At 40.7% G+C, this 264,801-nt stretch overlaps 3 protein-coding genes, 1 long non-coding RNA gene and 1 pseudogene across 8 annotated transcripts; 2 read left to right on the forward strand and 3 right to left on the reverse strand.

The window, feature by feature from the left end:
- Positions 1-2,043: 2,043 nt before the first annotated feature.
- LOC307188875 (NUT family member 2G-like) lies at positions 2,044-8,647 on the reverse strand (the record flags this gene model as incomplete). The annotated part of the gene is given in 9 exon segments (XM_079926548.1): positions 2,044-2,835; positions 3,355-3,471; positions 3,884-4,179; positions 4,455-4,578; positions 4,582-4,627; positions 5,672-5,800; positions 6,758-7,023; positions 7,027-7,472; positions 8,632-8,647. Coding segments are annotated over 9 exon segments (2,232 nt in total).
- A 1,620-nt stretch (positions 8,648-10,267) lies between these two features.
- On the forward strand, positions 10,268-30,522 carry LOC307188539. The gene is made up of 3 exons (XR_013828970.1): positions 10,268-10,485; positions 14,525-14,629; positions 30,203-30,522. It is a non-coding gene; the product is annotated as an uncharacterized lncRNA (long non-coding RNA).
- A 70,597-nt stretch (positions 30,523-101,119) lies between these two features.
- LOC307188876 (NUT family member 2G-like) lies at positions 101,120-106,963 on the reverse strand (the record flags this gene model as incomplete). The annotated part of the gene is made up of 6 exons (XM_079926549.1): positions 106,010-106,963; positions 104,928-105,056; positions 103,617-103,881; positions 102,961-103,497; positions 102,432-102,548; positions 101,120-101,911 (listed from the first exon to the last, which is right to left on the reverse strand). The coding sequence occupies exons 1-6, from the start codon at positions 106,693-106,695 to the stop codon at positions 101,120-101,122; spliced, it is 2,526 nt and encodes an 841-aa protein (XP_079782675.1). The 5' UTR covers positions 106,696-106,963.
- Positions 106,964-107,184: 221 nt separating this feature from the next.
- FAM240B (family with sequence similarity 240 member B) lies at positions 107,185-202,580 on the forward strand. 4 transcript variants are annotated; one of them, XM_079925800.1, is made up of 5 exons: positions 107,185-107,329; positions 110,267-110,505; positions 114,542-114,646; positions 184,606-184,751; positions 201,991-202,580. In XM_079925800.1, exons 4-5 carry the CDS (start codon positions 184,609-184,611, stop codon positions 202,082-202,084), a joined length of 237 nt encoding a protein of 78 aa, XP_079781926.1. In that variant the 5' UTR covers positions 107,185-107,329; positions 110,267-110,505; positions 114,542-114,646; positions 184,606-184,608; the 3' UTR covers positions 202,085-202,580. The 4 variants fall into 4 exon arrangements, with proteins under 4 accessions (XP_079781926.1, XP_079781924.1, XP_079781925.1 ...); XM_079925798.1 differs by lacking the exons at positions 107,185-107,329; positions 110,267-110,505; positions 114,542-114,646 and adding exons at positions 157,817-157,835; positions 158,495-158,579; XM_079925799.1 differs by lacking the exons at positions 107,185-107,329; positions 110,267-110,505; positions 114,542-114,646 and adding an exon at positions 173,897-173,945.
- A 30,222-nt stretch (positions 202,581-232,802) lies between these two features.
- LOC307188877 (dnaJ homolog subfamily C member 15-like) lies at positions 232,803-233,357 on the reverse strand (annotated as a pseudogene). Its single transcript has one exon. The product of its transcript is annotated as a dnaJ homolog subfamily C member 15-like (transcript).
- Positions 233,358-264,801: the final 31,444 nt, after the last annotated feature.

The raw sequence follows: 264,801 nt of genomic DNA on the forward strand, positions 1-264,801 counted from the left end.
GCCCTCGCACAGAAACGAAGACCCAACACAGCCAAAAATAAATAACAAATTTTTAAAAAATTAAAAATATAACTACCATGTGATCCAGCAGTCCCACTTCTGGGTTTGTATCCAAAAGAATTCAAAGCAGGATCTCAAACAGATATTTGCACACCCACATTCATCGTAACATTCTCCAAAATACCCAAGATGTGAAGAAACCCAAATGTCCATCAACAGATGAATGGATAATGGGGTCTATAAATAGAATGAAATATTTCCTTCCTTGAAATAAAAGGAAACCATGTCTCATGCTACAACATGGATAAACCTCTAAGACATTATGCTAAGTGAACTAATCCACTCATAAAAGGACATGTCATAGCCACTCACATGAAGTATCTACAGTAGTTAAAATCACAGAAACATACAAAGGTGATTGTCAAGATCTCAGGGAGGAGGAGGGCGAATTAGGGAGTCTCTGCTATCCCAACCCCCGCCTGGGTCCTGGGGAACGAATCAGAACACAGAAGCAGGAAAACAGGCTTTGGCCAGCAGGGAAGGGGGGTGAGGCCCAGGGCGGGTTCACAAAGGATCAGAGTATCTGAGTGCGTTAGGAGGAAGGGGCTTCAGAGGTGGGCCAGCACAGGCCATGATGGGGGCTAAGCAGGCTGCAAGGGGGGGCAGTTCGGGGAGACAGCAGGGGTCGGTGCCCTGCCCCTCATTGTTTGCTCGTCTCACCCTTAAGAGCGGGTCATTTCCCCTGCTCTGATGATTCGAAGTCTCTGCCGGCACCCACAGGACGGTGACTGAGGTCTCCACACTCCTCTGCATGGATCCCAGCTCCCACCCAGATCTGGGGCCACAGACACCTCTCCCCAACCCCTGCTGCTCCTGTGAGCAAGCTGTTCTTGTGAAACGTGGTCATAGTTTGTTAGGAGGAACCGTTTTATATGGGAATACAAATCAGTGTTGATGCCAATACACACACATGTCCAGCCATGGGTGGAAAGGGACGGGACAGTAGTTCTGGGGTGTCTCTGCACACCCATAGGCCCCTGAGGCCAGTCTCCACAGCCACAGCCAGATGGGTCCTCCTCCTTCAGTTGAACGAGATGCTGCTGCAGAGAAATCCCACAAGTTCCACAAAGGGGCCCAACTGTCATTACCCTTATACACACCTTTCACGGGTGCCCCATGAATTTCCCCGCACCCATTCCCCTTGTTGCATCCTCATTGGGATTAAGAGGTAGCTGTGTCCACCACTCTCCACATTGCAATAATCCCAGTGGGACTAGAGGATGCTCGCGCTACGAGGCAGACAGTCCTGTCCCCATAGCCAAGACTTTTCCTCTCTGGTCACTCCACCCACACAGGAAACCCTGGATGAGTGGAGGGTCATCCCAGCGCCGTCGCCTGGCCACTTCAGGGAAGCAGAGAGAAGCTCCATAATGACAAGGGCTGTCTCCAGGCCCCATCCTAGAACCTGGTGAGTGTCCAGAGGGCTGAAAGGCACAAAAGCAGCTCTGCCTCCCCAGAAGGTTCAGGGATGCAGAAGATGGTACAGATGCCCCAGAAGGCCCCTAGCCAAGCAGGCTTTAGAGAAGGGGATGATGAGGGGGTCCCTGGGGAAAGTGAGAGCTGTGCGTTCCCAGGGGCAGCCTGAGGAGTCCTTGTCTATGTGGAGGAAAGGTTTGGCCACCTGTAGATCCAGAGCTCCTGTGACCGCCCTCATCCTTCCTTCCTCTCTGGATCGCTCTCTGTGGAGCAGCGCAACACGAACAAGATGACAGTGGCCTGAGAGCATTTCCCACCAAGACGATCTTTATTCACAATTGATATACGTCACTCCAAAGGTCCTGCTCACACACACACCTGGCCACACCCACCTCCCCCACCTCCCTAACCCCCCACAATCCCGCTCCCCCTCCCCGGCCTGGTGGTCCTGCCCTCCCTCCCTTCCCCCCACATCATCCAGGGTCAGCACTGGGATGAGGAGGAGCCCCTAGGCTCCCCTGGGGGCCACCCTGGGGCCTCGCCCTGGAGGGCCGGCCCAGCTGTTCCCTACTGGCTGCAGTGCTTCTTCCACTTCCTACTCTTCTCTGTGACACACGGGTCACACTTTCTTTTTCTCGGCTGTGAGGGGCGAGCCGGTCCCAGAGCCAAGCCTGGCCTCCCAGACACCCCGAGGCCAGCCCCAGGGATGGGCAGCTTCTCAGCACTGGCTGGGTGTCCACACAGAGCCCGCCTCCTCGACTTGGGAGCGGCTGGTGGAGCTGGGCTGAGGCCTCTTCTCTGACGGGAGGGGGCGTGGGGAGCACTCTGGGCCCCCCAACCTCCAGGGGAGGCCAGGCCTGAGGCATGGGCAGGACTCTGGGACACCCAGCCAGGCAGCAGGCTCTGCAGAGAGCCGAACAGGAAGGCCAGGCTGGGGAGCTCCTCGTCGTCGTCACTGGACCCGTCCCTGGGCCCTCGGGCCTCCCGAACAGGAGAGGCCTCTCTGAGAACAGACGCGTCCCTGGGTCCCCGTAGAGGGCCAGCGCGCCTTTGACCCTGGGGAGGGGAGGGCGCTCCGACCCGGAATGAAGAGACCTCCTGACGTCCTCGAGAGGGAACAAAGCCTTTGGGCCTGCACGGGCCAGTGTCTGTTTGGATGAGCCTATGAAGAGCCTCAGAATCGATCTCTGGTGAGCAGGCTTCATCACTGACCCCTGGATGGGGGTCTTGGTCGTGCCTCTGGGCACTTTGGCCAGCGTCGGGCTCAGAAGGACTTGAGCGCATTCCGGGTGCACCGTGACTCGGGGCTGCCCGCACACCCTCGTCCTCTTTCAAGGCCAGGAGTCGTTTCTGCACCAGCTGGTAGGCGGGAGGAGGATAGTGTTGGCTCCACACACACATGTGAGAGGAGGAGCCCTGGGCCGTGGGACAATGGCCCTGGGGGGAGTAGGGGACGGGGGACCCCAGGACTTGAATCCAAATACAGACACTGTGGCATTCCTGCCATCCTCCTGCACCTTATTCCCAGCTTTGTGCCCTTCCCTCCCCTCCCGGCTCCCCATCCTCTCCTTCCTTTCACCCTGCACTGCACCCACCCCAGAACGGGCCCTTCCCCATGCCAGGCCTCCCAGGCAGGGGAGGGATGGACAGCGCCAGGTGGCCCTCCAGTTCTGGGGCCCTACCTCTCCCCTGTTCACTGGGGTCCCTCCGTGCCCTGGTCTTTCTGGGTGTCCCTTGTCTCCCGTGTTCTACGGGGGATCCCTCCCTCCTCTGGCTCCCCTGGGTCATCTGGGTTCCCCTGTCCCCTGGATCACCTGGGGTCCCCCTCCCGTGGGGTCCCCTGGCTCCCTGAGTGTCCCTCTCCCTCCCCTGGCTCACTTCTTCTGGCGTGAGCCCTTCCTTCTGCTCCAGCTCCTCCGCTAGGGCCAAGAGATCCAGCTGTGCATCTGGGGAAAGCATTTCTGCCAGGAATCGAGGGTGAATGACTGCCTCCACCTCGGACAGAAAGAAGAGGCTGTGAGCATCCTTGGCCAGGAGTGGCCTGTGAGACAAGAAGACCCGAAGGGAAAGTGAAAAGTAGAGACCCACCCCACTGCCCTCCACAAGGCGGGGATGCTCAGCACACACACAAACACACACACATGCACATACACACACAAACATGCACATACAGAGTCACACACAAAAGAGCACATATACAGAGGCACATACACAGACACACAAAGGCATACACACTGACAGACACAAACACGTACACACATACATCTGCGTAAACCTCCCCTAACACCAGGCTCAGGAACAAGGAGCAGAGCTTAAGTCCCAGCGGCCTGAGCAGAACCCAGATCTTGGGTGCTGAGTGTTCCATGCCCTGGCATCTTGTAGACCCCAGGCTCCAGGCCTAGCCTACCTTGGTGACAAAGTCCTCCTGGGAACACAGCTTGTCAATGTAGCTCAAGAGGCCCGGGTCCGAGTAGATGCCGTCCTCTTCCTGCTTCAGCTCATTTCCGTCCTGTCCACCTTCTGCATCTGACTCGCCTGTGGCTGAGTGGACGGGCCCCACCAGCGCATCCATGATGTCCATATACTCCCTCACAGCCTCGGGGGGAATCTCCTTGGGTGCCTTGGGCTCCGGGGGCTGCTGGGACCTGTGTGGCTTTGGGCGGGAGGGCTGGGCCCTGGGGTCGGACATCCTGGGAGCACAGGCTGAGGCAGAGCGGGAGGAAGGGAAGGAATGTGAGGGACTCCCAGTCCACCTCCGGACCACTGAGCACACGTTGGTGAGGGCATTGTTTGGGGGACATTGATGTGAGAGGAGTTACAAAACTGACCAAGTCAATACCCAGCAGTGACAGAGGGCAGCTGAGACCCCACGCCCCCACCCCCTGCCTCAGTGGCTGTTTTGGTTGAAAGACCAATGCCCCTGTCTTGAAGGAAAAGGATCCATATGGGGACAGTGGCCAACCCTTGGCCCCTCTTACCTGTGCCTTCAACTCCAGTGGGAACCTGGGTGCCTGGCTGAAGGCCCACTTTCGGGGCTGGGGGCCCCCGAGGATCCAGCTTCAGTGGGGCTGGAGGAGGCAGGTCCTGCGCACACTGCATCCACTACAACTTCTGAATCTGCATCTCCTCCTTGGCCTCAAATTCCATGAACCTGGGGGGTGACGGAGGCACAGGCCACCCTGAGGAAAAGGCCTGGGTACTGGAGCCCAACAAAGGCAGCCAAGAATGAGGGATTGGGAGAGGATGTGCCTTGGGGCTGTCAAGGCCCTGTGAGGTGCTGTGCACAGCAGAGAGCTGCTCCTGGAACTGAGACAAGATCTGGGACCCTTCCTGCCTCACCAGCACTGGAGGCCATTCAACAGCATAGACCCAGGTCGCTGAATTGAACCAGGTCAATGGGACACGTGGCTGACCCAGGGGGCACCCTCCTCATCCCCCTGTCCCCATCTAGAACCACATGAAGGGCTGACAGCCAGAGGCTGGAACAGGCATGTGTTCCCCACAGGGGTCCTTGCCCGAATCCAGGACCCTGGGCTGGGACTGAGAGTCCTGGAACATAGACCTGGAGACAGGGCCCAGGAGAGGCTGGACGATGTGGTGCTGACCTCAGAGGACAGGCCTTCCTTTCCTCTGAGAGGCACTCGTTTATTTACTTTTCTTTCTTAAACCAAGGGGATTACCATGGAGCAAACAACAGAAGGACCAGAGACCCGCGGGCTGATGACAGGTGGCTTCCCCAGCCTCTTCAGGGATGCCAGGGTACCCACTCGGGCCACTTTTCATGAGGAGAGGGGGTCCCAAATCTATGTCAGTGGCCGCCAGCCACCCACCACTAAGGAAGCAGCAGGCTGGCGGGTGGAGCTCTTTCCCCGGCTCAGCCCATATGGCTGGAGTTGGACCCCACTTGGACTCACAGCGTCACCCTGCCCCATCCTGAGACCTTCATGTCAAGGCAAGGGTAGGTCAAAATCAGGGGAGGGCGGAGCTCCTGGTGGAGGAAGGACAGAAGACCCAAACTGTCAAGGTGAGGGAGGGGTTTCTGGAGGACAGTAGGGCCTCTGGGCTGCGGGGCCCCTGTTCTGAGTGACAGCCCTTCTCCTTTGTCCTCTCTGATGAGCATCCCCACGGCCAGACACTGCCCGCACCCACTCGCCTCACCCTCCATGCAGCCCCTGGGCCCAGGACACTGACTCACTTTTCTGCTATCTCATAGTAGATCATCCGATCAAAGTTGCTAACGCGCTGCCATTCCTGCACGGCCCTGCACAGTCCCCACTCCAGCGTCATGGTGGGCTTCAGGCGGGCCAGGGATCGAAGCACTGGGCTGTAAGACCTTGGCGTCAGTCTCCGTGCCCAGCCCAGCCCCCACCTGCCTGACCCCACCCGCCAATGTGGACCACACATCACTCAACGCAGCATGACTGAGCAACAGGAGGGTGAGAGGCAGGTGTCTGGGAGGGCAAAGACAAGCCTTCCCGGCTACTGCTGTCACAGCCTCACACTCACTCGAGGATGACCATCCACTCCCAGGCTACAGCTGGGACACTGTGCCTTGGGGAGCTCTTTTCCTCTTCAAGGCTGCCTTTTCATAAGAAAAATCACTATCATCAATGAGACGTGGCATGTGCCAGGCCATCTGCTAACACTTCATAGATTAGCCCAAGGAGTCTTCTGCCCGGTCCTCAGAGTGAAGTGTGACTGTCCCCTTTTTTCGAGGGACCGGAGGTTTAGGATGGAAATGCCTGCCAGGCTCACAGCTCTAGTGGGAGAGAGCCCATGCCCTTAGGAGAGCTCTACCATCACCCTGTTCCTAGTGGAATTCTCCACAACAACGAAGTCGAGGCGTGCATTAAGCGCTCGCCTGGGCCCCGCACTCCTCCCCCTCCTCCGAAGTGACCTCCCCCGGCCATGTACACTCAAGTCCTGTATGAAAGGAGACGGCACCACAGGAGAGTGCGGCATCCACTCCTTGGCTCCTCACCTTACAGCACGACCCTCTCTGACTGCAAGTCTGCAGTCCATATTACCATGAGAATCATGGAAGAGCAAGTTGGCTAGACTCTCAGGGTGGTGGGGTCAGTTGAGATGAGGCACATTTCAGTCATGATGTCATGGCCTGGCAGGCTCACGCATATGACCGACAATGTGCCTTCTCATAGCATGGACATCGCCCTCAGACATTGCTTCCAGTATCCCTAGAAACCTAACCTGCGAGTCCATCCCCAGGTCCTCTTTATCTAAAAGCTCCGATAAGCTCACGACCCCCTGAGCGTTCACTCACATGAGAAAGCAGGACAGAGCTTCTGCATCAGGACTCTGGGGAAGGTGTCTCCGCGCCAGTGGCTTGAGGCGCTGCCAACGTCGGAAGTTACTGTACACGCTCTGGGGGTTAGAGCAGTCACCCTGCGAGGCGTAGGGCTGGTTGGCGGCCAGGCTACCCTCCCTGGAACTGCCATGTGGCCAAAGCCCAGAGTTCACTGGGCGAATGATGGGGACCAGCTGGGCAGCTGGTGGTGGAGCTTGAGGACGAAAGCCTGGGGTCCAGCCTCACATGCCAGCCTGAGTAACTCCAACAGCTGGAGCAGTCACAATGGTCTCCATCGCAGGGTTTGTTACGAATACGGGTGCAGGACATGCAGCACTCCCGCTGAGGGCCCGTGGAGCGCTCCAGGTGAGGGGGCCCTGAGTTATGATAAAGGTCTGAGTCTGGGGCGCCTCCACTGGCCTCCCTTGTGACCTGACTTGCACAGTGAGGTTGCAAGCCCCAGGGGCACTGGGTCCATGGCCACCATTAGCCACCAAAGGCATCGTGGGGAAAGCTGGCAGCAGCTGGCTGCTGCCAGGAGGGAATGCTGGGGTGATGGGAGGTGGCAGGTGCTGCCCCCAGGGTGGCTGGTGCTGGGTGCCAGGAATGGGTGGAGGATAGAGCACTACCATGAAATCAGACAAAGAGGCACCAAGGTTCATGACGACATCCGTTCCCAGCACTGGAGATGCTGTTGAGGCAAAGGAAAGGAGTGAATGGAGGAGGAGAATGGGAAAGTGGGACAGAGGCTTTCTGCGGCATCAGAGTGTAAATCTCCACAGGTGAGAGACACTTGGACAAGGGAAACTGCAGCGTGCAAATGTCTTCAAGTGCTTTTCATGCCCTGACCTACAGTTGAGAATTATTGCACCAGTGACCCCGCGCCCATCCACCAAGGCCCCTGACCCCTGCCTGCCGAGAAGAAATTGCCTCAGCAAGCACTCACTCGGAGAGACTCCCTAAGGCGCCCCCTGGCAGCTAAGCCTCACAGGCTGTCTCCCAAGACCTGCAACTGTGTGGACATCCGCTCTGTGAGAAATGCCCGTCAGCTGACGTACTAGCAGGTAGGGACCTTCTGCACGGTAAGTTCTAGGCACACAAAGGCACTGTGTAAAATATTAGGGCCCCACCTCCTCCTCAGTCCTCCTTTTCCTCACGCTCAGTATAAATCCCCTCTTTCTTTCCCAGCTTCGCAAAACAAAACACAATGCTGGAAAATATCCCTCTAATGGAATCCTGATACAAACCCATAACACTGGCCCAGAATGCACCTGCATCTCAGAACAACCCACAGCAGGTACGTAACCTCCTGCCTCGCTCTCAGAGAGGACACTTCACTGCAGGTGTGGCCACACACAGCCCCATTGAATACTTTTCTCACCAAGACCATCTCTCCCCAGGGCCCCCTGAGATACAGTAGGCTCCTGTTAAAATCCCTTTGAAAGATATGGTGAGGCAAGCTTCAGGTACCTCAGGAACATAGTACAAGTCTAGGCTTTCCTCATGACCCTCCCTGTGTCACCACCAGGACATCACACACATCCTTACACACACGTTTCAGAGTGGCTTGTCTCCGCTCTAGAAAGGATCAACCTGTCTGCTGCCATCCTTTCTCCATAGCCAGGGCAATTCCTCTTGATCCACCTCCAATGACCCCTCCTCCCCAGTGCAGTCTCAGGTTTCTTCAGGCTCCCCAGTCTCCCCAGATGAAATGTCCTTGTGTGTCCAGTGCTCTCTTCTCCCTCTACTTCAGTCCAACTATGTGCCCACAGTGAAGTGTCACATGTGAACCCGAAGGATGTGAGAGATGGCAGGGTCTCTGAAAACACACCCCCAACCTATAGGCTTACCTCCTTCTGAAGCCATCCTGCAGGCTTGGGCACGGACTACTGCTGCGTGGTGGCCTCAATGAGAAAAGTCAAGACCAGGACCCAGAGAGCGACCCGCTTCAGCAGTTGCTCAGGATCCAAGTAAAGGAGAGCCACGTTTAAATTTAAACAGTAGAATGTGGGCTGAAACGTTCTGCAGTGGGGGAGGGGCAGAGCACACGTGGGTCGGGGTGGGGTGCGGTGGGGGGACATTCCACGAGGGCTCTGGGAGGTAGGCAAGAACCGGAAGTTCCTTCCATCTCCCACAGTGGCAACACAATTGGCGTGTGCCTCTTTAGGCGGTTGATAAACTTTTTTTGATTCATGGCACTGATGTTGGACATGACAGTCCCTTCCTTTCACGTCTTTATCCATCAACCTAGTTTTGTGTCCCTCAACACACTCTGCTTCCTACCAGGCTCTTGACTTACTTCAACAGAGACTAGACTTTCTGAACAAAATACCCAAGTGTTAGTCTGATAAACACTTGGGTATTTATGGCCACGAGGAACTGAGTATTTGAAATTAGGATTGTCTCAGCAGATGCAGTGTCTTTGACTGCTGTATGTACATCACTCCTAAGGAAGTGGTCCTTGTGCTCCAACCAACATCCAGCAGGACCAGCCTTACTAATGACCCTTTGTGCTGGAAAGCCCCCGTCCATCAAAAAACTGTCATGCAGTCCCCATGTCCAAGACCAGAATTCACTAAATGTCTTTCTCATAGTATTCCATGGTTGTTAAAGATTTAGTTTTTTACCTTTTAAATTATTTTAGTATAATATTTTAAGCAAGTAACACCTTCTCATGGTTCAAAATTAAATTGTGCAAAACGGAATATGCAGTGGCGAGTCCTCCTCCCACCTCTTTCCCCTGTCAACCCAATCCTCTTTCCCGGAGGAAACCAATGTTACCTCTTTCATTAAAATCTTCCCAGAGATACATCATGCAACTAAAAACGAAGGCAATCTATTTTTATAGAAGAGCGGAATTCTGCAAGATATTATAAAAAAGGAAGGAGGGAAAGTAAAATTGTTCCCATACTACCTGCTGTGTTGAAATTGGCCCAGATGGTCAACTCTTTCTCAAAATTATTAATAAAAAACCCAAACCGTACAAAGGACACACCTGTTTATCAACATTTATTGAACAACCTCCATGTATTAAATACACTGAGAGAAAATATTCTAGAAGAGTAAATGCGTTGGAAAAACTCTAGGAACGGAGTCAGGAGACAGTACCTTAAGAGTGTTTCCCAGGTCTGAAATTCTTTCCTAGAATTGTTCTTGAACAGAAACTTCAGGCTTGCTAGGAAAAAGGACCTATTGTTTTTTGAAAGGCATAAACAAGAACCAAGGAACTGCAGTCCAAAGGGCATGAAAGCACTTGCCCCAATTTGAGGCTACTGTGCTTACAGCGGAGCTCTCCAGAACTCTTTGTAGCTAAGTGCATGGGTTTCACGTGTGCAATATAGAAATCACGAGTGCACATCTCACAAGAGCTGGTTTGAAGAAGAGACCGTCACGAAAGTTCCCGGCGAGGAGCGTCGCCAGTCAAGTTCCGCAGCGTTGCCCGACCCTCCATTTCTCTCCTCGCAGAGACCGCCTGGAGCAGATGCCCACGCGCCCCGCGCCTGTACGCATGCGCACGCCCACTGGGCACAGGGCTCTCGGGCACGCGGACCGCCGTCCTCCAACGGCTCCCAGCGTCTGTTGGGGCAGTTTGCTCCGTAAGACAGGAGCGCATGCGCGAGCGCGGACGGTGGGGCCCCAACGGCCGTCCGGCGCGGGAGCGGGCTGTCATGGCGGCCTCTCGAGTCAATTATAGGAATCCTGAGGTAAGCGGTACGGGGACTTTTCACCCCTCAGGTGTCACCGCTCTGCGCTGTTGTTCACCCTGTGGGTTATTTGTGCCCTTGTCCGTGTAAGGAGACTCGCCACAATGTGGATTCACGCCCCCATAGCGCTCGATTCCCTTGAGGTGTTTACCCCAGGGTTATTGGCACCACTGGGGAGCCGGCTGCATGAAGGGTTCAGTGACTGCGGGGCCTACAGTGGGGGGTAAATCGTGTGTGCGAGCTATTAAACGGCTGCCGTTCTAGTCTGCGCGTTGTGAAGAGTACAAAAGCTAGAGGGAAGTTCTTGCGAGTTGAAAACCCTCATCTGCTTCCAGAGGTGTAGCTCAGGTGATTGGAAAATGAGTGAAGATCGAAGGAACACACTCATAGTTTCACTAGTGTCTTCCTTCTTATCATAAAAACATCAATCAACACTTATGTTCAAACTGCATTCTTTTGTCAGGGATGGGAGCAGCTTTGCTGAATGTGGTCACAAACATGTATTTGTAGTCTGATGTCAAATCATGATTGATTTGCAAGCATAGATGGGGTCTGTACGTATTTAATTGGTTGGTGGGAATCTGATATGTAGTCAAATGTGCGGGTTGGTTTTGTCTGTGCATATTTGTGTTTGAAGGGAGGTCATGCCTGTGTTTTTGTGAGAGTGTGTAAGAGTGAGTGCTGTATTTGGAGGGTGTTGAGATGTGACGCAGGCATACTCAAGGAGTTGGTGGTTAGGTGTTTGTAATTTGGTGTTTGGGGAATATGTTTACATGTGTTCTTTTCTCCCATGAATTTGGGGATTTGTGTGTGTCTAATGGTGCGTTTGGAAGGATTATCTGCCTATGCATAAGGGCAATGTCAGGAAAAGTCGTGGTGTATATTACTTTGGGTGTCCAGTCTGTTTATTTTGTATATTTGGGGAATGTAGGCTGATCATTTGTGTATTCAGGGCATGTTGTATGGTTATGGGGTGTTTGTGTGTGTGCATTTTCAGGAGCTGTCTATGTATATTTGGATGTGTAGAGGGCAAGTCTGTGACTATTTTATGGGACTGGTGGATGTTGTATATGTAGGTATGTTGTGTTTGTATGATTCTGTATTCTGCAAGATGGCAGAGTTAATTGTGTGTGAGAGGTTGGGAATGTGGGGTTATGTATATGCCAGTAGTGTGGTACTGTATGTGTATTTGGAAGAAAGGGCGTATAGGGTGATATTATCGCATATTTGTAGTGTACTGGGTAATTGTGGTGCTATTTGGGACTTGTGGAGAGTTGTGTGTTAAATGAGTTTGTGTGTGTATTCAAGGGGCATGGCCACTTGGAGGAATATTTGCTGAGGCTGTGCACTTGTAATTTTCAGTAGGAGCCTCTTAGGCTTATGTATTTTGGGAAGTGAGTGTATGTGTATCTGATAGAGAGGTGGGGTTCTATGTTTCTACAGGGAAGATGGACAATTGCATTTATATGTATTAGAAATATGTGGTACCGGTATTTGTTAGTACTTGTATATGTGTGAGCTGGCTCCTGATAGCTAGGGATAAGTTGATATATGGAAGTTGTTTCCTAAATGGTTTGCTGGAGATATTTCCACGTATCTTACTTGTGTATTCTAATCTGTGTGTGTGTCCATCATCAGGTGCATGCATTATCAAAGTTTGTTCATAAGGTATGGAGTTGTTAGGAGTATTCAAAGTGTATTTCTTTGGAGAATGCTAGGGTGTTTATACATGTGTTTGGTAGGCGTAAGAGGTGGTCTGTCTATATATTCAGGGTGAGGGTAGAAATATATATACACACACATACACACACATATACGGTTTATATGTTGGGGTAGTGGTGGGGAGCTTGTATTCTGGAGAGGTAGCATAATGTATAGTGTTTGGGAGGGGTCCATATGTTCAGGGGTTAGGAATATTTGCATGTGTGTGTCCATAGGTGTGTGAGAATTGTGTATGTATATTAGTAAGACTTCAGAGGTTGTCGGTGTTTTTCTGTTTTGAGTGTGTCTGAGCATTTGGGGTGTATACTCATGAGGAGTTTGTGGGTGTGTGTATTTGTGATTTGTGAGTATATCAGGAGGCTTAGAGTCCTCTATGTGTCTATTTCGAAATGTAATGCCTGAAGAATTTAGTGGTGTTGCTTGTATGTGTGTTGTCAGTATTAGTGAGCTGGACTTATATGTACAGTTGACCCTTGAACAACACGGGTTTGAACCCTACGGGTCTACTTATAGTGGATTTCTTTTTCAGTAAATACTACAGGACTACTACAGGATCCATGGACGCAGAGCCACTGCATGGAGGGTTGGCCCTAACCCCCAAATTGTTCAAGGGTCAGCTGTATTTGATAAGTATAGGTTATTTGTGTCTGTGTGTGTTTTTGAGTTCCTGGGGCTTGTGGGGTATGTATTCTGCGGGATGTGAGAGTTTAGTTTGTGTGTTTGGAAACCAGTAGACTGTGTAGGTTACGTGTGTGTGCAGGAATCCTGGAGTATATGTATTCCAGGGCTGTGGGATTGCATATGGGTCTTTTTTGGGATTGCACATGAGACAGTTGTGTACTTGGTGAGCCTGTGTGTTTAGGTACTCAGTGTGTACATCTGGATGGCATATCGGTTGCAAATGTTTGTTTTCAGGCCCATGTTGTGTGTATATATATAGTTGTGAGAGTGGAATGTGAATATTCAGGGTGAGTAAGGTTTCGCCTGTAAAAATTTAGGTAGCAAGAGGTGGTATGTTTGTGTATTTATTCAGGGTGAGGGTAGAAATGTACGTGTGTGTTCAGGATATATATATATGTGTGTGTGTGTGTGTGTGTGTGTGTGTGTGTGTGTGTGTGTGTACAAACACATATGTATGTCTGTGTTGGGAGCTGAGGTTTCTACTTGGAGTGTAAGTGGACTGTGTGCACATATTCATAGGAAAAGGTATGGGATGTGCTGGAACTGGTTCATACTATCTTGGGATAGTCAATGGTGCCTATCTCTTCCCAGCTCTGTGTTTAGTGATGTCAGGTGGGTAGCTTTAAATTGGTCATGCTGGGAATATTTATACCATGTAGATACCATAAGTGAAGTCTTTCCCACCTTTCTTGGAGAGCTTTTTATCAAGCACTTACCAGCGTACCACTGATGTGCGTGTTTGGATGTATGTATGTATGAAGCAAGAATATTTGGGCATCGGTGGTTTTGTATGGGACACTCATGTGAATTGTGAGTGGGGCATCTGGGGCTATGGGCCCTTGTATATGTGCATTGACCCTGGTAGTTGTGAATCATTGCATTGCTCCTATCCTGTTCTTTAGGGCCAGAGAATCCCCATAAATGTTGTTGATTCCCAGTAGAAATCATGCAGATGGCTACAGAGGTGTCTGTACCTTCGGCAGGTGGACACTACTTCAGCATTTGTGTGGTCCTAGCATCTGGGTCCCTAGAAGGGTGGGCGTGGTGGACAGATGGCCATGCAGAGCAGAACCTTCACAGGTGTGTTGTTGGCGTGACAGGCAGCAGTCAGAAAGTCATGGGGCTTCCTGGATAGGAGGTCAGATGACCAAGGGCTCTCCCAGGAAAACCCCCTGAGAATCTGTTGGACAGCTACAGGCATTACTTGCTCTTCTGTGGCACAGCTGACGTGCAAGGACACCCTCCACATGGGGTCCAGAGCCATGTGTCCCTGAGCCCAACTGCCCCAGGGTGGTGGGAACTTTTGCATATCAGTCTGGTCAACTGTATCACTAGGTCTCAACCAACCTGTCTCCATGGAAACCTAAGTCCTCAGGGATAGGCAGGACCTCTAGGGATCACTGAGCTGACAAGGACAGAGGTGGGGAGGCTTTGTCACTGAGGGAAAGTCGGGGACTGAGACCTGGAGAGCCTTGGGAGTCCCACTCTGAGGAGATATGGCTCTGATGTTCCCAAACCCTTTAGACATGTTCTCTATTCTTTTCTGAAGGCACAAGATGCTTCTAGCAGTGGGAAGCTTATCTCAGTTTCATGTTTCTCTGATAGGATGAACTGACCCTTTTATTCACTATTCCAGGTCGAGCTGCAAACCCATCAGAGGGAACCATGTGATCATTGTAGCCACCAGCTGACCCTACAGCCTCCCTTGGACCCACCCAAGAATTTCTGAGCCTTCTTTCTGGTGAGTCTTGTGGCCTTTTCTCCCTCATTGTGAATCCTCCTGCCAATAAAACATGCTGTGAATGTTAACAAAAGGAAACCTCAACTAGAATTGGAGTCTGGAAGCCCCCCCCCCGTAGAGGGAGCTCTCATGCCTTGTAACTCATCATCAATTACCCCAACAGGAAGAGGTCATTTACTGACCCCAAAGAGGAAGTGCAACCGCCTTACTACCCGAGCTGGAGGAGGAAAGACTTCCTTCCTGGCCAGCAACAAGAAATAGAAAATACAAATAGCTAATAGAAAATTCCGCAGTTTAGCCAATGAGACGCCATTGTCACCTGAAGTTTTCCTTTCCTCCAGTGAACTTTCATTTTTTCCCTTGATGATGACTTTCTTTCCTTGTCCCACCCTCCTTACTATAAAAGCCTTCTGGGACTTCCCTGGTGGTCCAGCAGCTAAGACTCTGCGCTTCCAATGCACGGGGCATGGGTTCGATCCCTGGTCGGGGAACTAAGATTTCCACATGCCATGTGGCATGGCCAAAAAAAAAAAAGCCTTCCGTGTTGTGTAACCCGTTGGAGTATCTCCCTTTCTATCAGATGAGATGCTGCCTGATTCATGAATTGTTTAATAAAGCCAATTTATTCAAAATTCAAAGTAAATCTTCAAATTTACTCAGTTAAATTTTGTCTTTTAATACATTGGTGGCATGCAGAGGTGGCCACTAACAGTTTAATATGTATCCCTCCAGAAATGTTCTGTATAAAAATATGTATGTGCACTTTTCTAAAATCCAGTCTTATGATTGCTACTGCTAACAGGATGATTTTATGATTAAATGCTTATCTTTTTAAAAAGAAAAAGGTAAATATATTGGTGGCAGTGATGGGATCTGAAGCAAATTTCTGATAACATTTGGGACAAGGAGGAACAGGTGTGGTGCCCACAAGTCCTTTGAGTTCCCTGTCTTTCTTGCCATTGCTGAAGGTTGTTGGTAAGCTCCTCTTGGTTTGAGCTCCATTCTCTTTGCCTTTGTGCTCCCAATCTAATTGGCTTTCCTTTACAGGGCAGGGCAGTTTGGGCTGGTAGAGGATTCTCCCTGAGACCAAAGCCCGAGCCTTTCATATGGATATTCCCAGGACACAGTAACATCTCTTGGTTATTGCCAGTATATTTTTGAGCGGTAAACCCTAGCCCCTAATTTTGTTCCTTGGATTCCACATTGGGCACTGCTGACAGTGTAGTCTGCACTTGCCCATCTGTTTGGAATCAGCCCCCAGTTTCCATGCTTGGAACTGTTCGTGGCGGCTATAGTTCTCCAATTTGTTTGGAATCAGTTTGCAGTCCCCATTCCTTGGGATTTGCTGGTTGGATCTTTTTCCTCAGTCCAAGGATCCCTGGTAATTGGTGGTGGTGCATACCAGACCTTCTTTTGTCCAGGACATAGTAACATCTCTTTGTTACTGCTGATATATTAAGGTGCAGTTTTTTTGTGTTCTTTTTTCTTTCAACATCTTTATTGGGGTATAATTGCTTTACAATGGTGTGTTAGTTTCTGCTTTATAACAAAGTGAATCAGTTATACATATACATATGTTCCCATATTTCTTCCCTCTTGCGTCTCCCTCCCTTCCACCCTCCCTATCCCACCCCTCCAGGTGGTCACAAAGCACTGACCTGATATCCCTGTGCTATGGGGCTGCTTCCCACTAGCTATCTACCTTACGTTTGGTAGTGTATATATGTCCATGCCTCTCTCTCCCTTTGTCACAGCTCACCCTTCCCCCTCCCCATATCCTCAAGTCTGTTCTCCAGTAGGTCTGTGTCTTTATTCCTGTCTTACCCCTAGGTTCTTCATGACATTTTTTCCCCTTAAATTCCATATATATGTGTTAGCATACGGTATTTGTCTTTCTCTTTCTGACTTACTTCACTCTGTATGACACACTCTAGGTCTATCCACCTCATTACAAATAGCTCAATTTCGTTTCTTTTTATGGCTGAGTAATATTCCATTGTATATATATGCCACATCTTCTTTATCCATTCATCCGATGATGGGCACGTAGGTTGTTTCCATCTCTGGGCTATTGTAAATAGAGCTGCAATGAACATTTTGGTACATGACTCTTTTTGAATTATGGTTTTCTCAGGGTATATGCCCAGTAGTGGGATTGCTGGGTCATATGGTAGTTCTAGTTGTAGTATTTTAAGGAACCTCCATACTGTTCTCCATAGTGACTGAACCAATTCCCATTCCCACCAGCAGTGCAAGAGTGTTCCCTTTTCTCCACAGTCTCTCCAGCATTTATTGTTTCTAGATCTTTTGATGATGGCCATTCTGACTGGTGTGAGATGATATCTCATTGTAGTTTTGATTTGCATTTCTCTAATGATTAATGATGTTGAGCATTCTTTCACATGTTTGTTGGCCGTCTGTATATCTTCTTTGGAGAAATGTCTATTTAGGTCTTCTGCCCAGTTTTGGATTGGGTTGTTTGTTTTATTGTTATTGAGCTGTATGAGCTGCTTGTCAATTTTGGAAATTAATCCTTTGTCAGTTGCTTCATTTGCAAATATTTTTTCCCATTCTGAGGGTTGTCTTTTGGTCTTGTTTATGGTTTCCTTTGCTGTGCAAAAGCTTTGAAGTTTCATGAAGTCCCATTTGTTTATTTTTGTATTCATTTCCATTTCTCTAGGAGGTGGGTCAAAAAGGATCTTGCTGTGATTTATGTCATAGAGTGTTCTGCCTATGATTTCCTCTAAGAGTTTGATAGTTTCTGGTCTTACGTTTACGTCTTTAATCCATTTTGAGTTTATTTTTTGGTATGGTGTTAGGGAGTGATCTAATCTCATACTTTTACATGTACCTGTCCAGTTCTCCCAGCACCACTTACTGAAGAGGCTGTCCTTTCTCCACTGTACATTCCTGCCACCTTTATCAAAGATAAGGTGACCATATGTGCGTGGGTTTATCTCTGGGCTTTGTATCCTGTTCCATTGATCTATCTTTCTGTTTTTGTGCCAGTACCATAGTGTCTTGATTACTGTAGCTTTGTAGTATAGTCTGAAGTCAGGGAGCCTGATTCCTTCAGCTCTGTTTTTCGTTCTCAAAACTGCTTTGGCTATTCAGGGTCTTTTGTGTTTCCATACAAATTGTGAGGTTTTTTGTTCTAGTTCTGTGAAAAATGCCAGTGGTAGTTTGATAGGGATTGCATTGAATCTGTAGATTGCTTTGGGTAGTAGAGTCACTTTCACAATGTTGATTCTTCCAGTCAAAGAACATGGTATATCTCTCTATCTATTTGTATCATCTTTAATTTCTTTCATCAGTGTCTTCTAATTTTCTTCATACATGTCTTTTGTCTCCTTAGGTAGGTTTATTCCTAAATATTTTATTCTTTTGGTTGCAGTGGTAAATGGGAGTGTTTTCTTGATTTCACTTTCAGATTTTTCATCATTAGTGTATAGGAATGCCAGAGATTTCTGTGCATTAATTTTGTATCCTGCAGCTTTACCAAATTCATTGATTAGCTCTAGTAGTTTTCTGGTAGCATCTTTAGGATTCTCTATGTATAGTATCATGTCATCTGCAAACAGTGAGAACTTTACTTCTTCTTTTCCGATTTGGATTCCTTTTATTTCCTTTTCTTCTCTGATTGCTGTGGGTAAAACTTCCAAAACTATGTTGAATAAGAGTGGTGAGAGTGGGCAACCTTGTCTTGTTCCTGATCTTAGTGGAAATGCTTTCAGTTTTTCACCATTGAGGATGATGTTGGCTGTGGGTTTCTCATATATGACCTTTATTATGTTGAGGAAAGTTCCCTCTATGCCTACTTTCTGCAGGGTTTTTATCCTAAATGGGTGTTGAATTTTGTCAAAAGCTTTCTCTGCATCTGTTTAGATGATCATATGGTTTTTCTCCTTCAATTTGTTAATATGGTGTATCACATTGATTGATTTGTGTATATTGAAGAATCCTTGCATTCCTGGAATAAACCCCACTTGATCATGGTGTATGATCCTTTTAATGTGCTGTTGGCTTCTGTTTCTAATATTTTGTTGAGGATTTTTGCATCTATGTTCATCAGTGATATTCGCCTGTACTTTTCTTTCTTTGTGACATCCTTGTCTGGTTTTGGTATCAAGGTGATGGTGGCCTCGTAGAATGAATTTGGGAGTGTTCCTCCCTCTGCTATATTTTGGAAGAGTTTGAGAAAGATAGGTGTTAGCTCTTCTCTAAATGTTTGATAGAATTCGCCTGTGAAGCCATCTGGTCCTGGGCTTTTGTTTTTTGGAAGATTTTTAATCACAGTTTCAATTTCAGTGCTTGTGATTGGTCTGTTCATATTTTCTATTTCTTCCTGATTCAGTCTTGGCAGGTTGTGCATTTCTAAGAATTTGTCCATTTCTTCCAGGTTGTCCATTTTATTGGCATAGAGTTGCTTGTAGTAATCTCTCATGATCTTTTGTATTTCTGCAGTGTCAGTTGTTACTTCTCCTTTTTCATTTCTAATTCTGTTGATTTGATTCTTCTCCCTTTTTTTCTTGACGAGTCTGGCTAATGGTTTATCTATTTTGTTTATCTTCTCAAAGAACCAGCTTTTAGTTTTATTGATCTTTGCTATCCTTTCCTTCATTTTTTTCCCATTTATTTCTGATCTGATTTTTATGATACCTTTCCTTCTGCTAACACTGGGGTTTTTTTGTTCTTCTTTCTTTAATTGCTTGAGGTGCAAGGTTAGGTTGTTTATTTGAGATGTTTCCTGTTTCTTAAGGTGGGCTTGTATTGCTATAAACTTCCCTCTTAGAACTGCTTTAGCTGCAACCCACAGGTTTTGGGTCATCGTGTCCCCACTGTCATTTGTTTCTAGGTATTTTTTTATTTCCTCTTTGATTTCTTCAGTGATCACTTTGTTATTAAGTAGTGTATTGTTTAGCCTCCATTTGTTTGTATTTTTTACAGATCTTTTCCTGTAATTGATATCTAGTCTCATGGCGTTTGGTCGGAGAAGATACTTGATACAATTTTAATTTTCTTAAATTTACCAAGGCTTGATTTGTGACCCAAAATATGATCTATCCTGGAGAATGTTCCTTGAGCCCTTGAGAAAAATGTATATTCTGTTGTTTTCGGATTGAGTGTCCTATAAATACCAATTAAGTCCATCTTGTTTAATGTGTCATTTAAAGCTTGTGTTTCCTTATTTATTTTCATTTTGGATGATCTGTCCATTGGTGAAAGTGGGGTGTTAAAGTCCACTACTATGAATGTGTTACTGTCGATTTCCCCTTTTATGGCTGTTAGTATTTGCCTTATGTATTGAGGTGCTCCTATGTTGGGTGCATAAATATTTACAATTGTTATATCTTCTTCTTGGATCGATCCCTTGTTCATTATGTAGTGTCCTCCTTTGTCTCTTCTAATAGTTTTTATTTTAAAGTCTATTTTGTGTGCTATGAGAATTGCTACTCCAGCTTTCTTTTGGTTTCCATTTGCATGGAATATCTTTTTCCATCCCTTTACTTTCAGTCTGTATGTGTCTCTAGGTCTGAAGTGGGTCTCCTGTAGACAGCATATATATGGGTCTTGTTTTTGTATCCATTCTTCCAGTCTGTGACTTTTGGTGGGAGCATTTAGTCCATTTACATTTAAGGTAATTATTGATATGTATGTTCCTATTCCCATTTTCTAAATTGTTTTGCGTTCATTATTGTAGGTCTTTTCCTTCTCTTGTGTTTCTTGCCTAGAGAAGTTCCTTTAGCATTTGTTGTAAAGCTGGTTTTGTGGTGCTGAACTCTCTCAGCTTTTGCTTGTCTGTAAAGGTTTTAATTTCTCCATCAAATCTGAATGAGATCCTTGCTGGGTAGAGTAATCTTGGTTTCAGATTTTTCTCCTTCATCGCTTTCAGTATGTCCTGCCAGTCTCTTCTGGCTTGCAGAGTTTCTGCTGAAAGATCAGCTGTTAACTTTATGGGGATTCCCTTGTGTGTTATTTGTTGTTTTTCCCTTGCTGCTTTTAATCTGTTTTCTTTGTTTTTAATTTTTGACAGTTTGATTAATATGTGTCTTGGTGTATTTCTCCTTGGATTTATCCTGTATGGGACTCTCTGTGCTTCCTGCACTTAATTAACTATTTTCTTTCCCATATTAGGGACGTTTTCAACTATAATCTCTTCAAATATTTTCTCAGTCCCTTTCTTTTTCTCTCCTTCTTCTGGAACCCCTATAATTCGAATGTTGGTGCGTTTAATGTTGTCCCAGAGGTCTCTGAGACTGTCCTCAGTTCTTTTCATTCTTTTTTCTTTATTCGGCTCTGCAGTAGTTATTTCTACTGTTTTATCTTCCAGGTCACTTATCCGTTCTTCTGCCTCAGTTATTCTGCTATTGATCCCATCTAGAGTATTTTTCATTTCATTTATTGTGTTGTTCATCATTGTTTGTTTCATCTTTAGTTCTTCTAGGTCCTTGTCAAATGTTTCTTGCATTTTGTCTATTGTATTTCCAAGATTTTGGATCATGTTTACTATCATTATTCTGAATTCTTTTTCAGGTAGACTGCCTATTTCCTCTTCATTTTTTAGGTCTAGTGCGTTTTTATCTTGCTCCTTCATCTGCTGTGTGTTTTTCTGTCTTCTCATTTGCTTATCTTACTGTGTTTGGGGTCTCCTTTGTGCAGGCTGCAGGTTCATAGTTCCCGTTGTTTTTGATGTCTGTTCCCAGTGGCTAAGGTTGGTTCAGTGGGTTGTGTAGGCTTCCTGGGGGAGGGGACTAGTGCCTGTGTTCTGGTGGATGAGGCTGGATCTTGTCTTTCTGGTGGGCAAGTCCGCATCTGGTGGTGTGTTTTGGGGTGTCTGTGGACTTATTATGATTTTAGGCAGCCTCTCTGCTAATGGGTGGGGTTGTGTTCCTGTTTTGCTAGTTGTTTGGCATAGGGTGTCCAGCACTGTAGCTTGCTGGTTGTTGAGTGAAGCTGGGTGCTGGTGTTGAGATGGAGATCTTTGGGAGATTTTTGCCATTTGATATTATGTGGAGCTGGGAGGTCTCTTGTTGACCAGTGTCCTGAAGTTGGCTCTCCCACCTCAGAGGCACAGCACTGACTCCTGGCTGCAGCACCAAGAGCCTTTCATCCATACGGCTCAGAATAAAAAGGAGAAAAAGTAGAGAGAAAGATTTTGTAGAAGTAGAAAGAAAGAAAGAAAGGAAGGAAGAAAGGAAGAAGAAAAGAAGGAAAGAAAGAAAGGAGGGAGGGAGGGAGGGATGGTGCGAGGAAGGAAGGAAGGAGGGAAGGAAGAATGAAGGAAGGAAGGAAGAAAGAAAGAAGAAAAGAAGGAAAGAAGGAAAGAAAGAAAGGAGGGAGGGAGGGAAGGTGCGAGGAAGGAAGGAAGGAAGGAGGGAAGGAAGGAAAAAAGAAAGAAAGAAGATAAAGTAAAATAAGATAAAGTAAAATATAATAAAGTTATTAAATTAAAAAATAATTATTAAGAAAAACAATTTTAAAAAAAATGGATGGATAGAACCTTAGGACAAATGGTGGAAGCAAAGCTATATAGACAAAATCTCACACAGAAGCATACACATACACATTCACAAAAAGAGGAAAAGGGGAAAATATCATAAATCTTGCTGTCAAAGTCCACCTCCTGAATTTTGGGATGATTCGTTGTCTAAAGGAGGGAAGGAAGGAAGGAAGGAAGGAAAGAAAGAAAGAAAGAAAGAAAGAAGGAAAGAAAGAAGATAAAGTAAAATAAAATAAAGTTATTGAAATTAATTATTAAGAAAAAAACTTAAAAATACAACAAAAACAAAAAGACACACCAAAAAAACGGACAGATAGAATCCTAGGACAAATGGTGGAAGCAAAGCTATACAGACAAAATCTCACACAGAAGCATACACATACACACTCACAAAAAGAGGAAAAGGGGAAAAAATCATAAATCTTGCTCTCAAAGTCCACCTCCTCAATTTGGGATGATTCGTTGTCTATTCATGCATTCCACAGATGCAGGGTACATCAAGTTGATTGTGGAGCTTTAATCCGCTGCTTCTGAGGCTGCTGGGAGAAATTTCCCTTTCTCTTCTTTGTTCTCACAGCTCCCAGGGGTTCTGCTTTGGATTGGGCCCCGCCTCTGCGTGTAGGTCACCGGAGGGCGTCTGTTTTTTGCTCAGACAGGGCGGGGTTAAAGGAGCCGCTGATTCGGGGGATCTGGCTCACTCAGGTCGGGGGGAGGGAGGGGCGCGGAGTGCGGGGCGAGCCTGCGGGGGCAGAGGCCGGCATGACGTTGCACCAGCCTGAAGCCCGCCGTGCGTTCTCCTGGGGAAGTTGTCCCTGGATCCCGGGAACCTGGCAGTGGCGGGCTGCACAGGCTCCCCGGAATAGGGGTGTGGATAGTGACCTGTGCTCGCACACAGGCCCCTTGGTGGCGGCAACAGCAGCCTTAGAGTCTCCCGCCCGTCTCTGGGGTCCACGCTTTTAGCCACGGCTCGCGCCCGTCTCTGGAGTTCTTTTAAGCAGCGCTCTTAATCCCCTCTCCTCATGCACCAGGAAACAAAGAGGGAAGAAAAAGTCTCTTGCCTCTTCGGCAGCTCCAGACCTTTTCCCGGAGTCCCTCCTGGCTAGCCGTGGTGAACTAACCCCTTCAGGCTGTGTGCACGCAGCCAACCTGCGCTCTGACCAAAGCCCTAGCCTCAGCTCGCAGCCCCACCCGCCCCGGCGGGTGAGTAGACAAGCCTCTCGGGCTGGTGAGTGCCGGTCAGCACCGATCCTCTGTGCGGGAATCTCGCCACCTTGCCCTCCGCACCCCTGTTGCTGTGCTCTCCTCCGTGGCTCCGAAGCTCCCCCCTCCGCCCCCCGCAGTCTCCGCCCGCGACGGGGCTTCCTAGTGTGTGGAAACCTTTCCTCCTTCACAGCTCCCTCCCACTGGTGCAGGTCCCGTTCTTATTCTTTTGTCTCTGTTTTTTCTTTTGCCCTACCCAGGTACGTGGGGAGTTTCTTGTCTTTTGGGAGGTCTGAGGTCTTCTGCCAGCATTCAGTAGGTGTTCTGTAGGAGTTGTTGCACGTGTAGATGTATTTCTGGTGTATCTGTGCGGAGGAAGGTGATCTCCCCGTCTTACTATTCCACCATCTTCCCCTCCGGCCCCTTTTTGTGTGTTCTTTTGGGTTGACAAATGCTAGCTAAGGAAATGATATACTTTATCACCAAAGAGTTGAGAATGCCAGCTTCTGGCACACCTGCTTATTTTATATTTAAGAACTATGGTCCTGGAGGTTGTAGATATTTAGAAAGATGGCAAAATTATACTAATATTGATCTAGAATTACAGTGGTCATTGTCGGGCATGTTCCAGTTAGACAGGATTGTTCATTTAAGGAAAACACTAGAGAGCAAGGGTTCACAAATTGGACAGGGAGAATGAGATGTCTGCTTTAACTGGTATGTAAAAGTTTACAGAAGGTTTCAAGATTCCAAAATAGCTTCGTTTAGAGACTTAGAACAAAAAGCTAATGAAAAATTAAAGAGACAAAAGGTACCTGAAACAGAAGACCATAGGACAGATGTGACTGCAGATTTAACTCCTACTGTCCCCCTTCCTTTTTCACCTGAATACTCTTGTTTTACTCATTTTCTGTCTGCAATACTTTTCTATTCCAAAGAGAATATCGAACAATTGCCATTTAAAGTAAAACTACCTGAGGTTGCAGGTGAGCCCCCTCAGGTGTCTTTTACCCCTTGGTCAAAGACTGAGCTGAGAGCTATAGTCAAAGAATTCTCTAAACCTAGGGAGGACCCCCCAACAGTTATTGAAGAATTTAGAGTGACTGTCAGGGTGTATGTCCCCAAACTGCTAGATCTTTATCCGCTTGTACCCGTGTTGGTAGGACTGGGGGAAGCCCCAGAATGGATGCGGGAAGCAAAATGACATAATCCCTAGGATGATCTTCAAGATCCTCAACCTGAAAAGGCTTGCAGAATAACAACTGACCTTTTATAAGCTATTCCTAAAATCTTCCCTGCTCACACTTGGTCTATTATTAATTGGCCTAATAATGATTGGTGTATTATTCACTCATACAAACAAAAGAGGGGTGAATCTGTGGAAGACTTTAGAGCCAGTTTGGAAGCTCTCTTTTTAGAGCAGTTGGTGTTCCAAGGAACAAAAAGGCCACTCAGCCTGCTTTAACTGCCCTTTTTGTAAATGGATTATCTTCTGAGATTAGTGGATTGATAAAAGGGCAGAAAAGAGGGTGGGAGGGTGTAGGCCTGACTGAACTCATGACTATAGCTGAGCATTTTGAAAGGACCCTGGAGCCAGATCAGAAACAGAATCCACCAAGCTCATAGCCTTACAGTTACAACAGCTCTAAGGCAAGAGACACAAAATAACACCTGGGCCTCCCCCATTACAACCTCCTAGGGGTCCGTGATCAATTCGATGACCCAAAGTTGATGTTTCATTTGTAATCAGTGAGGACACTGGAAGAAAAGCTGTCCTCAAAGGTCCTATGCAAACTCTTCACAAATGGTCTCATATCTGTCTCAAAGGGAGGGCCCCCCATGACCCTCTCCCATAGTTGGCAGAACTCCAGAGGTTCTCTGGTAAACTATTACCAGCAATTAGCTTAAACAGCCCAGAGGAAAATATAATGAAAAACTGCCAAATTTTAGTTGATACTGGAGCTATGCTTTCTACTTTAAACCCCACTCTCATACTTCACTTTGAAATCTACGTTAAACCCTAACCCTAACTGTAAACAGAATTACCTAACCCTGTAACACCCTACCCCTAGCCCTAACCAGAGCTGTGCTTTCTACTCTAAATCCCACCCTCAAAGAACAACAGGTCCCTCTGAGTAAAGAGGATGTTTCCATAGTGGGAGTACCTAATACAGTTCAGAGAGAATTTTTATCTCCACCAAGATTCCTTTTTGCTATGCAATATAGCCCCAGTTAATCTATTCGGTAGAGATCTCTTTTCTAACTTAAAAGGGCCAGTACATTTTGCCTCCAGTGGAGATCTCACCTTAAAATTTCCTGATCAACCTGAACCTGATCATTTATGTTCCTTAAAATCGGTCCTGGATATAGAAGAGGAAGTTCAACAAAAGTTCCCTAATTGGATGGAGATGCCTGCAAATTTGGGGGCTACTTCTGACAGTGTTAACATCAGAAGAATAAAAAAATGCAAACCTATAAAGATTCAGATAGATGTAGCTAAACCTCTCCCTAGGTTACCTCAGCAACTATTAAAGGCTGCGGTCATACAAGGTCTCATACCTATTGTAGAAGACTTAATTGCCCGGGAGGTAATCATTCCTGTACTCGTCCCTGCAGCATGCCAATCTTGCCTGGTTGGAAACCTGGCAGGATGGCGATTTGTCCAGGGCTTGGGAGCTGTTAATCAAAATAGTTTTTCCCTGTTTTCAGTTGTTCCAAACCTAGCTACCCTTCTGTCACAAGCTTCAACTGACTTGAAATGGTTTAGTGTTGGAGACCTTTGTTCACCTTTCTTCAGCATCCCGGAGACTCAACAGCCAATATCTATATGACTTTACTTGGAACAGTCAACAATATACCTGCACTTTTATACCTCAAGGGTTCACTGGGACCCCTTCTTTTTTCTCCCAAGTACTTCACCAAGATTTAAGTACCCTCTAGTTCCCTGAGAAATCAACCATTTTACCATATGGAGATAACCTCCTGCTGTACTCAGCTACTGTAAAGATTCCATAAGGCATTCATAAAATATTCCATTTATTTGCTGCAACAGTTAGCTGAGAACGAACACAAAGGAAAAATTACAATTATCTCTAGACGCTGTTCATTACCTAGGACGTAATCTAAGCACTGAAGGAATTCAGCTATGTCCAGAGAGAATTAGGCTGATACAGGAACTTCCTAGACTCACAACTAAGTGCTAGCATTGTGGATTTCTAGGTTTAGCTGGTTATTGCAAGCTCTGGGTTCCAAATTTTTCTGTTACCTCTTCCACTCTATGAACTTATTAAAGATGTAGTTCCTGAATCCTTTGTTTTGGAAGATAATCAGAAGCAGGCTTTTATAAGGCTAAAACAAGCACTGCAAGAGCTGCCTGCCTTAGGGTTGCCCAAATGATCAGGTTCAGGTTGATCCGGAAACTTTAAGGTGAGCTCTCCACTGGAGGCAAAATATATTAGCCCTTTTAAATTAGAAAAGAGATCTCTACTTAATAGATTAACTTTAGGTTATTCAAAACCTTTTACTTTATCTGTGCATGAAAGGCATAATCAGGCCGCGCAGAACTGTGTGAGCATGGTAATAAACATAGGCCTGTTGCCTGTTATAGCATGCAACTTGATTCAGTTGCTTTTGCCTATCTCAGTTGTCTTCAGGTTATAGCCACAACTGCAAATTTAGTGGAAGCCTTGGCAGATTTGACTCTAGAAAATGAAGTTTATTTGCAAACTCCACACATTGTCCACAGTCTTCTTAAGGCTGAATTGACAACATTTCACTGCAAGTATCACTAGATTAACTTCCTGTGAAATCCTGCTTTCACCACCTAATCTTTATCTTAAACTTTACAACGTACTCAATCCTGCTACACTACTACCTGTGTCTCACAAAGGTGAGGGCCATGGCTGCAAGGTAACAGTGTCCCATGGGAATTCCCTGGTAGTACATTGGTTAGGACTCCGAGCTTCCACTGCAGGGAGCGCGGGTTCGATCTCTGGTCGAGGAACTAAGATCCCACAAGCCACATGGCGCGGCGCAAAACAAACAGAAAACAATGTCCCATTTTGTGACACCGTGTCCTGAGTAAAGATGTTCCCAAGTCCAAGCTTGCTCGGCTTGCCGCACGATAGGCCGTAAATCGGAGATGAGGTGTTGAGACAAGGAATATGACTTTATTCGGAAAGCCAGCAGACCGAGAAGATGGTAGAGTAAAATCTCAAAATAACCATCTTATTGGGGCTTGGATGCCAGTTTCTCTTATAGCACAGAGATGGGGAGGAGATGAGGAGGTAAAATAAGAAGGCCATAAGTTTTGGGAATAGCCTCTGGAATGGCCGCCTCGGGGAGGACATGTGTTAATTTCTTCCTTTTTGCAGCCGTCCACAGGTGGACAGAGTCCATATGTTTCCCTGAACAAAGGCACTTTGGTTTAACATTCAGACAGAGGGACAGGGTTCTCCGAGGCAGGCCATTATGTACAGACAGTATCCTTTTAGTGAACAAAAGCAGCTGAAGGCAAAGGTTAAAGTAAAAGAAACAGATCCAACGTGTAGTCAGATTTGGCTCTTCCCTGTTACAATTCCCTACTGTCAATGTCCATTCCACAGTCTTGTGGAAAAAGGGGTGACGGCCCTTCTAATTGCTTCGTCAGATGGATCTTTCCGGAAGTGTCCACCATGGGTGCCAGTTTTCCAAACGTTGTTTTTTTTTTTTCTTTTTTTCTTCCTCTCTGGAAAGTGTCTCCTTTACACCTGTAGCCTTAAAAAAATATTCTCAGCCTAAAAGTTGAGAGTTATTACCTATTTGATGGGAATTTTGAGCACTTCAAGCCTGGGAGGCAGCATCTCAAGTTAAGGAATTTAGCACTTTTCTATGTATGGGAAGATGCAAGAGTCTGGGCTCAGTGAAATCATTCATTTGATATGTACCTCAGCTATCCGGGGCCTGTATCCTATATTCTCATATCCTGAGTTTCGTCAGGGCTCACCGGCTCACGTTGGAGGGCTGCAGTCGCTAATGACTGATGTGTCAGGAAATATTCTATTTCTCAGATCCTCTCCTCTTGGTCAGGATTTTGACCAATATTTGGGAGACATTTCAGGATCAAATTTTGTCCCACAGCGCTGGGAGGCTCATCCCAGGTCAGGGGAGAATTCTTGATATGCCACTCCAGGTGCTAGTTTTTGGATTAGGCCCTATTGACAATTAAAGAGCCTCTGGATCCTCTATCTAATTATGATCCAGGAGACATTTTCCGTTGTTGCTTCCTCCCATACCTAGAATCACACTATTACAGTTACTTCATGTTATAAATGTGGTCTATTTCCTCAAGATGTTTAGCCATAGAAGTACTGTTGGAGGCCTGGTTACATACTGGGTACTGTAAGAGACACCAATCTTATAAAATAGACAGGATATAAGTAATGCAGCTAGTAACGGTAACAAAGACACAGTGCAGCAGGGGGAGACAAAGAGCAAACAATCTGGAAACAAAGAACAATGATCAGTATAACTACTTGTAATCCAATTGCAATAGCAAGTGACCAGAGGTACCATAACTGATTTAGTGAGCCATCTGCTGTTTCAGTGTACCAGCAGTGCGTACTTAGACATGCAGGGCTTAATCTTTGAGACAATCATATGCTACTGGCAGGATCAACCAGGTAGAGAGAAAAAGATAAATGTTTCAATTCTGCTTACAAGGGTATAATTTAAGAAATTACTGTAAGTCATAATTAGTTTAAGGGGAGGGTTTTGCTTACACCTGGAAAACACAGATTTAAAACAGTCATTTTTCAGATAGAAACCATAAAAATTATAACCATAGTCACCAGTTTACCCAGTCATGTGCAACTAATTGTTTTTGTTAACAGCTTTATGAAGCCATCAGGTTTCCCATTAGAATTCTTCAAGTTCTTACCCAGTTCACCTTTATGGTTTGAAAACCAGAAACTTGTATTTATGCAAAGGTCCCTTGTATAAATCTTCTTGAAGAGGAAGCATTTTTGCAAAGGCATCAGAGTGAAACCATAACTGTGTACAATGGCGAAAGACTTAAGAAGGCACGTTTAAATTTGATTACAGTGCAATTGACAAAGTAACGTGGTTACTGCGGTGACATGCGACACTTTCAGATAATAAAGAGAATTCTGACTGGTAACATTTTACCAGGCCATACCAAATTTTAGGAACTCCATCTAATCTGTAGAATACCTGTATCATTTGGCATACAATATAACCTAAGAAGATTTATTGCTTATTTGACAACACTTCCCGTGTAATTCAACATACCAAGTCAACCTAATTAGTTAATATCTCTCTTTGGGGTGTTTCAGGGGCCCTTTGAAGCACCCCAAAGTTAGCTAGAGGTCAAAGGAACTTCATTATAATTTGATTTGGGAAGTTTTGTCAAAAAAGTAAGAAAAGGGTTTAAAACAGATAGGATCACATGTCCCTGTGAAACAATAGTTATTCACTTAACCAAAGTAACAATAAAAGATTTCAAAGGCAAGTACAGAACAGATCTCTTAAAAGGTAGAAAAACTTAAAATCTGGTATCGAAGGCAGTCCAAAATCTTAAGAAACCTTGTCTTCTTAACAGAGAGAAAAGCGAAATTCAAGTTGTGCACCAGCTTACTTTTAAAATTTATTTACTCAATTAAACTTATTTTAAACTTAGTCCTGACCACGTACAGAGCTCCTTTTTTCAGGGTCCACTTTCTATAAACCTTCTGTCACTTCTTTTAGCACAATTCTGACTTTCAAGTAGTCAGATATCTGGAGAGATTAATTTTAGATAGACCTTCCTAAAAGATAAGTATTTTAAAAAGTTTACCTAAAGCTCTTATCTCATTTGCATTTTCTTTCCTTAAAAGTTTCTTCACGGGCTTCCTTGGTGACGCAGTGGTTGAGAGTCCCCCTGCCGATGCAGGGGACACGGGTTCGTGCCCCGGTCCGGGAAGATCCCACATGCCGCGGAGCAGCTGGGCCCGTGAGCCATGGCCGCTGAGCCTGCGCGTCCAGAGCCTGTGCTTCGCAACGGGAGAGGCCACAACAGTGAGAGGCCCGCGTACTGCAAAAAAAAAAAGTTTCTTCACATCAAGTTATTTTCTTGCTGAGAAATTTGCAACACATATAACAAGATTTTATTTAGGTTATATTAAACCTAGGCACAATAAAAGTATTACACTTAATGTTGATGACTCTAACAGCATGTCTATATTAATTAGATCAACAAGCGAACGTTAATACCAGGTCTCAATTAATACTGAATATTTCCCAGTTCACATGAACCTGAAGCTCATTTAGCTCAGTTTCTCTTGTATTTAGAATAGTTTGGTTTGTAAGTGCTTACTTTTCTTTAAGCCAATTAAATAGACCTCAGCAATGTTATCCAAAGACAAAGACACATACAAGGACACAAACATACAGAGACGTCATGGTTGTCATTTCAGAATTTCAGCACTGAGTCAGGTACAGCCATGTGAAGCCCATCAGTTTATAAAAAGAGGTTGGATTCAAATTAGGTTTCTGGCAGATGGAACAAATCAAACTCACTTGTCTAGATGGCTGAATTTTTACAGAAAAGACACTTAGGTTTTTTATTTATCCTTGATAAGTCAATTTCTGAATTACTTTACCCTCTTTCAAAAAGATGCATTTTAAAAAGATGGCAGAGATGAGGGTTCCTGAGAAGACCAGAAAGGACATTTGCATCTCAAAGATACAGGCAAGTTTTTCCTAGGATGACTTTGTTTCCCCTTTGTTTAATATTTACAAGCCTCTTGAGATAAACAGGGAGGGTTTGGGGAGTGGTATCTATTGGAGAGTCAGTCAACTTGTTCCCCACTGTCAGAGTTCCCTGGGGCTCCTGTGGGGAGATGAGATTCGGACGCCTCAAGTCAAGGGAGTCCCCTGGCCTCTTATAGGATGTCAGCACAAGGGAAATTGCCCTGCTGCGGAAGTGGCTCCCGGTCCAAATTGGGTGGCCTGTGGAGTCTTAGATGGTGATACTAAATCGGGCTCCTGTGCTCTGGGGGTTAACACAGAAACTTCTATTTGACCCCCATGGGTAGGGGAAACAGGAGGTGGTGAATATGATGGCGGCATGGGGGGAGGGTGGGCAGTTGGAACAACTGCCAGTGCAGCTTGCTGTTTTGCAAAATACTTCTAACTGCAAGATCCTGTAAAAACTGAGTGAGCCATTCAGGGGCTACCGCCCTTCTGATCCTATATTTTGGGTCCACACCCTATTACAATAGTATACCATGTCTTTCTTAGTCATAGGCTCAGGGCTATGTTACACCCATTTATCTAATATAGCCCCCAAAGGGCTCTCCTTCAGGGTAGATGGAGTATTTCCCATTTTGTACACCAAAACGCAAAAGTCGCAAACAAATTCTGGCATCAGTGTACACAAAAGCAAGACCAAAACCAACGAACCAGTTCCCAAATCGGTTCTGAGGGTGTGTAGTGGTGTAGAGAGCAGCCGTCTGGTGCAGAAGCCCACGGGCAGCTAGGAGGAGCTGTGTTCGTCCAAAGGCTCCTGGACACATAGTCCATTCTCAGCCCAGAAGGAGCAGCCAGGGGGAACCAGTGGGAGGGCTTGGCTAATTGACCTTTGTGCCTGCTATAAAGCTTATTGTTTAGCTCTTCGCCAGTAAACTATGGAGGGTTTGTACGTGGCTGCATAAATGGGTCTAAGAATGATGGACAAGCGTGGTATCTGTTGCCTCCAAAGTGTGAAGAGACCTAAGTAAGACGTGTTGGGCTTGCTACAGTGTGTTGGAGGCTGAATAGTTAACGGCTGAGGTTTAGCTGCAAGAGGAATTTCCTGGCTTTTAGAGGATCAGTTAATGCCCAGAAATTTAATAGTTGTGGACAGCCCTTCAATTTTATGTGGGGCAATAAGTAGCCCACCTGTATGTTATAGGTGGGTCACCAACCATGTTAGGGCCTCGTGCACCAATCTCCTGAGGGGCTCTGGATTAGAACATCAGTATAGTGCCAGACAGTGCAAGGGGACACCAGGGCTTGCCAGCAAAGACTGTGGGCAATAGCTGGGCTGTTAAGATAGCCAGTAGGCAGACAGGTTAAAACATACTGGGTGCCTTCTGAAGTAAAAGTAGACTGCAGCTGGGACTCCTTAATAACTGGTACTGAATAGAACGTCATAGCTAGATTGTCACAGCAAAGTAATTCCGTGGAGCCCTTTGGATATCCTTAATGAACTGGACAGTGTTGGAAATGGGAGCCTTAATAGTGGGGATCAGCATTTATATTTCAGTAGTTGATTATAAGGGGCCACTCATTACTAGCAGGCTTTAATAGCAGCCAAATGGGGAAATTGAAAAGGAGAAATGGTGTGTTTAATGACTTCTTCTTTTCATAAATTCTGAATTATGGGCTGCAATCCCACAGCCCCCTGTCATACATGTTAGTGGGGGATATTTACTGTCTTAGGTGGCAGGCTTATGGGCTCCCAATATTCAGCTTCCACCAGGAAGGCCAGGAATTTGGGTTTGTTCCAAATGGCGTTGCAGTACATCAAGGCATCCACAGCTGTAACGGGAAAGGGTAGGGCCAAAGGGGTTCCCACCACTAAAAGGTTTTTAATAAAGATTGTTTCAATAGTGACATTCAGTGGAAGTTGAATGCTTTCTACTCCCCTGACTACTATGCCTTGTAATCTAAAGTGTGGCCCTTGCTTATAATTGGAGGGGTTCCCAGGAAGCACTGTAATTTGAGCTCCAGTTGTCAATGGGAGCCATAAGAAAAGTTGTTTATGTGTGTCCCAAGGATAATTAGAGAAGTATATGGGCAATTGTCCCAGAGGAGAGCCACGCTCCAGGGATCTGCCAGGTCCCTAAGGCAGAGGCCTTGGCAGAGGTCAGGGTACAGGATTCGGAGAGGTGACAGCTACCCATCACTCCAGTCTCCTGAAGAGTCTGTAGCGCCTGAGCAAAAATTTCTAACTTGAGCTTGGGCTTTCCCAAGGTTACGTCATCAGGGACCCCCGATCTCCAGAGCTGCCAATACAGGGAGGTCTGTTAGTCATCTCATGAAGGATGGAGCTGTGTGAAGGCACCACCCCTTGGTGGAGACCAGTAAGGGTCCCAGAAGTCCCTATACCCCTTAAGAGTCCTCTCTTGGGTTTCTGGCCAATGGGGCAGCGGGGCCCATGTGCCTTTACTGACAAGCGAGATTTGGAGCTTCAGAAAAATTATCTTTTTCATATCTAGCTACAACATGGATGCAGTCCCATGCCTATTGTACTGTATCTGATGTTTCTTTGAACTGTAACAGCATGGCTTTATAATTAGGGGGAACACCCTTCTCCCCATTCCCTTGGACAAATTTTTTCTAGCAAAATTTGCATTTCGATCATGGTATAGTTACATGTCTCTGTTTCTTGTTCATGCTGGTCATCCGATGTTTTGGTGCAATGGATGGTGACAGGGAACACCTGGAATGGAGTTTTCCTCTTCCCTGACTCATATGCTTCCTGTTTAGGGTGTCCCAGTCAGCCTCGGTGGGGTCAAGGGATGATTTGCAACAGCAGCAAGAAATGCAGCAACTCAGGAGGCACTTACCTCAGCGGCATTTGCCCGTTCGGGGTGCCATGATGCCCCTGGTAGAGCTGCCTCTATCATGGGTTAGGGCTGTGTGGGGAACTCTTGGATGTATGTTTAGGGTATAGGATGGTTTGGGGTAATAATAAAGCTGTGTAGAGACTGTGTATGTGTGATCTGGGGAGAGACGAGGGGCATGAGTGCCTTTGTGGGTGTACGGTTGGTGTAGCATGGTGTGGCTGGGTGGTGGGCTGCTTCTGGGTGTTTTGAGGCTATGTGTGCAGGCGTTTGAGAAGAGGTAGGGGTATGCATTTTAATGCTTGGTGTGTTGGATCTGTGTGTATTCAGAGTGCAGGGGTTATACACATGCTCATCCTGTAGGGTAAGAGTTCAGGGAGTGTATTTTTGGTGTGGAGGAATTTGCAGAGATTGGAGTTGTCAGTGTAAAGTGGGGTTGCTAGCTGTGTGTGTATAATCAGGGGATGTGACAGAGGCTGTTTATAGTATCTCAAGAGGGAGATGGGTGTATGTTTGTATTGGGGGTGTGAGGTCATCATGTGTTCTACGGGGAGTATTTAGGAAAAGGTTGGAAACATTGTGTCTCTCTGATGGTATTTTGTGTTTGTCTGAGCTTCTGAGGCATTGCACATACATGGATGTTGACAGCTGTGGGGGGACTTTATGTGTTATATTTGGATTTGGGGGTTGTGTCTTATATGAAGAAGTATGTGAGGTTGGTTTGAATGTATTTGGCTATTGTTGAAGGGTTTGCGTGTTTGCATTGAGGGTTTATATGGGGTTGGGTGGATTTTTGTGGGATATGAGGATTTAGGTGTTTGATTATCAGGGGCCGTTGGGGGTGTGTTTTTGTATTCAAGACTGTGGCTGTGATTTTATTGGGGTTTGTAGTGCATGTATATTGGAGCAGGAGGGTTCTGGGCACACAGTCAGGCATCTGCTTATAGGCAGGGAGTTTGTGTGTTTGAGGATGTTTGGAGCTCTGTGGGGCTGTGTGATGGTGGCACAGGTGACTGTGGGCAGGTGGAATGTGTGTTGGGCTGGAAGGGAAACTCGAGGGCATGTTGGGGACTGTGAGGCGCCCATGTGAACTCCCACGTGGACTGACCTTTGTTCCTTCTGATCTTCTATGGCTCGTACGCATCCTGATCTTCTGTGGCAGCTACTCCCCTGGAATGGTCAGCGATACTCTGCTCTTTCTTAGCCAGATGAGTCAGGAAATGTCACTTTCTCTGGCAGCTGGATGTGCCTCTTGCAAGTGAGTGGTCCTGGGTCCAGGGTGCAGGACTGGTGGATAGATGCAGAGTGAGGCTGATTCCCCTATGAGCCCTCTCCTCAGTGAGGTGGCCCGGAGGTCAGGACTGTATCTCCAGAAGGTCAGACATGGCCAGTCGTCTCTAGAACGTGCTGGAGGGGCCAACTCATTGAACGGACCATGCCAGGAGATAAACAGACCCCGAGGACAATTCCTAAGGGAGAAGTGTATACCTACCCATCTTCCACTTTCTCCTTTGGATGGCCTCTACCACAAGGTAAAAGCTAAGCCCCCTCACATGGCCTTTCTTGGCCTGCTCTTACTGAGCGGCCGGTCTCTCCCCACATCCTGGCTCACTATGGGCCCTCTGGTGATACCAGCACGAGGACCACTGCATGTCAGTTCTCACCTTCCCTTGGCCCATGCTGCCCTTGCTGTTTGTCCTGCTCTTCCTCCCCGAAGGCTGTGAGTCACCCTGTCCAGGTGGGAAGGATCCACTGAAAATGCAAATTTGAGTAATTACTGCATCACCTGAGTCTCTAGCACGTGCCAGGCACTATGACGCTTGCCAAATCCATAAGAACCCCGCAAAGCGCATATGCTGCTAGTTGCACTTTGCAGGTGATGAAGCTGAGGTTCAGAGGTGAGCAACCATGACCAAGCACCCTGTATGTACCAGAATATCAATCAGACTGGTCAACGTATCCAATAAAGCCAAACATTAGTCTATCAGTACACCTAGATGCCAGGCTGTAAAGGCGCAAAACACGTCCCAGCACAAGAAGGAGCAGTGCCAAATACCCCAGTAAGGAAGCGGTGTTCATATCCTGCTTTCTTAATCGAAATAACTGCACATCAACCCACAATTTCCTACTCTGTCAATAGGAGAAAAATACCAATGTGCATTGTCCTGTAAAACTACCTTAAAATAATATGTATGATCCCAAGTGCTTTAGTAATGACCCCAAATCATCATCATTAAGTTGGGATACTTCCTAAAACACTGCAAGTCTTACACACTGGCATATAGAATCTGTAAAGTCAGTTCTTTGGGTAATGATGGTAGATAGAAGTGGCCCAGAAGGACAGAAGACAGAAAATAGAGCAGAAACTATTTGTCCAGAGGTGACAATGGGTCATAGCCAAGGTTCAAGCATTACGAGGGAGGTGGTGAAAATACTAATGGGCATAGAGTGTCATAAGTCAAGGATATCTAATGTAGTTTCCAATGAAGGTTTGTGAAAGACATATAGCTAAAAAGATAGTAGGCTGGGAGGTGAAATAATACAAAACATTTGATATATTTTTTACAAGGATAAAAGAAGATAGAAATGAACATTAAAGAAGTAGGTCAAATAGAAAAGGCGTAAGATGGTAATAACCTCACAATATGATGAGGCAACATAGATGTATTTTGTTTAAATAAATTGGTAGACTATATTTAGAGTAGTTTTAAGTTTAAAGAGAATTTGAGCAGAGTATAGAGTTCCCATACACCCCCTCACATCTATTCCCCAAACCAAAGTTTCCCCTATTATTAACGTCTTGCATTAGTGTGGGGCATTTTGTACAATTGATGAGCCAATGTTCATACATTATTGTTAACTAATATCCATAGTTTACATTACAGTTTACTCTGTTTTATATCCTATGGGTTTTGAGGAATGTATGACAAGCATTTACCATTACAGTATCATACAGAATAGTTTAAGTGCCCTACCTTTTCCAGGATGTCATATAGCTGAAATCATACAGTATGTATCCATTTCAGTTTGGCATCTTTCATTTAGCAGTATGTGTTTAGGGTTCCTCCATGTCTCTTCCATTTAGTCCTCTTATAGCTCAAGCTGCCATAACATAATACTATAGGCTTGGAGACTTTAACAAGTCACAGTTCTAGAGGCTTGGAAGTCTAAGATCACGGTGCTGGCCAATTCAGTGCCTGGTGAGGGCTCTCTTCCTGGCTTGCAGACAACTGTCTTTTCACTGTGTTCTCACATGGTGGAGAGAGACAGAAAAACTTCTCTGGTTTCTTCTTATAGGGGCACTAATAGAGCCTAATCCTCATGACATCATTTAATCTAATTACCTGCGAAAGGCCCCATCTCCAAATACCATCACTTTGTTAGAGCTTGAATATATGAATTTTGGGGGGACAGAATTCAGTTGATGGCCTCATTCTTCTAACAGTATAAAATATGACTAATAAAGAAAGCTCATCATTAAATTATCTCTTTTCTAGCAATACATAGATATTTACTTGCTTTTTTAAACCATTTGCATATTTTAAGATAAATGAATTAAAGATTTTAAAAAGTCAGGTAGAACAAGATAAGAAATTGTAGGTACAAACATGTTGAAGCAAACACAGATAAACCCCCCAGTTGCATTGTCTCAAAAATTCAGTTAGAGTTCTAAGGTCTGATTTGGGTTTCCACCTCTGGTTCATGCCATTTGCTGTACCACAACAATAGGATGGGGTGGTATGCTAAAGTTAGGACGTTAGAAAAACCATTAGAAAACAGATACCTTGCTAACCTGAATGTTTATTTGGTGTGAATTGAGGCTGTTTTTTCTTAACAATATGATTCACATTAAAACTTGTCAGGACACAGTAAATTAACTAAAAGTAACTGGGGGAGAAGTTTTATTATTTTATTTTATTTACATCTTTATTGGAGTATAATTGCTTTACAATGGTGTGTTAGTTTCTGCTTTATAACAAAGTGAATCAATTATACATAGAAGTTTTATTTTTTACTGAGATAAAATTAACCGTTTTAACTTGCACAATTCAATGGCATTTAGTACATTCACAATGTTGTGCAACCCTTACTTCTATGTGGTTCAAAAATAGTTTTATCGCTTTAAAGGGAAGCCCTACCCATGCTTTCTTCCACCGAACCCCTGGGCAATCACCAATGTGCTTTCTGTCTCTATAGATATATCTATTTTGGTATTTCATATAAGTGTAAATTATACAATATATGACCATTCATGTCTGGCTTCTTTCACATAGCATAATTTTCAAGGTTCACCCATATTGTAGTATGTATCATTACCTCATTTCTTTCTTCTTCCCATCTTTAATGAGGTATAATAGAGAAATAAAAATGTATATTTAGGTCTTCCCTGGTGGCGCAGTGGTTGAGAGTCTGCCTGCCGATGCAGGGGACACGGGTTCGTGTCCCGGTCCGGGAAGATCCCACATGCCACGGAGCAGCTGGGCCCGTGAGCTATGGCCGCTGAGCCTGCGCTTCCGGAGCCTGTGCTCCGAAACGGGAGGGGCCACAACAGTGAGAGGCCTATGTACTGCAAAAAAAAAAAAAAAAAAAAAAAAAATATATATATATATATATATATTTAGAATATACAACTTGATGTTTTGATGTACATATATATTTTTGAAATAATTGCCACAATCAAGCCAATTAACATATCCATCACCTCATATAATTACCATTTTCTTTTTTCTTTCTTTATGGTGAGAGCACTTCAGATCTACCCTCTTAGCAAATTACAAGTACACAATACAGCATTGTTAACTATATGCACATTGTTGTACACTAGATTTCCAAAAATTATTCACGTTGCATAACTGAAACTTTGTACCTCGTGATCAATACCTGCCAATTTTCCCATCCCCTCATCTCCTGTCAACCACTGACTGCACCCCACATCTATGACTGTTTTGGATTCCACATAAAAGTAGTATCATGAAGTGTTTGTAGCTGTCTTTCTGTATCTGGCTTATTTCACTTAGCATAATCTCTTTCAGGTTCATCCATGTTGTCACAAATAGCAGCATTTCCTTCATTTTAAAGGCTGAATAATATTCCATTGTATACAGGCATGCCTTGGAGATATTGCAGGTTTGGTTCCAGACCACCAAAATAAAGCAAATATTGCAACAAAACAAGCCACATGAAATTTTTGGTTTACCAGTGCATATAAAAGTTATGTGTATACTATATTATAGTGTGTTAATGTGCGATAGCATTATGTCTAAAGTACCCATGTACCGACCTTAATTTTAAAGTAATGCTACTTGGGAAAATGGCACCGATAGACTTACTCAATGCAGGATTGCCACAAACCTTCAATCTGTAGACAACGTAGTATCTGCAAAGCACAATAAAACGAGATATGCCTGTTTATATACCACACTCTATTTATCCATTCATGAATCTACAGACACTTAGGTTGATCCAATATCTTGGTTACTGTGAAAAGTAAACATGGAAGTGCATATGTCTCTTCATGATACCGACTTCATTTCCTTTTGCTGCATACCCAGAAGTGGGATTGCTGAGTCATAAGATAGTTGTAGTTTTAATTTTTTGAGGAACTTCAATACTGTTTTCCTTAGTGGCTGTATCAAGTTACATACCCAACAAAAATGCACGAGGGTTCCCTTTTCTCCACATCCTCATCAACACTTGTTATCTTTTGTCTTTTTGATAATCACCATTGTAACAGGTGTGAGGTGATTTCTCATTGTGGTTTGACTTGCATTTCTCTGACAGTTAGTGATGTTGAGCACCTTTTCATCCATCTGTTGGGCATTTATATGCCTCCTTTGTAGAAATGTCTATTGAAGTCCTTTGCCCATTTTTAAAAATAAATTTATTTTGTTTATTTATTTATTTATTTTTGGCTGCATTGGGTCTTTGTTGCTGAGCGTGGGCTTTCTCTAGTTGAGGTGAGTGGGGGCTACTCTGTTGTGGTGCACGGGCTTCTCATTGCAGTGGCTTGATCATTGCAGGGCACAGTGTCTAGGTGCGTGGGATTCAGGAGTTGTAGCTCGAAGGCTCTACAGTGCAGGCTCAGTAGTTGTGACATGTGGGCTTAGTTGCTTCATGGCATGTGGGATATTCCCGGACCAGGGCTCAAACCCGTGTCCCCTGCATTGGCAGGTGGATTCTTAACCACTGCACCACCAGGGAAGTCCCCCCTGGGATTTTAATAGGGATTGCATTGAATCTTTGGATCACTTTGGGTAGTATGGATATTTTAATGATAGTAAATCCTCCAGTTCATGAACATGGGATGTCTTTCCATATTATCAGTGTCATCTTTAATTATCCTCATCAATTTTTTATACTTTTCAATGTATAGATCTTTCACCTCTTTGGCTAAATTTATTCCTAAGTATTTTGTTCTTTGTCATGAAATTCAGAATGGGGTTGTTTTCTTAATTTCCTTTTTTGGGTAGGTCATTCCTCTTGTATAATGACTTCTATATGCTGATTTTACATCCTGCAACTTTACTAAACTCATTTATGAGTTCTAACAGTTTTTACTGCTGTTCTTGTCGAATCTTTAGGATTTTCTACATGTATGATCATGTCATCTGCAAACAGACGTAATTTTACTTCTTCCTTTCTGGTTTGGATGCATTGTATTTCTTTTTCGTGCCTAATTCCTCCATCTTCCAGTGCTGTGTTGAATAGAAGTGGTAAGTGTGGACATTCTTGCATTCTTCCTGATATTCGAGGGACAGCTTTTAGTTTTTCCCTGTTAAGTAAGATGTTTGCTGTGGTCTTTTCTTTTTCATATGCCTTTATTGTGTTGAGGTACATTCCTTTTACACCTAATTTGTTTAGAGTTTTTATCATGAAAGGATGCTGAATTTTGTCAAATCCTTTTCTGCCTCTATTGAGATGATCATATGATTTTTCCTTCATTTTGTTAATGTGGTGTATCACACTGGTTGATTTGTGTATGTTGAACCATCCTTGCATCCCAGGAATAAATCTGACTTGAGCACGGGGTATGATAATTTTAATTTATTGTTGAAATTGGTTTGCTAATATTTTGTCGAGGACTTTTGCATCTAGGTCTATCAAAGATATTGGCTGTAATTTTCTTTTCTTGTAGTTTCCATGTCTGGGTTTGGTATCAGGGTAATGCTAGCCTTGTAAAATTAGTTTGGAAGTGTTCCCTCCTATCCAATTTTTTGGATGAGTTTGAAGAGGATTGGTACTAATTCCTCTTCAAATATTTGCTGAAATTCACCAGAGAAGCCATCTGGTCCTGGATTTTCTATTTTTTTAAAAATTATTGATTCAATCTCCTTATTTGTTATTGGACTGTTCAGACTTTCTATGTCATCTTGATTCAGTGTTGGTAGGTTGTATGTTTGCAGGAATTTATCCATTTCTTCTAGATTATCCCATTTGTTGGCATAATTGATAATGGACCCTTATGATTCCTTTATTTCTGAGGCATCACTTGTATTGTCTCCTCTTTCATTTCTGATTTTATTGAGTTGTCTTTTGTATTTTTTTCTTAATTCGTGTAGCCAGGAGTCTTTCAAATATATCTTTTCAAAAAACACCACTTAGTTTTGTTTCTATTTTCTATTGTTTTTCTATTCTCTATTTGATTTATTTCTGCTCTAATCTTTACTATTTCTTTCCTTCTGCTAAATTTGAGATTACTTTTTTCTTCTTTTTCTAGTTCCTTGAGGCATAAAGTGAGATTGTTTACTTGTGGTTTTACTTCTCCTTTAATGTATGCATTTATCACTCTAAACTTCTCCTGTAGTACTGCTTTTGCTGCATCCCATAAATCTTGGTGTGTTGTCTTTCATTTTAGTTTGTGTCAAGATTCTTTTTAAATTCCCCTTTGATTTTCTCTTTGACCCAATGGTTGCTCAAGACTGTATTATTCAACATGATAAATATAATTAACATTGGTGTGTGTTATATATGAAGGTTAAGAGAGTAAATCCTAAGAGTTCTCATCACAAGGAAAACATTTTTTTCTTTTGCTTTTATTTTGTGGCCATATGAGTTGATGTTCACTAAACTTACTGTGGTAATCATTTCTTGATGTACATAAGTCAAATCTTCATGCTGTACACCTAAAACTTATGCAGGGCTCTGTGGCAGTTATATCTCAATAAAAGTGGAATGGGGGAAAAGAGTATATTGTTTACTTTCCACATATTGGTAGATTTTCTTGTTTTCTTTTCTTTATTAAAAATATTTTTTTATTTAATTTTTTTGCTGCGTTGGGTCTTCGTTGCTGCATGTGGGCTTTCTCTAGTTGCAGTGAGCGGGGTCTACTCTTTGTTGTGGTGCACAGGCTTCTGATTGCAGTGGCTTTTCTTGTTGCAGAGCACAGGCTTTAGGTGTGCAGGCTTCATTAGTTGCAGCACTCGGGTTCAGTAGTTGCAGCACGTGGGCCCTAGAGCGCAGGCTCAGTAGTTGTGGTGCACGGGCTTAGTTGCTCTGCATCATGTTAGATCTTTGCTTACCAGGGATTGAACCCATTTCCCCTGCATTGGCAGGTGGATTCTTAAGCACTGTGCCACCAGGGATATCCTAATATTCCTGTTTTGTTACTATTATGGGATTTCTAATTCCATACCATTGTGATCAGATAAGATACTTGAAATTATTTCAGACTTTTTAAATTTGTTAAGACTTGATTGTGGCCTGACATATTATCTATTCTGGAGAATGTTGTATGTGTTCTTGAAATGAACGTGTATGTGCTGCTGTTGGATGAACTGTTTTGTATATATCTGTAAGGACCATATGGTCCATAGTGTTGTTCAAGTCATGTTTGTTGATTCATTTTCTGTCTGGGTGTTATTGTAACTGGGTTATTGAAGTCCCTTACTATTTGTGTCCTGCAATCAATTTCTCCATTTAATTTCAATATTTCCTTTAGAGTTTTATGTGCTCTGATTCTGGATGCATATATAAATTGTTATATCCTCCTGTTGAGTTCACTCTTATTATCATATAGAAACCTTCTTTGTCTATACAGACAATTTTTGACTTAATGTCTATTTTGTCTGTCATGCATATAAGAACTCTCACTTTGTTTTGGTTGCCATTTGCATGGAGTGTCTTTTTCCATCCCTTCACTTTGAGCCTATATGTGTCTTTTCATCTAAAATTAGTCTCTTATAGACAGCATAGGGTTGGATATTGTTTTTTTATGCATTCAGCCACTCTATACCTTTTGATTGGGAAGATTAATCCATTTATATTAAACTAATTATCGATCAGTAAGGACTTACTATTGCTATTTCGTTAATTGTCTTATGTCTGTTTTGCAGCTGTTTGTCCTCTTTCTCTGTAGCTTTATTTCATTGTTGTTTGATTATTTTTTTTGTAGTGATTTACTTTGATCCTTTTCTCTTTGTCTTTTGTTTGTTTATACTAGGCCTTTTCTTTGAGGTTAGCTGAAGGCTACATAGAAATCTTGTAGTTCTAAACATCTGTTCTTTTACTCCCACCCAAACTTTGTGTCCTTATACTCAGTTTCCTTCTTTTTCTATTGTTAACAAATTTTAACTTTTATATCAGGGTTAAAGTACTTTATACGGCACCATTACAGTGTTATTATGCTATATTTGTGTGTGTGTGTGTGTATGAGTTTAACATTGAAATTTATGCTTCTGTTTGCTTTTGCATTTCTGTTAACATGTTTTCATTTCAAAGTGCTCTCCCTTAAGCGTTTCTTTTAAGGCAGGTCTAGCAGTGATGAACTCACTTAGATTTTGTTGACTTTATCTCTCCTTTATGTTTAAAGCATAATTTTGTAGGTATGGTCATTTTTGCTCACAGGTTGTTTTTTTTTTCAGTACTTTGAGTATATCATCCAACTCTCTCCTGGCCTGTAAGGTTTCTGCTGAGATATTCACAAATTGTTTTCTGGGAGTTCCCTCATAGGTGCCAAGTCACTTTTCTCTTGTTCCTTTCAATATTCTCTCCTTGTACTTCACATTTAAGAAGTTGATTATAACGTGATTGGGTGTAGTCTTCTTTGTATTGATCCTATATTGAGCCCTTTGAACTTACTTCTACTCTATTTATTTTCTAGATATCTTATATCCTTTTCGTTCTTCACTTTCTTCATTCTTACATTCTTTTGTGATTGATGTTTTTCCTGGTTTACCATTTTGATTCTCTTCTTATTTCTTTTCTGTATATTTTTGAGGTATTTTTCTTAGTGCTTATACTAGGCGTTAAAGGAAGCATCTTAAATTTTTGAAAAAACAAATTTAAATTAATAACCTTTTCATTTAATAATAACAAAAATTCTGCTTATTTACATGGGGCATCCTCGTTTACACTGCACTTGTCACAAATTACATCTTTATGTATTGTGTGCCCTTTAATAGCCTTATAATAACTATTTTATATATTTGTCTTTTAAATCACATTTTGAAAAGAGGCGTTACAAACCCTAAATGCAAATGTGTTGGCCTTTTAAACTTAGTGTGGTTACCTTTACCATTGTTCTTTAATGCTTCATATGGTTTCAAGTTACGTTTCATTTCAGCCTGAAGGATTCCTTTAACAGTTCTTATTGAGCAGACCTACTAGTAATGAACTTCTTCAGTGTTTCTTTATATGAATGTCTTAATTTTCCTTTATTTAAAAAAATTCTCGTAAAATATACATAACACAAAATTTATCATCTTAACAATTTAAGAGTGCAGGCCAGAGGCATGAAATATATTTACACTGCTGTGCTATCATTACCATCATCCATCCACAGAGCTTTTCATGTTGCAAAATGATAATAGTCTGTACTCATGAAACAACTCTCCGTTTCCCTTGCCCCCTCACCCCCGGAAACCACCATTGTACTTTCTGTCTCTGTGAATTTGATGTACTCTATGTACTTCATATAAGTGTGATCATACAGTATTTGTCCTCTTGTGACTGGCTTATTTTACTTAGCGTAATGCCTGAAGGTTGATCCATGTTGTAGCATGTGTCAGAATTCCCTTCCTTTTTAAGACTGAACATTGATTTATTGTTTGTATAGACCACATTTTGTATATCCCTTCATCCCTCAATGGACCCTTGAGTTTTTTCAGCCTTTGCCTGTAGTGAATAATTCTGCTATGAACATGGGTGAACACATAACTCTTCGAGTTCATAATTTCAATTCTTTTAGAGTATTTAATAGGAACTTGAATTATGGGATCATATGGTAATTCTATTTTTAATGTTTTGAGGAACCACCATACTGTTTTCCTTTCTGTGTGCACCATTTTACATACCCACCAACAGTGTACAAGTGTATACATACTGGATATTAACCTTATCAGCTATAGGATTTGCAAATATTTTCTCCCATTCAGCAGGTTCGTTTCATTGTTTGATGAAAGAAGTAGTTTTAAATTTTGAATACCTAGTTTATCTATTTATTTTAGTACCTCCACTTTTGGTGTCATATTCAAGAAATCTTTGCCAAATTTCATGTCATGGTTTTCTTCCCAACACTTTCTTCTAAGAGTTTGATAGTTTGAGGTCTCACATTTAGGTCTTTGATTCACTGAGTTAATTTCTGTATGTGGTGTAAGTTAAGGATCTACCGTCATTCTTTTGAATATGGATATTTTTTTGCCAGTACCATTTGTTGACATCGCTATCGTTTCCCCATTGGGTGGTCTTGGCACTCCTGTTGAAAATCATTTGGTGATGTATATACAGGTTAACTTCTGGGTTTCTCTTTTATTCCACTGGCCTATTCTCCTTCCTATATGTGTGTTTATGCTGGTACTATTTTGATTACTGTGGTTTTGTAGTAGGTTTTGAAATCAAGAAATTTGAAACTTCAAATTTTGTTCCTTTTACACATTATTTTAACTATTCAGACCCTTTAAATTCCGTGTGAACTTCAGGATGAATTTTTCTACTTCTGAAAAATCCTCACTGTGATGTTTAAAGAGATTGCATTTAATCTGTACATCCCTTTAAGTCATGTTGACATATTAACAACATTAAGTCTTCCAATCTGTGAACACAAGATGCCTTTACATTTATTGGTGTCTTCATTAATTTCCTTCAGCAGCGTTTTCTAGTTCTCAATGTACCTGTCTTTTGTCCCCCTGGTTAAGTTATTCCTTGTGTTTTACTGTATTTCATGATATTTTAAATGCTATTTTGTTTCTGCTTTCCTTTTTCCACTTTTCATTGTTAGTGTATAGAGACACAACTGAATTTTGAGTATTGATTTTGTATCTGGCAACTTTTCTGAATTCATTTATTAATTCTAACAGGTTTTTTTGGTGCATGTGTGTTGTCTCTGAACAAATATAATTTTATTTCTTCCTTTCTGATTCAGATGCCTTTTATTTTTTATCTTGCCTTATTTATTTGGCTAGGAATTCCAGTACTTTGCTGAATAGAAGTGGTGACAACAGGCATCCTTCCTTTGTTCATGATCTTAGAGAGGAAGATTTCACCACTGAAGATAATAGCTGTTGTTTTTCTATCTGTGACCTTTATTATGTTGAAGTCATCACTTGTATTTCTGGTTTGTTGAGTTTTTTAATCATAAAATGGCATTGAATTTTGTCAAATGTTTTTTCTGCATCAATGAAGATGATCACGTGGAGTTTAGTCCCTTCAATCGCTTTATGTGCTATACTACATTGACTGATTTTCATATGTTGAACCAACCTTGCCTTGCAAGAATAAATCCCATTTGGTCATGATGTATAATCCTTATAATAGGCTGTTCTGTCTCTTATTATTTTTTAAAGGATTTTTGCATCAGTATTCATAAGGGATATTGGTCTGTAGTGTACTTTTCTTGTAGTGTCTTTAGGTTTGTAATTGCTATAATGTTAACCTCATAGAATGAGTGCAAATACATTCTCTCCTCTTAAATTGTTTGGAAGAGCTCGAGAAGGATTGGTGTTAATTCTGCTTTAAATAGTTGGTAGAATTCACCATGAAGATACCTGGTGCTGGGCGTTCAGTTGTTGGAAGATGTTTGATAAGTGATTCCATATCTTAACTTGTAGATCTGTTCAGATTTTGTATTTCTTGGTAGGATGTGTGTTTCTAGGAATGTGTTCATTTCATCTAAGTTATCAAATTAGTTGGTATACAACTGTTAATAGTACTCTATTGTAAGCCTTTTTGTCTCTACAAAATTGGTAGTAATGTCCCTTTCTTCATTTCTGATTTTACATATTTTGTTCTTATCACTTTTTTTAAGTCAGTCTAACTAGTTTTGTCAATTTTGTTGATCGTTTTCCTCTTTTTACAGCTATTTTGAGGCATAACTGACAAAACTGTAATATATCTAAAACGTGTAACATGATTATTTGATATACGTATATATTGTAAAAGGATTCTCACAATCAAGTTAATTAACATACCCATCACCTGTCATATATTTACTTTTTGTGTGTGAGAACGCAAATTCTACTCGCTCAGAAATTTTCAGTTACGGAATACAGCATCATCAGTTACTCACCACGTTATACATTAGCTCCTCAGACCTTATTCCTTCATTTTATCCCTCATGTTATAATTGAAAATTTGTATCCATTTACCAGCGTGTTCCCATTTCCCCCCATGCCCAACTGCAGGCAACAATTTCTGCTCTGTGTTTCTATGATTCCAACTTTTTTTTTAGATTCCACACATAAGTGATACCATGCGGCATTTGTCTTTTCTCCATCAGGCTTATTTCATTTAGCATAATGTTTTCCAGTCTCATTCATGTTTTTGCAAGTGTCAGGATTTACTTTAAGGTTGAATAATATCCCATTGTGTATGTTATGTATGCATATTTGTGTGTGTGTGTATCAGAATTTGTTTATCCATTCATCTATGAGAGACAGGCAGGTTCTTTCCATACAATTACTGTGAATAATATTTCAAAGCTTTTTTTGTTTTTGTTTTTTTCCCATACCACGTGGCTTGTGGGATCTTAGTTCCCCAACCATGGGTTGAACCCGGGCCCTCCCCTCATCAGTGAGAGCACGAAGTCCTAACCACTGGACAGCCAGGGAATTCCTAAAAAATATTGTTTCTCTTGCTATATGACCAGAAGTGAAATTGCTGGATCACATGGTATTCTAATTTTATTTTCTTGAGGAATCTCCATTGTGTTTTCAATACTGGTTGAACCAGTTTACATTGCCAGCAACAGTGCACACTGATTCCCTTTTCTCCACATCCTCACCGACATTTATCTTTTTCATAATATACATACTAACAGGTGTGAGGTGATATCTCATTGTGGTTTTGATTTGCATTTCCCTGATGATTGGTGATGTGAATCACCTTTTCATATACCTGTTCCCCAAATGTTTGTCATCTTTGGGAACATGTCTTTTTAGGTCCTTTGCCAATTTTTAAATTGTGTTATATGGTGTTTTTGCTACTGAGTTGTATGAGCTCCTTGTATACTTTGGATATTAACTTCTTTTTAGATAAGTGATTTGCAGATATTTTCTCACACTCCATATGTTGCTTTTTCATTTTGTTCATGGTTACCTTTGCTGTTCAGAACCTTTTTCGTTTGATGTAGTCCCACTTGTACATTTTTGCTTTTGTTGCCTTTGCTTTTGGTGTCAAATCCAAAAGGACATTGATGAGATTAGTGGCAAGGAGCTTACCCCTTATATTTTCTACTAAGAATTTTAAGGATCAGGTCCTATGTTCATGTCTTTAATTAATTTTGAGTTTATTTTTATATCGGATGTAATGTAACTTTTCCATGTGGCGATGCAGTTTCCCCAAAAACCGTTTAGTGGAGAGACTCTCCTTTTCCCATTGTTTATTCTTGACTTCCTTGCTGAAAACTAATTGACTGTATATGCATGGGTTTATTTTTGAGCTGTCGATTCATTTTTGTTGATCTGTGTTTCTGTTTTATGCCAATATAGTACTTATTTGATTACTATAGCTTTGTATTGTAGTTTGAAATCAGAAAGTGTGATGTCTCTAGTTTTGTTCGTCTTTCTCAAGATTGCTTTGGCTCTTTGGAGTCTTTTGTGGTTTCATATGAGTTTTAGGATTTCTTTTTCTATTTCTTTAAAAAATGCTTTGGAATTTTGATAGAGATTGCATTGAATTTGTAGGTCACTTTGGATGGTATGGGCATTGTCACAATATTAACCCTTCCAATCCATGAATACAGAATATCTATCCATTTGTTTGTGTCTTCTTCAATTTCTTACATCAGTGTTTTATGGTTTTTAGTGTGTAGATCTTTCACCCCGTTAGATAAATTGTTTCTAAGTATTTAACTTTTTTCATACTATTGTAAATGAGATTATTTTCTTAATTTTTCTTCTGATAATTCATTGTTAGTTGACATTCGTTGATATACAAATGCAGCTGAGTTTTGTATATTGATCCTGAAACTTTACAGAATTCAGTTATTCTAACAGGTTTTTATTTTTTTTGCAGTGTGTTTAGGGTTTTCCACATATATCATGACATCTGCAAACAGACTTATTTTACTTATAACTTTACAATTTGGATGTCTTTTATTCGTTTCTTGCTTAATGGCTCTGGCTAGGACTTACGGTCATACGGTGAATGAGGGTGCTGAGAGTTGCATCCTTGTCTTGTTCCTGATCTTAGAGGATGCTGTTCCTTGTTTCAGCTTCTCACTATTGTGTGTAATGTTAGCTGTAGTCTTATCATATATGGCCGTTATTATGATAACATACATTAGATGTATACATAGTTTACTGAGTTGTTTTTACACACACACACACACACACACACACACACTGTATTTTATTTTTACAAGAGATAAACTGACACCGAGCATTGTAAATGTATGACCACAACAAAATAAACAATGATTGCAATTACCAAACATGAAACACACTGATACTATGTCATAATATTGACATTCAGTCCAGTAAACCTCCACTGTAGCAGGTCCTTTACTTTGCAGTGAAAATTGAATTGTATATTTCTTGCCTCTGAGTCCTTGTGGGATTTTTTTTTATTCAAACAGAAAGTCACAAAAATTATAATCATCCTCATCAGTTCACTCAGTCCCATGTAATTAATTTTTTTCATCTTTTATGAATTCATGAGATTTACATTAGAGTTCTGAAAATGCTTATTCATTCAGTTCAGCAGTATAGTCAGTTACCAGAAACCTGTACTTGTCAGAGTCATTTCCAGGAATGCTTGAATATGAAACCCATTTATAGGAACATTTTTGCGAAAGCATCAGAGTACACCCAGAACTCTCTGTAAATGACAAAAGACTTAAAAATGACCACGGTTTAAAGATTTGATGAAAGTTCATAATAATGCAATTGACAAGGAAATTTAGTTATTGCTGAGATATACATTTTAAAGTAATAACTAGAATTATGACTTGTAACATTATACCAGAACATATAAGATTTTTTAGAAATTTCATGTAATGTCTGAAACATTTATATTAACATATTTCCATACAAATAACCCAAAGAAAGTTTAGTATTAGTTGTTTTTTTTTTGTTTGTTTATACTGCAAGTTCTTATTAGTCATCAATTTTATACACATCAGTGTATACATGTCAATCCCAATCGCCCAATGCATCACCCTACCATCGCCAGCCCACTGCGGTATTCCCCCCTTGGTGTCCATACGTTTCTTCTCTACATCTGTGTCTCTATTTCTGCCCTGCAAACTGGTTCATCTGTACCATTTGTCTAGGTTCCACATATATGCGTTAGTATATGATATTTTTCTCTTTTTGACTTACTTACCCTGTATGACAGTCTCTAGATCCATCCATGTCTCAACAAATGACCCAATATCGTTCCTCTTTATGGCTGAGTACTATTCCATTGTATATATGTACCACATGTTCTTTATCCATTCATCTGTAGATGGGTATTTAGGTTGTTTCCATGACCTGTCTAATGTAAACAGTGCTGCAATGAACATTGGGCTGCATGTGTCTTTTTGTCTTACGGTTTTCTCTGGGTATATGCCCAGTAGTGGGATTGCTGGGTCATATGGTAATTCTATTTTTAGTTTTTTAAGGAACCTCAGTACTGTTCTCCATAGTGGCTGTATCCATTTACATTCCCACCAACTGTGCAAGAGGGTTCCCTTTTCTCCACACCCTCTCCAGTATTTGTTGTTTGTAGATTTGCTTATGATGCCCATTCTAACTGGTGTGAGGTGATACCTCATTGTAGTTTTGATTTGTATTTCTCTAATAATTAGTGAGGTTGTGCAGCTTTTCATGTGCTTCTTGCCCATCTGTATGTCTTGTTTGGAGAAATGTCTATTTAGGTCATCTGCCCATTTTTGGATTGGGTTGTTTGTTTTTTTAATATTGGGCTGCATGAGCTGTTTATATATTTTGGAGATTAATTCTTTGTCCATTGATTCGTTTGCAAATATTTTCTCCCATTCTGAGGGTTGTCTTTTTGTCTTGTTTATGGTTTCCTTTGCTGTGCAAAAGCTTTGAAGTTTCATTAGGTCCCATTTGTTTATTTTTGTTTTTATTTCCATTACTCTAGGAGGTGGATCAAAAAAGATCTTGCTGTGATTTATGTCAAAGAGTGTTCTTCCTGTCTTTTCTTCTAACAGTTTTATAGTGTCTGGTCTTACCTTTAAGTCTCGAAACCATTTTGAGGTTTTTTTTGTGTATGGTGTTAGGGAGTGTTCTAATTTCATTCTTTTACATGTAGCTCTCCAGTGTTCCCAGCACAACTTATTGAAGAGACTGTGTTTTCTCCATTGTATATCTTTGCCTCCTTTGTCATACATTACTTGACCATAGGTGCGTGGGTTTATCTATTGGCTTTCTATCTTGTTCCATTGATCTGTGTTTCTCTTTTTGTGCCAGTACCATATTGTCTTGATTACTGTAGCTTTGTAGTATAGTCTGAAGTCAGGGAGTCTCATTCCTCCAGTTTCTTTTTTTTCCCTCAAGAGTGCTTTGGCTATTTGGGGTTTTTTGTGACTCCATACAAATTTTAAGATGATTTGTTTTAGTTCCATAAAAAATGCCATTGGTAATTTAATAGGGATTGCATTGAATCTGTAGATTGCTTTGGGTAGCATAATCATTTTCACAATATTGATTCTTCCAATCCAAGAACATGGTATATCTCTCCATCTTTTGGTATCATCTTTAATTTCTTTCTTCAGTGTCTAATAGTTTTCTGCATACAGGTCTTTTGTTTCCATAGGTAGGTTTATTCCTAGGTATTTTATTCTTTTTCTTGCAATGGTACATGGGAGTGTTTCCATAATTTCTGTTTTAGATATTTCATCATTAGTGTATGGGAATGAAAGAGATTTCTGTGCATTAATTTTGTATCATGCAACTTTACCAAATTCATTGATTAGATCTAGTAGTTTTCTGGTGGCATTTTTAGGATTCTCTATGTATAGAGATCTGCAAACAGTGACAGTTTTACTTCTTCTTTTCCAATTTGTATTCCTTTTATTTCTTTTCTTCTCTGATTGCTGTGGTTAGGTCTTCCAGAACTATGTTGAATAATAGTGGTGAGCATGGACATCCTTGTCTCATTCCTGATCTTAGAGAAATGCTTTCAGTGTTTCACGTTTGAGAAGGATGTTTGCTGTGGGTTTGTCTTATATGGCCTTTATTATGTTGAGGTAGGTTCCTTCTATACCCACTTTCTGGAGAGTTTTTATCATAAATGGGTATTGAATTTTGTCAAAAGCTTTTTCTGCATCTATTGAGATGATCATATGGATTTACTCTTCAGTTTGTTAATATGGTGTATCACATTGATTGATTTGCATATATTGAAGAATTCTTGCATCCCTGGGATAAATCCCACTTGATCATGATGTATGATCCTTTAGTATATTGTTCGATTCTCTTTGCTAGTATTTTGTTGAGGATTTTTGCATCTATATTCATCAGTGATATTGGTCTGTAATTTTCTTTTTTTCTGGTATATTTGTCTGGTTTTCGTATCAGGGTGATGGTGGCCTCATAGAATGAGTTTGGGAGTTTTCCTTCCTCTGCAGTTTATTGGAAGAATTTGCGAAGGATGACTGTTAGCTCTTGTCTAAATGTTTCATAGAATTCACCTGTGAAGCCATCTGGTCCTGGACTTTTGTTTGTTGCAAAATTTTTAATCACTCTTTCTATTTCATTACTTGTGATTGGTCTCTTCATATTTTCTATTTCTTCCTGGTTCACTCTTGGAAGGTTATACCTTTCTAACAATTTGTCCATTTCATCCAGGTTGTCTATTTTATTGGCATATAGTTGTTTATAGTAGTCTCTTATAATCCTCTGTATTTCTGCGGTATCTGTTGTAACTTCTCTTTTCATTTCTAATTATATTGATTTGAGTCCTCTCCCTCTTTTTCTTGATGAGTCTGGCTGATGGTTCATTAATTTTGTTTATCTTCATAAAGAGCCTGCTTTCAGTTTTATTGATCTTTGTTATTGTTTTCTTTGTTTCTATTTCATTTATTTCTGCTCTGGTCTTTATGATTTCTTTCCTCCTGCTAACTTTGGGTTTTGTTTTCTCTTCTTTCTCTAGTTTCTTTAGGTTTAACGTTGGATTCTTTATTTCAGATTTTTCTTTCTCTTGAGGTAGGCTTGTATAGCTATAAACTTCCCTCTTAGAACTGCTTTTGCTGCATCCCATAGGTTTTGGATTGTCGTGTTTTCATTGTCATTTGTCTCTAAGTATTTTTTGATTTCCTCTTTGATTTCTTCAGTTATCTCTTGGTTATTTGGTAACGTATTGTTTAGCCTCCATGTGTTTGTGCTTTTTACGGTTTTTTCCCTGTCTTGTAGCGTTGTGTTCAGGAAAGATGCTTGATATGATTTCAATTTTCTTGAATTTACTGAGGCTTGATTTGAGACCCAAGATGTGATCTATCCTGGGGAATGTTCCATGCATGCTTGAAAAGAAAGTTGAATCTGCGGTTTTTGATGGCAGGCCATATAAATATCAATTAAGTCCATCTGGTCTATAGTGTCATTTAAAGCTTGTGTTTCCCTAAATTTCTGTTTGGGTTATCTGTCCATCGGTGTAAGTGAGGTGTTAAAGTCCCCCACTATTATTGTGTTACGGTCGATTTCCTCTTTTAGAGCTGTTAGCAGCTGCCTTATGTATTGAGGTGCTCCTATGTTGAGTGCATATATATTACAATTGTTATATTTTCTTCTTGGATTGATCCCTTGATCATTATGTAGTGTCCTTCCTTTTCCTTGTAACGTTCTGTATTTTAAAGTCTATTTTATCTGATATGAGTATAGCTACTCCAGCTTTGTTTTGATTTCCATTTGCATAGAATATCTTTTTCCATCCCCTCACTTTCAGTCTGTATGTGTCCCTAGGTCTGAAGTGGGTCTCTTGTAGACAGCATATATATGGGTCTTGATTTTGTACCCATTCAGTTTGCTGAGTTTTTATCATGAAATAATGTTCACTTTTGTCAAAAGCTTTTGCTGCATCCATTGAGATGACCATATGATTTTATCCTTCATTTTACTAATGTGCTATATCACATTTATTGATTTACATGTGATGAACCATCTTTGCATCCCAGGAATAAACCTGCTTGGTCATGGTGTATGATTCTTGTAATGTGCTGTTGAAGTTTGTTTGGTAATATTTTGTTGAGGATTTTGGCATCCGTGCTCATCAATCATGTTGAGCATTAATTTTATTTTCTTGTAGTTTGCTTGCCTGGCTTTGGTAACAGGGTAATATTGGCCTTGTAAAATGAGTTTGGAAGTTTTCCCTCCTCTTCAGTTCTTTGGAAGAGTTTGAGATAGAATGGTTAATTTCTTTAAAGTGTTGGTAGAATTTACCAGTGAAGCCACCTGGTCTTGGAACTATTTTTGGCTGAGAGGTTTATTATTTACTGATTCAATCTCCTTACTTGTAATTTGTTCATATTTTCTATTTCCTTATGATTCATTCTTGGTAGGTTGTACGTTTCTAGGAATTTACCCATTTCTTCTAGGTTATCTAATTTGTTGGCATAAAATTGCTCATAGTAATTTCTTCTGATCCTTTACCTTTGTTGTTACGTGTGGTAATATACCCCCTTTCACTTCTGACAATATTGATGGAGTCTTTTCTTTTTTGCCTAGTTAGTCTAGCTAAAGGCTTGCACATCTTTTTTTTTCTAACCTTTAAAAAACCAGCTCTTAGTTTCAGTGGTCGTCTCTTGTATTTCTAGTCCCTGTTTCATTTATATCTGCCCTAATTTTTATTTACTTCTGATAACATTAGGCTTAGTATGTTGTTTAGTCCTTGAGTTTTTTTAGTTGTTTATTTTAGACCTTTCTTTTTTCTTAATGTAGACTTTTATCATTATATACTTCCCTCTTAGAACTGTTTTTGCTGCAGCTCATAAGTTTTAGTACATTGTGTTTCATTTTCATTTGTCTCAGAATATCTTGTCAATTGCCCTTTGATTTCTTCTTCAACCCTTTCGTTCAGGAGCCTGTTGTTTAACCTCCAGATATTTGTGATATTTCTGGTTTTTCTCCTATAATGTATTTTAGTGTCATACCATTGTAGTCAGAAACGATACAGTGATTTCAGTTATATTATGACCTAACAGATGATCTGTCATGGAGAGTATTCCATGTATGCTTGGGAAGAATGTGTATTCTTCTGTTCTGCATATGTCTGTTAGGTCCATCTGATATTATGTGTAGTTTAAGTCCAATGTCTCCTTATTGATTTTCTTTTTGGATGATGACCTATCCATTGATGAAAATGGGGTATTGAAGTCCCAAAATACTGATTTGCTGCCTATTTCCTCCTTCAGGTTAGTTACTATTTGCTTTATATATTTAGGGTGCTCTGATAGTGCAGGGATAAAAATGTGTAATTGTATGTCCTCTTATAAGTAAATTTACTCCTTCTCTTTATATAATGACCTTCTTTTTCTCTTGTTACAGTATTTGACTTCAAGTTCATGTAAGTATAGCTACCACTGCTCTCTTTTGGTTTCCATTTGAATAGAATATCTTTTTCCATCCCTTTACTTTCAGTGTAAGTGTGTCATTAAAGCTGAAATGAGACTCTTGTTATCAGCAGACAGTTGTGTCTTCTTTTTAAATTCATAAAACCACTCTGTGTCTTTTAATGGGAGAATTTAATTCATTTGCATATAGAGGAATCATTGACAGGGAAGGACTTACTAATTCCATCATATTAATTGTTTCCTGGATTTTTGTCATTCTTTTACTCCTTTCTTCTTTTCTTGCTGTCTTTCTTTGTGAATTGATAATTTTGTTGTGGTATGCTTTGATCCTTGTCTCTGTTTATTGGGTATCTACTAAAGGTTTTGATTCTTTGTTATCGTGAGCCTTTCATCCAACCTCTTAGAGTTATGACAGACTATTTTAAGGTGATAACAACTTAATTCTGAATACATACAAAAGCCCTACAATTTTACACTCTCCTTATTTTATGCTTTGATGTCACAATTCACATCATTTTATATTGTGAATCAATTAAAAAATTACTGCAGTTACAGTTGTTCTTGTCTTTTACTTTTATACTAAAGTTATAAGAGATTTACCCATCACCTTCACAATATTAGAGTATTCTGAACTATCTTTTGGCCTATGAGTTTTATACTTTCATGTGATTTCATGTTCCTAATTAATTAACATGCTTTCATTTCAGATTGAACAACTCCTTTGAACAACTTTTGTATAAACTCCTTCAGCTTTTCTTTGTTTATGAAAACTCTGTCTCTCCAATTCTAAAGGACAAGTTTGCTGGATAGAGCATTCTTGGCATTTTTTTTTCTTTGCACACTTTGAATATATCATTGCTATCCTTTATGGGCTGCAATAGTTTTGCTGAAATATCTGTTAATCTTATGGGGATTCCCATGTATAAACAAGTGGCTATTTTTGCTTTTACGATTCTGTCTTTAATTTCTGATAATTTCATTACAGTGTGTCTATTTGTAGATCTCTTTGGATTAATCTTCTGTGGAAAGTTTTGGGCTTCCTTGATCTGGATATCTCTTTCTTTCCCCATGTTAGGGAAGTGTTTAGGCATTATTTCTTTGAATATGCTCTCTGCCCTTTCTTTCCTTCTCTTTCTTGAAGACCTGTAACACATATATTGATCCACTTACTGGTGTCCCTTATGTGATCTTCACTTTTTTCTATTCTTCTTTCTTTTTGCTCTTTTGATTAGATGACTTCCACTGCCTTGTCTGATTCTTTCTTCCATTTGGTCGAGTCTGCTTGTGAAGCCCTGTATTGAATTTTTCAGTTCATTTATTCTTGAAATCTATGATTTCTGTTTGGTACTTCTTAATATTTTCCATCTCTTTGTTGAAACTCACACTTTGCTCATGCTTTATTCTCCTGAGGTCAGTAAGCATGTTTATTACCATTATTTTGAACTCTGTTGGGTAATTGCTTATATCCACTTCATTAAGGTCAGCTCCTAGAGATCTGTTTGTTTGAAACATCCCCGTTTCTTTACTTTCCTTGACTCTCTGTGTTGGTTTCTGTATAAAACAGCCCCTTTTCCCAGTTTTGACAGATTGGCCTTAATCAGCCTGGCCTGGTTGTTGAAATCATTGTCTTTGTTCTTAGTGACTTGTAGCAGTTGAGGGTGTTCCAAGACCCATCAGCGTCCTCAACCATGTGGTTAATGCTCATATGCCTGTTTAGGCTTCTGGACAACTGCCAATTGCCTGCCGCTTTAACTCCCTGATGCAGGTTAATTGGAAGCCCAATTATCAGGCAGGAGCTGGAAAAGTCAGAATATGACATATGTAGTCTAGCCCCTATGAAGAAGAATCCAGAGCTGGAAGAGTTTCTTCTTCCTCACTCTGCTCTGAGCCAAGGGAAATAATTGCTCTGAATGCTTCTGTGTCCGAGTAAAACAGCCTTTGTTTTTAGTGGTCCCAGGCACTCATGAAGGCTGAGCCCTTTCAGCTCCCAGAGCTAGGTGAATTGGGGGCTAGTCCCTTAGGTGGCAGTTGAAAACTGGTGTGCTAGATGTGTGGACAAGCTCCTTCCAGGAGAGAAGATAAAAATTTGGTCTTACTTGGAGCTGGGGGAGGTAGCAGGGGACATGCTCACCAGCTTTACCAGGCTCCCAGACGGATCCCCGTGAGCTTCCACATGCAGACTAACTGGAAGCCAGAACCACAGGCAGCAGCTAGGAAAATATACAACTTCCTTCCAGGGAGAAACATTGTTGCTGGGAGATGGGCATGTTTTTGTCATCTCCCTCCATGCTGGGTCTGGGTGTATAGCTACGGGGAATCCTTATGCATCCATTTAAAATTTGCTTCTTTGTTTGCTATAGTACTGTGGTGCTCAGGAATGCAAGCCCAATTGACTTTCAGAGGTAGGTTATTTTGGGGTCCATCCCTCAGGTGGCAGTTTTAAAAGTCAGGGTTCTAAATGTGTAGACAAGCTCCCTCCAGGTTCATGCAGGAGATTTGGCTTTATTGTTGAAGGAAGCTGGGGGAGAGGGCAGAGTAAGTACCCACTGGCTCTTTTGGGCTCTGCGCAGTATTCCAGTCAGCTGAAATGCTGATTAGAAGCTGGACCCTCAGACAGTAGCTGGGAAAGTATGTAGTCCAACACCCTCCAGGAAGAAATTGGGAGATAAGCGTTTGTGTGTGTTCCCTCTGCTCTGAGCTTGGGAGATAGCCAGAGGGAGTGCTCAAGCACCTTGTAAAAACTGCTTATTTTTTTGCTATAATACTATGGGACTTGTGAAGGGAAGCCCTTTTGGCTCTCAGAGCTAGATGATTTGGGGGTCCATCCCTCAGGCGGCAGCCTTAAAATCTGGGGCATTAGAAATGTGGTGCAAACACCGCGCTAATTGGGAAGAGGCTGGGAGTTGTTGGTTTCAGAAAGATTATAAGGCGCTGTTCTTGGGTGGGGTTTATAGTAAGAGTATGTCTCATCCTTTCCTATACATTTCTGAGTGGGTATTTTCTCAGTTTCCCAATGTGTAGGAGTCACTAAAGTTAGTTTCTTGATATCTTTCAGAGGGAATTGATCTGTGTGTAGCTGTATATTCAGTGCATCCATGGAAGGAGGGAAATTCAGGAGTTTCTTCTGTGTCCATCTTGAGATATGTGTTGATCTTTTCTAATAACCGACTCCTGGTTTCATTGACTTTCTATATTGTATTTCTGTTTTGTTTATGTATGGTGTAATATTTATTATTTTTCCCATCTGCAGGCCTTGTGTTAAGCTTTCTCTACTTCTTTAAGGAAAATGTTAGATTGTGGATATGAGATCTTTATTCTGTTTTAATGTAAGCCTTTACAGCTATAAATTTCCCTCTCATCACTGCTTGTGCTCCATCCCGTAAGGTTTGCTATTATGTATATTTTTCTTTGGTCTCAAGGTATTTTGTAGTTTCTCTTGTAATTTCTTCCTTGACCCATCGGTTGTTTAGCGTGCTGTTTAATTTCCACATATTTGTGAATTTTCGTTTCCCTTCTGTTACTGATTTCCACTTTTATCCCATTGTGATGGAAAAAGATTCATTGTATGATTTCAGTAGTTTTAATTTTTATTAAGAATTGTTTTGTGGCCTCACATATGGCCTATTCAGGAAGTTTCACGTACACTTGAGAAAAATCTGTAATTTACTATCTTTGGGTAGAGATCTGTGTATATATGTGTCTGTTGGGTCCATTGGTTTATACTGTTGTTTAAGTCTTCTGTTTCCTTACTGATCTTCTGTGTGGTTGTTCTCTCCCATTTCTGAATGAAGGCTATCAAAGTTTCCAACTCTTACTGTTTCTCCCTTCCGCCAAGGTTTGCTTCATCTGTTAAGAAGCTCTGGTACAAATGTTTATAATTTTTATTTTTTCTTAGAGAATTGATCCTTTTCTCATTATATAAATTCCTTCTTTGTTCCTTGTAAAAGGTTTGACTTAAAGTCTAGTTTGCCTGATATTAGTATAGGCACCTTGTTCCCTTTTGCTCACTATTTGCATGGGATAATTTTCCATTCTTCACTTTCAACCTGTGTATGTCCATAAATTTAAACTGAATCCCTTGTAGACAGCATAGACAGCTTATAGTTGGATTCTGTTTTTTATCCATTCTGCCAGCTTATGCATCTTAATTGGTGAGTTTAATCCATTATACTTAAAGTAATTACTGATAGAGAAGGACTTTTTTTTGCCATTTGTTTTCTGTATGCTTCATTAAATTTTTGTCCCTTCCTTATTGCCTTCTTTTGTGTTTATTGTTTTGGAGTGACACATTTTGATTCCCTTCTCACTTCCTTTTCTGTATACTTTGTAAATATTTTCTTTTTGGTTATCACAGGGATTACATACAGTATCCTAAAGTCATAACAATCTGTTTTAAACTGTCAACAGCTTAACTTCAATAACATACAAAAATTCTACCTCTTCACAGCACCACTCCTCCAGTCTGTTATTGATGTTAAAAAATACATCCTTATATATTGTGTATCCATTAACACAGAAATTATGTTAATTTTTATTTTTTTTACTTTTAATCCTATAATAGATAAAAAGTGTGATTACCAACCCACGTTGCAATACTCATGTTTTTTATATTCCCCCACTTATTTACCTTAACCAGAGAGCTATATATTTTCTTCTAGCTTTGAGCTACTTGTCTAGGATTTTATCATTTCAACTTGAAGGATTAGTATTTCTGGTAGGGAAGGTCTAATGATAGTAATTCCCTCCAAGTTTTGTTTATCTTGGAATGCCTTAATTTCTCGTTATTTTGAAGTACAGTTTTACCGATATAGGATTTTCAGTTTATAAGGCTTTTTTTTTCCCTTCAGTACTTAGAATGCATCACCCCAGTGCCTTCTGGACTGCAAGGTTTCTGCTGAAAAATGTGCTAAAAGTTTTATTTGGCATCATTAATTCATGATGATTCAGTGTCTATTGATTCTTTCAAGATTCTTTGTTTTTTACTTTTGTCAGGTTGATTATAATGTGTTTCAGTGTGGGTCTATTTGATTTTACCCTACAGTTCGTTTAACTTGTATTTTTCTATCCAAGTATTTCACAGTTTGGGAAGTTTTTGTCCATTATTCCTTCAGACAAGGTTTCTGCTGTTTTCGCACTCATTTTTCTTCCTGGATTCCCATAATGTCTTCTTTTTTGGATTCCCATAATTCCATTAGGGTCGGTTCACATTTCTTCATTGATTTTCCTTTGGCTCTGAGAGCTAATAATTTCAAATGATTTGTCTTCAAGTTTTCTGATGCCTTCCTCTGCCTGTTTCAGTCTGCTCTTGAACCCCTCTTGTGAAATTTTCAATTTAGTTACACTTTTAACTCCACATTTGCTTTTTTAAAATAAATTCTGTCTCTTTGTTGATATTCTCACTTTGTTGATATGTCATCTTCCTGATTTCCTAGGCAGTTGCTTTTAAGAGTTCATCTAGCAACTCTGAAGCCTGTGTTTCTTTAGTGTCACTTTCTAGAGATTTATTATGTTCTTGTAAATGGGCCACATTTCCCTGTTTTTTTCTGTGTTTTGTGAGCTTTTGTCAAAAATCGCATATTGAAAAAAACAGCCACCTCTCCCAGCCTTGTAGACTGGATACTTGCAGAGGAAGGCCTTCACTAATCAGCCTGGTGTAATGACTTAAGGTCTTCTCAGATCTTTTCTGAGGATGTGCCTTCCCTGGACCTGTGTCTGCAGCCCAGCCACAGCCCCCTAATTCTGCCACACACAGATGTTTCATTTCCCCAAGAGCCGCACCCCTGTCTTCTTGGCCCTTAAATGTTCTGTTGTATTCCTCTGTCAGTAATCTCTGTCCTCCAAGTGTGTGCAGGTCTACAGTTGCCATGAAGTTTTCATGGGCCATTGAATCCATCATTGCTTTCACAGCCACCAATCTGATATACAAAATATTCCACTATTCCTATCTCAGCTGTGAGTCATGAGAGACAGAAATCAGACTCTCAGACATTGCCTGGCATGCCACACATTGCAATCAAGTTGCACTCTTTTACTTTTCTCCCAATGGAGGACCAGTAATTGGGCAGCTTTCGCTCTACTGCACCATATTGAGTCAGGAATGGGTTAGGATAAGAGTGAGCAAAAATGTTACGAAATTTGCTATCATTTTGAGAGTGACTCTTTCTTGACTGGGTATTCACTTTGTTGCTTCAGATTACTGACTGGTTTCTAGAGCTCCCACAAATCTATTTGTATTCTATTGTTTAGTTCAGTGTTTTCATGGGGTTACAGACCTGGAGTTTCCTATTCTGCCATCTTACCTATATCACTGCTGTCCTTCATTTTTGGAAGATGGTTTTACCAGATATAGAATTCTTGGTAACAGTGTTTTTCTTTCAACACGTGAATATGAAATCCACCAGCCTTCTCCCTTGACGCTTTCAAAATTCTCTTTGAGGTTAGTTTTTGCAATTTTAAAATAGTGTTTTTGTGTAGATCTCCTGTTGGAGTTCACTGAGTTTCTTGGATATGTACTTTCATGTATTTTATCATATTTGAGGAGTTTGGAACAATTATCTCTTCAAATATTTTCCCTGACTTTCTATCCCTTTCTCTCCATGCAGGATTCCTATTATGGATATGTTGTCATACTTGATGATGTCTTGTAGATCTTTTACGTTCTGCTCATTATTCTTCACTCTTTCCTCTTTCCACCCCTCAGAGTGGATAGTCTCAATCAGTTCTTCAAATGTGCCAATTCTTTATTCTGCCTGCTTAAATCTGCTAATGAATCCCCCTAATGACTTTCTTATTTCAGTTGTGGCACTTTTCAACTCTAGAATATATATTTGATTCCTTTTTGTAATTTCTTTCTCTTTGTTAGTATTCGTCACTTGGTGAGACACCATTTTCGTGATTTCCTTTAGTTCTTTGTCCAAAATTTCATTTAGTTCTATGGGAATATTTAAGAGAGTGATTTAAAGTCTTTTTAATGCCTGGACAATGTGTATATGTGTATGTCCACATTGTTTGGACAATGTACATATATATATATACACACACACACAAGTGCATATATATATATATATACATATATATATATATATATATATACACACATTTTTTTCCTCATTCATGGGTCTTACTTTGTTGTTTGTTTTCATACCTCATAACTCTTTGTTGAAAATTTGTATGTTAAATAATATAAAGTAGAAATTCTGGAAATCAGATACTCCCTTCCCATCAGGATTTTCTGTTACAGCTGTTTGTTAGTGTTGTTGTTGGTGGTGGCGGTATTGCTCATGTTTGTTGAAATCTAGCTTGCATTTGGGAAGATGCAATGGTTGTTACAGGTTGGAAGGAAGCTTTGTGATATGAGAAGCCAATACCATTATTTTTTTGACTTTATTTTAAATTAATATAAAATGGTGTTGGTTTATTGGATATAATTTTATGTTCCATGCTACTAACGTTTAAGATTCAAACATTTGACAAAAGTTTATTTAGGACTTTTCATACGTATTTGATTGAGAGTATTCAGTGGTGATATTTTGTTTATTGTATATACATGGGTCTCTTTCTGGGCTCTCTAGTTTGTTCCATTGGTCGATATGTTTGTATTTAACCCAGTACTATTCTGTTTTAATTACTGTAGCTTGGTAATATGTTTTTCTGTTTATTTTTTTTTGCTGTACGCGGGCCTCTCACTGTTGTGGCCTCTCCCGTTGCAGAGCACAGGCTCCAGACACACAGGCTCAGCAGCCATGGCTCACGGGCCCAGCCGCTCCGCAGCATGTGGGATCGTCCCGGACCGGGGCATGAAACCGTGTCCCCTGCATTGGCAGGCGGACTCTCAACCACTGTGCCACCAGGGAAGCCCAGTAATATGTTTTGAAAGCAGGAAGTGTGATCCCTTGAGATTTATTCTTCAAAAGATTGTTTTGGCTATTTGGGGTCTTTTGTGGTGCCCTATGAATTTTTGGATTGCTTTCTCTATTTCTGTATTGAACACCATTGGGATTTTAATAGGGATGTCATTGTATCTGTGGACCACTATGGTAGTATGTACATTCTGAAAATAGTAATCACGAACATGAGATGTCTTTCTATATTATCAGTGTCTTCTTTAATTTTCCTCATCATTTTTTTATACTTTTGAGTGTACAGGTGTTTCACCTCTGGTTATGTTTATTTCTAAGTATTTTATTATTTGCATTGAAGTTGATAAGGGTATTGTTTTCTTAATTTACTTTTCAGATTTTTCATTGTTAGTGAGTGGAAATGTAATTGACTTCTGTATGTTGATTTTTATGTATTTCCACTGTAGTGAATTCATTTTCTGTGGAGTTGGTAAGACTTGCTACCAAAAAAATTGTGTCATCTACAAAGATAATTTTACTTCTTCCTTTCTGATATGAATGTCTTTTATTTCTTCTCCTTACTTAATTTATCTGTCTAGGATTTCCAGAACTATGCTGAATAAAAGTGGCAAGATTGGACATCCTTGCCTTCATGTTCATAAAGGAAAAGCTGTCACTTTTTCACTATTGAGTTTGATATTAGCTGTGTCCTTTTCATATTTGGCCTTCTTTATGTTCATTTCCTTCTATTCCCAGTTTATGGAGGATTTTTATCTGAAAGAATGTTGAGATTTTTCCAAATCCTTTTTCTGCATCTGTTGAGATGATCATGGTGGGGGTTGTTTTTTGTTTTTTTCATTCTGGTAATGTCATGTATCATGACATTGATTGATTTATGAATGTTGAACCAACCTTGAATCCCAGCGTCATATATATAATCCACTTGGTCATATGTATAATCCATTTAATGTGCTGTTTAATTTGGTTTGTTAGTGTTTTGATGAGGTTTTTAACATCTGTGTGCATCAGGGACATTTTATCTTTTCTTGTAGTGTCTTTGTCTGGTTTTGATATCAGGGTAATGCTGACCTTTTAAAATTAGTTTGGAAGAGGTCACAGTTTTTCAGTATTTAGCAAGAGTTTGCTATGGTTTGAATATGTCCTTCCAAATTTCATATGTTACAAACCTAATGCCTGATGTGATAGTAAGAGTAGGTGGGGCCTTTGGGAGTTGCTTAGGTCATGAGGGCAGAGCACTCATAAATGGGATTAGTGCCCTTATTTTTTTTTTTAATAAAAGGCTCCAAAGATACCTCTAGCTCCTTCCATGATGTGAGAACACAGAGAGAAGGTACCAACTATGAGTCAGAAAGAATAGTCTCATCCAAGTGTGATGATGCCATAATGTCAGACTTCCGGCCTCCAGAATGGTGAGCTATTATTTATAAGCTACTCAGTCAGTGGTATTTTGTTAGAGTATCCCAAATGGAGTAAGCAAGAGTTTCAGAAAGATTGGCATTAATCTTCAAATGGTGACAGAATTCATCTGTGAAGACATCTGATCTTGGGCTTTTCTCTGCTGAGATATTTTTGATTACTGATTCAATCTCCTTACTAGTTTTAGCTCTCTTTAGGTTTTCTATTTCTTTTGTACTTAATCTTGTCAGGTTGTGTGTTTCTAGGAATTATCCATTTCTTCTAGGTTATCCAATTACATGGCATACAATTAATCATAACAGTCCCTTATAATCCTTTCTATCTCTGTGAAATCCATTTTATGTTTCCTTTCATACCTGTTTGATTTTATTGGGATCCTCTCTCTCTCTGTCTCTCTTTGTTAGACTAGCTAAGGATTTGTCAATTTTTGTTTTTCTTTTTAAAAAACTTGGCTCTTAGTTTCATTAATCTTTTCTATTGTTTCTCTAGTCTGTATTTCATTTATTTCTGCTCTGCTCTTTATTTCCTTCCCTCTGCTCAATTTGGGCTTACTTTGTTCTTCTTTTTTCTAATTTCTTGAGGTATGATGTTAAGTTGTTTTTTTGAGATTTTTCTTTTATCTTAATCTAGGGGTTTATGACTATAAACTTCCCTTGTAGAACTGCTTTTGATGTATCCCGTATGTTTCGGTATACTGTTTTCATTTTAAATTTTTTCAAGATATTTCCTAATTTCTCTTTTGTTTTCATTTTTGAAAACAAAATAATCTTTCTCAAGATTATATTATTTAATTTCCACACATTGTGAATTTTCCAGCTTTTTTTATGTTGCTTTTTATTTACATTCCATGGTGGACAGAAAAAATACTTAGTGTAATTCAGTCTTGCTAATTTTATTAAGACTTGTTTTGTGACCTAATATGTGATCCAGGAGAAAGTTCCATTTAGAGTTGAGAATAATATCTAACTGTTGGGTGGAATTTTCTCTATATGGCTCTTAGGTCCATTTGGTTTATAATGTTGTTGAAAGTTAGCTTTTCCTTTATTGATTTTAGGTCTGTGTGTTCTATCCATTATTGGAAATGTTCTGTGACACTTCAAAAATTTGTATCAGGGATTTCTCATTGACTCCATGCTGGCCCACAGTAAAGCTAAAAATAGTATTTCCTGCAGGCATTCTTTTTCTTTAAGCTACAATGCAAAGAGACAGAATGACAGTCCCCCCTTTTGTTTCTGTTCTATTTTTTTTTATATTTATTTATTTGGCTGCTCCAGGTCTCAGTTGTGGCATGCGGGATCTTCGTTGCCGCATGTGGGATCTAGTTCCCTGATCAGGGTTCAAACCCAGTCCCCCTGCATTGGGAATGTGGAGTCTTTTTTTTTTTTAATCGGAGTATATTTGCTTTACAGTGTTGTGTTAGTTTCTGTTGTACAGCAAAGTGAATCAGCTATACATATACATATATCCCCCCTTTATTGGGTTTCCTTCCCATTTAGGTCACCACAGAGCCCTGAGTAGAGTTCCCTGTGCTATACAGTTGGATCTCATTAGTTATCTATTTTATATATAGTATCAAGAGTGTATATATGTCAATCCCAGTCTCCCAATTCATCCCACACCCCCTTTCCCCTTTGGTGTCCATGCGTTTTTTCTCTACATCTGTGCCTCTATGTCTGCTTTGTAAATAAGATCGTCTATACCAATTTTTTCAGATTCCAAATATATGCGTTAATATACAATATTTGTTTTTCTCTTTCTGACTTACTTCACTATGTGTGACAGTCTCTAGGTCCATCCACATCTCTACAAATGACCCAATTTTGTTGCTTTTTATGGGTAATACTCCACTGTATATATGCACCATATCTTCTTTATCCATTCCTCTGCTGATGGACTTTTAGGTTGTTTCTATATCCTGGCTATTGTGAATAGGGCTGCTCTGAACGTTGGGGTGCACTTGTCTCTTCTTTCTCTTTAAGCTACAATGCAAAGAAACAGAAGAACAGGTGTTTCCCTTTAATTACTTAGAGTGTGACACCGCCCCCCCCCTTTGTTTCTGTTCTGAACACTGGCCACAAAATACTTGCAGTTTGACACAATACTTGCCAATGAAATACCACCTGAGAGATTCTGAGAACTTACTTGTTTTCCTGATCCAGCATGGCTCCTTCCAACCTCTGTTGTCCTTTATAGGTCAATCATGCACACTTGAAAGCAAAAGAACACTTTCCAAAGATGATGCGGCAGGGTGATAAAACTTACCTGGGTCCTTCATCACATCATTGAGCTATCTCTCCAGCCCTGGATTTCTTATTAGGTGAGAAGGATAAACTGCAATATATTTAAGCCACTGCCATATAATTTCCTGTATTCTTGGTAAAGAATGACCCACCTGGAAATGGCATTTCGAGGTGCAGACCTCAATATTTAAAGTTGGCTGAATGGGGGTAGAAGAGAATATTCAGTTATTCCAGGCAAGAAAATTAGACATCTTTATTACATGGTGATGAAAATGTGTGATCGAACAGGTACGTATTTATCCTGGGACACAAAATATAGGGTAAGGAGAATTGATGAAAGAAAAAAAATCGAGAATTTTAACTTGGGTGTGTTATATTTTGCTACTTTCTATGCAGTCCTCAAAGGCAGAGATGATTTCAGACTTCAGACAACCATTCTGCTCAAAACATGGAAGAATGAAATATAGCTTTGCTAAGGGAACATTCTCTAACTGCAGGCTGTAATGTATATTGAGTCAAAGAGTCATGATTTGGATTTCTGTGAGTTGAAATAATAACAGCTAACATTTATATGATACTGCCTACATGCTAAACACTGTTGTAAGCACTTTACATTTATTAACATATTTAATCCTCACAACAGCCCTGTGATGGGTGCCATTATCTGCAACATCCTTCCCGTATTGACAGATTTCTAAATGGAGGCCCAGAGAGGTTAACTACCTTGCCCCTAAGGTCACACATATAAACTATGACTTGAACTCTGGTTATTTTGCTGCAAATTCCATGATCTCCAAACCTACCCTATAGCACTTCTCTTCCGCAAACTGAAAATATAACAGAGTGGCTACTACCCGTATTTACAGGGTATAAGAAGAGAATGCCCAGCCATTCTTAAGCGAACACCTGGGACTGTTCATAATTACCTCAAGGCAATTCAGTTAAGGGAAGAGGGGATAAATCATAGAGGCCAGCTGATAAATGCAAAATCTTAACAGGCTTAAAAATGTTACGAAAAAAACAGTTGATGACTGTTCCATGTGGGATGCACCAGAAATACAACTGGGATCTGCAACATGAGTTTAACTCAGGTCACATCTGGCTTGACGTGAGGATGCTGAGAGCCTTGTGAGGGAGAAAAGTTTACCCCATGCCCCTACAGAGACCACACACTCTGAATTCTCCTGTAAGGGAGATTGGGGTTCATCATCTCCTCTACAGCAGCAGTGGCGCTAAGCTACAGCTGCCTAATGCCATAGTTCTTGGTTACTGTTTTTTCAGGACTTGTGCAATGCTAGAGGTTGCACTGTCCAGTGCCTCCACTTCCTCATCAGCAGTCACTGTTGAAGCATACCAGGGATTAGGAATACTCCATCTAACACTACACGTGGGGTCATCCTTGCCTCTAGCTAAAAGGTGATGATTCATCTCTACAGTCTCATCTGCTTCTTAGGACTACTGCCAGTACCAACTGCATTAGGTCAGGCTCACCAGAAGCAAAACTTCAATGGGGACACATGGGACAATGATTGACAGAATGCTCTCATCAACAGGGTAGTGGGGAAGACAGGATAGGGCAGGGGGGAAAAGCAAAGCAAAGATGTGATCTGGAAAGTAACATCAGCTTGGTCCCCAAGGGACCTTTGGAACATGAATGGGAAACAGAGTTGTTCCCCCTGGAGACAAGAGGGCTGTATTTGACACCCCCACCCGCACCACCAGTCACTAGTTTCTGGCTGATACCACAGATGTGTGAGTTACTGAGTGAGGCAGTATGTGCCTAGTTAGGGGCAATTCCCTGAGAAGGTGGCAGCTGTGAACCATTAGTACCAACACTCACAGCCACCAGGGAAGAGGTGCCCCACCCCAGTGAAGGCACCTACGGGCCTCCAAGATCCTCCACTACAGAGATTTAAAAGGAAGGACAACACCCAGTGGAGCTCAAAGAACTTCAGGCGTAGGGCCAAGGGGCAAGCACTATCTCAAAGTTAGCCTAAGCTCCCCGTTCTCATTCCCCTCTGTGGACCTGGACCTCTCATGAGCAGGGAAGGTCCAGGCCCTGCAGCTATTGGAGTAAGAGATTTATGGTCTTAAAGCATAAATGAGTACCCAATTCTTTTTGCAAAGACTCATATAACACCCTATGTGGGAAACCCTATATCCTGGAGCCACATGTCCCTTTGTGCCCCTTCTTCTCCTCCTGGACCATTTCTTCTGAGAGGCCTTTGCACACTTCAGTCTGGTTCCTTCTGGGAGGAACAGGGATACAGGGAAGGGTGAGTGCTGATTCCAAACCCCCACCCTCCTGGGAGACCCAGGGAGGAATAAACAGTGACTTGGTGAGGAAACCCAGAAGCTTCCTAAGTAGGCTGAAAAGACAGACCCTTTATCCTATGCTTGGCTGGGCCCAACCATAGGCCAGGCCTTAGAGTGCCTCTGAGAGATTGTGCGGAATTAGTAGAAAACAATTTTTTCCTTTCTTTCTACCATTTGAAAAAAGTAGTTGGCTGGGTTTTTGTTCGTTTGTTTCCACACAGAAGAGAATCAGCACCATCGTTACTTAGAATAAGGAGGTGCCATTTTCTCTGTTTGGACCCCAGAACACAGCACACTCCCCACACACTAGTACACACATGCACGTGTGCACATACACAACATCCCTGTGGCTTTTGCTCTGGCTCTGGGAGATGCAGCTAAGGCCAAGACGCTTTATTGGAAACATGGTGCTTATAAGGCCCTGGTCCCCATCTCCAGGTAGTCCCAAGCTATCCCCACCAAAGCTGACCCAGGGTCATCTCAAGGTCTAGACACTGCCAGTCGAGTTGTTGGAGCCAGTGACCTGACTATTCTTCTTCCATCTATCCAGTCAAGATTTTCTAATTTCGTAAAACTGAAAACTCTTTTGTTTTTTCCATGGAAATCCCCCTGAGCCAACAAAGCCCTCAGGCCTAGGGAGATTGACCCTGCATGATCACTCAGTGCCTGAGGCAAAGGGATATGGCCAGTCCTGGGCAGAGCATTGTCAAGATTTGGGACATTGGGGCACTGGGGATTAGAGTGAGGGAGCAGGGCTAAAGAGACAGTGCCCTGGATGGATATAAATCTGGGTACTCCAGATCTTCAGTCCATGACTAGAGGACTGGGGAGGGTGTGGCTGAAGGCCCTGAATCCTGGGGCTGGATCACTGGCACATAAGCCTAGCGAACAGGATGGGGCCAAGGGTTGCAGGGCTTGGGGGTGTGGGTGGATACCCTTCACTGGCATTGTGGGAAGCTGAGTGTGTGGCTCGGGGCTCTCATTCAGCTGTTGGAGGACTTAGGAAGGCTTGAGAATGAGGGCCATTATAATATTGCTCTCCCTTCCCACAGAACCAGAGTCCAGAACAAACACACACTGACTCCTCCCATGTCTCCCAAGAGGCTGAATACCATGGGGTTCTCAACATTTGAGTGAATGAGGTATAGCTGTCGAAAGAAGTGGAGAGAGATCCATGTGGGAAATGAACTGGAAGGTGTTTCCCCCATCCTAGACAAGTATTTCCTAGAGAATTATGCACTGGGTTCTCTATCACGATGTGTGGACTTGGCAGTAAAACACAAAGACATAGTCTAGGCCTGCAACCCCTTAAAGGATTTTGGCACCCGGTGACCCCAATCCATCCAAGACCTGCTTTTCACGGTGTTTTTTTTTTTAACTGTTATAAATGGAAATATTTCCACCTAAAATAGCTCTAGCAGACGTCAAATTTGTATGCCTTATTCCATTTCCTTCTGTCCACCTGAAGCTGATGAAAAATACCATGAACCTTAAATAAACTCAGTATACCAGGCCTTTGCAGACCTGCCTGACTCTTTCTTCATCAATCAAAAGTGAGATGTATTTTATGAACCGTCTATAACACTGGGCAGCAAACTACAACCAACCAGGTGTTTTGTAAATAAAGGTCTATTGGACCACAGCCACACTCCAACTTCATGTTGTGTCTATGGCATCTTTCACATACAACAACAAAAGCGAGCCATTGCAACAAAGAACATAAAGGCTACAAAGACTGAAATATTTACTACGTGACCCGTTTACAGAAAATTACTCATTCCATCTGGTCTAAGAGGCTAGCTTTCAATACTAACGAGAAGAGGTACCATGAAACCCCTTCCTAACACTTAAAAGCCCCTCCACTAACTATTCAGTAAATTTGGTTTGTTCTGTGAGTGTGTGTGTGTCTGTGTGTGTGTGCACTAGACCTAGAGGCTCCTGTGAAATGGCCTTGATAATCACAAGTGCTGACCCTGCTGGACTTTCACTGTGAAAGTGAACATCCTTTCAGTCAGAGGTCCCACAGGCCCTCAGAGGTCCAACCATGGTTGGTCTCTAGTTCAGCTCATTGAACTATCAGTCAGTTTATTTTGTTAAGCTAGGCTGTCCACATTTTCAAAACTTGGGGCAGGTATGTACATTTCTGGCCTGCAGTTTCCAAGAAATATTTTGTTGTAATTCTAAAGTTCTGACAGCTGAGCTTTCAGTATTGCACTACTGTCTACTTGTCTGTTATTCGTCTGTGATGGGAAGAGAAAAGCAGCCCCTTCCTTCTCCTTGGACTGTTTATACTCCCACCTAGCCATAAATTCTAAGGCCACTGGTAAACGGCACTTCATTACACGTGTGCCGTTCAGTGTCTGCTGTATAAAATATGGTGACTGATTTAAATACAGGTAATGCTGCCCTTATGGGAACCATAGCCTCTAATAAGACTGTTCACTCTTCATCATTTTTGTGGCTATCCAGTAATGTGGCAAATTTTAACTGAAAATGATTAAGGTCACTTCCCTGGTGACGCGGTGGTTGAGAATCACCTGCCAATGCAGGGGACACGGGTTCAATTCGTGGTCCAGGAAGATCCCACATGCTGAGGAGCAACTAAGACCATGTGCCACAACTACTGAGCCCGTGTGCTACAACTGCTGAAGCCTGCACTCCTAGAGCCCATGCTCCTCAGCAAGAGAAGCCACTGCGATGAGACGCCCGTGCACCACAACGAAGTGTAGCCCCTGCTCACCGCAAGCAGAGAAATCCCGTGCACAGCAAGAAAGACCCAACACAGCCAAAAATAAATAAATAAATAAATAAAATAAACTATGCTGTTGCTATAAAATAAAAAAATAAATAAATAACTAAAAGTGATTAAGAATTACAAAGTCCACTTTGGGAAACCCTAAACCTTAACAAGTTTTAAACATCCAGAATTCCTCAATAATAGGAAAAATAAAAAATAACATGTTACCACGTTAATGCTTTTCAGTTAATCATAAAAATTTTCAGGACATAGAGAAGAATTAATCAGTTTATAAATTCTTTTATAATCTACAGCTGCTCTAGTGCCAATTGATTTTTCAGACCAATAAGTACTTCAATAATTGTACATGACCTCAAATATTCCAAAGGAAAAAGAAAAAAATCCATGTCTAATGGCTCCTTAAAAAATTTTTCCTTCTGCATCTGCAGTTGTGAGGAATAAAATGTATAGCAGTGAGTTAAATGAATATGACCATAGACACTGGATTACAACAGAAGAAAGAATGCTATGCATTCACTGCATTAAAGCAATTTAAAGAATTTGAAGACTTGGTCCATAAATGTAAAAGGGAAGACATCTTTAATATTAGACAACTTTCATGTATATTGTCTCCATGATTTCATCACAATATACAAGTAATGTTAGCATAATATACTTTATATTCAATCTGGCGTAGTGTCTCACAAAAAGCCTAATTAATCGAAATATCTTCAATTTCCTTTGTATGTTGTTTTGGTCAAGTAAAACGAAAAAACAAGTTTAAGATAAAAATATAAACATGCATTCAAACTAGTCAGAAAACCAGTGATTTAGTGATTTGTACACAGTGTAACAAATCATCTGAAGTTATAGAGCTACTTTGCAAAATGTCTATGTAAATTTTAAAAATGTGTTCCTTGAAGATTTTAACCTCAAGATTGACACATTGGTCTTTAAAATTTTTTTGAATTTAACATCCAAGATCTTTGACTGAAACCTTGAAAATCACTAATGAATATGTTTTGGCTAAAGTTTCCTATGGAAATCAGAATTTTAACATTGAGTAAACAAACATACTTCTTTGCCATGCAATAATTTTACTTCTATTCTTTCCTACAAATATCAGGGGTCAGCAAACTTGTTCTGCAGAAGACCACACAGTAAATATTTTAGCCTTTAAAGACTACCATTTCTGCTGCAAATAATCAACTCTAGTGTTGTAGTATGAAAACAGCCATAGACAACAAACAAACAAACAGGTGAGACCTTGTAAAAACAAAATTGTATTTACAAAAACACGTAGTGGGCCACACTGGACCCACAGGCAGGCACATGCCAACTCCTATATGCATAGTCTTTGATATATAAATCCTTAAATTCTAAAATTTACAGTATCAAGGTAGAATTTACATTATCTTAATATAAGTGTAATTTTATTCATGATTGAAAGTTAAAGCTTGAACTATCTTACATTTTATATGCATGATTATAGAATGTCTATATACACTGGAATGATGATGCTAAGAAGAAAAAAGGGTTAAATATAGAAAAAGGGAGGACATGAAAACTATGACTTTATGTACACTAGCTGTTCATCCTATGAAGAAATAAATGAATACTGTTGGCTTTTGTATACTCAGGAAAAACAAGCTTAATTTTGCCTCACTTACAAGAATACTTTCAACTTCCAAGAGTCCTTTTGTGCTTTGATTCTTCCTATAACCATACTCCTCAGGCTTTTTTTTTTAAGGTTTTATTATATTCTACTTTGTAATGGCTGTGTTCCCAAACTATGAAGTACAATTGCAGCGATATACTGCTACCGGCTTAGTTTTGCAGGTTGAAGAACAGGAGACATAATGTCGAAATGATGGAAAACATCAAATTAACTGAAGTTTATTGGAGGGTCCTCTCATCATATCCATGTTCAAGAAAGGCAACTGATGTATGTTGTCGTGTAATGATAAGTAAGCCACCACCTGTTGGGGCAGGGGGCAATGGTCAGAACATTCTGGCACGCCACTGTTTCGTTACAAAGGGTCTCCGTGTGTCTTCACAACCTCTCAGGGTGATGACCTCTGCTTCTTGCTAGCTGAAGTCTATATGCTCCTATCCTAGCTTCAAACCCTCCTTAGATTTGCACAAGCATAACAGCTATAAGATTACAATCTGTAGCCCATGCGTGGTGGAGACAGCTCACTCGTGGAGAGAGAATTTCATTTGCTATCTTCTATCTACATCCTTGAAATTTCCCTTAAGGATAATTCAAAAACGTAAAAAAATCTCACCACCACCACCGATTTCTGTTCCTGCTCTTTCCCACAAATAAAAGAACATGGAACTGAAGAAGGTAAGGGAAGAGGGGAGAGAGAGAGAGAGAGACAGAGAGAGAGAGAGAGAGGGAGGGAGGGAGAGACAAAGAGACAGAGAGAGAGAGAGGCAGCAAACTCAAGGCGTTAGAATATTACCTTGAAGCCAAAGCCAGCCATAGTGCATCCATATGCAGAGGGACATAAAGTAATGAGGGCTTCCAGAAGAGAAAGGAGGGGAAAAAGAGGGACAGGGTAGAAATATAAGGTGTAGTGGTCAGTGTTCTCCAGAGAAATGTAACAACAGGATGTGTATATGGAGAAGCATTGATTCATTTTAAGGAACTTCACTCAATTTTGGAGGCACGGTGAATTCAAAATCTGACAGGAGAGGCAAGCAAGACTGGAAGCTCAGGAAAGAGTTGTGGTTTGAGTCCAAAGGCAGTCTGCTGGCAAAATTCCTTGTTGCTTGGGGGAAGATCAGTCTTTGTTCTATTATGCCTTCAACTGACTTGATGAAGCCCACCCATATCCTAGAGGATAATCTGCTTTACTCAAAGTCCAACAATGTAAATGTTAATCTCCTACAAAACATACCTTCACAGAAACATGCAAAATGTTTAATCACATATGTGGGCACTGTGCCCCAGCAAAGGTGACACATAAAATTTACCATTAACGGTGAGGAGAAAGACCTGTGCATCGGGAGATAGGAAGAATCTTTTCTTTTTTTCTGATTACTGTATTCCATCGTGCATTTTTTCTTTTTTTTTCTTCAGATAATTATTGATATGTCTGTTCCTGTTACCATTTTCTTAATTATTTTGATTTTCTATTTTGTTTTCTTTTGTAATTTTTTAACACCTTTATTGGTGTATAATTGCTTTACAATGGTGTGTTAGTTTCTGCTTTATAACAAAGTGAATCAGTTATACATATACATATGTTCCCATATGTCTTCCCTCTTGCATCTCCCTCCCTCCCACCCTCCCTATCCCACCCCTCCAGGCTGTCACAAAGCACCGAGCCAATATCCCTGTGCCATGCGGCTGCTTCCCACTAACTATCTACCTTACGCTTGTTAGTGTGTATATGTCCATGTCTCTCTCTCGCCCTGTCATAGCTCACCCTTCCCCCTCCCCATATCCTCAAGTCCGTTCTCCAGTAGGTCTGCATCTTTATTCCTGTCTTACCCCTAGGTTCTTTATGACATTTTTTTTTTGTCTTGAATTCCATATATATGTGTTAGCATACGGTATTTGTCTTTTTATTTCTGACTTACTTCACTCTGTATGACAGACTCTGGGTCTATCCACCTCATTACAAATAGCTCAATTTCGTTTCTTTTTATGGCTGAGTAATATTCCATTGTATATATGCGCCACATCTTCTTTATCCATTCATCCGATGATGGGCACTTAGGTTGTTTCCATCTCCGGGCTATTGTAAATAGACCTGCAATGAACATTTTGGTACATGACTCTTTTTGAATTTTGGTTTTCTCAGGGTATATGCCCAGTAGTGGGATTGCTGGGTCATATGGTAGTTCTATTTGTAGTTTTTTGAGGAACCTCCATACTGTTCTCCATAGTGGCTGAACCAATTCACATTCCCACCAGCAGTGCAAGAGTGTTCCCTTTTCTCCACACCCTCTCCAGCATTTATTGTTTCTAGATTTTTTGATGATGGCCATTCTGACTGGTGTGAGATGATATCTCATTGTAGTTTTGATTTGCATTTCTCTAATGATTAATGATGTTGAGCATTCTTTCACATGTTTGTTGGCAGTCTGTATATCTTCTTTGGAGAAATGTCTATTTAGGTCTTCTGCCCAGTTTTGGATTGGGTTGTTTATTTTTTTGTTATTGAGCTGCGTGAGCTTCTTGTAAATTTGGGAGATTGATCCTTTGTCAGTTGCTTCATTTGCAAATATTTTTTCCCATTCTGAGGGTTGTCTTTTGGTCTTGTTTATGGTTTCCTTTGCTGTGCAAAAGCTTTGAAGTTTCATTAGGTCCCATTTGTTTATTTTTGTTTTTATTTCCATTTCTCTAGCAGGTGGGTCAAAAAGGATCTTGCTGTGATTTATGTCATAGAGTGTTCTGCCTATGTTTTCCTCTAGGAGTTTGATAGTTTCTGGCCTTACGTTTACGTCTTTAATCCATTTTGAGCTTATTTTTGTGTATGGTGTTAGGGAGTGATCTAATCTCATACTTTTACATGTATCTGTCCAGTTTTCCCAGCACCACTTATTGAAGAGGCTGTCCTTTCTCCACTGTACATTCCTGCCACCTTTATCAAAGATAAGGTGTCCATATGTGCGTGGGTTTATCTCTGGGCTTTGTATCCTGTTCCATTGATCTATTTTTCTGTTTTTGTGTCAGTACCATGCTGTCTTGATTGCTGTAGCTTTGTAGTATAGTCTGAAGTCAGGGAGCCTGATTCCTCCAGCTCCGTTTTTCGTTCTCAAGATTGCTTTGGCTATTCGGGGTCTTTTGTGTTTCCATACAAATTGCAAAATTTTTTGTTCTAGTTCTGTGAAAAATGCCAGTGTTAGTTTGATAGGGATTGCATTGAATGTATAGATTGCTTTGGGTAGTAGAGTCATTTTCACAATGTTGATTCTTCCAACCCAAGAACATGGTATATCTCTCCATCTATTTGTATCATCTTTAATTTCTTTCATCAGTGTCTTATAATTTTCTTCATACATGTCTTTTGTCTCCTTAGTTAGGTTTATTCCTAAATATTTTATTCTTTTGGTTGCAGTGGTAAATGGGAGTGTTTTCTTGATTTCACTTTCACATTTTTCATCATTAGTATATAGGAATGCAAGAGATTTCTGTGCATTAATTTTGTATCCTGCTACTTTACCAAATTCATTGGTTAGCTCTAGTAGTTTTCTGGTAGCATCTTTAGGATTCTCTATGTATAGTATCATGTCATCTGCAAACAGTGAGAGCTTTACTTCTTCTTTTCCGATTTGGATTCCTTTTATTTCCTTTTCTTCTCTGATTGCTGTGGGTAAAACTTCCAAAACTATGTTGAATAAGAGTGGTGAGAGTGGGCAACCTTGTCTTGTTCCTGATCTTAGTGGAAATGCTTTCAGTTTTTCGCCATTGAGGATGATGTTAGCTGTGGGCCTGTCATATATGGCCTTTATTATGTTGAGGAAAGTTCCCTCTATGCCTACTTTCTGCAGGGTTCTTATCATAAATGGGTGTTGAATTTTGTCAAAAGCTTTCTCTGCATCTGTTTAGATGATCATATGGTTTTTCTCCTTCAATTTGTTAATATGGTGTATCACATTGATAGATTTGCATATATTGAAGAATCCTTGCATTCCTGGAATAAACCCCGCTTGTAATTTGTTTTTTTTATACAGCAGGTTCTTATTAGTCATTCATTTTATACACATCAGTGTATACATGTCAATCCCAATCTCCCAATTCATCACACACCCCCTGCCACTGCTTTCCCCTCTTGGTTTCCACACGTTTGTTCTCTACATCTGTGTCTCTATTCTTGCCTTGCAAACCGGTTCAACTGTACCGTTTTTCTAGGTTCCACATATAGGCGTTAATATATATTTCATTTTCTGTTTCTGACTTACTTCACTCTGTATGACAGTCTCTAGATTCATACACGTCTCTACAAATGACCCAATTTCATTCCTTTCTATGGCTGAGTAATATTTCATTGCATATATGTACCACATCTTGTTTATCCATTCATCTGTCGATGGGCATTTAGGTTGCATCCATAACCTGTCTATTGTAAATAGCGCAGCAATGAACATTAGGGTGCGTGTGTCTTTTTGAATTATGGTTTTCTTTGGGTATATGCCCAGTAGTGGGAGTGCTGGGTCATATGGTAATTCTATTTTTAGTTTTGTAAGGAACCTCCATACTGTTCTCCATAGTTGCTGTATCAATTTACATTCCCACCAACAGTGCAAGAGTTTTTCCTTTTGTTCACAGCGTCTCCAGCATTTGTTGTTTGTAGATTTTCTGATGATGCCCATTCTTACTGGTGTAAGGTGATACCTCACTGAAGTTTTGATTTGCATTTCTCTAATAATTAGTGAGGTTGATTGAGCAGCTTTTCATGTGCTTCTTGGCCATCTGTATGTCCTCTTTGGAGAAATGTCTATTGAAGTCTTCTGCCCATTTTTTGATTGGGTTGTTTATTTTTTTAATATTGAGCTGCATGAGCTGTTTATATATGTTGGAGATTAATCCTTTGTCTGTTGATTCGTTTGCAAGTATTTTTTCCCATTCTGAAGGCTGTTTTTTCGTCTTGTTTGTAGTTTCCTTTGCTTTGCAAAAGCTTTTAAGTTTCATTAGGTCCCATTTGCTTATTTTTGTTTTTATTTCCATTACTCTAAGAGGTGGGTCAAAAAAGGTCTTGCTGTGATTTATGTCAGAGTGTTTTTCCTATGTTTTCCACTAAGAGTTTTATAGGGTCCCATCTTACGCTTAGGTCTCCAATCCATTTTGAGTTTGTTTTTGTGTATGGTGTTAGGGAGTATTCTAATTAGATTCTTTTACATGTAGCTGTCCAGTTTTCCCAGCACCGCTTACAGAAGAGGCTGTCTTTTCTCCATTGTATATCCTTGCCTCCTTTGTCATAGATTAGTTGACCACAGGTGCGTAGGTTTATCTCTGGGCTTTCTATCCTGGTGTATTGATCTATATATCTGTTTTTGTGCCAGTACCATATTGTCTTGATTTCTGTACCTTTGTAGTATAGTGTGAAATCAGGGAGTCTGATTCCTCCAGCTCTGTTTTTTTCCCTCAAGACTACTTTGCCTATTCGGGGTCTTTTGTGTCTCCATACAAATTTTAAGATTTTTTGTTTTAGTTCTGTAAAAAAGTGCCATTGGCAATTTGATAGGGATTGCATTGAATATGTAGATTGATTTGTGTAATATAATCATTTTCACAATATCGCTTCTTCCAATCCAAGAACATGGAATATCTCTCCATCTGTTGGTATCGTCTTTAATTTCTTTCATCAGTGTCTTATAGTTTTCTGCATACAGGCCTTTTGTCTCCCCAGGTAGCTTTATTCCTAGGTATTTTATTCTTTTTGTGGAAATGGTAAATGGCAGTGTTTCCTTAATTTCTCTTTCAGATTTTTCATCATTAGTGTATAGGAATGCAAGAGGTTTCTGTGCATCAATTTTGTATCCTGCCACTTTACCAAATTCATTGATTCGCTCTAATAGTTTTCTCGTGGCATCTTCAGGATTTTCTATGTATAGTATCATGTCATCTGCAAAGAGTGACAGTTTTACTTCTTCTTTTACAATTTGTATTCCTTTTATTTCTTTCTGTTCCCTGATTGCCGTGGCTAGGACTTCCAAAACTATGTTGAATAATAGCATTGAGAATGGACATCCTTGTCTTGTTACTGATCTTAGAGGAAATGCTTCCAGTTTTTCACCATTGAGAATGATGTTTGCTGTGGTTTTGTCATATATGGCCTTTATTATGTTGAGGTAGTTTCCCTCTATGCCCACTTTCTGAAGAGTTTTTTTATCATAAATGGGTGTTGAATTTTTTGTTCAAAATCGTTTTCTGCATCTATTGAGATGATCATATGGTTTTTCTTCTTCAATTTGTTAATATGGTGTATCACATTGATTTGGGTATATTGAAGAATCCTTGCATTTCTGGTATAAATCCCACTTGACCATGGTGTATGATCCTTTTAACGTATTGTTGGATTCTGTTTGCTGGTGTCCTGTTGAGCATTTTTGCATCAATATTCATCAGTGATATTGGTCTATAATTTTTTTTTGTAGTATCTTTGTCTGGTTTTGGTATCATGGTTATGGTGGCCTCATAAAATGAGTGAGGGAGTTTTCCTTCCTCTTCAATTTTTTGGAAGAGTTTGAGAAGGATGGGTGTTAGTTCTTCTCTAAATGTTTGATAGAATTCACCTGTGAAGCCATCTGGTCCTGGACTTTTGTTTGTTGCAGGATTTTTAATCACAGTTTCAATTTCATTACTTGTGATTTATCTGTTCATATTTTCTATTTCTTCCTGGTTCAGTCTTGGAAGGTTATACCTTTTTAAGAATTTGTCCATTTCTTCCAGGTTGTTCATTTAATTGGCATATAGTTGTTTGTGGTAATCTCTTATGATCCTCTGTATTACTGCAATGTCAGTTGTGATTTCCTCTTTTTCATTTCTAATTTTATTGATTTGAGTCCTCTCCCTCTTTTTTGTGATGAGTCTGGCTAATGGTTTATCAATTTTGCTTATCTTCTCAAAGACTGCTTTTAGTTTTATTGATCTTTGCTACTGTTTTCTTTGTTTCTATTTCATTTATTTCTGCTCTGCTCTTTATGATTTCGTTCCTCCTGCTAACTTTGGGTTGTGTTTGTTCTTCTTTCTCTAGTTCCTTTAGGTGTAACATTGGATTGTGTATTTCAGATTTTTCTTGTTTCTTGAGGTAGGCTTGTATAGCTATAAACTTCCCTCTTAGAACTGCCTTTGCTGCATCCCATAGGTTCTGGATCATCGTGTTTTCATTGTCATTTGTCTCTAGGTATATTTTTATTTCCTCTTTGATTTCTTCAGCGATCTCTTGGTTATTTGGTTATGTATTGTTTGGCCTCCATGTATTGGTGTTTTTTTCCCTGTACTTGATTTCTAATCTTATAGCATTGTGGTCAGAAAAGATGCTTGATATGATTTCAGTTTCCTTAAATTTACTGAGGGTTGATTTGAGATCCAAGACGTGGTCTATCCTGGGGAATGTTCCATGCGTACTTGAGGAGAAAGTGTAATCTGTGGTTTTTGGATGGAATGTCATATAAATATCAATTAACTCTCTCCGGTCTATTGTGTCATTTTAAATCTTGTGTCACCGTATTAATTTTCTGTTTGGATGATCTGGGCATTGATGTAAGTGAGGTGATAAAGTCCCCCACTATTACTGTGTTACTCTTGATTTCCTCTTTTAGAGCTGTTGGCAGTTGCCTTATGTATTGAGGTGTTCCTATGTTGGGTGCATATATATTTATAAGTCTTATATCTCCTTCTTGGATTGATCCCTTGATCATTACGTAGTGTCCTTCCTTGTCTCTTGTAACATTCTTTATTTTAAAGTCTATTTTATCTGATATGGGTATTGCTACTCCAGCTTTCTTTTGATTTCCATTTGCATGGAATATCTTTATCCATCCCCTCACTTTCAGTCTGAATGTGTCCCTCAGTCTAAAGTGGGTCTCTTATAGACAGCAAATACATGGGTCTTGTTTTTGTATCCATTCAGCGAGCCTGTGTCTTCTTGTTGGAGCATTTGATCCATTCACGTTTAAGGTAACTATCGATATGTGTGTTCCTATTACCATTTTCTTGATTGTTTTGGGTTTGTTTTGTAGGTCCTTTTCTTCTCTTGTGTTTCCCACTTAGCGAAGTTCTTTTAGCATTTGTTGTAGAGCTGGTTTTTTCGTGCTGAATTCTCTTAGCTTTTGCTTGTCTGTAAAGCTTTTGATTTCTCCATCGAACGTGAATGAGATCCTTGCCGGGTAGAGTAGTCTTGGTTGTAGGTTCTTCCCTTTCATCACTTTAAGTATATCATGCCACTGTCTTCTGGCTTGTAGAGTTTCTGCTGAGAAATCAGCTGTTAACCTTAGGGGAGTTCCCTTGTAAGTTATTTGTCATTTTTCCCTTGCTGCTTTCAAAATTTTTTCTTTGTCTTTAATTCTTGTTAATTTGATTTCTATGTGTCTTGACCTATTTCTCCTTGGGTTTATCCTGTATGGGACTCTGCACTTCCTGGACTTGGGTGGCTCTTTCCTTTCCCAAGTTAGGGAAGTTTTCTTCTATAGTCTCTTCAGATATTTTCTCGGGTCCTTTCTCTCGCTCTTCTCCTTCTGGCACTCCTATAATGCAAATATTGTTGCGTTTAATGTTGTCCCAGAGGTCTCTAAGGCTGTCTTCATTTCTTCTCATTCCTCTTTCTTTATTCTGTTCTGCAGCAGTGAATTCCACCATTCTGTCTTCCATGTCATTTTCCGTTCTTCTGCCTCCGTTATTCTGCAATTGATTCCTTCTAGTGTATTTTTCATTTCAGTTATTGTATTGTTCATCTCTGTTTGTTTGTTCTTTAATTCTTCTAGGTTTTTGTCAAATATTTCTTGCATCTTCTTGATCTTTGCCTCCATTCTTTTTCTGAGGTCCTGACTCATCTTCACACTCATTATTCTGAATTCTTTTTCTGGATGGTTGCCTATCTCCACTTCATTTAGTTGTTTTTCTGGAGTTTTATCTTGTTCCTTCATCTGGTACATAGCCCTGTGCCCTTTCATCTTGTCTGTCCTTCTGTGAATGTGTTTTTTGTTCCACAGGCTGCAGGATTGTAGTTCTTCTTGCTTCTGCTGTCTTCCCTCTGTTGGATGAGACTACCTCATCGTGCATTTCTTAAACGTAGCGGGAATACGTGAATTCCAACTAACCCAAATAATGTAAAATTCATTTAAGAAAAAGGCCTAAAATGTGTCCTAAAATTTTTTCTCTAACCCAAATGGGATCGAGTACCTCCAAGATTATGGCAGGAGTCTCTACAGAGTTTTTATGGCTTAAAATTTACCTTGGTTCTTTTTTAAAAATAAACTTTTAATTTTGAGATAATTGTACATTCACATACAATTGAAAGAAATAAACTAGAGATCCTGTGTACCCTTCCTGATTTTCTCCAGTGGCAACATGTTGCAAAACTATAGTACGGAAATTTAACAAAAATATTCACGTTGATACAATCCAATCATATTCCGGTTTCCATGTTTCACATATATGAATTTGTATGTGCGCATGTGTATATTTACCTCATGTAGTTTTCCCACATGCATATGTCCATATATTCAGCACTAAATACACAAGAGAGTTTCATTACCACAAAGATCCCTCATGTTGCCTTTTTAGTCACACCCACCTCTCTCTTGTCCCCCTAACCTCACCTTTAACCCATGTTAACCATTACTATTTTCTTGATAGTTTTCTCACTTTAAGAAATATTATAGAAATGGAATCATATAGTATGTAACCTACTGGGATTGGCTTTTTTCACTCAACGTAATTTTCTGGAAATTCGTCCAGGTTCTTGCTTTTATCAATAGTTTGCTCTTTTTCATTGCTGAGTTCCTAATATTGAACCAGCCTTGCATATGTGGAATTAAATCTACTGGGTCATAAGGTATCATGCTATTTATACAGGGTTTGATTTAATTTGCTAATGTTGTCGAGAATTCTTGTACGTATCTTCATGAGAGATACTGGTATGTACATTTACAGTTTTGTACTTTGTCTGCTTTTGGCATCAAGTTACAATGGCCTCATAAGATAAATTAGGAAATGTTCCCTCTTCTGTTTTCTGGAAGAGACTGTATAAAATTATTCCTTCTTCAAATGTTTGGTAGAATACTCCAATGAAATCATCTGGGCCTGGGTATTTCTCTTTCAGGAATTTTTAAATAATAAATTCAGTTTCTGTACTGGTTATGTCTCTATTCAGATCATCTATTTTATCTAGAGTTTTGGAATGTGGTTTTTGAGGAATTGTTGCATTTTCTCTAGACACAGAATTCGTGAGTGTAGTAAAACTGTTCATAGTAATTCCTTATTACCCTTTAATGGCTACAGGGTCTATGTTGATATTCCATTTCATTCCTGATACTGATGATTTGTATCTTCTCTCTTATTTTTGTCATAATTATAAGAGGTTCATCAATTTTATTTTACTCTTTGAAGAACCAACTTTTTGTTTCCTTCCCTCTTGTTTTTCTGTATGAATGATATTGATTTCTGTTTTTGTCTCTATTATTTCCATCCATCTGCTTCCTTTAGCTTTATTTTGCTCCACTTTTTCAAGTTTCTTGAGGTGTGAATTTAACTACTGATTTGAAACATTTCTTTATGTATAACATGGCCATTTAGTGTAAAATATTTCCCACTCATCCTGGCTGTAGCAGCATTCTACAAGTTTGATATGTTGTATTTTCATTCAGTGCTATGTCTTTTTAAATGATTTCCTTTGAAATGACTTCCTGTTTGACCCATGGTTTATTACTGTGTTGTTCAATTTCAAGGTCTTTGGAGGTTCTCCTGTTGTCTGTTATTTATATCTAGTTTGATTCCATTGTGGTTAAAGAATATACCCTTTCTTTTAAATTTGGTGAAGTGTGTTTTATGGCCCAGTATATGGACTGTCTTGGTGAGTGTTTCATGGGTGCTGGAAAAAGAAACATATATTCTGCTGTCCTTGGGTGGAATGATATACGTATGTGTGTGTGTGTGTGTGTGTGTGTGTTTGTGTGTGTATAAATTAGATCCTGGCATTTGATCATGGAGTTCAGGACTGCTACATCCTTGATGATTTTTGTTCCAGTAGTTCTGTCAGTTGATAGAACAATACCAACAATTGTCAATAGTAATAAATTTTCTCAATTTCTCTATCTGCTCTCTCAGGTTTTCCTTCATGCATTCTGTCATCTGGTTCATATACATATAGGAATGTTACATCTTCCTGGTGGATTGATTCATGATTATTAAGTAATGTCCCTTGTTGTCTATAATAAATTTCTTTGCCCTGAAATCTACTTTAGTATACTCCTGATTTTTAAAATTGATTGCATGATATGTCTTTTTCCACCCTTTTGCTTTCAATCTTCCTATGTCATTGACTTTGATAAACAGCATATACTTACGATTTTTAATCCACCCTCACAATCTCTCTTTTGAAGGGTGTAATTAGAACTGTTACTTACTGATATGTGAGGGCTTAAGTTAGCCATTTTATTCTTTATTTTACATGTGTTTCCTCTGGTTCTCATTTTTCTGTTACTTCTTTCTTGTTTTGCTGTGGGTTATTGGTTTATTATTTAAGATTCTATTTGGATTCATTCTTAATGTTTTTAGTGCATCTCATTGTAGTTTTCTTAGTGGTTGCTCTGAGTATTACAATATACATATGTGCCTTATCATGGTATATTACCACTTGTAGTTAAGTGTGAAAACATTACTTTCATTTAGGTCCCTTTATCTTTCCCATTTTAAAATATCATTTTCTAGAGTATCAGTATTATCAGTTTTGCTTCAGTTATCACATGTGATTCTAAGATCTTGTGGGTAGAAGAATAATCTATTGTATGTACTCATATTTGTGTTCGTTTCATTTTTTCTTCCTTCCTAATGCTCCAGTATTTCTTCTTTTATCATATACTTCCATTTGAAGAACTTCCTTTAGACATTGTTTAAGGGTAGGTCTGCTAGCAACAAATTCTTTCAGTTTTCCTGCATCTAAAAACATGTTCATTGCACTTCATTACTAAAGAATAGTCTTGCCAGATGCACATTCATCAGTTGACAGTCTTTTCTTTCAGCACTTGAAGAAAAAGATTGTGCCATCTCCTTGTGAGCTCCAACGTTTCATATGGTATGTGCTGTCATCTGAATTGGTGTGTTCCCTCTCCCCTATGGGTAATGAATCATTTCTTTCTGGATGCTTTCAATATTTTTTTGTTTTTAGTTTTCATAATTTTAAATATGATGTCTTAGTGTGGATATATTAGGACTTATTTAATAGTCACTTGGTTTCTTGAATCTGCACACTTAAGTCTTTTGCCAAATAGGGCAAGTTTTCAGCCATTATTTATCTAAATAGTTTATCAGTCCCATTCTCTCTTTCTGGGACTCTGATAACATAAATGTTAGCTTTTTTATTCTTGTCCCAGAGATTCCTTTTTTATCCCAGTCTATTTACTCTCTGTTGTTTAGATTTGTTAAGTTATATTGACCTGTCCTCAAATTCTCTGATTCCATTTTCTGTCATATAAATTCTACCATTGACCCACTCCAATGAGTTTTAAATTTTCTAATTTTTAGTTGTTTCATTTCCACCGTACTTTTTGTATACCTTCTTTTGGTTGAAATTTTGTACCTTTTCCTTTGTTTCTAGAGAACTTACAATTGCTTGAAGCATTTTTATGATAGCTGCTTTACTGTCCCTTCTCAGTATTGGTGTCAGGTGATTATCTTTTCTAATTTGTGATTCCTGGTTCTTGGCATGATCGGTAATTTTCTATTGTATCCTGAACATTTAGCTGTGATGTTAAGGGACTCTGCATCTTGTTTAAATCTTTCATTTTAGCAGGAAGTCATTCTGTCTTTAGGTTTGGCCCCCAGATCCTGGCCTAGCGCTGTGGGCTGTGTTTGTTCCAAAGACAGTTTTCAAAACTCTTGTTTTACTGTGAATCTGTTTAGTTTCTTTGGTAACACTTTGGCCCCCACTTTTCCCTGCTGTTGTTTTTGGAGAGTGTGGATGGAGCTTCCCAAAACAGGCTTCTTTGTGTCTCTAGGTGGGGGATGCTGTGGCCCCAAATAGGAAAAGTTTCACTGGCTGAGCCACTGATGTATCAGAGTCCCCCTTCCCACTGTCTCCTGGCCACCTGGTATCTTTCAGTAGGGGAGGGGAATCTCTTCCTCTGCTGGGCAATTTAAGGTGGGGGAGAGGGGACATGTCCTTGCTGGTGCTGCCTAGCTGCCAGGTGTCTTGCATGTAGATGGGGAGTCTCAGGTATGTGGGGATAAAGAACACTTTGTGGGAATGTATTTCTTTGGCAGAATTGCCCTGGCTGCTACCAGCCAACTACCTAGTGTCTCTAGGTGAGGGGAGGGGAGTGTCAGTCCTGTGAGAAAAGAGAGCGCTTCCCTTCACCACTTACTGTTATCAGGGGTCCTAATTGATACCACCTGCTGGTGCTGCTGGGCTCACCTGGTGTTGTCAGCAGGACTTCCGTTCCATCCAGGGAGGAATGAGCCTATTTGGGCTGTCTTTTGCTAGTTTGGGGTCCAGGAACTACTGGGCCACTCTCTTCTGTAGGGTGGGGGAGTGTAAGAAGCACAGTCACTGTGTTGTTATTCTAATCACAAGGTCCATTCTCCAGGAAGTAGAGCTTAATTGCCCTCCCTAGGAGTATGAGCTATACTTACTAATTAACGAACAGGGTATGCAAAGAGAAAAATGGTTGATTTTGTAGTGGAGAAACCTGTCCAAAGCTACCTTTATCAAGTGATCAAGGTGAACATCACCACGAATAAATCATGTTGGCACATGTACCCCTTGATATGGTACACTTCGTTTCTGTGGTATTCTTGCAAATGTCCATGATGCAAGTCTAATGAGAAAACTTCAGACAATCCCAAATTGAGGGGCATTCAATACAATAGCTGACTAGCTCTTTTCAAGTATCAAGGTCATGAAAGATGGAAACAGTGAAACTGTCACAGATTTGAGGACACTGAAGAGACATGATGACTAAATGCATTGTCACATCCTAGACTGGATCCTAGATCATAAAAAGGACAATAGTGGAAAATATGAATACCGTGTGAAGTTCCTAATAGTGATGTCCCAAGGTTACTTTCTTAGCTTTAATAAATGTACTATGATTGTGTAAGCTGTTGATATGAGGAGGAAAAAGTGAAGTTACCAGTTGCCATTGACATTCTACTGTAAGCAATAGACTTCATTGACTTATATATTTATTGTTATAGACTTGTAAGTTTCTCTTTTTCTTCCCAATGGTTTATAAGTGTACTCAAGTAGTTTGGTGCTCAAATCATCCCAGATTTGGCCAGTGGGTGGGAATCCCTTCAAACTGGCTCCCCGGTCCTAGTATCATCCTCCAACATGTTTTTTAGCATGTTTTTACTTTCTGGATCCAGAATCATCTTGTACTTACCCTATCCTAACCCTGGAAGCAGCCAGTAAGCCAAGAAGCCAGGGTTTCCACTAATGGAAAATGGTGTTAGAGACTAAGATCTGGGTGCTAGATGTGCTCACTGCTACTGGAGCATTCTTCTTGGACTTTCCAGTGGACAGACATAGAAAATACATGGGTGTATACACACATATACAAATATATATGCATACAAATATGCATGGGCACATGAGCATGTACAGACACACGTATACAGATCTTACCAAATGTTAAGTTCACACCAGTACTTCCAATTCCCGCTCATCCTCATGGGATTCTTCCCTGCTTTGTCCCATTCCATATTTGTATGACTTCTCTTCCACAGTGAGAACCCAGGCTCCCAACAACATAGACATATGTACTCATTTGCTGAATCCTATAATGCATCCAAAACAGTTTCAAAACTGCTTCACCATACTGCTATAAGAACCAAACCTACTAAAGAGTTAAAGATTTCTTTGTAATTCTAACACACATATAAAGATAAACTGCCCAAGACTGAGGATATATAATCAAATAATATGTTCATTATTTTTCCTTCTTTCTGACACAAGAGGTAACAAACTATATATGCTTTTTTCCCTTTGCTCTTTTCACTTAATAACATTTCCTCCATAATATTTCATTAATATCTTCTTTCTCAGACTTTTTCTCACATGCGTTTTACTCCATTGTGTATATGCTGCAGTTGATAGAGCCTCCTATACTTAAACATTCAAGCCATTTTCAATATTTTGCAACTGTAAATAATGCTGTGAAAAAGAACCGTGTGCCTGTGTATATTCATAAAATTGCAAGTGACTCTTTAGATGCTTAGAAGTGTGCTTGCTGTGTCAATAGGTAGGTATGTATATACAGTTTAAATATTGGCCAGCTCCCCTCTAAAAGGCTTCTACCATTCTGCATTCCCACCAACAATATATGAAAATGTCTATTTCCTAACAGTGTCACTAACACAGAGTACTGTCAAGCTTTTGAATTTTTGTCAAGCTGATGAGTGAGTGAGTAATGGTATCTCAGTGTAGTTATAATTTGCATTTCTCTTATCATGAGTGAAGTTGAACATCTTTTCATTTCTTTATACCTCTTTTGGTAAACTGTCTGATCATGTCTTGTGTCCATTTTTCTGTAGGACATGTGGTATTTTCTTCTTGATTTTTAAAAGTTCTTATAAAGTGGGGATATTATCCCTTCAACTGTGAAAGATATTGATTTATATGGTGATATACTTTTCTTCCAATCATTTGTCTTTTGATGTTACTTATGGTATTTTTTGGCCATGTGAAAGGTTTTTTTTTTTTTTTTTTCTGGGCAGCCCCACGCGATTTGTGGGATTTTAGTTCCCTGACCTGGGATCGAACGCAGGCCCTCAGCAGTGACAGCTCAGAGTCCTAACCCCTGGACCGCCAGGGAATTCCCAGGACCATGAAGGCTTGAATATCGGGAACTTCAGTCCATTTCCCTGTCGTGCAACAGTAGAGATCCAATTGCAAGACGATATTACAGAGCCCCATTTTCAGGCCGTTTTTCTCCATTCCCCAATTTATACAATGGCCAGGCAATGTTACAATAGAGTTTAAGTTTTTCCCTTTTCAGGCCGTCTGTTTTGAAAATTTCCAATTTCTAAGGTTACGCTCCAGAGGTGTTTTTTCTGGCTTAGACAAGGATCATCCCATGTTGAATAACATGAAACCGTGAAAAAGCGCTCCTAGAAATGAAGTCCAGTGTCCCAGAGACGTCTACCAGGAGGCTTTTGTCCTATAATATTTTCCTATGCTGGGGGTATTCCTCGAGTCTGAGCATCTCTAAAGCCTAGGATGTGGGCTGCTTGGAAGTGGCTGTCCAATAGGTAGTCTGTAACAAACGGTATGGGCTGCCAAGGCCTTGAGCGAAAGGGGTCCTAGAGGTGCAAAAAAGGAACTCCTGGAGGAATTGGGGCTGGGTGCAATGGGAAATGCCACGGGGGTCAGGACCTATGGGCCTACATGGGGAGTATTCCCACAGGGGATTTTTTTTTTTCTGGACATAGAATAAGGTGAGGGACTAGACAGCAGAACAACCCCAAACCCTTTTCCCCTATCTGTTTGGCAGCTATGAGAAAACTGGGGAGAGCCTGATGATTCCATCTGACACAGGCAACAGTGAGTTTGGACAATGTTTCCCATGTAATTTAACATACCAAGTGAACACAATTAGTTTCGAATCTCTGGAGGCTCCAGGGGCCCCATGAAGCATCCCAAAATTAACTGAAGTCAAAAGAATTTCAATTAGAATTTGATATTTGGGAAATCTGTCAAACATTTCCAGAACTTTTAAAACACCCAGTCAAATAGAATCATAGGCTGCTGTGATACAATTATTCCTTGAGCAAAGGTGGAAAAAAAAAAGATTTCAAAAGTAAATACAGCTCACTTAAAGGCGCAGAAACTCACACAATCTGTTAGCAAAAGGAGCATTCCCAGAAAATGTTGTTTTCTTATGAGAGAAAGAAACCAAATCCAGTCTTATATCAGCCTACTCTTGATAAGATCCAGTTACCTAATTAAAGTTAATCCAACCTTAGAAAATCCCGACCACATACAAAATTCTTTTCTCAACGTTCCGTTTTCACAAATCTTCTGCAACTTACTGTAGCCGTATTTCATGCCTTCTTTTTTCCGTTCAGAAATAACCAGCTGTAGGACAAAATCACATTTTTCCTTCTAACAAAATACATTTCCATTCCTCATACCTTCTTTTCTGAAAGCACACATCCTACTTTCCTTAAGCCACCATGAACTGTCTTTTACATTAGCATTCCCTAATTGGAATATCCCATAACCTGTTGGGAAGATCCCATGGGAAGATCCCATGTATCTTCCCAAAGCACAATTTCTTTCCTTAATGTGATGCAAGATATGTGTCTAATAAATCCAAACATCCTTAGTTTCCCTCTCACAAGGAAACTTGTGAGTAGGTAAATTTAGGCCTGTTTAGCAAATACGGTTCCAATATTTCATCTTCTTTGAAAGGGCCTGGATACTCGATGGATTCCTATCATTTAACTTAATTTAGTTTCAAGTTACCAAAATCTGGCGGGACCATTCTAAATGGACATTTTGAAAACACGATTATTCCCATAGAGTTTACTAGAAAGCTCTTATCCAGTTATATTTACTTAAAAGTTTAATCCTATCAGGTTATTTTCCTTGATAGTAGAGTTTATCACAGAAACAATATGCACTTATTGACTTCCAGTAAGCCTAGGTACAATAGAAGTATTATACTTAATGTTGATAATACACAGAGGTCTGTATTAATTAAAGCCACAAGCTTAAGCCAGACACGTTAATTTTTACAAAATCAGAGATCTCAGTTTTCCTGCTTGAATTTAAAAAGGCCTCTTTTTTTCCCTCAGTCTGGGGGACTACAGATGGATCAGGGAGTCCCTGAGAGTCCAGGCAGAATAGTTACATTGCAAAGGCAGAGGAGAGAGGTGCAAGCCCCTCTCTTCTTTTTTTTGTTCTTTAAAATCCCACTAAGTAACCCAAGGCTGGAGTCGAGTCTCAGACAATGTGGGATGCGTTTGTATTTCAAGGCTTAAGTGCTCTGCCATGCCCACAATGTTGGCAGAGACTTGTAGGAGCGGTTGGACAGACAAAACTCATAAAACCAAGATACCAATGACAAAAACTTAGACACAAACAAGAAGTCTTCAGGATAAAGGGGATGGGAGTGCAGGTATAAGGATCAAGGGAGAGGTAAAGGGAGGAGGGACAGAAAAGACTGAAAAAGAGAAAGAGAGAGATTGCTCTTTCAACCTGCCCCCTGCAGTTGTCTCTTCAGGCACCAACCTGCAAGCTTTCAGAAAGGGCCTCTGAAGGAGGTTGCACCCTGTAAACTGCCCACCGGGGTGATCAAGCCTGCAAACCAGACAGTTGTATGTCATCTGTAGAAATCTAACCCACAGGTGGGGCTGTCGCCCATGCATACACCAGTATACAGAAATATGCTGTAGCACTGCAGCAAAGGGTCCCAGGTCCCAGCCTGTCTCAAAAGTGTGGGGAAAGATAAGAGACATATAGAAAACAAATAGCAAAGTGGAAAATGTAGTTCCAGCCATATCAATAATCACATTAAATGTGAATAGATGAAACAACGTTAAAGACAAAGATTGATAGACCATATTTAAAAAGCAAGGTCCTTATAAATGTAGTCTCTAAGAAGTGGAGGAAAGAAAGGAAAGAAGCAAGGAAGGAAGGGAAGAAGGAAGAAAGGAAGGGAGGAAGGAAGGAAGGAAAAGGAAGGAAGGGAAAAAGAAAGAAGGTAGGAGAGAAGAAATTAAAGGCATCCAACTTTAAATGGTAGAATTAGAACTTTTATTGCAGAGGACATGACCCTATGTGTTGGAAAACCCCAATGAAACCACCAAAACAAAATAAGACAGACTAGAATGAACAAAGAAGTTTAGGTAGGTCGTAGGAAGCAACATTTCTTATATAAATAAATTGCATTTCTAGGTATAAAAATATGAAACGGAAATTAACAAAATTTCACTCACAGTAGCATGGAAAAGAATAAAATGCTTAGAAATAAATTTAATAAAGTGGTGCAAGATCTGTCCACTGAAAACCGCACAGTATTGCTGAGAGAAATTAAGGATGTATAAAAACAGAAAGAAGCTACAGACTTGGAGAAAGTCTTGCAAATCACATATCTGATAAAGAAGGAAATCTTGCCCTTTGCGACAACATGGATGGACCTAGAGGGTATTTATTATGTTAAGTGAAGTAAGTCAGACAAAGGCAAGTACTGTATGATTACACTTGTATGTGCAATCTAAAAAAGAAAACAAATGGACAAACATAACAAAACAGAGACAGAGTTATAGATACAGTGAACAAACAGGTGCTTGCCAGAAGGGAGAGTGTTGGGGGGAAGAAAGCAATAGGTGAGGTAGATTAAGAGGTACAAAGTTTCAGCTGCAAAATAAATGAGTATGAAATGTACAGTGTGGAGAATATAGTCAATAATTATGTAATATCTTTGTATGGTGACATATCATAACTCTATTTATCGTTTTGAAATGTATAGAAATAACCATATCACCATGCTATGTAACAGCAACTAACATAGCATTGTAGGTCAATTATATTTCAAATAGAAACAAACAAATTCATGGGAAAAGAGATCAGATTTGTGGTTACCAGAGGCGGGAGATTGGGGGAGGGGGAATTGGTTAGCTGCAGTCAAAGGTGCAAACTCCCAGTTATAACATAAATAGTTACTACGGGTGTAATGGACAACATGATAAATATAATTAACACTGCTGTATGTTATACATGACAGTCGATAGGGTAAAGCCCAAGAGTTCTCCTCAGAGGAAAACATTTTTTTCCTATTTCTTTAATTTTGTATCTATGTGGGATGATGGATGTTCACTAAATTTATTCTGATGATCCTTTCACGATGCATGGAAGTCAAATCATTATGCTCTACACCTTAAGCTTAAAAAAATTTAAAACAAGAAAGAATGGACTTCACTTAACATTAATGTCTCAATATTGGCTCACTAGTTGTGCTAAATATGCCATAGTAATGTAAGATCCTAACATTAGGGGAAAGCGGGTGAAGGGGATATTGGGACTCTGTGCTGTCTTTGCAACTTTTTCATAAATCTAAACAAGTTTATTTAAATATAAAAAAGTAAATAAATTTTTAATAATGTACAGAAAATCATTGAATTGTCCCTTGTATAATAATAAGTGAACTTCATGGTATATAAATTATATCTTAGTAGAGTTGTTTAAAAGGTTATTAAGAAGGTCAGGGTGGGATCAGGGCTGGGCTGAGGCGGGGTCAGGGCAAGGTCAGGCAGGGCCAGGGTAGGGTCAGGCCGGAGTCAGCAACCCTGGCAATGGGTGCAGAGGCGTAGATCGCCCAAGGCCGAAGCCAGCCTGTGGCCTTTCTTTGGCTGCTGCTGCTGCCCGTGGCCACCCTGGAGCTGTGAGAATCCCCGGCCACGGCCACTGCCGACCCCGGCTGGGCTCCAGGCGCGGGGGTGTGCTGGAGGGCAGCGCTCCGACTCCAGAAGCGCAACGGTTGGCCCCGGGAGCCACAGGTGCGTTGGGGCCTCTGTTGAAGGCTGAGACGGCCTAAACTGCAGGGCCTGAGGGGCCGGCTATGACCAGGACCTGGGTGCCCTGAGTCACTGACTTTCATCTTTTCTCTGCCCTGGCCAACAACCAGGCAGCCCAGAGACCCCCTCAACACAGGTGGGTCACCGACTCCCCACTGTGCAACCTCTGGGTGGGAAGTGCCCCAGGACTTCTGTGGGACTGTGGAAGTGGGGACATAGCAGGGTCTGATCCTGAGGCTGGGTGGCTGGGTGGAGGAAAGCACCAGGACTGATGAATGAGTGGCCCTGAGTCCAAGGCCGCAGGTCTCATTCCCCTCTGTGAGACCCTAGGAGCACAGGCCCTAGACCAAGATACCTGCTCTCACGGGGCCTGGGCACAGCCCCTGCCCTCCGAGGTGTGAGTCCTAGAGCCAGGGCTGTCTTCATTAGCCCACTCCCTCTTCTTTTAGAAATGTAGAACCCTGAGTCAGAGGTGGGGAGTGACTTTCCCCAGCTCACAGAGCAGCACAGACTACTGCCTGCAAATCTCCCTCCCTAAGGCACTGGGGTGACATGAAGGAGGCACAGGCCCTTAGAAGTCATGATTTTGAGCAAGTGATGTTGGCAAATTCTGAGACCTTTAGTTCTTTGATCTATAAGAGTAGGCACTGAGGTGTGCTAGTTGAGGGAAATAAGGTCTGTGACGTGCCCAGCCCTTGGCAGCCTCACTCGGGGATGTTCTTCTTCCTGGAGATGCTGCTGTGAGCTGCTGTGGCTACCTTTGGTCCTCCCTTGCCCCATCCCACCAGACCTCTGGGTCCTCATCCCCACAGGGCTTGCTCTGTCCAATTCTCAGGGGCAGCCAGTGAAGGCAGAGTCCTGGTAGCCCTGTCATTTTGGGTAAAAATGATTTATGTTAGTAAATCTTGACCATTGAAATTGAATATTTCATAGTGTATGATGAAATTCAACATACAAACATCACACATCTGTATATCAAAGTGAATGGGAAAAAGATCAGATATTGATAAAGAGGAAGTGAATGACATGGATGACAGATGTGAAAAATTAGCTAAAATGTAGCACAGAAACGAAATGGTCAGAAATTATGAATGAGAAGTTTATGGACCTAGAGTCTGCTGGTGGCTTGATTTTGGACTTTGCAGCCTCCAGAAGTGTGAGAAATAAACATCTGTTGTTTAAGCCACCCAGTCTGTGGTAGTTTGTTCTAGTCCCTTGAGCTAAGACATATTTTGGTACCAAGAAGTAGCAAATACCTAAATATGTGGAAGTGGCCTTGGAATTGGATAGTAGGTAAAGGCTGAAAGAGATTTGAAGTGCATGCTAAAAAAGAGCTGAGATCACCATAAAGGCCTTTCAGCCCTTACCTATGAAAAGTGATTCTGGCGGTGGCTCAGAAAGAAAAGAGGCACACTGGAGAGGAAATCTCCATCTTTGTAGAGAATACAGAAATAATCATGAACAGATAGAAATATGGACGTTAAAGCCTATTCTGGTGAGGTCTCAAACAGAAATGAGGAATGTGTTATTAGAAATTGGAGGAGAGGTAAGTCTTCCTATAAAGTGGCAAAGAACTCGACTGAACTGTGTTCTAGTGTTATTTGAAAGGTAGACCTTGTGAGTGATGAAACTGAATATTCATCTGAGGAGATCTCTGAACAAAGTTTGGAAGAAGTAGCTTGGTTCCTCATCACCGCTCACAGTAAAACTCATCAGGAGAGAGAGAAATTGAAGACCAAACTGTTAGGCAAAAAGAAATCAGAGGGCTTCCCTGGTGGCGCAGTGGTTGAGAGTCCGCCCGCCGATGCAGGGGACACAGGATCGTGCCCCGGTTTGGGAAGATCCCACATGCCGCGGAGTGGCTAGGCCCGTGAGCCACGGCCGCTGAGCCTGCGCGTCCAGAGCCTGTGCTCTACAACGGGAGAGGCCACAACAGTGAGAGGCCCGCATACCGCAAAAAAAAAAAGAAATCAGAACTTAGAGATTTGGAAACTTCTCAGCCTATCCATATTTGAAAGTGAGAAAGCTTGTTCTGAAGAAAACTTGAAGGGTGTAGCAGGTGTGCTATTAATTTAATTTGTCCTCTCAGCAGAGGCCAGGAATAGAGAAGGATTAAACCAGCAGGGACACTGCCAGTTTGAACTAAAGGGGACAGAGACAGCCAGGCAGAATGAGGGAAGGCTGTCAGAATTCTTGGATTCTACAGAATGGGAGACTAGAGCAATTCGGCTGTGAATGTGTACTCCTCATTTCTTTTTTTTTTGGCGGTACATGGGCCTCTCACTGTTGTGGCCTCTCCCGTTGCGGAGCACAGGCTCCAGACGCGCATGCGCAGTGGCCATGGCTCACGGGCCCAGCCGCTCCACGGCATGTGGGATCTTCCCGGACCGGGGCACGAACCCGTGTCCCGTGCATCGGCAGGCAGGCTCTCAACCACTGCGCCACCAGGGAAGCCCTGTGTACTCCTCTTGAAGAAAAGGGAAGAAGGACCCCAAAGGTGATTCCGAGGTCATCGTGTCTGTCAATCCCACCACAGGCCCGGGGGACCTCTGTTTCAAAGTGTGAGATTGTCGCCCTCACAGAGAATCATGGTGTAGGTGGAGGCCCTACAGAGAGCTGCAGTGTGGGTGGCACCCCACCAAGCTGAAGGAGTGGGGCTGCCCCACCGAGCTGTGGGGATGATGTTGCCACCCCAGTGGGCCTGGAAGGCAAAGCCTCAAACTGAAGAGGATTATTCTCCTACCTTAAGCTCTAATGGGATTGGCCTTGCTAGGCTTTGGACTTGCTTGGAAACTGTCATCACTTCCCTCTTTCCTATTTCTTCCTTTCAGAGTAGGGATGTCTATTATATGCCAGTCCCATCATCGTATTTGGAAACACTTAACTTGTTTGGGTCACAGATTTACAACTACAGAGAAATTTTGCCTCAGGATGAATAGTACCTCCAGTCTCCCCCATATGTGATTTAGATGGTGTTTAGATCAGACTTTGGACTTTAAATTTTACAGTTGATGTTGGGATGAGTTAAGGCTTTTGAGGCTGTTGGGATAGAATGAATGTATTTTGCATACAATAAACACACAAATTTTGGGTACCAGGGGCAGAATGCTATGCACGTGTATCCCCCCACCACCTATTCTTATGTTGAAGCCCTAACCTTCAATGTATTTGGGGATAGGGCCTTTGGGAGGTAATTAGGTCATGGGAATGGAGCTTTCATACTGGGTTTAATGCCCTTAGAAGAAAAGACACAAGAGAGATCCGTCTTTCTCTCTGCCACGTGAGGACACAGTAAGACAACCATCTGAAAAGTAGGAAGAGAACTCTCACCAGGAGCTGAATATGGCACCTTGATCTTGGCCTTTCAACCTTCAGAACTGTTAAGAAATTACCATCTGTTTTTCAAGCCACCAGGTCTATGGCATTTTGTTATAGCCGTCCAAGCTGATGAAGACATAGAGAATATATAAGATGGTCTAATATACATATATCCAGGGTTCTAGAAGTAGAGGCAGGAGAGAATGAGTAGAAGTAACATTTGAAAAAGATAATATTATGTTCTAGATGAGATGAAGAATGTGATATCACTTAATGAAGCAAAATAGATCACATGGAGGATAAATTTTTTTAACCTGAAACTAATCACACGTCAAGAAACTGGAGAACACAAAAGACAAAAGACAATCTTAAAATAAGAAATTAGCAAGGAAACTGATCACCCACCATGAAAGGGTGTACTGATGGCATAATTTGCAAAAACAGTAACAAAAGCCATATTCGATGGAATAAATATTCAAAGTTCTGAAAGGAAAAACTTTTCCTCTGGAACTGATTACCCTGTCACATTATAATTTATAAAAGTTCACCAACAAGGGAACTGATAAATTATTTTTAATGTATGCATAAATGCAAACTTATAAATAATTAAAAAATTAAAGAACATCTAATATATCCATTTTTCTAAAAGTAAGAATGTTGAAAGAAGAAGCCAAAGGCAATATGATTTACATGACACCATATATAACCCAAAATATAATTATTATACATAATTGTGATTATCTACAGCTGTGCTAAAAGCATGAACATTTTTATAAGATGGATATTTGCCAAGCTCTTGATGGTGACAATCTTTCTCATTGTTGGTGAGAGCATAAAATGGGACAACCCTTACAGCAAACAATATGAGGTTTCCTCAAAAAATTAAAAATAGGGGCTTCCCTGGTGGTGCAGTGGTTGAGAATCTGCCTGCCAATGCAGGGGACACGGGTTCGAGCCATGGTCTGGGAAGATCCCACGTGCTGCGGAGCAACTAGGCCCGTGAGCCACAACTACTGAGCCTGCGCGCCTGGAGCCTGTGCTCAGCAACGAGAGGCCGCGACAGTGACAGGGCCCATGCACCGCGATGAAGAGAGTGGCCCCCACTCACCGCAACTAGAGAAAGCCCTCACACAGAAACGAAGACCCAACACAGCCAAAAATAAATAAATAATAAATTTTAAAAAAAATTAAAAATATAACTACCATGTGATCCAGCAGTCCCACTTCTGGGTTTGTATCCAAAAGAATTCAAAGCAGGATCTCAAACAGATATTTGCACACCCACATTCATCGTAACATTCTCCAAAATACCCAAGATGTGAAGAAACCCAAATGTCCATCAACAGATGAATGGATAATGGGGTCTATAAATACAATGAAATATTTCCTTCTTTGAAATAAAAGGAAACCATGTCTCATGCTACAACATGGATAAACCTCTAAGACATTATGCTAAGTGAACTAATCCACTCATAAAAGGACATGTCACAGCCACTCACATGAAGTATCTACAGTAGTTAAAATCACAGAAACATACAAAGGTGATTGTCAAGATCTCAGGGAGGAGGAGGGAGAATTAGGGAGTCTCTGCTATCCCAACCCCCGCCTGGGTCCTGGGGAACGAATCAGAACACAGAAGCAGGAAAACAGGCTTTGGCCAGCAGGGAAGGGGGGTGAGGCCCAGGGCGGGTTCACAAAGGATCAGAGTATCTGAGTGCGTTAGGAGGAAGGGGCTTCAGAGGTGGGCCAGCACAGGCCATGATGGGGGCTAAGCAGGCTGCAAGGGGGGGCAGTTCGGGGAGACAGCAGGGGTCGGTGCCCTGCCCCTCATTGTTTGCTCGTCTCACCCTTAAGAGCGGGTCATTTCCCCTGCTCTGATGATTCGAAGTCTCTGCCGGCACCCACAGGACGGTGACTGAGGTCTCCACACTCCTCTGCATGGATCCCAGCTCCCACCCAGATCTGGGGCCACAGACACCTCTCCCCAACCCCTGCTGCTCCTGTGAGCAAGCTGTTCTTGTGAAACGTGGTCATAGTTTGTTAGGAGGAACCGTTTTATATGGGAATACAAATCAGTGTTGATGCCAATACACACACATGTCCAGCCATGGGTGGAAAGGGACGGGACAGTAGTTCTGGGGTGTCTCTGCACACCCATAGGCCCCTGAGGCCAGTCTCCACAGCCACAGCCAGATAGGTCCTCCTCCTTCAGTTGAACGAGATGCTGCTGCAGAGAAATCCCACAAGTTCCACAAAGGGGCCCAACTGTCATTACCCTTATACACACCTTTCACGGGTGCCCCATGAATTTCCCCGCACCCATTCCCCTTGTTGCATCCTCATTGGGATTAAGAGGTAGCTGTGTCCACCACTCTCCACATTGCAATAATCCCAGTGGGACTAGAGGATGCTCGCGCTACGAGGCAGACAGTCCTGTCCCCATAGCCAAGACTTTTCCTCTCTGGTCACTCCACCCACACAGGAAACCCTGGATGAGTGGAGGGTCATCCCAGCGCCGTCGCCTGGCCACTTCAGGGAAGCAGAGAGAAGCTCCATAATGACAAGGGCTGTCTCCAGGCCCCATCCTAGAAACTGGTGAGTGTCCAGAGGGCTGAAAGGCACAAAAGCAGCTCTGCCTCCCCAGAAGGTTCAGGGATGCAGAAGATGGTACAGAGGCCCCAGAAGGCCCCTAGCCAAGCAGGCTTTAGAGAAGGGGATGATGAGGGGGTCCCTGGGGAAAGTGAGAGCTGTGCGTTCCCAGGGGCAGCCTGAGGAGTCCTTGTCTATGTGGAGGAAAGGTTTGGCCACCTGTAGATCCAGAGCTCCTGTGACCTCCCTCATCCTTCCTTCCTCTCTGGATCGCTCTCTGTGGAGCAGCGCAACACGAACAAGATGACAGTGGCCTGAGAGCATTTCCCACCAAGACGATCTTTATTCACAATTGATATACGTCACTCCAAAGGTACTGCTCACACACACACCTGGCCACACCCACCTCCCCCACCTCCCTAACCCCCCACAATCCCGCACCCCCTCCCCGGCCTGGTGGTCCTGCCCTCCCTCCCTTCCCCCCACATCATCCAGGGTCAGCACTGGGATGAGGAGGAGCCCCTAGGCTCCCCTGGGGGCCGCCCTGGGGCCTCGCCCTGGAGGGCCGGCCCAGCTGTTCCCTACTGGCTGCAGTGCTTCTTCCACTTCCTACTCTTCTCTGTGACACACGGGTCACACTTTCTTTTTCTCGGCTGTGAGGGGCGAGCCGGCCCCAGAGCCAAGCCTGGCCTCCCAGACACCCCGAGGCCAGCCCCAGGGATGGGCAGCTTCTCAGCACTGGCTGGGTGTCCACACAGAGCCTGCCTCCTCGACTTGGGAGCGGCTGGTGGAGCTGGGCTGAGGCCTCTTCTCTGACGGGAGGGGGCGTGGGGAGCACTCTGGGCCCCCCAACCTCCAGGGGAGGCCAGGCCTGAGGCATGGGCAGGACTCTGGGACACCCAGCCAGGCAGCAGGCTCTGCAGAGAGCCGAACAGGAAGGCCAGGCTGGGGAGCTCCTCGTCGTCGTCACTGGACCCGTCCCTGGGCCCTCGGGCCTCCCGAACAGGAGAGGCCTCTCTGAGAACAGACGCGTCCCTGGGTCCCCGTAGAGGGCCAGCGCGCCTTTGACCCTGGGGAGGGGAGGGCGCTCCGACCCGGAATGAAGAGACCTCCTGACGTCCTCGAGAGGGAACAAAGCCTTTGGGCCTGCACGGGCCAGTGTCTGTTTGGATGAGCCTATGAGGAGCCTCAGAATCGATCTCTGGTGGGCAGGCTTCATCACTGACCCCTGGATGGGGGTCTTGGTCGTGCCTCTGGGCACCTTGGCCGGCGTCGGGCTCAGAAGGACTTGAGCGCATTCCGGGTGCACCGTGACTCGGGGCTGCTCGCACACCCTCGTCCTCTTTCAAGGCCAGGAGTCGTTTCTGCACCAGCTGGTAGGAGGGAGGAGGACAGTGTTGGCTCCACACACACGTGTGAGAGGAGGAGCCCTGGGCAGTGGGACAATGGCCCTTGGGGGAAGGAGGAGACGGGGGACCCCAGGACTCGAATCCAAATACAGACACTGTGGCATTCCTGCCATCCTCCTGCACCTTATTCCCAGCTTTGTGCCCTTCCCTCCCCTCCTGGCTCCCCATCCTCTCCTTCCTTTCACCCTGCACTGCACCCACCCCAGAACGGGCCCTTCCCCATGCCAGGCCTCCCAGGCAGGGGAGGGATGGACAGCGCCAGGTGGCCCTCCAGTTCTGGGGCCCTACCTCTCCCCTGTTCACTGGGGTCCCTCCGTGCCCTGGTCTTTCTGGGTGTCCCTTGTCTCCCGTGTTCTACGGGAGATCCCTCCCTCCTCTGGCTCCCCTGGGTCATCTGGGTTCCCCTGTCCCCTGGATCACCTGGGGTCCCCCTCCCGTGGGATCCCCTGGCTCCCTGAGTGTCCCTCTCCCTCCCCTGGCTCACTTCTTCTGGCGTGAGCCCTTCCTCCTGCTCCAGCTCCTCCGCTAGGGCCAAGAGATCCAGCTGTGCATCTGGGGAAAGCAGTTCTGCCAGGAATCGAGGGTGAATGACTGCCTCCACCTCAGACAGAAAGAAGAGGCTGTGAGCATCCTTGGCCAGGAGTGGCCTGTGAGACAAGAAGACCCGGAGGGAAAGTGAAAAGCAGAGACCCACCCCACTGCCCTCCACAAGGCGGGGATGCTCAGCACACACACAAACACACACACACGCACATACACACACAAACATGCACATACACAGTCACACACAAAAGAGCACATATACAGAGGCACATACACAGACACACAAAGGCATACACACTGACAGACACAAACACGTACACACATACATCTGCGTAAACCTCCCCTAACACCAGGCTCAGGAACAAGGAGCAGAGCTTAAGTCCCAGCGGCCTGAGCAGAACCCAGATCTTGGGTGCTGAGTGTTCCATGCCCTGGCATCTTGTAGACCCCAGGCTCCAGGCCTAGCCTACCTTGGTGACAAAGTCCTCCTGGGAACACAGCTTGTCAATGTAGCTCAAGAGGCCCAGGTCCGAGTAGATGCCGTCCTCTTCCTGCTTCAGCTCATTTCCGTCCTGTCCACCTTCTGCATCTGACTCGCCTGTGGCTGAGTGGACGGGCCCCACCAGCGCATCCATGATGTCCATATACTCCCTCACAGCCTCGGGGGGAATCTCCTTGGGTGCCTTGGGCTCCGGGGGCTGCTGGGACCTGTGTGGCTTTGTGCGGGAGGGCTGGGCCCTGGGGCCGGACATCCTGGGAGCACAGGCTGAGGCAGAGCGGGAGGAAGGGAAGGAAGGTGAGGGACTCCCAGTCCACCTCCTGACCACTGAGCACACGTTGGTGAGGGCATTGTTTGGGGGACATTGATGTGGGTGTGGGGACATCAGGACCACCTGAAGCCTCATGCACTGTTGGAGAGGGGAGGTAAGGGGGGCATCTAAGAGAGTCACAAGTAAGGAAGTGGGGAACCTCCAATTTTCTAGGGGTCTCGCCATCAAGCCCACTTCCTAGGCAGACCTTGTGTGGGGTCCTTTGACAGGGAGGTGTGAGAGGAGTTACAAAACTGACCAAGTCAATACCCAGCAGTGACAGAGGGCAGCTGAGACCCCACGCCCCCACCCCCTGCCTCAGTGGCTGTTTTGGTTGAAAGACCAATGCCCCTGTCTTGAAGGAAAAGGATCCACGTGGGGACAGTGGCCAACCCTAGGCCCCTGTTACCTGTGCCTTCAACACCAGTGGGAACCTGGGTGCCTGGCTGAAGGCCCACTTTCAGGGCTGGGGGCCCCCGAGGATCCAGCTTCGGTGGGGCTGGAGGAGGCAGGTCCTGCGCACACTGCATCCACTGCCACTTCTGAATCTGCATCTCCTCCTCGGCCTCAAATTCCATGAACCTGGGGGGTGACGGAGGCACAGGCCACCCTGAGGAAAAGGCCTGGGTTCTGGAGCCCAACAATGGCAGCCAAGAATGAGGGATTGGGAGAGGATGTGCCTTGGGGCTGTCAAGGCCCTGTGAGGTGCTGTGCACAGCAGAGAGCTGCTCCTGGAACTGATACAAGATCTGGGACCCTTCCTGCCTCACCAGCACTGGAGGTCATTCAACAGCATAGACCCAGGTCGCTGAATTGAACCAGGTCAACGGGACATGTGGCTGACCCAGGGGGCATCCTCCTCATGCCCCCCGTCCCCATCCAGAACCACATGAAGGGCTGACAGCCAGAGGCTGGAACAGGCATGTGTTCCCCACAGGGGTCCTTGCCCGAATCCAGGACCCTGGGCTGGGACTGAGAGTCCTGGAACATAGGCCTGGAGACAGGGCCCAGGAGAGGCTGGACGATGTGGGTGCTGAGCTTAGAGGAGAGGCCTTCCTTTCCTCTGAGAGGCGCTCGTTGGTTTGCTTTTCTTTCTTAAACCAAGGGGATTACCACGGAGCAAACAACGGAAGGGCCAGAGACCCTCGGGCTGATGACAGCTAGCTACCCCAGCCTCTTCAGGGATGCCAGTGTACCCACTCAGGCCACTTTTCATGAGGAGAGGGGGTCCCAAATCTATGTCAGTGGCCGCCAGCCACCCACCACTAAGGAAGCAGCAGGCTGGCGGGTGGAGCTCTTTCCCTGGCTCAGCCCATATGGCTGGACTTGGACCCCACCTGGACTCACAGCGTCACCCTGCCCCATCCTGAGACCTTCATGTCAAGGCAAGGGTAGGTCAAAATCAGGGGAGGGCGGAGCTCCTGGTGGAGGAAGGACAGAAGACCCAAACTGTCAAGGTGAGGGAGGGGTTTCTGGAGGACAGTAGGGCCTCTGGGCTGCGGGGCCCCTGTTCTGAGTGACAGCCCTTCTCCTTTGTCCTCTCTGATGAGCACCCCCACGGCCAGACCCTGCCCTCACCCACTCGCCTCAGCCTCCACGCAGCCCCTGGGCCCAGGGCGCTGACTCACTTTTCCGCTATCTTGTAGTAGATCATCCGGTCAACGTTGCTTATGCGCTGCCATTCCTGCACGGCCCTGCACAGTCCCCACTCCAGCGTCATGGTGGGCTTCAGGCGGGCCAGGGATCGAAGCACTGGGCTGTAAGACCTTGGCGTCAGTCTCCGTGCCCAGCCCAGCCCCCACCTGCCTGACCCCACCCGCCAATGTGGACCACACATCACTCAACGCAGCATGACTGAGCAACAGGAGGGTGAGAGGCAGGTGTCTGGGAGGGCAAAGACAAGCCTTCCCGGCTACTGCTGTCACCGCCTCACACTCAGGGATGACCATCCACTCCCAGGCTACAGCTGGGACACTGTGCCTTGGGGAGCTCTTTTCCTCTTCAAGGCTGCCTTTTCATAAGGAAAATCACTATCATCAATGAGGCGTGGCATGTGGCAGGCCATCTGCTAACACTTCATAGATTAGCCCAAGGAGTCTTCTGCCCGGTCCTCTGAGTGAAGTGTGATTGTCCCCTTTTTACGAGGGACCGGAGGTTTAGGATGGAAATGCCTGCCAGGCTCACAACTCTAGTGGGAGAGAGCCCACGCCCTTAGGAGAGCTCTACCATCACCCTGTTCCTAGTGGAATTCTCCACAACAACGAAGTCGAGGTGTGCATTAAGCGCTCGCCTGGGCCCTGCACTCCTCCCTCTCCTCCGAAGTGACCTCCCCCGGCCATGTACACTCAAGTCCTGTATGAAAGGAGACGGCACCACAGGAGAGTGCGGCATCCACTCCTTGGCTCCTCACCTTACAGCACGACCCTCTCTGACTGCAAGTCTGCAGTCCATATTTCCATGAGAATCATGGAAGAGCAAGTTGGCTAGACTCTCAGGGTGGTGGGGTCAGTTGAGATGAGGCACATTTCAGTCATGATGTCATGGCCTGGCAGGCTCACGCATATGACCGACAATGTGCCTTCTCATAGCATGGACATCGCCCTCAGACCTTGCTTCCAGTATCCCTAGAAACCTAACCTGCGAGTCCATCCCCAGGTCCTCTTTATCTAAAAGCTCTGATAAGCTCACGACCCCCTGAGCGTTCACTCACATGAGAAAGCAGGACAGAGCTTCTGCATCAGGACTCTGGGGAAGGTGTCTCCGCGCCAGTGGCTTGAGGCGCTGCCAACGTCGGAAGTTACTGTACACGCTTTGGGGGTTAGAGCAGTCACCCTGCGAGGCGTAGGGCTGGTTGGTGGCCAGGCTACCCTCCCTGGAACTGCCAAGTGGCCAAGGCCCATGGTTCACTGGGCGAATGATAGGGGCCAGCTGGGCAGCTGGTGGTGGAGCTTGAGGAGGAAAGCCTGGGGTCCAGCCTCCCTTGCCAGCCTGAGTAACTCCAACAGCTGGAGCAGTCACAATGGTCTCCATCGCAGGGTTTGTTATGAATACGGGTGCAGGACATGCAGCACTCCCGCTGAGGGCCCCTGGAGTGCTCCAGGTGAGGGGGCCCTGAGTTATGATAAAGGTCTGAGTCTGGGGCGCCTCCACTGGCCTCCCTTGTGACCTGACTTGCACAGTGAGGTTGCAAGCCCCAGGGGCACTGGGTCCATGGCCACCATTAGCCACCAAAGGCATCGTGGGGAAAGCTGGCAGCAGCTGGCTGCTGCCAGGAGGGAATGCTGGGGTGATGGGAGGTGGCAGGTGCTGCCCCCAGGATGGCCGGTGCTGGGTGCCAGGAATGGGTGGAGGATAGAGCACTGCCATGAAATCAGACAAGGAGGCACCAAGGTGCATGACGACATCCGTTCCCAGCACTGGAGATGCTGTTGAGGCAAAGGAAAGGAGTGAATGGAGGAGGAGAATGGGCAAGTGGGACAGAGGCTCTCTGCAGCATCAGAGTGTAAATCTCCACAGGTGAGAGACACTTGGACAAGGGAAGCTGCAGCGTGCAAATGTCTTCAAGTGCTTTTCATGCCCTGACCTCCAGTTGAGAATTATTCCACCGGTGACCCCGCGCCCATCCACCAAGGCCCCTGATGCCTGCCTACCAAGAAGAAATTGCCTCAGCAAGCACTCACTTGGAGAGCCTCCCTAAGGCGCCCCCTGGCAGCTAAGCCTCACAGGCTGTCTCCCAAGACCTGCAACTGTGTGGACATCCGCTCTGTGAGAAATGCCCCTCAGCCAGCGTACTAGCAGGTAAGGACCTTCTGCAAGGTAAGTTCTAGGCACCCAAAGGCACTGTGTAAAATATTAGGGCCCCACCTCCTCCTCAGTCCTCCTTTTCCCACGCTCAGTATAAATCCCCTCTTTCTTTCCCAGCCTCGCAAAACAAAACACAATGCTGGAAAATATCCCTCTAATGGAATCCTGATACAAACCCATAACACTGGCCCAGAATGCACCTGCATCTCAGAACAACCCACAGCAGGTACGTAACATGGGCCAGGTCCTGCCACCCCCTTCCCAGTGCCCAGAGTCACTGTCATCACTCAGGAGTTCTGTTCCTAGGAGGTGGGGGGGGGAGGTCTGAGAAGTAGGCACGTGTCCCTTAGATTCTGTCATTTCACAGCCAGTGATGGCTGCAGAGGATTAAAGAAGGGCCAGGGAATTGTTATGTTACATTGGTCGTGGGAGTATAGACCGCCTGTGGTCCTTCCCCTTCCAGCTCCCAATAATGGAGAGACAATCTGAGAAGCAAGCATAAGCCAGGTGCCATGGCGACCAAGTTGTCTGAAACACATCCCTGTTCAGGAGAACAAGGTACACACCACGGTGCACCTAATTAACCAGAATAGGTGTCATAGGACGTTTAATAGTAACACAGAAGATCGTCTTCCTGACCCTGGGGTACACTCCTTTCCCCTTTAAAAGAGGAAGCAGCCTTCATAGACATTCCACCCGAAACAATCCCACTCCACATCTGTTCCCTGTCCATGAAGGAGTGACATGAAATATGAACAAACTCTTCCTCTCAGGGCAGCCTGAGGGTCCACCATGAGATACTGGACAAGATGAAGTAGGTCTGAAGTACTGCGATTCCACAAAAGGAAGAACAATTCAGAGCAACACAGGAACCTGAGCCCTCTCTTGGCTGAACTTACACGGTTGCCCATCCCCTGTTGAATCCAAGGCAACAGTTACCTGAACTGAGAAGTGAGCTCCGGGCTGGGAGGAGTGGACGAGGTGTGGGCTGCGGCAGTTAGAGTAACCTCCTGCCTCGCTCTCAGAGAGGACACTTCACTGCAGGTGTGGCCACACACAGCCCCATTGAATACTTTTCTCACCAAGACCATCTCTCCCCAGGGCCCCCTGAGATACAGTAGGCTCCTGTTCAAACCCCTTTGGAAGATATGGTGAGGCAAGCTTCAGGTACCTCAGGAACATAGTACAGGTCTAGGCTTTCCTCATGACCCTCCCTGTGTCACCACCAGGACATCACACACATCCTTACACACACGTTTCAGAGTGGCTTGTCTCCGCTCTAGAAAGAATCAACCTGTCTGCTGCCATCCTTTCTCCATAGCCAGGGCAATTCCTCTTGATCTACCTCCAAAGACCCCTCCTCCCCAGTGCAGTCTCAGGTTTCTTCGGGCTCCCCAGTCTCCCCAGGTGAAATGTCCTTGTGTGTCCAGTGCTCTCTTCTCCCTCTACTTCAGTCCAACTATGTGCCCACAGTGAAGTGTCACATGTGAACCCGAAGGATGTGAGAGATGGCAGGGTCTCTGAAAACACACCCCCAACCTATAGGCTTACCTCCTTCTGAAGCCATCCTGCAGGCTTGGGCACGGACTACTGCTGCGTGGTGGCCTCAATGAGAAAAGTCAAGACCAGGACCCAGAGAGCGACCCGCTTCAGCAGTTGCTCAGGATCCAAGTAAAGGAGAGCCACGTTTAAATTTAAACAGTAGAATGTGGGCTGAAACGTTCTGCAGTGGGGGAGGGGCAGAGCGCACGTGGGTCGGGGTGGGGTGCGGTGGGGGGACATTCCACGAGGGCTCTGGGAGGTAGGCAAGAACCGGAAGTTCCTTCCATCTCCCACAGTGGCAACACAATTGGCGTGTGCCTCTTTAGGCAGTTTATAAACTTTTTTTGATTCATGTCACCGATGTTGGACATGACAGTCCCTTCCTTTCACGTCTTTATCCATCAACCTAGTTTTGTGTCCCTCAACACACTCTGCTTCCTACCTGGCTCTTGACTTACTTCAACAGAGACTAGACTTTCTGAACAAAATACACAAGTGTTAGTCTGATAAACATAAATAATGGCCACGTGGAACTGAGTATTTGAAATTAGGATTGTCTCAGCAGATGCAGTGTCTTTGCTGTATGTACATCACTCCTAAGGAAGTGGTCCTTGTGCTCCAACCAACATCCAGCAGGACCAGCCTTACTAATGACCCTTTGTGCTGGAAAGCCCCCGTCCATCAAAAAACTGTCATGCAGTCCCCATGTCCAAGACCAGAATTCACTAAATGTCTTTCTCATAGTATTCCATGGTTGTTAAAGATTTACTTTTTTACCTTTTAAATGATTTTAGTATAATATTTTAAACGAGTAACACCTTCTCATGGTTCAAAATTAAATTGTGCAAAACGGAATATGCAGTGGTAAGTCCTCCTCCCACCTCTTTCCCCTGTCAACCCAGTCCTCTTTCCCGGAGGAAACCATTGTTATCTCTTTCATTAAAATCTTCCCAGAGATACATCATGCAACTAAAAACGAAGGCAATCTATTTTTATAGAAGAGCGGAATTCTGCAAGATATTATAAAAAAGGAGGGAGGGAAAGTAAAATTGTTCCCATACTACCTGCTGTGTTGAAATTGGCCCAGATGGTCAACTCTTTCTCAAAATTATTAATAAAAAACCCAAACCGTACAAAGGACACACCTGTTTATCAACATTTATTGAACAACCTCCATGTATTAAATACACTGAGAGAAAATATTCTAGAAGAGTAAATGCGTTGGAAAAACTTTAGGAACGGAGTCAGGAGACAGTATCTTAAAAGAGTGTTTCCCAGGTCTGAAATTCTTTCCTAGAATTGTTCTTGAACAGAAACTTCAGGCTTGCTAGGAAAAAGGACCTATTGTTTTTTGAAAGGCATAAACAAGAACCAAGGAACTGCAGTCCAAAGGGCATGAAAGCACTTGCCCCAATTTGAGGCTACTGTGCTTACAGCGGAGCTCTCCAGAACTCTTTGTAGCTAAGTGCATGGGTTTCACGTGTGCAATATAGAAATCACGAGTGCACATCTCACAAGAGCTGGTTTGAAGAAGAGACCGTCACGAAAGTTCCCGGCGAGGAGCGTCGCCAGTCAAGTTCCGCAGCGTTGCCCGACCCTCCATTTCTCTCCTCTCCTGCAGAGACCTCCTGGAGCAGATGCCCACGCGCCCCGCGCCTGTACGCCTGCGCACGCCCACTGGGCGCGGGGCTCTCGGGCACGCGGACCGCCGTCCTCCAACGGCTGCCAGCGTCTGTTGGGGCAGTTTGCTCCGCAAGACAGGAGCGCATGCGCGAGCGCGGACGGTGGGGCCCCAACGGCCGTCCGGCGCGGGAGCGGGCTGTCATGGCGGCCTCTCGAGTCAATTATAGGAATCCTGAGGTAAGCGGTACGGGGACTTTTCACCCCTCAGGTGTCACCGCTCTGCGCTGTTGTTCACCCTGTGGGTTATTTGTGCCCTTGTCCGTGTAAGGAGACTCGCCACAATGTGGATTCACGCCCCCATAGCGCTCGATTCCCTTGAGGTGTTTACCCCAGGGTTATTGGCACCACTGGGGAGCCGGCTGCATGAAGGGTTCAGTGACTGCGGGGCCTACAGTGGGGGGTAAATCGTGTGTGCGAGCTATTAAACAGCTGCCGTTCTAGTCTGCGCGTTGTGAAGAGTACAAAAGCTAGAGGGAAGTTCTTGCGAGTTGAAAACCCTCATCTGCTTCCAGAGGTGTAGCTCAGGTGATTGGAAAATGAGTGAAGATCGAAGGAACACACTCATAGTTTCACTAGTGTCTTCCTTCTTATCATAAAAACATCAATCAACACTTATGTTCAAACTGCATTCTTTTGTCAGTGATGGGAGCAGCTTTGCTGAATGTGGTCATAAACATGTATTTGTTGTCTGATGTCAAATCATGATTGATTTGCAAGCATAGATGGGGTCTGTACATATTTACTTGGTTGGTGGGAATCTGATACGTAGTCAAATGTGCGGGTTGGTTTTGTCTGTGCATATTTGTGTTTGAAGGGAGGTCATGCCTGTGTTTTTGTGAGAGTGTGTAAGAGTGAGTGCTGTATTTGGAGGGTGTTGAGATGTGACGCAGGCATACTCAAGGAGTTGGTGGTTAGGTGTTTGTAATTTGGTGTTCGGGGAATATGTTTACATGTGTTCTTTTCTCCCATGAATTTGGGGATTTGTGTATGTCTAACGGTGCGTTTGGAAGGATTATCTGCCTATGCATAAGGGCAATGTCAGGAAAAGTCGTGGTGTATATTACTTTGGGTATCCAGTCTGTTTATTTTGTATATTTGGGGAATGTAGGCTGATCATTTGTGTATTCAGGGCATGTTGTATGGTTATGGGGTGTTTGTGTGTGTGCATTTTCAGGAGCTGTCTATGTATATTTGGATGTGTAGAGGGCAAGTCTGTGACTATTTTATGGGACTGGTGGATGTTGTATATGTAGGTATGTTGTGTTTGTATGATTCTGTATTCTGCAAGATGGCAGAGTTAATTGTGTGTGAGAGGTTGGGAATGTGGGGTTATGTATATGCCAGTAGTGTGGTACTGTATGTGTATTTGGAAGAAAGGGCGTACAGGGTGATATTATTGCATATTTGTAGTGTACTGGGTAATTGTGGTGCTATTTGGGACTTGTGGAGAGTTGTGTGTTAAATGAGTTTGTGTGTGTATTCAAGGGGCATGGCCACTTGGGGGAATATTTGCTGAGGCTGTGCATTTGTAATTTTCAGTAGGAGCCTCTTAGGCTTATGTATTTTGGGAAGTGAGTGTATGTGTATCTGATAGAGAGGTGGGGTTCTATGTTTCTACAGGGAAGATGGACAATTGCATTTATATGTATTAGAAATATGTGGTACCGGTATTTGTTAGTACTTGTATATGTGTGAGCTGGCTCCTGATAGCTAGGGATAAGTTGATATATGGAAGTTGTTTCCTAAATGGTTTGCTGGAGATATTTCCATGTATCTTACTTGTGTATTCTAATCCGTGTGTGTGTCCATCATCAGGTGCATGCATTATCAAAGTTTGTTCATAAGGTATGGAGTTGTTAGGAGTATTCAAAGTGTATTTCTTTGGAGAATGCTAGGGTGTTTATACATGTGTTTGGTAGGCGTAAGAGGTGGTCTGTCTATATATTCAGGGTGAGGGTAGAAATATATATACACACACATACACACATATATACAGTTTATATGTTGGGGTAGTGGTGGGGAGCTTGTCTTCTGGAGAGGTAGCATAATGTATAGTGTTTGGGAGGGGTCCATATGTTCAGGGGTTAGGAATATTTGCATGTGTGTGTCCATAGGTGTGTGAGAATTGTGTATGTATATTAGTAAGACTTCAGAGGTTGTCGGTGTTTTTCTGTTTTGAGTGTGTCTGAGCATTTGGGGTGTATACTCATGAGTAGTTTGTGGGTGTGTGTATTTGTGATTTGTGAGTATATCAGGAGGTTTAGAGTCCTCTATGTGTCTATTTTGAAATGTAATGCCTGAAGAATTTGGTGGTGTTGCTTGTATGTGTGTTGTCAGTATTAGTGAGGTGAACTTATATGTACAGTTGACCCTTGAACAACATGGGTTTGAACCACATGGGTCCACTTACAGTGCTTTTTTTTCCCCAGTAAATACTACAGGCCTACTATAGGATCCATGGATGCAGAACCACTGCATGGAGGGTTGGCCCTAACCTCCAAATTGTTCAAGGGTCAGCTGTATTTGATAAGTATAGGTTATTTGTGTCTGTGTGTGTTTTTGAGTTCCTGGGGCTTGTGGGGTATGTATTCTGCGGGATGTGAGAGTTTAGTTTGTGTGTTTGGAAACCAGTAGACCGTGTAGGTTACGTGTGTGTGCAGGAATCCTGGAGTATATGTATTCTAGGGCTGTGGGATTGCATATGGGTCTTTTTTGGGATTGCACATGAGACAGTTGTGTACTTGGTGAGCCTGTGTGTTTAGGTACTCAGTGTGTACATCTGGATGGCATATTGGTTGCACATGTTTGTTTTCAGGCCCATGTTGTGTGTGTATATATAGTTGTGAGAGTGGAATGTGAATATTCAGGGTGAGTAAGGTTTCGCCTGTAAAAATTTAGGTAGCAAGAGGTGGTATGTTTGTGTATTTATTCAGGGTGAGGGTAGAAATGTACGTGTGTGTTCAGGATATATATATGTGTGTGTGTGTGTGTGTGTGTGTGTGTGTGTGTGTGTGTGTACAAACACATATGTATGTCTGTGTTGGGAGCTGAGGTTTCTACTTGGAGTGTAAGTGGACTGTGTGCACATATTCATAGGAAAAGGTATGGGATGTGCTGGAACTGGTTCATACTATCTTGGGATAGTCAATGGTGCCTATCTCTTCCCAGCTCTGTGTTTAGTGATGTCAGGTGGGTAGCTTTAAATTGGTCATGCTGGGAATATTTATACCATGTAGATACCATAAGTGAAGTCTTTCCCACCTTTCTTGGAGAGCTTTTTATCAAGCACTTACCAGCGTACCACTGATGTGCGTGTTTGGATGTATGTATGTATGAAGCAAGAATATTTGGGCATCGGTGGTTTTGTATGGGACACTCATGTGAATTGTGAGTGGGGCATCTGGGGCTATGGGCCCTTGTATATGTGCATTGACCCTGGTAGTTGTGAATCATTGCATTGCTCCTATCCTGTTCTTTAGGGCCAGAGAATCCCCATAAATGTTGTTGATTCCCAGTAGAAATCATGCAGATGGCTACAGAGGTGTCTGTACCTTCGGCAGGTGGACACTACTTCAGCATTTGTGTGGTCCTAGCATCTGGGTCCCTAGAAGGGTGGGCGTGGTGGACAGATGGCCATGCAGAGCAGAACCTTCACAGGTGTGTTGTTGGCGTGACAGGCAGCAGTCAGAAAGTCATGGGGCTTCCTGGGTAGGAGGTCAGATGACCAAGGGCTCTCCCAGGAAAACCCCCTGAGAATCTGTTGGACAGCTACAGGCATTACTTGCTCTTCTGTGGCACAGCTGACGTGCAAGGACACCCTCCACATGGGGTCCAGAGCCATGTGTCCCTGAGCCCAACTGCCCCAGGGTGGTGGGAACTTTTGCATATCAGTCTGGTCAACTGTATCACTAGGTCTCAACCAACCTGTCTCCATGGAAACCTAAGTCCTCAGGGATAGGCAGGACCTCTAGGGATCACTGAGCTGACAAGGACAGAGGTGGGGAGGCTTTGTCACTGAGGGAAAGTCGGGGACTGAGACCTGGAGAGCCTTGGGAGTCCCACTCTGAGGAGATATGGCTCTGATGTTCCCAAACCCTTTAGACATGTTCTCTGTTCTTTTCTGAAGGCACAAGATGCTTCTAGCAGTGGGAAGCTTATCTCAGTTTCATGTTTCTCTGATAGGATGAACTGACCCTTTTATTCACTATTCCAGGTCGAGCTGCAAACCCATCAGAGGGAACCATGTGATCATTGTAGCCACCAGCTGACCCTACAGCCTCCCTTGGACCCACCCAAGAATTTCTGAGCCTTCTTTCTGGTGAGTCTTGTGGCCTTTTCTCCCTCATTGTGAATCCTCCTGCCAATAAAACATGCTGTGAATGTTAACAAAAGGAAACCTCAACTAGAATTGGAGTCTGGAAGCCCCCCCCCGTAGAGGGAGCTCTCATGCCTTGTAACTCATCATCAATTACCCCAACAGGAAGAGGTCATTTACTGACCCCAAAGAGGAAGTGCAACCGCCTTACTACCCGAGCTGGAGGAGGGAAGACTTCCTTCCTGGCCAGCAACAAGAAATAGAAAATACAAATAGCTAATAGAAAATTCCGCAGTTTAGCCAATGAGACGCCATTGTCACCTGAAGTTTTCCTTTCCTCCAGTGAACTTTCATTTTTTCCCTTGATGATGACTTTCTTTCCTTGTCCCACCCTCCTTACTATAAAAGCCTTCTGGGACTTCCCTGGTGGTCCAGCAGCTAAGACTCTGCGCTTCCAATGCACGGGGCATGGGTTCGATCCCTGGTCGGGGAACTAAGATTTCCACATGCCATGTGGCATGGCCAAAAAAAAAAAAAGCCTTCCGTGTTGTGTAACCCGTTGGAATATCTCCCTTTCTATCAGATGAGATGCTGCCTGATTCATGAATTGTTTAATAAAGCCAATTTATTCAAAATTCAAAGTAAATCTTCAAATTTACTCAGTTAAATTTTGTCTTTTAATACATTGGTGGCATGCAGAGGTGGCCACTAACAGTTTAATATGTATCCCTCCAGAAATGTTCTGTATAAAAATATGTATGTGCACTTTTCTAAAATCCAGTCTTATGATTGCTACTGCTAACAGGATGATTTTATAATTAAATGCTTATCTTTTTAAAAAGAAAAAGGTAAATATATTGGTGGCAGTGATGGGATCTGAAGCAAATTTCTGATAACATTTGGGACAAGGAGGAACAGGTGTGGTGCCCACAAGTCCTTTGAGTTCCCTGTCTTTCTTGCCATTGCTGAAGGTTGTTGGTAAGCTCCTCTTGGTTTGAGCTCCATTCTCTTTGCCTTTGTGCTCCCAATCTAATTGGCTTTCCTTTACAGGGCAGGGCAGTTTGGGCTGGTAGAGGATTCTCCCTGAGACCAAAGCCCGAGCCTTTCATATGGATATTCCCAGGACACAGTAACATCTCTTGGTTATTGCCAGTATATTTTTGAGCGGTAAACCCTAGCCCCTAATTTTGTTCCTTGGATTCCACATTGGGCACTGCTGACAGTGTAGTCTGCACTTGCCCATCTGTTTGGAATCAGCCCCCAGTTTCCATGCTTGGAACTGTTCGTGGCGGCTATAGTTCTCCAATTTGTTTGGAATCAGTTTGCAGTCCCCATTCCTTGGGATTTGCTGGTTGGATCTTTTTCCTCAGTCCAAGGATCCCTGGTAATTGGTGGTGGTGCATACCAGACCTTCTTTTGTCCAGGACATAGTAACATCTCTTTGTTACTGCTGATATATTAAGGTGCAGTTTTTTTGTGTTCTTTTTTCTTTCAACATCTTTATTGGGGTATAATTGCTTTACAATGGTGTGTTAGTTTCTGCTTTATAACAAAGTGAATCAGTTATACATATACATATGTTCCCATATTTCTTCCCTCTTGCGTCTCCCTCCCTTCCACCCTCCCTATCCCACCCCTCCAGGTGGTCACAAAGCACTGACCTGATATCCCTGTGCTATGGGGCTGCTTCCCACTAGCTATCTACCTTACGTTTGGTAGTGTATATATGTCCATGCCTCTCTCTCCCTTTGTCACAGCTCACCCTTCCCCCTCCCCATATCCTCAAGTCTGTTCTCCAGTAGGTCTGTGTCTTTATTCCTGTCTTACCCCTAGGTTCTTCATGACATTTTTTCCCTTAAATTCCATATATATGTGTTAGCATACGGTATTTGTCTTTCTCTTTCTGACTTACTTCACTCTGTATGACAGACTCTAGGTCTATCCACCTCATTACAAATAGCTCAATTTCGTTTCTTTTTATGGCTGAGTAATATTCCATTGTATATATGTGCCACATCTTCTTTATCCATTCATCCGATGATGGGCACGTAGGTTGTTTCCATCTCTGGGCTATTGTAAATACAGCTGCAATGAACATTTTGGTACATGACTCTTTTTGAATTATGGTTTTCTCAGGGTATATGCCCAGTAGTGGGATTGCTGGGTCATATGGTAGTTCCAGTTGTAGTATTTTAAGGAACCTCCATACTGTTCTCCATAGTGGCTGAACCAATTCACATTCCCACCAGCAGTGCAAGAGTGTTCCCTTTTCTCCACAGTCTCTCCAGCATTTATTGTTTCTAGATCTTTTGATGATGGCCATTCTGACTGGTGTGAGATGATATCTCATTGTAGTTTTGATTTGCATTTCTCTAATGATTAATGATGTTGAGCATTCTTTCACGTGTTTGTTGGCCGTCTGTATATCTTCTTTGGAGAAATGTCTATTTAGGTCTTCTGCCCAGTTTTGGATTGGGTTGTTTGTTTTTTTGTTATTGAGCTGTATGAGCTGCTTGTCAATTTTGGAAATTAATCCTTTGTCAGTTGCTTCATTTGCAAATATTTTTTCCCATTCTGAGGGTTGTCTTTTGGTCTTCTTTGTGGTTTCCTTTGCTGTGCAAAAGCTTTGAAGTTTCATGAAGTCCCATTTGTTTATTTTTGTATTCATTTCCATTTCTCTAGGAGGTGGGTCAAAAAGGATCTTGCTGTGATTTATGTCATAGAGTGTTCTGCCTATGATTTCCTCTAAGAGTTTGATAGTTTCTGGTCTTACATTTACGTCTTTAATCCATTTTGAGCTTATTTTTGTGTATGGTGTTAGGTGTGATCTAATCTCATACTTTTACATGTACCTGTCCAGTTCTCCCAGCACCACTTATTGAAGAGGCTGTCCTTTCTCCACTGTACATTCCTGCCTACTTTATCAAAGATAAGGTGACCATACGTGCATGGGTTTATCTCTCGGCTTTCTATCCTGTTCCATTGATCTATCTTTCTGTTTTTGTGCCAATACCATACTGTCTTGACTACTGTAGCTTTGTCTGAAATCAGGGAGCCTGATTCCTCCAGCTCTCTTTTTCGTTCTCAAGATTACTTTGGCTATTCAGGGTCTTTTGTGTTTCCATACAAATTGTGAGGTTTTTTGTTCTAGTTCTGTGAAAAATGCCAGTGGTAGTTTGATAGGGATTGCATTGAATCTGTAGATTGCTTTGGGTAGTAGAGTCATTTTCAGAATGTTGATTCTTCCAATCCAAGAACATGGTATATCTCTCCATCTATTTGTATCATCTTTAATTTCTTTCATCAGTGTCTTATAATTTTCTTCATACATGTCTTTTGTCTCCTTAGGTAGGTTTATTCCTAAATATTTTATTCTTTTGGTTGCAGTGGTAAATGGGAGTGTTTTCTTGATTTCACTTTCAGATTTTTCATCATTAGTGTATAGGAATGCAAGAGATTTTTGTGCATTAATTTTGTATCCTGCAGCTTTACCAAATTCATTGATTAGCTCTAGTAGTTTTCTGGTAGCATCTTTAGGATTCTCTATGTATAGTATCATGTCATCTGCAAACAGTGAGAACTTTACTTCTTCTTTTCCGATTTGGATTCCTTTTATTTCCTTTTCTTCTCTGATTGCTGTGGGTAAAACTTCCAAAACTATATTGAATAAGAGTGGTGAGAGTGGGCAACCTTGTCTTGTTCCTGATCTTAGTGGAAATGCTTTTAGTTTTTCACCATTGAGGATGATGTTGGCTGTGGGTTTCTCATATATGGCCTTTATTATGTTGAGGAAAGTTCCCTCTATGCCTACTTTCTGCAGGGTTTTTATCCTAAATGGGTGTTGAATTTTGTCAAAAGCTTTCTCTGCATCTGTTTAGATGATCATATGGTTTTTCTCCTTCAATTTGTTAATATGGTTTATCACATTGATTGATTTGCGTATATTGAAGAATCCTTGCGTCTTGGAATAAACCCCACTTGATCATGGTGTATGATCCTTTTAATGTGCTGTTGGATTCTGTTTCTAGTATTTTGTTGAGGATTTTTGCATCTATGTTCATCAGTGATATTGGCCTGTACTTTTCTTTCTTTGTGACATCCTTGTCTGGTTTTGGTATCAGGGTGATGGTGGCCTCGTAGAATGAATTTGGGAGTGTTCCTCCCTCTGCTATATTTTGGAAGAGTTTGAGAAAGATAGGTGTTAGCTCTTCTCTTAATGTTTGATAAAATTCGCCTGTGAAGCCATCTGGTCCTGGGCTTTTGTTTGTTGGAAGATTTTTAATCACAGTTTCAATTTCAGTGCTTGTGATTGGTCTGCTCATATTTTCTATTTCTTCCTGATTCAGTCTTGGGAGGTTGTGCATTTCTAAGAATTTGTCCATTTCTTCCAGGTTGTCCATTTTATTGGCATAGAGTTGCTTGTAGTAATCTTTCATGATCTATTGTATTTCTGCAGTGTCAGTTGTTACTTCTCCTTTTTCATTTCTAATTCTGTTGATTTGATTCTTCTCCCTTTTTTTCTTGACGAGTCTGGCTAATAGTTTATCTATTTTGTTTATCTTCTCAAAGAACCAGCTTTTAGTTTTATTGATCTTTGCTATTGTTTCCTTCATTTTTTTTCCATTTATTTCTGATCTGATTTTTATGATACCTTTCCTTCTGCTAACATTGGGGTTTTTTTGTTCTTCTTTCTCTAATTGCTTGAGGTGCAAGGTTAGGTTGTTTATTCGAGATGTTTCCTGTTTCTTAAGGTGGGCTTGTATTGCTATAAACTTCCCTCTTAGAACTGCTTTTGCTGCAACCCATAGGTTTTGGGTCGTCGTGTCCTCACTGTCATTTGTTTCTAGGTGTTTTTTATTTCCTCTTTGGTTTCTTCAGTGATCACTTTGTTATTAAGTAGTGTATTGTTTAGCCTCCATTGGTTTGTATTTTTTACAGATCTTTTCCTGTAATTGATATCTATTCTCATGGCGTGGTGGTCAGGAAAGATACTTGATACAATTTCAATTTTCTTAAATTTACCAAGGCTTGATTTGTGACACAAAATATGATCTATCCTGGAGAATGTTCCTTGAGCCCTTGAGAAAAATGTATATTCTATTGTTTTCAGATTGAGTGTCCTATAAATACCAATTAAGTACATCTTGTTTAATGTATCATTAAAAGCTTGAGTTTCCTTATTTATTTTCATTTTGGATGATCTGTCCATTAGTGAAAGTGGGGTGTTAAAGTCCACTACTATGAATGTGTTACTGTCAATTTCCCCTTTTATGGCTGTTAGTATTTGCCTTATGTATTGAGGTGCTCCTATGTTGGGTGCATAAATATTTACAATTGTTATATCTTCTTCTTGGATCGATCCCTTGTTCATTATGTAGTGTCCTCCTTTGTCTCTTCTAATAGTCTTTATTTTAAAGTCTATTTTGTGTGCTATGAGAATTGCTACTCCAGCTTTCTTTTGGTTTCCATTTGCATGGAATATCTTTTTCCATCCCTTTACTTTCAGTCTGTATGTGTCTCTAGGTCTGAAGTGGGTCTCTTGTAGACAGCATATATATGGGTCTTGTTTTTGTATCCATTCTTCCAGTCTGTGACTTTTGGTGGGAGCATTTAGTCCATTTACATTTAAGGTAATTATTGATATGTATGTTCCTATTCCCATTTTCTAAATTGTTTTGGGTTCGTTATTGTAGGTCTTTTCCTTCTCTTGTGTTTTTTGCCTAGAGAAGTTCCTTTAGCATTTGTTGTAAAGCTGGTTTTGTGGTGCTGAACTCTCTCAGCTTTTGCTTGTCTGTAAAGGTTTTAATTTCTCCATCAAATCTGAATGAGATCCTTGCTGGGTAGAGTAATCTTGGTTGCAGGTTTTTCTCCTTCATCACTTTCAGTATGTCCTGCCACTCTCTTCTGGCTTGCAGAGTTTCTGCTGAAAGATCAGCTGTTAACCTTATGGGGATTCCCTTGTGTGTTATTTGTTGTTTTTCCCTTGCTGCTTTTAATATGTTTTCTTTGTTTTTAATTTTTGACAGCTTGATAAATATGTGTCTTGGTGTATTTCTCCTTGGATTTATCCTGTTTGGGACTCTCTGTGCTTCCTGCACTTGATTAACTATTTCCTTTCCCATATTAGGGACGTTTTCAACTATAATCTCTTCAAATATTTTCTCAGTCCCTTTCTTTTTCTCTCCTTCTTCTGGAACCCCTATAATTCGAATGTTGGTGCGTTTAATGTTGTCCCAGAGGTCTCTGAGACTGTCCTCAGTTTTTTTCATTCTTTTTTCTTTATTCGGCTCTGCAGTAGTTATTTCCACTGTTTTATCTTTCAGGTCACTTATCCGTTCTTCTGCCTCAGTTATTCTGCTATTGATCCCATCTAGAGTATTTTTCATTTCATTTATTGTGTTGTTCATCATTGTTTGTTTCATCTTTAGTTCTTCTACGTCCTTCTTAACTGTTTCTTGCATTTTGTCTATTGTATTTCCAAGATTTTGGATCATGTTTACTATCATTATTCTGAATTCTTTTTCAGGAAGACTGCCTATTTCCTCTTCATTTGTTAGGTCTGGTGCGTTTTTATCTTGCTCCTTCATCTGCTGTGTGTTTTTCTGTCTTCTCATTTGCTTATCTTACTGTGTTTGGGGTCTCCTTTGTGCAGGCTGCAGGTTCATAGTTCCCGTTGTTTTTGATGTCTGTTCCCAGTGGCTAAGGTTGGTTCAGTAGGTTGTGTAGGCTTCCTGGGGGAGGGGACTAGTGCCTGTGTTCTGGTGGATGAGGCTGGATCTTGTCTTTCTGGTGGGCAAGTCCACGTCTGGTGGTGTGTTTTGGGGTGTCTGTGGACTTATTATGATTTTAGGCAGCTTCTCTGCTAATGGGTGGGGTTGTGTTCCTGTTTTGCTAGTTGTTTGGCATAGGGTGTCCAGCACTGTAGCTTGCTGGTTGTTGAGTGAAGCTGGGTGCTGGTGTTGAGATGGAGATCTTTGGGAGATTTTTGCAGTTTGATATTATGTGGAGCTGGGAGGTCTCTTGTGGACCAGTGTCCTGAAGTTGGCTCTCCGACCTCAGAGGCACAGCACTGACTCCTGGCTGCAGCACCAAGAGCCTTTCATCCATACGGCTCAGAATAAAAGGGAGAAAAAGTAGAGAGAAAGATTTAGTAGAAGTAGAAAGAAAGAAAGAAAGAAAGAAAGAAAGAAAGAAAGAAAGAAAAAAAGAAAGAAAGGAAGAAGGAAAGAAAGAAAGGAGGGAGGGAGGGAGGGATGGTGTGAGGAAGGAAGGAAGGAAGGAAGGAGGGAAGGAAGAATGAAGGAAGGAAGGAAGAAAGAAAGAAGAAAAGAAGGAAAGAAAGAAAGAAAGGAGGGAGGGAGGGATGGTGCATGGAAGGAAGGAAGGAGGGAAGGAAGGAAAAAGAAAGAAAGAAGATGAAGTAAATAAGATAAAGTAAAATATAATAAAGTTATTAAGTTAAAAAATAATTATTAAGAAAAACAATTTTAAAAAAAATGGACGGATAGAACCTTAGGACAAATGGTGAAAGCAAAGCTATATAGACAAAATCTCACACAGAAGCATACACATACACATTCACAAAAAGAGGAAAAGGGGAAAAAATCATAAATCTTGCTCTCAAAGTCCACCTCCTCAATTTTGGGATGATTCATTGTCTAAAGGAGGGAAGGAAGGAAGGAAGGAAGGAAAGAAAGAAAGAAGGAAAGAAAGAAGATAAAGTAAAATAAAATAAAGTTATTAAAATTAATTATTAAGAAAAAAATTAAAAACACAACAAAAACAAAAAGACACAAAAAAAACGGACAGATAGAATCCTAGGACAAATGGTGGAAGCAAAGCTATACAGACAAAATCTCACACAGAAGCATACACATACACACTCACAAAAAGAGGAAAAGGGGAAAAAATCATAAATCTTGCTCTCAAAGTCCACCTCCTCAATTTGGGATGATTCGTTGTCTATTCATGAATTCCACAGATGCAGGGTACATCAAGTTGATTGTGGAGCTTTAACCCGCTGCTTCTGAGGCTGCTGGGAGAAATTTCCCTTTCTCTTCTTTGTTCTCACAGCTCCCAGGGGTTCAGCTTTGGATTGGGCCCCGCCTCTGCGTGTAGGTCGCTTGAGGGCGTCTGTTTTTTCCTCAGACAGGGCGGGGTTAAAGGAGCCGCTGATTCGGGGGATCTGGCTCACTCAGGTCGGGGGGAGGGAGGGGCGCAGAGTGCGGGGCGAGCCTGCGGGGGCAGAGGCCGGCATGACGTTGCACCAGCCTGAAGCCCACCGTGCGTTCTCCCGGGGAAGTTGTCCCTGGATCCCGGGAACCTGGCAGTGGCGGGCTGCACAGGCTCCCCGGAATAGGGGTGTAGATAGTGACCTCTTCTCGCACACAGGCCCCTTGGTGGCGGCAGCAGCAGCCTTAGCGTCTCCCGCCCGTCTCTGGGGTCCACGCTTTTAGCCACGGCTCGCGCCCGTCTCTGGAGTTCCTTTAAGCAGCGCTCTTAATCCCCTCTCCTCACGCACCAGGAAGCAAAGAGGGAAGAAAAAGTCTCTTGCCTCTTCGGCAGCTCCAGACCTTTTCCCAGAGTCCCTCCCGGCTAGCTGTGGTGAACTAACCCCTTCAGGCTGTGTGCACGCAGCCAACCTGCGCTCTGACCAAAGCCCGAGCCTCAGCTCGCAGCCCCGCCCGCCCCGGCGGGTGAGTAGACAAGCCTCTCGAGCTGGTGAGTGCCGGTCAGCAGCGATCCTCTGTGCGGGAATCTCGCCACCTTGCCCTCCGCACCCCTGTTGCTGTGCTCTCCTCCGCGGCCCCAAAGCTCCCCCCTCCGCCCCCCGCAGTCTCCGCCCGCGACGGGGCTTCCTAGTGTGTGGAAACCTTTCCTCCTTCACAGCTCTCTCCCACTGGTGCAGGTCCCGTTCTTATTCTTTTGTCTCTGTTTTTTCTTTTTTTCTTTTGCCCTACCCAGGTACGTGGGGAGTTTCTTTCCTTTTGGGAGGTCTGAGGTCTTCTGCCAGCATTCAGTAGGTGTTCTGTAGGAGTTGTTGCACGTGTAGATGTATTTCTGGTGTATCTGTAGGGAGGAAAGTCATCTCCGCGTCTTACTATTCCGCCATCTTCCCCTCCGGCCCCTTTTTGTGTTCTTTTGGGTTGACAAAGGCTAGCTAAGGAAATGATATCCTTTATCGCCAAAGAGTTGACAATGCCAGCTTCTGGCACACCTGCTTATTTTATATTTAAGAACTATGGTCCTGGAGGTTGTAGATATTTAGAAAGATGGCAAAATTATACTAATATTGATCTAGAATTACAGTGGTCATTGTGGGGCATGTTCCAGTTAGACAAGATTGTTCATTTAAGGAAAACACTAGAGAGCAATGGTTCACAAATTGGACAGGGAGAATGAGATGCCTGCTTTAACTGGTATGTAAAAGTTTACAGAAGGTTTCAAGATTCCAAAATAGCTTCGTTTAGAGACTTAGAACAAAAAGCTAATGAAAAATTAAAGAGACAAAAGGTACCTGAAACAAAAGACCATAGGATGGGTATGACTGCAGATTTAACTCCTACTGTCCCCCTTCCTTTTTCACCTGAATACTCTTGTTTTACTCATTTTCTGTCTGCAATACTTTTCTATTCCAAAGAGAATATCGAACAATTGCCATTTAAAGTAAAACTACCTGAGGTTGCAGGTGAGCCCCCTCAGGTGTCCTTTACCCCTTGGTCAAAGACTGAGCTGAGAGCTATAGTCAAAGAATTCTCTAAACCTAGGGAGGACCCCCCAACAGTTATTGAAGAATTTAGAGTCACTGTCAGGGTGTATGTCCCCAAACTGCTAGATCTTTATCCGCTTGTACACGTGTTGGTCGGACTGGGGGAAGCCCCAGGATGGATTCGGGAAGCAAAATGACATAATCCCTAGGATGATCTTCAAGATCCTCAACCTGAAAAGGCTTGCAGAATAACAACTGACTTTTTATAAGCTATTCCTAAAATCTTCCCTGCTCACACTTGGTCTATTATTAATTGGCCTAATAATGATTGGTCTATTATTCACTCATACAAACAAAAGAGGGGTGAATCTGTGGAAGACTTTAGAGCCAGTTTGGAAGCTCTCTTTTTAGAGCAGTTGGGGTTCCAAGGAACAAAAAGGCCACTCAGCCTGCTTTAACTGCCCTTTTTGTAAATGGATTATCTTCTGAGATTAGTGGATTGATAAAAGGGCAGAAAAGAGGGTGGGAGGGTGTAGGCCTGACTGAACTCATGACTATAGCTGAGCATTTTGAAAGGACCCTGGAGCCAGATCAGAAACAGAAATCCACCAAGCTCATAGCCTTACAGTTACAACAGCTCTAAGGCAAGAGACACAAAATAACACCTGGGCCTCCTCCATTACAACCTCCTAGGGGTCCATGATCAATTCGATGATCCAAAGTTGATGTTTCATTTGTAATCAGTGAGGACACTGGAAGAAAAGCTGTCCTCAAAGGTCCTATGCAAACTCTTCACAAATGCTCTCATAACTGTCTCAAAGGGAGGGCCCCCCATGACCCTCTCCCATAGTTGGCAGAACTCCAGAGGTTCTCTGGTAAACTATTACCAGCAATTAGCTTAAACAGCCCAGAGGAAAATATAATGAAAAACTGCCAAATTTTAGTTGATACTGGAGCTATGCTTTCTACTTTAAACCCCACTCTCATACTTCACTTTGAAATCTACGTTAAACCCTAACCCTAACTGTAAACAGAATTACCTAACCCTGTAACACCCTACCCCTAGCCCTAACCAGAGCTGTGCTTTCTACTCTAAATCCCACCCTCAAAGAACAACAGGTCCCTCTGAGTAAAGAGGATGTTTCCATAGTGGGAGTACCTAATACAGTTCAGAGAGAATATTTATCTCCACCAAGATTCCTTTTTGCTATGCAATATAGCCCCAGTTAATCTATTGAGTAGAGATCTCTTTTCTAACTTAAAAGGGCCAGTACATTTTGCCTCCAGTGGAGATCTCACCTTAAAATTTCCTGATCAACCTGAACCTGATCATTTATGTTCCTTAATATCGGTCCTGGATATAAAAGAGGAAGTTCAACAAAAGTTCCCTAATTGGATGGAGATGCCTGCAAATTTGGGGGCTACTTCTGACAGTGTTAACATCAGAAGAATAAAAAAATGCAAACCTATAAAGATTCAGATAGATGTAGCTAAACCTCTCCCTAGGTTTCCTCAGCAACTATTAAAGGCTGCGGTCATACAAGGTCTCATACCTATTGTAGAAGACTTAATTGCCCAGGAGGTAATCATTCCTGTACTCGTCCCTGCAGCGTGCCAATCTTGCCTGGTTGGAAACCTGGCAGGATGGCGATTTGTCCAGGGCTTGGGAGCTGTTAATCAAAATAGTTTTTCCCTGTTTTCCTGTTGTTCCAAAGCTAGCCACCCTTCTGTCACAAGCTTCAACTGACTTGAAATGGTTTAGTGTTGGAGACCTTTGTTCACCTTTCTTCAGCATCCCGGAGACTCAACAGCCAATATCTATATGCCTTTACTTGGAACAGTCAACAGTATACCTGCACTTTTATGCCTCAAGGGTTCACTGGGACCCCTTCTTTTTTCTCCCAAGTACTTCACCAAGATTTAAGTACCCTCTAGTTCCCTGAGAAATCAACCATTTTACCATATGGAGATAACCTCCTGCTGTACTCAGCTACTGTAAAGATTCCATAAGGCATTCATAAAATATTCCATTTATTTGCTGCAACAGTTAGCTGAGAACGAACACAAAGGAAAAATTACAATTATCTCTAGACGCTGTTCATTACCTAGGACGTAATCTAAGCACTGAAGGAATTCAGCTATGTCCAGAGAGAATTAGGCTGATACAGGAACTTCCTAGACTCACAACTAAGTGCTAGCATTGTGGATTTCTAGGTTTAGCTGGGTATTGCAAGCTCTGGGTTCCAAATTTTTCTGTTACCTCTTCCACTCTATGAACTTATTAAAGATGTAGTTCCTGAATCCTTTGCTTGGGAAGATAAACATAAGCAGGCTTTTATGAGGCTAAAACAAGCACTGCAAGAGCTGCCTGCCTTAGGGTTACCCAAATGATCAGGTTCAGGTTGATCCGGAAACTTTAAGGTGAGCTCTCCACTGGAGGCAAAATATATTAGCCCTTTTAAATTAGCAAAGAGATCTCTACCTAATAGATTAACTTTAGGTTATTCAAAACGTTTTACTTTATCTGTGCATAAAAGTCATAATCAGGCCGGGCAGAACTGTGTGAGCATGGTAGTAAACATAGGCCTGTTGCCTGTTATAGCATGCAACTTGATTCAGTTGCTTTTGCCTATCTCAGTTGTCTTCAGGTTATAGCCACAACTGCAAATTTAGTGGAAGCCTTGGCAGATTTAACTCTAGAAAATGAAGTTTATTTGCAAACTCCACACATTGTCCACAGTCTTCTTAAGGCTGAATTGACAACATTTCACTGCAATTATCACTAGATTAACTTCCTGTGAAATCCTGCTTTCACCACCTAATCTTTATCTTAAACTTTACAACGTTCTCAATCCTGCTACACTACTACCTGTGTCTCACAAAGGTGAGGGCCATGACTGCAAGGTAACAGTGTCCCATGGGAATTCCCTGGTAGTCCATTGGTTAGGACTCCGAGCTTCCACTGCAGGGAGCGCGGGTTCGATCTTTGGTCGAGGAACTAAGATCCCAGAAGCCACATGGCGCGGCGCAAAACAAAAACAAAACAAACAGAAAACAATGTCCCATTTTGTGACACCGTGTCCTGAGTAAAGATGTTCCCAAGTCCAAGCTTGCTCGGCTTGCCACACGATAGGCCATAAATCGGAGATGAGGTGTTGAGACAAGGAATATGACTTTATTCGGAAAGCCAGCAGACCGAGAAGATGGTGGAGTAAAGTCTCAAAATAACCATCTTATTGGGGCTTGGATGCCAGTTTCTCTTATAGCACAGAGATGGGGAGGAGATGAGGAGGTAAAATAAGAAGGTCGTAAGTTTTGCAAATAGCCTCTGGAATGGCCGCCTCGAGGAGGAGATGTGTTAATTTCTTCTTAATTGTAGCCATCCACAGGTGGACAGAGTCCATATGTTTCCCTGAACAAAGGCACTTTGGTTTAACATTCAGACAGAGGGACAGGGTTCTCCGAGGCAGGCCATTATGTACAGACAGTATCCTTTTAGTGAACAAAAGCAGCTGAAGGCAAAGGTTAAAGTAAACGAAACAGATCCAACGTGTAGTCAGATTTGGCTCTTCCCTGTTACAATTCCCTGCTGTCAATGTCCATTCCACAGTCTTGTGGAAAAAGGGGTGACGGCCCTTCTAATTGCTTCGTCAGATGGATCTTTCCAGAAGTGTCCACCATGGGTGCCAGTGTTCCAAACGTTGTTTTTTTTTGTTCCTCTCTGGAAAGTGTCTCCTTTACACCTGTAGCCTTAAAAAAATACTCTCAGCCTAAAAGTTGAGAGTTATGATCTATTTGATGGGAATTTTGAGGGCTTCAAGCCTGGGAGGCAGCATCTCAAGTTAAGGAATTTAGCACTTTTCTATGTATGGGAAGATGCAAGAGTCTGGGCTCAGTGAAATCATTCATTTGATATGCACCTCAGCTATCCGGGGCCTGTATCCTATATTCTCGTATCCTGAGTTTGGTCAGGGCTCACCGGCTCACGTTGGAGGGCTGCAGTCGCTAATGACTGATGTGTCAGGAAATATTCTATTTCTCAGATCCTCTCCTCTTGGTCAGGATTTTGACCAATATTTGGGAGACATTTCAGGATCAAATTTTGTCCCACAGCGCTGGGAGCCTCATCCCAGGTCAGGGGAGAATTCTTGATATGCCACTCCAGGTGCTAGTTTTTGGATTAGGCCCTATTGATAATTAAAGAGCCTCTGGATCCTCTATCTAATTATGATCCAGGAGACTTTTTCCGTTGTTGCTTCCTCCCATACCTAGAATCACACTATTACAGTTACTTCATGTTATAAATGTGGTCTATTTCCTCAAGATGTTTAGCCATAGAAGTACTGTTGGAGGCCTGGTTACATACTGGGTACTGTAAGAGACACCAATCTTATAAAATAGACAGGATATAAGTAATGCAGCTAGTAACGGTAACAAAGACACAGTGCAGGAGGGAGACACAAAGAGCAAACAATCTGGAAACAAAGAACAATGATCAGTATAACTACTTGTAATCCAATTGCAATAGCGAGCGACCAGAGGTACCATAACTGATTTAGTGAGCCATCTACTCTTTCAGTGTACCAGCAGTGCGTACTTAGACATGCAGGGCTTCATCTTTGAGACAATCATATGCTACTGGCAGGTCAACCAGGTAGAGAGAAAAAGATAAATGTTTCAATTCTGCTTACAAGGGTATAATTTAAGAAATTACTGTAAGTCATAATTAGTTTAAGGGGAGGGTTTTGCTTACACCTGGAAAACACAGATTTAAAACAGTCATTTTTCAGATAGAAACTATAAAAATTATAACCATAGTCACCAGTTTACCCAGTCATGTGCAACTAATTGCTTTTGTTAACAGCTTTATGAAGCCATCAGGTTTCCCATTAGAATTATTCAAGTTTTTACCTAGTTCACCTTTATGGTTTGAAAACCAGAAACTTGTATTTATGCAAAGGTCCCTTCTATAAATCTTCTTGAAGAGGAAGCATTTTTGCAAAGGCATCAGAGTGAAACCGTAACCGTGTACAATGGCAAAAGACTTAAGAAGGCACGTTTAAATCTGATTACAGTGCAATTGACAAAGTAACGTGGTTACTGCGGTGACATGCGACACTTTCAGATAATAAAGAGAATTCTGACTGGTAATATTTTACCAGGCCATACCAGATTTTGGGAACTCCATCTAATCTGTAGAATAGTGTATCATTCGGCATACAATATAACCTAAGAAGATTTATTGCTTATTTGACAACACTTCCCGTGTAATTCAACATACCAAGTCAACCTAATTAGTTAATATCTCTCTTTGGGGTGTTTCAGGGGCCCTTTGAAGCACCCCAAAGTTAGCTAGAGGTCAAAGGAACTTCATTATAATTTGATTTGGGAAGTTTTGTTAAAAAAGTAAGAAAAGGGTTTACAACAGTCAGATAGGAGCACATGTCACTGTGAAACAATAGTTATTCACTTAGCCAAAGTAACAATAAAAGATTTCAAAGGCAAGTACAGAACAGATCTCTTAAAAGGTAGAAAAAGCTTAAAATCTGGTATCGAAGGCAGTCCAAAATCTTAAGAAACCTTGTCTTCTTAACAGAGAGAAAAGCGAAATTCAAGTTGTGCACCAGCTTACTTTTAAAATTTATTTACTCAATTAAACTTATTTTAAACTTAGTCCTGACCACGTACAGAGCTCCTTTTTTCAGGGTCCACTTTCTATAAACCTTCTGTCACTTCTTTTAGCACAATTCTGACTTTCAAGTGGTCAGATATCTGGAGAGATTAATTTTAGATAGACCTTCCTAAAAGATAAGTATTTTTAAAAGTTTACCTAAAGCTCTTATCTCATTTGCATTTTCTTTCCTTAAAAGTTTCTTCACGGGCTTCCTTGGTGACGCAGTGGTTGAGAGTCCCCCTGCCGATGCAGGGGACACGGGTTCATGCCCCGGTCTGGGAAGATCCCACATGCCGCGGACCAGCTGGGCCCGTGAGCCATGGCCGCCGAGCCTGCGCGTCCAGAGCCTGTGCTTCGCAACGGGAGAGGCCACAACAGTGAGAGGCCCGCGTACTGCAAAAAAAAAAAAAGTTTCTTCACATCAAGTTATTTCCTTGCTGAGAAATTTGCAACACATATAACAAGATTTTATTTAGGTTATATTAAACCTAGGCACAATAAAAGTATTATACTTAATGTTGATGACTCTAACAGCATGTCTGTATTAATTAGATCAACAAACGAACGTTAATACCAGGTCTCAATTAATACTGAATATTTCCCAGTTCACATGAACCTGAAGCTCATTTAGCTCAGTTTCTCTTGTATTTAGAATAGTTTGGTTTGTAAGTGCTTACTTTTCTTTAAGCCAATTAAATAGACCTCAGCAATGTTATCCAAAGACAAAGACACATACAAGGACACAAACATACAGAGACATCATGGTTGTCATTTCAGAATTTCAGCACTGAGTCAGGTACAGCCATGTGAAGCCCATCAGTTGATAAAAAGAGATTGGATTCAAATTAGGTTTCTGGCAGATGGAACAAATCAAACTCACTTGTCTAGATGGCTGAATTTTTACAGAAAAGACACTTAGGTTTTTTATTTATCCTTGATAAGTCAATTTCTGAATTACTTTACCCTCTTTCAAAAAGATGCATTTTAAAAAGATGGCAGAGATGAGGGTTCCTGAGAAGACCAGAAAGGACATTTGCATCTCAAAGATACAGGCAAGTTTTTCCTAGGATGACTTTGTTTCCCCTTTAATATTTACAAGCCTCTTGAGATAAACAGGGAGGGTTTGGGGAGTGGTATCTATTGGAGAGTCAGTCAACTCGTTCCCCACTGTCAAAGTTCCCTGGGGCTCCTGTGGGGAAATGAGATTCGGACGCCTCAAGTCAAGGGAGTCCCCTGGCCTCTTATAGGATGTCAGCACGAGGGAAATTGCCCTCCTGTGGAAGTGTTTCCCGGTCCAAATTGGGTGGCCTGTGGAGTCTTAGATGGTGATACTAAATCGGGCTCCTGTGCTCTGGGGGTTAACACAGAAACTTCTATTTGATCCCCATGGGTAGGGGAAACAGGAGGTGGTGAATATGATGGCGGCATGGGGGGAGGGTGGGCAGTTGGAACAACTGCCAGTGCAGCTTGCTGTTTTGCAAAACACTTCTAACTGCGAGATCCTATAAAAACTGAGTGAGCCATTCAGGGGCTACCGCCCTTCTGATCCTATATTTTGGGTCCACACCCTATTACAATAGTATACCATGTCTTTCTTAGTCATAGGCTCAGGGCTATGTTACACCCATTTATCTAATATAGGCCCCAAAGGGCTCTCCTTCAGGGTAGATGGAGTATTTCCCATTTTGTACACCAAAACGCAAAAGTCGCAAACAAATTCTGGCATCAGTGCACACAAAAGCGAGACCAAAACCAACGAACCAGTTCCCAAATCGGTTCTGAGGGTGTGTAGTGGTGTAGAGTGCAGCCGTCTGGTGCAGAAGCCCACGGGCAGCTAGGAGGAGCTGTTCGTCCAAAGGCTCCTGGACACATAGTCCATTCTCAGCCCAGAAGGAGCAGCCAGGGGGAACCAGTGGGAGGGCTTGGCTAATTGACCTTTGTGCCTGCTATAAAGCTTATTGTTTAGCTCTTCGCCAGTAAACTATGGAGGGTTTGTACGTGGCTGCATAAATGGGTCTAAGAATGATGGACAAGCGTGGTATCTGTTGCCTCCAAAGTGTGAAGAGACCTAAGTAAGACGTGTTGGGCTTGCTACAGTGTGTTGGAGGCTGAATAGTTAACGGCTGAGGTTTAGCTGCAAGAGGAATTTCCTGGCTTTTAGAGGATCAGTTAATGCCCAGAAATTTAATAGTTGTGGACAGCCCTTCAATTTTATGTGGGGCAATAAGTAGCCCACCTGTATGTTATAGGTGGGTCACCAACCATGTTAGGGTCTCGTGCACCCATCTCCTGAGGGCCTCTGGATTAGAACATCAGTATAGTGCCAGACGGTGTAAGGGGACACCAGGTCTTGCCAGCAAAGACTGTGGGCAATAGCTGGGCTGTTAAGATAGCCAGTAGGCAGATAGGTTAAAACATACTGGGTGCCTTCTGAAGTAAAAGTAGACTGCAGCTGGGACTCCTTAATAACTGGTACTGAATAGAACGTCATAGCTAGATTGTCACAGCAAAGTAATTCCCTGGAGCCCTTTGGATATCCTTAATGAACTGGACAGTGTTGGAAATGGGAGCCTTAATAGTGGGGATCAGCATTTATATTTCAGTAGTTGATTATAAGGGGCCACTCATTACTAGCAGGCTTTAATAGCAGCCAAATGGGGAAATTGAAAAGGAGAAATGGTGTGTTTAATGACTTCTTCTTTTCATAAATTCTGAATTATGGGCTGCAATCCCACAGCCCCCTGTCATACATGTTAGTGGGGGATATTTACTGTCTTAGGTGGCAGTCTTATGGGCTCCCAATATTCAGCTTCCACCAGGAAGGCCAGGAATTTGGGTTTGTTCAAATGGCGTTGCAGTACATCAAGGCATCCGTAGCTGTAACGGGAAAGGGTAGGGCCAAAGGGGCTCCCACCACTAAAAGGTTTTTAATAAAGATTGTTTCAATAGTGACATTCAGTGGAAGTTGAACGCTTTCTACTCCCCTGACTACTATGCCTTGTAATCTAAAGTGTGGCCCTTGCTTATAATTGGAGGGGTTCCCAGGAAGCACTGTAATTTGAGCTCCAGTTGTCAATGGGAGCCATAAGAAAAGTTGTTTATGTGTGTCCCAAGGATAATTAGAGAAGTATATGGGCAATTGTCCCAGAGGAGAGCCACGCTCCAGGGATCTGCCAGGTCCCTAAGGCAGAGGCCTTGGCAGAGGTCAGGGTACAGGATTCGGAGAGGTGACAGCTACCCATCACTCCAGTCTCCTGAAGAGTCTGTAGCGCCTGAGCAAAAATTTCTAACTTGAGCTTGGGCTTTCCCAAGGTTACGTCATCAGGGACCCCCGATCTCCAGAGCTGCCAATACAGGGAGGTCTGTTAGTCATCTCATGAAGGATGGAGCTGTGTGAAGGCACCACCCCTTGGTGGAGACCAGTAAGGGTCCCAGAAGTCCCTATACCCCTTAAGGGTCCTCTCTTGGGTTTCTGGCCAATGGGGCAGCGGGGCCCATGTGCCTTTACTGGCAAGCGAGATTTGGGGCTTCAGAAAAATTATGTTTTTCATATCTAGCTACAACATGGATGCAGTCCCATGCCTGTTGTACTGTATCTGATGTTTCTTTGAATTGTAACAGCATGGCTTTATAATTAGGGGGAACGCCCTTCACCCCCTTCCCTTGGACAAATTTTTTCTAGCAAAATTTGCCTTTCTATCATGGTATAGTTACATGTCTCTGTTTCTTGTTCATGCTGGTCATCCGATGTTTCGGTGCAATGGATGGTGACAGGGAACACCTGGAATGGAGTTTTCCTCTTCCCTGACTCATACGCTGCGACTTCCTGTTTAGGGTGTCCCAGTCAGCCTCGGTGGGGTCAAGGGATGATTTGCAACAACAGCAAGAAATGCAGCAACACAGGAGGCACTTACCTCAGCGGCATTTGCCCGTTCGGGGTGCCATGATGCCCCTGGTAGAGCTGCCTCTGTCATGGGTTAGGGCTGTGTGGGGACCTCTTGGATGTATGTTTAGGGTATAGGATGGTTTGGGGTAATAGTAAAGCTCTGTAGAGACTGTGTATGTGTCATCTGGGGAAGGACGAGGGGCATGAGTGCCTTTGTGGGTGTACGGTTGGTGTAGCATGGTGTGGCTGGGTGGTGGGCTGCTTCTGGGTGTTTTGAGGCTATGTGTGCAGGCATTTGAGAAGAGGTAGGGGTATGCATTTTAATGCTTGGTGTGTTGGGTCTGTGTGTATTCAGAGTGCAGGGGTTATACACATGCTCATCCTGTAGGGTAAGAGTTCAGGGAGTGTATTTTTGGTGTGGAGGAATTTGTAGAGATTGGGGTTGTCAGTGTAAAGTGGGGTTGCTAGCTGTGTGTGTATAATCAGGGGATGTGACAGAGGCTGTTTATAGTATCTCAAGAGGGAGATGGGTGTATGTTTGTATTGGGGGTGTGAGGTCATCATGTGTTCTACGGGGAGTATTTAGGAGAAGGTTGGAAACATTGTGTCTCTCTGATGGTATTTTGTGTTTGTCTGAGCTTCTGAGGCATTGCACATACGTGGATGTTGACAGCTGTGGGGGGACTGTATGTATTATATTTGGATTTGGGGGTTGTGTCTTATATGAAGAAGTATGTGAGTTTGGTTTGAATGTATTTGGCTATTGTTGAAGGGTTTGTGTGTTTGCATTGAGGGGTTATATGGGGTTGGGTGGATTTTTGTGGGATATGAGAATTTAGGTATTTGATTATCAGGGGCCGTTGGGGTGTGTTTTTGTATTCAAGACTGTGGCTGTGATTTTATTGGGGTTTGTAGTGCATGTATATTGGAGCAGGAGGGGTCTGGGCACACAGTCAGGCATCTGCTTATAGGTAGGGAGTTTGTGTGTTTGAGGATGTTTGGAGCTCTGTGGGGCTGTGTGATGGTGGCACAGGTGACTGTGGGCAGGTGGAGTGTGTGTTGGGCTGGGAGGGAAACTCGAGGGCATGTTGGGGACTGTGAGGCGCCCATGTGAACTCCCACGTGGACTGACCTTTGTTCCTTCTGATCTTCTATGGCTCGTACGCATCCTGATCTTCTGTGGCAGCTACTCCCCTGGAATGGTCAGCGATACTCTGCTCTTTCTTAGTCAGATGAGTCAGGAAATGTCACTTCCTCTGGCAGCTAGATGTGCCTCTTGCAAGTGAGTGGTCCTGGGTCCAGGGTGCAGGACTGGTGGATAGATGCAGAGTGAGGCTGATTCCCCCATGAGCCCTCTCCTCAGTGAGGTGGCCCGGAGGTCAGGGCTGTATCTCCAGAAGGTCAGACATGGCCAGTCGTCTCTAGAACGTGCTGGAGGGGCCAACTCATTGAACGGACCATGCCAGGAGATAAACAGAGCCCGAGGACAATTCCTAAGGGAGAAGTCTATACCTATCCATCTTCCACTTTCTCCTTTGGATGGCCTCTACCACAAGGTAAAAGCTAAGTCCCCCTCACATGGCCTTTCTTGGCCTGCTCTTACTGAGCGGGCAGTCTCTCCCCACATCCTGGCTCACTATGGGCTCTCTGGTGATACCAGCACGAGGACCACTGCATGTCAGTTCTCACCTTCCCTTGGCCCATGCTGCCCTTGCTGTTTGCCCTGCTCTTCCTCCCCGAAGGCTGTGAGTCACCCTGTCCAGGTGGGAAGGATCCACTGAAACTGCAAATTTGAGTAATTACTGCATCACCTGAGTCTCTAGCACGTGCCAGGCACTATGACGCTTGCCAAATCCATAAAAACCCCACAAAGCGCATATGCTGCTAGTTGTACTTTGCAGGTGATGAAGCTGAGGTTCAGAGGTGAGCAACCATGACCAAGCACCCTGTATGTACCAGAATATCAATCAGACTGGTCAACGTATCCAATAAAGCCAAGCATTAGTCTGATCAGTACGCCTAGATGCCAGGCTGTAAAGGCACAAAACACGTCCCAGCACGAGAAGGAGCAGTGCCAAGTACCCCAGCAAAGAAGCAGTGTTCATGTCCTGCTTTCTTAATCGAAGTAACTGCAAATCAACCCACTATTTCCTACTCTGTTAATAGGAGAAAAATACCAATGTGCATTGTCCTGTAAAACTACCTTAAAATAATATGTATGATCCCAAGTGCTTTGGTAATGACCCCAATCATCATCATGATGTTGGGATACTACTTAAAACACTGCAAGTCTTACACACTGGCATATAAAATCTGTAAAGTCAGTTCTTTGGGTAGTGATAGTAGATAGAAGTGGCCCAGAAGGACAGAAGACAGAAAATAGAGCAGAAACTATTTGTCCAGAGGTAACAATGGGTCATAGCCAAGGTTCAAGCATTACGAGGGAGGTGGTGAAAATAGTAATGGGCATAGAGTGTAATAAGTCAAGCATATCTAATGTAGTTTCCAAAGAAGGTTTGTGAAAGACATATAGCTAAAAAGATAGTAGGCTGGGAGGTGAAATAATACAAAACATTTGATATATTTTTACAAGGATAAAAGAAGATAGAAATGAACATTAAAGAAGTAGGTCAAATAGAAAAATTGTAAGATGGTTAATAACCTCACAATATGATGAGGCAACTTAGATGTATTTTGTTTAAATAAATTGGTAGACTATATTTAGAGTAGTTTTAAGTTTAAAGAGAATTTGAGCAGAGTATAGAGTTCCCATACACCCCCTCACATCTATTCCCCAAACCAAAGTTTCCCCTATTATTAACGTCTTGCATTAGTGTGGGGCATTTTTTACAATTGATGAGCCAATGTTCATACATTATTATTAACTAATATCGATAGTTTACATTACAGTTTACTCTGTTGTATATCCTATGGGTTTTGACCACTGTATGACAAGCATTGACCATTACAGTATCATACAGAATAGTTTAAGTGCCCTACCTTTTCCAGGATGTCATATAGCTGAAATCATACAGTATGTATCCATTTCAGTTTGGCATCTTTCATTTAGCAGTATGTGTTTAGGGTTCCTCCATGTCTCTTCCATTTAGTCCTCTTAAAGCTCAAGCTGCCATAACATAATACTATAGGCTTGGTTACTTTAACAAGTCACAGTTCTAGAGGCTTGGAAGTCTAAGTTCACGGTGCTGGCCAATTCAGTGCCTGGTGAGGGCTCTCTTCCTGGCTTGCAGACAACTGTCTTTTCTCTGTGTCCTCACATGGTTGAGAGAGACAGAAAAACTTCTCTGGTTTCTTCTTATAGGGGCACTAATAGAGCCTAATCCTCATGACATCATTTAATCTAATTACCTACCAAAGGCCCCATCTCCAAATACCATCACTTTGTTAGAGCTTGAATATATGAGTTTTGGGGGGACAGAATTCAGTTGATAGCCTCATTCTTCTAACAGTATAAAATATGACTAATAAAGAAAGTTCATCATTAAATTATCTCTTTTCTAGCAATACATAGATATTTACTTGCTTTTATAAACCATTTACATATTTCAAGATAAATGAATTAAAGATTTTAAAAAGTCAGGTAGAACAAGATAAGAAATTGTAGGTACAAACATGTTGAAGCAAAAACAGATAAACCCCTCAGTTGCATTGTCTCAAAAATTCAGTTAGAGTTCTAAGGTCTGATTTAGGTTTCCACCTCTGGTTCATGCCATTTGCTGTACCACAACAATAGGATGGGGTGGTATGCTAAAGTTAGGACGTTAGAAAAACCATTAGAAAACAGATACCTTGCTAACCTGAATGTTTATTTGGTGTGAATTGAGGCTGTTTTTTCTTAACGATATGATTCACATTAAAACTTGTCAGGACACAGTAAATTAACTAAAAGTAACTTGGGGAGAAGTTTTATTTTTTACTGAGATAAAATTAACCGTTTTAACTCGCACAATTCAATAGCATTTAGTACATTCACAATGTTGTGCAACCCTTACTTCTATGTGGTTCAAAAATATTTTTATCGCTTTAAAGGGAAGCCCTACCCATGCTTTCTTCCACCGAACCCCTGGGCAATCACCAATGTGTTTTCTGTCTCTATAGATATATCTATTTGGATATTTCATATAAGTGTAAATTATACAGTATGTGACCATTTATGTCTGGCTTCTTTCACATAGCATAATTTTCAAGGTTCACCCATGTTGTAGTATGTATCATTACCTCATTTCTTTCTTCTTCCCATCTTTAATGAGGTATAATAGAGAAATAAAAATATATATCTCAGATATACAACTTGATGTTTTGATATACTTATGCATTTTTGAAATAATTGCCACAATCAAGCCAATTAACATATCCATCACCTCATATAATTACCATTTTTTTTCTTTCTTTGTGGTGAGAACACTTCAGATCTACCCTCTTAGCAAATTACAAGTACACAATACAGCATTGTTAACTATATGCACATTGTTGTACACTAGATTTCCAGAAATTATTCACCTTGCATAACTGAAACTTTGTACCTCGTGATCAATACCTGCCAATTTTCCCATCCCCTCATCTCCTGTCAACCACTGACTGCACCCCACATCTATGACTGTTTTGGATTCCACATAAAAGTAGTATCATGAAGTGTTTGTAGCTGTCTTTCTGTATCTGGCTTATTTCACTTAGCATAATCTCTTTCAGGTTCATCCATGTTGTCACAAATAGCAGCATTTCCTTCATTTTAAAGGCTGCATAATATTCCATTGTATACAGGCATACCTTGGAGATACTGCAGGTTTGGTTCCAGACCACCAAAATAAAGCAAATATTGCAACAAAACAAGCCACATGAATTTTTTGGTTTACCAGTGCATATAAAAGTTATGTTTATACTATATTATACACATATAAAAGTTATGTGTATACTATATTATAGTGTGTTAATGTGCGATAGCATTATGGCTAAAAAAACCCATGTACATACCTTAATTTTAAAGTAATGCTGATTGGGAAAATGGCACCAATAGACTTACTCAATGCAGGATTGCCACAAACCTTCAATCTCTAGACAACGTAGTATCTGCAAAGCACAATAAAACGAGATATGCCTGTGTATTACCACATTCTATTTATCCATTCATGAATCTACAGACACTTAGGTTGATCCAATATCTTGGCTACTGTGAAAAGTAAACATGGAAGTGCATATGTCTCTTCACGATACTGACTTCATTTCCTTTTGCTGCATACCCAGAAGTGGGATTGCTGAATCATAAGATAGTTGTAGTTTTAATTTTTTGAGGAACTTCCATACTGTTTTCCTTAGTGGCTGTATCAAGTTACATACCCAACAAAAATTCACGAGGGTTCCCTTTTCTCCACATCCTCATCAACACTTGTTATCTTTTGTCTTTTTGATAATCGCCATTGTAACAGGTGTGAGGTGATTTCTCATTGTGGCTTGACTTGCATTTCTCTGACAGTTAGTGATGTTGAGCACCTTTTCATACATCTGTTGGGCATTTATATGCCTCCTTTGTAGAAATGTCTATTGAAGTCCTTTGCCCATTTTTAAAAATAAATTTATTTTGTTTATTTATTTTTGGCTGCATTGGGTCTTTGTTGCTGAGCGTGGGCTTTCTCTAGTTGAGGTGAGTGGGGGCTACTCTGTTGTGGTGCACGGGCTTCTCATTGCAGTGGCTTGTCTCATTGCAGGGCACAGTGTCTAGCTGCGCGGGCTTCAGGAGTTGTGGCTCGCAGGCTCTAGAGTGCAGGCTCAGTAGTTGTGGCATGTGGGCTTAGTTGCTTCACGGCATGTGGGATCTTCCCGGATCTTCCCATTTTGTTAATGTGGTGTATCACACTGGTTGATTTGTGTATGTTGAACCATCCTTGCATCCCAGGAGTAAATCTGACTTGAGCACGGGGTATGATAATTTTAATTTATTGTTGAAATTGGTTTGCTAATATTTTGTCGAGGATTTTTGCATCTAGGTCTATCAAAGATATTGGCTGTAATTTTCTTTTCTTGTAGTGTCCGTGTCTGGCTTTGGTATCAGGGTAACGCTAGCCTTGTAAAATTAGTTTGGAAGTGTTCCCTCCTATCCAGTTTTTTGGATGAGTTTGAAAAGGATTGGTATTAATTCCTGTTCAAATATTTGGCAAAATTCGCCAGGGAAGCCATCTGGTCCTGGATTTTCTATTTTGTTTTTTTTAAAATTATTGATTAAATCTCCTTATTTCTTATTGGACTGTTCAGACTTTCTATGTCATCTTGATTTAGTGTTGGTAGGTTGTATGTTTGTAGGAATTTATCCATTTCTTCTAGATTATCCCATTTGTTGGCATAATTGATAATGGACTCTTAAGATTCCTTTATTTCTGAGGCATCACTCGTATTGTCTCCTCTTTCATTTCTGATTTTATTGAGCTGTCTTTTGTATTTTTTTCTTAATTCTTGTGGCCAGCAGTCTTTCAAATTTATCTTTTCAAAAAACACCACTTAGTTTTGTTTCTATTTTCTGTTGTTTTTCTATTCTCTATTTGATTTATTTCTGCTCTAATCTTTACTATTTCCTTCCTTCTGCTAAATTTGAGATTACTTTTTTCTTCTTTTTCTAGTTCCTTGAGGCATAAAGTGAGATTGTTTACTTGTGGTTTTACTTCTCCTTTAATGTATGCATTTATCACTCTAAACTTCTCCTGTAGTACTGCTTTTGCTGCATCCCATAAATCTTGGTGTGTTGTCTTTCATTTTAGTTTGTGTCAAGATTCTTTTTAAATTCCCCTTTGATTTTCTCTTTGACCCAATGGTTGCTCAAGACTGTATTATTCAACATGATAAATATAATTAACATTGGTGTGTGTTATATATGAAGGTTAAGAGAGTAAATCCTAAGAGTTCTCATCACAAGGAAAACATTTTTTTCTTTTATTTTGTGGCCATATGAGATGATGTTCACTAAACTTACTGTGGTAATCATTTCTTGATGTACATAAGTCAAATCTTCATGCTGTACACCTAAAACTTATGCAGGGCTCTGTGGCAGTTATATCTCAATAAAATGGAATGGGGGAAAAGAGTATATTGCTTAGTTTCCAGATATTGGTAGATTTTCTTGTTTTCTTTATTAAAAATTTTTTTTGCTGCGTTGGGTCTTCGTTGCTGCATGTGGGCTTTCTCTAGTTGCAGTGAGCGGGGTCTACTCTTTGTTGTGGTGCACGGGCTTCTGATTGCAGTGGCTTTTCTTGTTGTGGAGCACAGGCTTTAGGTGCGCAGGCTTCATTAGTTGCAGCACTCATGTTCAGTAGTTGCGGCACGTGGGCCCTAGAGCACAGGCTCAGTAGTTGTGGTGCATGGGCTTAGTTGCTCTGCATCATGTTAGATCTTTGCTTACCAGGGATTGAAACCATGTCCCCTGCATTGGCAGGCGGATTCTTAAGCACTGTGCCACCAGGGATATCCTAATATTCCTGTTTTGTTACTATTATGGGATTTCTAGTTTCATACCATTGTGATCAGATAAGATACTTGAAATTATTTCAGACTTTTTAAATTTGTTAAGACTTGATTGTGGCCTAACATATTATCTATTCTGGAGAATGTTGTGTGTGTTCTTCAAATGAACGTGTATGTGCTGCTGTTGGATGAACTGTTTTGTATATGTCTGTAAGGACCATATGGTCCATAGTGTTGTTCAAGTCATGTTTGTTGATTGATTTTCCGTCTGGGTGTTCTATCCATTACTGTAACTGGGTTATAGAAGTCCCTTACTCTTCGTGTCCTGCAATCAATTTCTCCATTTAATTTTGATATTTCCTTTAGAGCTTTATGTGCTCTGATGCTGGATGCATATATAATTGTTATATCCTCCTGTTGAGTTGACTCTTTTATTATCATATAGAAACCTTCTTTGTCTATACAGACAATTTTTGACTTAATGTCTATTTTGTCTGTCATGCATATAGGAACTCTCATTTTGTTTTGGTTGCCATTTGCATGGAGTATCTTTTTCCATCCTTTCACTTTGAGCCTATATGTGTCTTTTCATCTAAAATGAGTCTCTTGTAGACAGCATAGGGTTGGATATTGTTTTTTTATGCATTCAGCCACTCTATGCCTTTTGATTGGGAAGATTAATCCATTTATATTAAACTAATTATCGATCAGTAAGGACTTACTATTGCTATTTTGTTAATTGTCTTATGTCTGTTTTACAGCTGTTTTGTCCTCTTTCTCTGTAGCTTTATTTCATTGTTGTTTGATTTTTTTTGTAGTGATTTACTTTGATCCTTTTCTGTTTGTCTTTTGTTTATTTATACTAGGCCTTTTCTTTGTGGTTAGCTGAAGGCTACATAGAAATCTTGTAGTTCTAAACATCTGTTCTTTTACTCCCACCCAAACTTTGTGTGCTTATACTCAGTTTCCTTCTTTTTCTATTGTTAACAAATTTTAACTTTTATATCAGGGTTAAAGTACTTTATACGGCACCATTACAGTGTTATTATGCTATATTTGTGTGTGTGTGTGTGTGTATGAGTTTAACATTGAAATTTATGCTTCTGTTTGCTTTTGCATTTCTGTTAACATGTTTTCATTTCAAAGTGATCTCCATTAAGCGTTTCTTATAAGGCAGGTCTAGTAGTGATGAACTCACTTAGATTTTGTTAACTTTATCTCTCCTTTATGTTTAAAGCATAATTTTGCTAGGTATGGTCATTTTTGCTTACAGGTTGTTTTTTTTTTTTTCCAGTACTTTGAATATATCATCCAACTCTCTCCTGGTCTGTAAGGTTTCTGCTGAGATATTCACAAATTGTTTTCTGGGAATTCCCTCATAGGTGCCAAGTCACTTTTCTCTTGTTCCTTTCAATATTCTCTCCTTGTACTTCACATTTAAGAAGTTGATTATAACATGATTGGGTGTAGTCTTGTTTGTGTTGATCCTATATTGAGCCCTTTGAACTTACTTCTACTGCTACACTATTTATTTTCTAGATATCTTATATCCTTTTTGTTCTTCACTTCCTTCACTATTACATTCTTTTTGATTGATGTTTTTCCTAGTTTACCATTTTGATTCTCTTCTTATTTCTTTTCTGTATATTTTTGAGGTATTTTTTTTAGTGCTTATCATAGGGGTTAATGTAAGCATCTTAATGTTATGAAAAAACAAATTTGAATTAATAACCTTTTCATTTAATAATAACAAAAAATCTGCTTATTTACATCCTGCATCCTCGTTTACACTGCACTTGTCACAAATTACATCTTTATGTATTGTGTGCCCTTCAATAGCCTTATAATAACTATTTTATATATTTGTCTTTTAAATCGCATTTTGAAAAGAGGCGTTACAAACCCTAAATACAAATGTGTTGGCCATTTAAACTTAGTGTGGTTACCTTTACCATTGTTCTTTAATGCTTCATATGGTTTCAAGTTACGTTTCATTTCAGCCTGAAGGATTCCTTTAACAGTTCTTATTGAGCAGACCTACTAGTAATGAACTTCTTCAGTGTTTCTTCATATGAGTGTCTTAATTTTCCTTTATTTAAAAAAATTCTGGTAAAATATACATAACATAAAATTTATCATCTTAACAATTTAAGAGTGCAGGCCAGAGGCATGAAATATATTTACACTGCCATGCTATCATTACCATCATCCATCCACAGAACTTTTCATCTTGCAAAACGATAATAGTCTGTACTCATGAAACAACAACTCTCCATTTCCCTTGCCCCCTCACCCCCAGAAACCACCACTGTACTTTCTGTCTCTGTGAATTTGATTACTCTATGTACTTCATATAAGTGTGATCATACAGTATTTGTCCTCTTGTGACTGGCTTATTTTACTTAGCGTAATGCCTGAAGGTTGATCCATGTTGTAACGTGTCAGAATTCCCTTCCTTTTTAAGAGTGAGTATTGATTTATTGTTTGTATAGACCACATTTTGTATATCCTTTCATCCCTCAATGGACCCTTTGAGTTTTTTCAGCCTTTGCCTGTAGTGAATAATTCTGCTATGAGCATGGGTGAACACATAACTCTTCGAGTTTATAATTTCAATTCTTTTTGAGTATTTAATAGGAACTTGAATTATGGGATCATATGGTAATTCTATTTTTAATGTTTTGAGGAACCACCATACTGTTTTCCTTTCTGTGTGCACCATTTTACATACCCACCAACAGTGTACAAGTGTATACATACTGGATATTAACCTTATCAGCTATAGGATTTGCAAATATTTTCTCCCATTCAGCAGGTTCGTTTCATTTTTTGATGCAAGAAGTAGTTTTAAATTTTGAATACCTAGTTTATCTATTTTATTACCTCCACTTTTGGTGTCATATTCAAGAAATCTTTGCCAAATTTCATGTCATGGCTTTCTTCCCAACACTTTCTTCTAAGAGTTTTATAGTTTGAGGTCTCACATTTAGGTCTTTGATTCACTGAGTTAATTTCTGTATGTGATGTAAGGTAAGGGTCTACTGTCATTCTTTTGAATGTGGATATTTTTTTTCCCAGTACCATTTGTTGAAATTGCTATCCTTTCCCCATTGGGTGGTCTTGGCACTCCTGTTGAAAATCATTTGGTGATGTATATACAGGTTTACTTCTGGGTTTCTCTTTTATTCCACTGGCCTATTCTCCTTCCTATATGTGTGTTTATGCCGGTACTATTTTGATTACTGTGGTTTTGTAGTAAGTTTTGAAATCAAGAAATTTGAAACTTCAAATTTTCTTCTTTTTACACATTATTTTAACTATTCAGGCCCTTTAAATTCCATGTGAACTTTAGGATGAATTTTTCACTTCTGAAAAAACCTCACTGTGATGTTTAAAGAGATTGCATTTAATTTGTACATCCCTTTAAGTCGTGTTGACATATTAACAACATTAAGTCTTCCAATCTGTGAACACAAGATGGCTTTACATTTATTGGTGTCTTCATTAATTTCCTTCAGCAGCGTTTTCTAGTTCTCAATGTACATGTCTTTTGTCCCCCTGGTTAAGTTATTCCTCGTCTTTTACTATACTTCATGGTATTTTAAATGCTATTTTGTTTTTGCTTTCCTTTTTCCACTTTTCATTGTTAGTGTATAGAGACACAACTGATTTTTGAGTATTGATTTTGTATCTGGCAACTTTTCTAAATTCATTTATTAATTCTAACAGGTTCTTTTTGGTGCATGTGTGTTGTCTCTGAACAAATATAATTTTATTTCTTCCTTTCCAATTTAGATGCCTTTTATTTTATATGTTGCCTGATTTATTTGGCTAGGAATTCCAGTACTGTGTTGAATAGCAGTGGTGACAACAGGCATCCTTCCTTTGTTTCTGATCTTAGGGAGAAAGATTTCACCACTGAATATAATAGCTGTTGGTTTTCTATCTGTGACCTTTATTATGTTGAAGTCATCAACTTACATTCCTGGTTTGTTGAGGGTTTTTTTCTAATCATAAAATGGCACTGAATTTTGTCAAATGTTTTTTCTGCATCAATGAAGATGATCACATGGAGTTTAGTCCCTTCAAACTGTTTACGTGCTGTACTACATTGATTGATTTTCATATGTTGAACCAACCTTGCCTTGCAAGAATAAATCCCATTTGGTCATGATGTATAATCCTTATAATGGGCTGTACTGGCTCTTTTTTTTTTTTTTTTTTTTTTTTTTTTTTGTGGTACGTGGGCCTCTCACTGTTGTGGCCTCTCCCGTTGCGGAGCACAGGCTCCGGACGCGCAGGCTCAGCGGCCATGGCTCACGTGCCCAGCCGCTCCGCGGCATGTGGGATCTTCCCGGACTGGGGCACGAACTCGTGACCCCTGCATCGGCAGGCGGACTCTCAACCACTGCGCCACCAGGGAAGCCCCTGGCTCTTATTTTTTAAAGGATTTTTGCATCAGTATTCATAAGGGATATTGGTCTTTAGGGTACTTTTCTTGTAGTGTCCTTAGATTTGTAATTGATGTAATGTTTACCTCATAGAATGAGTGAAAATAAATTCTCTCCTCTTAAGTTGTTTGGAAGAGCTCGAGAAGGATTGGTGTTAATTCTGCTTTAAATAGTTGGTAGAATTCACCATGAAGATACCTGGTGCTGGGCATTCAGTTGTTGGCAGATGTTTGATAAGTGATTCCATATCTTAACTTGTAGATCTGTTCAGATTTTGTATTTCTTGGTAGGATGTGTGTTTCTAGGAATGTGTTCATTTCATCTAAGTTATCAAATTAGTTGGTATACAACTGTTAATAGTACTCTATTTTAAGCCTTTTTATCTCTACAAAATTGGTAGTAATGTCCCTTTCTTCATTTCTGATTTTACATATTTTGTTCTTATCTCTTTTTTTAATAGTCTTAACTAGTTTTGTCAATTTTGTTGATCGTTTTCCTCTTTTTACAGCTATTTTGAGGCATAACTGACAAAACTATAATATATCTAAAATGTATAACGTGATTATTTGATATACGTATATATTGTAAAAGGATTCTCGCAATCAAGTTAATTAACATACCCATCACCTGTCATATATTTACTTTTTGTGTGTGAGGACACAAATTCTACTCTCTCAGAAATTTTCAGTTACAGAATACAGCATCATCAGTTAGTCACCATTGTTATACATTAGCTCCTCAGACCTTATTCCTTCATTTTATCCCTCATGTTATAACTGAAAATTTGTATCCATTTACCAGTGTGTTCCCATTTCCCCCCATGCCCAACTGCAGGCAACAATTTCTGCTCTATGTTTCTATGATTCCAACTTTTTTTTTTAGATTCCACACATAAGTGATACCATGCAGCATTTGTCTTTTCTCCATCAGGCTTATTTCACTTAGCATAATGTTCTCCAGGCTCATTCATGTTCTTGCAAGTGTCAGGATTTACTTTAAGGCTGAATAATATCCCATTGTGTATGTTATGTATGTATATTTGTGTGTGTGTGTATCAGAATTTGTTTATCCATTCATCTATGAGAGACAGGCAGGTTCTTTCCATACTATTACTGTGAATAACATTTCAAAGGTTTTTTTGTTTTTGTTTTTTTCCCGTACCACGTGGCTTGTGGGATCTTAGTTCCCCAACCATGGGTTGAACCCGGGCCCTCCCCTCAGCAGTGAGAGCACGAAGTCCTAACCACTGGATAGCCAGGGAATTCCTAAAAAATATTGTTCCTTTTTGCTATATGACCAGAAGTGGAATTGCTGGATCACATGGTATTCTAATTTTATTTTCTTGAGGAATCTCCATACTGCTTTCAGTGCTGGTTGAACCAATTTACATTCCCAAAAACAGTGCACACAGATTCCCTTTTCTCCACATCCTCACCGACATTTATCTCTTGTCTTTTTTATAATACACATACTAACAGGTGTGAGGTGATATCTCATTGTGGTTTTGATTTGCATTTCCCTGATGATTGGTGATGTGAATCACCTTTTCATATACCTTTTCCCCAAATATTTGTCATCTTTGGGAAAATGTCTTTTTAGGTCCTTTGCCAATTTTTAAATTGTGTTATATGGTGTTTTTGCTACTGAGTTGTATGAGCTCCTTGTATACTTTGGATATTAACTTCTTTTTAGATAAGTGATTTGCAGATATTTTCTCACACTCCATAGGTTGCTTTTTCATTTTGTTAATAGTTACCTTTGCGGTTCAGAACCTTTTTCGTTTCATGTAGTCCCGCTTGTACATTTTTGTTTTGTTGCCTTTGCTTTTGGTGTCAAATCCAAAAGAACATTGATGAGATTAGTGGCAAGGAGCTTACCCCCTATATTTTCTACTAAGAATTTTAAGGATCAGGTCCTATGTTCATGTCTTTAATTAATCTTGAGTTTTTTTTTATATCTGGTGTAAGGTGACTTTTCCATGTGGCAATGCAGTTTCCCCAAAAACCGTTTATTGGAGAGACTCTCCTTTTCCCATTGTTTATTCTTGACTTCCTTGCTGAAAACTAATTGACTATATATGCATGGGTTTATTTTTGAGCTGTCGATTCATTTTTGTTGATCTGTGTTTCTGTTTTATGCCAATACAGTACTTATTTGATTACTATAGCTTTGTATTATAGTTTGAAATCAGGAAGTGTGACGTCTCTAGTTTTGTTCTTCTTTCTCAAGATTGCTTTGGCTCTTTGGAGTCTTTTGTGGTTTCATATGAGTTTTAGGATTTTTTTTTCTATTTCTTTAAAACATGCTTTGGAATTTTGATAGAGATTGCATAGAATTTGTAGGTCACTTTGGATGGTATGGGCATTTTCACAATATTAACCCTTCCAATCCATGAACACAGAATATCTATCCATTTGTTTGTGTCTTCTTCAATTTCTTACATCAGTGTTTTATGGTTTTTAGTGTGTAGATCTTTCACCCCGTTAGATAAATTTGTTCCTACGTATTTTACTCTTTTTCATACTATTGCAAATGAGATTATTTTCTTAATTTTTCTTCTTATAATTCATTGTTAGTTGATATTCGTTGGTATACAAATGCAGCTGATTTTTGTATATTGATCCTGAAACTTTACAGAATTCAGTTATTCTAACAGGTTTTTTTTTTTGCAGTGTGTTTAGGGTTTCCCACATATAATATCATGTCATCTGCAAACAGACTTATTTAACTTATAACTTTAAAATTTGGATGCGTTTTATTCGTTTTTCTTGCTTAATTCCTCTGGCTAGGATTTACAGTCATATGGTGAATGAAGGTGCTGAGAGTTGCATCCTTGTCTTGCTCCTGATCTTAGAGGATGCTGTTCCTTGTTTCAGCTTCTCACTGTTGCGTGTGATGTTAGCTGTAGTCTTATCATATATGGCCGTTATTATGATAATGTACATTACATCTATACATAAATTGCTGAGTTTTTTTTTCACACACACTGTATTTTATTTTACAAGACATAAACTGACACCAAGCATTGTAAATGGATGACCACAACAAAAGCAACAATGATTGCAATTACCAAACACGAAACACACTCATACTATGTCATAATATTGACATTCAGTCCAGTAAACTTCCACTGTAACGGCTCCTTTACTTTGCAGTGAAAATTGATTTGTATATTTTTTGCCTCTGAGTCTTTGTGGGATTTTTTTTTTTTATTCAAACAAAGTTATAAAAGGGCTTCCTTGGTGGCACAGTGGTTGAGTTTCCGCCTGCCGATGCAGGGGACACGGGTTCGTGCCCCGGTCCGGGAAGATCCCACATGCCGGGGAGCAGCTGGGTCCATGAGCCATGGCCGCTGAGCCTGTGCATCTGGAGCCTGTGCTCCACAATGGGAGAGGCCACAACAGTGAGAGGCCCACGTACCACAAAAAAAAAAAAAATTATAGTCGTCCTCATCAGTTCACTCAGTCCCATGTAATTAATATTTTTCATCTTATATGAATTCATCAGTTTTACACTAGAGTTCTGAAAATGCTTATTCCTTCAATTCAGCAGTATAGTCAGTTACCAGAAACCTGTACTTGTCAGAGTCTTCTCCATGAATGCCTTGAATATGAAACCCTTTTATAGGATCATTTTTGTGAAAGCATCAGAGTACACCCAGAACTGTCTGCAAATGACAAAAGACTTAAAAATGACCACAGTTAAATATTTGATGAAAGTTCATAATAATGCAATTGACAAGGAAATTTAGTTATTGCTGAGATATATTTTTAAAGTAATAACTAGAATTATGACTTGTAACATTATACCAGAACATATAAGATTTTTAGAAATTTCATGTAATGTCTGAAACATTTATATTAACATATTTCCATACAAATAACCCAAAGAAAGTTTAGTATTAGTTGTTTTTTTGTTTGTTTTTTTATACTGCAGGTTCTTATTACTCATCAATTTTATACACATCAGTGTATACACATCAATCCCAGTCGCCCAATTCAGCACACTACCATCCCCAGCCCACTGCGATTTTCCCCCCTTGGTGTCCATACATTTGTTCTCTACATCTGTGTGTCAACTTCTGCCCGGCAAACCGGTTCATCTGTACCATTTGTCTAGGTTACACATACATGCGTTAATATATGATATTTGTTTTTCTCTTTCTGACTTACTTCACTTTGTACAACAGTCTGTAGATCCATCCACGTCTCAACAAATGACTCAATTTTATTCCTTTTTATGGCTGAGTGACATTCCATTGTATATATTTACCACATCTTCTTTATCCATTCATCTGTCGATGGGCATTTACGTTGTTTACATGACCTGGCTATTGTCAATAGTGCTGCAGTGAACTGGGGTGCGTGTGTCTTTTTGGATTATGGTTTTCTCTGGGTATATGCCAAGTACTGGGATTGCTGGATCATATGGTAATTCTGTTTTTAGTTTTTTAAGGAACCTCCATACTGTTCTCCATATTGGCTGTATCAATTTACATTCCCACCAACAGTGCAAGAGGCTTCCCTTTTCTCCACACCCTCTCCAGCATTTGTTGTTTGTAGATTTTCTGATGATGCCCATTCTAACTGGTGTGAGGTGATAACTCCTTGTAGTTTTGATTTGCATTTCTCCAATAATTAGTGATGTTGAGCGCTTTTCATGTGCTTCTTGCCCATCTGTATGTCTTGTTTGGAGAAATGTCTAGGTCTTCTGCCCATTTTTGGATTGGGTTGTTTGTTTGTTTGATATTGAGTTGCATGAGCTGTTTATATATTTTGGACATTAATCCTTTGTCCGTTGATTCGTTTGCAAATATTTTCTCCCGTTCTGAGGGTTGTATTTTTGTCTTGTTTATGGTTTCCTTTGCTGTGCAAAAGCTTTGAAGTTTCATTAGGTCCCATTTGTTTATTTTTGTTTTTATTTCCATTACTCTAGGAGGTGCAGCAAAGAAGATCTTGCTGTGATTTATGTCAAAGAGTGTTCTTCCTATCTTTTCTTCTAACAGTTTTATAGTGTCCGGTCTTACATTTAGGTCTCGAAACCATTTTGAGTTTATTTTTGTGTATGGTGTTAGGGAGTGTTCTAATTCCATTCTTTTACATGTAGCTGTCCAGTGTTCCCAGAACCACTTATTGAAGAGACTGTGTTTTCTCCATTGTATATCTTTGACTCCGTTGTCATAGATTAGTTGACCATAGGTGCGTGGGTTTATCTATGGGCTTTCTATCTTGTTCCATTGATCTATGTTTCTCTTTTTGTGCCAGTACCATATTGTCTTGATTACTTTAGCTTTGTAGTATAGTCTGAAGTCAGGGAGTCTCATTCCTCCAGTTCTGTTTTTTTCCCTCAATAGTGCTTTGGCTATTTGGGGTCTTTTGTGACTCCATACAAATTTTAAGATGTTTTGTTCTAGTTCCGTAAAAAATGCCATTGGTTATTTGATAGGGATTGCATTGAATCTGTAGATTGCTTTGGGTAGTATAGTCATTTTCACAATATTGATTCTTCCAATCCAAGAACATGGTATATCTCTCCAACTTTGGTATCATCTTTAATTTCTTTCTTCAGTGTCTTATAGTTTTCTGCATACAGGTCTTTTGTTTCCATAGGTAGGTTTATTCCTAGGTATTTTATTCTTTTTCTTGCAATGGTAAATGGGAGTGTTTCCATAATTTCTCTTTCAGATTTTTTATCATTAGTGTACAGGAATGAAAGAGATTTCTGTGCATTAATTCTGTATCCTGCAACTTTACCAAATTCATTGATTAGATCCAGTAGTTTTCTGGTGGCATTTTTAGGATTCTCTATGTATAGAGATATGCGAAGAGTGACAGTTTTACTTCTTCTTTTCCAATTTGTATTCCTTTTATTTCTTTTTCTTCTCTGATTGCTGTGGCTAGGTCTTCCAGAACTGTGTTGCATAATAGTTGTGAGCGTGGACATCCTTGTCTTGTTCGTTATCTTAGAGGAAATGCTTTCAGTTTTTCACCATTGAGAATGATGTTTTTTGTGGGTTTGTCATATATGGCCTTTATTATTTTGAGGTAGATTCCCTCTATGCCCACTCTGGAGAGTTTTTATCATAAATGGGTGTTGAATTTTGTCAAAAGCTTTTTCTGCATCTATTGAGATGATCATATGGTTTTTTTTTGTGTGTGTGTGGTACAAGGGCCTCTCACTGTTGCGGCCTCTCCTGTTGCGGAGCACAGGCTCCGAATGTGCAGGCTCAGCGGCCATGGCTCATGGGCCCAGCTGCTCCACGGCATGTGGAATCCTCCCAGACTGGGGCACGAACCCACGTCCCCTGCATCGGCAGGCGGACTCTCAACCACTGCACCACCAGGGAAGCCCGATCATATGGTTTTTATTCTTCAGTTTGTTATTATGGCATATGACATTGATTGATTTGCATATATTGAAGAATTTTTGCATCCCTGGGATAAATCCCACTTAATCATGGTGCATGATTCTTTAGTGTATTGTTCAATTCTCTTTGCTAGTATTTTCTTGAGCATTTTTGCATCTATATTCATCATTGATATTGGTCTGTAATTTTCTTTTTTTTGTTGTATCTTTGTCTGGTTTTGGTATCAGGGTTATGGTGGCCTCATAGAATGAGTTTAGGAGTTTTCCTGCCTCTGCAATTTTTTGGAAGAGTTTGCGAAGGATGGGTGTCAGCTCTTCTCCAAGTGTTTGATAGAATTCACGTATGAAGCCATCTGGTCCTGGACTTTTGTTTGTTGCAAAATTTTTAATCACAGTTTCAATTTCATTACTTGTGATTGGTCTCTTCATATTTTCTATTTATTCCTGGTTCACTTTTGGAAGGTTATAGCTCTCTAAGAATTTGTCCATTTCTCCCAGGTTGTCTATTTTATTGGCATATAGTTGTTTGTAGTAATCTCTTATCATCCTCTGTATTTCTGCAGTGTCTGTTGTAACTTCTTTTTCATTTCTAATTTTATTGATTTTAGTCCTCTCCCTCTTTTTCTTGATGAGTCTGGCTAATGGTTCATTAATTTTGTTTATCTTCTTAAAGAACCTGCTTTCAGTTTCGTTGATCTTTGTTATTGTTTTCTTTGTTTCTATTTCATTTATTTCTGCTCTGATCTTCATGATTTCTTTCCTCCTGCTAACTTTGTGTTTTGTTTGTTCTTCTTTCTCTAGTGCCTTTAGGTGTAACGTTGGATTGTTTATTTCAGATTTTTCTTTCTCTTGAGGTAGGCTTGTATAGCTATAAACTTCCCTCTTAGAACTGCTTTTGCTGCATCCCATAGGTTTTGGATTGTCGTGTTTTCATTGTCATTTGTATCTAGGTATTTTCTGATTTCCTCTTTGATTTCTTCAGTTATCTCTTGGTTATTTTGTAACATATTGTTTAGCCTCCAAGTGATTGTGCTTTTTATGTTTTTTTCCCTGTACTTGATTTCTAATCTTATAGCATTGTGGTCAGGAAGGATGCTTCATATGTTTTCAATTTTCTTAAATTTACTGACGCTTGATTTGAGACCCAAGATGTGATCTGTCCTGGGGAATGTTCCGTGCATACTTGAAAGTTGAATCTGCAGTTTTGGTATGGCATCTCATATAAATATCAATTAACTCTATCTGGCCTATTGTGTCATTTAAAGCTTCTGTTTCCTTAATTTTCTGTTTGGGTTATCTGTCCATTGGTGTAAGTGTTGTGTTAAAGTCCCCCACTATTATTGTGTTACGGTCGATTTACTCTTTTAGAATTGTTAGCAGTTGCCTTATGTATTGAGGCGCTCCTATGTTGGGTGCATATATATTACAATTGTTATATTTTCTTCTTGGATTGATCCCTTGATCAGTATGTAGTGTCCTTCCTTGTCTCTTGTAACATTCTGTATTTTAAAGTCTATTTTATCTGACATGAGTATAGCTACTCCAGCTTTCTTTTGATTTCCATTTGCATGGAATATCTTTTTCCATCCCCTCACTTTCAGTCTGTATGTGTCCCTATGTCTGAAGTGGGTCTCTTGTAGACAGCATATATGTGGGTCTTGTTCTTGTATCCATTCAGTTTGCTGAGTTATTATCATGAAATAATGTTCACTTTTTTCATAGTTGCTGATCATATGATTTATCCCTCATTTTATTAATGTGCTATATCACATTTATTGATTTACATGTGATGAACCATCTTTGCATCCCAGGAATAAACCTGTTTGGTCATGGTGTATGATTCTTGTAATGTGCTGTTGAAGTTTGTTTGGTAATATTTTGTTGAGGATTTTGGCATCTGTGTTCATCAAGGATGTTGAGCATTGATTTTATTTTCTTGTAGTATGCTTGCCTGGCTTTGGTAACCGGGTAATATTGGCCTTTTAAAATGAGTTTGGAAGTTTTCCCTCCTCTTCAGTTCTTTGGAAGAATTTGAGATAGAATGGTTAATTTCTTTAAAGTGTTGGTAGAATTTACCAGTGAAGCCATCTGGTCTTGGAACTATTTTTGGTTGAGAGGTTTATTATTTACTGATTCAATCTCCTTACTTGTAATTTGTTCATATGTTCTATTTCCTTATGATTCATTCTTGGTAGGTTGTATGTTTCTAGGAATTTATCCATTTCTTCTAGGTTATCTAATTTGTTGGCATAAAATTGCTCATAGTAATTTCTTCTGATCCTTTATCTTTGTTGTTATGCATGGTAATATATCCCCTTTCACTTCTGACAATATTGAGTATTTTCTTTTTTGCCTAGTTAGTCTAGCTAAAGGCTTGCACATCTTTTTTTTTTTTCTAACCTTTAAAAAACCAGCTCTTACTTTCAGTGGTTGTCTGTTGTATTTCTAGTCCCTGTTTCATTTCTATCTGCCCTAAATTTTTTTCCTTCCTTCTGATCACATTACGCTTAATATGTTGTTTAGTTCCTTTACTTTTTTTAGTTGTTTTTTTTAGGTTGTTTATTTTAGATCTTTCTTTTGTCTTAATGTAGACTTTTATCATTATACACTTCCCTCTTACAACTGTTTTTGCTGCAGCTCATAAGTTTTAGTACATTGTGTTTCATTTTCATTTGTCTCAAAATATCTTGTCAATTGCCCTTTGATTTCTTCTTCAACCCTTTTGTTCAGGAGCCTGTTGTTTAACCTACACATATTTGTGATATTTCTGGATTTCCTCCTATAATGTATTTTAGTGTCATACCATTGTAGTCGGAAACAATACAGTGATTTCAGTTATATTATGACCTAACAGATGATGTATCATGGAGAGTATTCCATGTATGCTTGGGAAGAATGTGTATTCTTCTGTTCTGCATATGTCTGTTAGGTCCATCTGGTATTATGTGTAGTTTAAGTCCAATGTCTCCTTATTGATTTTCTTTTTGGATGATGATCTATCCATTGATGAAAATGGGGTATTGAAGTCCCGAAATACTGATTTACTGCCTATTTCCGCCTTCAGGTTAGTTACTATTTGCTTTATATATAATTAGGGTGCTCTGATAGTGCAGGAATAAAAATGTATAATTGTATGTCCTCTTATAAGTAAATTTACTCCTTATCTTTATATAATGACGTTCTTTGTCTTTTGTTACAGTATTTGACTTCAAGTTCATGTAAATATAGCTACCACTGCTCTCTTTTGGTTTCCATTTGAATAGAATGTCTTTTTCCATCCCTTTACTTTCAGTGTAAGTGTGTCATTAAAGCTGAAATGAGACTCTTGTTATCAGCAGACAGTTGGGTCTTCTTATTAAATTCATAAAACCACTCTGTGTCTTTTAGTGGGAGAATTTAATTCATTTGCATATAGAGGAATCATTGACAGGGAAGGACTTACTAATTCCATCATATTAATTGTTTCCTGGATTTTTTGTCATTCTTTTACTCCTTTCTTCTTTTCTTGCTGTCTTTCTTTGTGAATTGATAATTTTGTTGTGTTATGCTTTGATTTTTGTCTCTGTTTTTTGGGTATCTACTAAAGGTTTTGATTCTTTGTTATCGTGAGCCTTTCATCCAATCTCTTAGAGTTATGACAGGCTATTTTAAGGTGATAACTTAATTCTGAATCCATACAAAAGCCCTACAATTTTACACTCTCCTTATTTTATGCTTTGATGTCACAATTCACATCATTTTATATTGTGAATCCATTAAAAAATTATTGCAGTGATAGTTGTTCTTGTCTTTAACTTTTATACTAAAGTTATAAGAGATTTACCCATCACCATCTTAGAGTATTCTGAACTATCTTTTGGCCTATGAGTTTTATACTTTCATGTGTTTTCATGTTCCTAATTAATTAACACGCTTTCATTTCAGATTGAAGGACTCCTTTGAACAACTTTTGTATAAACTCCTTCAGCTTTTCTTTGTTTATGAAAACTCTGTCTCTCCAATTCTAAAGGACAAGTTTGCTGGATAGAGCATTCTTGGCATTTTTTTTTCTTTGCACACTTTGAATATATCCTTCCTATCCCTTGTGGGCTGCAATATTTTGCTGAAAAATCTGTTAATCTTATGGGGATTCCCATGTATAAACAAGTGGCTTTTGTCTTCTTGCTTTTACGATTCTGTCTTTAATTTCTGATAATTTCATTATATTGTGTCTATGTGTAGGTCTCTTTGGATTAATCTTCTTTGGACAGTTTTGGGCTTCCTCGATCTGGATATCTCTTTCTTTCCCCACATTAGGGAAGTTTTTAGGCAGTATTTCTTTGAATATTCTCTCTGCCCTTTCTTTCTTTCTCTTTCTTGAAGACCTCTAATGCCTATATTAATCCACTTACTGGTGTCCCTTATGCGATCTTCACTTTTTTCTATTTTTCTTTCTTTTTGCTCTTTTGATTAGATAACTTCCACTGCCTTGTCTGATTCTTTCTTCCATTTGGTCTAGTCTGCTTGTGAAGCCCTGTATTGAATTTTTCAGTTCATTTATTCTTGAAATCTATGATTTCTGTTTGGTACTTCTTAATATTTTCTGTCTCTTTGTTGAAACTCACACTTTGCTCATGCTTTATTCTCCTGACGTCAGCATCTTTATTACCATTATTCTGAACTCTGTTGGGTAATTACTTATATCCACTTCATTAAGGTCAGCTCCTAGAGATCTGTTTACTTGTTTGAAACATCCCTGTTTCTTTACTTTCCTTGACTGTCTGTGTTGGTTTTTGTATAAAACAGCCCCTTTTCCCAGTTTAATCTGTCTTGTGTAGGATATGAACCTCCTTAATCAGCCTGGCCTAGTTGTTGAAATCATTGTCTTTGTTGTTAGTGACTTCCAGCAGTTGAGGGTGTTCCAAGACCCATCAGTGTGCTCAACGATGTGGTTAATGCTCATATGCCTGTTTAGGCTTCTGGACAACTGCCAGTTTCCTGCTGCTTTAACTACCTGATGCAGGTTAATTGGAAGCCCAATTATCAGGCAGGAGCTGGAAAAGTCAGAATATGACATATGTAGTCTAGCTCCTATGAAGAAGAATTCAGAGCTGGAAGAGTTTCTTCTTCCTCACTCTGCGCTGAACCAAGGGAAATAATTACTCTGAATGCTTCTCTGTCCAAGTAAAACAGCCTTTGTTTTTAGTGGTCCCAGGCACTCATGAAGGCTGAGCCCTTTCAGCTCCCAGAGCTAGGTGAATTGGGGGCTAGTCCCTTAGGTGGCAGTTGAAAACTGGTGTGCTAGATATGTGGACAAGCTCCTTCAAGGAGAGAAGATAAAAATTTGGTCTTACTTGGAGCTGGTGGAGATAGCAGGGGACATGCCCACCAGCTTTACCAGGCTCCCAAATGGATCCCCGTGAGCTTCCACATGCAGACTAACTGGAAGCCAGAACCACAGGCAGCAGCTAGAAAAATATACGACTTCCTTCCAGGGAGAAACATTCTTGCTGGGAGATGGACATGTTTTTGTCATCTCCCTCCATGCTGGGTCTGGGTGTATATATATGGGAAATCCTCATGCATCCATTTAAAAACTTCTTCTTTGTTTGCTATAGTACTGTGGTGCTCAGGAATGCAAGCCCAATTGACTTTCAGAGGTAGGTTATTTTGGGGTCCATCCCTCAGGTGGCAATTTTAAAAGTCAGGGTTCTAAATGTGTAGACAAGCTCCCTCCAGGGCCATGCAGGAGATTTGGCTTTATTGTTGAAGCAGTTTGGAGGGAGAGTGCAGAGTAAGTACCCACTGGCTCTTTTGGGCTCTGGGCAGGATTCCAGTCAGCTGAAATGCAAGCTGATTAGAAGCTGGACCCTCAGACAGTAGCTGGGAAAGTATGTAGTCCAACACCCTCCAGGAAGAAATTGGGAGATAAGCGTTTGTGTGTGTTCCCTCTGCTCTGAGCTTGGGGAGATAGCCAGAGGGAGTGCTCAAGCACCTTGTAAAAACTGCTTATTTTTTTGCTATAATACTATGGGACTTGTGAAGGGAAGCCCTTTTGGCTCTCAGAGCTAGATTATTTGGGGACCTATCCCTCAGGCGGAAGCCTTAAAATTTGGGACATTAGAAATGTGGTGCAAACACCGTGCTGATTGGGAAGAGGCTGGGAGTTGTTGGTTTCAGAAAAATTATAAGGTGCTGTTCTTGGGTGGGGTTTATAGTAAGAGTGTGTCTCATCCTTTCCTATACATTTCTGAGTGGGTATTTTCTCAGTTTCCCAATGTGTAGGCGTCACTAAAGTTAGTTTCTTGATATCTTTCAGAGGGAATTGATCTGTGTGTAGCTGTATATTCAGTGCATCCATGGAAGGAGGGAAATTCAGGAGTCTCTTCTGTGTCCATCTTGAGGTACGTGTTGATCTTTTCTAATAACCGACTCCTGGTTTCATTGACTTTCAATATTGTTTTTCTGTTTTGTTTATGTATGCTGTAACATTTATTATTTTTCCCATCTGCTGGCCTTGGGTTAAGCTTTTTCTACTTCTTTAAGGAAAATGTTAGATTGTGGATATGAGATCTTTATTCTGTTTTAATGTAAGCCTTTACAGCTATAAATTTCCCTCTCATCACTGCTTGTGCTCCATCCCATAAGGTTTGCTATTATGTATATTTTTCTTTGGTCTCAAGGTATTTTGTAGTTTCTCTTGTAATTTCTTCCTTGACCCATCGGTTGTTTAGCGTGCTGTTTAATTTCCACATATTTGTGAATTTTTGTTTCCCTTCTGTTACTGATTTCCACTTTTATCCCATTGTGATGGAAAAAGATTCATTGTATGATTTCAGTAGTTTTAATTTTTATTAAGAATTGTTTTGTGGCCTAACATATGGCTATTCTGGAAATGTTTCACGTACACTTGAGAAAAATCTGTAATTTACTGTCTTTGGGTAGAGAGCTGTGTATATATGTGTCTGTTAGGTCCATTTGGTTTATACTCTTGTTTAACTTTTCTGTTTCCTTACTGATCTTCTGTGTGGTTTTTCTCTCCCATTTCTGAATGAAGGCTATCAAAGTCTTCAACTCTTACTGTTTCTCCCTTCCGTCAAGGTTTGCTTCATCTGTTAAGGAGCTCTGGTACAAATGTTTATAATTTTTATTTTTTCTTAGAGAATTGATCCTTTTCTCATTATATAAATTCCTTCTTTGTTCCTTGTAAAAGGTTTGACTTAAAGTCTAGTTTGTCTGATATTAGTATAGGCACCTTGTTCCCTTTTGCTCACTATTTGCATGGGATAGTTTTCCATTCTTCACTTTCAACCTGTGTATGTCCATAAATTTAAACTGAATCCCTTGTAGACAGCATAGACAGCTATAGTTGGATTCTGTTTTTTATCCATTCTGCCAGCTTATGCATCTTAATTGGTGAGTTTAATCCATTATTCTTAAAGTAATTACTGATAGAGAAGGACTTTTTTTTGCCATTTGTTTTCTGTATGCTTCATTAAATTTTTGTCCCTTCTTTATTGCCTTCTTTTGTGTTTATTTTATTTTTTTTGAAGTGACACATTTTGATTCCCTTCTCACTTCCTTTTCTGTATACTTTGTAAATATTTTCTTTTTGGTTATCACAGGGATTACATACAATATCCTAAAGTCATAACAATCTGTTTTAAACTGTCAACAGCTGAACTTCAATAACATACAAAAATTCTACTCCTTCACAGCACCACTCCTCCAGTCTGTTATTGATGTTAAAAAATACATCCTTATATATTGTGTATCCATTAACATAGAAATTATGTTAATTTTTAATTTTTTTACTTTTAATTCTATAATATATAAAAAGTGTGATTACCAACCCACATTGCAATACTCATGTTTTTTATATTTCCCCACTTATTTACCTTAACCAGAGAGCTATATATTTTCTTCTAGCTTTGAGCTACTTGTCTAGGACTTTATCATTTCAACTTGAAGGACTCCCTTTAGTATTTCTGGTAGGGAAGTTCTAATGATAGTAATTCCCTCCAAGTTTTGTTTATCTTGGAATGCCTTAATTTCTCCTTTATTTTGAAGTACAGTTTTGCCAATATAGGATTTTCAGTTTATAAGGCTTTTTTTTTTCACTTCAGTACTTAAAATACATCATCCCAGTGCCTTCTGGACTGCAAGGTTTCTGCTGAAAAATCTGCTGAAAATTTTATTTGGCATCATTAATACATGATGATTCAGTGTCTATTGATTCTTTCAAGATTCTTTGTTTTTTACTTTTGTCAGTTTGATTATAATGTGTTTTAGTGTGGGTCTATTTGATTTTACCCTACAGTTCGTTTAACTTGTATTTTTCTATCCAAGTATTTCACAGTTTGGGAAGTTTTTGTCCATTATTCCTTCAGACGAGGTTTCTGCTGTTTTCTCACTCTTTTTTCTTCCTGGATTCCCATAATGTCTTCTTTTTTGGATTCCCATAATTCCATTAGGGTCTGTTCACGTTTCTTCATTCATTTTCCTTTTTGCTCTGAGAGCTAATAATTTCAAATGATTTTTCTTCAAGTTTACTGATGCCTTCCTCTGCCTGTTTCAGTCTGCTTTTGAACCGCTCTTGTGAAATTTTCAATTTAGTTACACTTTTAACTCCACATTTGCTTTTTTAAAATAAATTCTGTCTCTTTGTTGATATTCTCACTTTGTTGATATATCATCTTCCTGATTTCCTAGGCAGTTGTTTTCAAGAGTTCATCTAGCAACTCTGAAGCCTGTGTTTCTTTAGTGTCACTTTCTAGAGATTTATTATGTTCCTTTGAATGGGCCACGTTTCCCTGTTTTTTTCTGTGTTTTGTGAGCTTTTGTCAAAAATTGCATGTTGAAAAATACAGCCACCTCTCCCAGCCTTGTAGACTGGATACTTGCAGAGGAAGGCCTTCACTAATCAGCCTGGTGTAATGACTTAAGGTCTTCTCAGATCTTTTCTGAGGATGTGCCTTCACTGGACCTGTGTCTGCAGCCCAGCCACAGCCCCCTAATTCTGCCACACACAGATGTTTCATTTCCCCAAGAGCCGCACCCCTGTCTTCTTGGCCCTTAAATGTTCTGTTGTATTCCTCTGTCAGTAATCTCTGCCTTCCAAGTGTGTGCAGGTCTACAGTTGCCATGAAGTTTTCATGGGCCATCGAATCCATCATTGCTTTCACAGCCGCCAATCTGATATAAAAAATATTCCACTATTCCTGTCTCAGCTGTGAGTCATGTGAGACAGAAATCAGACTCTCAGACATTGCCTGGCATGCCACACATTGCAATCAAGTTGCACTCTTTTACTTTTCTCCCAATGGAGGACCAGTAATTGGGCAGCTTTCGCTCTACTGCACCATATTGAGTCAGGAGTGGGTTAGGATAAGAGTGAGCAAAAATGTCACGAAATTTTCTATCATTTTGAGAGTGACTCTTTCTTGACTGGGCATTCACTTTGTTGCTTCAGATTACTGACTGGTTTCTAGAGCTCCCACAAAGCTATTTGTATTCTGTTGTTTAGTTCAGTGTTTTCATGGGGTTACAGACCTGGAGTTTCCTATTCTGCCATCTTACCTATATCACTGCTGTCCTTCATTTTTGAAAGATGGTTTTACCAGATATAGAATTCTTGGTTAACAGTGTTTTTCTTTCAACACGTGAATATGAAATCCACCAGCCTTCTCCCTTGACGCTTTCAAAATTCTTTGTTAGTTTTTGCAATTTTAAAATAGTGTTTTCATGTAGATCTCCTGTTGGAGTTCACTGAGTTTCTTGGATATGTACTTTCATGTATTTTATCATATTTGAGGAGTTTGGGACAATTATCTCTTCAAATATTTTCCCTGATTTTCTATCCCTTTCTCTCCATGCAGCATTCCTATTATGGATATGTTGTCATACTTGATGATGTCTTGTAGATCTTTTACGTTCTGCTCGTTATTCTTCACTCTTTCCTCTTTCCACCTCTCAGACTGGATAGTCTCAATCAGTTCTTCTTCAAATGTGCCAATTCTTTATTCTGCCTGCTTAAATCTGCTAGTGAATCCCTCTAATAACTTTCTTATTTCAGTTGTGGCACTTTTCAACTCTAGAATATATATTTGATTCCTTTTTGTAATTTATTTCTCTTTATTAGTATTTGTCACTTGGTGAGGCACCATTTTCCTGATTTCCTTTAGTTCTTTGTCCAAAATTTCATTGAGTTCTATGGGAATATTTAAGAGAGTGATTTAAAGTCTTTTTAATGCCTGGACAATGTGTATATGTGTATGTCCACATTGTGTGGACAATGTATATGTATATATATACACACACACGCATATATATATATATATATATATATATATATATATATATACACATTTTTTTCCTCATTCATGGATCAAACTTTGTTGTTTGTTTTCATACCTCATAACTCTTTGTTGAAAATTTATATGTTAAATAATATAAAGTAGAAATTCTGGAAATCAGATTCTCCCTTCCTATCAGGATTTTCTGTTACAGCTGTTTGTTACTGTTGTTGGTGGTGGCGGTGGTATTGCTCCTGTTTGTTGAAATCTAGCTTGCATTTGGGAAGATGTAATGGTTATTACAGGTTGGAAGGAAGCTTTATGATATGAGAAGCCCATCACATTTTTTTGTGACTTTATTTTAAATTAATATAAAATGATGTTGGTTTTGTTGGATATATTTTTATGCTCCATGCTACTAACGTTTAAGATTCAAACATTTGACAAAAGTGTATTTAGGACTTTTCATAAGTATTTGATTGAGAGTATTTAGTGGTGATATTTTGTTTATTGTATATACATGGGTCTTTTTCTGGGCTCTCTAGTTTGTTCTATTGGTGTATATGTTTGTATTTAACCCAGTACTATTCTGTTTTAATTACTGTAGCTTGGTAATATGTTTTTTGGTTTTTTTTTTTTTTGCAGTATGCGGGCCTCTCACTGTTGTGGCCTCTCCCATTGCAGAGCACAGGCTCCAGACGCTCAGGCTCAGTGGCCATGGCTCACGGGCCCAGCTGCTCCGCAGCATGGGGGATCGTCCTGGACCGGGGCACGAACCCGTGTCCCGTGCATTGGCAGGTGGACTCTCAACCACTGCGCCACCAGGGAAGCCCAGTAATATGTTTTGAAAGCAGGAAGTGTGATCCCTTGAGCTTTATTCTTCAAAAGATTGTTTTGGCTATTTGGGGTCTTTTGTGGTGCCCTATGAATTTTTGGATTGCTTTCTCTATTTCTGTATTGACCATTGGGATTTTAATAGGGACTTCATTGAATCTGTGGACCACTATGGTATTATGTACATTCTAAAATTAGTAATCATGAACATGGGATGTCTTTCCATATTATCAGTGTCTTCTTTAATTTTCCTCATCATTTTTTTATACTTTTGAGTGTACAGGTCTTTCACCTCTGGTTACATTTATTTCTAAGTATTTTATTCTTTGTACTGAAGTTGATAATGGGATTTTTTCTTAATTTACTTTTCAGATTTTCATTGTTTGCGAATAGAAATGTAGTTGACTTCTGTATGTTGATTTTTATGTATTTCCACTTTAGTGAATTCATTTTCTGTGGAGTTGGTAAGACTTGCTACCAAAGAAATTGTGTCATCTACAAAGATAATTTTACTTCTTCCTTTCTAATATGAATGTCTTTTGTTTTTTTCCTTACTTAATTTATCCATCTAGGATTTCCAGAATTATGCTGAACAAAAGTGGCAAGATTGGACATCCTTGCCTTCATGTTCATAAAGGAAAAGCTGTCACTTTTTCACTATTGAGTTTGATATTAGCTGTGTCCTTTTCATATTTGGCCTTCTTTATGTTCATTTCCTTCTATTCCTAGTTTATGGAGGATTTTTATCTGAAAGAATGTTGAGTTTTTTCCAAATCTTTTTTCTGCATCTGTTGAGATGATCATGGGGGGGTTGTTTTTTGTTTTTTTCATTCTGGTAATGTCATGTATCATGACATTGATTGATTTATGAATGTTGAACCAACCTTGAATCCCAGCGTCATATGTATAATCCACTTGGTCATATGTATAATCCATTTAATGTGCTGTTTAATTTGGTTTGCTAGTATTTTGATGAGGTTTTTAACATCTGTGTGCATCAGGGATATTTTATCTTTTCTTGTAGTGTCTTTGTCTGGTTTTGATATCAGGGTAATGCTGGCCTTTTAAAATTAGTTTGGAAGAGTTCACAGTTTTTCAGTATTTAACAAGCGTTTGCTATGGTTTGAATATGTCCTTCCAAATTTCATATGTTACAAACCTAATGCCTGATGTGATAGTAAGAGTAGGTGGGGCCTTTGGGAGTTGCTTAAGTCATGAGGGTGGAGCACTCATAAATGGGATTAGTGCCCTTATTTTTTTTTTTTTAATAAAAGGCTCCAAAGATACCTCTAGTCCCTTCCATGATGTGAGAACACAGGGAGAAGTTACCAACTATGAGTCAGAAAGAATAGTCTCATCCAAGTGTGATGATGCCATAATGTCAGACTTCCGACCTCCAGAATGGTGAGCTGTTATTTATAAGCTACTCAGTCAGTGGTATTTTGTTAGAGTATCCCAAATGGAGTAAGCAAGAGTTTCAGAAAGATTGGCATTAATCTTCTTCAAATGGTGACAGAATTCATCTGTGAAGACATCTGATCTTGGGCTTTTCTCTGCTGAGATATTTTTGATTACTGATTCAATCTCCTTACTAGTTTTAGATCTCTTTAGCTTTTCTATTTCTTTTTTACTTAATCTTGTCAGGTTGTGTGTTTCTAGGAATTATCCATTTCTTCTAGGTTATCCAATTTCATGGCATACAATTAATCATAACAGTCCCTTATAATCCATTTTATCTCTGTGGAATCCATTTTATGTCTCCTTTCATACCTGTTTGATTTTATTGGGATCTTCTCTCTCTCTCTCTCTCTCTCTCTCTCTCTCTCTCTCTTTGTTAGACTAGCTAAGGATTTGTCAATTTTTGTTTTTCTTTTTAAAAAACTCAGCTCTTGGTTTCATTAATCTTTTCTCTTGTTTTTCTAGTCTGTATTTCATTTATTTCTGCTCTGCTCTTTATTTCCTTCCCTCTGCTAAATTTGGGCTTACTTTGTTCTTCTTTTTTCTAGTTTCTTGAGGTATGATGTTAGGTTGTTTATTTGAGACTTTTCTTTTATCTTAATCTAGGAATTTATGACTATAAACTTCCCTTGTAAAACTGCTTTTGATGTATCCCATATGTTTTGGTATACTGTTTTCATTTTAATTTTTCTCAAGACATTTTCTAATTTCTCTTTTGGTTTCATTTTTGAAAACAAAATAATCTTTCTCAAGATTATATTATTTAATTTCCACACATTTGTGAATTTTCCAGCTTTTTTTATGTTGCTTTTTATTTACATTCCATGGTGGACAGAAAAAATACTTAGTATAATTCAGTCTTGCTAATTTTATCAAGACTTGTTTTGTGACCTAATATGTGATCTAGGAGAAAGTTCCACATATAGTTGAGAATAATATCTAACTGTTGGGTGGAATTTTCTATATATGGCTCTTAGGTCCATTTGGTTTATAATGTTGTTAAAAGTTAGCTGTTCCTTTATTGATTTTATGTCTGTATGTTCTATCCATTATTGGAAATGTTCTGTGACACTTCAAAAATTTGTATCAGGGACTTCTCTTTGACTCCATGCTGGCCCACAGTGAAGCTAAAAATAGTATTTCCTGCAGGCATTCTTTTTCTTTAAGCTACAATGCAAAGAGACAGAATGACAGTCTCCCCTTTTGTTTCTGTTTTATTTTTTTTAATATTTATTTATTTGACAGTGCCAGGTCTCAGTTGTGGCATGCGGGATCTTCATTGCCACATGTGGGATCTAGTTCCCTGATCAGGGTTCAAACCCAGTCCCCCTGCATTGGGAATGCGGAGTCTTTTTTTTTTAACTGGAGTATATTTGCTTTACAGTGTTCTGTTAGTTTCTGTTGTACAGCAAAGTGAATCAGCTATACATATACATATATCTCCCCTTTATTGGATTTCCTTTCCATTTAGGTCACCACAGAGCCCTGAGTAGAGTGCCCTGTGCTATACAGTAGGCTCTCATTAGTTATCTATTTTATATATAGTATCAAGAGTGTATATATGTCAATCCCAGTCTCCCAATTCATCCCACACCCACTTTCCCCCTTGGTATACATGCGCTTTTTCTCTACATCTGTGCCTCTATGTATGCTTTGTAAATAAGATCCTCTATACAAATTTTTTCAGATTCCAAATATATGCGTTAATATACGATATTCGTTTTTCTCTTTCTGACTTACTTCACTATGTGTGACAGTCTCTAGGTCCATCCACATCTCTACAAATGACCCAATTTTGTTGCTTTTTATGGGTAATACTCCACTATATATATGTACCATATCTTCTTTATCCATTCCTCTGCTGATGGACTTTTAGGTTGTTTCTATGTCCTGGCTATTGTGAATAGGGCTGCTGTGAACATGGGGTGCACTTGTCTCTTCTTTCTCTTTAAGCTACAATGCAAAGAAACAGAAGAACAGGTGTTTCCCTTTAATTACTTAGAGTTTGACACCGCCCCCCCCCTTTGTTTCTGTTCTGAACACTGGCCACAAAATAGTTACAGTTTGACACAATCCTTGCCAATGAAATACCACCTGAGAGATTCTGAGAACTTACTTGTTTTCCTGATCCAGCATGGCTCCTTCCAACCTCTGTTGTCCTTTATAGGTCAATCATGCACACTTGAAAGCAAAAGAACACTTTCCAAAGATGATGTGGCAGGGTGATAAAACTTACCTGAGTCCTTCATCACATCATTGAGCTATCTCTCCGGCCCTGGATTTCTTATTAGGTGAGAAGGATAAACTGCAATATATTTAAGCCACTGCCGTATAATTTCCTGTATTCTTGGTAAAGAATGACCCACCTGGAAATGGCATTTCGAGATGCAGACCTCAATATTTAAAGTTGGCTGAATGGGGGTAGAAGAGAATATTCAGTTATTCCAGGCAAGAAAATTAGACATCTTTATTACATGGTGATGAAAATGTGTGATCGAACAGATACGTACTTATCCTGGGACACAAAATATAGGGTAAGGAGAAATGATAAAAGAAAAAAAATCGAGAATTTTAACTTGGGTGTGTTATATTTTGCTACTTTCTACGCAGTCCTCAAAGGCAGGGATGACTTCAGACTTCAGACAACCATTCTGCTCAAAACATGGAAGAATGAAATATAGCTTTGCTAAGGGAACATTCTCTAACTGCAGGCTGTAATGTATATTGAGACAAAGAGTCATGATTTGGATTTCTGTGAGTTGAAATAATAACAGCTAACATTTATATGACACTCCCTACATGCTAAACACTGTTGTAAGCACTTTACATTTATTAACATATTTAATCCTCACAACAGCCCTGTGATGGGTGCCATTATCTGCAACATCAGAGGGAACCATGTGATCATTGTAGCCACCAGCTGACCCTACAGCCACCTTGTGCCTCCCTTGGTCCCACCCAAGAATTTCTGAGCCTTCTTTCTGGTGAGTCTTGTGGCCTTTTCTCCCTCATTGTGAATCCTCCTGCCAATAAAACATGCTGTGAATGTTAACAAAAGGAAACCTCAACTAGAATTGGAGTCTGGAAGGCCGCCCCGTAGAGGGAGCTCTCATGCCGTGTCACTCATCATCAATTACCCCAACAGGTATTGACACATTTCTAAATGGAGGCCCAGAGAGGTTAATTACTGGTTGTACTGGGTCTCCCTTATTTTTTGAAGCTGCATAATTTAGTCTCTCATTTCACTAGCAAAAGTTTTGTTCAGACCATATATCAACTTGTTTTTGTTTGTTTGTTTTATTGAAGTATAGTTGATTTACAGTGTTGTATTAATTTCTGCTGTACAGCAAAAGTGATTCCAATATATACATATATACTCTTTTTTATATTCTTTTCCATTATGTTTTATCTCAGGATATTGAATATTGTTCCCTGTGCTATACAGTAGGACCTTGTTGTTTATTCATTCTATATGTAATTGTTTGCATCTGCTAACCACAAACTCCCAGTCCATCCCTCCCCCAACCACAAGTCTGTTCTGTATGTCTGTGAGTCTGTTTCTGTTTTGTAGATAGGTTCATTTATATATTTTATTGATAGATTCCACATATAAGTGATATCATATGGTATTTGTCTTTCTCTTTTTGACTTACTTCACTTAGTATGATAATCTGTAGCTCCATCCATGTTGCTGCAAATGGCATGACGTCACTCTTTTTTATGGCTGAGTGTTACTCCGTTTTATATATATACCGTGTCTTCTTTATCCATTCACCTGTTGATGGACATTTAGGTTTCAACTTGTTTATTGTTTTTTGGGGTTTTTTTTTTCAATTTAAGCCAAATTTAACAAAAACCCAGCCACCTATGTTTTCCTAGGCCTTCTGCCCAGATCCTCCTAGGACCATGCCTGGGAAATGTACCAGTGCCCCTTAAGACTCCAAGTCTTAAGTAAAAACAGCTTGAATAAAACTCAGGATCATCACTCAAACAATGAAATCTGGATGTCAGAAGAACTCACCAGAACACCTGAGGAGTACTGAGAAGCCAGTGGGGCTCAATGGGTCCATGCTTGGTACCAAGCACCAGTTTGGGGTGGACTCCAGGTGTCCTCTGGTGGGTATCTCTGATATCCTGCTGGCTACACCATGCATGTTTGAAGAAAAAATTAATCAGTTGACCTAAGAAAAAGATGGAAAATTTTATTTGAACCACCCTGAAGATTACAACCCAGGAAACAGGCTTTCAGAAAGCTCTGAGGCTGTGACAAAGTGAGAGAGTGACATTGACATATATACACTACCAAACGTAAAATAGATAGCTAGTGGGAAGCAGCCGCATAGCACAGGGAGATCAGCTCTGTGCTTTGTGACCACCTAGAGGGGTGGGATAGGGAGGGTGGGAGGGAGAGAGACAGAAGAGGGAAGAGATATGGGAACATATGTATATATATGTATAACTGATTCACTTTGTTATAAAGCAGAAACTAACACACCACTGTAAAGCAATTATACTCCAATAAAGATGTAAAAAAAAAAAAAGAAAGCTCTGAGGACTGCACCCATTAGAGGTCAAAGCACAGTTAAATAAGTATTTGAGATAAAGGGTTATATGTCAAAACAATATGTATTGTTAACAGTTTACACAATCCAGATGTACACATACAAAGCAAGTATCAATAGAAGGTCATGGGTCATCATAGCCCCTTACAAGATAAAGATGAAAGGTTATCTCCTAAGGAGTTATGATCCTTGATGAGATTAAGATGGAATGTTATCTCCTAAGAAGGTCTGGTTAATGCAGATGCACAACACACACTAAAGGGGTGGGAGGAGGCCCAAATGGTCAAAGAAAATTTTTATGTTTAAATTTTTCTTATCTTGTCATAAAGTATGAATTTTATTTCATCAGGAGGGAGAGAAGGAAACTGTCATCAGGTAATCTGTCACCTGCTAGTTATTCAGTTTCACTGTATTTTCTGCAGTTTCAATGAGCTCCTTGGAAACATTTTTTATTGAGTTTTTCTTTCTTTAAATTGTTGCTTTTGTATAGGTGGTACCCTACAAAATAGTTTCAGAATTAACTCCTCTCTCTCCTTATGTAAAAAAGTTTTCACCTGTAAAATTTGGTTCTGCTATTAAAGTCGGCATTCAGTTTAAAGTAAACAGGTTTATTACTTTCATAGACTCAATATTAAATATTACCACTTCAATAAGATAAAATTTGAACATCAATATTAGACAAGGTTGTCACATGTAATATCAATTATACATTTTTAACCCACTGGACCAAATAATGGGCATGCAGTTAGTAACACAGTAGAAGGATATGATGAAAACCAGAGCTATTTGTGTTGTCAGAAATGAGTATTCTAAACGTTTATTTTAAGGACAAAATGTGCTCCTCCAAAATGGGATAAGAGCCACTCTAAAATGAGAAGTTATCTCACTTGGATACAGTTTATTGGAAAACACTCACCAGGGGTCAATTCCTGCTTCAGCTGGTAGAGAACTAAGCAGACTGTGATATGTCATCGCCAGATTCCATTCAAGGATTAATGGCTCCAAAGAACAAGATGCCTCTCTAAGTCTTCCTGTAACTTTACACCCAATAGTGACTTGTCCCTCCATTCTAGTCGCCTTTGCACACCGAGGGGCAGAGGATGGATTTTCACAAGTCTCAGAGGAACAGGGCACATGGATAATCCAATACATGTTCTAAATCATCTCTTTTGGTTCAGGCCAAGTCATGGCACTTGTGGGATCTGCCAAAACAGAAGCTCCCCTGCCCTGGGGTGGGTGGGATAGCAAGAGATGGAATTTGTTTAGAGCCATCTCTCACCACAAGGGAAGGCTACAATGTCCCTGGAAAGATAATTGTCTGATTCTGCTACTAATTTGGTTCAAATGACCTTGGAAGGCTGAGGGATTTCTGTAACTCCTCCACTCCATATATAAAGGACTGTAACAATGAGATTTCAGGACAGCACCTGTGGTCTCCACAAATCAGAGCTGAGGATCCAGGAGTGGGACTCTGAGACTTGCCCTCCTTTGCATCCCAGCAAGATATCAGTTCACCTGTAAATTCATCTTTAAGGTACAGTGTGTTCAGCTTTGTGTTGTCAGGTGTGGGAATAGCTTACATCTGGGGCTGGGAGTTGAGTCCCAATTTTTATACATGTGTCCTTTTTGGCCATTTGGACTCATTTTTTTCCCCTCACTTTGAACACCCCACCCTGTACCTGTTTGGAAATAGAGTTAGACAGGCCAATAGGACTTTTCCATCTCTTGATTTCTACATGTCAGTTATGCATGAATTTCAAGTTAAAGAGTGTGAAAAAAAAATCAGAAATCAGTTTTTTATCTCACTGAACAAGGCTCTCTTAAGATTAAATAAATAAAATACAGAATACACCTCATGTTGATTAATGGATAACTTAGTCTTTCCTTTTAGCACAAGAATGCAATAAAACTTGTTAAAATTTACATTTATTTGTTTAAATGAGTTTTTTTTTTATGTTTGAACACAATTGACTTAAAACACATGCTAACTCTATATTGGCACTGCCATGGTTTGTTTATCCATTAATTCAACAAATATTTTTTGAGTGCCAACTACTTTCCAGGGTCTATCTTGGGGTGGCACATTCACATATGTTCTCCTGAGTACAAGACTAGAAGCTGTGCTTTCATCTTTTCACTAAGAGCTGAATACATTTACAGTCTGGTATTTTCTGCCCTAGTAGAGACTAAAAGCACCGCTATAGAAGATGATTATCTAAGTCCATAAACTTTCCAACATTTCCATAACTGCAGAGTGCAATATGGAATTATACATTCAACGTTTAATAATACATAGCCTTTGACCTGCAGTTATACTTCTAGGAGTTTATGCTCCATATATACTTGTGAACAAAATGTATGATTCACTCTGTAATTTTTTTGTCCAAATAAGAATTAATTTAATGTCCATCAATACAAGAATGCTTAAATAAATTATGGCATATCCATTAAAAGTGGCAACCATGAAAAACAATACGGGCTGGTAAGGAAATATTTTTTGAAGTGAAAAAAGAAAAATGCAGAACAGTGTATATAGTATGGTTCTACTTGCAAAAAGCATGCACACATGTGGTTTCATTAAAATGGAAATATAAATAAGACATCATTAACAGTGGACAGCTTTGGGAAGTGTATCTGGCAACAGCAAGGAAAGAGAAGATTTTGAGTTTTATATCCTTCAGTACTTTTTGAAATGTTTTGCTGTGTACTACTCTATTTTCACATTCTTTAAGGAGCATCTTTGCTTATAGTGTAAAACTTCAAAACTGGTTGACCAAATTATTTGGGGGATTTTCTGACAAGAAAGATTGAATAAATTGTGGCATGCAATAATTTTCATATGTATCCCCAATATATGGACCATCACAACAAAAGGGGAAAAATTTTAAAAGTGACCTACAATACTCAGAGAGAAAAAGGAAGGTGAATGCTGCTCTAAGTCTCCATATTTTGGTCTCAAGTGTCTTGTCTCCTTCAATACCACCACCAAGTGTGCCAACTGTGTTTGTCCTCCTTGTCAGCCATGCTCACTGTTTTCTCCTCGCACTCCAGTCTTCCAGAATTTGTCTGTTTGGACACAGCTGCCTCTCTCACATCTCTTGATTTTCTAAAGAATTATGCTTTATTGATCATAATGATCCAGCTTATTTAGAACCTGCTCTCTGTGGGGCAGAAATGTGAGATAACAACCACCATGATTTTATTCTCACTCAGCAGAGCAATAAAAATGATTAAGGAGGTTTGTTCCATATATTCCACTTTCTAAAAAAAAAAGAAATGTTTCTAGACATGCAACTATTTGGGAAATCAGACTCTGGCTAAAACCCACTTTTTTAAAGAAGATACACAGATCATTTTCTGTCCAGGAAAAAGTAACATTGATTAATGACAGTCAAGTAGCCACTGGGCTGGAATTGGGGATGGGGGGAGAAATGATATTTTAGCCAAATTTTATATCTTAGCCATCTTACCACTTACTTTTAAAGATTTTTTTTAATGGGAGTAGAATATAAAATTTGCTAGAGAAGTTATCACTTTTAGCTCAAAATTCTTTGGAGAATTTTGACTTACCAGATGAATGATGTCATCATGAGGGAATCATAGGTGTTTTGTCCATTGGGCAAGAAAGTTTACGGTGCACTGGGTGAAGGGTGTTCTATTAAGCAAGGTCCTTGGCCCACAGTATTTAGAGTTTGGTTAATGGGAAAAGGGGATGGAGACCTGGCTCTTGGTCCCAACTCAGCCAGACACAGAGGCTCTCTGTGCTTCAATGGAGTTGGGCAAATGCAGACCCAGGGGCTTCTCAGTGACTGGCAGGATGGGCTTTATGGCCCCCCAGTTCCCTTCCAACCCCAGTAAGGTGTCTAGACATCAAATGGAACAGCCTAGATGTGACCAATATAAACCTACAGTGGTTAGCAGTGACCAGGGAGGTGGAGGAGGCTAAACTCTGTTTGCTTTTGCTTTGTAGTGTTTTATTTTAACTCTACACGTGCCCAGTGTATATTTTTTCCTGGAGTCTAAGGCATAGCTACATGGTTCACGGAGAACTCTAAGGTTTTTCCCATTAGACCATGTAGGACTCAGAAACTGGTGACCGAAAGGCCAAATCTAGCCAACAGACATTTTCTGATATTCATACAATGCTTTAAAATGTATTAAATTCATTATCAACATTTTAAAAATAAGGAGATAACACATTTTTAGAAATCAGAATTTTTAGCTTGTCTTGAAAAACTTTTGGCAGCTCTGGGACCAAGCTCTGCTGGCAACAGTCCGTTCGAGCTGTGTCTCCTTTAAATGGGCCGTGCATTCTAGAATTTGTTACAGAGCCATCTAAATGCACCTGGACCCTGCAGGCTTCTGAGTCTGTGGCCCCTGACTTGTAGGCAGTCAATGTTATGGATATGAATTAGACCACCCAGGATTTTATTAAGCAATTACTCTGTCAGGTGCTAAATACTTATCACAGCAGCTTTTTCAGTTGAAAATTAATTTAATCTTGTGAAAGTATGTATTGTTCCATTTTACAGATGAGAAAACAGACCTGGTTCAAGTAACTTGCCCATGTGGAACGTAGAGTTCTCCTAACTCCTAGTTCACGGCTGTTTCCATGACTCAGGTAGGGTTGTGCTCCTGGAGGGGTTAATTCTGAGCTCATTGAAAAATGTTCCTCTGCTAGAGAATGGTCCATAATTCATAACTGTCAGTGGTGTCAGGAAGATGCGTGTACTTGATATAAATTTTTTTTAACTTTTTATTTTGAAATCATTTTAGATTTAGACAAAGTTGCAAATCTGTCACCCACTTTTCTCTAATAGTAACATCTTACATAACCAGGTACATTTATCAAAACTATGAAATAAAAATTGGTACAATAAAATTAACTGCAGGGCTTCCCTGGTGGCACAGTGGTTGAGAGTCCGCCTGCCGATGCAGGGGACACGGGTTCGTGCCCCGGTCCGGGAAGATCCCACATGCCACGGAGCAGCTGGGCCCGTGAGCCATGGCCGCTGAGCCTGCGCGTCCGGAGCCTGTGCTCCACAACGGGAGAGGCCACAACAGTGGGAGGGCCGCGAAAAGCAAAAAAAAAAAAAAAAAAAAAATTAACTGCAGACTTTGTTCTGATTCCTCCACTTTTTCCACTGATGACCTTTTTCCTGTTTCAGGATCCAATCCAGAATACTACATTGTATTTATGGTAACTAGATCAATTCCAGTCTGTGACAGTTTTTCAGTCTTTCCTTGTCTTTTGTGACCTTGACACTTCTAACAAGTAGTGATCAGGTATTTTGTAGTGTTCCAGAATTTGATTTTGTCTGCAGTTTTCTCATGAATAGACAGACTTAACTTTCTGGTGTTAAGGAAAGTATACCACAGAGGTGATGTGTCCCTCTGGCTTATATCAGAGGACATGTGATATCAATATTGCTTATTACTAAGGATGTGAACCTTGGTCATGTGGTTAAGGGTGCTATTTGTTTCTCTACTGTAAAGTTACTATTTTCCCTTCAGTCACCAAGTCATCCCCGACTCAAGGGGAGGGGAATTCAGCTCCATTCTCAGGATGGGGGCCAGTAATCAAGAATTTGTGGTCATATGTTAAAATTACCACAGTGGTTACTGAATTTTTGGAGAGATTTTTTTGAGGCTATGCAAATACACTATTTCTCCTTAAAGTTTCATCCACTAATTTTATCATTCATCAAAGGATCCTACCTGCAGCAACTATTGTGGTATTCTCATGATGATATTTCTATTCCCCTCATTCCTTCTACATTTATTCATTGGAATTCTTCTGAAAGGAATGTGTTCCTTCTCCCCCATTTATTTATTTCACTAATTTATATTGGATCCATTCTTTGGTCATAACTAATATCATGTCATTTGTTGCTCAAATTGTTCCCAGTTTTAGATATTGGGTGCTCTTTCAAGTTGGTTTCTCATCTTTCTTCAATGCCCCTCTTACTTTTTGGCATTACAAAATGCTCCTCAGTACCAAGGATTTTAAACGGTAATGTGTGTCCAGGATTTATTCAGTGCTCTGCATAAGAAGTTGGTGGGGGGTGGGAGGGGGCAGTAAATGTGAGAGAAAAAGGTAAATAACAATTTGTCTCTTGAAAGAAGAAAAGAGTAATTTTTATTTTTTTAACTTTTTATTTGGAAAAAAGTGTCAAGATTGTGAAATGTTACAAGAATAGCTCTGATCTAGTTACCAAGACTCCCAGTCTAACCCCACAGAGATACAAAAACTCTCAGGATTGAAACTGTAGGTTGGACCTGGGTGAGTCCAACAAATGCCCTTGCAGAGAATAATTATATTCTCTGATGACAGAAACTAAGCAGTCTTTAGTTTTTCTAGGGTAGGTGAACTTTCCCATAAATGAGTGGGGAAATTGGTTCAAACTGTGGGAAGTGATGACAGGACCTTTGCAATCAGACAGCATAGCTTCAGAGCTCAGCACCAGCATTAACTTGTTCTGTGATGTGAACAAAAATTTAAAACTTCTAAGCTTGACTTTTTGTCTGGTAATAGGAAATAATAAGACCTACTTCCCAGAGCTATTTATATCATTAAATAAGATAATTTTCAAGATCTCGTTAGCAACTGCAAAGCATGATTCATCACCCACTATTACTTCTGTGTGATGTCAACACCTGATGAGTGAACAGACCAGGGACCCTGAAATCCACAGGTCTGGGCTAGATTCGTGGATTTCCCCGTTATTAGCTCAGTGACTGTGGGTAAGTCTCTAAGCCCCTCAGACTCACTTTTTCATTCACAAATACAGAAATAATAAAACCTACCACAATATTCTGAGGATTAAATGAGATAACAGTTAGTACTGTACTCGATGCAAGTCGATAATTTGAATATAGAATGATGCGGACGATGATGAGTGTTTTCCCATAGGCCACATATTATGTTAAGTGTTTTAGATGCTAATCTCATTTACTTCTCACAACAATCTTTTTTTTTAATTTATTATTTATTTATTTATTTATTTTTGGCTGTGTTGGGTCTTCGTTGCTGCACGCGGGCTTTCTCTAGTTGCGGTGAGCGGGGGCTACTCTTCGTTGTGGTGTGTGGGCTTCTCATTGCAGTGGCTTCTCTCATTGTGGAGCACAGGCTCTAGGCACAGGCTTCAGTAGTTGCGGCACCCGGGCTCAGTAGTTGTGGCTCACGGGCTCTAGAGCACAGGCTCTGTAGTTGTGGCACACGAGCTTATTGCTCCGCGGCATGTGGGATCTTCCCGGACCAGGGATCGAACCCGTGTCCCCTGCATTGGCAGGCAGATTCTCAACCACTACGCCACCAGGGAAGCCCAGCAATCTTTTTTTTTTGTAGAGAAACTTAAGCTTTAGAAAGGTTATTTAAGTTTCCCAAGGTCACATGGACTCAAGGCCACTTCCTTACTTAATTGTTAGCTATTTGCCTAGTCATTATTGGCATCCCTCCTTCATGACTTTGTGTCATTTCAATAAATTCAGATAAATCCCAGAGGAAACAACAGGGCTGAATTATTATGGGCACGTTCAATATAAGCATTTTTTTCTTATTAGTCTTCTTTTACTTAAAATGCTCAGCTATCTCAGAACTCACTCGTACTGCCACAGGCAGTCTTTTATTTCACCTGCACCTTTTCTTAAGACCCAAATATCATACAGTGGGCAAAAATCTGAGGTGGCTTTGAAGTATATTAATTGCAGGGAAAACTATGGAGAGGGACTCAAGACAAATTTAAATAGCCTTTAAGAGGAGAGGGGAGGTTAAAGAGAAAATGTTTTCTGAAAAAGTGCTAAACTGAGGAGAAGTGCTTTCACATAATCTTCCAACTTCCAACTGCAAAGGAGGAGACGGTAAGAAAACTCACTTTACTCTCATCCAGGGGGGCCCAAAGGTGGGATGGGAGGAGAAACCCATCAAAATATCTCAGAGCCACTGTCAGTTGCAGTCATCTTAGCAACTGGTACTAGGAACATCACTCCTAAAGTTATTTTCACTATGGGTGAAAAAGACAACCTGAGAGGAGATGAAGTGGTAGCTGTGTCCCCTGACACTTGTAGAGGCAGAATTTCCAGGTGATGGGATCAGCATTTGTGTGGGATGGGGGAAGGGTGCCTCTAGTTTGTGTGTGTGTATTTTGGTTCCTATCATGATGCACATAAAACTGATAATGGTGGGCACCTTTCATAAAGGTACTGGAGAGAAGAAGGGAAGTTTGTCTTAATTCAATAATCATAAAATAATCTTGGAAAAAAATTAATCTAGCTCTGCCTTGAGAAAGAACTAATGATTTGCATATCACTCAGAACAAATTTAACCAGGGCGTATGCTTCTCGCATTACCCAGCTCTTCCCATGAGTTGCCATCTTTCTGATGGGCTGACTGGGAAGTGTGACTGTGATGAGCACAGGCTTTGGAGTTGGGTAGGGTTTGAATCCCAGCTCCATCACCATAGATTAGGTGACTTTGGGCAATGGCTTGCCTCTTTGCATGTCTTCAGTCAAATATGGATAAGAATAGTGTTGTAAGAAGTGAATGCAAGATATAAGGCATTTTGAAAAATGAAGGTGTTCAGTAAGTACTCAATAAAGAGCATAAAAATAAGCCAGAGATCACAGACTAGCAGCCCACCAGCCAGTAGCGGAAGGCATGGCAGCAGGTTTTCTCTGGTCCCTTCATGGGGGCATGAACTCACTTCATACCTGAACTTGCTTATTTCTTATTTCTGTGACTATAAAAGCACCACTGATCTGTCCCACAGGAGATCACAGTGGTTTTCCCTTCTTCCTGACTCTACTCAGAGAACAACTTGGGAAAGTAATACCTTTTCATTCTCATTGGAGCCCCTACAGGGGCAGCACCGCATACATAGTTGAAGGACCAGGTGAAGATGCAGAGAAAGTAACTCTCAGTGCTTAGGTTTCTCATCAGTACCCTTTAGGAAAACTGGACACCTTTTATTTTCTGTTCCCTGTCTCATTTTGATATTTTCCTGAAAAAATGCGTTTCTAAAGTTACTGTCAATTCTGTTTCTTGAGGGTACAAAGGAGAGGATACCAGCTCCTACCATGCTGCTCACAGCACAGTATATAATGCAACAGATGTAAAACAAGTAAAAAAAGAAGTTGGTGTGGCATAGCTCATGCAAAACAAAATGCATTTCCTCTTATAGAAGTTCTTACAAGTTGTCATGATCCCAAATGCTGAAGTTCAATTTCCCAGCAGTTTCCAGCAAAACAAGCACTTAGTTTATGAAGTAGCATGGGAGGATTGAGTCCAAACTTTAGCAGAGTGGCAACTGTCAACTTTAGTAAGACAATCACTTCTTAAACATATTGGGCATCACTTAGTGAATATAATTATAAGCTCTGACACCAAAGGTCCCCAAATATAGCATCCTAAGTGATATAAGGGCGAAACATCACGAAGAGCTTTTGTTAAAGTGTTCTCTGTTCACAGTCCAACCCTGGGCCTTGGACAAGAAGGGAATCCTCTTATCCCTGAGGTGTAAGGGTTTCTAGTTCTGACAGCTCAGCAATAGAGATAAATAAACCTTAAATATGGTCTGAGTCAAGAAGGAGCAAAGCATTTAATATCATTTATAAAATAGAGACGATGAGAGCTTATTTAGGTGATGGTTCAAGTTCAGTTAACATTTTTGATCTCTTACCAGGGATGGGACAATAGACTGTGAGCTCCCTGAGGGCAAGCATGTATTGTATTGGTAGATGAACATTTGGAGAATGAATGGCAGTGTATTAGGTGCTTTCCTCTGTATTGCCACATTTAAACTCTAGTTCATGGATAATGAAACTGGGGCTCAGAGCACCTGAAGGGGTTATTGCCTAAAGTCACAGTAGTGACAACAGTCCTCCGTCCTCCTTCTTAACTCCCTGGCCATCCTGGCTGTCAGAGCACAGCCTCCAGGTCTGCTGAGTGAGACCAAAACCGAAGTTGTGTTTGGTAGGTAGCTGTGTCCACATGTCCTCTAGTGAGTGAGGTGAGGCTTGGTAGAAAGTTTCAATCCCAGTTGCTGCTGGGATGACAGCAAGAACCAGTGTGGACAGTGAGGATGCTATTTGCACATTCAGGTTTGGAGGCAGGAATGTGTAGGAGGAAGGGAGGCAGAGAGAAAGTGAAATAGTTCAGAATGCCCTTCAGGGAGAGCCTTGGGGAGGAGGTTTTGAGAAAAGCTAAGGAAGAAAGACATAAAGCTAAAGCTACAGATAGAGAATACATCCCTTAAGAGGAGCAACTAGGGAGCCATCAGACTTCATGTAACCGAAAACCCTCTTTTCTTCAGCAAGCACAGTGTTCGCCTCCTTGAATAGGATGTCTTGAAGCAAAGCATGTGCTCTGCAGATGACCACAGTGCCCACTGCTCCCTGTTGCTCAGGTCTAGTAGCTTCACTTCCTTATGAGTAAAGGGAGCCTGGCCTGGCCCCTGAGGACGTCTGAGTTCAACCCTTCCTCAAGTCCTCCCAAAGGTCACAGCCTCAGAAGTGCTTCCTGACCCAAAGGGAACAGGAAGGAGAGCCAGCATGCATCAGATTCTTCAGAGACTGCTGCCTGATTTCCCAAAGGCTTACGCTGATTTAATTTATTCCTTGGATGTATAGATACCACCCTGCTTTCAGCTGTTTCTCTTAACCTAGCTCATAATTACACAACTACAATGTTTTTTAGAATAAATCCTCCTTCCATATCCAAACTACACCTTTTATCCAAATGGAATGTGTGTGAAATGACATGATGAAATGATGATGTGAGCAGTCTGTGTTGCTGAATAGACCTCTTTTTTTAAAAATGAAAATCTCTTTAGAAAAAAATATTAATTCAAAATTTCAAGAAAAAAAATTAATGAGTTCCTATTAGACCAAATTATCCTTTTTTGAATACCAGATACCCAACATAAACTTTAAATTTTTAGGGACATTTTGTAATAAAAGAATGTGTGAATGAATCTTGCATTACCTTTTGTCTACTTAAATTGAAAGTCTGCATTAACACCTTCCTCCCAGTTCAAAGCAAGTGCTACTTTCTTATCTAGCATTTATAGAGGCAGAGGTCACATCAGGAAAGTGAGAGTCTTAGACACTCCTGCAGCTTGACATTCACAGGAAACCTAACTGCACACATCCTAGACTCTAGTTCTATGAAATAAAATTTTAAATATGATACATACTTTTTAAAGTCTGACATATGCTTTTGTTAACTCTTTTTTAAATTGGAGTATAATTGCATTACAATATTGTGTTAGTTTCTGCTGTACAATGAAGTGAATCAGCTATATGTATACCTATATACCCTTCTTCTTGGATCTCCCTCCCACTCCACCCCCCATCCCACCCCTCTAGGTCATCAGAGAGCACCGAGCTGAGCTTCCTGTGCTTTATAGCATGTTCCCGCTAGCTATCTATTTCACACATGGTAGTGTATATATGTCAATCCTAATCTCCCAATTCGTCCCACCCTCCCCTACCCACCCTGTGTCCACATGTCTGTTCTCTATGTCTGCATCTCTATTCCTGCCCTGCAAATAGGTTCATCTGTACCATTTTTCTAGATTCTACATATATGCCTTAATATACGATATTTGTTTTTCTCTTTCTGGCTTACTTCACTCTGTGTGACAGACTCGAGGTCCATCCACGTCTCTACAAATGATCCAATTATTTCCTTTATATGGCTGAGTTATATTCCATTGTATATATGTATCACATCTTCTTTATCCATTCATCTGTTGTTGGACATTTAGGTTGTTTCCATGTCCTGGCTATTGTAAAGACTGCTGCAGTGAATATTGGGGTAAGTGCGTCTTTTTGAATTACGGTTTTCTCAGGGTATATGCACAGTAGTGGGATTGGTGGGCCATATGGTAGTTCTATTTTTAATTTTTTAAGGAACCTCCAAACTGTTCTCCACAGTGGCTGTATCAATTTAAATTCCCACCAACAGTGCAAAAGGGTTCCCTTTTCTCCACACCCTCTCCAGCATTAATTTTTTGTAGATTTTTTGATGATGGCCATTCTGACTGGTGTGAGGTGATACCTCATTGTAGTTTTGATTTGCATTTCTCTAATAATTAGTGACATTGAACATCTTTTCATGTGCCTCTTGGCCATCTGTATGTTTTCTTTGGTGAAAGGTCTATTTAGGTTTTCCAGCCATTTTTCATTTGCATTGTCTGTTTTTTTGATATTGAGCTCCATGAGCTGTTTGTATATTTTGGAAATTGACCCTTTGTCTGTTGCTTCTTTTGCAAATATTTTCTCCCATTCTGAAGGTTGCCTTTTCGTCTTGTTTATGGTTTCCTTTGCTGTACAAAAACTTTTAAGTTTCATTAGGTCCCATTTGTTTATTTTTGTTTTTATTTTCATTACTCTAGGAGGTGGGTTAAAAAAGATCTTGCTGTGGTTTATGTCAAAGAGTGTTTTTCCTATGTTTTCCTCTAAGAGTTTTATAGTGTCCAGTCTTATATTTAGGTCTTTAATCCATTTTGAGTTTACTTTCATGTATGGTGTTAGGTAGTGTTCTAATTTCATTCTTTACATGTAGTTGTCCAGTTTTCCCAGCACCACTTATGAAGAGGCTGTCTTTTCTCCATTTTATATTCTTGCCTCCTTTGTCTTAGATTAGGTGACCATATGTGCGTGGGTTATCTCTGGACTTTCTATCCTGCATCATCGATCTATATTTCTGTTTTTGTGCCAGTACCATACTGTCTTGATTACTGTGGCTTTGTAGTATAGTTTGACTTGAGGGAGGCTGATTCCTCCAACACCGTTTTTCTTTCTCAGGATTGCTTTGGCTATTTGGAGTCTTTTGTGTTTCAATACAAATTGTAAAATTTTTTGTTCTAATTCTGTGAAGAATGCCATTGGTAATTTTATAGGGATTGCATTGAATCCACTCTTGCCACTCTTATTCAACATAGTTTTGGAAGTCCTAGCCATGGAAATCAAAGAAGAAAAAGAAATAAAAGGAATCCAAATTGGAAAAGAAGTAAAACTGTCACTGTTTGCAGATGACATGATACTATATGTAGAAAATCCTAAAGAAGCTACCAGAAAACTACGAGATCTAATCAATGAATTTGGTGAGGGTGCAGGATACAAAATTAATGCACAGAAATCTCTTGCATTCCTATACACTAACAACAAAAAAATCATAAAGAGAAATTAAGGAAACAATCCCATTTACCATTGCAACAGAAATAATAAAATACCTAGGAATAAACCTACCTAAGGAGGCAAAAGACTTGTACTCAGAAAACTATAAAACACTGATGAAAGAAATCAAAGATGAAATACATGGATGGAGAAATATACCATGTTCTTTGATTGGAAGAATCAATATTGTGAAAATGACTATAGATTCAATGTTAGCAATTCTTTCAATGTCAAGTGACTAGGAATTTATTAGAAATCTGTGTGCTGAATCCATTAGCCAAGGACAGAAAATAAATGGGAAATAATGTGCATACAGGAGAGAACATGTGCTCCTATCAGGCTGCAGGACGGGCCCTGCTCCACTCTTCAGAGCTCAGGCTCAGAGAGAACCTGGAGAGCCCCAGGGTACAGTGCCCTCCCACACGCTTCTGGCAGTTTTGCCCAAGTCAGTTGTGGCTACAGAAATGACCAGATGAATAGAAGATGGGTCTAGGAGGAAAAATAGGAGTGGATTTTTTAAAAATCTTTACAGAATACTCAAAGTTGCCTTCAGTTCCAGAAAACAAAGTTTCTTCCTACTTTAGGACATTTATATATCTCTACAAGTGGGAAGGTCTTGCCACCTCTGGCACAGGTGTCAGTCTGTTATTATAAATATAATATAAATAAAATATTCTATGTTATTCTGTATTATAAATAATTCTATATTATAAATTGCATATTCTATAGCATAAAATATTATAATTCTATAATATAGAATTACCATTCTATATTATAAATATGAAATAATAAATGGGTTATTTATTCCCTGAAAGCTTTTCTAAACTTCTCTCTCACCCCCAATCCTCTGGGCTGCCCCCCGAGACAATCCAGTTTGAATGGGATCACTGGGATTCTGTAGCAAGGGAGTGAAGGTCCAGGTCCTTTCCAATCTCCAGCCAGGGACAAAGCTCTTCTCTGAGCAGGCACTCACCAGCAGGCAGAAAAGGATTTGTTTTGCAGTCTTTTTCATCTACCTGCCCACCAGAGCCACTAAGGTCTGGAAAACGGGCAATGTTTAAGTAAAAAGTAAATGTTTTTTAGTAGTAAACATGTATACTTCCAAATAGTCACCATTTCTTGTGATGAGGATTGATAGAATAGAGGGCATCCACTTTGAAGATGGACAGACCTAGATCCAAATTTCTGCTCTTTCATGCTCAGTTATGAGGCTATAAGCAAACTCTGTCTCTCAGTTTCCTCATCTGAACCATGAATTCAGAATCACCCATCTCACAGAGTTGTAGTGAGGATCAAATGGGACAGTGTGTAAGAAAAGCCTATTGCACATTATATGCTCAATAAATGGTAGATGTTATTATGTGAGGAAGGATGGAAAGAACATAACATTTTCTGTGTGCCTGTTATTTGCCTTGCGTTGTGTTTAGAGCTTTGCATACACCATCTCTTTCTACACACACACACACACACACACACACACACACAAAGCTGTGAAGTAATTGTTAAAGGATAATTTCTTAAGTTCAAACCATGACTCTCATACAAATATAAAATGAACTTGTATCAAATATTTTACTTAACTTACTATAATTAATAAGAAAACTAGTAAGATACTACAACTGATTCAAGGAGAATTAAAAAAACACATATATAGACAATCAAGAATATTAAAATGAATTTATAAGTAGATGAAAATTGGTTGATATTCACAGCGATATCAATCACATTCCACTGGACAAAATATATTTGAATCTCTATGTTCAAAAATCATTTGCATTACTATACTTTTTCTATAATTTACAGAGTTGTAAAATAGCTCAAAGGCATGAAAGGGGCAGGCCCTTGTAGAAGCAGATAATCTGGAAGGGTTATCAGACATCCTTTGTATTTTTGCTCATTTCAAAATTTTTCACAGTATATTCTGACATTAACCATTATTATCCCTATTTGCAGTTGACAAACAAAATCATAGTGACTGTGATTTGTCTACAGGCACAAAAAGTGTAACTGGCAGTGTATGGATTCAAACTCATTTTTCATCACTCCAAAATTAGAGTGGCTTTATTTGAAGTACTTGGGTTTGTTTTTTCTTTTATTTTCAGAGGATGAACAATCAATACATACGTCGAGAAGTCTTCTGCTGTGAAACTTGTCATGAGCTCAAAAGCTTCTGGGAGAAAGAAATTAGCAAACAGACTGGTTACCGGGAACTGGAGGAAGATCGTCAGGGAAGAAGTGCCCTGAGAAAGTATGTGGATTGTTTCTTCACTATTTTTTGAGGTAGATTTCCCCAGAAACATACCAGATGTGAAGATGGGGAAACTGAATTGTTTTCATTACCTACTGTTCTAATAATGCAAATATTGGAGGTGGTATGGTTTAGTCGGTGTAGCCACAGGCAAAAGGAGAATGAGGCTTAGAAGGAAGACATTTATTATACACACAGCTTTCAGAGAGAGTATCACTGCATGCCACTCAGGGCCACAGGATAAGCACCAGGTTTTGGCCACGTGGCAGAAGATGAAAGCAGAGGGAAAGTCTAAGCCAGAGCCTTTATCAGGGTTTCCAAGGAAAGGCAGAGTAAACAGTTTAGGATTGGCTAGTTTGAATAATTCCTGAGGGTTGTGGGATTTAGGGATGGTCTCTAGTTGTCTGGTGCCTGGCCTGGTCTTGGGATGATATAGGGCAGGGGAAATATGGCTTTATCTATGAGAGTTAGATAAGGAGGTGCTTAGGGCCACAGACTCAGGATTGGTTGACATGCAGAAGGCTAGCCCTGTCAAGGGCAGCCAGGAAGCTTTTTAAGATGTCAAAATATCATAAAATATAGAAAATTAAAGACTTGATTAATTCATCTACTCATTTAGTCTTGCTACCATCTATATCAGAGTTTCTCAACCTCAGCACAACTGACATTTAGGGTCTTATAATTCTTTGTTACTAAGGCAGCTGTCCTATGCTTTGTAAGATGTTTAGCAGCATCCCTCAAAACATTAGATGCTGCTAGTACGCCCCTGCCACATTGTGACAACCAAAAATATCTCCTGACATTGCCAAGTGTCCTCTGGAGGGCAAAGTTGCCCCTTATTGAGAACCAATGACTTATAGATATGAACAAGCTTTTTCTTGGTGTAAACAAAAATGAGTTTCTGTTATTTATATCTTAATGAACTGAAAAAATCTCTTCCTCACCCTGCCTCTGTTGCAATCCTCAGCACACGAGGATACACTGAATTTCAGAGTTAGGTCAACAGATGTGTATAAGTGTGAAAGATCCCACATCTGAGATGATACATATTAAGTTTCTTGGGGGAAGAATAATGTGATCTTCCTCTTACTGGCAGTTGAACTTGTTCTAGTCAAAGAAGTCTGCTGAGAGGGGAACATTTATTTACGTGAGAAGATGTGTCACAAGTGTCAACATTGCTCTGACTAAAAGGGCCAGCACCTGCCCTCACACATGTAGTGCCCTGGAGCAGACAGATCAGCTCAACTTTTCAGGGACTGTCTGGGTTCTCTGTCCCTAAAATGGGAACAGCCCAGCCAGGCTGTCTATTTGCTGAGATGCCCACTTATAAGTGGAATCACATCTGTGTGTTCTGCTGGACAGCAAGGCATGTGCTTCCATGTTTCTGAGTATGCTGAGCTACAAACATGTGTAATTCACATGTGTTGCACCAACATTAACTTCTAAAAACTTTTCTTCAGCTCCTGAGGGGAAATAGCCTCTCTCTATATCCAGAGAAGAGCTCTACCATTATTCCAGTTACATTCCTGGTTGTCCAGCAAGAAAAACCAGGTTTTTCTAAATGCTAAAAGAGTTACATGTTAGAGCACCCAGTCCTGAAGAGTCCAGGGGAGCAAGAAGAGTCAGTTGTATGGTCCCTGCCATCTTCCTCCCCAGTCCTGGCGCACAAGTCCACTGGGAGCCAGATCCCCACGTGAGCCCTGTACTGAATCTTCCTTTCCAGAAGCCCTGGGGTGTGGGATTAAGAGCAAAATTTGCAATATGATCTGACTTTTTTAATGTATAGATGCAGTTTATCCATATGTATAGGGAAAGATTAGAAGAAAATACTCTAAAATATTAAGAGGGTTATTTTTGACTGGTGGAATGGCAAATTTTGTGTGCATGTGTTCTTCTATTTTTTTCCAAAGTTTCTAAAATGACACTACCATATTATAATTAGGAAAAAAGTTATTCAAAAAAGCAACCATTTGCAAATGGCCCATAGAACAAATGAATTAATTATCCAGGTTCTAATGTGCCCCCTAAAAAGACTCCCTTCAGAGTTTGGAGCAGTTTTCTCTTCCTGCTATAGCCAAGAGAATAAATCTTCAAAATGTGCTCATCATGAAACGTTTTAGCATTGTCTCTCCCAAATAAACGTTTGAAGATGGAGACAGAGCTGCTGCCTTGCTCAGAGAAGAGGAAAATCAGCAGAGGCTGGGGGAGGAGAGGCAGCTTCTGTGGTCTCCTCCTCTGTTCTTGAGTCTCACTTACCAGAGCTGTTGCCCCCTATCAACTATGAATATAAAACTCAAAAAGCCTTCTTAATTTGGTAAACAATGAATGACAACATAGTGGTTTTGTTATTATTTTTGTTAAAAAACGAAAACAAAACAAAACATACAGCCACATATATCCCAGATGAACCAAGTTGCACAGAAAGAATATAAATATTTTTAAACCAAAACCAGAATGTCAGAATATTTGCTTAAATATTGCTTATGTAAGCAAACAGTTTGAAATATTGTCCTAGAATAATTATCTTCCAGGATACACTTGACCAGACCAATGAATGGCATAAAACCTTGGGTCCCTATTTCACCTAAGGCTATGGCTTTCCAAAATGCTTATATGTAAGTGCATAACCTGAGACACACACATAACACTGACACCTTTTGTTATTTTACCCTCCATTTATAAAAGTGGCAATTTCAAGCCACTGTGCAATCAAGAAATGTTCTAAATGAACAGTAGAAGACAAAAACCTCAAAAAAAAAACCTCAAAATTTTCCACCAACGCCTTTGCTGATAGAACAGAGCCAATAATGCCTTATGTTCCTCAGCTGGGCTAACCGGCAAGGCCTTGTGCCCAAGCTGAGTAGAGTGGAAACAGGTGTTTCACCATGGACATGCTCATTAGCACATGCCTACGGGTTCACTGACTGAGAGGAATGCAACCAGAGCTGCAGAGAATCCATTTACCCTAGGAACACATGTGTGTGGAAGAAGCCCTGGAGGTGAGATCACAAGCCAAAGTGGGTGGCCTCAGAACTAGAAACCCTCTTACTCTCTCTGAGTCTGGCTAGAAAGAAGCAGCACAGCAGGCATCAGTCCCCTGGAGAAGTTGAAGTCTGTTTGCAAATAACTGATTGAGGCAATTTGAGAGAAGTCAAGTGTACTGTAGGTACAATGAACAAATCTCCTGGTGTGTTGGGACAGTCCAGGTGTATGTATATCAATTTGTTATAATTATGAATTGTGCTCCCTTTTATTTCCAAAGTATCTCAATTTAGATGATAAATTATATGAACACCTAAGCCTAAATAACCAGCCTGTAACTATAACTGAGTAAATGTACAATGCTTATATGAAAATAATAATTTTTTAATGCAAGAAGTATGATCTTCAAAATACCTCTTCAGAATTTAGCAGAGCTCAGAGTGTCTAAGTGAGGAGAGGGGGTTTATCAGGCCTCACCCCAAGACCACTCACCTCCCTCTGCTTTGATTCCTACTTATCAGTTATGTCAATCAGGATGCTTTCAGAAGCAGGTAACAAAATATCCAACTCATAATCTCCAAGCCAGATGAAATCATCATTTCAAACTTTTTATAAGATTTAGTCTATGAAAAATAACCAGTGAGAAAAATTTTAGTTAGTTTTTTCATTCAAACTGAGGGGGTGAGGTATATGGCTGGTAAACTGAGTTGTTCAGAGCAGTATGCTGAGCTGCCCCGTGACCAGATCCAGCTGGTGAGCTGAAGGTCAAAGGGAACCAGGATCAGGCCCATCTCTCCCCACTATGGAAAAACCACTGTAAAGGCATGTTCATTATTACACAGGAATAGGGGCAGCAAAAGCATCATCTGACCTTTCATATTAAAACAAAAGCACAGAGATTATGATTATAGTGTGAAATCTAAATTGGGAGATCAAAGACTCAGTAAATTATAAATTCCTTGATGACAAGGATTATTATTTTACTGCTCTTCTTTACATATTGAGGTAGCCACAGAGGTGCTCTAAACTTGCAATGGGGAGAAAGTTGACTAAGAGCCCTAGGTGCTGCCTTTCTGGATCTGCCATTTTATTTGAGCTGAGGCCACATTTACCCCTGACTGCTCTAGCCAATGACTGAGCATGGCAGGGGTAGCTAGTCCTGGTAAATTCCTGTGTGACAGAACTCCTCTACTGGGAAACTTTTACCCAGGGACTCCTCATCAGCTCAGCTAAGCTTTCTCAGAACTATGCTGTGGTTTGGGCCTTTTCCTACCCAATCATTCCTTACTTCTCACTCTCCTTTCACAGGTGTTAGACCAGCATGCTAATCTGAAGGCTATCCCTTACCATTTCTGTTTCTTCCCCCAACCCCTGCTTTATTTTTCATGGTTGATTCCTTTGAATCTGCTTCTTGGAGGACCCAAACTGGCACATATCTTTAGGGCCTAGCAAGCACATGATAGAAAAAAAAAAAAACTAATTATGTGCCCAGTTGATCTTATGTGGTTCTTAGTAAGGACATTGTGATTCTGGTTTGTGATTCTGGCTTATGGTTCTTAAAAAAAGTCCTCCTTTCTAGTCAAATCCCATACTTATCAAGCAGAATCTGTGTTCCTAGATATTAATTACAACTCCTCCACTAATCAGATGAATCTAGAACAATAAATAGTAAATATCATTTGGTCTCCATTTGAAAAGTGAGGTCAGTATTTCTAGACTTAAGGAAAAAAATGTTCTCTTCAAGTTTAATGTCAGTTTTATTGCTCCTCTGCTGTATCTGACTCTGCATACCAATTTTTAAGCATTATCTTTCTCATATTGACCTTCCTTACTATAGAAGAAAAGATCCATATATACACTTATATTCACCAGCTTACTGAGAGCACAAAGATAAAGGGAAGCAACACAGTGATGAAAGATATTGACCAGAAAGGGGCAGAAAACAGTCTAAATACTCATAAAATAGGATTTAATGGGAACTAGGTAGGTAGTGGCATCTATCATCCATCTGGCAATAAATGGTGATATAGCTAATACAAAAAGTGAATAAATGTGTCATAAACCCCAGATTCCTAAATTCTGTTCCTAGAATAAATTCATCATTCCAAATGTGTTAATTTGGTTCCTCCAAGAAGCAGAGGGCAAGATGAAATTAGATGGGTGTGAGATTTATTGGGGAAAGCACCTGTGAGAGAAAAATGGGAAGCAAGTTATGGTGTGCTGGTAAACATTTAGTGACTGTCTCTCTGTGGAAAAAATGTATACACATATGTATGTACATAATTTTATTATGAATTTTACTTTTATAAAGATGTGTGACATATACTTTACAAATAAGAATAAAACATGCAGTGCTCTTTATTACACATTTCATATATCCAACTGATTCTCACAGCATCCTTCTATTGGTTTTTGCCAACCTTTTGTCTCTATAGCCAACATATGGTTGCAATTCAGCCATGATAGGACAAAATCAGACAACGAATAAATGTTTAATTACTATACAATTCAGCAAAGTCAGATTGTTAAGGATTATAGTTTTCTAGTGCCGGAAGAGCTTTTCCACATTCTTTTTCTGCCATTCACAACATGATAGTTATAGAAGACAGGGCACACTTCTAAGTTTAATCTGCATTATTAAGATTTTCTCCATCACTTTCTTAAATCTAGATGAGGGGGCGGCAAATATTTCCTATAAAGGACAAAGTAGTAAATATTTTGGGCTTTGTGCTCTATGTTGCAACTACTCAATCCTGCCATTGTATGAAAGCAGTCACAGACAATAGTCACAAATGGGCAGGGCTGTGTTCTGATAAAACTTTATTTACAAAAACAGGCAATTGGCCAGCAGGATCTCTGAGTAACACATTTTCATACCCACCACACCAAGGAAAAGTTAAAGCCCCTTTAATTAATGATGAATTCACATTATATTATGCCCCTACAGTTAAATGAAACATACAGGCAGCAACCTTTATTACTGAGCTTTAAAAGACCCCAGGTGACAAAAGTCATGTACATTTGGAGGCAGATTTATTTACAGAGCCTTTCAGAGATGCTTAACAACGGGAGCTTGTGAGCTTGGATATTTCCCAGGTTGGAGAGGTGGGATAACAAGATGATTAACAAATAACAAGATGATTACTTAATAACCATAATGAAGGAATATAATTATTAAAACTACTAATAGGTGGATCTCAATACAAGGTCATATAATCTCAATAAATCATCACTTCTTAAGAAAAATGTGCATGGACCTATGTCCACTAATGGGAGAGCAGCAGTTACATGTTTTATCTTCCCTTTCAAACCGGCAAACTATATTTCTATGTCATTAATTCTATTTAAAGTTGAGGTAGAATGAGGATGATATCCCCCCATGTCCCTATTCTCTCAGTATTTCAACTTTTAATCCTTGGTTGCTAATGTGCTTAAGCAACATCACCACCAAACAACAGGCCAACATTCCAAATTCTTTCCATTCTTTCTTGGGCCCATAATTGAGCAGAGTTTTACGTAAGAAGTTTCTTGGAGTCAGTTTGATAATAGGTGCCTACAGCTTTCAAAATATTTATACCCTCTAGTTATTCACCTCTGGGGATCTTTTCAAGGAAAGTAGACTGGTATATGGAAAGAGTATTAATTATTATCCTACTCATTTTAGGGTTATTTACAAGAGTAAACAATTAAGGTTGAATCCAATTTTTCTTTATTCATTATTGTGTATTCTAATTTATCCATAATAATCATGCATTGCTTTAGCATTGTTATGAATTGTGTCCCCCCAGATTCATATGGGAAGTCCTAACCACCAGCACCTTAGAATGTGACTGTATTTGGAGATAGGGCCTTTAAAACAAGTGACAGTTAAAGTGAGAGCTTTTAGGGTGGGACCCGATCCAAGTAACTGTTGTCCTTATAAGAAGAAGAGGTTATGATACACAAAGAGACACCAGGGATGCACAAACACAGAGGAAAGGCCACATGAGGATGGAGCAAGAAGGACATCTGCATGTAAAGGAGAGAGGCCTTGGGAGAAATCAAACCTGTTAACACCTTGATCTTGAACTATCACCCTCCAAAACTGAGACAATAATTGTCTGTTGCTTAAGCCAATCAGCCTGGTATTTTGTTATGGCAGCCCTATTAAATGAATAAAATGATTTATCCAACTTAAGAAACTAACCAAGCATATTTTTTAACATCTTTATTGGAGTATAATTGCTTTACCATGGTGTGTTAGTTTCTGCTTTATAACAAAGTGAATCAGCTATACATAAACATATATCCCCGTATCTCCTCCTTCTTGTGTCTCCCTCCCACCCTCCCTATCCCACCTCTCTAGGTCATGGCAAAGCACCAACCTGATCTCCCTGTGCTACGCGGCTGCTTCCCAGTAGCTGTCTATTTTACATATGGGAGTATATTTAAGTCCATGCCACTCTCTCTTCGTCCCAGCTTACCCTTCCACTTCCCCGTGTCCTAAGGCCATTCTCTAGGTCTGTGTCTTTATACCTGTCCTACCCCTAGAATCTTCAGAACCATTTTTCTTCAGATTCCATATATACATGTTAGCATATGGTATTTATTATTCTCTTTCTGACTTACTTCTCTCTGTATGAGAGACTCCAAGTCCATCTACCTCACTACAAATAACTCAGTTTTGTTTCTTTTTGTGGCTGAGTAATATTCCATTGTATATATGTGCCACATCTTCTTTATTCATTCATTTGTCAATGGACACTTAGGTTGCTTCTATGTCCTGGCTATTGTAAATAGAGCTGCAATGAACATTGGGTACATGACTCTTCTTGAATTATGGTTTTCTCAGGGTATATGCCCAGTAGTGGGATTGCTGGGTCATATGGTAGTTTTAGTTTTTTAAGGAACCTCCATACTGTTCTCCATAGTGGCTGTATCAATTTACATTCCCACTAACAGTGCAAGAGGGTTCCCTTTTCTCCACACCCTCTCCAGCATTTATTGCTTGCAGATTTTTTGATGATGGCCATTCTGACTGGTGTGAGATGATATCTCATTACAGTTTTGATTTGAATTTCTCTATGATTAGTGATGTTGAGCATCCTTTCATGTGTTTGTTGGCAAATTGTATATCTTCTTCGGAGAAATGTCTATTTAGGTCTTCTGCCCGTTTTTGGATTGGGTTGTTTGTATTTTTGTTATTGAGCTGCATGAGCTGCTTGTAAATTTTGGAGATTAATCCTTTGTCAGTTGCTTCATTTGCAAATATTTTCTCCCATTCTGAGGGTTGTCTTTTCATCTTGTTTATGGTTTCCTTTACTGTGCAAAAGCTCTTAAGTTTCATTAGGTCCCATTTGTTTATTTTTGTTTTTATTTCCATTTCTCTAGGAGGTGGGTCAAAAAGGATCTTGCTGTGATTTATGTCATAGAGTGTTTTTCCTGTGTTTTCCTCTAAGAGTTTTATAGTGTCTGGCCTTACATTTAGGTCTTTAATCCACTTTGAGTTTATTTTTGGGTATGCTGTTAGGGAGTGTGCTAATTTCATTCTTTTACATGTAGCTGTCTAGTTTTCCCAGCCCCACTTATTGAAGAGGCTGTCTTTTCTCCATTGTATATTCTTGCCTCCTGTATCAAAAATGAGGTGACCATATGTGCGTGGGTTTATCTCTGGGCTTTCTATCCTATTCCATTGATCTATATTTCTGTTTTTGTGCCGGTACCATACTATCTTGATTACTGTAACTTGGTAGTATAGTCTGAAGTCTGGGAGCCTGATTGCTCCAGCTCCATTTTTCTTTCTCAAGATTGCTTTGGCTATTTGGGGTCTTTTGTGTTTCCATACAAATTGTGAAATTTTTTGTTCTAGTTCTGTGAAAAATACCATTAGTAGTTTGATAGGGATTGCATTGAATCTGTAAATTGCTTTGCGTAGTATAGTCGTTTTGACAATATTGATTCCGCCAATCTAAGAACATAGTATATCTTACCAACTGTTTGTGTCATCTTTAATTTCTTTCATCAGTGTCTTATAGTTTTCTGCATTCAGGTCTTTTGTCTCCTTAGGTAGGTTTATTCCTAGTTAATTTATTCTTTTTGTTGCAATGGTAAATGGGAGTGTTTACTTAATTTCTCTTTCTTATTTTTCATCATTAGTTTATAGGAATGCAAGAGATTTCTGTACATTAATTTTGTATACTGCTACTTTACCATATTCATTGATTAGCTCTAGTAGTTTTCTGTTTGCAACTTTCGGATTCTCTATATGTAGTATCATGTCATCTGCAAACAGTGACAGCTTTACTTCTTCTTTTCCGATTTGAATTCCTTTTTCTTCTCTGATAGCTGTGGCTAAAACGTCCAAACTATGTTGAATAACAGTGGTGAGCGAGGATAACCTTTTCTCTTTCTTATTGTAGAGGAAATGGTTTCAGCTTTTCACCATTGAGAACAACGTAGTCTGCAGGTTTGTCATATATGGCCTTTATTATGTTGAGGTAAGTTCCCTCTATGCCTACATTCTGGAGTGTTTTTGTCATAAATGGGTGTTTAATTTTGTTGAAAGCTTTTTCTACATCAATTGAGATGATGATATGATTTTTCTCCTTCAATTTGTTAATATGGTTTATCACATTGATTGATTTGCATATATTGAAGAATCCTTGCATTCCTGGGATAAACCCAACTTGATCAGGGTGTATGATCCTTTTAATGTGCTATTGGATTCTGTTTGCTAGTATTTTGTTGAGAATTTTTGCGTCTACGTTCATCAGTGACACTGGCCTATAGTTTTCTTTCCTTGTGACATCTTTGTCTGGTTTTGGTATCAGGGTGATGGTGGCCTCGTAGAATGAGTTTGGGAGTGTTCCTCCCTCTGCTATATTTTGGAAGAGTTTAAGAAGGATAGATGTTAGCTCTTCTCTAAATGTATGATAGAATTCATCTGTGAAGCCATCTGGTTCTGGGCTTTTATTTGTTGGAAGTTTTTTAATCACAGTCCCAATATCAGTGTTTGTGATTGGTCTGTTTATGTTTTCTATTTCTTCCTGGTTCAGTCTGGGAAGATTGTGCTTTTCTAAGAATTTGTAGATTTCTTCCAGGTTGTCCATTTTATTGGCATATAGTTACTGGTAGTAATCTCTCATGATCCTTTGTATTTCTGCAGTGTGTGTTGTAACTTCTCCCTTTTCATTTCTAATTCTATTGATTTGAGTCTTCTCCCTTTTTTTCTTGATGAGTCTGGCTAATGGTTTATCAATTTTACCTTTTCAAAGAACCAGCTTTTAGTTATATTGATCTTTGCTATTGTTTCCTTCATTTCTTTTTCATTTATTTCTGATCTGATCTTTATGATTTCTTTCCTTCTGCTAATTTTTTGTTGTTGTTCTTCTTCTTCTTTCTCTAATTGTTTAGGTGTAAGGTTAGGTTGTTTATTTGAGATGGTTTTTTTTTTTTGAGATAGGATTATATTGCTATAAACTTCCCTCTTAGAACTGTTTTTGCTGCATCCCATAGGTTTTGGGTCATTGTGTTTTCATTGTCATTTGTTTCTAGGTATTTTTTGATTTCCTCTTTGATTTCTTCAGTGATCTCTTGGTTATTTAGTAATGTGTTGTTTAGCCTCCATATGTTTGTATATTTTACAGATTTTTTTCCTGTAATTGTTATGTAGTCTCAGGGTGTTGTGGTCAGAAAAGATATTTGATATGATTTCAATTTTCTTAAATTTACCAAGGCTTGATTTGTGACCCAAGATATGATCTATCCTGGAGAATGTTCCATGAGCACTTGAGAAGAAAGTGTATTCTGTTGTTTTTGGATGGAATGTCCTATAAATATCAATTAAGTACATCTTGTTTAATGCATCATTTAAAGCTTGGGTTTTCTGATTTATTTTCAGTTTGGATGATCTGTCCATTGGTGAAAGTGGGGTGTTAAAGTCCCCTACTATGATTGTGTTACTGTCGATTTCCCGTTTTATGGCTGTTAGCATTTGCCTTATGTATTGAGGTGCTCCTATGTTGGGTGCATAAATATTTACAATTGTTGTATCTTCTTCTTGGATTGACCCCTTGATCATTATGTAGTGTCCTTCTTTGTCTCCCTTAATAGTCTTTAGTTTACAGTCTATTTTACCTGATATGAGAATTTCTACTCCAGCTTTCTTTTGATTTCTATTTGCATGGAATATCTTTTTCCATCACCTCACTTTCAGTCTGTATGTGTCCCTAGGTCTGAAGTGTTTCTCTTGTAGACAACATATATATGGGTCTTGTTTTTGTATCCATTCAGCCAGCCTATGTCTTTTTGTGGGAGCATTTAATCCATTTACATTTAAGGTAATTATCAATATGTATGTTCCTGTTATGATTTTTTTAATTATTTGGGTTTGTTATTGTAGGTCTTTTCCTTCTCTTGTGTTTCCTGCCTAGAGAAGTTCCTTTAGCATTTGTTGTAAAGCTGGTTCAGTGGTGCCGAATTCTCTTAGCTTTTGTTGTATGTAAAGGTTTTAATTTCTCTGTCGAATCTGAATGAGATCCTTGCTGGGTAATCTTGGTTGTTGGTATTTTCCCTTTCATCACTTTAAATATGTCTTGCAATTTCCTTCTGGCTTGCAGTTTTTCTGCTGAGAGATCAGCTGTTAACCTTATGGGGATTCCCTTGTATGTTATTTGTTGTTTTTCCCTTGCTGCTTTTAATATTTTTTCTTTGTATTTAATTTTTGATAGTTTGATTGATATTCGTCCTGGCATGATTCTCCTTGGATTTGTCCTATATGGGAATCTCTGCACTTCCTGGACTTGATTGACTATTTCCTTTCCCATATTATGGACATTTTCAACTATAATCTCTTCAAATATTTTCTCAGTCCCTTTCTTTTTCTCTTCTTCTTCTGTGACCCCTATAAATAGAATGTTGTCCCAGAGGTCTCTGAGACTGTCCTCAGTTCTTTTCATTCTTTTTTCTTTATTCTGCTCTGCAGTAGTTATTTCCACTGTTTTATCTTCCAGGTCACTTATCTGTTCTTCTGACTCAGTTATTCTGCTATTGATTCCTTCTAGAGAAGTTTTAATTTCATTTATTGTGTTGTTAATCAAGGTTTGTTTACTCTTTAGTTCTTCTAGGTCCTTGTTAAACATTTCTTGTATTTTCTCCATTCTATTTCCAAGATTTTAGATCATCTTTACTATCATTACTTTGAATTCTCTTTCAGGTAGACTGCTTATTTCCTCTTCATTTGTTAGGTCTGGTGGGTTTTTACCTTGCTCCTTCATCTGCTGTGTGTTTCTCTGTCTTCTTATTTTGCTTAACTTACTGTGTTTGGGGTCTCCTTTTCACAGGCTGCAGGTTCGTAGTTCCCTTGTTTTTGGTGTCTGCCCCCAGTGGCTGTTGGTTCAGTGGGTTGTGTAGGCTCCCTAGTGGAGGGGACTGGTGCCTGTGTTCTGGTGGATAAGGCTGGATCTTGTTTTTCTGGTGGGCAGAACCACGTACGGTGGTGTGTTTTGGGATGTCTGTAACCTTATTATGATTTTAGGCAGCCTCTCTGCTAATGGGTGGGGTTGTGTTCCTGTCTTGCTAGTTGTTTGGCATAGGGTGTCCAGCACTGTAGCTTGCTGGTTATTCAGTGGTGCTGTGTCTTAGCGTTGAGAAGGAGATCTCTGGAAGAGCTTTCACTGTTTGATATTACATGGAGCTGGGAGGCCTCTGGTTGACCAATGTCCTGAACTTGGCTCTCCCACCTCAGAGGCACAGGCCTGACACCCAGCCGGAGCACCAAGACCCTGTTAGCCACATGGCTCAGAATAAATGGGAGAAAAAAGAAAGAAAAAGAAATAAAATTATTAAAATAAAAAATTTTTAAAGTATTAAAATTTTAAAAATTAGAAAGTGATTATAAAAGAAGAGAGAGCAACCAAACCAAAAAACAAATCCACCATAGATAACAAGCATTAAAAACTATATTAAAAAAAAAAACACAGAAAAACAGACAGAACCCTAAGACAAATGCTAAAAGCAAAGCTATACAGACAAAATCACACAAAGAAGCATAACCATATACACTCAGAAAAAGAGAAAAAGGAAAAAAATATATATTTTTTTTAAAAAAAAGAAAGAGAGCAACCAAATCAATAAACAAATCTAGCAATGATAATAAACTCTAACTACTAAACTAAGATAAACATAAAACCAGAAACCAGTCTGTCGCATACAGCAAACCTCAAGTCTACTGTTGCTGCCAAAGTCCACCGCCTCAATTTTGGGATGATTCGTTGTCTATTCAGGTATTCCACAGATGCAGGGTACATCAAGTTGATTGTTGAGATTTAATCTGTTGCTCCTGAGGCTGCTGGGAGAGATTTCCCTTTCTCTTCTTTGTTCACACAGCTCCTGGGGTTCAGCTTTGGATTTGGCCCCACCCGTGCGCGTAAGTCTCCTGAGGGCGTCTGTTCCCGCCCAGACAGGATGGGTTTAAAGGAGCAGCTGATTTGTGGATTCTGGCTCACTCAGGCTGGGGGAGGTCGGGGTACGGAATGTGGGGTGTCTGGCTCACTCAGGTTGCGGGGAGTTCGGGGTACGGAATGCGGGGTGAGCCGGTGGCAGCATAGGCCAGCGTAACATTGCAAAAGCCTGAGGTGCACCGTGTGTTGTCCCAGGGAATTTGTCCCTGGATCACGGGACCCTGGCAGTGGTGGGCTGCACAGTCTCCTGTGAGGGGAGGTGTGGATAGTGACCTGTACTTGCACACAGGCTCCTTGGTGGCTGCAGCAGTAGCCTTAGTGTTTCATGTCCATCTCTGGTGTTTGTGCTGATAGCCGTGGCTCACGCCCATCTCTGGAGCTCATTTAGGCGGTGCTCTGAATCCCCTCTCCTTGCGCACCCTGAAACAATCTCTTGCCTCTTAGGCAGGTCCAGAGTTTTTCCCGGACTCCCTCCCGGCTAGCTGTGGCACACTAGCCCCCTTCAGGTTGTGTTCACACAGGCAACCCCAGTCCTCTCCCTGGGGTCTGCCTCTGAAGCCTGAGCCTCAGCTCCCAGCTCCTGCCCACCCTGGAGGGTGAGCAGACAAGCCTCTGAGGCTGGTGAGTCCTGGTTGGCAGTGATCCTCTGTGTGGGAATCTTTCCACTTTGCCCTCTGCACCCCTGTTGCTGCGCTCTGCTCTGTGGCTCCGAAGCTTCCCCCGCCCCCTGCCACACCCCGTCTCCGCCTGTGAAGGGGCTTCCTAGTGTGTAGAAACTTTTCCTCCTTCACCACTTCCTCCCAGATGTGCAGGTCCCATCCCTATTCTTTTGTCTCTGTTTTTTCTTTTTTCTTTTGCCCTACCCAGGTACGTGGGGGAGTTTCTTGCCTTTTGGGTAGTCTGAGGTCTTCTGCCAGCGTTCAGTAGGTGTTCTGTAAGAGTTGTTCCACATGTAGATGTATTTCTGATGTATCTGTGGGGAGGAAAGTGATCTCCACATCTTACTACTCTGCCATCTTGAAGGTCTCCCCAAGTGTATACTTTTTAATACTAGTGTCCTTCACACTTAGGCTCCTAGACCTGCTCTCCAGAGAAAACTGACATTAACAGTTTCTCATATGTATCTCTCCAAAACTTTAGTTTTTCTAAGCAAATAAATAAGTGTGCTGTATTTTTATGCAAAATAGGATCTACACAATCTTCAATATTCTGCACTTGCCTTTTTTAATTTTTAAAAAAATTTTTATTGGAGTATAGTTTCTTTACAATATTGTTTTAGTTTATACTGTGCAGCAGAGTGAATCAGCTATACATATACATATATCCCCTTTTTTTGGATTTCTTTCTCATTTAGGTCACCACAGAGCACTGAGTAGAGTTCCCTGTGCTATACAGTAGATTCTCATTAGTTATCTATTTTATACATAGTATTAATATGCACATTCCTTTTTTAACTTATGCTATCTTGGAATTTTTTCTATATTGGCACTTTCAGTACTTCTTTAATGTTTTCCACAATAATGATGTGACAATTAATTTAAACAATCACACTGAAGGACATTTAGGTTGTTTTTCATTTTTTGGCTTTACAAACAATATTGTAATAAGAATACTTGTACATACATTATTCATACATGGATAAGCATTATGGGATAAGTTCATAGTAATGAAGATATGTCAAAAGATGAGTGTTTTAAATTTTGATAGCTATTGCCTCCTTGTCTTGCAAAGAAGTTGTTTTAAACTTCCACTCTAAGTATGGGAATGCCAATTCCCACAGTCACTCACACTATGTGTTGTCAGACTCTTAATCATTGTTAACCTGACAGGTGAAAATGGCATCTCACTGTTTTAAAATGAATTTAATTAATTACAGGTTTGGTTGAGATCTTTTCATATGCATAGGAACTAGCTGGATTTCTTCTTCAGAAACTGCCTTTGTATAGCCTCTGCCTGTTTGATTATAGACTTTCTTTTTCTTAATTGATTTATAAGCACCATGCATTTCTTTTCTTTTTGTGTACAGATCTATGAGTTTGACAAATGCTCAGAGTCATGTAATCACCACAGTCAAGATATAGAATAGTTCCATCACTCTGAAAAATTCCCTTAAGCTTCTCCTTTGTGGTCAACTCCTCTCCCAATTTCCAGTCCATAGCAACCACTGATCTGTACTTCATCCCTACAGTTTTGCCTTTTCCAGAATGTCATAAATGAATTATACAGTATGTAGTCTTTTGTGTCTGGCTCTCTTCACTTAGCACAATGTACTTGGGATTTTTTCTTCTTATTGTGTGTATCAATTGTGTACATCCATTCCTTCTCATTGCTGAGTACTTTTCTGTGGTAGGGATGTATCACAATTTGGTGATCCACTTCCCATTGAAGGACATTTAGGTTGTTTCCAGTTTTGGGTGACTATAAATAAAAGTACTGTAAACATTCACATATAGATTTCTGTGTGAAGATAAATTTCTATTTCTCTTGAGCAAATAGGATTGAAATTACTGGGTCATAGGGTAAGTGTATGATTAACTGTATAAGAAACTGCCAAACTGTTTTACAAACTGACTGCACCGTTTTGCATTTTAATAGCATGTAAAAGAGTTCCAGTTAGTCAGCATCCTGGCCAGCACTTGGTTTGAGTTTTGTTGTGAGGGTTTTTTGGTTTGGGGGGTGGGGGTTGGATTTTGGTTTTGCCAGGGGAGGTAGGGGGAAAGAGTTGGTTTTGGTTTTTTTTGTTTGTTTTGGTTATTCTGTGAGGTAAGTGGTACCTCATTGTTGTTTTAATTTGCATTTTCCTAATTATGTTGAGCATCTTCTACGTGTTTATTTGCCACCCATATTACTTCTTTAGGAAAATGTCTGTTCAACTATTTTCCTCATTATATTATTTTCTTATCATTGAGTTTGAAACTATATATATTCTGGAAATAAGTCCCTTATCAGATATGTGACTTGCAAATATTTTCTCCCTGTTTGTGGCTTGTCTTTTATTCTCTTTACAGTATCTTTCACAGAACAAATTGTTTTAATTTTGATGAAGTCCCAAATTTTTTATTCTTTTATGAATCATGCTTTTTGTAATGTATATAAGAATTTTTTCCTTATCCCAAGGTCATGAAGATATTATTTTGTGGCTTTTTTCTTGAAGCCTTGGTCTTACATTTTACATTCATGTCTATGATCCATTTTTAGTTAATTTTGTATAAGATGTGGAGTGTGGATCAAAAGCCATTTTTAATATGGATATATAATGTTCCAGCATCATTTATTGAAAAAAAATACTATCCTTCCTCCATTGAGCTGCCTTTGTACTTTGTCAAAAATCAATTGGCTATATTTGTGTATGTTTATTTCCACACCATTCTGTTCCATTGATCTGTTTCTTCCTTCACCAATGCTACACTGTCTTGATGATGGTAGCTTTACATTAAGCCTCAAAATCATGTAGCATGAGTCTCCTCCCATCTTTCTTCTACTTTAAAATTGTTTTGGCTAATTGACTTCTTTTGCCTTTCCATATAAAATTTAGAATCAGCTTGTTGATAGCTACAGAAAAGTCCTGCTGGGATTTTGATTGATATTACTCTGAATCCGCATACCAATGTAGGAAGGAATAAATTTTGGAGAAAACTACATATTCATAGACTGCTCATTACTCTACTGATTTTTTCCTTCATAAATTTGTAAAAGCCACTTATTTCTCTTAAAAAATATTCTTCAGAAGGAAAAAAACCAAAAAAACAAAAAACTTCTCTGGACCAGCAGATGTCTAGACAAATGCACTAACCACGTATATTGTTTCCCCTCCTCAGGCTCAGAGAAGAATGGAAGCAGAGACTGGAGAAAAGGCTGGGAATGTTGGACAATCCTGATGGGAAGGAGAAGCAGGCAAACACTGTGGGCTGAGAGCTTCCTGCCTCATCCACTTCAAAGATCCTGCCTCATCCACTTCAAAAGCCACCAAGGGCACTTTTCTAAGAGAAAAAACTAGCACCCAAATTATGTTGACTTACTAAGCAGGACACTCTCTATTTGCTCTCGCATTTGTGAGGGGATTTACATGTGAAACCTCCCCCAGTGCTAATGAGAGTCTTTATCCAACTCAATCCTCCCTGCCACAGAGGACAGGATGACCTCCAAAGGGATAAGAAGCTCGGGTTATCTAATATAAAAATCTCTTTGAGTTAACATGTAATGTAATTTATTTCCACATTTTCTTCTCATGTAAAAAATCTTGTTATTTTATCCAAGCTTACCAGGGGCAATGACCTTGTTGGGAAACTGGCTTACCTAGGTCTTCTGGAAAAACATAGTCATACAATCTGTTTTCCTGTTCTCCCTTTTTTGTGAAGACAGAAATGCTACTGCTTACAGAAAGAAAGCTGTTATTATGAAAAGAATAATTTTTTAACATTATGGTTTGAAAATGAACTGAACTAAATTATTTTCTCTTCATATAAATTGGGTTTTTTAAAAATAAACATTTAATTAGAAACATGCAGTAAAAGCAAAATAATGCTTAATAAACTTGGTTGTCGTGCCCTCCCTGGTGTGTGCCCTGTGTTAACCCCTCACACCTGTCGTGGTTAGTTCTCTGCTGCTATAACAAGTGTCAGCTCCAAGCTGTCTTTAGAATGTTTTGGAATTTAAAGTCACTTTCACTGCAGCCTCCTCTCAGGCCCAGAGCATGATCATGGTCACAGATCAGGAGGGACTCTGACAATCACAGGAACTAGGGCTCCTCTTCTCCTCTACCCAGGGATTCCTCACAGGGGACAGGAGCAGAGTGGGAAGCCTGAGGCAGCCAAGGAGCACAGATGGCCAGAGGGACCCAGAGAATGACACAGACAATCCTGGGGAGGGTATCACAGCACTCACAGATGCTATGTGGTGGCATAAACTGCTGTCCCTATAAAATTAAAAGAGATCCTTATGGCTGAGAGGTCCACAGGGTGGCAACAGGGTTGGAGAGGTGATTCCACATCCCCACAGTTATGAGATCCAGGGTACAATGTTCAGGTCTTTGCTATAGGCTCTTATCCAATTCAGATGTAACAACTAAGCAGTAAATTACAGCTGGGAAAATCTGAGCAAAGTTTGGGAAAAGAAGCTAATAATAAAATAGAATTTTAGTAAGGACAGAGAACCATGGGAATAGATATCAGGATACATAACCACATCTGAGAGTCAGCGAAAGCCCCCTGAGAAACTGATGTTTAAGCTGAGACATAAAAATGAGTAAGAGTCATGCAGAAGAAAAGAAACAGCATGTGTGAAGAACTAAAGAGGAGCAGGAGGGCTGCAGAGTGGAGGGGGCCTGGGGGTCCTGGGAGGTGAAGAACCAGGAAACGTGTCTGTGACACAGAATGAGGAGGGCAGCTGTTTTATGGGAGGGTGGAGACATGAGCAGGGGCCTCTGGGGCCCAAGCTAAAGATCCTGCATTGATCCACAGGGGATTAGGAAGCCATTGACAGATTTTAGGTAGAGAAATGAACAGATTAGGTTTGCATTTTTAATTTTTACAGATTTTGTCTATACATACATATGTATATAATTTTATATAAGTGCATAAATTTGATCATATCAGATATGCTGATATGATTTTATTAGTTTTTAATTAACCTTTTATCCCTTGTCTTTACTGTCTTGACTTGCTCCCTCCCTTTTTTTTGAAGCTCCACATCCATGATGTGGATATTCCATAATAAAGTCAACAATTCTTTTAGGGATGGACAATCATGCTACCTCCAGGTTTTTGCCATTTGAACAATGCAGCAGTAAATACTCTTGTTCACAGGTCCTTTATTCTAATGGTTTTGAGCTGGAAAGTAAACTGATTTCCAGGAATGGGAAATTAGAACAAACAGTATTGCAGTTTCTTTTAAAATGTTACTAGAACACTTCCCAAAAAGGCTGACAAAACTTCCCTATGAACCAGCAGTTTACAAGAGTACTCTTCTCCCACATTGCTGCCAGCAATATGTATCATAGTTGTTGTTTTTTTTAATAGATCCTTATTGGAGTATAATTGCTTCACAACACTGTGTTAGTTTCTGTTGTACAACAAGGTGAATCAGCCATATGCATACATATATCCCCATATACCCTTCCTCTTGAGCCTCCCTCCCACCCTCCCTATCCCACCCCTCTAGGTCATCGCAAAGCACCGAGCTGATCTCCCTGTGCTATGCTGCTGCTTCCCACTAACTATTTTACATTCGGTAGTGTATATATGTCCATGCCACTCTCACTTCGCCCCAGCTTCCCCCTCCCACCCCACCCCATGTCCTCAAGTCCATTCTCTACGTCTATGTCTTTATTCCTGCCCTGTCACTAGGTTCATCAGTACCTTTTTTTTTTTTTTTTAGATTCCATATATATGTGTTAGCATACGGTATTTGTTTTTCTCTTTCTGACTTACTTCACTCTGTATGACAGACTCTAGGTCCATCCACCTCACTACAAATAACTCAGTTTCATTTCTTTTTATGGCTAAGTAATGTTCCATTGTATATATGTGCCACATCTTCTTTATCCATTCATCTGTTAATGGACATTTAGGTTGGTTCCATGTCCTGGTCATAGCTGTTTTTAATTTTTTCTAATCCGAGGGGAGTTGAGTGACATCACTTTGTTTCTTTGACCATTAGTGATTGGGGTTTCTTTTCATTTATTTGTTTATTAGTTTAATTTCCTCATCAGTGAATTACCTACTCATGCCTATTGCCCATTCTTCTGAGGTTTGCCTTCCTACGTCAATATGTACAAACTCTTTATTCATTGTAAAACTTAACCCCTATATTGTCATTTGCATTAGAAGTCTAAAGGGCAGGGAAGGCTCACTTAAACACCCATTATCAAGTCTGAAAACCTCAAAGCTATAAAGGTAAAATTAGGCATATTTTTATATGTAAAAATGAAAAGCTTATATGTGGTAAAATATACCACGAGCAGTGGCTTTGGCAGATTTGCAAAGTTTAAATGATTACTCAGCTACAGTTAGGAAAACAGATTAGAGGTGAAACGGTAGGAGACAAATTAGAAGGCTGTTTCCGAGGTCTACATGGCAGAGAATGAAGATGGGCAGATAGAGTGGGTAGGTCTTGCAGGTTGATTGAATGTAAGGGAGCAAGGCACAGAGATTCTAAAAATATAGATGTTAACTTATTTTAACTAACATTTAATTAACATGAGTTAAGTAAAAAGAATGAGTCTAAAAAGACAGCAGAGCTGGTTTTGTTACCAGTGGGAATCTTGGACAAGGGCCTAACCCCTTTAACTGTGGTTTTCTTGTCTATAGTAATAGGCTTGGGCTTGCTAGAATCTATTTCTTGAGGTGGTTGAGATTAAATGCACAGATGTAAAATCTCTTAGAGAGGAGCTGATACAGAGTGAGTCCTCCATGTACCTCAACTCTCTGCCTCATTCCATTTCTTGCTCTCACTGGGCTGGGTCCATGGAAAATGCAATGGGGCAGTGGTTACCAAGCCTGCCTGATGGTCAGAATCACCTAGAAAACTGATTAAAATTTATGGATATCTGGACTCCACTCCCAGAGATTCTGATTCTGTTGGTCTGGTATGGGGCTCAGGGATTTTTGTATTTTTATCAAGCTACCCAGGAGACTCTGATGCTTAGCCAGACTTGGGAATGTCTTCTCCAGAGGGCACAGGATTGAGTGGAGAAAAACGAACAATTAAAACCGAGCCAGTCACGAGGGTGTACACTAGATCTCCAAAACTTAGTCATCCTGCACAACTGAAACTTTGTACCATCTTCCCATTTCCCCCAGGCCCCAGCCCCTGGCAACCACTGTAGTTTAATAGTACTATATTGTATATTTGAAATTTGTTAAGAGAGTAGACTTGTGTTCTCAGCACACATGCACATACAGATAAAGGTAACTGTGTGAGGTGATGGAAATGATAATTAGCTTGACTGTGGTAATCATTTCACAAAGTATATATGTATCAAAACATCACGTTGTATATCTTAAATATATACAATTTGTCAATTATACCTCAGTGAAGAGGGGTGGAAACTGAGTCAGCATGGAAGGCCATAATAAGGGCACATGAGATGCTGTAGAGGGTCCAGCCTGGGAAAAGCATGGAGGTCTCACAGAGAGGGTGAGATTAGGCCTTGAAGGAGAGGGAACAGCATTCTTCCTCAGGAATGAGCTTTTTTTAACTGGAGAGATGGGTTGGGGTTAAACGGGGAGGCCCTTGAAATGCTGGCTAAGGAGTTGATGAGTCTCCAAAGGCAATGGAGACACATTAGAGGCTTTTAGGCAGGGCAGTAACTTGCTAAGAATTTGTCTTAAGTGACTGAGTGAAACACCCTTGGCAGCGGTGTGGAGAATGCACTCTACAGATGCTAGGGATAGTCTTTGTTAAAACTATGTTTATCCAAACAACTTGATTTGGAAACTATACCCCTTATGTGATCTCTACTCCATTCAAGGTGAGTGAAAATACAAATAAAAATGTGTTCTAAAGTGATTAAATATAGAGACCAAAACATGACTAATTTGCCTTATGCTGTGACTCAAAAAAAAACCCCTTAAGCTTACAGCTTTTTATTTCAAAATTAATTAGCACATTTCCTTTAATAACCCTGTGTGAAACAAACTGAAAATGGCAAAATCTTGAATTGCACCAAACTAGAGATGAGCTCAGCCACCCAAAAAGGCTTTACTGAATTTAAACCACAGCTTTATTTATGATTGATAATAAGAAGTTATAAAAGGCCTTTTGTCTTTTGGACAAATGATTTAGTATCAGTGACAGAAGAAATGAAAGCAGAAAATATCTCTTTTCACAAAAGCAATTAAACAGTAAAATTGTGAAGAGCTCTCAACATCCAGATCAGCGCCCAAGCCCTCAGGCTGTTTTTGGTTCAGACAAGCGGAAACACACTCCCAGCCAGGAGACAACATGGCACTTGAAGGCTTTGCTACCAGAGTCATGGTGGATGGGCATAGAGTGAGGGGTGGACACTGGTTAGAAAAGATTTACTGTCGTACGCTTTCAGACGAGATGGGCAGCACCCAAAGACCTAATAATCCTTAGATAAATCAAAGGATTATTTGCAACTCTGGGCCACCTCCCCCAAACACCGTGAGCACTGAAACACTGCTGAAATGCAGGTGAAGAACAAAGCCAGGCTTCCCCAGAGGACCACAACAGGACAGGAATGAGGAGCCCCAGGCAACCCCCTCAGCTTCTGCTTGCCAATGTGCCCCTTGAGAACATAGATGCTAAAGGGGGAAGATAGGATTCCCCCACGCCAGGAACCTTAGATTAATTATCTTAGAAAATAATAGTTTTCTTTGAAGAGAGTAAATAATTGCACTTGTAATAAATAATTTTTAATTGTAAAAATAGACAAGTTTGTGGTAAAATTTCAGGAAAGTAAAAAGCTTATAAAAATCACCCAAAGTTCACCAACCAGCAATAAACACTGCTAATATCTTTTAAACTTTCAAGCATCCCTCTATTTAGATATATTATCTTTCAAAAAGATAAATAATTTTTCAAAAGTGTAACCTTACCACAAATTATTTTTTATCTGTTTTTCCATTCAACAATATATTCTGGACATTATAAAATTGATTAAAAAATCTTTTGTACACCATACTTTTGTTGGCTGTGTATTATTCGGATGTAAATTATTAATTTAAACAATTCCCTTTTGACAGACTTTTTAGTTTTTCACTACAAAGGACGTTTCAATGAATGTTATTTTCTTTAATATTTTTTTAATATATCTGTCCAATTATCTACTTAGAATAAACTCTAAGAGGTGGAACTGCTCTGTCAAAGAGTGACCATGCAAGAGAAGACAACTCCTGGCTCATACTAGACCCCTTCGTACTGGTGCTGTTGGTTTTGCCTGACCAGTGTCAATTCCCCCTTTCCCTTATAGCAGACTGTAATGGGGTGGGGGATGGGGTAGAGGCCCATCTCCAACTCACTTTGCATGTGGTAAAGAGAGGTATCCCCACCCCCAGACCTGTGACACAAGCCTGGCTGATCGAAGAAGTGCTAAAGATCGTTGCAGGGACGGCCCAGGACCCAAATAGGTCCAGGGCCTGGGCTGGAACTATAGGATCTGCCAGCAATAAAGCTGATGTAGCCTGAAGCTGCTGTCAGTCACCACGGGGACAGTGCTGTCCATGAATGAAGCCAAAGCACAAGAAGGCAAGGCTGAGAGATGGGGAGGTGGGGGGACTTTATTTTAGTCCTTGGATTCAGACAGATCTGGAGCCAACTTCACCCCTAGACCATTTGATTTCTTCACCCTTTTTTTTTCTTAAAACATTGTAGTTGTCTTTCTCTCTCTTGTAAACAAAAAAATGTAAAGAGTAAGGAAATAATGGTTAAAGAAAAAAAGTCCTTCTCTGGACCTAGTTCCCAGTACACAGGCACCAGCCCCGGGGCCCTGACTAGGTTGCACCTAATGATACTGCCTGAATGTCTGGCTACAATGACTGATCCCAGGCTAGATACTGGCCCAGAGCCTGGCCAGAGACAAGCACATCAGCATTAGTGGCTGCCCTGGGAAAGGAAGCTCCTCCCGTGCCTGCACAAAGATGCTCACAGAGCCCTGGCTCACTTCCTTCTATGTTTTGGGGAATAAGAATCCCATTTAAAGGTGGGGGTGGGTAGGGGGCTGCTCAACTAAGTGTGAGACGCGTTAGACGGAAGAAATATAATCAACTTCCTTTTTAAGTGTTTACTGCTGAACTTCTCAGATGCATTAGCATACTAATATGCATCAGGCTTTCCAAAGGCTCCATGAGGTCTGGATCTTCAGAGTATGGGGGGAAGTGGGGGAGAGGGGGGCCTCTGGCCACCTAGCCCACAGGCTACCAGTTAAGAGTCCTGGGCTGCACCTTCCATGCTGAAGACCATAGGCAAGTCACTTAACCTCTCTGAAACTCAGTTCCCTCATCTCTGAAGTACCTACCTTATAGGGTTACTGTCAAGATTAGATAAGCAGAGTGCTTGAACAATACTTGAAACACCAAAAGACTGCAATAAATGTTAGCTATTAACATTTTAGCATTAAAGTCCACAATGTACTTTTCCCGTTATTACCTCATCTGAGGACTCTTGTACCCAAGTCCAAGTCCAAGAGGGCAGTGAGCAGATCATACTCTAGTCTGCTGACCTGGCAGGAGGCTGGTGGAGAGGAGGTGACAGTGGAAGAATATGATTTAAGCAATTAGATCAAAGGAGTCCGCTGGGAGCCAAGGTCACCTTGACTTCTGGCCTCCACATTGGCTTTAGTGCCCACTGAGTTTCTTCATTGTGTAAGCTGTGGTCACAGTGCATCTGCTGGAAGGCAATGGGGGTGCTCCTCCTGCCAAGGCTGCTCTTCTCAGCTGAGGTCTGTGCAGGGCTGTGGTTTGAGATTTTTTTCTTTTAGATCCCACACATTCTGTTTTCTTGGACTGGGAGAGGAAGAGGCAGGTGGACAAGGCTGTTCATAATTGCATTGCATCTCAGGACATTTCCAGTGGTGGTGGTCTTAACCACAAGTCCCTATCAGACACCCCTGCCTGTGAACTTCTGTCAAGAGGTCAATATTTTAAACATTGTTTGTTTGGGGCTGGTACCAAAACATGTTATAGTTCCTCCCAAGGAGAACATTCTTTTCTCTTCAGATACCTCTTTGATTCCCAGGGTGTCACCCCAGTGCAATAAATACAGGCTGGCTCCTTAAAAGCCCCATCCATCCCCAGGGAGGTGGTACAGCTCCTCGGAAGCCTTGGGTGGAAGAGGCCTCCTTTACTTGATCCTAACTGGTAATGAGTCTTTTCAGTCTTTTCTCATCACCAGTACCTCCCACTATGTGACAGTCAGACCAATAGTAGTAAAAAGCTCTTAAAAAAATGCTTAATTGATGTGTATAAGTATTCATATATCGGTAAAAAACTGATTGAGACTTATAAAGGATATATATATATTTACTTAAGTAAAAGAAAGTGAGCACTTTTTTTTTTAATATTAAGCAAATAACAAGACAGATGGTACATAAATACGTTGGAACTTGTGTCCGTGGTGTTGGAGCAGTGGAGGTTTGGGGCTCCTTCCCCAGAGTAAGGACAGCACAGGAGCCCCCATTGTCCTGGTCTGATGGGTGTGTGAGAAGTCCTGGTCACTCCAGAGCACTAAACAGGTATTGACAGTCACACATTTATTTCAGTGTAGAGTTGTCTCGAACACCACAGGTTTGAACTATACAGATCCACTCATACTGATTTTTCTATAAATGTGTACTACAGCACTACACAATCTATAGTTAGTTGACTCCCTACATGCAGAACCACAGATACAGAAGGCCAAATGTAAAGTTATGTGGATTTTCAACTGCAGGGAGTCAGGCTTCTATCCCCCACGTTGTTCAGATATCAACTATATTAAAAATTCAGATAGTAGCATATAGCCACGGCTAGGATAAAAGTTCACAGTATACTGAGGAAGGGTCCCTCACAGAGCAAAAATTTTCCCAGGCTTCCACAGCACAGGAAGGTGAGTGAGCTGCAAGGGCAGGGAAGGCCCAGTCCTGGAGACTGATCAAATATTTTCCAAGGATCAGCATCTAAACATTGATTCTTTTCCTCCCTCTCTCACTCCCTTGACTATTTGTCTCTCTGTACTTACTCTTTTCCACCTCTTTCTCTAGCTTAAATAAGAGGGAGAGGCAGAGTAGGCTGAACTTTTTAAGACCAAGTAATCAGCATTTTCTTTTCTGCAGTATCCATTTGTTCACCAGCACCTGGAGTCTCCTGGAGGGTCCAGCTGAGCGAGGTCCCACAACACCACCTGGATCCCTGTCCCAGGCAGTCTTCCCCTAGTCAGTGGGTGAGCCTTCAGGTTGACCCATCTCTGTTTCTAGGTCAACTGACAAGTGCCCCTCCTCCTTCCAGAAGTTAATTTAAAACATAAGATCTGACTCTGAGGATTTGATCATAAACACAGCTGAGAACAGAGGCAGGTCTCAAGAGAAACCAGTCTTGGTGCAAAACCTCAGAATCAATGGCAATGCCTCAAGGTCAGGTCAGAGCTGAGCCTTCTCTTGTCAGCCTCGCACTAAGAGAGTGTCCGGGTTGTGACCAAGAAGAACCTTAAGCTTTCTTTTAAGACCATTTGAAAATAAATAAAATGCAAGGATTCACCCTCTGGGTGAGTACAGAAGACTGAGCAATGTGGCTGGCAAGTGGGGTTGGAAATGTGGAACAAAGAAATCACAGAGTTTAGACTTAATATAACATTAATATTGCTACCCCAGTTTTCTTTGGTTGGCATTTTTTGGGTATTCTTTTTCCATTTCTCTATTTTCCACTGTCTTGGTCTGACGCACGTTGAACATATGGTGAAACATCACGAATGTGACATCATTCTTGTCCTATCTACCTGCCAACTAAGCCACATTAAGTAAACTAAGTGCCCCCAAATGCAGCACAGGGTGGAGACCCTGTGATGATGAGTGGACATGAGGGTGTCCCAGAAGATGCCGCTTGAATTATCATGTTTGATCTTTTCCCAGTCAGGTCTTATGAGTGGGAGGATGATGCCAAGTGATAAAGTTTGGGTGTTAAAACTTGATTTACAAAATAAGAGTGGCTAGAGCTTCCCTGGTGGTGCAGTGGTTGCGAGTCCACCTGCCAATGCAGGGGACGCGGGTTCGTGCCCCGGTCCGTGAAGATCCCACATGCCGCGGAGCGGCTTGGCCCCTGAGCCATGGCTGCTGAGCCTGCGTGTCTGGAGCCTGTGCTCCGCAACGGGAGAGGCCACAACAGTGAGAGGCGCATGTACCGCAAAATAAATAAATAAATAAATAAGAGTGGTTAACTGGAGCTAACTTTTTACCAAGTGTGGCCTGAAGATACTTATATTCCAAGACTCTTCCCAGGATTAAATTCTCAGTATTTTAAAGTAAATATTTAATAATTAACTGCCAAATGTTAATGGGCAACTCTCATGGTTGGGAGAGTGATTAACAAAGGGAACAGAAACCTACAAGTCTGGTTTTCAAGTGTTGCTTGCTGGGACTGTGACAAAGTTGTTATTAGTAGAGCCAAGGAGTCAAGTGTATGGGCTTTGGAGTCAGACAGACATGGGAGCTAATCTCAGGTCTACCAATTACTAGGCATGTTATTGAACCTCCATAAGCATTAGTTTCCTCACCCTCAGGGTGGGGAAAATAATTCTACGTCACAGAAATTTTAGAAGGATCACATGAGAACATGTACATGGTCTACTTTAAAATTGAAACCTCTATTCATCTGGGTATATCATTTGAGAGAATGAGGAGTCAGGCTTTGAAGTGAAGGGGGTGTTTCGTCATTTATAACAGAGAAGGCTTGCATCCAGAATGTTCTGAGAATCATAAGAGATGAGCAGATAACCCAGCGGAAGAATGAGCAAAGGAACTAACAGCCACTTTTCAGGGGAAGATGTCTAGGTGGTCAATGAAGATATAGGAGGATGGGTGTTCAAACTCACTGTATTGGGAAATGCAAAGCAAAACAATGGTGGGCCGTCATACACACTCATCAGGACAGCTAACATGAGAGCTAATATGTGTACATCAGAAGGCGCGTGCAAGAATATTCATAGCATCATTGTTAAAATGGCCATAATCGGGAATTGCTTCAGATGCTAACAATAGAGTGGATAAGAGGATTTTTTAATGTAATGAAATGTTATATAGCAATGAAAATGAATGAATTACAGCTACATACAGAAAGATGGATGAATCTCAAAAGTGATAACTGAGCAAAAGAAGCTAGACACAGACAAACACATACGTGAGATTCCATGTGTGTGAAACTGACAAACTGCAGAATAAAACCCAACTTTGGAGATGCGTGTTTGGTGATGGACAATCAAAAAGAACAGGGAAGTGATTACCTTAAATGTCAGGGTGGAGGCTACTTTTGATGGGGAATGAGGGTGTAATGAGAAAGAGTGATGGCTACATGAGTGTTGGCTTTGTGATAATTCTCTTGGATGTATATTTATGTTTGATAAACTTTTTCTGTTATGTCATATTTCACAATAAAAAGGCTAAGAAAAAGAAAATGCATGTAAAACCCTTAGCACAGTGTAAGTTCTCATTAAATAAGGTAGTTGTTGGTTTTGTTGATATTAATTTAGAGATGTGTCATTGGAACTGAAAAACTAGATGAAGCATTTCAAGCTGACAGCTTTCTTTCTAGGTATAAAACCTAAGAGTGAAACAGAATGTACCTGGTCCAAGAGTGAATTGGGAGACACAGCTAGGGAGAGGTCTTTTCTCTCTGGTGTTAAACAAGCCAGAAGACTGCAGGCAAGTGCTATGCCTTGCGAGGCCATGATGAGCAGAGCCTAGGAGAACTACCTCGCCTTGGTAGTCAAGAATTTCTGAAGATAAGGACAGCTGTGGCATTTTATCAAACCTCCCCTGGTAATTCTAACCTGTAGCTAGGGATGAGGAACCTGCACTAGTGTTGAAGTGGATGATGGCCCTGCTGCCAGAGGAGCATGTGCAGTTACCAAGAGAACAGAAGATACCCCAGAGGTGGAGCAGAAGGTCCTTCAGCAGACCCCATGATCCAGGGATTTTGTGTAGCAGGCTGGGATGAATAATGGTGGGAGTGGTTGGTCTCCAACTCTGTCTCCTCTGGGTGAGTTTTTCTTAAGGCAGCAGAGCTTCCATGTTCATGAGTAGTTCCTTTTGTCCCCTTCAATGCTTAATCCTGGAATTAGTTTTTCAGAGAATGGCACTGACATCAATTGGCTCAACATCATTTTGGATAAAGCCCATATACTGGAGGCACTACCACCAGTTGTTGAAAATAGGATTTTCAGACCTCCCGAGAAAATTCAACTTTTTAACTATGTAAGAAAGAAAAGTTACAAGCTGTTTCACTGGTATAACAATAACCAAAAATGGCAGCTTATACATTGATGATTCTTTACCAAGACACATGTGCCTCTAGAGATAAAAGACATGGCATAAATGAATTAAGAGAAACTAATCTTACCTGGGGGATGTGGCCCAGCAAGAATTCCAAGGACACCAGGGCAGGGCAGATATATCTCTTCTTGTGCCGTGAGTACAGCCTTTGTATAAGGCAATACAATTCAATGCTGATGCAAACACCCAGAGTTAGCATCAGACTCCACAGGTCCCCAACAAGACTGTCCCCCTTTGAGATGCCAGCCACAAGTTCAGGGATTCCCAGGCCACCTGTACTTCTGACCAAATGGCTACAAGTCCAGGACATCCCCATGAGTCCCCTTAGTTTCAACAATTCACTGGAATGACTCACAGAACTTTGGAAAGTATTATCCTTATAAACACGGTTTTATTACAAAGGATTCAAATCAGGACCAGACAAAAGAAAACATACATGGGGCAAGATTTGGAAGTGTTATGAACACAAAGCTTCCATGCCCTTTCCCCATGGAATCAGGGTTCATCACCCTCCCAGCACGTTAATGTGTTCACCAACCAGGAAGCTTCACCAAGCTTCAATGACCAGAGTATTTATTGGGATTTTTTTATGTAGCCATGATTGGTGGAGTCCTTGGCCACATAATTGAACTCAATCTCCAGCTCTTCTCCCCTCCCTGGAGGTCAGACTGGCTCAAAACCTCAACCCTCTAATTACACGGCTGGTCTTTCTGGTAACCAACCTCCATTCTGAGTTATCTTGTTAGGATAAACTGGGGTGTGATCCCAGAGGCTCATGAATAACAAAGACACTCTTATTACTCAGGAAATTCCTAGGATTTAGTCTCCCTCCCAGGAACCAAAGACAAAGGCCAGGCAAACTCTTTATTATGAATAACAAACTTCATACTCTGGGACACCATGCTGTAGAAGGGGAAAAACAGGTTGGTGACATCCCAAAGACTGAGCTTTTGTCTAAGAACCATACGTAAGAGAATATTTAAACCAGTCCTGATATCCAATGGGACTTTAAACAGACCAAATGCTCAAATTCAAAATGTTCCATTGAAATCAAAATACTGTTAACTGGCAAGTCTAAAGCGTCTCACCACCCCACAGATGGTGGGCTCCTGAGGAGGATCAAAGCAGTTTGGAGGCTATGGAACAGATTAGCACCAACCAAACTTATCCAAAAGATGATATAAATCTGAATAACAGTGTAGTAATTTGGGACTAGGAATATTTTGATTAGGTGATTCAAAATCATTGTACCAACTTTTTGGTGAATGCTTCCACCTGCAAAGCAAGGCCAACATTCAGGGCCAAATTAACCAGAGAATGGTGCTTAGTGACTATGGAGTCAGAACAGTGGCAAAACCCCATAACCCCGTACATTCTCATTTTTTCCCCCTTTTTCTTGCACTCCAGGTGTACTATCACCCTTCTATTTTCATAATAGAATGCTTTCCTTAGATGTATTGTACTTGTAATATTGGTTTATATGTAGCCTTACTCACATCATACTGTAATTTCTTGAGGATACATCAAAGGTCATCTAGGTTGACCTTTGTAGATTAACAAGTTTCCCTCAGTACATATTTACCATCAGACCTGGGGGTTTGTCTCATACTTGTATCCACTTTTAAATTGACTATGACTAGCCAATTCCAGAGCAGTAAATTTCTGAACTTACCCAAGAATTTGACCTGTACACCTTTATACACTATGAGAGAACTCAGTCCGTGATCGTGATTAAAAGGTGCCATTTAGAGGGCTCCGGGGGAAGATGGTGGAAGAGTAAGACGCGGAGATCACCTTCCTCCCCACAGATACACCAGAAATACATCTACACGTGGAACAACTCCTACAGAACACCTACTGAACGCTGGCAGAAGACCTCACACCTCCCAAAAGGCAAGAAACTCCCCACGTACCTGGGTAGGGCAACATAAAAAAAAAGAAAAAACAAGGGCTTCCCTGGTGGCGCAGTGGTTGAGAGTCCGCCTGCCAATGCAGGGGATACGGGTTCGTGCCCCGGTCTGGGAAGATCCCACATGCCGCAGAGCGGCTGGGCCGGTGAGCCATGGACACTAAGCCTGCGCATCCAGAGCCTGTGCTCCGCAACGGGAGAGGCCACAGCAGTGAGAGGCCCGCGTACCGCAAAAAAAAAAAGAAAAAAAAAAGAAAAAACTGAGACAAAAGAATAAGGACGGCACCTGCACCAGTGGGAGGGAGCTGTGAAGGAGGAAAGGTTTCCACACACTAGGAAGCCCCTTCGTGGGCGGAGACTGCGGGTGGTGGAGGGGGGGAGCTTTGGTGCCACGGAAGAGAGCGCAGCAACAGGGGTGCGGAGAGCAAAGCAGGTAGATTCACGCACAGAGGATCGGTGCCGAACCGCACTCTCCAGCCCTAGAGGCTTGTCTGCTCACGCGCCGGGGTGGGCAGGGCTGCGAGCGGAGGCTCGGGCTTTGGTCGGAGCGCAGGCAGAGGACTGGGGCTGGCAGCGTGAACACAGCCTGAAGGAGTTAGTGCACCACGGCTAGCCGGGAGGGAGTCCGGGAAAAGGTCTGGAGCTGCCGAAGAGGCAAGATACTTTTTCTTCCCTCTTTGTTTCCTGGTGCACGAGGAGAGGGGATTAAGAGCGCTGCTTAAAGGAGCTCCAGAGATGGGCGTGAGCCGCAGCTAACAGCGCAGACCACAGAGACGGGCATGAGACGCTAAGGCTGCTGCTGTCGCCACCAAGAAGCCTGTGTGCGAGCACAGGTCACTATCCACACCTCCCTTCCAGGGAGCCTGTGCAGTCCACAACTGCCAGGGTCCATGGATCCAGGGACAACTTCCCCGGGAGAACGCACGGCGGGCCTCAGGCTGGTGCAACGTCACACCGGCCTCTGCCGCCGCAGGCTCGCCTGCACTCCGTGCCCCTCGATCCCCATGCTCTGAGTGAGCCAGAGCCCCCGAATCAGCGGCTCCTTTAACCCCGTCCTGTCTGAGCGAAAAGCAGACGCCCTCCAGCGACCTACACGCAGAGGCGGGGCCAAATCCAAAGCTGAGCCCCTGGGAGCTGTGAGAACAAAGAAGAGAAAGGGAAATCTCTCCCAGCAGCCTCAGAAGCAGGGGATTAAAGCTCCACAATCAACTTGATATACCCTGCATCTGTGGAATACATGAATAGACAGCGAATCATCCCAAATTGAGGAGGTGGACTTTGAGAGCAAGATTTATGATTTTTTCCCCTTTTCCTTTTTGTGAGTGTGTATGTGTATGCTTCTGTATGAGATTTTGTCTGTATAGCTTTGCTTCCACCATTTATACTAAGGTTCTATTGGTCCTTTTTTTAAAAAAATTTTTTTTCTTAATAGTTATTTTTTAATTTAATAACTTTATTATATTTTACTTTATTTTATTTTACTTTATCTTCTTTCTTTCTTTCTTTTTTCCTTCCTTCCCTCCTTCCTTCCTTCCTTCCTCCCTCCATCCCTCCTTTCTTTCTTTATTTCCTTCTTGCCTTCTTTTCTTCTTCCTTCCTTCCTTCCTCCCTTCATTTCTTTCTTTCTTTCTTCCTACTTCTACTAATTCTTTCTCTCTACTTTTTCTACCTTTTATACTGAGCCGTATAGATGAAAGGCTCTTGGTGCTGCACACAGGACTCAGTGTTATGTCTCTGAAGTGGGAGAGCCAATTTCAGGACACTGGTCAACAAGAGACCTCCAAGCTCCGCATAATATCAAACAGCAAAAATCTCCCAGATATCTCCGTCTCAACGCCAGCACCCAGCTTCACTCAACGGCCAGCAAGCTACAATGCTGGACACCCTATGCCAAACAACTAGCAAAACAGGAACACAACCCCACCCATTCGCAGAGAGGCTGCCTAAAATCATAATGAGTCCACAGACACCCCAAAACAAACCACCAGACGTGGACCTGCCCACTAGAGAGACAAGATCCAGCCACATCCACCAGAACACAGGCACTAGTCCCCTCCACCAGGAAGCCTACACAACCCACTGAACCAACCTTAGCCACTGGAAACAGACACCAAAAGCAACGGGAACTACGAACCTGCAGGCTGCAAAAAGGAGACCCCAAACACAGTAAGATAAGCAAAATGAGAAGACAGAAAAACACATAGCAGACGAAGGAACAAGATAAAAACTCACAAGACCTAATAAATGAAGAGGAAATAGGCAGTCTACCTGAAAAACAATTCAGAATAATGATAGTAAAGATGATCCAAAATCTTGGAAATAGAATAGACAAAATGCAAGAAATATTTAGCAAGGACGTAGAAGAACTAAAGATGAAACAAACAACAATGAACAACACAATAAATGAAATGAAAAATACTCTAGATGGGATCAATAGCAGCATAACTGAGGAAGAAGAACAGATAAGTGACCTGGAAGATACAATAGTGGAAATAACTACTGCAGAGCAGAATAAAGAAAAAAGAATGAAAAGAACTGAGGACAGTCTCAGAGACCTCTGAGACAACATCAAATGCACCAACATTCGAATTATAGGGGTTCCAGAAGAAGAAGTGAAACAGAAGGGGACTGAAAATATTTGAAGAGATCATAGTTGAAAACTTCCCTAATATGGGAAAGGAAATAGTTAATCAAGTCCAGGAAGCACAGAGAGTCCCATACAGGAAAAATCCAAGGAGAAATACACCAAGACACATATTAATCAAACCGTCAAAAAATAAATACAAAGAAAGCATATTAAAAGTAGCAAGGGAAAAACAACAAATAACACACAAGGGAATCCCCATAAGGTTAACAGCTGATCTTTCAGCAGAAACTCTGTAAGCCAGAAGGGAGTGGCAGGACATATTTAAAGTGATGAAGGAGAAAAACCTACAACCAAGATTACTCTACCCAGCAAGGATCTCATTCAGATTTGATGGAGAAATTGAAACCTTTACAGCCAAGCAAAAGCTGAGAGAGTTCAGCACCACCAAACCAGCTTTACAACAAATGCTAAAGGAACTTCTCTAGGCAAAAAACACAAGAGAAGGAAAAGACCTACAATAACAAACCCAAAACAATTTAGAAAATGGGAATACGAACATACATATCGATAAATACCTTAAATGTAAATGGACTAAATGCTCCCACCAAAAGACACAGATTGGCTGAATGGATACAAAAACAAGACCCATATATATAGCTGTCTACAAGAGACCCATGTCAGACCTACAGAAACATACAGACTGAAAGTAAGGGGATGGAAAAAGATATTTCATGCAAATGGAAACCAAAAGAAAGCTCGAGTAGCAATTCTCATATCAGACAAAATAGACTTTAAAAAAAAGACTATTAAAAGAGACAAAGAAGGACACTACATAATGATCAAGGGATCGATCCCAGAAGAAGATATAACAATTGTAAATATTTATGCACCCAACATAGGAGCACCTCAATACATAAGGCAAATACTAAGAGCCATAAACAAGGAAATCGACAGTAACACATTCATAATAGGGGACTTTAACACCCTACTTTCACAAATGGACAGATCATCCAAAATGAAAATAAATAAGGAAACACAAGCTTTAAATGATACATTAAACAAGATGCACTTAATTGATATTTATAGGACACTCCATCCAAAAACAACAGAATAGACATTTTTCTCAAGTGCTCATGGAACATTCTCCAGAATAGATCATATCTTGGGTCACAAATCAAGCCTTGGTAAATTTAAGAAAATTGAAGTTGTATCAAGTACCTTTTCTGACCACAACGCTATGAGACTAGATATCAATTACAGGAAACGATCTGTAAAAAATAAAAACACATGGAGGCAAAACAATACACTACTTTATAACAAAGTGATCTCTGAAGAAAGCAAAGAGGAAATTTAAAAATACCTAGCAAAAATGACAATGGAGACACGATGACCCAAAACCTCTGGGACACAGCAAAAGCAGTTCTAAGAGGGAAGTTTATAGCAATACAAGCCCACCTTTAGAAACAGGAAACATCTCGAATAAACAACCTAACCTTGCCCCTAAAGCCATTAGAGAAAGAAGAACAAAAAAACTCCAAAGTTAGCAGAAGGAAAGAAATCATGAAAATCAGATCAGAAATAAATGAAAAAGAAATGAAGGAAACAATAGCAAAGATCAATAAAACTAAAAGCTGGTTCTTTGAAAAGATAAACAAAATAGATAAACCATTAGCCAAACTCACCAAGAAAAAAAGGGATAAGACTCAAATCAATAGAATTACAAATGAAAAAGGAGAAGTAACAACTGACACTGCAGAAATACAAAAGATCATGAGATATTACTACAAGCAACTCTATGCCAATAAAATGGACAACCTGGAAGAAATGGACAAATTCTTAGAAATGCACAACCTCCCAAGACTGAATCAGGAAGAACTAGAAAATATGAACAGACCAATCACAAGCACTGAAATTGAAACTGTTTTTAAAAATCTTCCAACAAAAAAAGCCCAGGACCAGATGGCTTCACAGGGGAATTTTATCAAACATTTAGAGAAGAGCTAACACCTATCCTTCTGAAACTCTTCCAAAATATAGCAGAGGGAGGAACACTCCGAAAGTCAGAAGGTAGAAGATGTAGAAGACGAGGCCACCGTCACCTTGATACCAAAACTAGACAAGGATGTTACAAAGAAAGAAAACTACAGGCCAATATCACTTATGAACACAGATGCAAAAATCCTCAACAAAGTACTAGCAAACAGAATTCAAAAGCACATTAAAAGCATCATACACCATGATCAAGTAGGGTTTATTCCAGGAAAGCAAGGATTCTTCAATATACGCAAATCTATCAATGTGATAAACCATATTAACAAATTGAAGGAGAAAAACCATATGATCATCTCAATAGATGCAGAGAAAGCTTTTGACAAAATTCAACACCCGTTTATGATAAAAATCCTGCAGAAAGTAGGCATAGAGGGAACTTTCCTGAACATAATAAAGGCCATATATGACAAGCCCACAGCAAACATCATCCTCAATGGTGAAAAACTGAAAGCATTTCCACTAAGATCAGGAACAAGACAAGGTTGCCCACTCTCACCACTCTTATTCAACATAGTTTTGGAAGTTTTAGCCACAGCAATCAGAGAAGAAAAGGAAATAAAAGGAATCCAAATCGGAAAAGAAGAAGTAAAGCTGTCACTGTTTGCAGATGACATGATACTATATATATAGAATCCTAATGATGCTACCAGAAAACTACTAGAGCTAACAATGAATTTGGTAAAGTAGCAGGATCCAAAATTAATGCACAGAAATCTCTGGCATTCCTATATACTAATGATGAAAAATCTGAAAGTGAAATCAAGAAAACACTCCCATTTACCATTGCAACAAAAAGAATAAAATATTTAGGAATAAACCTACCTAAGGAGACAAAAGACCTGTATGCAGAAAATTATAAGACACTGATGAAAGAAATTAAAGATGATACAAATAGATGGAGAGATATACCATGTTCTTGGATTGAAAGAATCAACATTTTGAAAATGACTCTACTACCCAAAGCAATCTACAGATTCAATGCAATCCCTATGAAACTACCAATGGCATTTTTCACAAAACTAGAACAAAAAATTACAGAATTTGTATGGAAACACAAAAGACCCCGAATAGCCAAAGCAATCTTGAGAACGAAAAACGGAGCTGGAGGAATCAGGCTCCCTGACTTCAGACTATACTACAAAGCTACAGTAATCAAGGCAGTATGGTATGGGCACAAAAACAGAAAGATATATCAATGGAACAGGATACAAAGCCCAGAGGTAAACCCACGCACATATGGTCACCTTATCTTTGATAAAGGAGGCAAGAATGTACAGTGGAGAAAGGACAGCCTCTTCAATAAGTGGCGTTGGGAAAACTGGACAGGTACATGTAAAAGTATGAGATTAGATCAATCCCTAACACCATACACAAAAATAAGCTCAAAATGGATTAAAGACCTAAATGTAAGGGCAGAAACTATCAAACTCTTAGAGGAAAACATAGGCAGAACACTCTATGACATAAATCACAGCAAGATTCTTTTTGACTCACCTCCTAGAGAAATGGAAATGAAAACAAAAATAAACAAATGGGACCTAATGAAACTTCAAAGCTTTTGCACGCAAAGGAAACCATAGGGCTTCCCTGGTGGTGCAGTGGTTGAGAGTCCGCCTGCTGATGCAGGGGACACGGGTTTGTGTCCCTGTCCTGGAGGATCCCACATGCCGCGGAGTGGCTGGGCCCGTGAGCCATGGCCGCTGAGCCTGCGCGTCCGGAGACTGTGCTCTGCAATGGGAGAGGCCGCAGCAGTGAGAGGCCCGCATACCACAAAAAAAAAAAAAAAAAAAGGAAACCATAAACAAGACCAAAAGACAACCCTCAGAATGGGAGAAAATATTTGCAAATGAAGCAACTGACAAAGGATTAATTTCCAAAATTTACAAGTATCTCAATAACAAAAAAACAAACAACCCAATCCAAAACTGGGCACAAGACCTAAATAGACATTTCTCCAAAGAAGATATACAGACTGCCAACAAACACATGAAAGAATGCTCAACATCATTAATCATTAGAGAAATGCAAATCAAAACTACAATGAGATATCATCTCACACCAGTCAGAATGACTATCATCAAAAAATCTAGAAACAATAAATGCTGGAGAGGGTGTGGAGAAAAGGGAACACTCTTGCACTGCTGGTGGAAATGTGAGTTGGTACAGCCACTATAGAGAACAGTATGGAGGTTCCTTAAAAAACTACAAATAGAACTACCATATGACCCAGCAATCCCACTACTGGGCATATACCCTGAAAAAACCATAATTGAAAAAGAGTCATGTACCAAAATGTTCATTGCAGGTCTATTTACAATAGCCCGGAGATGGAAACAACCTAAGTGCCCATCATCGGATGAATGGATAAAGAAGATGTGGCACATATATACAATGGAATATTACTCAGCCATAAAAAGAAATGAAATTGAGCTATTTGTAATGAGGTGGATAGACCTAGAGTCTGTCATACAGAGTGAAGTAAGTCGGAAAGAGAAAAACAAATACTGTATGCTAACACATATGTATGGAATTTAAGTGGAAAAAAATGTCATGAAGAACCTAGGGATAAGACAGGAATAAAGGCATGACCTACTAGAGAACGGACTGGAGGATATGGGGAGGGGGAGGGGTGAGCTGTTACAAAACGAGAGAGTGGCATGGACATATATACACTACCAAACGTAAGGTAGATAGCTAGTGGGAAGCAGCCGCATAGCACAGGGAGATCAGCTTGGTGCTTTGTGACCGCCTGGAGGGGTGGGATAGGGAGGGTGGGAGGGAGGGAGACGCAAGAGAGAAGAGATATGGGAACATATGTATATGTATAGCTGATTTACTTTGTTATAAGGCAGAAGCTAACAGACTATTTTAAAGCAATTATATCCCAATAAAGATGTTAAAAAAAAAAGAATACATTTTGAGTTAATTTTTGTGAAAGGTGTAAAGTCTATTTCTAGTTTCTTTTTTTAAAACATTTGACTGTGCAATTGTTCTAGCACCATTTGATGAAAGATTATACTTTCTCCAATGTGTTGCCTTTGGTCTTCTGTCAAAAGTCAGTTGATCATATTTGTGTGAGTCTGCTTCTGGGCTCTCTATTCTATTCTACTGATATGTTTATCTTTTCTTTCACCAACACCAGGCTGTCTTGATTATGTAGCTTTATAGCATGTCTTGATGTCAGGTAGTATCTGTCCTCCAACTTTGTTCTTCTTCAGCATTGCTTTGGTTATTCTGGGTCTTTTGTGTTTTCATATAAACTTTATTCAAAGTTCTTTTTCTTTATTTTTTTTACTGAAGTATGGCTGATTTGCAGTTTTGTGCTAGTTTCTGGTGTACAACAAGGTGATTCAGTCATACGTACATATACATATTTTTTTCATATTCTTTTCCATTATGGTGTGTTTTCATATAAACTTTAAAATAATTTTTTCAATATCTACAAAATAGCTTGCTAGGATTTTGATTTGGATTGTGTAGATTCAATACATAAAGTTGGGAAGAATTGACATCTCAAAAAAAAAAAAAGAAAAAGTTGCCATTCAATCTAGCCAGAGTTTACTTCTTGAGGCATGTGTAACAAATTGCAGGCATTTATTACATGCTTAGTTGCCTAGATGGTATGTCCTAAAGCTAGAGTCTTTTAAAATGTTGTTTTCTTGACATTTGATTGTTCACTTGAAGCCTTTACACATCTTTCATTGGTGGGGTGTGAATAAAGATTGAGGTTACCTCAGATGGGACCGGAACAGTGGTAGTCATTTCAGAGAAGCTCAAGGCAGGGAGGAGAGAAGCTGAAAAATACAATGCTACCTCTGCCTTGGGTGGATGTTTTTGATTTTCCAAAATTATCAAATGAAAAGGCAGCTGTTCCAGAGACTATCAAGCCCTGTGATTGAACATGACATTTAGCTTCAATTAGCACACATTACCTGCCTTTTATGCTTGATATTTCAGAAGCACTCTGAGGACTGCTCATCCTTGGGTCTAAAAGACTGGAGGTGGACACATAGATGCCATCCCAGCTGCATACAACCAACCGCATTTTATCTACCATCCACAACATGTATGGTTTAGTCAAGATTCTGACATAGAGCAGCTTTTCAGAAGAAGAAAAAATTGTTTTTGTCAGCTGTCCAATGGAGCAGACTGGGTGTTCCTTCTGTTTTCTCTCTTGGGAGTGGTCCTGAGTCCTCACATGTCCCATGACAAACATGCCTCAGAGAATAAGTTGTGCTGTGAGCCAGGTAGCATCACTGGAAACTCTACCAGAAATTAGTGTGGGCCTCAGTTAACCCAGCACCAATGCCCCATGCGTAGGTTCCCCTGCACTGGCAGCTGCAAACTTCCTGAGGCTCACAAACTCAGCATGTCAAAAACAAGAATCATGACCCACCTCTCCAAACTCCTTCTCTCTGTGCTTCCTGTCCCAGTCACTGGAACCACCATCCATCTGGAAACATGGAGATCTTTCTTGACTGGTTCCTCCCCTCACTCCCAAAGCAAACTTTCAACAAGTTCAGCCATTGGCCCTCTGACTTTTCTCAAATCTATCCACTTCGCTCCATCTCAACCTCAACATCCTAGTCCCAGCAACACCCATCTCTCTTCTGAAGGATTCTGACACCTTCCCAACTGGTCAGCCACATCCACTGCCCCTCTACCCACTGTCTACCCTAGTCCATGGTAACTTTTCAAAACACAATTCTATTGCTGCCCTTATGAAAGCTCTTCAACAATTTCCCACTGATCTCAGGACAGAGATCAGTATCCAGGTTTGTGGTGGTCTGGCCTCTGCCTGTGACTCCTCATCTCAGGCCATAAAACATCCTCCAAATCTTGACAAACCAGCCCTGCTGGCTTTCCTCTCATCCATGCTCCCTCTCCCCACAAGACATTTGTACCTGCTGTTCCCTCTGTCTGCATTGGAACCATCCCAACACCATTCCCCTTTTATTATTGTGGTAAAATATACATAACATAAAATTTACCATTTTAACTAATTTAAATATACACTTCAGTAGCATTAAGCACTTTCACATTGTTGTGCAAAAATATGGAACACTTCACAAATTTGTGTGTCATCCTTGCACAGGGGCCATGCTAATTGTATTTTTCCAATTTTAGTCTATGTGCTGCTGAAGTGAGCACCTTCTCCCTTCTGACTATAAAGTCTGACTCGTCTTCCATTTATTCAGGGAAGCCTTTCAAGACCAGGTCCATCACAATCATACTTTCCCCTTGAATGCACAGCACCCAGTATGAGTTATATCAGCCGTCCCCAACCTTTTTGGCACTAGGGACCGGTTTCGTGGAAGACAATTTTTCCACGGGCTGGGGTGAGAGATGGGTCATGTGGTAATGTGAGTGATGGGGAGCGATGGGGAGCGGCAGATAAAGCTTCACTCACTCGCCTGCCGCTCACCTCCTGCTGTGCGGCCAGGTTCCTAACAGGCCGAGGACTGGGGATTGGGGACCCCTGAGTTATATGCTTGTTTCATTGGTGTCTGTTCTGTCTCACTAGACTATGAGCTCCTTGAGGGCAGCACTCAGGGCATAGAGGAATGTTAGGTACACAGTGGGAGCTCAGTGCATCCTAGTTAAATGAATAAACACAGAAATGCAATTCTACCTTTAGTGGAAAACATCTTTGACTTTATTATAGAAAATTATGAAGTTCTGCATTCCTTGAACTCCATTCCAGTGCAGGATCTTGACTTCACCTTTGAAAAACTAAAATCAATAATGAGGGATTTTTTTTATCCTTTTCTCAAATAGAAGAATTATTAATACAGACTTTATCTCTCATAAAAGAGGAAACACCTGATGGTCTTTATTTCTTATATTCATTGAATATATATATTTATTTTTCTATTAAAAATGTTTATTCATTTTTCTGTGATATTTGTTTTTTAAATTTTTATTGGAGTATAGTTGATTGACAATGTTGTGTTAGTTTCTGCTGTACAGCAAAGTGAATCAGTTATACATATACATATATCCACTCCTTTTTAGATTTTTTTCCCAATGTAGGTCATTACAGAGTACTGAGTAGAGCTCCCTGCACTGTACTGTAGGTCCTTATTAGTTTCCTATTTTATATAGAGTAGTGTGTATATGTCAATCCCAATCTCCCAGTTTATCCCCCCCCCTTCTCCCCTGGTAAACATAAGTTTGTTTCTTTACATCAGTGACTCTATTTCTGTTTTGTAAATAAGTTCATTTGTACCGTTTTTTTTAGATTCCACATACAAGCGATATCATGTGATAGTCTTTAAATAGTAGGTTTTCCTTCGATTCTATGCATCACGGTTTCACAACTATTGACACTCAGACCTCTGAAGCAGTTTGTAATTTCCAAAAACTAATGTAAAGTAGAGCCTATTTTGCCTAAGCCTGCAAGCTACCCAGCAAGATGCTGCCCCACCACATCTGTAAAGAAGTCCCCACCTCTCATTGGGGCTGATAGTGGGCTCTGAAGATGGCTTTCCCTGGAACCTGAGGTATGTCTGCAGCCACCAAGTTCATGGAGAACTTGTCACACCCAACTCCAAGAAGGCCTGCTATGGGCCAGACTGGGTGGGTCTGAGATTTCATGAGACCAAGGATGCCAACACTGAGTTATAGCAAGGACAGCTGACATTCACGTGACCCTTCACACTTTATGGGTTATTCATAACACCAAGAGCTCTTAGGAAGCAATATCAACAACAGCGTTCTCATTTTACAGATGAGGGGAAAACACTTAGAAGTCAAGCAGCTGGTCCAACATCCCTTAGCCAGGAGCCAGGCCAGATTTAGCACATGGTTTTGGTGCCTAAACCCTTGCTTTTGTTACTCCACTTTGTGTAATGTGTCATTAACTACTGCATTTTTTGAAGGCAACTTCTATTCCCACAGCACCCTAGAAATGGTATAAATAAAGTTCTTCTGGTCACTTTGCACCATGGGTGAAGCCATGGAAAGTAGAAAGAAATGTGGCCTGTGATTATAAGGCCCTTTAATGTGCTTGACCATTTACCTTACCACTTGATCGCATACTCTGTGGTTATTCATTAAGTGTGTTCTGGTCCCCTGGCTGATCAAAAGTCTGGAGGTATCACACGATGATCAAGACTGCTTGGTAACACACAGAACCTTAAAAGCCCTGGGTCCATGAGCTATCCCCAGGCTCTGTCTCCACTGTAGAGTGTGTCTTCGTGCAGACACAGTCTTGAAGCTGGTTCCTGTCCTGGCATTCTGCAAAGTTTCATTTAATCTTTGGGAAAAACTAGAATGACCTCTGTCTCTAAGCATAGCTTCTGGTAGGCTGAGTCCATTAAGTTTCCTATAAATCCTGCTTGTTCCCACCCTCTTCACAGAGAACATGGTGAAAAACACACTAATCTCTTGGATCAAAGTGAGAACAAATGCGTAATGCTCCCACTGCAGGATGAGAGCGTGCTTGGATAACCCTGTGGGCTCTTGGCTGGGGAGGTGATGAAAGGGAGAGAGGTGCCTGTCATGAGGTCATGGACCAAAACCTTCTGACACCTGTCCGCTTGCCACCATACTTGGCCCTGCTGAGCCAAAGATTCCAGTAACCAAAAATATCCCTCTGTCTGCATGTCCCATCTCCCCGTTAGGTTTTCCTTTTTCATATCTATGAATTTGCCTTTCATCACCTCTGCCACATGTTCCCCTGAGCTCCGTATGACCCTTACCTCCTCTCCCCTTGGCCACAGCTCATTTCTTTTCATGTTAACCATCAAAAATTCAACAGGAGCAGAATGTAGGTAACTTAGCTTTATTCACTCAGCAGTGCATGCACACATCCCCCAAACTTTTATTACCTACCTCCATCTTAGGATTTCTTTTTTAAACAAAGCTCCTTTGTTTAAAAAAGAAATCTTCCCAGGCTTCCTTCATCTCTTACTTCAGTGGTCTCACCTTCCAATTAAAAGACTTCAAACAGTTCGGGGACAGAGGGAAAGGGTTTTATGTTGTTTTCATGATTTTTTAAAATCAACATCATCTTCATCATTGTCATCATCATCATCATCGTTATTATTGTTATCATTTAGTATTGATTTTCACTCTGATCCTTACTTACAAAATCCTCTCTCCTAACACAAAAACATTCTACTTTTGTATTACTTGAAATTAATGGTTCTGTTGTTGAATTTTAACTGTCAGCTTAAGAATAGTTTCCACTGGTGTCTGCATTTTACCGTCCATACATGCTCATTTTTCCCCTCAGGTGTGTGTTATTTTTTTTAACATAAGGACTTCACACAAGGAAACTGTGTATAAAAGGCATCAAGAACATATCTGTGGTCAGAGATAACAACTCAGAGGCATAGGAAGACCCTGGTTATTCACGTAGCTATTCCTGTCCTTTAACTTTTCTTACTTTTTCAGAGAAAATTGATGCCCTGAGAAAACCACTAGTGGTTTTGGAGAAATACTGATTTTTTTGAGGGGAAAATCTTGCATTTCCATAACCAGGTGCTTACCTACCAGCACTTATAGTTTAAACAAACCATTTTACTCTTAAAATTATTCATGACAATGTATCTTGAAGAGCTCATTTAACAAACTTACTATGGAAACCATGGACTGAATGGAAAGGCTACAAAGCAGAATTGGAGAAGAACAGCATACTGATTTGAAAGCACATTAGCAGCTTTGTCTCTGCTAATACTGAAAGGGCTCATCTGAAAAAGAAACCTTTGGGCTGCAAAGCATGGCATTGTGTTGGGAATTAAATTTCTCTTAGCGCACTGAGTATTAAGCAAAACGGATTGCTGTAAGTGTCTATGTATGGTCATTCAGTGCGTGTAGGAGAATTTGTGTCTGGTAGCAACAACAACAGTCGTTACAAAAGTTGAACGTGCCTGGTGAGCACAGGCAGCCAGCTGGGGAGGCAGCCGTGGTGATGGGGACACCAACCTAACCAGACATTCATCGTTGGGTGAGTACCAACCTGACTTCTTGGTGCTTCAAAAGCATAAACAGGAGTCACTATATTGTACATCTGTATCTTATATAATATTGTACATCACCATACTTCAGTTTTAAAATACGATATTAAAAAAAGCATAGGGCTTCCCTGGTGGCGCAGTGGTTGAGAGTCCACCTGCCGATGCAGGGGACACAGGTTCGTGCCCTGATCTGGGAAGATCCCACATGCCGCGGAGCGGCTGGGCCCGTGAGCCATGGCCGCTGAGCCTGCGCGTCTGGAGCCTGTGCTCTGCAACGGGAGAGGCCACAACAGTGAGAGGCCCGCGTACCGCAAAAAAAAAAAAAAAAAAAAAAAAAAAAGCATAAACAAGATGATTTATAGGGACTTGAAATCTAGTTTAGAAAAACAAAATTAGTGGAATGAGACCAACATGGAACTGGTTAGATGCTAAGAGCTGTTCCTAGAGTAGGGGCAGTTTCCTTATTCTTCTGTCACTTTGCTCACTGCCACTTTGACAAGAGACGTCCTCAGTCTTTGTGCCTTGGATTGCTACTATGGAAAAATTCCCCAGAGAGTAACTTTATTATGATTCTCTCATTCTTACTCAGTAATTTGTTCCAACATTACCCACCATAGTTATAGAAAACCTATTCTGAATATGCAGAGACTATATTCATTTTGGGTCCCAAAGTAGAAAGGGACAACTTTCTAGCTAATTAATTTTACTTGCATTTTTGTTTTCAGGCCTACATATTTATTTTAAGTAATGCCTTATACACAGCACTCAAAACTGGTTTTTCAGATTAGAATATACGATATAAAGAACCTCAGACATTTCAATCACTTATAATCATGAAGTATTCTACTGAAACATAACCACTGACCCTGAGCATAGATATTATCTACTGCTGTGTAGCAAATTACTCCAAAATTTACTGACTTAAAACAGCAATAAACATTTACTATCTTTTACAGTTTTTGTGAGGCAAGAACTTAGGGTGGTCCTGGATCCATGTCTCTCACAAGGTCATAGTAGGTAAGGACTGCCAGGATCTGATAGCTTGGTGAGCTGGAAGATCTACATGCATACTAGCCTATCCACACGGCTGGCAGCCAGTACTGGTTGTTGATACCAAGCCTCAGGTCTCTACCATGTGTGCTTCTCCACAAGGCTGGTTGAATATCTCCATGACGTGGTGGCAGGTTTCCCACAGAGCAAATGTGATGTGAGAGGTGGAGGTTATATCCCGTTTATGACCCAGTCTCAGTAGTCAAATAACATCACTTCTATTCATTAGAAGTGAGTCACTAAGTCCAGCCAGCATTCAAGGGGAAGGGAATTAAGCTCTACATTTTTTTTTTTTTTTTTTTTTTTTTTGCGGTACGCGGGCCTCTCACTGCTGTGGCCTCTCCCGTTGCGGAGCACAGGCTCCGGACACGCAGGCTTAGCGGCCATGGCTAACGGGCCTAGCCGCTCCGCGGCATGTGGGATCCTCCCGGACCGGGGCACGAACCCGTGTCCCCTGCATCGGCAGGCGTACTCTCAACCACTGCGCCACCAGGGAAGCCCAAGCTCTACATTTTGAAGGGATGGGTGTCATAATTTGCAGAAGTGTTTTAAAACCATCAGTGGTTATAGATAAATGTAAATTATTTTAAAGCTTTATAGCTTATTTTGAGATATAATTTATGTAAAGTAAAATTCATAAATCTTAAGTGTACAGCTGAGTAGTTTTACATGAGTATATACCTGTGTAACCACCACCTAGATCAAAATATATAACATTTTTGTTGTGTATAATGTATAATATTTTTCAGCTCCTTAGAAAGTTTCATCATGTGAATTACACTGAATTTTCTACGTACACAACCACCATCTACAAAGACACCTCTAGTTCTTCCTTTCTCATCTTTATAACTTTTCTTTATACTTCTCTTGATTTTTCTCTACTGTCTGGGACCTCCAGTACAATGTTGAATAGATGTAGTGTGTGTGGACATCCTTGTCTTGTTCTCAACTTAGGGGAATATGTTCCGTATTTCACCATATACATCTGTAGGTTGTTTTGTAGATAACTTTTATCAGATCAAGGAAGCTCCATTCCTGATTCGGTTAAGCATTGGCAGTAGACATATAAAGAGAATCATGGTTCATGACTTTACTACCTGCTCATCAGTATTAAACATTAGCCAGAGTATTGCCTTTAGCTGCAAATGTCCCTTATCTAATTTAGAGAAAAATTATACCAGGTCTACACATTAAAAAAAATATTGCCCAGAGCAGTCCTCAATTTCCAAACATACCGATCTTCAAAAATGTATTTGTTTGTCAGTCCTTTGTAAATTGCAAGACTTTTTCACATGTAAGCTTAATTATGTTTGGTGCTTAACTATAAAAGCCAACTACAAAAGTGTATTTAATCTACCTTGTGCCCGAAGTTACAGTCTCAGCTACTGGCAGGGGATGGTGGTGGAGCTCTGAAGAGAAATGGAAGGAGGAAGAGAGGAAGCCCAAGCAGCAGCAGCAGCCACAGCTTGTGGGGAAGGCAGTTCTTGTTGCCACAGTCTCCCCAAGCAACCCCATAGCTGAGTGTGGCTGACACTTGCAAATTAGCATCATGTAAATCAGGGCTCTCTGAACCTCACCATATGTGCTGAAGAATTTTTAAATGTCTCAACACCCAATTCGTATAGCTCTAAAAGCAATAAACTTTAAAATAAGAACACTGGAATAGCACTGACAAAGTGGTCTCCAAATTCATTGTCACATTTACTCCTCACAGCAGGCCTGTGAGGTTAACAGATGAGGACACAGGCTTAGAGACATTCAGTGACTTGCCCAAGATTTCCCAGCCTAGAACATTTGCACCCAGGACCTGATCCAAGACTAGGAGCATGAAGTCTTTTCACTGTATCATGTTGGCAACTGATTGCCTTTTTTTTTAATGTTTTCTTTTAATCCCTGCCACGGGTGTGTTCATGCTTAATGTAACTTTTTCTGATAGTTCATCTTTTACTATTATATAGTTTAGTAGTGGAAGAAATGATTGTGGTCAGTACATGTATGACAATTATGAAGGCCATGGTTTAGATTAACTTGCAGGACATTTTTTATGAGGTTCCCCCTTTTTCTGCTTCAGAGTTGTCCTTGAGCATCAGTCAACGTTTGGTGGTTGCTTCTAGCAAGTCTTTTGCTTCATTAATTTTGGTTGCTAAGTAAGGAGATCCATCTTTATCTGGGTGATTCAAAATCATGATTCTCCTGTGAGCTGCTCTAATCTTGGCCTTGCTGGCAGATGGGCTGACACCCAAAATAAAACTCACTTCTCACCTATTCATTTTCTGTTCAAATCCTCCTTTATAGTAGGATGAAAAGCTAGGAGTTGAAATCTTCTTTGCAGTTTCTGTGATTTCTTGTCCTAGAGGTTTCCAGATCTGAAATGCACAATGACCTGAAAATCTAAGAGCTGCAATACCCAGTCCCACAGCTATCAAACTTCTTGCCAGTCCCCGGTCACCATTGGCATCTGACCGCTTGGTGTGGGGTGGGGGGGTTAGACGGCTGGGATGCCACCGCCAAGGGCTTAATGTAACTTCAGATGTTACTTTGATGTAAATTGAAGCAACTATTATAAAAATGGCTATTTTTAGATTCCCAACCTTGGTCACAGTGCATTTAGCCATTTGGTTGAACAGAGAAATTTTCTTCCTCATCCTCCAGTGTGTGTACCTTTATCACATTTTAAGACTTCTGCTACAAAACGTCTATCAATAGAAGACTTGTCAAATAAATTTTGACATCTTAAAAAAAAAAAGGAATTCTGTTTCAGGTGACAAGGTATAAAAGTGGGACAAACCTGATAAAGGAATAGTTCTATAATTTGGCAAGTACCCTAAATATTACCCACCAGAAGACTAATAATAATAATGAAAGTCATTCAGCATCATCATTTCATTATGTCAGCACATCCGTTTCCCACCGCCGTGTGCAAGGTCCTGCCTTGGGCATTCTTAGAGCCATGACTAAGTAAAACTTCAGCAAGCAAGTCTCAATTTACTAATACTTCCTAATGCAGATGTTGGGATCATATTTGCTTTTCAAATGGAAAAACATAAAACACACACAAGGACACTGTAGGATATACACATTTTGGACATCATATTGATTTTTACAGTAGGAGGTGTTCTGCAAGGCTGCTTTTGATACCAGATATGCAGGCATTGGTGAGCAGGTGAGGGATGTCTCTGGTCTCCATCTAGAGAGAAAGTCCCATTTATCATATGACATTCACATGCACCAGAGAGGAATGGCATTAGGGCACAGAGAGGCCTGGTGATTCCACCTCTAAGTGACGCAACTGTAGATCCATCCAAAGGGCTGATCAAAGAGCAGCTGGCTGGGCTGGATGTGTGCCAGGGTAGCTATGACTTACAGATCCAGCAAGGACAACGAAGGGACTCTCAATGTTTAAATAATAAATGACAGCCTCGAGGGGAGACAGACTCACTTTTCTCAAGGTTTTCTATTTGAACAAGATGACCTCAGCATCAAGTATGAAAGGGCATCTTTCCAAAGGTTGTTAATATTAGTCTCGCTTGCTATGTAAACAATAACAGAAGGCATCAAAGCCAGAATGCCATTACTCCTTGGACTGTGAACATTCAAGTAGAGCTGATTGCTCTGTTTTTATTACTATTGTTATTAAATCATTGATTGGATCATCCCATGGAACATGAACGTTTACATCAAGATTGATTTTTCCAAAAGTAAAGCTGCAACAGTATTTGAGTGTGGCTTTTACCTCCTTAATTTTCTGAAGTTCTCTTAAGTGAGAAAGCCAGTGATCTAAATAGTTGGTAGGCAGGATTTAGAAGGCTTTTTCAGGTCTCTAGTTAGCATGAAATCTTTTTTTAAATTACTGCTCCTCTAGACATTTATTTTGAAGTGCCCTGCCATGGCTTTGATGACTGCCAGTCTAGGTTTCAAACCTCTCCCCTGCCTACCATGCGATTAGGAGTACATCACTTCCTGCAGATAAAAGGATGACAAGAACCCCTGGCTCCACTGGGAGAATCAGAGGATAGACACTGGAGAGAACTTGGTCTTTTCTGGAGGTCACCTGAGAAAAGTAAGGTGTTCTGTCATCCTTCCCTAATAGGTGATTTCTTAAGCTAATTACTCTCTCCTTTAAAGGTAGTCTCTACAAGATATCACAGGAAATGAATTTTTGGCTCTCTCTCACTGAGCTCTTTTTCAAGTGCTTTCCAATGAAATTCACATTGTTTACCCCAATTTCATCTATTCATAGTTTGTGGCATTTTTCCAAGCTCTAGTTTATATTTTTTCATGCTCCCTTTTTGTTCTTTGATATAAAGCTTTCAGAGTTTTGCCATTCTGCTGTGAGGCTGTGTCTTACTCATGTTAGAAAAATCAATGCCAAGGAAGGAAGGTTTCAGTTGTTTCTTCTGAGGTCCTGCTTTAGACAGGTTTGTCAAGTTCCTTCATGTGGTTTTTTTATGGCTCCCCCACCTAAGTACAAAAGTAGGCACCAGTGATCATTTTATCAAATGAACTGACTCAGAACTTTGATAAAGACTAATACAAGTATGCTAAGACCTAAATTTATTTCTTCTAATCTGTAGTTTTGTTTTATTTTGTTTTTTACTAATTACTAACTTATAGAGTAGTTAAAGGGGAGTGGACAAGATAATGAAGTAGGAAGACACTGAACTCACCTCCTCCCATGGAAAAATCAAAATTACAACTATTTACAGAGAAACTATTGATGAGAAAAACCGTATGAATAGCAGAAAAGATGTAAAGAAGGAACCACGACAAGATGGGTAGGAGTCAAGACCCATACCCCTGGGTAAGCAACCCACAAATGGAAGGATAATTACAATTTCAGAGGTTTTCCCCAAGGAACAAGGAGTCTGATACCCACACTGGGCTTCCTGGCCCAGGAGTCCTGCACAGGAATAATAAGCCCCTAGAATGTTTGGCCTTAAAAGCCAGTGGGGCTTACTTTCAGGAGAACCAGAGGGCTGTGGGAAGTAAAGACCCCAATCCTAAAAGATGTATACAAAATTTTGCATGCTCTAGGACCTAGGGCAGAAGCAGTAATTTAAATGAAGCCTGGGTCAGACCCACCTGCTGATCTTGGAGAGCCTTCAGGAGGCAACTGGAGCTCACCCTGGAGACATAGACACTGCTGGCAGCCATCTGGGGGAGCTTGCTCTACCACGTGCATACTAGTGCTGGCAAGCACCATTTTGGAATCCTCCTTCTAGATTATTAGTTCCAGGACCAAGCCCCACCCACCAAGCTGTCAGTACTAGTCTGAGACTCCTTGGGGCAAGTAACTAGATGGGTGCAGCCACAGCCCACTCATGAGCAGGTAAGCTGCCATAAGACCCCCTGAGCCCACAACCACCCCAGGACCCAGTTCTGTCCACCAGAGGGCCCAGGATCCAGTGCACTGGCACTAAACCCCAAGGGCTCTCCAGGCAGAGACCCTGGGACCCACATCTGCCAACCAGCGGAACAGCACTATCCCCAAGACCCCCTGGGCCTCAGCCCCACACACCAGTGGACAGGCACCAGTCCTGGGACTCCAGAGGCCTTGACCCCACTAATCACTGGTGGACACCAGCCCCAGGACCATCACAGCCCTGCAGCTATATCAGAACCTGGGCTATTCACCAGCAGACCGGCATCCACACCAATACCACCTGGGCCACAACCCTGCTCACCAGCAAGCCAACAGCAGCTTTAGGACACCTTGGGCCCCTCAGCCAGCTGCCCCAGGATCCAGCCCAACCAACCAGAGGGCTAATACCAACTTCAGGACATCCAGGGACCTGCAGCCAGGGACTGGGGAACCCAGCTCCACCCACCAATGGGCTGGCTCTAGTCCAAGGACCCCCTGGGCCCCAGCCTCACCTACCAGGAGGCTATACAATCTCTAAGACGTCTTGGACCCATCATCCAGCCATCCTCAGATCCAGCCCCTTTCACCAAGGGACTAACACCACGGACCACACAACCAGCTGTGTCAGGAACTGGCTCCACCCATCAGAAGACCAACAGTAGATCCAAGACTTCCAGTCCTGCAACCACCCACCTGGAACTCAGCCAAACCCATGAGTGGGCTGGCAGTAGGTCTGGGACCACTCAAGGCCTACAGCCAGTAGCCTCCAGACCAGGCTGCACCCACCAGCAGCTGGCAGCCTACAAACAAGGCAAGGCCTGACAATCAACTTGACCAAAAGCCAGCCACACCCACCAGACCACCCACAGTAGTCAACCCTCCACAACAGAAAGACCCACACAGCCCACATGGGGGCATCCCAGAGAATATGTACTTTGGTGAGCAGAGGGGAGTGTGCTGTGTGATGCATAGGATATCTCCTATGAAAGGACATTTCTCCAAGGTTGGGAAACATGACCAACCTACCTATTTCTATAAATAGAAATAAAAACAACAAATGTGGCAAAATGAAAACACAGAAGAAAATGTTTCAGATGAAGGAACAAGGTAAAAACTCAGAAGAACTAAATGAAGTAGATAGGCAACTACCCAGTAAAATGTTCAAGGTAATGATCATAAAGATATTCAAAGAACTCAGGAGAAGACTGGAAGAAGAGAGTGAGAATATAGAAGTATTTAATGAAGAGTTAGAAAATATAAAGAAAACAAAACAGGGGTGAAGAATACATTAACTGAAATGAAAAATACATTAAAAGGAATCAACAGTAGATTAGATAATAAAGAGGAACAGATAAGTGAGCGGGAAGACAGAGTAGTGGAAATCATTGAAACTAAACAGATAAACAGAATGAAAAGAAATGAAAACAGTTTAAGAGACCTCTAAGAAAACATCAAGCATACTATCATTCTCATTATAGGGGTCCCAGAAGGACAAGGGACAGAGAAGGGGCAAAGAACATATTTGAATACATAATAGCTGAAAACTTCACTAACCTGGGAAAGGAAACAGACATCTAAGTCCAGGAAGTGCAGAGAGTCCCATACAGGATTAACCCAAAGAGGAACACACCAAGACACACTATAATTAAAATAGCACAAATTAAAGATAAAGAGAGAATATTAAAAGCATCAAGGGAAAAGCAACAAGTTACATACAAGGGAACTCCCATAAGGCCATCCACTGACTTTTCAGCAGAAATTCTGCAGGCCAGAAGGGAGCGGAACAATATATTTAAAGTGATGAAAGGGGAAAATCTACAGCCGAGAATACTCTACATGGCAAGGCTCTCATTCAGATTTGATGGAGAGATCAAAAGTTCTACAGACAAACAAAAGCTAAAAGAATTCAGCACCATGAAAAAAGCTTTACAAGAAATGTTAAGGGGACTTCTGTAAGTGGAAAAAAAATAGGCTACAACTAGAAACATGAAAATTATGAAAGGAAAAAGCACATTGGTAAAGGCAAATATACAGCAAAGGTAGTAAATCATCCATGTGTAAACCTAGTAGGAAAGTTAAAGACAAAAGTGATAAAATCATCTATATCCACAATAAGTAGTTAAGGGATATGCAAAATAAAAGGATGTAAAATATGATGTCAAAAACAGTAAACATGTGGGGAGGGTATGAAGGCAGGGTTTTTAAAACACATTTGAACATAAGAAATCAGCAAATTAGAATAATCAAATATACATAGATTGCTATATATAAACCTCACAGTAACCACAAACCAAAATCTATAACAAGTACACACACGTACAAACACACACACAAGAAAGTAATCCAAACATAACACTAAAGATAGTCATCAAACACGAGTGGAAAGAAAAAAAGAGAAAGAAAGGAACAGAAAAGAACTACAAAAGCAGCCCCAAAACAATAAACAAAATGACATTAAGTACGTACCTATCAATATAATTTTAAATGTAAAGGCTCCAATCAAAAGACATAGAGTGGCTGAATGGATAAAAAACAAGACCCATATATATGCTGCCTACAAGAGACTCACTTCAGATCTAAAAACAGACTGAAAGTGAACAGATAGAAAAAGGTATTCCATGCAAATGGAAATTAAAAGAAAATCAGGGTAGCAATACATACATCAGAAAAATAGACTTTAAAACAAAGACTCTAACAAGGGACAAAGAAGGACATTACATAATGATCAAGGGATCAATCCAAGAAGAAGATACAACAACAGTAAATATATATGTACCTGATACAGGAGCACCTAAATACATAAAGCAAATATTAACAGACATAAAGGGAGAAACTGACAATAGCACAATAGCAATGGGAGACTTTAACACCCCACCTATATCAATGGACAGATCATCCATACAGAAAACCAATAAGGAAAACACTGGCCTTAAATGACACATTACACCAGTTGAACTTAATAGATAGAACATTCCCTCACAAAGCAGCAGAATACACATTCTTTTCAACTGCAGTGGAACATTCTCCCAGATAGATCACATACTAAGTCACATAACAAGTCTCAGTAAATTTAAGATTAAAAGCATATCAAGCATCTTTTCTATCCAAAACACTGTAAGACTAGAAATCAAATACAAGGGGGAAAAAAAGCAAAAAACCTAGACACGTGTAAGTTAAACAATATGCTACTAAGAAAATCAATGGGTCACTAAATAAATCAAAGAAGAAATTTAAAAATACCTAGAGACAAATGAAAATGAAGGCACAATGATCCAAAATCTATGAGATGCATCAAAAGCACTTCTATGAGGGAAGTTTATAGTCATACAAGCCTACATCAGGAAACAAGAAAAATCTCAAATAAACAACCTAACTTTACACCTAAAGGAATGAGAAAAAGAAGAGAAAACAAACCCCAAAATTAGTAGAAGGAAAGAAATCATAAAGATCAGAGCAGAAATAAATGAAATAGAGACTTTAAAAAACAATAGAAAAGGTCAGTGAAACTAAGAGCTGGTTCTTTGATAAGATAAACAAAATTGACAAAACTTTAGTCAGACTCATGAAGAAAAAAAGAGAGAATGCCCAAATCAAAAATAAGAAATGAAAAATAAGTTATAACCAACATCCCTAGAAATAAAAATGATCATGAGATTACTATGAACAACTATATATGAATAAAATGGACCTAGAAGAAATGAACATATTCCTAGAAATGTACAATCTCCCAAGACTGAACCAGGAAGAAATAGAAAATATGAAGAGACCAATTACCAGTAATGAAATTGACTCAGTAAGCAAAAAACTCCCAACAAACAAAAGTCCAGAACCAGATGGCTTCACAGGTGAATTCTACCAAACATATAAAGAAGAAATTATAACTAGCCTTCTCAAACTATTCCAAAAAATTGCAGAGGAAAGAACACTTCTGCACTCATTCTACGAGGCTAGCATCACCCTGTTACCAAAACCAGACAAAGATATCACACACAAGAAACTATAGGCCAATATCACTGATGAACATAGATGCAAAAATCCTCAACAAAATATTAGTAGATTGAATTCAAAACATATTAAAAGGATTATACAGCACAATAAAGTGGGATTTATCACAGGATGCAAGGATGTTTCAATACCTGCAAATCAATCAATGTGATACACCACATTAACAAACGGAAGGGTAGAAATTTCATGATCATCTCAATAGGCACAGAAAAAGCATTTGACGAAATTCAACATCAATTCATGATAAAAAAAAAAAAAACCTCAACAAGTTTGGTATGGAGGGAATATATCTCAATATAGGCCATTTATGACAAACCCACAGCTAACATCATACTTAATGGTGAAAAGCTGAAAGCTTTTCCTCTAAAATCAGGAACAAGATATAAATACCCACTCTCACCACTTCTATCTAACATAGTATTGGAAGTCTTACTCACAGTTAGCAGACAGGTAAATGAAATTAAAGGCATCCAAATGTGATGGGAAGAAGTTAAGCTGTCACTATTTGCAGATGACATGATACTATATATAGAAAACCCTAAAGTCTCCACCAAAAAACTATTAGAACTAATAAATGAATTCAGTAAAGTTGCAGGACACAAGATTAATATACAGAAATCTGTTGCTTTCCTATACACTAATAATGAACTATCAGAAAAAGAAATTAAGAAAATAATCCTGTTTACAATCACATCAGAAAGAATAAAATATCTAAGAACAAACTTAACCAAGGAGGTAAAAGACCTATATTCTTAAAACTATAAAACACTGATGAAGGACTTTGAAAATGATACAAAGAAATGGAAAGATATTCCATGTTCATAAATTAGAAGAATTAATATTGTGAAAATGTTTGTATTACCCAAAGCAGTCTACAGATATCATGCAAGCCTTATCAAAATACCCATGACATTTTTCAGAGTGAGAACAAATAATCCTAAAATGTGTGTGGAACCACAAAAGACCCTGAATTGCAAAGTAATCTTTAGGAAAACAGACAAAGCTTGAGGTATCATGCTCCCTGACTTCGGACTATATTACAAAGCTACAGTAATCAAAACAGTGTGGTGCTGGCACAAAAACAGACACATAGATCAATGCAACAAAATAGAGTTCCAGAAGTATACCAACACACTTATGGTCAATTAATCTATGACAAAGGAAGCAAGAGTATATAATGCTCTTGGGAAAAGATAGTCCCTTCAAAAGTGATGCTGGAAAAATTAGACAGCAACATGTAAAAGAATGAAATTGGAACACTTTCTCACACTGTATAAAAAAATAAACTCAAAATAGATTAAAGACCTAAATGTAAGACATGAAACTATAAAATTCATAGAAGGGAACATAGGTAGAACACTTTTTGAAATAAATAGTAGTATTTTTTTTTTTGGATCTGTCTCCTTTTTTTTTTTTTGTGGTACGCGGGCCTCTCACTGCTGTGGCCTCTCCTGTTGCGGAGCACAGGCTCCGGACGCGCAGGCTCAGCGGCCATGGCTCACAGACCCAGCCGCTCCGCGACATGTGGGATCCTCCCGGACTGGGGCACGAACCCGCGTCCGCTGCATCGGCAGGAGATGGAAACAACCTAAGTGCCCATCATCGGATGAATGGATGAAGAAGATGTGGCACATATATACAATGGAATATTACTCAGTCATAAAAAGAAACGAAATTGAGCTATTTGTAATGAGGTGGATAGACCTAGAGTCTGTCATACAGAGTGAAGTAAGTCAGAAAGAGAAAGACAAATACCGTATGCTAACACATATATATGGAATTTAAGGGGGAAAAATGTCATGAAGAACCTAGGGGTAAGACAGGAATAAAGGCATGACCTACTAGAGAACGGACTTGAGGATATGGGAAGGGGGAAGGGTGAGCTGTGACAAAGGGAGAGAGTGGCATGGACATATATACACTACCAAACGTGAGGTAGATAGCTAGTGGGAAGCAGCCGCATAGCACAGAGATATCAGCTCGGTGCTTTGTGACCGCCTGGAGGGGTGGGATAGGGAGGGTGGGAGGGAGGGAGATGCCAGAGGGAAGAAATATGGGAACATATGTATATGTATAACTGATTCACTTTGTTATAAAGCAGAAACCAACACACCATTGTAAAGCAATTATACCCCAATAAAGATGTTAAAAAAAAAAATTCTTTTCTGAGAGAAGAGTTTTGAAGGTCCAGCCGTGGCATCCACCTACACCAATAACGAATCACGCTGAGATCTGAGCCAACAGGAGGACAGATAGGCCCAAGGAAGCTTGATCAAAAATCCTTCTGTTTTTCTATATTGTATGCTTACTCATGGAAGAAAGCAAGTAATAAAACAAAGGAAGAAACTATACTGAAATGATTACATATGCAGGATAACGTACCAAGAGAAGATATCGCAAAATGCTTATTAAAAAATAAAGTATGTCGTAGGCTGACAACAGAGAGCAAAGCTTGACAGGCTCAGACACCATCTTAGAGCACAGCGCTCTGCTGACTCCTAGTGGCTTCTTTGCAAATGGTAGATGTGAATGTGAGAAATTGAGACTATAACATCCCTTATCAGAATCTACCCTAAAACTAACTGGTCCTAAATCTTTTTGTTTGTTTCTTTATGCGTTTCAGATCCTCTCATGGTTGCTGGTTATTTTCTAGGGCTACAGACCCTGCAGGGATGACAATGGTCAAAATGTTTGAATAAATCAGGTTTATCTTTGTCAGGGTTTCAAAAACCTTGTTTCTTTCTTTCTCTTCACATAGATACTTCACATTCCCTGACCACTTGGTGTAGCAAACCTTGCCCCCATCCATCTCTTGACCCCACAAATGCTTGCTCCATTAGGTGCCACAGGTCAACGCAGCTGTAGTAAGGTGTTCAGAGGAAGCCCACTGATCACACCAAAGGGGAAGTGCGTGCTGGCTTCAGATTAACTGTGCTGGTTAAACAAATAAATCCCTAATCAGGAGTTGAGGCACAATGACAAAGTGAAGAATTTCAGGGGAAATATTCAGGAGCGGCGGTTACTTCTAAGGTCTCCTTTTGAGCCTAGCTCTGCCCCCAGAGTGTGAGGAATGGTAGGAGGGGAAGTAGAACTTTCTTTTTCAACTTTGAATAAAAGGCCCAGGGGAGCAGACACCCATACTCGACCCATGGGCAGAAGGCCCATTCTGGACACAAAAGCCCGCAAGTGTGGATGTGATAGGAGCAGTTGTCATTGACACTCATGAGTGGGGCTGAAGTCTACGTGAGACTTAGGGTTACCCAATAAGCTCTCTAGGACAGGCACCCTGCGACCCAACAGGCTTTCTGATTATTTTTCTCTCTTCTCTTCCTTCTTTAACAGTCCCCATCCCCTCAGTTCTTTTAATGATAGAAATTATAAGCCCAAAGGATGAGCCCTGCATATCATAGCCTGTCAACCATGCAAATAGAGTTGCTCTGATCAAATAGCCTATGACAGACACAAGTCAAGCATTTTATTTCCTTTCCTTTTTTTTTGTTCTAAGTGCACACTCCTAAGACAGAGGAACGAGCGATAGTATATTGTGTCTTAAAGGCAACTCTGTGGTTGACTTGGCAGCAGACCATCATGTTGACAAAAGGAAATAAATGCACAGATAATCCAGGCTTTTTGAACTTCAAGAAGTTCTAGAAATCACCTCCAGGGGTCTCTCTCAGGGAGGAATCTGACCCAGAGAGGTTAACTGACCCAAAATCATGCAGTGCAGTGTCAGGGGCCAGAGCAAAACTAGAGGACAGACCTACAGGCACACCACAGACTTCATTTCAGTAGACACGTGTGCTTTTAGACAACACTTATTTGTTTACTATGGGAACATACTAATATATCTTGAGAGGGGAATTTCTTTTCTAAGTTTGGTACACTGTTAATAAAAATATGCTTGAAACAACAACATATTTTCTTTCATGAACTAACATTCTGTGTACTTTTATGTGAACCCTTGCATACAACACTTGCTGCTTTGAATATTAGAAGTGTGTATTAAAGTGTGTATATAAAACACTTTTATATGAATGCACTTTTGCATATAAAAGTATACAGCAAGATTAGGCTTTGGTTTTGTTTATTTTCTCTACAAAGTTCTACTTTAAGCAGACTGTCTTAGCTGAATGTATAAAAATAGAAGTGTCTAGTAAATGGCCTTATTTTTAATAGCTTTACTTTTTATAGATGTATTACTTTGAACCATAGGAATTTGCCATTGTTTCTGGTCCAAAAAATGGAATTTGGTAGTTTTTTATGGTTCAACCTAGTGCACTGGGTAAAGAGTAAAAATTTAGAGAATTTTACTTTGTATAAGAATTTTTTCTTTTTTTTTTTTTGTCTATTTATTTATTTGGCTGTGTGAGGTCTTAGTTGCGGCATGCGGGATCTTGCCTGCAGTGTGTGGGATCTTGACTTAAGGCATGCGGGATCTAGATCCCTGACCAGGGATTGAAGCCGGGACCCCTGTATTAGGAGTGCAGAATCTTAACTGCTGTACCACCAGGGAAGTCCCAAGAATTCTTTACACTGATTTAACAGTTTTGGGGAGAATTTTTTTGCTTTTATGCAAAAAATATTGCTGTTATTCTGATATTCTAGAAGCCTACAGTTGTTAACAAGAATACAAGACTTGCATTTGGGTGGAAAAGAAAAATACAACACAAATAGTTTCCAATAATCTTTACATGTTCTTTTTTTCTTCCCAAAGGAAACTAATGTTGTAAAGAGATTAGACAATCATTTCTACCATCACTATGAGGCAAACATCAATAAATTAAGGAAATGAGATTTGAAATCTATTTGTTTCATCACTGTTCAAATGATGCTATCTCATTATGTAGTGCTGGTTAAGTTTGCTGTCCCTGTCAGATTGGTTAGTTTTTGCCTGTTTATTCTTTTTTTTTCTTAACATCTTTATTGGAGTATAATTGCTTTACAATGGGGTGTTACTTTCTGCTTTATAACAAAGTGAATCAGTTACACATATACATATGTTCCCATATCTCTTCCGTCTTGCATCTCCCTCCCTCCCACCCTCCCTATCCCACCCTTCTAGGTGGTCACAAAGAACCGAGCTGATCTCCCTGTGCTATGCGGCTCCTTCCCGCTAGCTATCTATTTTACATTTGGTAGTGTATATATGTCCATGCTACACTCTCACTTTGTCACAGCTTACCCTTCCCCCTCCCCATAGCCCCAGGTCCATTCTCCAGTAGGTCTGTGTCTTTATTCTTGTCTTACCCCTAGGTTCTTCATGACCTTATTTTTTTTTCTTTCTTAGATTCCATATGTATGTGTTAGCATACGGTATTTGTTTTTCTCTTTCTGACTTACTTCACTCTGTATGACAGACTCTAGGTCCATCCACCTCACTACAAATAACTCAATTTCGTTTCTATTTATGGCTGTATATATGGGCCACATCTTCTTTATCCATTCATCCGATGATGGACACTTAGGTTGCTTCCATGTCCTGGCTATTGTAAATAGACCTGCAATGAACATTTTGGTACATGACGCTTTTTGAATTATGGTTTTCTCAGAGTATATGCCCAGTAGTGGGATTGCTGGGTCATATGGTAGTTCTATTTGTAGTTTTTTAAGGAACCTCCATACTGTTTTCAATAGTGGCTGTATCAATTTACATTCCTACCAGCAGTGCAAGAGGGTTCCCTTTTCCCCACACCTTCTCCAGCATTTATTGTTTCTAGATTTTTTGATGATGGCCATTCTGAGTGGTGTGAGATGATATCTCATTGCGGTTTTGATTTGCATTTCTCTAATGATTAGTGATGTTGAGCATCCTTTCATGTGTTTGTTGGCAATCTGTATATCTTCTTTGGAGAAATGTCTATTTAGCTCTTCTGCCCATTTTTGGATTGGGTTGTTTATTTTTTTGTTATTGAGCTGCATGAGCTGCTTGTAAATTTTGGAGATTAATCATTTGTCAGTTACTTCATTTGCAAATATTTTCTCCCATTCTGAGTGTTGTCTTTTGGTCTTGTTTATGGTTTCCTTTGCTGTGCAAAAGCTTTGAAATTTCTTTAGGTCCTGTTTGTTTATTTTTGTTTTTATTTCCATTTCTCTGGGAGGTGAGTCACAAAGGATCTTGCTGTGATTTATGTCATAGAGTGTTCTGCCTATGTTTTCCTCTAAGAGTTTGATAGTTTCTGGCCTTACATTTAGGTCTTTAATTCATTTTGAGCTTATTTTTGTGTATGGTGTTAGGGAGTGTTCTAATCTCATACTTTTACATGTACCTGTCCAGCTTTCCCAGCACCACTTATTGAAGAGACTGTCTTTTCTCCACTGTATATTCTTGCCACCTTTATCAAAGATAAGGTGACCATATGTGCGTGGGTTTATCTCTATCCTGTTCCATTGATCTATATTTCTGTTTTTGTGCCAGTACCATACTGTCTTGATTACTGTAGCTTTGCAGTATAATCTGAAGTCAGGGAGCCTCATTCCTCCAGCTCCGTTTTTGTTCACAAGATTGCTTTGGCTATTCGGGGTCTTTTGTGTTTCCATACAAATTGTGAAATTTTTTGTTCTAGTTCTGTAAAAAATGCCATTGGTAGTTTGATAGGGATTGCATTGAATCTGTAGATTGCTTTGGGTAGTATACTCATTTTCATAATGTTGATTTTTCCAATCCAAGAACATGGTATATCTCTCCATCTGTTTGTATCATCTTTAATTTCCTTCATCAGTATGTTATGGTTTTCTGCATACAGGTCTTATGTCTCCTTAGGTAGGTTTATTCCTAGATATTTTATTCTTTTTGTTGCAGTGGTAAATGTGAGTGTTTCCTTAGTTTCTCTTTCAGATTTTTCATCATTAGTGTATAGGAATGCCAGAGATTTCTGTGCATTAATTTTGTGTCTTGCTGCTTTACCAAATTCATTGATTAGCTCTAGTAGTTTTTTGGTAGCATATTTGGGATTCTCTATGTATAGTTTCATGTCATCTGCAAACAGTGACAGCTTTACTTCTTCTTTTCTGATTCGGATTCCTTTTATTTCTTTTTCTTCTCTGATTGTTGTGGTTAAAACTTCCAAAACTATGTTGAATAAGAGTGTTGAGAGTGGTCAGCCTTGTCTTGTTCCTGATCTTAGTGGAAATGCTTTCAGTTTTTCACCATTGAGGATGATGTTGGCTGTGGGTTTCTCATATATGGCCTTTATTATGTTGAGGAAAGTTCCCTCTATGCCTACTTTCTGCAGGGTTTTTATCAGAAATAGGTGTTGAATTTTGTCGAAAGATTTCTCTGCATCTACTGAGACGATCATATGGTTTTTCTCCTCAATTTGTTAATATAGTGTATCACGTTGATTGATTTGAGTATATTGAAGAATCCTTGCATTCCTGGAATAAACCCCACTTGATCATGGTGTATGATGCTTTTAATGTGCTGTTGGATTCTGTTTGCTAGTATTTTGTTTAGGATGTTTGCATCTATGTTCATCAGTGATATTGGCTTGTAGTTTTCTTTCTTTGTGACATGTTTGTCTGGTGTTGGTATCAGGGTGATGGTGGCTTCGTAGAATGAGTTTGGGAGTGTTTCTCCCTCTGCTATATTTTGGAAGAGTTTGAGAAGAATAGGTGTTAGCTCTTCTCTTAATGTTTGATAGAATTCTCCTGTGAAGCCATCTGGTCCTGGGCTTTTGTTTGTTGGAAGATTTTTAATCACAGTCTCAATTTCAGTGTTTGTGATTGGTCTGTTCATATATTCTATTTCTTCCTGGTACAGTTTTGGCAGGTTGTGCATTTCTAAGAATTTGTCCATTTCTTCCAGGTTGTCATTTTATTGGCATAGAGTTGCTTGTAGTAATCTCTCATGATCTTTTGTATTTCTGCATTGTCAGTTGTTACTTCTCCTTTTTCATTTGTAATTCTATTGATTTGAGTCTTCTCCCTTTTTTTCTTGATGAGTCTGGCTAATGATTTATCAATTTTGTTTATCTTCTCAGAGAACCAGCTTTTAGTTTTATTGACCTTTGCTATCATTTCCTTCATTTCTTTTTCAGTTATTTCTGATCTGATCTTTATGATTTCTTTCCTTCTGCTACCTTTCGGGGTTTTTTTTGTTCTTCTTTCTCTAATTGCTTTAGGTGCAAGGTTAGCTTGTTTATTCTAGATGTTTCCTGTTTCTTAAGGTAGGATTGTATTGCTATAAACTTCCCTCTTAGAACTGCTTTTCCTACATCCCATAGGTTTTGGGTCGTGTCTCCATTGTCATTTGTTTCTAGGTATTTTTTGATTTCCTCTTTGATTTCTTCAGAGATCACTTGGTTATTAAGTAGTGTATTTTTTAGCCTCTATGTGTTTGTATTTTTCACACATCTTTTCCTGTGATTGATATCTAGTCTCATAGCGTTGTGGTCGGAAAAGATACTTGTTACAATTTCAATTTTCTTAAATTTATCAAGGCTTGATTTGTGACCCAAAATATGATCTATCCTGGAGAATGTTCCATGAGCACTTGAGAAAAATGTGTATTCTGTTGTTTTTTGATGGAATGTTGTATAAATATCAATTGAGCCCATATTGTTTAATGTATCATTTAAAGCTTGTGTTTCTTTATTTATTTTCATTTTGGATGATCTGTCCATTGGTAAAAGTGGGGTTTTAAAGTCCCCTACTATGAATATGTTACTGTTGATTTCCCCTTTTATGGCTGTTAGTATTTGCCTTATGTATTGAGGTGTTCCTATGTTGGGTGCATAAATATTTACAATTGTTTTATCTTCTTCTTGGATCGATCCCTTGATCATTATGTAGTGTCCTTCTTTGTCTCTTGTAATAGTCTTTATTTTAAAGTCTATTTTGTGTGCTATGAGAATTGCTACTCCAGCTTTCTTTTGGTTTCCATTTGCATGGAATATCTTTTTCCATCTCCTCACTTTCAGTCTGTATGTGTCCCTAGGTCTGAAGTGGGTCTCTTGTAAATAGTATATATATGGTTCTTGTTTTTGTATCCATTCAGCCAATATGTGTCTTTTGGTGGGAGCATTTAGTCCATTTACACTTAAGGTAATTATCGATATGTATGTTTCTGTTCCCATTTTCTTAATTGTTTGGGGTTCATTATTGTAAGTCTTTTCCTTTTCTTGTGTTTCTTGCCTAGAGAAGTTCCTTTAGCATTTGTTGTAAAGCTGGTTTTGTGGTGCTGAACTCTCTCAGCTTTTGCTTGTCTGTAAAGGTTTTAATTTCTCCATCAAATCTGAATGAGATCCTTGCTGGGTAGAGTAATCTTTTTTTTTTTTTAATTTTTCTTTTTAATTAATTAATTTTTTTTTTTGCGGTACACGGGCCTCTCACTGTTGTGGCCTCTCCCGTTGCAGAGCACAGGCTCCGGACACACAGGCTTAGCGGCCATGGCTCATGAGCCTAGCCGCTCCGCGGCCTGTGGGATCTTTCTGGACTGGAGCACGAACCCGTGTCCCCTGCAGCGGCAGGCAGACTCTCAACCACTGCACCACCAGGAAAGCCCTGTATGAATCTTTTTTATGTGACCTAAGGCATCACTTAAAGCACAGAATAACCCTGGCCAATAAACTGAATTTGACCTGAATGCCTTCCAGCTGAGACACTGTCAAAACCATCAGGGGACATGTAAAAATAGTACAATCCCTAAGGGCACAGTTCAACTATTACTGCACCCCATGCAGAACACACACAGTAAGTCCCACAGGTTAACAAAAGTCTGACTCGGTGCCCAGCCCTGGGATTTCTAGCTCAGGTGGAAAATTTTAGTGTGAACACTTGGTTTTAGAGGGACTGCTAGGAGACAGTGGCTTCCAGTTTTGTATATGTGTTTTGCATGAAAAGTGAGGAGTTGAGGCCACCCACACTGTCCCATTGCCAGCACTGCTGTGAGTGATCAAGTTTCAGTAGTTGCTCTGAATTCAGAACTTTCTCAGCAGCTTGGAAAGCACACAGGAGGAGTTTTCCTTCTGGATGAGGGGAAGGTTTCCTGGAATGGTTTTGAAAACCAAAGATCATTAATGCGCCTCTCCCTGAGCCCCCCAATCCCTCCATGCCTTCCAGATACTACTGGGGTTTTGTTTTCTCTATCACTGTTGCAAAATCAGTGTGTCCTTTTTAATCATTATAACTTTACATTTTTTAAATCATTCCCTGCTCTTATCCAGACGTTTCACCAGGAGGTGTTGTGTGCAAGAGGAATAAAAGTATTTTCATCGAAAAACACTTTTATACAGCTTAACTAGAAAGACATGTTATGTTCAGGAAAGAGTCAAGAGAAAATCTTGAATTTTAAAAAATTTATAAGTAGGTTTTCACAACCTGCACCTAGAAAAAATTAATCCCTTTTGGGGGTAGCTGCACTTGATGATCAACTTGCTTTACTAAGTATGTATACCAGGAGAAGGACAAGGAAAGTTGGGTCCGTTTATCAGACTCTTGCTGCAAACTGCAACTAATCCAGAAAGGCAAATATAATCATCAACAAGAGTGAGCCACCCCTGAGAGGAGGTCAAGAGTCCACTCAGCCAGGAGTGGGCAGAGAATTCACTGTCTTCCCCAGACTTGTAGTTTGAGGCAAAAATCACAGGTTAGGAATGCAATTATTTTGTGTGTTGGTAATACAGTCTGATTTCAGATGGTCCATTAGAGAACAAGCTCTGTCATGTGGACATTTGTGTGTGACCCAGGCAGCCCAGCCAGCGTCCATGATGTTTTCAGAGTCTGTGGCCCCACAGAGGCGTGTCCTGAAGCTACAGTGATAACACGGTCTGAGTTTTGTCTGCTTTAGTCCACCAGACTTTGTGCTGTGGCTGAAATAGCACATAGCAGATAGTATCAGGTTTCAGCTTAGAGTCAGATTCAGGCAATTAAAATCAGTGAGGCAGAATTCCAGGAAAAAAACACTGGCTTTGGCCCTGCACAGCCAGTAACAGTGTTCTAAGTCCAAGTGACAAGCCAGGCTTTTCTAAATCCTGTTAATCTTGTTATTCTTAGAGTCCAAGTTGACCCATTCAAAAATATGCACAGAAGACAGAAAATTAACAGCCTCTATCACAGGTCTGATTTTACAAGAACTCATTAATAATTAAATTGCTTTTTAAAATTCCCAAAGTGTCTACTTAGAGATTACCTATTATTTCATATTGTTTCACTTTTTTCAAAGGTACTAATAGGTAAAAATTGAGGCAAATGTCATGGGCAGAGTCAAGATGGCAGAGTAGGAGGACGAGGAGTTTGCATCTCCTCACAACTAGGGCATACACCAGATGCCACTGGGGGACCTCAACACCCAAGGGGATGGGAGGAACCCCTGAGGCACCAGGTAGGATGTGGGGGGGAGTGAAGGGGGAGGAAAAGTGGAGGTGGGATGGGACTAGGGCCCCTGAGAGGTGGCTGTGGGGAGGGGAGATGTTTCCACACCTGGAGAGGCCCACTAACTGTGAGGGGATCAACGGGAATGGGGAGAGATCCTCGGGGGTTCGGAGGATTGGAGGGGAATGTGGCTAGTGTTTCCTTCACCCATTCAGTCCCGGGGATCGTGCTGGGGTCCTGGGCCTGATCCTCTGCCCTCCGAGGACCCCTCTGGCCGTGTGGGTCCTGGGGGTGTGGGAGAGAGTGGGGGAGGAAGAGTAGAGGCGAATGGGGATGAACCCTTGGAGATCATAGATTGCGGGGGACATGGCTAACATTTCCTCCACTCACTCGGGTCCTAGCAATCCCTGGTCAGGGAACTAGATCACACATGTATGCTGCAACTAAAGAGTTCGCATGCCACAACTAAGGAACCCACAGGTTGCAACTAAAGGGCCCTCCAGCTACAACTAAGGCAAACACATGTCACAACTAAGGAGCACAAGTGTCGCAACTAAGGAGTCAGTGAGCTGCTCCTAAGACCCAGCACAACCAAAATAAATAAATAAAATTGATAAAATTAATAATTAAATAAAAGACTAGGGAGTGGGTCACTTAAGGCAGAAATCTGATTCAAAAAAACAATCTTCCAACAAACAAAAATCCAGGACCAGATGGCTTCACAGGTGAATTCTATCAAACATTTAGTGAAGAGCTAACACCTATCCTTCACAAACTCTTCCAAAAAATTGCAGAGGGAGAAACACTCCCAGATATGTTCCATGAGTCCACCTTCACCCAGATAGCAAAACCAGACAAAGATATCACAAAAAAGAAAATTACAGACCAGTATCACTGATGAACATAGACACAAAAATCCTCAACAAAATACTAGCAAAGAGAATCCAACAAAACATTAAAAGGATCATGCACCATGACCAAGTGGGATTTACCCCAGGAATGCAGGGATTCTTCAATATATAAAAATCAAACAATGTGATACACCATATTAACAAATTAAAGAATAAAAACCATATGATCATCTCAGTAGATGCAGATAAAGCTTTTGACAAAATTCAACATCCATTCACAACAAAAACTCTCCAAAAAATGGTAATAGAGGGATCCTATCTCAACATTATAAAGGCCACATACAACAAATCCACAGCAAAGATCATTCTCAATGCTGAAAAACTGAAAGCATTTCCACTAAGATCAGGAACAATACAAGGATGTCCTCTCTTGCCACTCTTATTCAACAGTTTTGGAAGTCCTAGCCACAACAATCAGAAAGGAAAAAGAAATAAATGAATCTAAATTGGAAAAGAAGTAAAACTGTCACTGTTTGCAGATGACATGATACTATACACAGAAAATCCTAAAGATGCCACCAGAAAACTACTAGAGCTAGTCAATGAATTTGGTAAAGTTGTAGGATGCAAAATTAATGTACAGAAATCACTTGCATTTGTATACACTAACAATGAAACATCACAAAGGGAAATTAAGGAAACAATCCCATTTACCATCACAACAAAAAGAATAAAATATCTAGGAATAATCCTACCTAAGGAGGGAAAATTTCTGCACTCAGAAAACTATAAAACACTGATGAAAGAAATCAAAGATGACACAAACAGATGGAGAAACATACCATGTTCTTGGACTGGAGAATCAATATTGTGAAAATGACTATACTACCCAAAGCAATCTACAGATTCAATGCAATCCCTGTCAAATTACCAATGGCATTCTTCACAGAATTAGAACAAAAAAATTTGCAATTTGTATGGAAACACAAAAGACCCTGAATAGCCAAAGCAATCTTAAGAAAGAAAAATGGAGCTGTAGGAATCAGGCTCCCCAACTTCAAACTATACTACAAAGCTACAGTAATCAAGACAGTATGGTACTAGCACAAAACCAGAAATACAGATCAATGGTACAGGATAGAAAGCTCAGAGATTAACCCATGCACCTATGGTCACCTAATCTATGACAAAGAAGGCAAGGATATACAATGGAGAAAAGACAGCCTCTTCAATAAATTGTGCTGGGAAAACTGGACAGCTACATGTAAAAGAATGACATTAGAATGCTAACTAACACCATACATAAAAATAAACTCAAAATGGATGAAAGACCTAAAGCTAAGGTGAGACACTATAAAACTCTTAGAGGAAAACATAGGCAGAACACTCTCCGAGATAAATTGCAGCAAGATCTTTTTTGACCCACCTCCTAGAGTAATGAAAATAAAAACAAAAATAAACAAATGGGACCTAGTTAAACTTAAAATCTTTTGCACAGCAAAGGAAACCATAAGCAAAACGAAAAGACAACCCTCAGAATGGGAGAAAATATTTGCAAATGAAGCAAGCCTCAAGGGATTAATCTCCAAAATACATAAACAGCAGCTCAATTTCAAAAGAACAAACAACCCATTCAAAAAATGGGCATTTCTCCAAAGAAGACATACAGATGGGCAAGAGGCACATGAAAATATGCTCAACATCACTAATTATTAGAGAAATGCAAATCAAAATTACAATGAGGTATCACCTCACACGGGTCAGAATGGCCATCATCAAAAATCTACAAACAATAAAGGCTGGAGAGGGTGTGGAGAAAAGGGAACCCTCTTACATTGTTGTTGGGAATGTAAATTGATACAGCCACTATGGAGAACAGTATGGAGGTTCCTTAAAAAACTAAAAATAGAACTACCATACGACCCAGCCATCCCACTACTGGGCATATACCCTGAGAAAACCATAATTCAAAAAGACACATGTAATCCAGTATTCATTGCAGCACTATTTACAATAGCCAGGTCATGGAAATAACTTAAATGTCCATTGACAGACAAAACTGTAAAGAAATGTGGTACATATATACAATGGAATATTACTCAGCCACAAAAAGGAACAAAAATGGGTCATTTGTAGAGTTGTGGATGGACGTAGAGTCTGTCATGCAGAGCAAAATATGTCAGAAAGAAACAACAAATATCATGTATTAACACATATATGTGGAATCTAGAAAAATGGTACTGAAGAACCTATTTCCAGGGCAGGAATAGAGACGCAGATGTAGAGAATGGACACGTGGACACAGTGGGGGAAGGGGAGGGTGGGGTGAATTGTGAGATTAGGATTGATATATATATACTACCATGTGTAAACTATATAGCTAGTGGGAACCTGCTATAAAGCACAGGAAGCTCAGCTAGGTGCTCTGTGATGACCTAGATGGGTGGGATGGGTGGGGGTGGGAAGAAAATCCAAGAGGGAGGGGATATATGTATACATACACCTGATTCACTTTGTTGTACAGCAGAAACTGACACAACATTCTAATTTACTATATGCCAATAAAAAATAAAATTATAAAAATAAATAAAACTCTAGTCAAAAAATTAAAAATAAAGTAAATGTCTTCACTTATAGAAACCTATCTTTGTTTTTAATACTCAAAGACTTTACATTTCAATCCACCCACCAGCAGCAAAAAGAAAGTTGTATAACATCTTAGGGTTTGCTTTTTTGGTTTTTTTTGGCTTTCCTAATCAGAAAATTATTTCTGAAATTATGAACTTAAACATAGAATATTTTACATAAGTTTTCTCTCATAGCATAAATCATAAAGTCATTTTTTAAATTATTTTTCCTCTCATTGTAAATTTACTCAAGTCTCCAGCAACAAGTTTAGCATTTACAGGGTTAAACTTACAGCTGACAGGTAATGCCCAGAACTGATGGGTGGGTGGGATGATGCTGAAGCATTATCTGAAGTGGGTTTTTTTCTTCTTTTTTTTTTTTCCTTCTGGTTTATCTAAAGCCCTGAAACTTGATTTAATTGTTTATAGGTGTTGACTTAAAAAATGTACAACCTAAAAGTGGAGAATTATGTTTTATTTGACAGACATACTGAGGAGTTAAGCCCAAGAAATAGCCTCTCATATAGCTCTGAGGACGATTCCAAAGAAGTAAGGGAGGAACCAGGATATATAGGCGTTTTTCAAAAACAAATCAGGTAGTTGAACGTCAAAAGATTTCTGCTAATTAAAGAAAAAACAAACATCTCAAGTTATTGAATTTAGCACTTTTCCATTGTAAAATAAAATCCATATTTTATGGCAAGGCAAGAAAAATTTAAACGTGGAAAATTTTCTCTGCCCTTTGGCCTTCTCTCTCCCTTCTACTGTGCATTGTGTATCTGCATTATGCATCAACCAAACCTCCCCCTCTGGCAGAAATACCTGCTTAACCGCAAAGAACAACATTCTCCGAGTACCAACAAGCCAGCTCCTTAAATGATAACATTCCTTCTTGATCTTGTAAGGGATCATGATGGCCCATCACTTTGTTCTTGCAGATCTGGATTGTGTAAATTGTCAATAATACGTCATCTAATGTACAGCCCTCTGTCTCAAAAAGTTTATATAACTGTGTTTTGACTTCTAACAGGTGGAACAGTTCTCAGAGCTTTCTGAGAAGCTGTTCCCAGGTTATAATCCTCAATTTAGCTCAAGCAAAATTTTCCATCTTTCTTAGATCAACTAAGTAATTTTTCATTGACATGCATGATGCAGCTGGCAGGATATGAAAGACACACCTACCAAAGGACACCTGGAGTCTACCCAGAACCTGTGCTCTGTACCAAGTATTGGCCCACTGAACCCCACTGGCTGTTTGGAACTCCTCAGGTGTTCTGGTGAGTTCTCCTGATATCCAGATCTCATTGTTCAAGTGATGATCCTGAAAATTTTATTCAAGCTGTTTCACTTAAGACTTGGGCACCAGTGCATTTCCTAGGCAGGATCTAGGGGGTCTGGGCAAGAGGCCCAGGGAAACATAGGTGGCTGGGCTTTTGTTCAATTTGGCTTAAACTTTTTAAAAAGTTTATTTTCCCTACAGTTCAATTTTTCTATTATTATTTTATTTTATTTATTTTTGGCTGCGTTGGGTCTTCATTGTTGCACATGGGCTTTCTCTAGTTGCGGCAAGTGGGGGCTACTCTCGGTTGCAGTGCGTGGGCTTCTCATTGCAGTGGCTTCTCTTGTTGCGGAGCACAGGCTCTAGGTGTGCAGGCTTCATTAGTCGTGGCACGCAGGCTCAGTAGTTGTGGCACATGGGCTTAGTTGCTCCCCAGCATGTGGGATCTTCTCAGACCAGGGTTCAAACCCGTGTCCCCTGCATTGGCAGGCAGATTCTTAACCACTGCACCACCAGGAAAGTCCCTTAAATTTTTTCTTAAATGAATTGATATATGGTCTGAACAAAGTTTTTGCTAGTGAAATGAGAGACTGAATTATGTAGCTCTGAAGAATAAGGGAAACCCACTATAATCTTCAAGTAAATACTGCTCATCCAGTGGGGGTGCTACAGAGGCTGGTACCTAGCTCTCGTGAGCACCCAACGTGATTTTAGACTGTCCCATGAAGAAACCAAGACAGGTAAGAGAGTCAAACCGACCCAAACGTAACTCCTTGGGGAGCTAGACTCAGAAGCAGCACATATTCCATCTGCCATGCTGTCCTCAGGAAGCTGTTGAGATCATATCTCATATCTGAATTAGTGTTCCAAGTTAATAATGGGAAATTGTGCCTCAAAGGCCAAACAGCTCCCAGATGGATAGCCACCTATGGGAGTACCAGCTCAGTTGGGTTTATGTATACTTGCATGTTCTTAACTGAGAACTAAAAGAAATTGAGCCCTGAAATGGGGCTCTTTTGGCACTCCCAAACTGAATTCTAAACATGCAACTAAGGCCAGCAGTCTTCTGGATCTGTGCCTACGGGGTCTACTGGAAACAACAGTGGTAAGAGTTTTTCGACTTTCTAAAGTTAGATTAGCAGGAGAAAATATTTGTAGGGTTAGCTGCTTGGATCCTTTGAATTGTAGAAACTTCTAAATTAACATTTAGAAGAGCAAAATTTTAGAGAGCTCTCATTTTAAACTATTGCACCTATTTGAATTGGTACACAGAAGCCCCAAACGGCTTCAAAATTCTAAAACAGCCTCATTGAAAGATTGGTTGTAGAAGGCTAATGAAAGATTAATGATATAAAAGGTACCTAAAACTTTAGCTACTCCTCCCATCTATCCCTCTTTATTTCAGTACTCATTCTAGTAACACACTATAAAAGGGTTACCTTCAGAAATGGAACTACCTGAGGCTGTAGGCAAGCCTTTTCAGAGCAAAGGCTGAACTGAGGGCCATAGTTTAAAAATTTCTTAAACCCAGAGAGAACCCTCAAAACTGTTTATAAATGGATTATCAAGATGAGAGACCACTACTCTGACTAAACTGACGCGATGGCTGATATTCAGAGCCTGAGAGGAATTTTCTTTGAAGGGGAGGCTTCTCCCCTAAACAAAATGAGGGAAAGTAAAACATTCCAACACAGATAAATTTGTATGTCAGTCCTTTGATATCATTGAGGTGGCCACCCTATTCTTTGAGGAAAAACCAACTGTTCTTGTTCACAAGTCTGGTCTTTATAGGATTAGAGGTGTGGTTCCAGAAATAATTCAAAGCCCACCAATCCTTTTACCACTCCCTGAACCTCCCCTATTTATCTCAAAAGGCTTGTAAGTATTGAAAAAACAACTCTAGCCTTAAGGGAACAAAGTCAAGAGAGGAGGAACTTGCCTTTCTCCTCCTATGCCTTTGAGATGTGAATGCTCTACCTGATCTTTTCCAGGAAGCCTTATCCCTGCCATCTTTTTAAAATGCAAATTTCAGGAAAGTGGGTAGGTAATTTGGAACTTGACTTGTCACGGACAAATAGAAATCTTAAGTGTCTTCTCCATAAATATTAGCCATCTAGACAAGTGACCTTGACTTGTTCATCTGACAGAGACCCAACTTGAATCCAACCTCTTTTGTAATTGATGTGTTTTTATTATTGTACCTGTTTCATGGCTGAGATTTTGGAATGGGAACTATGAGGTTTCTGTGTCTGTGTGTTTGTGCATATCTGAATATATGTGTTGTAGGTGTGTGGTATTGCCAGAATTAATTTATAAAATAGTTCTATTTAATTGTCTTAAAGGAAATTAAGTGTTTATTTAGATACTCAGAAATAGAAAAGAAACTGGCCAGAATGAATTTCAGGTTCATGTGAGCTGGGAAATATTTAGTATTGAATTAATACCAGAGTATAAAAGTTAGTTTAAGCTTGTTGGTTTAGTTAATACAGACATATATTTAGAGTCATCAACATTAAATACTTTTATTGTACCTAGATTTACTAGAAATAAAATAAGAAAGACCTTATTCCTGTTACAAAGTTTGTCAACAAAAAATAATGATATGATGAAATTTTAAGTAAATAAAGTAGAGGTGAATGAGATAAGAGCTTTTACGTAAACTTTAGGAATAATGGTGTTTTGGGGATGTCTATCTAAAATTGTCTCTCAAAAATGGAAATAAAAACAAAAATAAACAGATGGGACCTAATGAAACTTCAAAGCTTTTGCACAGCAAGGGAAACCATAAACGAGACAAAAAGACAACCCTCAGAATGGGAGAAAATATTTGCAAATGAAGCAACTGACAAAGGATTAATCTCCAAAATATACAAGCAGCTCATGCAGCTCAATAACAAAAAAACAAACAACCCAATCCAAAAACGGGCAGAAGACCTAAATAGACATTTCTCCAAAGAAGATATACAATTTGCCAACAAACACATGAAAGGATGCTCAACATCACTAATCATTAGAGAAATGCAAATCAAAACCACAATGAGGTATCACCTCACACCAGGCAGAATGGGCATTATCAAAAAATCTAGAAACAATAAATGCTGGAGAGGGTGTGGAGAAAAGGGAACCCTCTTGCACTGTTGGTGGGAATGTAAATTGATACAGCCACTATGGAGAACAGTATGGAGGTTCCTTAAAAAACTAAAACTACCATATGACCCAGCAATCCCACTACTGGGCATATACCCTGAGAAAACCATAATTCAAAAAGAGACATATACCCCAATGTTCACTGCAGCACTATTTACAATAGCCAGGACATGGAAGCAACCTAAGTGTCCATCAACAGATGAATGGATAAAGAATATGTGGCAAATATATACATATATAAAATGTAATATTACTCAGTCATAAAAAGAAACAAAATTGAGTTATTTGTAGTGAGGTGGTTGAAACTAGAGTCTGTCATACAGAGTGAAGTAAGTCAGAAAGAGAAAAACAAATACTGCATGCTAACACATATATATGGAATCTAAAAAAAGGAAAGTTCTGATGAACCTAGGGGCAGGACGGGAATAAAAACACAGACGTAGAGAATGGACTTGAAGACACAGGGAGGGGGAAGGGTAAACTGGGACAAAGTGAGAGAGTAGCATTGACATATATATACTACCAAATGTAAAACAGCTAGCTAGCGGGAAGCAGCTGCATAGCACAGGGAGATCAGCTCGGTGCTTTGTGACCGCCTAGAGGGGTGGGATAGGGAGGGTGGGAGGGAGGTGCAAAAGGAAGGGGATATGGGGATATATGTATAAACATAAATGATTCACTTTGTTACACAGCAGAAACTAACACAACATTGTAAAGCAATTATACTCCAGTAAAGATGTTAATAAAATAAAATAAAGTAAAATTAAATTAAATTAAAAGTCTCTCCAGATTTTGATAACTTGAAACTTTAAAGTTGTGCTAAATTAACTTAAATAATAGGAATTCATTGAATATTTAGATCATTTCCAATTAAAATACTGGAATATTAATTGCTAAACATAATTTTGTCTTCTTATGAGAAACTAAAGATGTTTGTGTTTATTAGACACATGTCTTGTACTATATTGAGGAAAGAAAATCTATGAGAAGGTGTATGTTTCTAAAGGTTATAAAATATATTTGTAAGTGTCAATCAGAAAATGTTGGTATGACAGTTTACAATTACTTGCTTCTAGGTTTTTGCTATAAATTAGGTTTTAAGGTTAAGAAGTATAATATATGTAACTAAAGCTACTAAAATAATAAGGGAAATATTTGAGTATACAAGGAAAGTAAGAGGTTTTTTTATCGGGAAAAAAAAAAGGTGTGAAGATTGGAAATACTTTTTACTAAGGGAAAGAAGGTAATTTTGTCCTAGAGCTGGTTGTTTCTGACTGGAAAAGAAAATATGGACAGAATAATATGGATACTGAAAGTTGTGGAAGGTTTGTGGATAAAGGAACACTGAGAAAGTTTTTGTGCATGGTCAGGATTCGCTAAGATTGAATTAATTAAGAAAATGAATTTTAAAGGTAAAGTGGTACAATAGCTGAATTTAATTTCCTCTCTAAAAGGACAAAGTTTTCTTAAAATATTGAACTGCTTTTGGTAATAGATTGCATGAGTTTCTTTGCATTTAAGTGATGTATTACCACATTTAAAATCTTTTATTGTCACTTTGGTTAAGTGAATGCATATTGTCTCACAGTGACCTACGATCCCATTTGACTGGGTGTTTTGAACATTTTTTGATATTTTTGACAACCTTCCCAAAGATCAAATTCTAAATGAAATTTGTTTCACCTCTAGCTAACTTTGAGGTTTTCCAAAGGGTCCCTGGAATACCTCAAAATATTTGTTTTCTCTCCATCTCAGAGAGTAATATTAAACTAATTAGGCTTATTTGGTATGTTAAATTACAGGGAATTCCCGCCTATGGAAATTTAGAAACTGGGAAAATGTGTGTTAGGGGTAGGATGCTATGCAGAGGGGTGGGTGCGTTTAAATTTTATTTATTTATTTTTGTCTGCGTTGGGTCTTCGTTGCTGAGCGTGGGTTTTCTCTAGTTGCGGCGAGCAGGGGCTACTCTCATCGCGGTGGCTTCTCTTGTTGTGGAGCATGGGCTCTCGGTGCTAGGGCTTCAGTATTTGTGGCACATGGGCTCAGTAGTTGTGGCTCTAGAGTGCAGGCTCAGTAGCTGTGACTCATGGGCTTAGCTGCTCCGCGGCATGTGGGATCTTCCCAGACCAGGGCTCGAACCCGTGTCCCCTGCATCGGCAGGCGGATTCTTAACCACTGTGCCACCAGGGAAGCCCATGGGGGTGGGTGCATTTAGAAAACACACATGCCATATCCACAGTGTAGATGCAAATTAGCCTTGGAATGGCCACCTCGTGTGATCCTTGTTCTCTGGACAAGAAACCTGGCATGATGGGAAGGAAACACTCAGGCAGAACAACCAGACTGCAAGCTTACTAATTCAACGTGTGGTGGGGCTACAAGACTGGGGGTACCTGTGCATTCTGCCATCTGCCTGATTTCTCCTCCTATAGTGGGAGAACACCATCTGAGCAGGGGATGCTGTTAATAAAAAAATGCATTTAAAAGAAGCAGTTGTTGCTTCCTTCAACCAGAACTGTGTGTTCTATACAGAACTCTTACGTGCTATTTTATCTGGCCATGTCAGCAACGATCTCCAAGAAAGATAAGATTCCATGTTCAAAGGAGTGGGTTAGTTCTCAAAAGTGGAAGCTGGGTTCCTCAGTGGATCCTATGGATATAAGGATGAAGTTTAGATGTGATTGAGACCACAGTTACAGGACTGATTTGATAACAATGAAACCAAGAGAGAGAGGTAGCAATCACTGGGGTTTTTTTTTTGGAGGGGGCACGGGGGGAGGGGTGGACACTCAGGACACAAGAAAAAAGCATATGTAAATCACCAGAGTGGAGTCAGTAACTCAGTAAAATTACCAAAGCTTTTATTGAAAAATTTCCCTGGTTTTGGTTTTTGAGGTGATCATATAGGGAACTGGCGATACTTAATTGTATGGTTCCATTTCCTTTTTGTGGCCTCAATGTTTTTAAAAGGAATATTCCATGTGTGTGTTTTTAGAATTGGTGAATGAATGAACCTCACTTTTTTAATACCTGAGCTTCTCAAAATCATGAATCACTGAAGAATTGTCATCAGAAGTAGGCTTAAAAATCTGACAATGACTTGATCATAGGTAAGATGTAGAACTTTTGTCTCTGAGAAATGATCAAACAAGGAAACACCCAGGAAGCACAAGGCAAAACACCCTCCTGGAGGCCGATGGGGTGGGAAGAGGCCCAGCCCAGGGCAGGCAGCATGCCTTCTGTGTGGCTCACCTGTCTTTTCCCCCCTTCACATGACACCAGATAAGCCAGCGTTGGCACTGAAGTCCAGAGCCTGGCCCTGGGGAGCTTTGGTTCCCTACCTCACCATGTCCTCAGTGCTCATGTTTCATTCTGGTACCCCAGAGTCCAGTTTGCCAAGTGATTGATGGGGGCTGGGGGTGAGGGACAAAGGCAAAGTCTCCAAAGCTCAGCTTCCTTTTCTAAGCTCTGCTGGCCTGAAGCACATTTATTTCTTCACTTTAGTGAGGAATCTGGCACCTTGATTTTGTATACCTCACTGCTGTGACCATCTTCCTCTGTAAAATGGGGCATACAATAGCACCCATCTCCTCGGGCAGTGGTTCTCCAAGTGGGTCCCCACTGGTAGCATCTGTATCACTTGGGAACTTGTTAGAAAAGCAAACCCTGGAACCCCCTCCCAGACCCACTGACTCCGACACTCGACACTCGGGGGATAGAGGTCAGCAATCTGACCCTGAGGTGATTCTGATGCACCCTCAAGTTGGAGAACCACTGTCATAGGGTTGTTGGGAACAGTAAATGAAGGAGCACATATAAAAAGCTCAGAACATTGCCTGGTACCTGTGTTATTTAGATATGAGAATCATCATTATCATGGCAGGAACCTTTTCTAATCATGCTTTAATTACCAGGAGTACCAGGTACTCACAGGTGGAGATCCTTTCCTGTGGAACACTGCTCTCCCCATACCCTCCCCTCTCATGAATATGTATGCAAGTTCTATTAACAACACAAATGTCTTGACCACTTCGCATAATGATACAGGTGTCAGGGGAAAGACTTTATGCAAGTAAAGACTTTATGCAAAGAAAGACTTTATTAACGGGGATGATTGCAATAGGGAGATGCTCAAAGCCTAAACCAGAAATATCTCAGGGCAGGAGTGGGTGAGCCATGCTTTTATATGCAGAGACCATGGAATAAGTGGTTGTGGACAGAGTAAGGAGGGAAGGGGAGGTAATAAAAGCTGCTGCGTGGGAGTCCTGGAACCTAAAAAACTGTCAAACATTGCACTAGCAGGAGAGTCAGGGCAGGAGCTGTTGTCTATAATCAGGCACATGAGTAAAGAAGTTACAGAGCGGGAAGGTCATATAGAGGGCCTAGCTGTACTAGTGAAGCCAGCCTAAAGATATGTTAAACACAAGTTTGAAACACAGTCAAGAAGCTGGCTCTTACTTATACCATGTGCAGTAGGCTAAATAATGGTCCCCAAACATATTAGGTCTTAATTCTTAGAACCTGTAAATGTTACCCTATATTGTAAAGATTTTGTAAATATGATTAAGAATTGTGAGATGGAGAGATTACCCTGCATTATCTGGGCAGGCCTAAATGCCCAAGTGTTCTTGTAAGAGTAAGGTGCGGGGAAATTTGACACAGACTGAAGAGGAGAAGGCAATGTGACCACAGAGGCAGAGATGAGAGTGATGCAGCCACAAATCAAGGAGTGCCTGGAGGCCCCAGAAGCTGGAAGAGGAGAGGAACAGGTTCTCTCCTAGAGCCTCTGGAGGGAGTACAGCCCTACCAACCCCTGGTTTTCGGCCCAAGTGATGCTGATTTTGGACTTCTGATCTCCATAACTGTGAGAGAATAAATTCTTGTTGTTTGAAGCCACCAAGTTTGTGAGAATTTGTTACAGCAGCCATAGGAAACTAATATGCCTTGTTTCATGAAAAGACTTTTTCAGATTTTAGGAAGAGATCCTCTTATAGTCTTAGGGGTGGGAAAAAAACCCCTCAAGTTCAGCTCCTATGTTACCTACTGCACCAATACGCTTTGCCATAATCTCATTTAAATATATTGATCATGGCTGTGCTCATATGCTGTAAAATCAAGATTACTGCAGTTAATTTCAGATTTTAAAATGGAAAGGCTGAGCTTCAGAAAAGTTGCCAGGAAAGTTACATGTAGAATGTGTCTAAGTAAATGCACAAACTCACAGGGAGCAGTCAATGAGCACAAAGTAAGAGTTTAATTAATTCTTGTAGATTGATTTACTAACTTAAAAAATTGGCTGACTGTTTAACCCTATAGGAAAAGCAAGGTTACAGTAGCTTAGAAAAATAAATTATTTCTTAAGTGGAATCATAAACATACTCTTTTCTATAAAGTTATAAATGGTAATAAACCACTTTACAAATGGACTGGACAATGTTTCTAAGAGTAATTCGTGGCTCACTGAAGTTAAACAAATTGGAGGGGGTTGTTATATTGGGGAGAGGTGTT

The sequence above is a fragment of the Stenella coeruleoalba genome, assembly GCF_951394435.1.
Source record: "Stenella coeruleoalba genome assembly, chromosome: 7".
NCBI classification, from domain to species: Eukaryota; Metazoa; Chordata; class Mammalia; order Artiodactyla; family Delphinidae; genus Stenella; species Stenella coeruleoalba.

Excerpts from the sequence above, each read along its gene's own strand:
- FAM240B (XM_079925798.1), top strand. The coding sequence starts at position 158,535 with ATGGAAGGAGGGAAATTCAGGAGTCTCTTCTGTGTCCATCTTGAG. Across the intron at positions 158,580-184,605 it reads TCTTCTGTGTCCATCTTGAG|AGGATGAACAATCAATACAT; the intron begins GTACGTGTTGAT and ends TTTTATTTTCAG. Across the intron at positions 184,752-201,990 it reads GGAAGAAGTGCCCTGAGAAA|GCTCAGAGAAGAATGGAAGC; the intron begins GTATGTGGATTG and ends TCCCCTCCTCAG.